This window comes from Mus musculus, chromosome 5, assembly GCF_000001635.26.
Source record: "Mus musculus strain C57BL/6J chromosome 5, GRCm38.p6 C57BL/6J".
NCBI lineage: Eukaryota > Metazoa > Chordata > Mammalia > Rodentia > Muridae > Mus > Mus musculus.
In genome coordinates this window covers 123,822,668-124,106,636 of record NC_000071.6, presented here as the reverse complement: position 1 = coordinate 124,106,636, position 283,969 = coordinate 123,822,668, and the positions used below count along the sequence as shown (strand labels likewise).

At 48.4% G+C, this 283,969-nt stretch overlaps 7 protein-coding genes, 2 long non-coding RNA genes and 1 other non-coding gene across 51 annotated transcripts; 4 read left to right on the top strand and 6 right to left on the bottom strand.

Moving 5' to 3' along the window:
* Positions 1-10,681: 10,681 nt before the first annotated feature.
* On the top strand, positions 10,682-44,780 carry Abcb9 (ATP-binding cassette, sub-family B (MDR/TAP), member 9). Of its 3 annotated transcripts, none has more exons than XR_001784728.2 (12): positions 10,682-10,991; positions 16,375-17,049; positions 22,917-23,031; positions 23,455-23,585; positions 24,492-24,697; positions 26,407-26,626; positions 27,724-27,852; positions 29,329-29,517; positions 30,442-30,615; positions 32,884-33,043; positions 34,790-34,926; positions 43,714-44,780. XR_001784728.2 is itself a non-coding variant. In NM_019875.2 (12 exons), the coding sequence occupies exons 2-12, from the start codon at positions 16,461-16,463 to the stop codon at positions 43,972-43,974; spliced, it is 2,289 nt and encodes a 762-aa protein (NP_063928.2). In that variant the 5' UTR covers positions 10,839-10,991; positions 16,375-16,460; the 3' UTR covers positions 43,975-44,780. The 3 variants fall into 3 exon arrangements, 2 of the variants coding, with proteins under 2 accessions (NP_063928.2, XP_017176501.1); NM_019875.2 differs by having other exon boundaries at positions 10,839-10,991; positions 26,407-26,604; XM_017321012.1 differs by lacking the exons at positions 10,682-10,991; positions 16,375-17,049 and adding an exon at positions 20,197-21,868 and having other exon boundaries at positions 26,407-26,604.
* Positions 44,781-57,850: 13,070 nt separating this feature from the next.
* Gm34086 lies at positions 57,851-79,092 on the bottom strand. 2 transcript variants are annotated; one of them, XR_003955798.1, is made up of 4 exons: positions 74,190-74,336; positions 70,043-70,121; positions 60,600-60,734; positions 57,851-60,352 (listed from the first exon to the last, which is right to left on the bottom strand). It is a non-coding gene; the product is annotated as a predicted gene, 34086 (long non-coding RNA). The 2 variants fall into 2 exon arrangements; XR_387717.2 differs by lacking the exon at positions 57,851-60,352 and having other exon boundaries at positions 60,548-60,734; positions 74,190-79,092.
* Vps37b (vacuolar protein sorting 37B) lies at positions 74,377-101,996 on the top strand. The gene is made up of 4 exons (NM_177876.4): positions 74,377-74,535; positions 95,778-95,949; positions 98,946-99,028; positions 99,899-101,996. Exons 1-4 carry the CDS (start codon positions 74,425-74,427, stop codon positions 100,388-100,390), a joined length of 858 nt encoding a protein of 285 aa, NP_808544.1. The 5' UTR covers positions 74,377-74,424; the 3' UTR covers positions 100,391-101,996.
* Positions 101,997-103,421: 1,425 nt separating this feature from the next.
* Positions 103,422-133,035, bottom strand: Hip1r (huntingtin interacting protein 1 related). Of its 7 annotated transcripts, none has more exons than NM_145070.3 (32): positions 132,782-133,009; positions 117,269-117,332; positions 116,904-117,046; positions 116,644-116,700; positions 115,615-115,695; positions 115,123-115,199; positions 114,832-114,893; positions 111,779-111,919; positions 110,684-110,741; positions 110,523-110,598; positions 110,266-110,406; positions 110,056-110,117; positions 109,794-109,866; positions 109,523-109,706; positions 109,345-109,433; positions 109,157-109,273; positions 108,985-109,086; positions 108,585-108,779; positions 107,704-107,851; positions 107,509-107,595; positions 107,047-107,154; positions 106,730-106,866; positions 106,387-106,497; positions 106,233-106,291; positions 106,005-106,035; positions 105,863-105,925; positions 105,545-105,645; positions 105,326-105,431; positions 105,089-105,212; positions 104,945-105,006; positions 104,643-104,849; positions 103,422-104,519 (listed from the first exon to the last, which is right to left on the bottom strand). In NM_145070.3, exons 1-32 carry the CDS (start codon positions 132,872-132,874, stop codon positions 104,472-104,474), a joined length of 3,207 nt encoding a protein of 1,068 aa, NP_659507.3. In that variant the 5' UTR covers positions 132,875-133,009; the 3' UTR covers positions 103,422-104,471. The 7 variants fall into 7 exon arrangements, 4 of the variants coding, with proteins under 4 accessions (NP_659507.3, XP_006530436.1, XP_006530432.1 ...); XR_387568.4 differs by having other exon boundaries at positions 103,437-104,519; positions 106,005-106,100; positions 132,782-133,035; XR_387567.4 differs by having other exon boundaries at positions 103,437-104,519; positions 105,531-105,645; positions 132,782-133,035.
* Mir7032 (microRNA 7032) lies at positions 109,707-109,785 on the bottom strand. Its single transcript, NR_105999.1, has one exon. It is a non-coding gene; the product is annotated as a microRNA 7032 (primary transcript).
* Gm46922 lies at positions 131,159-132,769 on the bottom strand. The gene is made up of 3 exons (XR_001784954.1): positions 132,259-132,769; positions 131,919-131,968; positions 131,159-131,445 (listed from the first exon to the last, which is right to left on the bottom strand). It is a non-coding gene; the product is annotated as a predicted gene, 46922 (long non-coding RNA).
* A 3,706-nt stretch (positions 133,036-136,741) lies between the features above and the next one.
* On the bottom strand, positions 136,742-176,212 carry Ccdc62 (coiled-coil domain containing 62). Of its 31 annotated transcripts, XR_003955611.1 has the most exons (14): positions 175,777-176,018; positions 172,373-172,565; positions 170,082-170,248; positions 168,440-168,487; positions 162,332-162,503; positions 160,182-160,283; positions 155,350-155,438; positions 154,770-154,836; positions 151,858-152,580; positions 149,135-149,243; positions 146,991-147,079; positions 145,299-145,415; positions 139,709-139,801; positions 137,715-138,506 (listed from the first exon to the last, which is right to left on the bottom strand). XR_003955611.1 is itself a non-coding variant. In NM_001134767.1 (13 exons), exons 1-12 carry the CDS (start codon positions 175,936-175,938, stop codon positions 139,748-139,750), a joined length of 2,106 nt encoding a protein of 701 aa, NP_001128239.1. In that variant the 5' UTR covers positions 175,939-175,948; the 3' UTR covers positions 136,742-138,506; positions 139,709-139,747. The 31 variants fall into 31 exon arrangements, 19 of the variants coding, with proteins under 19 accessions (NP_001128239.1, XP_006530318.1, XP_006530320.1 ...); NM_001134767.1 differs by lacking the exon at positions 146,991-147,079 and having other exon boundaries at positions 136,742-138,506; positions 154,770-154,885; positions 168,386-168,487; positions 175,777-175,948; XR_001784652.2 differs by lacking the exon at positions 146,991-147,079 and having other exon boundaries at positions 155,311-155,438; positions 168,386-168,487; positions 175,777-176,019.
* Positions 176,213-177,804: 1,592 nt separating this feature from the next.
* Positions 177,805-199,432, bottom strand: Denr (density-regulated protein). 3 transcript variants are annotated; one of them, XM_011248238.2, is made up of 9 exons: positions 199,271-199,372; positions 198,423-198,537; positions 198,095-198,253; positions 191,427-191,446; positions 189,353-189,437; positions 184,374-184,457; positions 181,790-181,906; positions 179,500-179,639; positions 179,041-179,387 (listed from the first exon to the last, which is right to left on the bottom strand). In XM_011248238.2, exons 5-9 carry the CDS (start codon positions 189,423-189,425, stop codon positions 179,343-179,345), a joined length of 459 nt encoding a protein of 152 aa, XP_011246540.1. In that variant the 5' UTR covers positions 189,426-189,437; positions 191,427-191,446; positions 198,095-198,253; positions 198,423-198,537; positions 199,271-199,372; the 3' UTR covers positions 179,041-179,342. The 3 variants fall into 3 exon arrangements, with proteins under 3 accessions (NP_080879.1, XP_011246540.1, XP_006530515.1); NM_026603.4 differs by lacking the exon at positions 198,095-198,253 and having other exon boundaries at positions 177,805-179,387; positions 199,271-199,362; XM_006530452.3 differs by lacking the exons at positions 191,427-191,446; positions 198,095-198,253 and having other exon boundaries at positions 199,271-199,432.
* Positions 199,433-226,633: 27,201 nt separating this feature from the next.
* On the top strand, positions 226,634-229,898 carry Hcar1 (hydrocarboxylic acid receptor 1). The gene has a single exon (NM_175520.5). It carries the CDS (start codon positions 227,035-227,037, stop codon positions 228,064-228,066), a length of 1,032 nt encoding a protein of 343 aa, NP_780729.3. The 5' UTR covers positions 226,634-227,034; the 3' UTR covers positions 228,067-229,898.
* Positions 229,899-241,120: 11,222 nt separating this feature from the next.
* Positions 241,121-243,067, top strand: Hcar2 (hydroxycarboxylic acid receptor 2). Its single transcript, NM_030701.3, has one exon. The coding sequence runs from the start codon at positions 241,199-241,201 to the stop codon at positions 242,279-242,281; it is 1,083 nt and encodes a 360-aa protein (NP_109626.1). The 5' UTR covers positions 241,121-241,198; the 3' UTR covers positions 242,282-243,067.
* The last annotated feature ends 40,902 nt before the right edge of the window (positions 243,068-283,969 follow it).

Sequence of the window (283,969 nt, the reverse complement as noted above, 5' to 3'; positions counted from 1 at the left end):
AATTAACCCACGCGGTATTCGACCTCTACAGGTCTGGCAAATGGATGTTACACATGTTTCTTCCTTTGGAAAACTTCAATATCTCCATGTGTCCATTGACACATGTTCTGGCATCATGTTTGCTTCTCCGTTAACCGGAGAAAAAGCCTCACATGTGATTCAACATTGTCTTGAGGCATGGAGTGCTTGGGGGAAACCCAGACTCCTTAAGACTGATAATGGACCAGCTTATACGTCTCAAAAATTCCAACAGTTCTGCCGTCAGATGGACGTAACCCACCTGACTGGACTTCCATACAACCCTCAAGGACAGGGTATTGTTGAGCGTGCGCATCGCACCCTCAAAGCCTATCTTATAAAACAGAAGAGGGGAACTTTTGAAGAGACTGTACCCCGAGCACCAAGAGTGTCGGTGTCTATGGCACTCTTTACACTCAATTTTTTAAATATTGATGCTCATGGCCATACTGCGGCTGAACGTCATTGTACAGAGCCAGATAGGCCCAATGAGATGGTTAAATGGAAAAATGTCCTTGATAATAAATGGTATGGCCCGGATCCTATTTTGATAAGATCCAGGGGAGCTATCTGTGTTTTCCCACAGAATGAAGACAACCCATTTTGGTTACCAGAAAGACTCACCCGAAAAATCCAGACTGACCAAGGGAATACTAATGTCCCTCGTCTTGGTGATGTCCAGGGCGTCAATAATAAAAAGAGAGCAGCGTTGGGGGATAATATCGACATTTCCACTCCCAATGACGGTGATGTATAATGCTCAAGTATTCTCCTGCTTTTTTACCACTAACTAGGAACTGGGTTTAGCCTTGATTCAGACAGCCTTGGCTCTGTCTGGACAGGTCCAGACGACTGACACCATTAACACTTTGTCAGCCTCAGTGACTACAGTCATAGATAAACAGGCCTCAGCTAATGTCAAGATACAGAGAGGTCTCATGCTGGTTAATCAACTCATAGATCTTGTCCAGATACAACTAGATGTATTATGACAAATAACTCAGCTGGGATGTGAACAAAAGTTTCCGGAATTGTGTGTTATTTCCATTCAGTATGTTAAATTTACTAGGGCAGCTAATTTGTCAAAAAGTCTTTTTCAGTATATGTTACAGAATTGGATGGCTGAATTTGAACAGATCCTTCGGGAATTGAGACTTCAGGTCAACTCCACGCGCTTGGACCTGTCCCTGACCAAAGGATTACCCAATTGGATCTCCTCAGCATTTTCTTTCTTTAAAAAATGGGTGGGATTAATATTATTTGGAGATACACTTTGCTGTGGATTAGTGTTGCTTCTTTGATTGGTCTGTAAGCTTAAGGCCCAAACTAGGAGAGACAAGGTGGTTATTGCCCAGGCGCTTGCAGGACTAGAACATGGAGCTTCCCCTGATATATCTATGCTTAGGCAATAGGTCGCTGGCCACTCAGCTCTTACATCTCACGAGGCTAGACTCATTGCACGGGATGGAGTGAGTGTGCTTCAGCAGCCCGAGAGAGTTGCACGGCTAAGCACTGCAATGGAAAGGCTCTGCGGCATATATGAGCCTATTCTAGGGAGACATGTCATCTTTCATGAAGGTTCAGTGTCCTAGTTCCCTTCCCCCAGGCAAAACGACACGGGAGCAGGTCAGGGTTGCTCTGGGTAAAAGCCTGTGAGCCTAAGAACTAATCCTGTACATGGCTCCTTTACCTACACACTGGGGATTTGACCTCTATCTCCACTCTCATTAATATGGGTGGCCTATTTGCTCTTATTAAAAGGATAGGGGGAGATGTTGGGAGCCGCGCCCACATTCGCCGTTACAAGATGGCGCTGACAGCTGTGTTCTAAGTGGTAAACAAATAATCTGCGCATGTGCCAAGGGTATCTTATGACTACTTGTGCTCTGCCTTCCCCGTGACGTCAACTCGGCCGATGGGCTGCAGCCAATCAAGGAGTGACACGTCCGAGGCGAAGGAGAATTCTCCTTAAAAAGGGACGGAGTTTCGTTTTCTCTCTCTCTTGCTTCTTGCTCTCTTGCTTCTTGCACTCTGCTCCTGAAGATGTAAGAATAAAGCTTTGCCGTAGAAGATTCTGGTCTGTGGTGTTCTTCCTGGCCGGTCGTGAGAACGCGTCTAATAACAACAGGGTTGATAAGGACTTCCCATTTAGGGCTGGGCACTCGGTAGTCACTTATCCTCAGCACTTGCCCCCGTTGTGAGGCTCCACTATTTACTGCAGAGAGAGGCTTCCCTGGATAAGGTGAAGAGCAGCAGTAATCTATAGTAATCTATGTGTATAAGCACAGATATTAAGTCATGGCAGCTTGGTATGTTATTTAGCAAAACAACAGTGGGTTCCTCACTAGGGCCTGGACTTCCTGAGCCGTGTGGATTTGAGGCAAGAGTAGAGTATGGCTGGCTGGTTTTTAAGGTCAACTTGACACAAGCTAGAGTCATCTTAGAGGAGAGTCTGTTGAGGAAATGGGAGCCTCAGTCGAGAAAATGCCTCTAGATTGGAGGTAGAGGCAGGTGGTTTTCTGAGTTCGAGGTCAGCCAGGTCCACAAAGTGAGTTCCAGGACAGCCGGAGCTACACAGAGAAACCCTGTCTCGAAAAAACAAAACAAAACAAAACAAAACAAAACAAAACAAAAAACAACAACAACAAAAGATTGGGGCAGAGATGTGCCTATATGGCATTTCCTTAATTAGTGATTGATGTCGTGATACACAGTACACTCCTGCCCTGGTAGCCCTGGGTGCTATAAGAAGGCAGGATGAGCAAGCCGTGAGGTACGAGCCGGTCATAGGCACTCCTCTACTCTGTGCATCAGCTCCTGCCACCAGGTTCCTGCCCTACTTGAGTTACTGCCCTCGCTTTTCTAGGTGATGATGGTCTTTTACCTGGATGTGTGAGTGAAATAAACACTTTTCTCCACTGTTTGCCTTTGGTCATGGTGTTTCATCACAGCAATGGAAACCGTAAGATGCTACCAGATGTGAATTCCCTTCTGAGAATCTGGCCAAAGATTCCATTAGAAAGTGGTTAGTTTTCCCCCACGACAGTCGGGCCGCTATTGCACCAGCCAGTGCATCTGCAGCAGTGGTACTCACCACGCGATAATGCCAAGGAGAGGATCCAGCTTAATAGCCTGCATCTTTTAATTGGGGAATTGGTATCCCGGTTGTTATTGGAAAGTGTGTTGGTCAATTTTGATGTGTGTGTCTGGGTGGGGGGGTGGCTTTAATTCTCTTGCTTAGTATTCTTCTATTATGGATTATTCTATCCTGGGGCCTTCTGGATGGTTTTGAACATTTTTTTTCTCTCCATTCTGGAAATTCCTTCAAGTGTCTTCTGCAGAACTGGGTTAGTGGGTTTAGGTTCGTTCAGTTTATTTTTCATCACGGCAAGTTTCTTATTTTCCCTTCTGTAATGTGAAGTGGAAACTTAAGGGTTCTTTGGGAAGTCAATTGTGTTGGAGGATGTTCTGTTAGGGCAAACACTCGAAGGACTGTCCTGAAGCAGATGCAAGTGAAAGGATGTTTTTTGGTTTGGTTTGGTTTTGGTTTTAGGGTTGGTTTTGTTGTTGTTCTTGTTGTTGATTTTGTTGTTGTTGTTGTTGTTCTTTTTGTTTTTCGAGACAATGTTTCCCTATGTAGCCCTGGCTGTCCTGGAACTCACTTTGTAGACCAGGCTGGCCTGGAACTCAGAGATCCGCCTGCCTCTCTCTGCCTCCCAAGTTCTGGGATTAAAGGCGTGTGCCACCACACCCGGCTTAGGATGTTTTGTTAAAGCAAACACGTGAAGAAATGTTTCACTGAAGCGGACACAGGAGAAAGGCTGTTCTGCTAAAGCAAGCACGTGAAAGGACACGTGATGAAGGATTCTTCGCTAATGACACGCATATATTGGTCCACCTGACAATGAAAAGTTGAGCTGCATTTGTCAGGACTCCAAAGAGAGAAACACACCAAAAATCTTTTAGTGTGTGTTGTGGCTTCTTGTGGCTTCCTTGGACTTAGATTGGTTGGCAAAGTGACGTCACCTGCGACAGACTTAGACGAGCTATTTGGAGGTGGAAATGGGATTGAACAGGCAGTGAAGGAGGCTGAGCTTGGCTCACATAGCTAAATGCTTGTTGGTTTTGTGTCTTCGTTAATCTTCACTTCCCTGCGGGAGAACTTTTTCTGATGTCCCTCCTGGTCCCGCCTTGTCCCTCCTGCTGACACCTGCCAATTTGGCTGAGGCCTGGCTGTCTCTGCTGGGCAGTGTTACCACTGCTGGTTCATGTTTGCTCTCAGAACTCTATGGAACTGGACTGCTGGTGTATCTGTGAGGTGTTTGCCAGTGGATTGAGCTGCCGCTGCCTGATAACCTGTGGACTGAACTATTGCCAGACAACACAGACGGGAGTCGCTCCAAAGAACCTTTCTAAACAGGTCCACTTCCCCCGTATCCTTTCTTTCCCACTACCTCTGGTAGGTGGTGAGCTACAAGGGAGGTTAAAGCCTTAAAGTGGGCTTTAAAAAAATTAAAGTTGCAATAACGGCAGATAGTTTTGTTGTTACCTTTCAGAACTTGAAACACATCATTCTAAGCGCTGAGGCGTTTGAAGTTTCAGAGTCCCTGTCCCAATGGCCTGTCTTAGTGATGTGACCTGATGTTTCTGACTTCATGCTTTCAATAGAGTGTCTTTGTTCTCTATGTGTGGCATTTGATTTCAGGGTGCTAAGGGGAGCTTTTTTCCTGGTCCTGTCTGCCTGGTATCTATCCCTAGGACATTTTCCCAGCTTGGGGAAACTATTAAGATTATTTTGACTATTTTTTTTTAATGTGTCTTTTGAGCAAGATTCTTTCTTCTATGCCCATAACTCATATATTTAGTCTTTTTGGAGTATCAGAAACATCTTAGATTCTTACTGTTATTTTTATTTTCCTTTTGTCCTTGTTAGATGGCTCTGCATCTCCACTGACTTCAAACTCAGGAACTATCTCGTCTCCTTAACCCCTCTGTTGCTGCGATTCCCTACATAGTCCCCTAGCATTTCAGAGTTTTAGGCCTGGTCTCTCTTTGCTGAGCTCCTCTTTCATGTCATCGGTTGCCTCCTTCATCACAGTCTGGGAACATCTGTATCCTTACTTGAGTTCTCTGGAATTTCCTATAACTCTTTTGTTTGGGGGTGGGGGGTGTTTTTTTTTTTTTTTTTGGTTTTTGGTTTTTCGAGACAGGGTTTCTCTGTGTAGCCCTGGCTGTCCTGGAACTCACTCTGTAGACCAGGCTGGCCTCAAACTCAGAAATCCACCTGCCTCTGCCTCCCAAGTGCTGGGATTAAAGGTGTGCACCACCACGCCCAACTCCTATAACTCTTACCTCTGAGCCATCTCGCCAGCCCCACACTTTTTTAAAAAAATAAAATAAAAAGAGGAAGGATAAAAATGAGAGCTGATATGCTGGAGAGATGGCTCAGTGGTTAAGAGTACTGGCTGCTCTTCCGAAGGTCCTGAGTTCAATTCCCAGCAACCACATGGTGGCTCATAACCATCTGTAGTGGGATCCGATGCCCTCTTCTGGTGTGTCTGAAGACAGTTACAGTGTACTCATATAAATAAAATAAATAATTCTTTAAATACAGCTATAGTGTACTCATATATATATAAAATAAATAAATCTTTAAAAAAAAAAAGAATGAGAGAGGACATAGCAATATGAGGGGAGAGATGAGGCGTGGCCTCCATGAGCAGGGTCCTAACAGACAGATGGATGGACAGACAGAGAAACAGAAGCAAAACTAGCTGGAAACATCTGTGCAGGAGTGGAGACGGAACAAGACAAAAGAGGGCACAAAGATAGGCAAGGTGCTCGACGTGCGGCACACCTGGGCTGGCCTGACGAGCGGAGCTTCCAGCTTCCCCACCCCACCCCTAACTCCCACCACCCCCACCCTCACTCTAGTTGGTTTTAGTGCTCCTCCGTGACAGAGGGGAGAACAGGAGGCCCTGGTCTCTGGATTCAGGGGTATGAGGCAGTGTTCTTAGCCCCTTCTTGGTTCTGTGGGACTCATGCTATCCACAGTAGGATTTCCAGTTCCTGCCAAGTTTTCCGGGTGTGATAGCACACACCTTTAGTCCCAAGACTCTAGAGGCAGAGGCAAGTGGATATCTGAGAGTTTGAGGCAGCTTGGTCTAGAGAGTGAGTTCAAGGATAGCCAGGGTTACACAGAGAAACCCTGTCTCCAAAAAAAAAAAAGTTTCTCACTACAATAGCAGACTACGGAAAAGGGTACAGGTTTTGCCCTTGGCAGAGGGAACAAGCTACGCAGAGACAGCCTGTAAGAGGCTGGAGAACTTGCAAGCTTGAGATGCAGAGGGGAAGGTCCTGTGTGGAGATAACACAGCAAACCCACATGACCCCATTATATTTATAGCTACTTCTTATTAAATTTTTTACTTATTTTATGTGTGTGTGCATGTAGATATGTGTGTGAGATTTTCTGTGTATGTGTGCATGTGTATATGTGTGTGTGTGTGTGTGTGTGTGATTGTGTGTGTATGTGTGTGTTTGTGTGCGCATGAAGGTAGCAGTCAGATAATAGTGTTCTGCAGTTGGTTCTGTCCTATCCCCATGGGTCCCAAAGGCTAAACTCAACCTCAGGCTTAGAAATGCTCCACTGAGCCATCTTCATGGCCCTGACAGTTCTTGCTAATATTTTTCAATGCTGTTAGATGTTGTATCAAGTTTCAGACCCATCTCAGCTTTCCTGAAAGTGATTCGGCCCTGCTCCTGTTAGTGTTTACTGTATGCCACTTCTGTGTGCCGCCATTCCTGGGAAGGTACAGATGCCACCAAAGTTCAGCTTTGTGGGCCAGTGAGTTGTATGGGGACCTACTTACAGAAGCAGAAGTGACTCAAAAGACAGCCACATCACTTAAGCACACCCAAGCACTGGGTGACAGCTCACAAAGCTGGAAATCTGGAACTCTCGCAATACAGCATGCAGGCAGCTCAGGAGTGTCCTTTGCAGGTAGCTCTGCTAGTCTCTGCCTCTTCTAGGCAGCTCTGCTGATCTCATCCTCTTCTACACGGCTCACTGGTCTGAGAGTAACTCTTGGCTCTCTTTACTGCTTATATACTACATTGGGATGGAGAAGGGCAGGGCTTAGTAGATCTGGTCAGTTTCAGGAACTTCCTTAGCAATCTGAGTTGTTTCCTTCCTGAGCTTAACAAACTTCCCTGTAAGATGGACTGTCTCAGCTCCCTTTAGAACAACCTGTTGCGTCTGCTCCTTGTGTCTTGAAGAGCTTCTCCATTTGGTGGGAAACTTTAAACTGGAGGAAATGGCTGTACAACAGCCATGGGCTATCATGGCAGGCCTGGCCCCCTCAGACCCTCGAAGTTCTGCAGTGCTGATCACATAGTACACAGTGCTTCTTGCACAGTCCTGCAGTGCCTATCCCACTCTCCCCACAATATGAAAACAGGTCAAGAGTCACTGTTCCCAAGGTCACACCATGGACAGGACGTGGACCTAGCTGAACCACTCAAGACACTCCTTTCCAATACAGGCATCCACTCACCCTTGCTTTTAATGCAGCTTTGCTCATTGCCTGTAGGCAGCTGTCCATACCCATTCACAAGCCCCATGTGTGTGTCTCCTCCCTGCTTCCAGGTGTTCCTCTGATAGATGCCTGCCTAATTATTAGTTCAGTTCCCAATGGATGGGCATCTCGGTTATTTCCAGCCCTCTACAATTGTATCTGTTTGCCGACCAAATTTTAGCTCCTGTTCATGACTCCACCAGTAAAAGAAGTTCCTGCTGGATACTGGACCGCCCCCCGCCCTCCCCCCCCCAATACCCAAACAACAACAAAATCAGAACAACTTTAAAATCTGAATTCTCCTCCCAGGAGACTGTCCTGAGGACCAGCAGAGGCCATTTTCAGTTCAGAGAGCAGTTGAAGGCTCTAAGGATGGGTGGGTGTGGGAAGAGCTCTTTACAGCTTAGCTCACTGCCCACTTAGATCCTACAAATCCCACAGACACCTTCTATTCCAAGATGGTTGGACCAGTTCCTGCCCAGAGCCGCTGAACTCACACTCCCGCATCCTAAAATGCACCCTCGTTCTCTTATAGCTAACTCTTTTCTCTTTTTCATTAGAGGCCTTTCCAGATAGGATTGTCCCAAGCCATTTCAACCCCATCCCTGGACTTGATTTTGCTTTGTTTTTGCAATACTGGCAAGGAACCCAGGGCCTCATGCGTGTTAGGTAAGCCAGCACCACACTCAGCGAGGGGGGGATTGTTTCAGCTTACAGCTGACAGTCCATCACGAAGAGAAGGGAAGGCAGGAACCTGGAGGCAGGGGCTGATGCAGAGGTCATGTTGGGGTGCCACTTACCGGCTTGCTCCCCATGGTTTGCTCAGCCTGCTTTTATTATAGCCTCCAGGATCACGTGACGCCGCCCACAATGGACTGACCTCCCACATCAGTCACCAATCAAGAAAATGTCCCCACAGGCTTGCTATAGGACAGTCTAATAGAGGCAGCTTCTCTACTGAAGCTGTCAGATGGCCGTAGTTTGTGTGAAGTTTGCAAAATCAGCACTGTTGCTTTGAATCTTAAACTCTGACTTTAGTAAGGGTCTTTAAATGTCTTCATCTCCCTCGTAGCCCACCACCCACCAGAGGTAGTGGGAAAGAAAGGGTCTTAGGATACGAGGGACATGTACCTGCTTAGAAGTTGTTCTTTGGAGCAAATCTCTTCTGCGTTGTCAGGAAATCTGCAGTTCAGGTCACAGGATTTAGCAGCAGCAGCTCGATCCATTTGTGAGTACTTTACAAATATATCAGCAGGGCTGGAGAGATGGCTCAGCGGGTAAGAGCACCGACTGCTCTCCCGAAGGTCCTGAGTTCAATTCCCAGCAACCACATGGTAGCTCACAACCATCTGTAATGGGATCTGATGCTCTCTTCTAGTGTGTCTAAAGACAGCTACAGTGTACTTACATATAATAATAAATCTTTTTTTTTTAAAGAAGAGTATATCAGTAGTCTAATTTAGTAGTGTCAGAATAGCAAACTCGAATCAGCAGTGGTGGCATGACCTAGTAGGTCAGGCCTCAGCCAAATCAGCAAGAGTCAGCAGGAGTGACCAGGACCAACAGGGACGCTCAGAGAAGTTCTTTGCCATGCTTCTCTCAATGAAGTGAAGATCAGCCAAGATGTAAGACCAACGATGCTTTGTAAAGCTAGCTCTGCAAGCAAGCCCCCGTCACTGTCCACTGAGCCCTATTTATACTTCCTCCGAACACCTTGTGTCCTCCATGGGCTTTTGTCTCGCCATGTGTCTTGCCTCACTACGCAAGTGTCTTAAGATTCTACACGAGTCTGTATCAGCTGACATCGCTCTGCCAATCAGCCCAAGTCTGCAAAAGTGGAAAAAAAGCCACAAGAACCCCACCAGAAGTTTTTTGCTGCGATTCTCTCTATAGAGTCACGACAAACCAAGCTCAACTGTGTGATGTAAGAGGAAACCAATACATGAGTGTCATTAACTAAAAACCCTTCATTACGTCCACTTACATGTTTTTTTGTTTTTTTTGGGTTTTTTTTTTGTTGTTGTTGTTGTTGTTTTTCGAGACAGGGTTTCTCTGTATAGCCCTGGCTGTCCTGGAACTCACTCTGTAGACCAGGCTGGCCTTGAACTCAGAAATCCGCCTGCCTCTGCCTCCCAAGTGCTGGGATTACAGGCATCTGCCACCACTGCCTGGCGTCCACTTACATGTTTGCTTTAAGCAAAGTATCCTTTCATCTATGTCTGCTTCAGAGAAATGTTCCTTCATGTGTTTAACCCAGCAGAACACCATCTGACACAAACAACTTTCTAAAGAAACCATAAATTTCTACTTCACAGCACTGCCCATTATTATCCCCCACGGAATGTTCTCCCTGCTAATATGTACAATATACTTCTTACATATATTATCTGGTTCCATATTTAGACTATCCTTCCAGAAAGGCAGAAATCTTGATTGGGTCCTGACATGTCTTTTTTTTTTTTTTTTTCCTTAAGTGACAAGGTCTTTGTTGCTCAGGCAGGCCCTGAACTCCCAGTACCTGGGCTTACAGATGCATAAAGCTATGCCCAGCTCTCAAATGCTTAAAATGACATAGGGCGTGCGGTAGGTGCTGGATAAAGACTTACTAGATGGGTGAGTAAATGAATGAGGATCTTAATAACCCAGCCACATCCTCCAGGGTTCGCAGACTGTGCCTTCAAGGAAAATAACCTGTTAAAGAATATTTCTGTCCCCTGAGTATGCGCACAGGCCTGTTGCAGATGCAGAGCATCCAGCACTCGGGACCTGGGGCCAGGTTGAAGCTAGGTTTGTTGAAGGTGCTGTGAGTTCAGGATTGCCCTGGATCACTCTGTCCAAGAGATGCCTACAACCCTTTACCACAGAAGATCCACCCCATTCTAGGGGATCCGCCCACTTCTAAAGATCCTCCCACCCTGGCTGTCCCGCCTACATCTCCTGAGGCTCCACCTCACCAGGGAGGTTCCTCCCGCAGCTTGCCCCGGAAGCTCCGCCCCATCCTCGAGGCTCTGTTCCCGCCCACTTCCCCTGAGGCTCCGCCCCACTAGGGAGGTTCTTTCAGCCCATTTCTCCGGAAGCCTTTTCCTGAAGACTCCGCCTCAATCCGCCTACCCCGAGGCCCCTCCCACTTTCCTTGAGGCTCCGCCCACCCAGGAGGCCTCACCGGCTCCTTCTCGGAGGCCCCGCCCCACCCAGGATGTCCCGCCTACTCCCGTGAAACTCCGCCCCCGGCACCGCCCGCCTGTCAGCGGGCAGCTGGGCTAGGCTCCGACCTTGTAGCGGCGCAGCGCCGGCTCCGAGCAAAGCGGTGCCCAGAGCGGGCTCGGTGAGAGGCAGGATCCTGTGTCCCCGCGTCCCGGCCACGGTGTCACCCTCTGACGACTCACCTGGTGGCAGGTAAGGGCCGCCCCCAGCTCTGCGGAGCTCGCAACGGGAATTCGGCTGTTTTTTGACCCTTCTGCGACGCGGTCTTGTAGGTACCTTGCGGGGAGAGCGTTTGGAGGAGACCCTGGAGGCCTGTGGCCCGGCATGGAGCTGGTGGCGACCTCTGAGGGCTGCGAGCGCCAGGCCTAGCCTGGGCCAAGCCTTCCCAGCTATCAAGCGGGCCTGTGCGGTCCCAGAGGGCTCCTCCTCGCCTGCCTGAGTTAATTGAGATAGCTGCAAGCGTGGCGGACACTTCCCTGCCCTCTGCCCCACCCCCTGAAGATGAGTGGCCTCCATGACCCTGCTGCAGATGGCGTGGGGACAGGTGTCAGGACCCCCTTGTTTGCCACCAGGTTCCCTGAGGCCACCTGGCGTCGCCCGATGGAGTGCCAGTCACAGCAGTGGGATGTGGTGGCCCAAGCAAGAGCGGGAGTCAGGATGGAGCCATGTGGACCCAGCCTGGGTGTGTCATGTTCTCTAGAGAAACCCCCTACACAAACACACACAGCAACAAGGCAGTTAGGGACTGCTGAGAGCAGCACCGACCGGCCTCTCCAGGGCTGGGCCCTCGGAATGACAAGCCTGCAGAGTGAGGGGTGAATGGGAGTCACTTGAGCCACCCGAGGCAGGACCTTTCTCTGCAGATCCTAATTAGCCTGGGCACGCCTTTCCTCTCCTCCTCCTCCTCCTCCTCCTCCTCCTCCTCCTCCTCCTCCTCCTCCTCCTCCAGCAGAGGGTAAAGTGTGGGGTTTCCCTTGAGCTGTAAGAGGCATGGGGACTGTTAGCCTCCCAGGGCTCTGGGTCACAGAGCTGGGAGGTACAGGGACCAGGGAAGACCCAAGACAGGTAGCTGTTGTGATTGTAATGATAACAACTTCTCTCCTGGCTGTTTCTGATTACTCTTGCTTACAATGGACGGCTGTGGGTACTCCAAGCAGTACCCCCTCCGGGGAAGGGGGTGGGAAAGCCTTCTCAAAAAAACCCCTGTGCTTGGGATGTAGCTCAGTGGAAGAGTTCTTACCTAGCAGGAGCAAGGTCCCGAGTTCTAACCCCAGCACCAATATAAAACACAACCCAGTGGGGCAGGGGTCACTTGCCAGTCCCATGCCTTGCCTAAGCATTTGAGCCAAGAGAACTTGCCTTGTCTTCCTGGATCCTACTGGCCCCTGAGCAAGGCCTGCACCGCCTCTAGCCACCAGCTTGCCCTTGTCTCTTGGGCCATTCGTATCACCTGTGTGCCTACAGTGCGTCCTCCAATTCCACCTAGCTGTGCGTCCTCAGAGTCCGGGCATATTTGGGATAGGCATGTGCCTCCTGAGTGGCCTTTCTGCCCTTGGCTTTTAGCCTGACAGTGTGATTGTGGCCTTCCCACCATACTCTGCTTGGTACTTAACGAGAGTAACCTGCCACCCCACCCTCGCCCCAGGATTAAAACCTGCCCTGACCTGAGTTGGATTCTGATCCGTGGATGTTTGAATAGATGGATGGCGCTGGGGGTGGGGTGGAGGGGGCAGGGCACCTAGGCACTATAGGTGCTCTGCCTCAAATGACCCCTAGCCAAGCCTCTCTACCTCCCTTCCCGGCTTCATTTTTTTGTCACCTGCAAAAGTGCTTCAGCTAGTCTCTGATGTTAGCATCTGATGTTAGCATCTGGAGTGTTCTTTTCCAGAGGACATGGGCACTTGGGGCTCCTAGGTGTGGGTGGGCGCCTGGCTAACTTGGGCTGTTGGGGTTGCAGGAAGGAATCCTCCATGACTGACAGTCAAAGGGAGGGAGGCTGGATAGCGGTTCCAGCCTGCAGGCTGGCTTCCCATTTCTGGTTGATCCTTCTGTCTCGCTCCTGAGCCTTGGCCCCCTTCCTAGGGGGCCCATGAACCCCTGGTGCCCACCCCAGGAAGGCAGTAGTCGGGTACCTGGCAGACCTAGTGAAGCCAGCACTTGCTTGGCAGGAGGCCTGCGGTGGCGCTAGGCCAGGAGCTTCCCTCTCGGGCTCCAAGTGGAGTTCACCCACTCACACTCCCTGAGGCGTCTGCATTGCAGCAGACTGAGCCCAGGAGCTGCATTGGCAGCTCGGACCTAGCAGGGATGGAAGGGCTGAGGGAGCCTGCCTGTCTCACTCCTTCTCTCTGCCCTGACCCTACTTGGCCCTGGCTCCCTTTGGAAAGGCAGATGCTGACTAATCAGGCTGTAGCTCTGACATACACTCAGGTCTGCCTGGAAGTGCTGGAGTGACAGAAAAATTAAAAAGAAAATAAAACAACCCCCCCCCAGGCTCTGGACCCTTCATGCCATCTCCGCGCCTCAGACCCTTTCTTGGCATGGGGGGGTGGTGGGGCATGTCCACCTGGAAGAGACTGTCATCATGTATAGAGCCGTGGAGCCCAGACTTTGGAGCTCAATCTAGCTGTGTGACATGGAGCAGATCATCTGACCTCTCTGTGCCTCAAGTGTCTAAACCATAAAATTAGAATTTATTTCATGAAAGTCTCACGGTGCCACGCTCATGTGCCCATCAGAGGATGCAGGCTCTTACCAGTGTCACCTCTGCTTCTTGCCTGAGCAACGTCAACTATTTTCCTTAAAGGAGTACCTCCTGTCAGTGTTGGTTGTATCCAGATATAGTGTTGACCGCTCTGCCAGTTCACCGGCCGTGGGATGCTGGGTAAATTCTTCCCTAGGCCACATTTTCGCCATTGGCTATGTGGCACTGATGACACTGCAAACCTCGCAGAGTCATCTTGAGGATAATCTTAACACATGAAAAGCAGGCAGTGTGGGGCTTGGCGCCTTCCATAAGCACGCAATGCAGGTATGCAGTGCGCACAGGTGGAGGACCCTGGTGCTGGAGTCCTTCACACAGGGGCTTCTTTTGGTTTGGGCCAGTGTTGGCTGAGTGAAAGAGCTGGTGACTTTGTCTTCCGGTGCCTCAGTTTCTCCAGATGTAAATGGGGACACAGACAAACTGACCTCATGTAAAAGGTTAGATCCCTCGACAGTTCAAAGTCAGTCCCCATGGTGTGGCCCCCCAGAGCAACAGGGGAAAGGTGTCCCTCAGGACTGACTGTCCTGTCCCTTAGTGCCTTCCTGTACCATAGGGCTCAGAGTGTTGCCCGCTTTATTGATAGGGCACCGACACTGTTGTTTCCTCTGAGGAAGATCAGATCTGATCAGGAGTCAGTCAGTGCTTGGGTCCGCCTCAGCCAGATCCTAAACCTACCCTAAACAAGCCCCACCTCCAGCCACAAGATCCACACCTTGCTCACCTCCCTCAAGCTCTGGGCTCTCCCAGGCCCTGGGAGGGGGAGGGCGTGTGGGAGGGGCTTCAGTGGCTTGGACAGCAAAAGCAAGAAAAAAAACAAGGTCCAGAGCTAGGTGTGAGGGCAAACCTAGGCTGGATCTAAGAGACTCTGGAAACTTCCGAGCAGACACAAAGGTCTCTGGGTTGCCATGGAACCCGAGAGTGTGAAAGGTGAGTTGAGATATAGTGTTTGCCGTTGCTATCAGCAGCAGTCAGCGTGTGCCAGGTGTGCCGGGCCTGATAGCTAGGCACTGAACTTCACTGCCACCCTGAGCAACCGGAACAGTGAAGACTCCAGGGCCATCTTTTGAGCTCTGCTAATCTCAGCGTCACCTCCTCAAGTGGTGGCAAAGTCCTCCATGCGATCCCCATCGCCCTGCCCCCATTTCCCAGTGCCTGTGCTCTCACTGTCTCAGGGTACACTCCTGCCTCAGGCCCAGGCCTTCTCTTCCCCCTGTCCAAAATGCTTTCCCCAGTGTGTCCTTGGGGGCGATTCTTTCCTCTCTGTCTCTGTTTGTCTCTCTGTCTCTCTCCCTTCCTCATATGAGAGAGAGAGAGAGAGAGAGAGAGAGAGAGAGAGTGTGTGTGTGTGTGTATAGGACATTAAACCCAGGGCCTCGACTTAACCCTATACTATCTCTTAAATTTGTCTTAAATTTGACATTGGTACTCACTAAGTTGCCCAGGCTGGCCCTGAGCTTGCCAGCCTCCTGCCTTCCCCAGTAGCTAGAATTCCAGGCCTCGCTCCCTCAGCTCTTCCGAGTCTTCTTCGCATGTCTCCTCCCCTTCTATCCCCCTTTCTCATTTCACAGGCTTCATTCTTAGCATCAGGACCAGTCCTCTCTTTCTTTTTCTTATTTATTTATTTATTTATTTATTATATGTAAGTACACTGTAGCTGTCTTCAGACTCTCCAGAAGAGGGAGTCACATCTCATTACGGATGGTTGTGAGCCACCATGTGGTTGCTGGGGTTTGAACTCAGGACCTTTGGAAGAGCAGTCAGTGCTCTTACCCATTGAGCCACCTCTCTATCCCCTCTCTTTTAAGATTGCTTTTTATTTTATGTGTCTGAATTTCTTGCCTACCTGGATACCTGGATGTGTGTGCACCACATGCATTCAGTGGCCAAGAGGGCCACAGGAGGATGTCAAAGCCCCTGGAATTGGCATTATAGAATGTTTAGTTACCATGTGGGTATTGGGAATCAAAGCTGGGTCCTTTGGGAGAGCGGCTGGTGCCCTTAACCATTGAGTTGTTTGCCCAGCCCCGGGTCAGCCCCTTTTGAATCTCCCTCCTGTAGAGGGAGGCCATCTTTATAGAAGCAGAGATCTTTGTGCTCTATGCTCACTGTTTCTTGTTTCTCTTTGTTGTCTGCTGCTGCCACTGTGTGTGTTTTGATAACAATTATTTTTATTTATGGGTGTGTGTGTGTGTGTCTGCATGAGTTTATGTGTAGCACATTGAGCAGGAGCCTGTGGCGTCCAGAGGGCATCAGATCCCAGGGAGGGGGAGTTATACGTGATGCTGAGCCATCTCTGTAGCCCTCTGCCTTATGTTTTGAGACAGGGTCTCTCACTGAACGTGGTGCTCAGCGACTCTGGCTAGTCAGTGAACTCCAGATCCACCTGTCTCTGACACACCCCACCCTCTGGGACTCGGAGTGTCTGGCTGGCTTCTGTGGCCTGCCTCTGCTGGGATTAAAGGCCTGCGCCACCACACCCGGCCCATTTTCTTTTTTTTAAAAAAAGTGTCTTTCTCTCTCTGTTGCCCAGGCTAACCCCAGCCTCAAACTCGGTGCAGTCCTCCTTGCTTCAGCTTCTGGAGGGGAGTGTGGGGATCAGAAGCCCGATTCACCACACCTGCCTCAAGTTTTGTTCATTGCTAAATGCCAAACGCAAGGAACAGAGTCGCGCCTACAGCACATGTGAAATAAACATCCCTTGCATGGAGAAGACCCTCCACCATCCCGGGACATCACTCATTACCAGACTCCCTCGGGGTCATGCAGCCATAGGAGTCCCCTCGCCCTGATGCTTTCTTTCTGATGCCCCCACAGGTGTGGCCCTGCCCAGCTGTCAGTGATGGCCTTGCCCCGGTGAGCCAAAGCCTGCCCCTCTCACCCGCCGGCCACCAGCCAGCAGGATGAGGCTGTGGAAGGCGGTAGTAGTGACGCTGGCCTTCGTGAGCACGGACGTCGGGGTGACCACGGCCATCTACGCCTTCAGCCACCTGGACCGTAGCCTGCTGGAGGACATCCGACACTTTAACATCTTCGACTCGGTGCTGGACCTCTGGGCTGCCTGCCTGTACCGCAGCTGCCTGCTGCTGGGGGCTACCATAGGCGTGGCCAAGAACAGCGCTCTGGGGCCAAGGCGCCTGCGGGCTTCGTGGCTCGTCATCACCCTCGTGTGCCTCTTTGTGGGCATCTATGCCATGGCCAAACTGCTACTCTTCTCAGAAGTGCGCAGGCCCATCCGGGACCCATGGTTCTGGGCGCTCTTCGTGTGGACCTACATCTCGCTGGCTGCCTCCTTCCTGCTGTGGGGGCTGCTGGCCACTGTGCGGCCGGACGCAGAGGCCCTGGAGCCAGGGAATGAGGGCTTCCACGGGGAGGGTGGGGCCCCTGCTGAGCAGGCATCGGGAGCCACACTACAGAAGCTGTTGTCCTACACAAAGCCTGACGTGGCCTTCCTAGTAGCTGCCTCCTTTTTCCTCATCGTAGCAGCTCTGGGTAAGTGGGGCCTTGGGTCTGACCACACTGAGCCTTGGTCTCCAGGGATGTACTTGCAGGGTGCCTAGCAACCTCTTCCCTCTCAAACGGGTAGCCGGTAGCCGTTCACTTAGGTGGTTTACACTGCTGGGAGACCCAGAAGGAATGGGTATGGTGTCTTACCCCCCTTGTCCTCTCAGCATTTGAGAGACTGAGGCAGGAGGATTGTTGAGAGTGTGGTCTGCTTGGGCAAAGAGAAGGCCTTTGTCTCAAAAATATAGAGAGAGGAGCTAGAGAGATGGCTCAGAGGTTAAGACCACTGGCTGCTTTTCCAGAGGTCCTGAGTTCAATTCCCAGCAACCACATGGTGGCTCACAACCATCAGTAATTAGATCCAATGCCCTCTTCTGGTGTGTCTGAAGACAGCCACCGTGTACTCCTGCATAAGATAAATAATTCTCTTTTTAAAAAATACAAAGAAGCCAGGCAGTGGCGGCACACGCCTTTAATCCCAGTACTTGGGAGGCAGAGGCAGGTGGATTTCTGAGTTCGAGGCCAGCCTGGTCTACAGAGTGAGTTCCAGGACAGCCAGGGCTACACAGAGGAACCCTGTCTCCAAGAACAAAACAAAACAAAACAAAACAAAGCAAAGAAGATGTGGAAAGGCAAAAGTTTAGTTAATTCTACCCGATTGCCCGCATTGTTCTGGCCCAGGGCTAACCACAGAAGGTTATATAGACTTCTATGTGGGCAGGAGATCCAGTCATTCCCTCATCTCCTGTGTACACACACATATGTGTTCGTGTTCTTGTGTGTACGCAGAGGTCAGCGTGTGTATCATCCTCAATGGCCCCCACCTTATTATTGAGACAGAATCGCTCTGAACCTGGAACTCATTGATTGACTAGAGGAGATGTCAGTCACCCTCAGGATCCTCCTATCTCCACCTCCCCTGCAGTGGGATTATAGCCACCACGCTCAGCCTTTGCATGCTGAGAGCCATCTTCCCAGGCGAGCCCTCGTCCTTTCTTTTTGGTGTTTGGCGGCATAGCTCCCAGGACATCACTTCTCACCTGTGCATACTGGTTGGATTCTTGTTTGTTTTGCTAATGTCTCCTGGACATCCCAACCCAACATTATTTTCTTTGGCTGCATAGAATTCTACTGTGTGTGGTAGCATATATCTTTCCCCATCTGTCTCCTGTTGCATGAGCTTGTCTCATGTGACTGAACAGAGCTGAAGGGTGAAGTTCGTCTTGGTTTGAAAGTTAGGTGTGTGGTGCTATAGGTCTGCTTCTCTCCCGAAGCATGGGCAGGAAGGTGGTACAGGAAGGTTGGGACTCCATAGCTCCTCCCACTGGCAGGGCCTGGGGTCTCAATGAGCTGTGTGACCTGGGGTAAGTCTATCAACCTTTCTGAACCATACCTCTCTCTTGTGGGGAATGGCAAGCACAGGGCTTAGTACATCATGGTGGGTGTCCAAGAATTCACAGGGACCAACCCTGGGGGCAATGACATAGTCAGAGTAGTCTCAAAGAAGGCCAGTGAACCTGAGCTGGCTCTACCCCAATCCCTCCCTCACTGCCTCACTGCCTCACCCCCGACCCCGAGTCCCCTCAGTTCCTCCTTTTAGAGTCTGTGTGAACCAAAAAATAAAAAATAAAAATAAAAAAATTTTAGCCGGGCATGGTGGCACATGCCTTTAATCCCAGCACTTGGGAGGCAGAGGCAGGCGGATTTCTGAGTTCGAGGCCAGCCTGGTCTACAAAGTGAGTTCCAGGACAGCCAGAGCCATACAGAGAAACCCTGTCTCGAAAAAACCAAAAAATAAAAAAAAATAAATAAATAAAAATAGAGTCTGTGTGATATGAGGCAGCTACTCAGCCTCTGCTTGTTGGTCTCTGTGTCTGTAAAGCAGGAGTACAGTCCCCACTTCGATCAGCTGTGTTGCTGTGACAGAGTGCCCGGGATAACAGCTTGAAGGGGAGAAAGGTTAGCTTGGCTGGTGTAATCCGGTTCCAGCTATGGTCGTCTGAGTTCATGGCTATGGAACCTATAGTGAACTAGAACATCACGGCCAGAGTGTAGTGGAACAGGGCTGCTCACTTGATGGTGGCCAGGAAGAAGACAGACAGATGAAGGGCTGGGGGAAGAGAAAGGCACACCGGCCATGACTGAGCCCAGCCTCCAAGTCCCAGGAGGGTTGCGAGCCTCCATCACACGAGTTTTTGTGGGGATATAAAAACTAAACTATAGTCCCCGTGGTATTAAGGGACAGGGAGTGGGCCAATAAGCTAAGAAGATAAAATGCCTCAGATGAATCTTGGCACGGGGAGCACATTAGCTTTGAGTGGCTGTGAAGTCCACTCAAAGCCCCAGGTCCCTGCTTGGGTAGCCACCTTGGATTCATCTGACTGGCCTTTCTTTGCCCCTCAGCCATTGTGTTGGTGACATTTCCAGGTCTGACTCACCCCGGGTGCTGATCTCTAGAGCCAGATGTCACTCCATGACCTTGTCCCTATGCCTGTGGTGGCCCCGTGTTGCTGTGGCATGCTCAGGGGGACACAGGTGTACTACAGTGCCTCTGAGTTCTGGCAGCCTTCAGGGTTACATCAGGCCAAGGGCTCAGTCTGAGTCAGACTCTGGAGCACTGATGCCCGGCCAGCTAAGGCTCAGTTTCTCACCCTGCAGGGGCATGGCGCTGTGAGTGCTAAGAGAGACAAGCAGGGCACCGGGAGCAGGTGCAGAGCCAGTGTGAGGTGCCATCTCTACAGACCAGACTGGCCTTGAACTCACAGAGCTGGAGATCCTCCTGCCTCTGCCTCCCGAATGCTGAGATTAAAGGTGCCCTGGGCATCAGTACTGTCTTTCATTTCATTCTTTTTACTTTTATTTCCTGAGATAGGGTCTTTTTATATAGCCCCGGCTGGCCCGGAAAGATTCCTTTATTGTTTTACAATCACATTTTACATTTATTTATTTATTTGTGGGAGGGGCTGGTTGAGCAGATGCTGTGCCCTGTAAGTGGTATTCTTTTTTTTTTTTTTTTTTTTTTTTTTGGTTTTTCGAGACAGGGTTTCTCTGTGTAGCCTTGGCTGTCCTGGAACTCACTTTGTAGACTAGGCTGGCCTCAAACTCAGAAATCCGCCTGCCTCTACCTCCCAAGTGCTAGGACTAAAGGCGTGCGCCACCACACCCACCCGGCTTGTAAGTGGCATTCTGAGGACAACTTAAAAGAGTCGGTCAGTCAGTCCTCTCCTTCCACCATGTAGGCTCTGGCTGTCAAACTTGGTGGAAAGAGCTTTACCCCCTGAGCCATCTCACCAGCTCAGCATTCTCTTCTGTTTGTTTTCCATTTTTATGTTTGTGTGCGCATGCGTGTGGCACCTGTGTGGTTGTAAGTAGAGGCCAGATGCTGACGTTAGCTGCCTTCGATCACCCTCCACCTTACCTTTTGAGACAAGGTCTCTCTCTGAACCTGAAGCTCATTCATTCAGCTGGGTTGGCTGGCGAGTGCCAGTCCCAGGACACATGCCACCATGCTGAGCTGTTCACGTGGGTGCCGGGGGTCTGAACTCAAACTTGCACGGCAAGCCCTGTACCAGTTTCTTAGCTCCTGGTTATTTGTGGTTTTCTCTTTCAGACAGGACCTCAGGTAACCCTGGCTGGCCTTGAACTCCTGATCTCCTTGCCTCCACCCCCCAAGTGAGATTATAAGCATGTGCTATACTGCACCTGGCTTGCTATTTGGGACAGGGTCTTCTTAGATCACTGAGGCTGGCCCCCTCACCTTGAAATGCTCCCGCCTCACCTCCCAAGCAGTGTAAAGTAGGATTCTTGCATTGGGTTTCTTGGCATCTCGACTGTGTAGAAATGTGGGCAAGCTCAGAGCTCCAGTCTCCTCCTCTGTGGAAAGAAGTCATTTCCACAAATAGCAAGAACAAAAATACCAAGCCCGTAAGAACACAGGGTGACATTTGGGACTTGGAGGAAATAAAGGAATAGATGTCTGTGGTAAGGTGTGCTCTAGGCAGCTGTGCACAGGTCCTGAGGCAGAAGGAACCCAGTTGTTAGAGAGGCACTGAGGCTAGCAGGGCTGAAAGCAGGATGAGTGAGGTGAGGCGAGGCAGAGTCCTGTGTTGTCCTGCGTGGGCTGTCATGAGCCTTTGCAACAACCTTGACTCTGACCCGAGAAACCTGGGAATGAATGGGCTGGATTGGGCTGAGATGGCCAAGATATGAGGTGAGTCCCAAGGTGGGAAGCAGCCCCTGAGACATTCCAGGCAAGATGCGTGACTTAGAGCAGGGTGGGACTACTGAGGCAGCAGCAGAGGTCAGATGCAGGAAACACTCCTGAAGCCTAGTGTAGGATTCAGTGTCCGTGACGCCTACAGATTACTCAGAAGGGTTTACCCTGTGCCCCCGGGACACGAGACCACACAGCGCATCAGAATCAGGATTCCACAAGATTTTCTTCCCTGTGGGTAAACTGAGGCTGAGCTTCAGCTCAGGGATAAGCCAGCTGCATCTGGAAACCCCATCTGGCCAGAGCTAGATGGCGTCCTCGAGTTTCCTGCTTCTCATCCAGCAGAGGGCGCCATTTCCCCACAGAAGGCCAGAGTGCAAGCTGTTGTGTATGGAGAACCTACCTGGGTCCAGCCTCAAGCCCAGATCAGCCTAAGCAAATTGCAGTGAAGACACCCCGAGGAGACAGAGACCCGACCTTGAGGGGCTGGGCTTCTGCATTGACCATTGTGTGAGAGTGAGCATTCCAGAATCCTGGGAGGCAGGTGTGCTTTGGCTGTTCTGGGGTACAATCAACCCGGCAGCCTTGGAGCAGGTGAGGGCTAGCGTGCCACCCAGGGCCGGGGCTTAGCTCTATCCCCAGTGCCAGAAATCAGAGGCAGTGCCAGCTTTGGTGTCTGGTGAGGGTCGCATCCAAGTGAGCATAGCAGAGTCCTTAGAGAAGAGGAGCTGTGCCCACGCCCCTTCAGATCATCCCCCAGGGCAGCTGCAGTTCTGAGAAGCAGGGCAGAGCTTTGAAGGCTCAACCCAGCTTCCCAGTGAAACGCACCTCTCCTGCCTCCCACAGAGGAGAGATCGCCCACATGTGTGAACTTGTGTTGACTCTCAGCCATCCCTCTCCTGTGCTCTGTGACCCACTGAGTCAGCAGGGTGAAGGCACAGGAAGCCCGTAGATGAGAAATCACCCTGCCAGCCCTAGAGCGCCACCCCTCAGAGGGGTGGGACCAGCATGGCCTGGAGCTGTGCCAGCAGCAAGGTCTTCCTGGTTCTAGAAGGTGGAAGACACACCTGGAAGAAGGAAATGGCCTTTGGCATCCCTCAGCTGCTGCTGCTGAGTTTTGTGGCCTATGTGGGTGGCATCCAGACCCATGACAGGTCCTACTGTGGCTTTGAATGCTTGGCACCCAGGTGTCATCAGTGTCACGCTATGTGTTCTCCGAGAGTGGTGTATTCATTTTCTTCTCTGGGTTGGCCTGGGCTCCCAGTTGAGGGCACAGTCCTCACGTCTTGGTGCCGAAGTCATGGCTCAGGCACACGATGCCGAAGGTCACATGGCATCTATCCATGTGAAGCAGAGATGAGCGCTGGTGCTACGCTTGCTCACCTCATTTTATCCGGTCAAGGACCCCTGCCCAGGGAGTACTGTAGCCCTCATTTATCATGTATCTTCCCACCACCCGTCTAGAAACTCCCTCCAGCCCTGCCCAGGGGTTTGTTTCCATGATGGCTAAGTCGCATCCAATTGACAGTTTGACCACAGCAGGGGCAAGCAGGCACTTGAAGACCAGACCTTGGATTGGGTGAGCAGAGACGGGGGCTGGGGGCTTCCCACTCTGCTGAGCCTGCCTGTCTCCCCCCAACAGGTGAGACCTTCCTGCCCTACTACACTGGCCGGGCCATTGACAGCATTGTGATCCAGAAAAGCATGGATCAGTTCACCACAGCCGTTGTCGTCGTTTGCCTGCTGGCCATCGGCAGGTAGCCACCCAACCCATACACACCACTCCTGCAGGAGGGAGGGCAGAAGGGAGCAGGGCCAGCCCAGCACTGCAGCAACCGCCCAGACTGACGTGGAACCCTTTGGTTGGGCCACATCCCAGAGCTGTACCCTCTTGCCTCTGAAGATGGCTCCAGTCCCCTGAAGATAGCTTTCTCTCTCCCTGGCTGGTTGGTGAATATGTAGCCCAAAGGATTGGTTTTCTATACTGTTCTAGAAGGGTCTGGATGCCAGTGTTAAGTCCTTTACCCTTGCTGTAGGACTTACTGGGGAGTGAGGGGTCTAGACCTGGATGTCATCCCTACAGAGTGGCCTGTCCTCTGTCCTTGGGGAGGAGGGGCTGCTGGTGGGTGATGCTGCCTGCCGGAAGGACACCGGCTATACCGTCTCTCATCTTCAATCAGCTCATTGGCCGCAGGTATTCGGGGCGGTATTTTCACCCTCGTATTTGCCAGACTGAACATTCGCCTCCGGAACTGTCTCTTCCGCTCACTGGTGTCACAGGAGACAAGCTTCTTTGATGAGAACCGCACAGGTTGGTCCCTCCTGGGGACTTTGGGTGTCCAGGGTGAGCTAGCTTCCTGTGGGGCCCCTGACAGCAGCATGGCTTGCCCCACCAGCACTTCCTATGGTCTAGTTCCAGGTGGAGCCCTGGGATACTAAGCTGACTGGTGACGTTTTTGGTGTGAGTTGGGGCCACCACAGAACCCTGGCCAGGCCTCTTGAGCTCTCGGCAGTGACCAGGGCCTCCTCTTGTCTAGTGCTGCCTGAGAGGGAGGCCTGCAGAGGTCCAGTTCCTGTGGACTGAATGATGGATGGGAAGATCTAGCAGGGAGAGAAACAGCATGCCCGCCATGGTCCCAAGCACTGGGCCAGGCCACACCTGTCCCACCCATCCCATGCAGGGACCATTTCCCTCCTGTAGTCGTCGCCCCGTGGCTGTCGCAAGGCGTCTTCTAGTCCAGCATTCCACAGTGTATGAGAAACGCTGCTATGCGTTTCTCTCTCTGAGCTCAGGAGGCTGTGTCTGAGGTGGGTGTGAGGGTGTTTACCCACTCTGCCAGTGAGGCCTAGCAGAGAGAAGTTTGGAATCTGGCTGTGGTGGGCACATGCGCTGTCACGTTGGCTGTCCCCAGCTGACCTTCAGCCAGTTTCCACTCGGTAGACAGGCAGGCACCTCACACAACACGTTGCAACCATGTGTGGTACACACCCATGACCCTGTGACCCAGGGTGGCCTCAAACAAAACAAAGAAAAAAAAAAAAGACGGTACCAGGACTAGTCTTCCAGAAGTGCTCCCCATTATTCCCAGATAGCAGAGTGGGGGAGAGGTCTGACTCCTATTATCCATCTCAGAAGCCCCTTAGCGTCCCCTCCGCCACCCCGCCCCCAGCAGCTCTGGGCATCCTTGCCACAGAGGGCTGAGTGCCTGTGTTCCAGGGGACCTCATCTCCCGCCTCACCTCTGATACCACCATGGTCAGCGACCTGGTCTCCCAGAACATCAACATCTTCCTGAGGAACACGGTCAAAGTCACGGGCGTGGTGGTCTTCATGTTCAGCCTCTCCTGGCAGCTTTCCCTGGTCACCTTCATGGGCTTCCCTATCATCATGATGGTGTCCAACATCTACGGCAAGTACTACAAGGTAGGCGGAGTCTAGCCCCTGGCAGTGCCTTGGAGGCTACACAAGGCTGTTCTGAGGCAGTCTGTGTTCATTCACAGTCTTCACTTGGTCACTGGGTGTCTCCTGAGGACCCACTGTGTGCCCAGCACTGGGAAGCAGTGAAGCAGGCTGCCTTAGGTATCAGCCAGGCATGATCACATCCATCACTCCAGTGGCCAAGGACTGCCACTACACGTTCAGACCCACCTTAGTCAGAGAGAAGACCCTGGTAGGAACAGAGGACAAGGCCAAAGTGAAGCCGTAAGCGTGGGGTGGCGAGCGGACCCGAGGAAGGTGGGCACCCTCAGGACTGTGTGTTCTGAATAGAGGGGTACAGCACAAAACTCTGTGGTAGGAATGTGCCTGGTGGGTCTGAGAAGCCGGCAGGTGGCTGTTTGGGTAGGTGATGGGAGACAGGACAGTGGCAGGTGATGAGGGCAGAGTCTGACCCTCTGGTTTTGAGGGGGATGGTGACGTGGGCCTTGCCTGTGATCTACTCTGAGGCAGCCAGAAGTCCCTCTGCCGTTGCCTGCTGACTGGACTTGCTCTTCGTGGCCTCCTGGAGCCCCAGAGCTGAGCTCCAACACACAAATCTGAGCCCCACCACAGGCTCAGGCACCCCTGGGGAGGTGACTCAAGAGGGGAGCTTCCAGCCTTGCTGGGTGGGTCATTTTCCCTAGCTCTAGGACCCTCCCCCGTGTAAAACAGCTTTCCTTCAACCTCCAGCAAAAGGCCACCAGCCCTAAGCCCTGATCATGGACTCTCCTCTAGCTCCTCACTGAGGAGGAACAGGAAATAGTCAGGATGGAGCTGCTCCCTGCCCACCTCGTTCCTTCTCATTGGCCTCTACCTCTGCCCACCTCAGGCCCCACCTCTAAGTGGGTAGAGCCTTAAAGGAATTTGTTCAGGGTCTGCCATCTTTACAAAGCACACATACCACCTGCAGCCAGATGTGCTGCTAGGGGCCCAAGGGGTAAAGGCACCGACCACTGTGCAAACCTGGGGACCTGAGTCCAATCCCCAGGGTCCATTGAAAAGGCTGAAGGACATAATCGACTCCGTAAAGCTGACCCATGCCAGGGGACGTCTGCCTGTGTCCCTAACACACACACATACACACACACATGCACACACACCAGACGTGACTTGGGACCCCACCTCCCAGGTGCAGTGGGCCTTTTCTCTTTTCTGCTCTCTGTGACCAAGTGTGACATTCAGGTCATAGAAGCAGCCCTATAGGAAGGACACACTCGTGCCTGCTCTGGCAGCCATTGTGTTTGTTACTGCAGAGCAGACTGCTGCAGGCCTGCCTCCCCTCTGAAGCTGCTTGTGCTGCTGATAAACTCTGCCCCTTAGTGCTCACTGTTTCTCATACTGTGTGCAGCCTGAGCAACAGCCCGGGATGACCATCCTTACAGCAGCGCAGGGCCGGGTGCGGACACTCCTTTTCTAGAGCTAACTGTAGTCCAAGTGTGGTCAGTGGTCTCACTCAATGTCAGTGGGGGCCCTGCTTCACTGCCCCCCCCCCAGTGCTGGGCACTGTGAGTCTCCTAGCCCCCCAGGAGCTCCGCTGGGTTTGCTCTCTTGAGTCTGTCTCATCAGTTAGGAGGCGATGGGGCTGGGGTGGACAGAACGGGATGGAGGTGTGCTCAGAGGGACAGTGAGGCCGTCCTGCCCATCCCTGTGCACAGAGGCTCTCCAAGGAGGTCCAGAGCGCCCTGGCCAGAGCCAGCACCACAGCCGAGGAAACCATCAGCGCGATGAAGACGGTGCGCAGCTTTGCCAACGAGGAGGAGGAGGCCGAGGTGTTCCTGCGGAAGCTTCAGCAGGTGTACAAGCTCAACAGGAAGGAAGCAGCGGCCTACATGTCCTACGTCTGGGGCAGCGGGGTACGTGTGGTCAGGCGCTGGGGTGAGTGGATGGGCGTCCAGATATGGATCCCATGCTTGGGTGACAGTCCAGGTCCCCACATGTGGGTGTCAAGTCATCAGAGTCTTTCCTGGAAAGACCACAGGGCCCTTCCTTCGGAGGCCCCTGTCCCCCCTACAAGGTGGCAGGGTCGGTAGGAGCATGTATCCTCAGGCTAGCTAGGGTCCAACCTAGGCCTCAGCTCCTCCCTAGAGAATGGAGAGGACCTGGTTTGTTCCTGTCCCAACAGTCTGGGAGGTAGGAGCTAGGCTGGTCTGGGAGGGTGGGGGCAAGGAGATACAGAGTTTCTTTGGAGGAATTAGCTGTGTGTGTGTGGGGGGGGGTACAGGGGAGCCAGGAGGCAAGGACTACTCGGGTGCCACTACCTGAAAATGCCTGCCAAGCCTCTGTCGACTCATCCACAGCTAGCCACTGTCTGCCATACACAAGGACACTTGTCCAGCTGCTGGACTTCACTCTGGCTTGGGGTGGGGAAGGAATCCTGGGAAGGTTGTGGGTTGTCTCATCTCTCAGACACCCCCACCCTCCAAATCCGTAGCATGAGGTCCCCAAGATACTGTCCTTCTTCAGGAAAATACTTAAAGGAACAGAAAGGCCTCACTAGCCTGCTCTGACTGGCTGCTGTGTGGCCTTATTGGTGCCCCAACCTCTCTGAGCCCTGCTCTTTGCAATGAGAATGAACAGCCCTGCCTGGCCCAGCAGAGGAACTTGAAGGTGGCATGTGCCAGCCAGGGCTTTACAAAGAAAGCCTTGTTCTGCTGCCAAGCCCACAGCCTGCTCCAGCTAGGGGCCTTTGTAGGGAGCTGCTGGGGGAAGGGTGTGAGTGACAGATGGGGCAATGGAGTTTCCGTTGGTGTTTAGCACTTCTAAGGCTGCCCTCCAGCACCCAGTGAGATGGTTTAGTGGGAAAAGACACTGTCACCAAGCCCGGTGATCTGAGGTCCTCCCCTCAAGCTTCTCTCCTGTCTCCCTGGTCTTGCTAACAGGGAACAGAGTTGGGGGACAGAGTAGAGGGCAGGGCCCAGGGCTGGCTAAGGCCGGGAAGCTTACATAAGCCATGCCCTTCTCCTTCCGTGCAGCTCACACTCCTGGTGGTCCAGGTCAGTATTCTCTACTACGGGGGCCACCTAGTCATCTCGGGGCAGATGAGCAGCGGCAACCTCATCGCCTTCATCATCTACGAATTTGTCCTGGGAGACTGCATGGAGGTGAGGGGCAGCCGTGGGAGGGCGGGGGTGTGAGGCGAGAGCAGGTTCCGGATTCTGTGGGGTGGGTAGGTTTGAACCAAACAGAACGCGTGGAAGACGGCAGTAAGACCCATCCCAGAACTCCAATAGGGCACCTCTAGGATAACAGTGCCAGAGAAGCAACCGCTGGGCCGGCACAAATGGTGAACTGGTGGAGGAACACTTACAGGCACGTTGCGTGTGTGCTGTGAGCTCCCACTGACTTCACAGCAACCGTGTGCCGTCTTGGTGTTACCTCAGTCCCCAAGGTGGACATAACTATGACAGCACCTCAAGGGCTGCACACGGGAGTCAGGCAGGCATCTTCCACCCATACTCCGCTGCCACATCCCTCAGCATGAGGTGGGACAAAATATTTACACTCTCTTGTTTCTGAGAGAAGCCACCTCATTGCTTAAAGGCACTCGGTGAAGATGGCTTCTGTTTTGGTCCATGTTTATACTGGGTGTGCTTGTAGCCACAGAGAATGTATACAGAGTACCCACGAAGATCCATATTAAAGATTAAGTTAGGGCTGAGGCTGGCTCCCTTGGCAGAGTGCTTGCTGAGCATGTGTGGCTCTGGGCTTCATCCCCAGCTCAAAGAGGTGCTGCTGTGGGGCTCCACCACAGCTCTTGAGAGGTGAAGCGGGAGGGTGGGCCTGGGGCCTCTGCCTAGGGTGGGAGGCAGAGCAGGGGACTGACAGCTGGCAGCCTGGGCATCAAGTCAGAGTCCCTAACACTGCAGCTGGGATGTCTCCAAGGCTCTGTGGTATCCCCGAAGGGAAGGGACCCATGCTGAGCACATCATGGCTTGCCTTTTGTGGACTTCCTTCCCCTCCCCCAACACCTTTAACCCTGGCTGCAGAGACTGGGGGATCTCTGAGTTTTAGGTCAGCCTGGTCAAATGGCAAAGTCCTGTATCAAAGGATCGCCTTCACCTACATGTTGAGTTGTCTGAAACTGTCCGGATGGACAACAATTGCCAGCTTATCACGCGCCTTTTAATCCCAGCTCTCTGGAGGCAGGGGCCTGCAGATCTCTGGGAGTTCAAGGCCAGCCTGCTTTACATATGGAGTTCCAGGATAGCCAGGACTATGTTGTGAGACCTTGTCTTTACAAAAAACAGGGAACTTAGAACCCGCTGTGGCAGCCAGAGGAAAGACTTCCTGCTCTGCCCTGCTCCCCACACATACCCGCTGCAGGGTTGAGTGGGATCCGTGGTCCGACCCTGGGCCCTGGCTCCTAATGCCCAGACACAGTGGCGTTACATTCCCCATCGCCCTTGTTTTTTTTTTTTTCTTCATGGTCACTATCTGCCTCAGCAGCAGGTGGCATCCAGGGGCTCCCTGCATCGCCTCAAAGCTGCAGCTCTGACCCGTAACCTCCCCTCACCCCATCAGTGGTAGGTGTCAGGAAGGGGCTGTGGGTGGGACCAGGATGTGTGTCTTCCCTGCAGTCCGTGGGCTCCGTCTACAGTGGCCTGATGCAGGGAGTGGGGGCCGCCGAGAAGGTGTTCGAGTTCATCGACCGGCAGCCCACCATGGTGCATGACGGAAGCTTGGCCCCCGACCACCTCGAGGGCAGGGTGGACTTTGAGAATGTGACCTTCACCTACCGCACTCGGCCCCACACACAGGTCCTACAGGTAAGAACAGCTCAAGGTCTGCCAGAACCATCCCACATCTTGGTTGTGAGGCCAGAAGCAAGAGAGGCAAGGGCGCCACTGAGAGGCCGCCCATTAACTCTCCAGTAAGAGCTGCTGGAGAGGGCTGGTGTGTCACACGCAGAGTGCCTGCCTAGTGGGAACCAGGCCCGGCTTCCAACCCCAGTACCAAAAGGGTTGTGTGTGATGGCTGGGGGTACGGGGCTTCTTTAGTGACTTGACAAGAAGCCAGATTGGTGGACTAAAGCTGTGCGGACATTGGTGTGAATGGAACCCTCAATTTGCATGCCACGCCCTTCCAGAAGCACTGGCAAAGTCATGGATCCGGCTTCTGTAGGGGGAGAGGCAGGAACACGGTGCAGAGCCTCTCAGAGGGAGGTGACCTTTAATCAGGGAGCAGGAGCTGACCAGGTGGCTCTCTACAGAAAACAGTCAGACGAAGGCGACTGTAAATATAAAGCCAGAGTCACCAAGCCAGTCCTGTTTGCTCAGGGTTTGTCATCCCAGCGACTGATATGGCCCAGGGCAGGAGGGCCACAAGTTCAAGCCCCACCCCAGGACTGCACAGCAATGAGTGCCAGGCCAGTCAGTGAAAAGAGAGCTGAGCTATCTTTCCAACATTTTGGGAGTCTACAGCAGGAGGATTAGCACTATTTAAAGGCTGGATAGTAAGTTCTAGCCGGCCCTGGGTCCCAGTATAGGGGAAGTAGCTCAGTGGTTGAGCTTTTGGCTAGCATGCACATGTTGCTGGGTTCAATTCCCCAGTACCACAGAAGAAGCACATATGTTCAAAGTGCCCCAGTCCTGGTATCTTAGGAAGACTGTTCAGAGGCCAGCAGCACCGCACAGGGCAGACAGGAGGCTGTCCTCCTGCCTCTGAGACTGGAACATCTTGTGTCCCTGCAGAATGTCTCCTTCAGCCTGTCCCCCGGCAAGGTGACAGCTCTGGTGGGGCCGTCGGGCAGCGGGAAGAGCTCGTGTGTGAACATCCTGGAGAACTTCTACCCTCTGCAGGGCGGCCGTGTATTGTTGGATGGCAAGCCCATTGGCGCCTATGACCACAAGTACCTGCATCGTGTGGTGAGTGCCACATGCCTATTGGTCCCCACACCCTTCCCTTTCTTATAAGCCATGACACGGATGGAAAGAAGGGTGTAGTTCTGTCACTGATGTGACACCCCCCACCCCCATGCAGAAGGTTGTGGCACTCCACAAGCCACCACGTGCCCCCTCTCCTCTCCTAGAGGTAAATCCCCGCCCCACCAGTGTGACAACCTTTCCTTGATTTGCATGAATTTGACCACCCGGACTTACTCAGATCTCACGACTGCTTCCTCCAGCCTGAGCTTGCTCCAGGCAGATCTGAGGTGCACAAGGTCCCTCCTGTTCCCGCAGGCGCAGACGGAGCTGAAGTGCAGGGCACACACAGGCCTCGCTTCCTTCTTCTGTAACGTTTTCATCAGCAGACTCGCACTCCACAATAATTCTTACTGTGGCAGGGATTGCGTATGGAATGTCTTGGCGATACTCACCCTTGTTACTCTCTCTTGCTCCTGCTTCTACTTAAATGTATGTCCTTCTAAAATAACACACACAGATACACACACACACACACACACATACACACACAAAAGATGATTTTTTTCTTTAAAAGAAAGAAAAAGTTGATCCAGTGCTGACTGACACACAAGCAGAGGGGCCTGTACAGGTGTTCAGTCTGTGTACTAGACACACCATCTATCCAGGCAGGAGAGCCCTTCACTGCTGGTGTGTGTATGTGTGTGTGTGAGTGTGGGGGGGGCCATGTAAGCAAACATACACATCTAGCGAATGAGCACGTGTGCATTATCAGAGCGGGATCTCTGGTCCTTCCGTGTTAGATGAGCAATCTACCACTGAGCTAGCAGAGCTCTAGTCTCCATGTGACAGGACCCACATGCTGGAAAGTCCCCCTGCATTGAGCATATGTAAGCAGAGATGGTTAGCAGAGAAGGGTATGTGACACACTGGGCTGCAGGAAGAGCCCTGGGCAGCTGCAAACGTGAGCGCTTAGATTCCCAGACTGCCAAGTGTCAGCGTGAGGAAGTGGCTTCCTGCAGGCTTTCTCACTTCCTGGCGGTGAAAGACATGAGGCCCCACTTATCTGCTTATTAATCATCCAGGGTTCCTCCGGCGAATACTGTCTCCTTGACTTTTTTTAAATTATTGCAAGCACAAGACAGTCAAGTACCACACTGTAGCCTTGAGTTAGTGATTTTCTCATACTGTAGTGTTTTTTTTCCTTTTTCATTCATTCATTCATTCATTCATTCATTCATTTATTCATTCATTCTCTCTCTCTCTCTCTCTCTTTCTCTCTCTCTCTCTCTGTGTGTGTGTGTGTGTGTGTGTGTGTGTGTTTACACGTGTGGCATGCATGTTTGTAGGTATGTGTTGAGAGGCCTGAAGTCAGCCCAGATCACTTCCACCTCATAGTTTGAGGCAGAACTTCTCTGTGAAAGCCATCATAGCTGTGACCCTCTCACCAGCCAGCTCTAGGAACCCTGCCTTTGTTCTCTGAAGCTGGAGTTAGAGGCAGGCCTCCATGCCTGCCCAGCACCAGGGTGCGCTTGGTGAGCTGAACTCTGTCCCTCCGATTTGTTCAGCAAGTGCTTTAACCCCAGGGCTGCTGTAGAGGCTGGACACTTAACCACAGCTCTCGGGAGAGGCTCACACAGGAGGGTTGTCAGGATTTCAAGGCAGCCTGAGCTACATACTGAGTTCTTGGCGAGTTTGGATGACAGAGTAAGACCTTGTCTCAAAAAAATGGGGTAGGGAGCTGGGCAGTGGTGGTGCACGCCTTTAATCCCAGCACTTGGGAGGCAGAGGCAGGCAGATTTCTGAGTTCGAGGCCATCCTGGTCTACAAAGTGAGTTCCAGGACAGCCAGGGCTGTACAGAGAAACCCTGTCTCAAAAAACAAAAACAAACAAACAAAAAATGGGGTAGGGATTAGATAGAATAAGGGCAACTGTCCGGGAGGCCTGTTGTCATGCACCCTGGCAAAGTCACAAAGCTACATTCCATCTCCCTGCTCTGTGCTCAGGGGAATCTTGGCTTAGCTCAGAGCAACAGGATTGCTGGCTCTGGATTATCATTCTCTGAGGCCTGAGGTCTAGGATCATCTGTGTACCCAGGGCCCCTGCTAGGAAGGAAGAGACACAGCTGAGCTCAGCCAGCCGTGCAGATCAGATTTCAGACCTGAGACTCCTGGCGTCGGCCAGGCGGGACTTGGGAGACTCTGTGACAGCTGGAGGGTTCTTTGACAGACTCTCTAAGTCACCTTATTCCCCGATTCCCACTTCAACAGATCTCACTGGTGAGCCAGGAGCCCGTGCTGTTCGCCCGCTCCATCACAGACAACATCTCCTACGGCCTGCCTACCGTGCCCTTCGAGATGGTGGTGGAGGCTGCACAGAAGGCCAATGCCCATGGCTTCATCATGGAACTGCAGGACGGGTACAGCACAGGTACCAGGAGGCGACTCTGAGTTAGGAACTGGAGCGATGCACCCAGGCCCTGTCATACCATTTCCTTCCCATTGACATGAAAGCCCCATCACAGGAACAGCTGTGAGGTAGCCTCAGGGCACAACCTCCTCCTCCATCAGTTTTGAACACTTGGTAAAGATCGTGTACACCACCAGGCATGATGGTACATACGTTTTCAAGTTCGAGGCCAGCATGGTCTACAGAGTGAGTTCCAAGCCAGCCAGGGCTACACAGTGAGACCCTGTCTCAAAAAAAAAAAAAAAAAGCGAAAACAAACAAACATGGACTGGACGGCTTAGGGGCACTGCTGCTCTTCCAGAGGACCATGGTTCGATCCCAGCACCCACATGGTGGCCCCCAGCTATCTGCGACTCATGTCCCAGGGAAGACAGTACTTCTGGCCTCTAAAGGCACCAGGCATGTGGTGCACAGGCATACATGCAGGCAAAGCACCAACACGTAAAATCATCTTTTTAAAAAGATTTATTTATTTTATGTATATGAGTACACGGTAGCTGTCATCAGATACACCAGAAGAGGGCATCAGATCCCATTACAGATGGTTGTGAGTCAAAATGTGGTTGTTAGGATTTGAACTCAGGACCTCTGGAAGAGCAGACAGTGCTCTTAACCACTGAGCCATCTCTCCAGCTCCATAAAATCATTTTTTTTTAAACAAGTAATGTTTACCTGCACATGGTGGTGTGGGGAGATTGCTTCAAGTTCAAAGCTAGCCAAGAGCTCTTGAGGAGACTCTGCCTCAACAAATTTGTGTGTGTGTGTGTGTAAAATATTAATCACGTGGGCCACTTAAAGGCTTCTTTAGTGTGAGGACAGCTTTGGAGAGTCAGCTCTGTCCTTCCACCCAGGGCCGGGATTGAACTTAGCGTGGCTGCTGCAGAAAGTGCCTTTCCCGCTAAGACATCTTCCAGCCCTTTCTTGGGATATTTTTCAGACGTAGTCTTACTGTGTAGGCCAGGCTGGCCTGGAGCCCGCATCACCAGTTTCCAAGATCAGAGCACTCAAATCACAAACGTGCACCACGACCCTGGTCTTTTACTGGAATTCCGTTACGTAAAAATACTGTCTTTTTATTCTGCCTTTTAATGGAAAAAGCTCAGCTCTTTAATTTGGCGCCTGGCCTTTGTCCTTAGCACACCTTAGTGACCTGTCATATTGGTGCAAGGACCTGACCTGCCTCCTCTTTACCTGCATAAGTGTGTAGGCTTTTACAGTGACTCTGTTTCCTACCGACAGACATTTGAGTCGTTCTTATTAACATCTGTCTTGTAATGACGCTGCTGTAATCACACCCACCACCACCTCTGGTCCTCTGTGGGAGAGAGCTGACGGAGGACATTCCCTGACAGGCTTGCTGACAGAGGGCCGTGCATCCTGATGGTCACACTCTGTCATTGCCGTCAGTGTCAGGGCAGAGCATCACAGTGGAGTTGCCCAGCCCGGGGAAGCAGGAGCTGGTCCTCGGCAGGCAGCCTTGCACCAGTCTGCAGTGCACTGTGACGGGTTCGGCCATCTGCCTGGTGCCCGTGGGGGATGAGCCGCAGTGTGCCACCCCTCTGCATGGAGGGCTAATCTGGGCGTCTCTTCCTGAGCTGCCCTCTGTGGGTGGTCACAGCTGGAGACCCTCAGAAATGTCTGCCGAGCTGGTGCCCAGGTGAACAGGAGAGGCCTCCTAAGAGCTCACCCTGCGTCTCCTCCACACAGAGACCGGGGAGAAGGGAGCCCAGCTGTCAGGTGGGCAGAAGCAGCGGGTGGCCATGGCCCGAGCACTTGTGCGGAACCCACCTGTGCTTATCCTGGACGAAGCCACCAGTGCCCTGGATGCCGAGAGCGAATACCTGGTGAGTGGGGGCAGCAGATGCCGGGGCAGGGGGGGGGGATGTGGGGGGGAGGTGGGGGGGGGAATGGGGAGGGAGGCGGGGGGGGGGGGGGCTATGGCAGGCACCCAGGCTGAGCAGTGGCCACAGGTTCTCTCAGGCCATGGAAGGGAAACAGGGAGTTCTAGGCAAGGACACCCAGCTCCAAGCAGAGCTACAGCTGAGTGACATGGGTAAAGCAGGGTGCCAGACCAGAGGATCTGATGGGGTGCCCCACCCTGCAATGCTCCTGTTTCCTCCCTCCTCTCTCCCTCCTCTCTCTACTCTCTTTGCTTTTGTTTTTCAGTCCTAACTCAACCCCAGGCCTTGTACAAATGCCGCACCCTGCAACTACAGCAGGGCTCTAAGCTACTCTTTCCCCAGTGGTAAAGTGGATAGTATTGGGGCAGAAACATAGTTGTCGCCTCAAGGAGACAACACATAGTTTATTCTGGAGCCAAATTAGAGTGACTGTGTGCAGGAACAGACTCAGGTTACCCCAGTTCCATGATCAACGTGGAAGCAGTTTCCAGTGTCATGAAGTTTTCATAGTAACAGAACAACAAAAGTCACAGCGAGACACTTTTCAAATACATTGATGGGGGTGTCAGGGAGGTTACAGCAAAGCTGGGAGCTCTGTCACAGGCTTCATTTGCAGTCTGATGACACTCTTAGCTTTGGTTAATGAAAACTAGGGTCTGCTAACTTGACCCACTCCAGTGGGTTTTATTAAACACAGCTTGCTGAATCTACACAGTGGACAAGACTGACCTCAGACAGTTGAAATTCCTGAGCTATTGCCATATCTCTAATCAGACACACACACACACACACACACACACACACACACACACACACACCGGTTTCCAGAAATCCTCATCACAGTTCCTTATGGGCTAAGCATGACATTTTGTGCATAGATTTTATCAAATACTATTTATCAAATTTTAAAATGTTCCTCACTTGGTTACCCCCTCCTCCGTCTGGTAATACTTACATGCGGCCACAGGACAGTCATGCAGCAGGACTGCTGTGGAGTAAGCAGGCAGTGGCAGCGCACACCTTTGAACCCAGCACTTGGGAGGCAGAGGCAGGCGGAGCTCTGAGTCTGAGACAAAAAGAGCAAGAATTCTATCGGTTAAATCAGTGAGTTAACAAGGAAGGAGAAAGCATGCGGATTAACAAAGTTTACCTATTGTTTAAAGAGCCAGATCGGCCACGTCCCCTGTGTTTACGTGACTGGTACTCTCTGGACTGTCTTCCTAGATGGATGTACCTTTTAATTTTAGCGTTCCTTTTAGCCAGCTCAATGGCATAGCTGTAAGCTCCCAGGGAGTAGCTGACCAGGGCTCCAGGTAGACTATCACACCGTGGCTCTTGCCTGTGGACGCTACTTATCTGCTTTATCGTATTGGCATCGTCCCAGGCCTACTGTGGAAATGTAGATGGAAAACCACAGCATAGAAGAAACTAGCGGAGACTCCAGACCCCCTGACCTCCTCAGCACATGCTGACTGTAGCAGCAATGGGAGCGAGGCTCAGGCCTGTTGGGACTCGGGGTGTCAGAGCCTTTGCAGATCTGATGGGTCTGTGTACTTTAATGGCAGAAATGGAAGTGGGGAATCTGACAGGGAATCACTGCTTCTCATCAGCAAAATACAAGCACTGTTTAAGTTAGTCCCTGCTGAATTGTACTGTGGGACAGTGTAGATGCTGACTTAACCAAGAAACATTAGCACTTAATGGGTAAACTTCTTGAATGTTGCTGGTCTTAGAGACTAGCTTGTGTGCATTGTATAAGAGTTAACCCAAGGCTTTGGGCGTCTCTGGCTGGAGTGAGTGGGGTTCAAGGTTCAAGGCATAGCTGAGCTTGTGATAGGGCCATTTACAGTGTTTAAGTTATTGTTTCTATTGATTTAGTTGGCTCGACTTTGTTTTTGAGACAGGTTGCTCTGGCTGACCGCAAATTCACCCCCAACCCCAGGATTAAAAGCTGTGCACCACCACAACCAGCTATATTTTTTTCTTAATAAGAAAATGTTTATTTAATTTGGCTGTAAGAATCTTGATTTAAAATATTGATACCCTCTAAATGGAGGGGTTTTTAAAAACAAATTTTTTCTAGATTTATTTATTATGTGTCCAGCGTACTGCCTGTGTGTATGCCTGCAAGCCAGGAGACAGCACCAGATCTCATTATAGATGGTTAGGAATCAGGCTGGTGTTCTTCCAGAGGACCTGGGTTTGACTCCCAGCACCGATGTGGTGGCTCACGACCTCTGCAACTCCAGTTCCAAGAGAATCTGGTCAGGCGTTCTCTTCTGTTCTCTGTGGGCATGGCACACACGCTGCACAGACATTTTATATATATATATACACATACACACACACATATAGATATATACACACACATATATATACATATAGATAGATAGATATAGATATATACACATATATATATATAGATATAGATATATGGATATGTGTGTGTATACACACACACACACACACACACACACACCCAGGAGAATACTTTGCTTCCTTTTAAGATAGGTAATCTCTGTGTGGCCCTGGCTATGTGGCCCTTGCCCTGTTGACCAGGCTGGCCTCTAACTTAGACATCTTCCTGTCTCTGAATGTTGGAGTAAAGGTGTGTACTACCCCTCCCAGATCACATATGCTTTTTAAAAAAGAAAATCTTAACTTCATAAACAGAATGAAGCATTAATTTTGCCTCAAGGTATAAAATTTTGACATTAAAATTGTATAGTTATGCCGGGCGTGGTGGCACATGCCTTTAATCCCAGCACTTGGGAGGCAGAGGCAGGCAGATTTCTGAGTTCGAGGCCAGCCTGGTCTACAGAGTGAGTTCCAGGACAACCAGGGCTATACAGAAAAACCCTGTCTCAAAAAACCAAAAAAAAAAAAAAATTGTATAGTTATAACCATACCTTTCAGTCGTTAATATGTATCTATCTTCAATCACTATTTTATTTATTTCTATTTTGAAATATTTTCTTTACTCTTTGACCAAAAACCTGTAACTTTTTACCACTTTAAAAAAAAACTTGATACTTTATTTAACCATTATTATTTCTGAAAAACAAATTGTTGGACACAAGTTCTTACTATGTAGACCAGGCTGGCTCTGGACTCAGAGTTCTACCTGCCTCCCAGAGTTCTGGGATTAAAGACATGCACCACCTCTAGCTAGAAACATTTTTAATGAGATGATTTTAAATGAAAACACAGAAGAAAAAAAAAGGATATCTATCAGTTACAGATACAGGTAAAACATATTAATTGTCTGGTTTTCCTTTAAAGTAACTATGTTAAGTATTTTAAATTACTTTGTCTTTAAAAATAAAAACACGAGGGCTAGAGAGATGGCTCAGCTGTTAAGAGCACTGACTGTTTTTCCGAAGGTCCTGAGTTCAAATCCCAGCAACCACATGGTGGCTTACAACCACCTGTAATGAGACTTGACGCCCTTTTCTGGTGTGTCTGAAGACAGCTACAGTGTACTTATTTATAATAATAAATAAATCCTTAAAAAAACATGAATAATTGTCCCAAGCATATTAGTATAACACATTAAAATATTCATTATAATAATTATATAACACATTATCCATCTATAAACTCCAAGATGTCTTTGTAAGCCTTAAAAGAAGTTATTATTCTTATTCTTATTATCATCATAATTATTAGTTTCTTTCGAGATAGTGTTTCTCTGTGTAGCCCTGTCTGGCCTGGACCTCGGAGATCTGCCTGGTTCTGCCTCCTGTGTGCTGGGATTAAAGGTATGCGTTACCTCCTGGCCTCACATGTGTATTTTAATTAGGCATGCCAAAAATAATTTAATAATAATTTAATGCCAGTAAAAATTCATTAAAAAAAACTGACTGCCCAGCAGTGATGGCACATGCCTTTAATCCCAGCACTTGAGAGGCAGAGGCAGGCAGATTTCTGAGTTCGAGGCCAGCCTGGCCTACAGAGTGAGTTCCAGGACAGCCAGGAATACACAAAGAGACCCTGTCTTGAAAAACAAAAAAAAACAAACCAAACCAAAACAAAAACCTAACTGAAGTAGCCAGTGTTAAATTTTGTTTTACACAAACAACATATGAAAACAATCCTATACACACGTAACACCAGCTATACAATTACGCCCACTTCAAAAAGGTAGAGATGGCTCAGTGGTTAAGAGTCTGTGCTACTCTTACAGGGGGCCTAAGAGTCTGTGCTACTCTTACAGGGGGCCAGAACCCCAGCACCAGGGGATCTGATGCCCTCTTTTGGACTCCACGTATATAATTAAAAAATAAAATAACTTTTTTTTTTTTAAAGTTAAAAAGTGGGTTGTGGTGGGCAGAGGCAGGTGGATTTCTGAGTTCGAGGCCAGCCTGGGCTACAGAGTGAGTTCCAGGACAGCCAGGGCGACACAGAGAAACCCTGTCTCAGAAAAAAGAAAAGGTGGGAAAGCGGCTTAGCGGCACAAGGAGCACAGGGTGAACTCATTGTGGAGACTGGAGAGTACTGTGACTTTGTGTCTATAAGAGCTTAACTAGCTGAGGGAGAGGAGACGCCAGACCGATGTCTGTGTCTAAGAGAAAGAGGACAGAGCTGGTGTTGAGGTCAGGCATCAGCTGGCCCTGTGTCAGTCTGGAGTCAGCTCACTGCTTGGGAACCCTGGCCTGACTGCAGCCCTCCACTGGCAGCCTTGCTCATCACTGCTGTTTCCCCATCAGGCATCCCTAGCGGCCCTAGGACCAGAACCACTTCTGTGACTATAAAGCTTAAACACACCCTACAACAGCTGGGTTAAACACTAAGAGGGTCTCTAGCCAGAAAAAGCAGCTAAGGAGCCCAAGGTGAGGGGCAAGCCTCTGTCAGAAGGCCCGCCTGCAGCAGCATGGACAGGGACACTCACCCGCCCCGGTGTAGCTTATGTGCGGTTTCCTGAGCTTTAGGGACCTTGGCTCAGGCCAAGCAGGTCTGTTCTGAATGGAACCTTAGGAAGAGCTGGGATAGTAAAGATTTTAACATAGGTGTAAGCATAGGGTGAAGGAAAGATGCTCCAGCATCTTACCAAAGGGAGAGCGCCTGCCTTCAGAGTGGGAACTTTAATACAATGTGTTCTCCCTGTCTCTCTAGCTTTTCCCTCTTTCTTTCTTTCTTTCTTTCTTTCTTTTTTTTTTTTTTTTTTTTTTTTTTTTTTGGTTTTTCAAGACAGGGTTTCTCTGTGTAGCCCTGGCTGTCCTGGAACTCACTTTGTAGACCAGGCTGGCCTCAAACTCAGAAATCCTCCTGCTTCTGCCTCCCAAGTGCTGGGATTACAGGCATATGCTAGCTTTTCTTAATATAGGCCATGATATTTTCCTTTAATTAGAGAATTCTGCTCTGTTAGATAAAGAGATGAGTGGGGATTGGTCTCAGGATTCACCCTTGGTTCCCTTAGAACCTCAATATTTGAAAACAATTACTCAACTTATTAATTTTATTTTTATGTGCGAGTTTTTTCTTCATGTATATATGTGTACCATGCACTTGCCTGGTGCCCACCGAGATCAGAAGAGGGCATCGGATCCCCCTGGAACTGAAGTCACAGATGCTTGTCAGCCACCATGTGGGCGCCGGGAATCAAACTTTGCCCCTCTGCAAATGTTCTTCCCCACTAAGCCGTCTCTCCAGCCCCTATCATTGACTTAACTCACATTCAATGTTACTAATTTCTGTAAGCTACCGCTTTTATAATTTCTTTTCCATTCTCACATGAGAAAGCAGGCTGCCCATTCATGATTCTTTTATGGCATGAAAAACATCCCAGTTTCCGAATGTTAAACGTTCCCCATTGAGGGAACCATAAAGCCAGTGAATGTGGTTCCATCTTCCACATGTTCAAATACTTTCAAGTTTGAAGTCTGTAAATCATCACATAGACCTGACTGGCCCCGACCCACCACACACAGGGCTTATCCCCCAACAAATCTTTTTAAAAAGCTTTTTCTCATTTTTTTCTTTCCTTTGAAAAACTGCACGAGCCAGAGGTGGTGGTGCAAGCCTTAATCCCAGCACATAGAAGGCAGAGGCAGGCAGACCTCTTGAGTTTAAGACCCTGGGTGGTCAAATATGTCTTCCCAGCTGGGCCAGTCATGTTCCTTATGACCCAGAGATGGAGCGAATCTGCCCCCTGGGTGGGCGATCAAGTGCCTCTTACTTTTATTACCAGGCTCCAGGAAAGTCCTCAGCTTAAGGCAGCAAGGCTGTAAGAAGCAGAAGCCGGGAACAGGATTGTTTGAGGAAAGTCAGGAGACAACGTCAAATAGCAGCAAACCAAAGTATTCTAAAGGCAAAGAAAGCCAAAGAGGTAGCCAAGTGCCCACAGACATCTAGGAGCAGGGAACTGCCTGCCTGCAAAGGCTGGCTGACTCCTCTGATGAAAGTGGATGATGGGTCTTGGAGCCCATACCGGGTACTGTCAGCACATATATCACCGAAGAGGGAGAGAGCTGATGCTGGAGCCCATAGACTCCAGGCACACGGACTTAGGTTATCCCAAATCCCATGTTCCAACATGGAAGCAGTAACAGAACAGATTGGAAACAGAGAGGCAGGTTATAGCCAAGAGGGGAAGTCTCAGCTTCTCTGTCGGTCACGGTGTTAGGTCAGACTGAGAATGGGCTAAGAATGACGACTTAGGGGGCTAAAGCTAGCCCAATTTAAGTCGTAATGAGACGCAGCAACCTTGCAGTCTCTTCACATGACTGCAGTTCTATTAGAACTGTCTGTGAGCGCTATTAGTCCGCCAGCCTTTGCAGACACAGCCTGTTTCCTGAAATCCTCACTCAGTGCACATGTCCTTGATGCTGGCTAGTGCCACATCCCTCCAAGGGTCGATCTCTCTCACACAGATGGTGACTGACCTGTTCCCAGGCCCCAGGTACCACTCTAGACACTGGAGTCTTAGGAAAAGGCTGACCAGACAAACAAGACCTCTGCCCGCATGGCATTTCTACTCTCATGGGACAGACAGGTCACAAACAAGGAAACAGCCTGAGGGTTCTGTGCTACAGAGAAAAACTGTCAGTCATCCAATACCAGGAATGGGATGGGCGGCCACTGTCCAGCATAAGCACATCTGGCCATCAGTGAGTGCTGGGAGGGAGACACGGCTGAGCATTATTTTCCTGGTGCAGAGGTTACAGGCATTTAAAGGGACAGCACGGGGCGAGGAATGGCAGAGTGTCAGTGCGGGCCACAGCGTGGCCCTGTGTTCAACAGAAGAGATAGAAGCTGACTGCAAAGAATGGTGACGTGACTCTCTCTATAGTCATGTTCAAGAATAATGCTCTCAGGCCCTTGAGGACATCTGTGGTTATAGGAGGTATATGTATGTCACAAGAGTCACAGAAGGGCACCTGTGCCTCCGAGCCCTTGTTAGTAAATGCTAGGGAAGAAGGCCGGTGCCAGGGCAGGTACTGACTCCGATAGGACATGTGGACATCCATGCTGAGCATCTCAGGAAGGCATCCAAGGATCCCTGAGCATCTGGGAGTCTCTACTGCACAGGAGTGTTGTCTTGGGGGCTGTATGGAGTCGCTAGATACTCTATGGCACTCACTGTGAGGACCAGGCTGTAAGTCACCACTTAGCTAAGTCCTGGACACACAGGAGCCAGCTGTGGGGAGTTCTGGGGCTGGGTAACAGAGTAGAGGCAGAGAGAAGGCCAGAAGCAAGGAAGAGGCAGATGCCTCAGGCTCCGGCAGGCATTTTGGACTTTTTGTAACAAGTCACTTGGTTTTATTTTTCCAGACTTTTTAAGTGTAAAGAAAACAATGCAGAAAGTTCATAGTTCCCAGCTCTCCTTTCCCCCATCCTGTCCTCTGCCATGCACAGTGCATCTGTGTGCTCTGTCTGCTGCAGTCCTTCCTTTACTAATGACTATAAAGGCCTTGTTCTTGGGGTGTAGTTCTATGGACTCTGAGAAGCAGGACAGCACAGTGCGCTCGAGCGCGCGCGCACACCCACCCACACACACACACACAGGTCACACTATGTGAGAAACTACTACAAGTTTGCATCAAATCCCAAAGCAAGGTGAGAAGCCAGTGGAAGCAAGAACTGACCAAAACAGTAAGGAGCCTGGAGAGGCGGTGCACACCCGCCTTGGAGCACACCCACCACCCCAGCCCACCCGGAGGCAGGAGGAGCAAGGTCACTCTCCACCCCCTGAGGTTTGAGGCAGACCCTGTCTTAAAAACCAGTGCAGGTCAGTGAGTGGCTCAGCAGGTAAAGGTACGCGATCTGAAACTTGCCAAGTTTAGTGCCAGGATGCCACCTGGTAGGAGGCAACCAGTTCCCACAGGTTGTCCTCTGACCTCTACATGTCAACACATGTTCAGTGTCACGTGCACACAGACCAAATGTGTGTACATATGCACACATACACAGGTGTATACACACACACACATGTGCAAGGACGAGTAATTTTTAAGGGAAATGAGTGGATTGCTTTTTTTGTCCTGGGCATTGAGGCTGAAGGGATAAAAGATGTCTAGTTCCTCAGGTACCCCCCTATGTTAGCACCTGGGCTGTCTGGAATAGAAACTCAGGACTTGAGCTGCCTTGGTCCTTATTTTACAACCCAAGAACTGAATGTCAGCTGGCAGCAGCAGGGTAGGTGACAGCAGGGCGGTGGATTTTCTGGGGGATGGTGCTGATGCTGCGCAGCCGCTGCGCCTGCTCACCTTTGCTCCCTGTTCCCTGCAGATTCAGCAGGCCATCCACGGCAACCTGCAGAGACACACGGTGCTCATCATTGCACACCGGCTGAGCACCGTGGAGCGGGCACACCTCATCGTGGTGCTGGACAAGGGCCGGGTGGTACAGCAGGGCACACACCAGCAGCTGTTGGCACAGGGCGGCCTCTATGCCAAGCTGGTGCAGCGTCAGATGTTGGGGCTCGAGCACCCCTTGGACTACACAGCCAGCCACAAGGAGCCACCCAGCAACACTGAACACAAGGCCTGACAGTGGCCCCCAGGCTGAAGCACTGGAGGCGACCTGCCAAGTCCCACTCCTGCTTCCTGCATCTTGCCTCCTTCCACTTGCTCCCCAGGCACCCGCCAGCTGCCATGGGCTTACCCCCTTCTACTGTGTCCTTCTTGGCTCCTCCAGGCCTGCCAAGGTAGAGCAGCCTTTTTAAACCAAGCTACCAGGGTTTTTACTGCTCAGTTCAACGCACTCCAGTCAACTCTGAGATTTCAAAAAGAACCTTTTTGGGACTGGCAGTGAGCAAGCTCACTAAGATGTTTCCAAGACTTCTGAGCCAAGAGTGCAGGACCCTTTCTGACTGCCTGGAGGATGTCTGGGAGAGAACTAAGCACCACCCTTTGCCTCTCGGGAGAAGCAGCCTCCCTGTCCCCTAGGGGGACACAAGGGTTGGCCTTTCCATCCTTCCAGTCTCCCGGCTCTGTGAGTCAGGCCAGAGGTGGGGCAAGAGAGTGGGAGGTGGCCCACTGCCCATCACCCCCCTGCCACTCAAAGCCAGTCTCACTGTGAACCACTGGGACCTCAGCAGAGGAGGGGCTGGCCGGGCCTGGTGGGCCTCGGGGTGCCCTCAGCCCCGCACCCAGCACTTGAACCCTTCACCCTCTCCCCTGGCTGGCACCTTCCCTCCTGTCCACCCCTGCAACTCTGCGGAGGAACCTGTCGTTTGTAAGATGTATTCTCAGATTGGTGGAGGGGGACCAAGGCAATGCCCAGGGTCTGGCTTTGTCCTGGTTTCAAGATTTTGGGAGAACTGGGTCAATAAAGTGTACTACCTCTGACCTCTACCCGGTCATGTTTTCCTTGGATCTGGTTCTCCTCTGGGCCTTGCACAGTACAGACAGCTGTGTAGGCGGTTCAGTGCTGTCTTGAAGTCCCTGTCTGTGTTGTTCACATCCCTAGGAATTGAGCAGATGTGTGTGTGTGTAAACTGTCTCCACATACCAGGGACTCCTGAGTTCCCATGGCAGCTAAGGACCATCTGATAGCATCTGCTTTTGTCCCCCACACTCCCACCCAGTTTGAGGTAGAGAACACTGTTACTAAGAGTCTTGATCCAGTTATTTTCTCTTGTCAGTTAAAAGAATTAAAAGGCAGGGCCTATTTACCCCAAATTTGTGGGCCTCCCTTTGTGCAGCAGACCAACCCTGAGTTAGGGGAGGGAGACCACCTTGAACTCGTCAGGATGGTCCACAGCCCCACCGGCAGGAGAGAAAGCCTGACCTTTTGTCTCAGTTGAGGCATCTGCTCCTGGCCCTCTCCCCATCTGCTCCATTTCTAGGTCCTCAGTACTACTCAGCACTATGGCAAGGGAGGTCTGGGCCTAGGCAGGGCCTGTGGGTAACTCAGTTTGGGCATTTTGTTTTGTTTTTTTTTTTGTTTCTCAAGACAGAGTTTCTCTATCTAGTCCTGGCTGTCCTGGAACTTGCTTTATAGACCAGGGTGACCTCGAACTCAGAGATCCTCCTGCGTCTGCCTCCTGAGTGCTGGGATTAAAGGTGTGTGCCGCCACCACCTGCCTCAGCTTGGGCTTTGAGCCAGGGTCTCTTTCTGGTGAGCTGACCATGAACTTGTGACATCTGGGGTCCCGGGTGGATATTATGCCCACTAGGCTAATCTGATGGAGGCAATGCTTCACTGAGATTCCCCTCTTACCAGGTGTGTCTAGGTTTGTGTCAAGTTGATGAACCCTAACCAGCACAGGTGTCATAGATCTTGCTTTGCCTTTGGTTGTCTGTGGCGACTCCAGTGTGTAAATACGTCTTTAATGTTGTAAGGACCCAACAAGATACACTGGTGAGCCAAACTGGTCCAGAAGAAGCTGAGATGGCCGAGGTGTGCTTCCGTGTCACAGAATGGGCCTCGGTTTCCCCAACTGTAAAAGGGAATGCATTTCAAGAACTTCCTGCCTCTCTGCTCTTCCCTCGGTGGGGGCTCTGGGGTGAGCACAGGTCGTTTGTTTCCTCTTGTTGAAAAAAATGACCCTACTCTGAAGAAATGTACACTCTCATAGTTTGGGAGACCACAAATCTAAAGCAGGGTGTCATGGGGCCCTAGAGGAAAATCTTATGTGCCCCTTCCGAATTTTGGTGACTCCTGTTGTTCTTTGGCTGATGGTCCCAGCCTCCAGCCTCTACCTCTGCCATCACCAGCTTTCCTCTGCCCTTAGCTCAGGCCTCCCTCTGACTTTAGCAGAACCCGACAGTACACTGAAGTGGCCCAGGGATTTCAGAGCCAGCTTCCCTTGAGAGCCTTGACTTAGTATGTCTGCACAGACCTTTCCTTCAACTAGGGTCCACTCACAGGTTCCAGGAATTTGGCATGGATATCTTTTGGGGGTATCCATTCAGCTCCCCACAAAGGGACACCTGCAACCTGGCTCACGTTAACCTTGGCACTCAGCTGGTTTGTAGAATGGAGGACTAAAAGTTTGTAGTCTTCAGATGTTTCCAGATTAAGTTGGAAATACCAACTGTAGAGTGGAAACCAGCTGCTTCTGCTTCTCTGTCCATTCCCCCTCCCCACCCCCCGCCAACCCCTCCCATGGAAGACAATGTATTAGAGTTGAAAAAAAAAACCCTAGGGCAGACAAGTTGTAGATCTCAAAGCCGCTGGGAGAAGGATAATGGAGAAGATAAAGTCAACATTTTGGAGAGCAGCCACTTCAGAAAAAGAGTTAAGGAAACCCAGAGTACCAGGAAAAGCATGCCTTGCTTGGCTCTGGCTAGCCTTGAGGAAGAGGCTGACAAAAATGAGGAAGCCCCCCACACACACACACACCCAGCAGAACTTCCTCCTGAGGACACTGGTCACTGCTTTGCCACAGGCTGACTCCGGCTGTCTCCGTGAGCAGAGAGATCTACAGCCTCAGTGATGGGCTTTCCAGCTCTTCCAAGTCCCTGCAGCTTCCAGATCACAGCGTAAGCAGCTGCCACAGGGCCCTGGGGTGGGCAGGCACCTCCGAGCCTCTCCCAACACCAGTCTCCTTGTCCCTCTCAGGCTATGGACCCGGGACTCTTCCCTCTCTTTGGGCAGCTCCAGCACCTCAGTTTATAAGCCCAAGCCTATAAGTGAGGCCTTTGCCTGTGGAAGAACCTCCTGGAGACTGAGCCAGTGCCGCTTTTAGAGGCTAGCAATGAATTTAGAAATAAGTGTTATTTTGGACAGAGTTAACGCTTACAAAAAATCCTTAACAGCCTTCACGGTCCCTCACACAAACACCTCATGTCACAGGTTCACCTATCCCCGTGGGACCAACACATACTCAGTCACTAAAATGCCAAGCGTTTGGGGGCTGTATCAACTTTCCCACCCATGGCTTTCTGTTTCGCAGGTTCAAACCTGCGTGCTAAGATGCATTCGGTGATGTTTCTCAGTTGCAGTAAATGACACACTGTATAAGACTCATCACAGCGATGCCCGGTGTCACCAAGGTCTAATTCCAGGACACTTTCACCGCCCAGAAGAAAACTCTGTGCCCATGAACCCCACATCCTCTCCTCTCCCAGCTCCTGCTGCCACTAATCTACTTGTTCTCAAACTACAGGATGTGGACATTTCGCACAAATCATCTAAAAAGGGTCTCTGTGTGGCTGACTTCTCGCTCAGCATCATGTTCCCAATGTCCCTCCATATTGTAGCATGTGTCAGAACTTTATTCCTTTTTATGGCTGAATAATAGTCCATTGTATGGAGAGACCACACTCTGTGTGTCTATTCATCCACGGACGGACATCTGGTTGTGGCTGCCCTTTGACTATTGTGAGGAGTGCTGCCGTGGACATCTGTGGATTTGTATGGATGTCGGTGTGCAGTTCTCTTGGGTTGGTGGGGGTCACAGGACGACTCTCTCTATCCTTTTTTTTTTTTTTTTTTTTTTTGGTTTTTCAAGACAGGGTTTCTCTGTGTAGCCCTGGCTATCCTGGAACTCACTCTGTAGACCAGGCTGGCTTCGAACTTAGAAATCCACCTGCCTCTGCCTCCCAAGTGCTGGGACTAAAGGCATGCGCCACCACGCCCAGCTTGTTTTTGTTTTTTGTTTTGGGTTTTTTTTTTTTTTTTTTTGAGACAGGGTTTTACTATGTATCCCTGGCTATCCTGTAACTCACTCTGTAGACCAGACAGGCCTCTCCTGAGTTCTGACATTAAAGGCACACACAAATACACCCAGCTCTAGAGACAGAATCTTACTCTGTAGCCCAGGGTGGCTTTGAACTCATAGACCCTCCTCCTGCCTCAGCCCTAAGAGTGCTAGAATTATCAAAGGTGTAAGCCACTACACTTGCTTGCTTGCTTATTTATTTATTTATTTAGAGTAAAGGTAAAGATGCTTGCTGCCAAACCTTATGAGTTGAATTTGATACCCACAGTCCACGTAGACTGGGAGAATCAACTCCTGCGAACTGTCTTCTGATCCTTATGTGGATGCCACAGGTGCACACGATGTAAAGAGACTTTAGGGGCTGGAGAGATGATGAGTCAGCACTGGCTGCTCTTCCAGAAGACCTAGGTTTGAATCCCAGCTTGTACACTGTGGCTTAAAAACATCTCCAGTCTCAGGGGAGCCAATGCCTCTTCTGATCTCTGACAGCACTGCGTCCATGTGGTGCACAGACTAACCTTCAGACAAAGCATTCATACACATAGGCTCAGGCTGGGCACAGGTACTCAGGTCAGACCGGTCAGGTTATTCCATGTGTAGGGCTGGGAAGGCAGAGAGAAGGCTGGCTTTTGTCCAGAGGCTACTGAGTCAAGTTTGAGGATGTGGGGTGGAATCCGCACACTGGATCACCAACTCTGCTAGACCCCTGAGACACCCTGAGTTAAAGCTCAGGCTGGCCCCCATAGCCTTGTGGGCCGGGGTCAGGACAACAAAATGACGGTTAAAATAACACAGGATGAGACACTAGGTAAATTCAATTCACTAGTTCTCTGGCTGAATGAACCACAGTACTGCAGTGAAAGATGGTTTAAGACTTTAAAAACTAGCTGGGCGTTGTGGCGCACGCCTTTAATCCCAGCACTCGGGAGGCAGAGGCAAGTGGATTTCTGAGTTCGAGGCCAGCCTGGTCTACAGAGTGAGTTCCAGGACAGCCAGGGCTACACAGAGAAACCCTGTCTCGAAAAACCAAAAAAAAAAAAAAAAAAAAAAAAAAATAATAATAATAAAATAAATAAATAAAACTTTAAAAACTGCCCAAGCTACACAGAAACCCTGACTCAAAAAACCAAAAAATGTTTTTGAAAATTGGTTTGATTTTGTTTCAAAGACAGGGTCTTCCTATGTAGCCTCAGACTCACAATCCTCCTGCCTCAGGCTCCAGAATGTTGGGATTCAGGCCTTCCTTCCCCTGCCTGTGGATGTTTGTATCTACAAAGACCGGGAACCTGTTATGTGTCTATCAGCGTGGGGTTGGAAACCTGCAGGTCAGGAGAGAGCAGGCATTATCTTCCTCAGTGGGAATGTTCACCAACTGAGACCTCACTCCCTGGTTATTCATTAAGCCAGACATTTGAATTTGAAAGAAAGGCTTGGGACAGGACAGTGTGGTAGAATATTATCTGAGGAGATGCTGTGATGTGCACGTGTCCCCCATGGATGTCTGAGAAATTTGATCCCCAACCCCACAGGCACAGAGGCCATCGAGGGCTCATGAATAGGTTGACTGTCTTCACAGGAGTCTGCTGTCAAAGCAACTCTAGCTTTCTGTGCTCTCACCACATGGCCCTGTCTACCAAGCAGGAGGCCATCGCCTCAGCCTCTGAAACCACGACACATAAATCCATTTCTGTTCGTGATAAAGTAACTTGGTCTGTACCAAGTGTGGCAATACATGCTTAAAATCACATCACTTAGGAGGCAGAGATGGGGGTGGGGGGTAGGGGGTGGGGGTGGGGTCAATAGTTCAAGGTCATTTACGGCTAAACTGTGAATTTGAGGCCAGCATGGGCTGAATGAGATCCTATCCCAAATACCAAACAACAGTAGCCGACAAGTGTACACATTTGCGGTGGGATCTGTCTCGGAAGTTTGGGGACAGAGCATGAAGGTGATGCACAATCATTTAGTTATTTCATTAAGAATTACAATAAGGGACTGGATAGATGGTTCTCTGGTTAAGAGCACATATTGCTCTTGCAGAGGACCTGAGATTCCCAGCACCTATATTGTATGGCTTATAGGCTTACAACCACTGATAACTCCAGCTCCAAGGGATCTGATGCCCTCTTCTGGCCTCCAAAGGCACTGCACTCATGTGCACATACCCACACAGAGAGATACAGATAATTTAAAAGGAGTGGGCTGGACAGGTGGATTAGCATTTAGGAGTGCTAGCTGATCTTGCAGAGGACCCAGGTTTGGTTCAGTTCACAGTCATCTGTAACTCAAGTTCTTAAGGATCTGGTACCCAATTCTGGCATGCGTGTGGGTAATACATGCATACATGCAAAACACTCAGATACATAAAATAAAAGTAAATACATCTTTTTTTAAGTTAAAAAAAAGGGGGGGAGAGTGGCTGGAGAGATGGCTTATCAGTTAAGAGCACTGACTGTTCTTCCAAAAGTCCTGAGTTCAAATCCCAATAGCCACATGGTGGCTCACAACCATCCATAATGAGATCTGACGCTCTCTTCTGGAGTATCTGAAGACAGCTACGGTGTACTCACATATAATAAATAAATAAATCTTTAGAAAATAATAATAATAATAAGGGGTAGCCAGATGGCTCAGTGGATAAAGGCCAGCCCCTGACAGCGCTTAAAGACCTAAGTTTGTCTCCAGGTCCTTGTGCATGGTGAAGGAAATAAAGAACTCCTGCAAGTTGTCCTCTGACCTCTACACAGCGCTGTCACACACACACACACACACACACACACACACACACACATCCAACCCCTGGCATGCAGAGGTAGGAGGATCTCAGTGGGCCAGCCTGAGCTACATAGCCTGACCGCGAAGAAACCATGCTCAGCTGTTGTCCTGGGTATTGACACACACGTCTGCCATCATGTTCTATGAATGGTTTTGAATATCCAAATGATTCCTGCACGTGGAGGATAGAAAGCTGAGAACCTGCGCCAACCCCCGCCTTGATGACTTGTTCTGGGAAGACTTTCTGGGAGGATGGAACCCAGCTCCACCGGCTCTGCTGACTGAACAGTGACGTTACTGAGCCCAGAGGAGCAGGGCTATCCCATGGGGAAGCTTCAGTCCACCCTGCCATCACCCTGGGGAGGCCCAGCTTCCTCTAGAGCACTGGTTCTCAGCCTTCCTAATGCTGTGGCCCTTTAATACATGCTGTGGTGCCTCCATCTATAAAATTATTTTCATTGCTATTTCATAACTATAATTTTGTTACTGTTACAAATCGTAATATAGAGATCTGATATGATGCCGGGCAGTGGTGGCGCATGCCTTTAATCCCAGCACTTGGGAGGCAGAGGCAGGCAGATTTCTGAGTTTGAGGCCAGCCTGGTCTACAAAGTGAGTTCCAGGACAGCCAGGGCTACACAGGGAAACCCTGTCTTGAAAAAAAAAACCAAAAAACAAAAAACCCAAAACAAACAAACAAAAAACAAAAAAAGAAAGAGAGAGAGAGATTTGACATGTAGTATATCTGATATGTGACCCCTTATGAAGGGGTCCATCAATCCCAAGGGGGGGGATCTTGACCCACAGGCTGAGAAACACTGCTCTGGAGTCTGAAAAGTGGACCTGGATTTCTGGAACATTCCAGAGATGGAGGCCAGGGTGGTTCATACCTATAATCCTAGCACTTAGAGGATTCTCATGAGTGGGAAGCCAGACATGGCTATATAAAAGGCAGATCTAGATTAGCCTGGACTACATAGTGAGACTGTCTCAAAAAACAAATAGTAACAAAAATATTCCATCCAGAGATGGGACTTTCCCTAGCACTGACACAGCCAGCGACGCTGAGGTCACTTGTTTCTGGCCTCAGGTAGGGGAACACTGTCATTGTAAATATAAAGCTTACTGAGGTGGGGAGCTGACTCTGGCCTTGTAAGCATGGAGATCTGAATTAGATCCCTAGGACCCACAGAAAAAGCTGGCACGGCCAGGCGGTGCTGCACACCTTTAATCCCCGCACTCAGGAGGCAGAGGCAGGCAGATTTCTGAGTTTGAGGCCAGCCTGGTCTACAGAGTGAGTTCCAGGACAGCCAGGGCTGTCATGCTTGGGGTGGGGGGAAGCTGGACACAAAGCCAGAGAAGTGACTCAGTGGGTAAAGGCAGCTTGCCCCCTAAGCCTACAGACCCAAGTTCAATACCTCCAAAACCCGCCTCAGGTAAAGGTGCAAAGAGAGAATTTATGTTACAAAGACCTGTACGAATGCCATCCTGCCTCTTTGAACTTTTGTTTTTGTTTTTTGTTTTTTCGAGACAGGGTTTCTCTGTATAGCCCTGGCTGTCCTGGAACTCACGGTATAGACCAGGCTGGCTTCAAACTCAGAAATCCGCCTGCCTCTGCCTCCCAAGTGCTGGGATTAAAGGTGTGTGCCACCATGCCCTGCCTCTTTGAACTTTTAAAACCACATTTTCTTTTTCCTCTGGTCTGAAGGTCCAGGCTTCGGAGGTCATTTCCACACAGCTGGGGGACAGGTGATGACAGAAAGCATGTGGACCTAAAGAAACTCCAGTGACCACTGCCTAGGTGTGCGAGAGAGGTCACTGTGCCCCGCTGCCTAGGTGTGCGAGAGAGGTCACTGTGCCCCGCTGCCTAGGTGTGCGAGAGAGGTCACTGTGCCCCGCTGCCTAGGTGTGCGAGAGAGGTCACTGTGCCCCGCTGCCTAGGTGTGCGAGAGAGGTCACTGTGCCCCGCTGCCTAGGTGTGCGAGAGAGGTCACTGTGCCCCGCTGTCTAGGTGTGCGAGAGAGGTCACTGTGCCCCGCTGTCTAGGTGTGCGAGAGAGGTCACTGTGCCCCTCTGTCTAGGTGTGCGAGAGAGGTCACTGTGCCAATTCCTTTAACCACAAACCCATAAGGCCATTACTATTAACCTCCCTTCTCCAAAAAAGGAACAGGGGGATTTTAAAACCTATGAAAAAAATTGCACAGCTAAATCACAGACCTAGGAACTGAGGGGCTGGGGCATAGACGCCAGTGGGAGCCTCCTCGACTTGTACACATGAAGTCCTGGGTTTAATCCCAGCACAGCAGAAAGCCTCCGGCACCCGGTCCAGGTGGTGTATACACATACACCTGATGTCCCAGCACTTGGGAAGTGGAAGAACGGGATCCTTAGCACACAGGAAGTTTTAGGCTAGCCTGGGCTACATGAGACCCTGTCTCAAAAAACAAATAATGAAACAAACAAAAATAAGAATAAAAAAACCCCCTTGTACCTGAGCCCAGACAGCGTGAGTAACTGGACTCCTCAAACCAAAAATGGTTTGTGTTATTTTAGGCAAGGTCTGGCTGGCTTGAAACTTGCTACGTAAATCTGGCTGATCTTGAACTTGTGGAACGATCCTGCCTGCCTCTCCTTCCTCAGTGCTGGCTGGGATCATTCTCGAGCACCACTGCCCAGCTTCAGGCTGGAACTCTTAAAATTACACTTTACTCCTTTTATATTGTGTGGGGTATGGGTATAAGAGCACACGCCACAATGTGCACGTGGAAGTCAGAGGTCAATGTCCAGGAATTGGTTCTCTGCCTCCTTCTACTGTGTGGGTCCAGAGGACTGAGCTCCTTTCTTAGCTTGGCAGCAAATGCCCTACATGCTTAAAAGGGGGACAAAAGTAGAGAAGGTTGTAGGTGAAACTGGCTCCCTGTGGAGACATGTGTTCAGTGTAACTGCTGGTTAAGAATTCCAGACTGGCTGGGTGTGGTGGCGCACGCCTTTAATCCCAGCACTCGGGAGGCAGAGGCAGGCAGATTTCTGAGTTCGAGGCCAGCCTGGACTACAAAGTGAGTTCCAGGACAGCCAGAGTTATACAGAAAAACCCTGTCTCGAAAAACCAGAAAGAAAGAAAGAAGGAAGGAAGGAAGGAAGGAAGGAAGGAAGGAAGGAAGGAAGGAAGGAAGGAAGGAAGGAAGGAAGAAAGAAAGAATTCCAGACTGGGGGCAGCAAGATGGCTCCTCGAGTACAGCGGTGGGGCATCTGCTTGGAACTGGTCCCACCCTAGCAGCACAGATCATTACAGATGATGATATAGCAAACAATGCACACTCATCACGACGGGTCAGCTGCCCCACACTGAGGAAGGAGAGATAACTGTGCTGAGTCACTAACCAGGAAGCCCTGGGAAGAACACCACCCACCACCCCGGGCTCCCAGTGGCTTTGGATGGTAAGAAAGGAGGAAGCTGGGCCTTTAAATTGCTGAGTCACCTGGGCAGTGCCAACAGCCACCTCAGAGGATGACGATGGCAGTCCTCATGATCACTGTAGCACCTCAATTGAGAGACTGAGATCGGTCATTCAGCAAGCATTTCCTGAGTGCCTGCTGTATACCAAACACGTGGCAGGTCAGGAGAATCTCCAGTCTGAGGTAATGAGATCCGAAAGGTGACGTGAGGAGCCAAGACTGAAGGTATTCAAGAGAGAGAGACACTACTGAGCTGGGCTGTCTGAGGAGGTGACAAATGACTTCAGACCTGAATGACAGTTTAGAAGTTCCTGAAGAAGTGGAGCGTGCCAGCTGGGGGTGCAGCTCGGTGGCCATGTGACCTAAGGAGCTCTGTTCTAGATGTTTACCCGGAAGAAATGGAAACATCTGCAGAAATCCACACACGCATTCCTACATCTGCCGGAAGAGCTACAAGGTGGGCGCTCGCAGACTCTTCTGTGTATGCAGTGGAAAAGAGTTCACGCCAGAGCATGGACTGCTTCTAAACTACGCAAGGGAGAGAGGCAGACACTAAGGCACTAGGCACAGAAAGTCACATATCCTAGGACTGCCTCCGCCACCACCTCCCCCGACCTCCACCCCACCCCCACCCTCATCAACGCATCCTTCATACCTCCCAGGGCAGAGGACAGAACCCAGGGCCTTGAACATACTAGGCAAGTTTTGTTTTGTTTTGTTTTGTTTTTTGAGACAGTTTTTCTGTGTTGCTAGCCCTGGTGGTCTTTGAACTCCATAAAACAGGTTGGTCTCAAATTCACAGAGATCCTCCTGCCTCTGCCTCCTGAGTACTGGGATTAAAGATGTGTGCTACCACCAGTTTGGGCCAATTTTGTTTTGTTTGGAGATAGGGTCTCATTATGTAGACCAGGGTGGCCTTCCAAACTCTGCATGTGAGCCACCACACCCAGCTTTGTGTTTGATCTTTATTTGTTCTATTTAGAATCTTCAAAGCGATAGAGGCAGAAAGCAAAATAGTGGCTGTCACAAACAGGGAGAGAGACTGTGTGACTGTTTAATGGAGTGATAGCAGGGGGTTATGGAATGGTGTTTTCAAACTCAGGACTTGTGGCTGCAGGCTCACATTTTTGAGCTTTAAAATGTATGAGATTTTTTTTTTCATCTCATTAAGAGGGAAAACTTTAAAAAAAAATAAAGAAAGAAAAAGATGAAATGATCATAGTGGCACAATCTCTGTCATCCCAGTACTCAGAAAGCAGGGGTGGGAGAGCTAAGGCCAGTGTAAGTCTACATAATGACACAGTTCTGAACCAGTCAGGGCTACAGGGTGAGACTGTCACAAAAGAAAAATAGAAAAAAAGAGAGAGAGAGGAGAGGAGAGAAGAGAAGAATATGTGGGAGATAGCTATCTTGCCAAGGAACAGTGAGGTCAAAGGTCACAAGGCAGGGCCATCTGTGGGGCAGGCAATGGTGTCAGTGGACGGAAAGTGGAGGATGTGAGGTAGAAAGGACAGGAAGGTGGTTAGGCAGGGACCAGTGGGCTACCCGGAGGTGGCTTTAATGTAGGAAGACAGAGGGCAGTGGAGGGTTTTGGTCAGGGCATGCCACAATCACACATTCTGGCTCAGTGAGGTGAATGTATTTGACAGGGGCTGAGAGAGGCCTCATTTTCTTGCTGGGCTGGACCTGCGCTCACCCTCCTCTGTCTATGAGGAAATGTGGCCTGGGGGGGAGTGTTTGCAGCGAGAATTCAGGAAGTCCTGCTGTTCTGTATGACTGAGGGAGTCTTACAAGAAGAACGTGCTTTGAAACATATCAAAGCCTCCTGCGCAGTAAATGTGGAGGGAGCAGAGCCCCCGGGCAGCACAGTCGCCCCACCAATGCACGGCGGAGCCCCTTACATGCTCTGGCGACAGATCGGCAGTGGACACACCTCCAAGTGATGAGAGAGAGAGTCTGTTAGGCAAGCAACTTGAGGCTTTGCTGACAAGGCCTGCATGGGTTCCCTGACCTCTGACTCTCAGCTATCTGGGTATTTCTAGACAAGGCCTAGAAAAAGGGAAAGTTTTCTCTAAGCAGGAGCCTGGCTTCCTGTGTCTCTGCAGAACAGGAAGGTGGCTGATCTGGGCACACCCAGAAAGCACGCTCTGGCGCCCCACTCCTCCTGGGTGTCCCACTTGTCTCCTTAGTAGCCTTTACTGCTTCCCCAGCACACTGCCTGTTCTCTTAGCATACTGGACGTCTCTCACAGACAGAGGCTGGACCTTGCAAAGCAGGTGCTCACACATTAACCCCTGGGAGAATCAGCCCTGCTCTTTCCTCCCGGCTAGCTCCTTCTGGGAGTTTCCACAGCTCCTTACACTCACTGCAGAGGAAAGGAGGCCTCTTGAGGATTTTGTCCTTAAACCTGTTTTCCTCCCACACCGGTGCATCTGAGGTAATGGAGTTGTGCGGCAGTTGCTGGAGCTGAAACTAATCTAGGCTCCCGATCCGGCTCGTCTCTTTCTGCAGGCCCCAGAATTCATATCCAGGCAGGAGCTGACTGTGTCAATCATTCCTGCTTGCTGAGAGGATCCTGTTTCCTCTTGGCGCTGCTCTACCGAGCGAGATCTGAATTACTCTCTCCCCCCAGGATCAGCCATCTCACCCTTGGGCCCTGCTCTGCCCAAGCAGGCGTGCAGATTTTTACCTGAGAGTTAATTATTTATTTGTTGTATATATGTGTGTTACATATGTACTTGTTTGTACGTGTATACATGAATGTGTGGGTGTGTATGCATAATATAAACCAGAGATTAACTTAGGGTGTCTCTCTTGACTGCCCTCTACTTTGTTATCTTTTACATTTAGTGTATGGGTGTGTGCTCCTGTGTGTGTGTGTGTGTGTGTGTGTGTGTGTGTGTGTGTGTGTACATGCGCACGCAGGTCAGAGGACGAGTGTGTAGAATCAGTTCTCTGTGTCCACAGTAGAAGCTGCAGACTGAATTCGGGAGGTAGTGAACACTTTTGACAAATGAGCCTTCTCTCTCTTTATTTATTTATTTACTTATTTGTTTATTATATGTAAGTACACTGTAACTTTCTTCAGACACTCCAGAAGAGGGCCATCAGATTTCGTTACAGATGGTTGTGAGCCACCATGTGGTTGCTGAGATGTGAACTCAGGACCTTTGGAAGAGCAGTAGGCGCTCCTAACCGCTGAGCCATCTCACCAGCCCCCGAGCCTTCTCTCTTACACTCCTCCTTATCCTTTGAGGCCGTGTTTCTCACTGGGCATGAGGGTTACATAATCCTGTAGACTGGGTCAGCAAGCCCCATGGTTCCTCCTCTTTCCACCTCCCCAGAGCTGAGGTTTTAGTAAAAAAGCCACATCTGGCTTTTATAAGAGTGCTGGGGCTGGGCAGTGGTGGCGCACGCCTTTAATCCCAGTACTTGGGAGGCAGAGGCAGGTGGATTTCTGAGTTCGAGGCCAGCCTGGTCTACAAAGTGAGTTCCAGGACAGCCAGGGCTACAAGAGAAACCCTGTCTCGAAAAAAACAAAAACAAAAACAAACAAAAAACAAACAAACAAGAGTGCTGGGACCTGAACTCAGGTTCTCACATCTGCACAGTCAGCCGCACCATCTTCTCACCCTTTAGACCTTACTTCTCAGAACAGTCAGATTTATGAAAGAGATGCTAACGCTAGTTCAGAGAGTTCCTATCCACCACGTACCCTGTTTTCCTCTTCCCCTCTCTCTTTCCCCTTTACAGTTCTGGGATGGATCCAGCATCCCATCTCTCAGCTGTGCCTTCCACTTTCCTATTCACAACTTTGTGTGTGGTGTGTGTATGCGCACGTGCGCACACATGCTTGGGCAGGTGTCCATATCTATGTGCACATGGAGACCAGAGTTGACATCAGGTGTCCCCCAGCTGAAGCTGGAGCTTGAGTTTGGGCTTGGCTCAGTGAGACCCTGAGCACCAAGGATACTGATCTATGCTGCCCCAGCCTCTTCCTGGGGCTGGGCTCAGAACTTAGGTCCTCCTGGGTGTGCGGCAGACACTTTCCACACTGAGCCGCCTCCCAGTCCCTGTTCTTAGGTCTTCCAAGCATTTTCCTTCCTTCACATCTTACAAGGCACATTTGTTACCATTACTGAGACATCAAGTGAAGGCTAGAGTTTGTTTGGATTTTGGGTTTCCTCAGTTTCCCCATTTTTGTCTGTTGTCCTAACACCAGGAAAGCATACCACATTTAGTTCATGTATCTCTTTATACTCCTTTTTGCTATTTCTTGGACCTTTTTGGGGGGAGGGGGTCATGGTAGGCAGTGTCTAATGTAGCTTGGATTGGCCTTGAACTCACTGTATAACTAAGGATGACCTTGGACTCTTGACCCTGCTGTCTCCACCCACTAAATGCTAAGATTACAGGCATGCACAACCATTGCTGGTTTTATGTAGTTCTGGAATCTATCCTGGGACTTTGTGCAAACTAGACAAGCATTGTACCAATTGAGCTGCAGCCTGAAGATTTGCTTGCTTGTTTGTTTGAACTGAGACGGGGTCTCGTTCTAGTCCTGTCTGGCCTTGAACTCCTGGCAGTCTTCCTTCCTTGTGGTCTTGTGTCACCACACCCAGCATCCCTCGGGGCTTTAGAAAGGGTCCTTTCCTGCAATCTGCTCCCTGGTTTTCTCTGGGATGGCAGGTTTTAGAAGGAAGAGCTGTCCTGCCTTATCAAAAAGGTCCATACAGATGCCAGCACTCTGCAGTCACAACAGGAGGACCATAAATTCAGAGTCTCCTCAACTACATAGCAAGTCTGAGGCCAACCGAGGGTAAACAAAACTCTCTCAAAAAAAAACCAAAGCAAGCCTTATTCATTTAGCCTTCTCTTTGTGAAGTTACTCTTCTCCCTTCCCAAACGGTGCTCTTGGAAGAAAGTCTCTCTGCACTTCCCACACCTATGACCTGTGAGTGAGTCATGAGTCTCGGGGCTGAAAATCAGGTCCTCCCAGTCCTGGCCCACACCCTCTGTTCCTCTGAGCTTGGCTTAGCTGACCTCCTGGGCCTCACATGCCCTGGCACAGCAGCCCCTCTGTGGCCTCATCTGCTGCCACTTCCCTGTTAGTCACTGCCCTCAGGCACACTACCTCCCTTGTCCCTCGATGTGGTCTGGCCTCTAGGCCTGTACCCAGCCTCTCCCTCTGCCTAGAGCCACTTCCGCCTCCTGCTCAATCTGCTTTCAGCCAGTTTCTGTGTGTGATCATTCAGGTTACAGCATGGGTATCTCCTCGGCTAGAGGCATCGGAAGATCTCTGCTCATGACCTCTGGGAGTCCTCACCACAGACAGTCTGTCCATAAGGCACTGCCAATCCACCCACTCAGCCGCCAGTGCTAAAGCCTTGCAGAAGGCACAGTGCCCTTGAACACAGCTAGGGTGCACTGGTGAGGACCCTGACAAAGGGCAGAGAGTAAGAGTGTCTTTCAAACACTTGAAAGGTGGAAAGGAGGGCTGAGTGTGGTGGCACGCACCTTTAACCCTGGCACTCTGGAAAGAGTGAGTTCCAGGGCAGACTGGTCTACTAGCGGTTCTAGACTAGTCAGGCCAAAGAGGGAGACCCCCATCTCAACAGAAAGATAGAAGCATCCGCACCCACACACCATGGGAACTAGAACTGCAGCTCAGAGGTATAGCACTTGCTAACATTGGGTTTGATTCTCAGTAACACACATAGATAGAGATACACAGAGAGAGAAGGAGAGAGCTGGAGGGAGAGGGGTGAAAGGAGAGGGAGGGAGGGAAGGAGGGAAGGAGGGAGAGAGAGAATATGAAGAGCCAAGTGTGGGTGCATACACATCTGCAACTTGAGGCAGGGGGATTACTTTGACTTTGAGGCTGTCTGGAGCCCACAGCTAGTACCAAGCCAACCAAAGCAACAAGATGGTGGCGGTGGCATGCATCTCTAATCCCAACACTTGCAAGGTGGTGGTGTGTCAGGATTTCATAGCTGGCTTTTGATTTATAGCAAAAATAAGGCTGACCTGCAAAATAAAAATAAATTAGGAGGCAGGAGATGCCTTTTATCTCAGCACTGGGAGGCAAAACACATACACACACACAGACACACAGACACACAGACACACCACACACACACACATACACACACACACACTATCACTATATATATATATATATATATATATATAATATTCTATATTAAATAAAACACAATAAATAATAATTAAAAAAGCATAAGTACACATAACAATAAAATAGGGGAAAAGTTACCAGTCACCAGTGCAGGAGGATTCACACCACAGGCAGCAGCCATACCCAGAATGGGAAGAGTTTCCTGCGTACCCCTGAGAGACACCAAAGGCTCCAGCCTCGGGGGATGAGTGAGACTTTGGATCCAGACCAACCCTGGAGAAGAAAACAGAGGAACATTTGCTACAGCCCTGCCTGCCTACCATACCCTCCAGATGGTTGTCTGGGACCTGGGCCTAGAGCTTCATGTGTGGTGGTCGTGATAGTATCAGCCCCTTCCCCGGCTTGGCAGAAACAAATGAACACTCTCCCCGAGAGGCCAGCCCATCATTCTAGGTCCGAGGGGATCCTGGACAGACTTTCTAAAGGCTCACGAGCAGATGAAGAAAGTCTGGCAGCTCTGGTTTATCTGTGGCTGGAGTGCAGCTCCTGGGCTTCATGACAGAGGATTAGTCTCTGTAGTCCCCGTTGTGAGCCACCGAGAAGCAAAATCAATCAGCTAAGGTGTCAGGCATCCAGGCTCTAAGAAGTAATTCGTTTAGGAAGGGCCGTGAAAGAGGAGTCCCCATGACTGAACCCTGATGGCTTTATAAACAGTGAGACAGAGCGTGAGACCCACACAGGTGCATGTGGCACTGTTTCTTGCCACATGTCCTGTGCTTCCTCAGGACTCTGGACCAGCACTTTGTTATACTGATGGAGAGTGTATAATATGCTGGCGCCCACATGAGGGGACAAGGCAGTCTGAGCAGAAACATGAGCAGAGCCAGGCTGCACAAAGCCCAGGACCGAACATTTCCAGCACAGACTCTAAGATCATTATAACTTAATGGTTAAAATAGTAAGTACCCAGCTGGCTTTGTTTTTTATTGTTGTTGTCATTATTGTAGTTTTTGTTTTTGTTTTTGAGACAGAATTTTGTACAGCCCACCCTGTCCTCAAACTCCCCAGGAATCAGTTCCTCCTGCTCCCCCCCCCAAGTGCTGGGAACACAGGTATCATGGCTGGTTTTATGTGTTGCTGAGGGGGGAACTCAGAGCTCTGTACTTGTTAGGCAAGTACTTTACCAACCGAGCTACATGCAGGGCCCTTAAAAATGTTTACAGGAGCCGGGGCCGTGGGGGTGCACACCTTTAATCCTAGCACTCAAGGCAGAGGCAAGGAAATCTCTGTGAGTTCAAGGCCAACCTGGTCTATGAAGGGAGTTCTAGGACAGTAAGGCTCAGGAGGGAGGAAGGGAGGGAGGGAGGGAGGGAGGGAGAGAGGAGGGAGAGAGAGAGAGAGAGAGAGAGAGAGAGAGAGAGAGAGAGAGAAAGAGAAATTGAGAGAGATTGAGGGACCTGGAGACATGGCTTCTGACAAGGACATGAGAACACTGGCTGCCCTTCCAAGGACCCTGGTTTGGCTCCCAGCACCCACATTGTCTTTGTCAGGGTTTCTATTCCTGCACAAACATCATGACCAAGAAGCAAGTTCGGGAGGAAAGGGTTTATTCAGCTTACACTTTCCACATTGCTGTTGATCACTAAAGGATGTCAGGACTGGAACTCAAGCAGGTCAAGAAGCAGGAGCTGATGCAGAGGCCATGGAGGGATGTTCTTTACTGGCTTGCTTCCCCTGCCTTGCTCAGCCTGCTTTCTTATAGAACCCAAGACTACCAGCCCAGAGATGGTACCACCCATAATAGGCCCTCCCCACTTGATCACTAATTGAGAAAATGCCCCACAGCTGGATCTCATGGAGGCACTTCCCCAACTGAAGCTCCCTTTTCTGTGATAACTCTAGCCTGTGTCAAGTTGACACAAAACTAGCCAGTACACGCATGGTGGCTCATAACTGTGGGGTTCATTTCCAGGAGACCCGATGCCCTCTTCTGGTCTCTGTGGGCACCTGCTCTTACAGGAACATTTATACATACAGCCAAAGCATTCATACACATAAACAAATAAAATAAAGAAAAAACCAGAATAAAGGAATAGAGGCCGAAGACTGCGTGAGAAATTTCGTTCTATATTTGTTGCAATTTCCAGACAGACAGATGGAGAAGGCAGACAGACAGACAGACAGACAGTGTGGGGCAGAAGCAAGCTGATGGCTCAGAGCCCAACCTAGAGCCAATGAAAAGCAGCTTCCAGATCCCAGGAGGCCAGGGTCTGGCCGGACGCCTGCCCCAGTGCCGGAAGGTCTTTGAATGTGGGCCCTGACTCTGCCCTCCCCCTCCAATGTGGGCATCCAGGGGCTCAGAGTCCCTTCTTTCCCTGAGGCCGCACACAGTGGGAACCAGTCCCCATTGTGAAAGCCTGTCAGCCTGCTGCCGGCTCTCCCTGCCAGATGTCCTTCACCCACTGTTCAGTCTTTGTTGTCCTGCCTCCGCCTCCCTGGTTATCTGTGGGTTTAAAATAGACAGGCAAGCGAGGAATGCTGCCTAGCTACTCAGCTGCTACCAGCCCTGCTTGCAGCCTCAGATCTCCCAAATCCTTCCCCTGCAGCAAGAGGAACCACTCGCTCCACCTCTGTCAGAGCTTTCCCTACTAAGTTAAAAGGAAAACTCTGAGTTCAGAAAACCAGCCAAAACACTACTGCAACTGAGAGGCTCTCAAAGGACACATTAGAACATAGCTCATGATGATTCCACTCTAAGGCTATTATGGTCCTACTAAGGGTCAAGGACACACATCAGGACCAGGCTGATAGAGTCCAACTGATATTACCCATGCTCTTTTGTAAAGAGAATGTTTTATTTTTACATAAAAGAGCCAAGACGCAGTCTCACTTTTCAGATAGGAGCACGGAGTCCAAAAAGCAAAGAAGGCTTATGCATGAAATCTCAGGAACCTGAGTCATGAGTTTGAGGCCAACCTGGTTTATATAGCCAGTTCCAGGCCAGTCTGAGATATAGTATGTGACCCTGTCACAAAGCAAAAAAATGAAAATGACAAAGCAAAACAACAACTACACATACACATACACACACACACACACACACACACACACACACAAAGACTGGGTGTGGTGGTGTATACCTTTAATCCCAGCACTCAGGAGTAGAAGTAGCTGGGTCTACATGAGTTCAAGACCAGCCTGGTCTATAATGTGAGTTCTAGGCCAACCAGAGTTATATATTCTCTACATAGCCCCAGCTGTCCTAGAACTCACTTTGTAGACCAGGTCAGCTCAAACTTGCAGGAACTCACCTGCCTCTGCCTCCCAACTGCTAGGATTAAAAGTCTGAGATGCCAGGCGTGGTGGCTCACACCTAACACTTGAGAGGCAGAGGCAGGTGGATTTCTGAGTTCGAGGCCAGCCTGGTCTACAGAGTGAGTTCCAGGACAGCCAGGGCGATACAGAGAAACCCTGTCTCGAAAAAACCAAAGGGGGGAAAAAAAGTTTGAGAGTATGTGTGTAGACCACATCACTCTCACTGACCTCTGACCTATTTCTACACCTTGTCTCCTTGATTATCACACAGTTCTTTCTTTGAGACTTTATTATTTAATTATGCATAGGTGTGTGTGTGTGTGCATGCACACAAGCACAGGTGACTTCATGAGCCAGATGTGTCAGATTCGTGGCAGCTGGAGTTAGATGGTTGTGAACTGCCTAACATGGGTGCTGGGAACTGAAGCCGCGGACTGGAGAAGCAGCCAGTGCTCTCCATTTCTGAGCTGTCTGCTGCCCCTCCATACATGTCCTCACCCTTGTATGTAAACTTCAGGAGAAGGCCGGGCCTGTTGTGTTCACTGCCTGGTTCTGTCCCTACAATTCCCAGTTGTAGAAGCTGCTCAGTAAAGACGCATGAGACGAGGGATGAGTGAGCGCACACTTGGGGTGTGGAAGGAACAATGGTGCAGGGCTCAGCTATGTCTCAGCTATACATGTCCTCTGATAGTGAAATGCTGGATGCTTTGTGGGAGCCTCTGAAACAACACAACACATTATTAATCCATCTCTCTCTCTCTCTCTCTCTCTCTCTCTCTCTCTCTCTCTCTCTCTGTCCCTCTCTCTCTCGGCTGCCTTATCCCATTTACCCCAAACCTGCTCTTTCCTTCAAACTACAGAGTTTGGTGGTTTTGGGTTTTTTTGTTTTTGTTTGTTTGTTTGTTTGTTTGTTTCGAGACAGGGTTTCTCTGTGTAGCCCTGGCTGTCCTGGAACTCACTCTGTAGACCAGGCTGGCCTCGAACTCAGAAATCTGCCTGCCTCTGCCTCCCAAGTGCTGGGATTAAAGGCGTGCGCCACCACTGCACGGCTTTGTTTTTGTTTTAATGTAACGTGTGAAGTGTGCGATGTGTGTGCCCAAACTACAGCATGCACTGGAGGTGAGAGGACGACTCTCAGGAGTCGACCTGGAGAGCAAACTTGGGTTATAAAGTTTGTACAGCGTGCAGTTTTCCTGGCTGAGCCATCATGCCAGCCTTTGTTTTGTTTTTGAGTCAGTGACCCCCATCATGTAGCCCAGAATACCTTCAAATTCCTAGTCTTCTTGTGTCAGCCCTGGGCTGGGATTGCTGGCCTCTGTTGTTGCACTGGGTTCCTAGTACTTTCCATATACGGTCTCATGAGGCCAAACTGCAGGGAAAGGGTGTGACAAAGAAAAAATGGCAAACTGCCCATCACATCTTAGTGGGCGGACTTCTGGGACCCCGAGGAAGGATGGAAGGGTGAGGGGTACACGAGGCTGAAGTGTGAGACGGCCTAAGAGGCTCGACACCAGCAGAGCAGAGCCACCTCCAGATGAGCTGTGAGGTGCCGTGAAATCAGCTCCCATCCTCCCACCTTTCCTCCCCGAGACATGCAAAACCTCACAGTGATTAGAATGTTCCAGATTTGGTGCCTGAATTAACACCTTCTGTTGAAAAGAATCTTCACTTAAGGAAAAAAAAATGGCATGGAATTAAGACAATAGCAATGGAAGAAACCCGGCCAGTACTGCAGGCTTACAGTTCCAGTTATTCCGGAGGCCTCGGTGGGAGGGCGACAAGTTCAAGGTCAATCTTGGGCAACTTAGTGAAACTGTCTCAAACATAAAAAGTTAAAAAAAAAAAAAAAAGTCCGGAGAGAGGGCTCAGTGGAAGAACACACTGCTCTTCCAGAGGATGGGCGGCTCACACTCACTGGTAACTCGTGTGTACACACACTACACACAGATAGATAATTTTAAAAAAGAATAAGTGAAGCCAGGCGTGGTGGCACATGCCTTTGATCCCAGCACTTGGGAGGCAGAGGCAGGTGGATTTCTGAGTTCGAGGCCAGCCCTGTCTACAGATTGAGTTCCAGGACAGCCAGGGCTACACAGAGAAACCCTGTCTCAAAACAAACAAACAAACAAGTGAACCATTTCATACATTGAGTGGCTGGGGATGTAGTGGATCATTTGCTAGCAAGCTCGTCTAAGATGAATGAAGCCCTGGGTTTGACCCTCAGCACCGTGTGAGAAGGAAGTACAGCGGCACAAGCCTGATCTCAGCACGCAGAGGCCGGAAGTCATCCTTGTTCAAGCGGGAGGCCAGCCTGCGCTATGTGAAGTCCCTGTCTTAAACACTAGAAACCAAAAACACTACCAAAGTCTTGGAGGCAGGCTCAATAGTAGAGGGCTTAGATTCTTTTGAGACAAGGCATCAAATTGAAGGCCAGGATGACTGCAGCACTGTGCCAATCCTCCTGCCTCAGCCTTCCAATTGCCATGACACCCTACCTTGTTTAGAGTTTTGTTTTCATTTGGTAGAGAGAGCTTGCCTGGCATGTTCAAGGTCCCAGGTTTGATTTTCTCATCAGGAAGGGGGGCGGGGAGAAAGGGAAAGAGAGAGAGAGAGAATCCTTCACATGCCATTAGGAAAGAAAACACTAAAGAAATCTAAATAGGGTAGACAATAGAGTTAACACCATTTTACCATTTTGATACTGGTTGGTTATCCATGGCAAATGGACACATTATAAGATATTAGCAAGTCAGATAGTGAGGGAGCAGATAGGCTATTCTGAATTATCTTCTAGATGTTTCTGTCCATCTGAAACTGCTGTAAAGAAGTAGGGCCAAGCATGGCAGCTCATGGCTAGAATCCCAGTGCTCAGCGGGCAGAGGCGGGGGAATCACTTCAAATTTGAAGTCTGTATGGTTTATACAGCAAGAAATACAATACAATCTATTCTACTCACCAGGTATGGTATCTCATGTCTGCAATTCCAGCTCAAGGGAGGCTAAGGCAGGAGCCTGAAAATTCGAAGCCAGCCTGAGATACAGAGCAAGGCACTGTCTCAACCGGGGCTTGGCTGATGGTTCGCTGGGTGAAGGCAGTTGATAAGCCTGATGACTTGGGAGCCCCGTGGGGGAAGGAGGCAATGCACTCCTCTGACATCTGTGCATGCATGTACAAATCCCCACCTCCACAGCAGAAATAATTCAATGTAATCAAAAAAGCCAAAAAAAAAAAAAAAAAAAAAACCAACCCATTAAAAATTAAGGAGGGCTGGAGAGATGGCTCAGTGGTTAAGAGCACTGGCTGCTCTTCCAGAGGACCTGGGTTCAGGTCCCAACATGCACATAGCAGTTCACACACTGCCTGTAATTCCAGTTCCAAAGGATCTGATGTCCTCACACAGACATGCATGCAGGCGAAACACCAATGCACATAAAAATAAATAAATCTTTGCCAGGTAGTGGTGGTACACGCCTTTAATCCCAGCACTTGGGAGGCAGAGGCAGGCAGATTTCTGAGTTCGAGGCCAGCCTGGTCTACAAAGTGAGTTCCAGGACAGCCAGGGCTACCCAGAGAAACCCGGTCTCGAAAAAACAAAAAACAAACAAACAAAAAATTAAGGAGTGATTTGGTTCGATTTCTAGGAATTTCATGGATATTTTTTAGATGTTTTGTGTTCATGCCAACATTTGGAATGAACAAGGAAAAACCAAAATGTTGCCATTGGAACAAAGGCATACTGTGTAACATTAGAAAAGAATTTGGGGGCTGAAGAGGTGGCTCAGTGGTTAAGAGCATGCACCGTTTCTCCCGAGGGCCAGAGTTCAATTCCCAGCAACCCTGTCAGGTGTCTGTAACTCTATCCAGGCCAGAGCCTCTGTGGGCACCTGCACTCTTGTGCTCATATTTACACATAATTAAATAACAATAAATAATAATAATAATATTTTCAAAAGCATTGGGTATAGTTACAAGGCCAACTGCAGTGCTCTGTCTTCTCACTTCTGCTAAAAGAGAAAGCACATGGGAAGCAGGGACCTAAAATCAGAAAAGGTTACAGCTGGGAGCGGTGGGGCACACCGTAATCCCAGCTATGGAGAGGCTGGGGCAGAAGGATCTCTGTAAGATCAAAGCCAGCCTGGTGTACATGATGCCCTGTCTCAACAAACAAACAAAAATCTGGAACAAGAAACCATCTGTTCATTATGGTTACTTTTGGGATGTAGGACAACAAACATTTCCAAAATTTTCTACATTTGAAAAACTTACCACACAAAATGCCCGTTTCATGGTCTCTGCCCACCCTTGTTCCCTGCCCGCTCACTCCCCCTCTACTTTCATATATTGGGTTTTGATTTGAGACAAGGTCTTACTTTGTAGCTTCCTCTGTAGCCCAAGATGGACTTGAACTCAGGGCAATCCTCCTGTCTCAGCTTTCCAAGTGCTAGGATTATAAACAGGAATCACCACAACTGTTTTTGTGAGTATTTAATGGCAAAACAAAACAAGCTGGGTGTGATGGCGCAAGCCTTTAATCCCAGCACTCGGGAGGCAGAGGCAGGCGAATTTCTGAGTTCGAGGCCAGCCTGGTCTACAGAGTGAGTTCCAGGACAGCCAGGACTACACAGAGAAACCCTGTCTGGAAAAGCAAACAAAAACAAAAACAAACCAAAACAAACAAACAAACAAAAAACCCCCACAACAACCCAAAAAAAACAAAACAAGAACAACAAAACAACCCCTCTAGTGTGTGTATACATCACATTTTCTTCCTCTTCTTCCTCATGTAGCCTAGCTTGGTTTCAGATTCGACAGGCAGCTGAGGATGGCCTTGAATTCCTAATCTTTCTACCTCTCCCTGCTGGGTCCTAGAATACAGATGTGCACCACAATGTATGCAGTCCTGGGAATTGAACCCAGGACTTCATGCATGCTAAATCAACATCCTAATTGAGCCACATCCCCTAGCCAATGCACGGCACAGCTTCTTTGTCCACTCTGCTGTTGATTGCTGTTGATGGGCCCTTAGGTCAATTCTGGATCTTGGCTTTCATCAACATTGCTATAATTAACACGCTGTGCAGGTACCAGAGTGGTATGGCTTGTTTATATAGACACTCGAGCTATTATACGGATTTCTATAATGGCAGCAGTCATTTAATTCCCACCAGTAGTATATAAATAATCCTCTGTCTCTCCCACCCACCCCACATTGGTAACCATCATTGGATATTATCTTCCTCTTTTCCTTGTTGTTGGTTCTCCTTGGTTATTTATTTTCATTTTTTGTTTTGAGGGTGTTATTTTGGGGAGGGGGTTTGAGACAGGGTTTCTTTATGTAGACTTAGCTGTCCTGGAACTTGCTCTGTAGATCAGGGTGGCCTCGAACTTACCCTGACAGCTGGGATTAAAGGCATATGCCACCCAGCTAGTTTATTTTTATTTTTATTTCCGTGTTTGGGTGTTTTGCCTGTATGTATGTGCACCGTGTGGATCTGTGGCCCACAGAGGTCAAAAGTGGAATCAGGTCCCTGAAACTGGAGCTATAGATGGCTGTGGGTCACCAGGTAGATACTGGGAATCAAACCTGGGTCCTCTGCAAAAGCAACAAGTGCTCTAACCACTGGGCCACATCTCCAGCTCCTATAGCTCTTTTAAAAAACATGCTCTGGAGACAGTTTTGGTTTCAAGCTTCTCCCTAGAGTGCTGGCAAACTCAGGGCCTGGAAGTCAAATATAAAGGAAGTCTGCTCTGAACCTGCTGAGCACACACACACACACACACACACACCAAAAGCAGAATGTGTCCCCAGGCTGGGGGGAGGGGAGTGGAGACAAAAGGACATGTCAGTCAGCCCTGTGAGATAAAGGAGCTCTACAACAGTGACATGGCACGAAGTGTACATGTCCAAAACGCCACACAGCTGAGCATCTAGTAATGCTTAGAACGGCTTACATGGCACCGTGACACACGTAGGCCTTTCAGAATACATATAAGTTTCAGACCAGCCTAGTCTACAAAACAAAGTCCAGGCTAGCTGGGGTATAGAGAGGAATTTCTCACAAGAAGGAAGGGAGGGAGGGAGGGAGGGAGGGAGGGAGGGAGGGAGGGAGGGAGGAAGGGAGGGAGGATGGAAGGGAAGAAGGGGAGGGGGAGGAGGAGAGAGGGTACCAGTGAAACGGGCAGATGGCTCAGTGAGTAAAATGCTTTCCCAGCAGGCCTGGCAACCCATGATTTACTAGTAACCACCTTAACAAACAACAGAATACCTGAATGCAGTGCACACAGGGACAACCCCAGGGCTCCTAAGGCAAGCTTCGTGGTGGAGACTAGAACTTCCTTTAGAGCCTGGCAGGTCAGCAGGTCACGAGAATGAGATGTTGCAGCAGAGAGAGAGAGAAAGATTGTCTCAAAACAAGGCAGAAGGAAAGAATCAATTTTCCAAACGCATAAACCCACACTCACACGTGTATGGATATATACAAATCAACGTGGAGTAAGGAGACAGGATATTAATTGCCCTCTGGACAGGGAGAAAGGAAAGGGCTGGGACTCACTTTGTGATGTACCTTCCTTCATCTGGTAAGCATACTGGTGTATAAGTTAAAAAAAAAAAAAAAAAACAAGACCCAACCTTCAAAACAAAACAATCAACTTTAGGGTTCGAGAGAGGGCTCAGCAATTAAGAGTATACACTATTTTCACAGAGTACCTAAGTTCGGTTCCCACCTTCACCAGGCAGCTTACAACTACCGATAGCTCCAGTTCTAGGAAACTGACACCCTCGTGTTGCCTGTGGTCTTGTCCACAGAACCACACACATCAACACATAATTAAAAATAAAACCTTTAACACCATAACCAACTATGACGTAAATGTGGTTGCACACGCTCTGGTAATCCCAGCACTTGTGATGCCAATGCAGGAGAATCACCCTGAGTTTGACGCCAGCCTGGGTTACATAGTGAGATCTTGCCTTTAAAACAAAACAACCCCCCCCCCCCCCCCGCCAAACCCAAACCTTAAAACCAACCCTCTCAATAACCTCACATCCTCTATTTTCACGACACACCCAAAATAACATGCGCTTTAAACAGTCATTAACGTCCTCTGTGGATCTTCTTACTCTCCAAAGCCAAAACTGTATCCACACTTTTATCCTTGCGGATGACTAGTGTGAAGGTAACTCTGGGTATCTAGGTGTGTGTGCACGATGGCGTGTCAGGCTGAGTCTTCAAAGGGTGCGGCTCCCACACCTGATGCCTTGGGGAATCATTCCTCCAGCACCTACGCAAACAGCTGCACAGCCTGGGCCAGGCAACACCTTAGCACATTCACACATGCTCTCCCGCCTTCTCCAACCAGAACCCTTTCCCCTTATCTCTGAGACAAAAATCTTACACAACAGCCAAAGCTGCTCTGGGACTTATCATGGAGCTCAGGTCTGAAACTCACAGTAATTCTCCTGCTTCAGCTCTGCAAATGCTGAGATGACAGGAACAAGCTACCATACCTGGCTTCAAATTGGACAGCATTTATGAATATTCCTACCAGTGACCACTGAAGAGAAAGAATTTTGCCTAAGGTTAGAAGATCTTTTTTTTTGGGGGGGGGGTTCCAGACAGGGTTTATCTGTGTAGCTCTGGCTGTCCTGGAACTCACTCTGTAGACCAGGCTGGCCTCGAACTCAGAAATCCACCTGCCTCAGCCTCCCGAGTGCTGGGATTAAAGGTGTGCGCCACCACGCCCAGCATAGGTTAGATCTTATCATCAAATAGGAAGGACTTTTCCCTCTCTATTTTAAAAGTACTGTGTGCTTGTCTAGTAACTCCCAATACTGTGTAGCAGGAGATAACTGCCTATTTTATCCAGCAACAATGTTCCTTTGAGAAGGAGCTCTGCCAGGCATTTGTATATGTATATGAATATGTACATGTGTGTGTGTGTGTGTGTGTGTGTGTGTGTATGTATTAGGCCCTTGATCCCTTAGAGCACAGTCCTTGTCAATCCACAAGTATTACAGGAGAGAAACATAAACACCACACAAGCAAAACAAGAAAAGAGAATGAAACTCCGCCAGTGCATCCCACAGGCGGGTCTGACATCAGCACCCAAACCCTTGACATGGTTTTCGCTACTTCTCTCGGTCCTTTGAAGAGCAATGAGATGTTTTTAGAGTAGCAGAAACGAGACGATTTTGTGGTTTGCTCTGACAAAGGAAGTGGTAGGTAACTTGAATAGATCGGTGGCAACGCAGCAGGTGTGGGTTCTGGGGACAGGCAAGGCTGGAATGCTGGCATGTAAGCTTCACTGAAACCCTTGGATCGTTACTGTGTGCCCGTGAGCCATTCAGAAACTGCCTTGCTACGTTTTTTTGAGACAGGGTCTCATATAACCCGTCCTGACCTTCCCAAGTGCTGGGAACATGTATGTTGTGACCTCTGGCTTCCTGGCTTGCTCTTGATCTCTGCTTTCCTCTGCATCCTCTGACCTTTAGTCTTCCTCTCATCTTCTGTGGGCACTGTTAAGATGTTCGTTCTACCTTAAACCTCAGGTGGATTCTTCCTGAGAGCATAGCTATACCTCTTGGGCAGGTCTGATCTTTTCCAGGAGAGGGAAAAAGAGAAAATACCATAATCTCAGCTTCCTACATCCCTTTCTGTCTTTATTGTTTTCTTTCTTTGTTCTCCCCTCAGGATATTTCTTGACCAATTATTACAATTTAAAGGGAAGAAAACCCAAAAGTTTCCTTTCTAAAGTCGGCAAAACCTTCTTCTTGTAGTTAAAGTGAAACACCTCTTCTAACTTTGTGTGCTTGCCCTGAGCACAAAGGACTAGGAGACTGGAACCAGTGTAATCCAGTCAAATGTTCTACTATAGAGACACATGAGCTGTCATTTCCATACAGACAGGCCGCACCAGTCAGCCATCAAGCATCTACTGAATGCCTGACCACTCAGGACAGTTACAAGATCCTATGATATGATGCTAGAGTGATAGATGCCAGACTGAGAGTCAGGAGACCTACCAATTATTCGACTTGGGGGTTGGAGATCCGGGCTTCCTTGTTCCAGGGCCTCAGTGTCCATACATACAGGTGGAGGTTAGCCTGGGCTGTGGGTTTCTTCCAACTAGAAACCATGATGAAGCATGAAGCAGGGGGATGAATTCCCTCATCCCTCTTTCCCCAGGTATCTCCAGACTGTAAATTTTGTTTTGTTTTTGTTTTTGTTTTTGTTTTTGTTTTTGAGACAGGGTTTCTCTGTATAGCCCTGTCTGTCCTAGAACCCACTTTGTAGACCAGGCTGGCCTCGAACTCAGAAATCCGCCTGCCTCTGCCTCCCAAGTGCTGGGATTAAAGGTGTGCGCCACCACGCCCGGCCAGACTGTAAATTTTGATACCTTCAAGGGCCCAGTGTGGTCCACCCAGATGAGTGGACACCTTCCTCCTGGCCAAAGGGGCCACCCACATGTGTCCATGTTTATAGCACTCCAGTCATACTTTCTCACTCATAAAGTGGCCCAAGCTCTTCCTGCTTCAGGGCCTTCACACACATTGGACTTGCTGTGTGGGCTTCCTACAGGAATGGTGGTGGCTTTGTACCTTCTTCAGATCTCCTCCTACTTCCTCGAAGGTCACCTCTTACAAGTCTCTTAAGTTCTTTCCTATTATGTTATTTTGGTTTTGGTTTTGTTTGTTTGGGTATCTGTTCTTTGAGTTGCTGGGATAATCATTTTGTCTATTTGGGGGTCCCCTGGCAGGTATATGTAGGTAGGGTGTCTTGTCTTATTCAGGACTGTACACTTAGCCAGGCATGGTAGTTCATGTCCATGATCCCAGTTTTCAGAGGGTGCCCTAGTACTGTGAGTTTGAGACTGAGTTCTCGGTCAGCCTGGGCTAGAGTGAGATCCTGCTTCAAAAATTAAAAATAAAAGATAAAATTGTGGGCCTGGAGAGATGGGTCAGCAGTTAAGAGCAGTTGTTGCTCTTGCAGAGAAACTATTTCAGTTTCCAGTACCTATGTCAGGGGTTCACTGATCTCCAACTTCAGCTCCAGGGGCTCGGACACCATCTTCTGGCCTGATTGATACTGTACTAAATTCTGAGAGTGCTGATGGGCTCTGGACTTCTTTCCAGAGTCTCCTTCAAGACTCTGAGATTCCATTTAGACTCAGAGGCTTCAGGCATTTTTATTTTCTCATTGTTTGCTTTTTCTTTGTCTTTGGTGTTGGTTTTTGAGGCAGGGTCTCTCAATGTGGACCTGACTTGCCTGGAACTCACAAGCGTAGGGATTGAAGACAAGAGTCACCAAGGCCACCCAGTCTGCTCCTTGATAGACTTGTCTGCTTTTTTTTTTTTTTTCTTTTTTACCTTGAGGGGAAAAAAAGGCTCTTATGACCTCACAACATACTCACCTCCACCATAGTGACATCATGACCGCGTGATGGCGTCACAAGGCTCTCGCCATCCCTTCCAGCTCCTCCTCTGAAGCCTCGGACTCTGGGCTGTGCTTTCGCGCGCCGATGACGTCACACCCAGCGCTGGCGTCACGTGCCCCCCCGCGAGGGGTGGGGCTTGAGGGCGGCGCTTCCGGTCGGCGGAGCTTGGCGGCCCGAGTGGCGGCGGCGGCGGCAGCGTCCGAGTGGCGGGATGGCGGGCGCCGTGAGCGAGGCGCGCTTCGCGGGGCTGTCGCTGATGCAGCTGCACGAGCTGCTGGAGGACGATGCACAGCTCGGCGACATGGTGCGGGGTATGGAAGAGGTGAGCGCCTTGGAACGGGGGGAAGGGGGGTGCTGGGACGGCGCGCTGGCAGCCAGAGTGGGGCCCTGACGCGAGAATCGGGGGCACCGAGGGCCCCAGGCCGGTTTGAATCTGGGATCGGAACCTAGAACCGAGACATGGGTTCTTTGGGGCCGGGAGAGGGAGTGAAGGCGCCGAGATTGGCTTGGTAGGGGTGGAAGTGACTGCCGCTGAATCTCCCAAGGACTCTAGTCGACCAAAGCAGGTAGACTAGGAATGGATTTGGGAAGGTTTTGAAAGGAAAGGTTGGAAAGTCGCGGGGGGCACTGAAGCCAGTAAGAGCGGATCGGATCTGAGGACCAGCTCGTGTTGACGGACCGTTCTAAGATGGGCTTGTGCGGAGCAGAGATCTGTAGCTGAGTCTAGGATGAGATTCTGAGAAAGGGGTCCTCGAAGTTCAGGCCACAGACAGCCAGAGTAAGGTGGGAAGGGGCCCAGTGGCTGCCTGCTCTCCTAAAAGGCCCTTTCCCGTGAAAGTGGCTTTGGGAGAGTTGGCTCAAGAGTTCCTTCTTTTGGTTGGTCTGTGAATGGTTTGAGCGAGGATCCCATTCCCCAAGCATCCCGGCCTTCTTGTAAAGAAAGGATCGAGGGAATTCTAGCATGCCTGTCTCTGCCCCACAGCTGTCTGCCCACCTCTTTGGGCTCCTGAAATTGCTTCTGGCAACAGAGCAAAAGGGAGCTGACTGCTGACCGCTCCCCCCCCCCCTTCTCTATAGCCTAACGCCGGCCCAGCCTCTGGAAGGCATGCAGCCGCCCATGTTTCTGGTTATCTTCCTCCACACCTCGCCTGTGGTTTGCTAGGAGTGACTGGCTTCACCCTTGCCGATCTGCCCTCTAGACTTCCCCTTTTCCTTCTCTCCCAACTGGTCCTGACGCTGATGTTAGGAGTCCTGGGGCTGTCTAATCCAGCTCTCTGTGGCCCACTACCTCCTTTGTCTGGGAAGTCTAAGCTTCCCTAAGCCCGCAGTGCTTAGGTTTTTTTGCCTCCTGCCAGAAGCTAGTATTGGGGGGGGGGCTTTCTTTCTTTTTTTTTTTTTTTTTGGCTTGCTTTGCGAAGAGGAATTGTTCAGCACCCAGCCAGCCCCCTTCCAAGGGGGCTTGTGAGAAGGTTGTACGTTCAGAATCCCTGGAAAACCCTCAACAGATCATTGTCTGCCGCTACAGAGAGGCCACTGTAGTAAGATGGTATCAGGGTTTCCATTAATACACCCCTTGTATTCACGGGCTTGGCAGCTTGGCACATAGATCCTTGCCCTGAGATGTAGTTTCCTCAGTTTGTGGTCTCCATGTGGCACTGTCTATTTTCAGAGAATAATAAGGGACCAAAAAAAAAAAATCCATCTTTCTTGACTAAATGAGAATTCCGTGCCTGCACAAGAAAGGACAGTCCTTGCTTGGCCTCGCTGCCGTTTCTGAGAGACGTTTTGTTGGCCGTGTGCAGGGTGTCTTTCCAGCTTAATAATAAAATGATGGGTATGCCTCTCAGCATGTGACCCTGCCTGCAAGCTGCCACTTTGCTGTATGTGACTCTTCTGTTTCAGTGAGAATAGCTCCTGGAGCTCTGTAAGTGGAACATCTAACAACATAAACTCGTACTTAGCGGAGGGATCGCTGGGGAGTGAGTCAAATAGTCTGACTCCAGCCTCACCATCCTCCCCCTGGAAACCTAGAGGTTGGTTTGTTTGTTTGGTTTTCTTTTTGAGACAGGGTTTCTCTGTGTAGCCCTGGCTGTCCTGGAACTCACTCTGTAGACCAGACTGGCTTCAAACTCAAAGATTCACCTGGTTCTGCCTCCCGAGTGCTGGGATTAAAGGGCGTGCTTCCTTACCTGGCTTAAAACTGGAGCTTGTTAGAGGAAGAAAAAGGCAAATAAATGTAGCAGGACTCTTGATTTTATTTATTTATTTATTTACTTATTTATTTTGAGTCAAAATGTCCTTCTACCATGGATGGAAATGGGGAGGACTGACCGCACCTGAGAAGACTACATAGTGAAGTTACTCAGCAGTAGAGTGTGTCGAGCTTTAAAAACGGGGAAGCTACTGGAAAACCAAAATATCTGGTTTGCACACCCGGTGTCCTAGTTAGGAGCGGTGTTTTCCAAAGGGATGGGTGGGACTCCGACATTGGGTTTTTACTTTATTTTTTCGGTTGTGAAAGTTTCCCTCCCCTGGCCCGTTGTGTCACGCATTTGTTTATTTTGGGTTGGTGTCAAGAGAGAAAGAGGAGTCTGTGAACCATCCTGAACTATCCACTCCTTATGTGAAAGTGTTACGGAGCTTTGCTTTGGGGCTTTGGAATGATAGGCTGCGGTGGAGGGTGGAGTGGACTTGGCTGCTGTCGTTGCTGTGTAACTGTAGGCAGCTTACAGCACCTCTCTGAACAGCTCTTGGGAAGGGCAGGATGATGCTTCGTAGAGATGACAAGGGTCGGATGAGATGGTGACTTTTAAACACCGAACACAGTTTATGGTTAGTGTTCAGTAAAGAGTAATTGCTGGAGCTGGGCGGTAGCTCTGTTGGCAAGGTGCCTACTGGAGAAGCAGGAAGACCTGAGTTCAACCCCCAGAGCCCACATAAAAAGCCAGGAATGGTGCCACACAGCTGTCATCCGTTTGTCTCCCCCAGGACAGGGAGATAGGAGGCTCCGTAAGGCACACTGGTCAGCCAGCCTAGCCTAGCGGGGGAGCTGCAGAGACCCTGTCCCAGAAAACAAGGTGGACTGGACCTGGTCCTGCATGCTCGCTCTGATATGCATGTTGCGTTGTGTGTACCCCTGTGTATGACTGATGAGCTGGGAGATGGCTCAGTGGTTAAGGGCCCTGGCTGCTTTGCCAGGGGACCTGAGTCTAATTCCCAGCACCCACATGGTGGCTCACAACCATCTACAATGGGCCCGTGCCCTTTTCTGTCACGCAGGTGTACGTGTAAATAGACCACTCATATCATATTCATAAATAAATATATGTTTAAGAAAGAAAAGAGACTAGTTGATGTCACCCTAACAGATGAAAAAAGTTTTGGGTTTTTTTTTTTTTTTAATTTTAAAGTAAATGTTGACTTGCTGTTAGCCTCAAACATTTTATCTTTCTACAGTCAGAGGGGTCGTGTGACTCAGTGGTTCAAGGAATCGTTGGGGAGTGGAATGGGACTTTCATATAGCACAGCTGAGATGAAGGCTGGCGTGCTCTCTCTCTCTCTCTCTCAGCTGGCAGAAGGACGCGTTTTAAATTGTAGGGTGAGGCTTCTCGCAGCCGGAGGGGATGTTTTGTGGCTGCTGTCAAGTGTGGCTTGGTGACAGCCTTCACTGTTAGACTTAACTGCTGTGGGCATTGTCTTCACTATTTTAATTGCAGAGTGTGAGTTTTAGCACAGCTCCTGGGCATCTGACATGATGGCAGTGCCCTCTCTCCCTCTCTCCGGCCCTGTGTGCTTTCTTTTTTCTTTTTGGGGGAAAAAAAATGTGTGTGTGAGTGGGGAGGTGGGGACCAGGACTGGGACAGGGATGGGACAGGTTGGGAAACCGACATGGGGGCTGAGACAGGGTCTGCCTGCATAGCTCTGGCTGCCCTGGAACTCATTTTGTAGACCAAGCAGACCTAGGGAGATCCACCTGCCTCTCTGGCTGCGCCGCCATGCCTGGCTGAATTTGTTTTGGGTACACATGGGTGTTGATGCAGGAGTGGGGATCAGAGGACGACTCTGAGGAGGAGGCTCTCTTTCCTTCCTCCGTGGGACAGGAGGTTCTTTCCTTCAAAGACCTCAAGCTTGTGCAACAAAGGGCCTTTACCACCTGAACCAACAGTTTAACAACCTGTTGTAACCAACAGTTGCAACCTGTGGGTCTGCACCCTTTGGAGGCTGAACAACCCCTCCACAGGCTTCTTGTAAGACCATCGGAATACACAGATATTGACATCACAGTTCACAACAGTAGCAAAACTACACTTAGGAAGTAGCCGTGAGAATAACTCCGTGGCTGGAGGTCACTGCAAACATGGGGAGCTCTGTTAAATGGTCGCAGCGTAGGAAGGTTGAGAACGCACTGGCTTAAACCGTCTTACTGGCCTGCTTTCTTACTTTATTTTTACTTGGCAGTGGAATGCACCCTTATCTGTCCACATGAACTCCCTTGACTGGCAAGGCAGTCCCATAAAAGGAACGGCTGCTTGGGGGATTAGGCAAGTACTCTGGACTTCTCGGGTCGCTTCTCCCTGTGTGTCTTCTATGAAAAAGGCTGCCTGGTCTGCGGCTAACGGTCACAGAGGATTCCGCAGCTTTGTTCCTGTGGGAATGAAGGTACCGGCACACAGACTTTTCAGAGTCTGAAAAGACAGCGTGTTTTGTGGAAAGGAAAAAAAGAACTCTGGCCTGGAAGAAGCTGCTTCCGTGAGGCCTGTTGGGCTGTGACTCGTGTGTGACAGCAGCCACTGCCCCAGTCATAATGGCTTATTGAAATGGAACGCAAACCCTGGACTCCTTTGGCGCGCGCACGCACACACACACACACACACACACACACACAGAGAGAGAGAGAGAGAGAGAGAGAGAGAGAGAGAGAGAGAGGCTGATTCACTGCTGGTGGTACTTAGGTTTTTAGAAGGCAAGAATTTGAACTTGCCGATGATTAGGCAAGTGGGGTCACACTCCGTAACCCTGGCTATCCTGGAACTGACTATATAAACCAAGCTGGTTTCAAACTCAGAGAGCTCCTCCTGCCTCTGCCTCCTGAGTGCTGGGATTAAAGGTGTGAACTCTCACACCTGGGTTTTCCCTCCTTTCTTTCTTTCTTTCTTTCTTTCTTTCTTTCTTTCTTTCTTTCTTCCCCCCCCCCCCTCTGGTTTTTCAAGACAGGGTTTCTCTGTGTAGCCCTGGTTGTCCTGGAACTCACTCTGTAGACCAGGCTGGCCTCAAACTCAGAAATCCACCTGCCTCTGCCTCCCAAGGGCAGGGATTAAAGGCTTGCGCCATCATTGCCTGGTGGGTTTTCCTTTTTTAAATAGCAATGTTACAGGTTTATGGCAAGATATGGTAGGTAAGAGTCATGTGACTGGGTGAGTGCTTTTTAAGTCTGTGCCCTTCAGTTTTCTCAGCCTTTAGGGAGAGTGGTGGTGCCTGCCTTTTTAGGGATTTTATGCAACCCAGAGGGAGTGGTCCCCAGAGGCCACAGCTCCCTCCCTTTCTTAGAGCCTTTCTGAGCTGATAGATTGAAGCTGGCTGAATTGTCTGAAGCAGCTGGACTGTCACAAATTTGAGACCAAACTGGGCTCAATTGTAAGAGACGGTCTCTCAAAAATGAAAGAGACTAGGGTCTGGGCCCGGCCAGTCTTGCTGCCCCTTGTGGCACCCGAGCATAAGCTCCCTCAGTCAAACATGTCCCTTGGCCTCTTCTTTTGTGTCATCTGTGGCATTTGATAGCCATTTTATAACCTGCTCACTTCCCTGTGGCCCCATGGCTTCATTTCGTCACATGTGTTTTCCACACTGTCACCGGCATGGTGCCTGACATACAGGGCATCCCCATCAGTGCCACGGTGAGCAGTGGCCTGGCTTCAGTGGATGAAGAGTGGCCCGGATCGAGTGCGGAAGAGGGGTGCCTGTAGATGAAATGAGGACCCAGTTGGAATGTGGAGCTCCAGCAGGGCACCTCCAGGACAGGAGCAAGTGTGTTAGGCTCTGGGGCTCCTCCAGACCCTGAGATCTGGGACTTCAGCCAACCTTCCCTGGGGCTTGGAAATCAAAGAGCCTATAAGGTTTGCATGACCACCAGGTAGGCAGTGTGTGGTCAGAAGCAAGGAGGTGCCATCAAATATCCGGAAGAAGTTCTGGGAATTGAGTGACCCCATTTTGATGTCTTCTCACGGTGCTTCTGTCTGAACTGGCCTGAACTGGCCTAAAGTGGAACCTGGAGTGACCGTTTGTACCTGATCTGCGGTGGCTGTGCCCCTGCCCTAAGGAAGGCCAGCTGTGTTGTTCATGAGGCCCTGACTGCAGTATTTGGAGTGGACGTTGCCATGGGGATTTGTGCCAGGGCACACAGTCCAAGGTTATCCACAAAGACCCGGTGACAGTTGACCAGGCAGCCTCTGGCGCCGAGAGCGTGCCGAGACTAAAGTTGTATTTGGCTGTTTTCTTCCCGGCCGTCACTTGGAAGAACTCTCCGTAGCAGCAGGACAGAGGCAGAAGCATAGCTCCTTGTGGGATTTCTTCATGTAGAATGGAATTTGAGGTGTGAGGTGTGCTGTACTTGGGATTGTTATCTCTAGGCTACATGACTAACTCTCACTTAGCAAACTCAGTTGACCCCGGAGTGGAGCTTGCTGTATAGACCAGGCTGGCCTCAAACTCACATTCCTGCCCCTGCCTCCCAAGTGCTGACGTTAAAGGCATGTGCCACAACCCCTGACATTTCTTTTCTTTTTTTTTTTTTTTTTTAATTGACATTTTTATTTCTGTGTGTGCCTGTGTGGAAGTCAGGACAGCTAGTGGGAGATGGTTCTCTGCAGCATGTAGGCCTCAGCCATTAAAGTCAGAGTGCTGTCATGGGGACATGCTAAGCCATCTGGCTGGCTACATCTTTTAAATCAAAGCTTTTGTTGTCTCCAAGGGTTAGCAAGTGGCCGCTTGAGGTCATGTTCATGTCCATAGCTCAGCGCTCAGCACGGTGTAGGGACGCAGTGGCGGCTAATTAATGTTTGCCTCCCTACAGCCGGTTCCCCTTTGTGTGCACATAGCTGAGTTCGAGGTTTATTCATTACTCAACACTTGTGGGGATCTGAAACCAGTAAAAGCCACAGTTTTCTTTTTCTTTCTTCCTTTTTCTTTCTTGTGGGGCTGGGGATAGAACCCGGCACCTTCTGAATTCGAGACAGGCTCTCTACCACCAAACTGGACCCTCAGCCCCAAGGATCATGCTGGTACACACAGTACTGGAACTTAAACACACTGTAGTCAGGGGAAACCCAGTGTGTTTGGGTCATGGAGGAAGCCTTTGGGGCATGGAGGAAGGTCACAGAGTGTTTCCTGGCTGAGCGTGACTGAGCTGGGATCCAGAGGCTGAGATATAGGTCATCAGGAGCTAAGGGAGTGGGCTCTAGGGCCTGGGTGGACAGCAGGAACAAAGACTCCCCGCAGGGTTCTGGAGCTACAAAGGCGCAGTGACATAGTAACATGCTTGAGGGACCAGTGCTAGGCTGATGCTAGAGAGGCAGGCAGGCGGGCGGGTGGCACCAGATGGCCTTGCTGGCCACCAGGGTAAGGAGCTTGGCCTGATCCTCTGGAGAGCCACTCCAGGATTTAAGCCAGGGAGCATTGCAGTTGGCTGCCCTTGACATTTATGGAGATGAGTCTGCTCTGCGTGGGGGGATGATTTGGGGGGGGGGGATAAGATGAGGAAATGTGAAGATCAGTTAGGCTGGGAAATCATATTGAACCTCAAGCAGCCACAGTAGTGGGCTTCAGGGCCCGAGGCTGTGCTCCCACCAAGCCACTGGGACTTGCTCTGCCCAGATTGGGTAATAGTGAACTGGTCGTGTGTGTCTGTCAGTTGCATGGTAGAGAGGGATATAGTGGAAAGCTAATAAATGTGTGTGTGTGTGTGTGTTCAGCAAGAAAATGACAGGAAAAAGGGCAGCATGAGTTTTAAAAACTACAAAAATTGGGAAGTCAACCATATGTATATATGTATGGATTTGCTTTTGGTAATGGCCGGAGGATGATAGCATCTTGCTGTGTAGCCCAGGCTAGCCTCAAATAGACTCTGAAGTACTAGGACTACAAGTTGTGGCTATCATATGTGGGAGGAAATGGGGAGACTGAGACAAGATTTGGGGTGCAAGGAAACTTTGAGGCAAGTTTCCCAAATACTAGTTTGCTCACTGTTAACACTGAAATATCAACAGTAGCATCCTAAGACAGGCTCCCTGTCGTTTGCCTGTTACCCTAGCTGTGGGGTGCTCAGGTTAAGGCTGCAGGAGTTAAGGCTAGACAGGGAGACATAGTTGAGACTTTTTGTTTAATAAAAGAGAAGCAGCTGTAGTCCAGGTGGCGTTCATTTAATCCCCAGCATGGGACCCCCAGTGCATGGAGGCCCTGTGTGGTCCTAGTACTTGGGAGCCGGAGGCAGGAGGATCAGGCTTTCAGGACCGTCCTCAGCTGTATAGGGAGATTGCCGCCAGCCTGGGGAAAGAAAGAACAAAAAGCATCCTATGTAGTTATCCCAAAGATTATTAAATCAGATAGCCTGTAGAAGTCAGTGTGGTACCTGGCGGTGATAAGACAGTGAGCAGAAAAGGCCTTCCCATCCTAACACAGCAGTATGAGGCCAGACCCGTCCTTCAGGCATCAATTCCTGTGATTTTAACTCTTGATCATTACACGGCCCCCAGCAAGTAGAGTTAGGGAAATGGTGGTTCATGGGGTGGGGAGGGACTGCTTTGTTTCTTTCTGGCAGGGTGAGGGGAGTGGGGGGGGGCAACCCTGGCTGGTGGGGAGGTGGGGTGGGGAAGGGGGGACTTGAGGGGTTGGGAGGGTGTAAGGTGCAGTTCTGGAGGCTGTGCACCTGCGTGCAGCATTCTGATTTCCTAGATCATAGTGGATGCCTGGGACCCTGGGGCCTCCTGGGGGATCAGTGGGAACACAGTAGTTGTTGAGTGTCCGCAATGAGTTCTGGGGCCAGGTGGAAGGCCTTGTGAGTTTTATGGACTCTGTTTCAGAAGGGTGGGTATCGCAAACTCTTAGAAAACCCGACAGATCAGAAAGCACCCCAGGGTTCAGTGTGTCTTTTCACCATGTGGGTCCCTGGATTAGAGTTCAGATGGGCAGGGTTGGTGGCCACACCACCGGTTCCCATAGCATGATTTTCAGTGGCTACTTGACATCTTCTCTGTGTCTTTGTCCTAATGTGTGTATTCTGTGTATTCTGAGTACTCAGGTAATCCCCTCCCCATGATAAATTCTGATAAATGACATTTAGGGACTTTTTTCCCCCAGTGAATGGTTAGTGTTGGGACTGCTGTGATGGACTTATTGCAGAGGGACCTGTCTTTCAGTCATTGAGGGCGTGATCCAAAGACACTTGTGGACCCTGGCCCTGCTAATACCTTTTTTGTGCCCCCTATCTCTCCAGCCTTTGCCTTCTGATTTTCCCACCAGAGGCCTGAGGCGATGGGTAAGCCCTGGTAGGAACTAGAAACACTCAACTGTGAGCTAAAACAAGGCCTCTTTATAAGCTGATTAACTCTGGTATTTTGTTATAGTGATGGAGAATCAGGAATCATTATGGCTTAGGTGTCTGGTTCCCTACAGGAGATAGCTAGGTTTTTGTTAAGAAACTTAAGTAGAATAATCTAGAGAGCAATAGTTTCTCATTTTGACTAATTTCTTTTTTTTTTCTTCTAACTACTTACAAGAAGGAAAAAAAAATCTCCCAATTAGAACAGGATTTTTCTCCTCTATACGAAAGTGAGACTAGATAATGAAAGTCATGAAGACGGAAGTCAGAGTGGGGGTTAGAAAGGCCATGTCAAGACTCGTGTTAAAGATAAGAGGGAAACATCAGAAGACACACAACCCGGGGCCCACCAGGAGAGACAGCTTTCCGTTTGGACTTCATAGAGACCAAGCTGAAAGACGCCCCCACACCAGCCTCTTGGAAGTTGTGGGTAAGAGGAAAGAGAGCCCAAGAAACCTCCGAATCTTCGGTGGTTGGCCTCAAACAGAAACCACCAAGAAAACCCAGTTCCAGGGCCTTGCGGTGGCCTCCCTCACAGTCCCACTGCTGAGAGGCTGAGAGAGGAGGGTCACTCGAGCCCACAAGTTTAAGACCACTCCGGGCAACATGGGAGATCTGTTCCCCCACAAGAGAGAAAAATAAACGTAGAAGTTGGGGTTTAGAACTTTTCTTTAGTAAGCTGAATTTTGTGCCGGGTGTGGACAAGGGGAGAGAGTCTTCGGTTTTAAATGACCACAGAAGACTGAGAGCTCTTTTTGTTGAACTAAGTGTTGCAGTAAGTCTACATCTGCCTGCCTTTGCCATCAACAGAGGTGACTGAGGGGCAGAGAGATTGCTCAGTGGCTAATGCCAGTTGACAGCCTGAACTCGATCCCCAGAACCCACGTGGTAGAAAGAGAGAACTAAACCCCATGCTGTCCTCGGGTCACGTGTGTGTCCTAGCTCCTTGCATATCCATTGTGGCATGGCTTGTGCCAGTGTGACGTCCCCATCCATTTGCATTTCTCTTTGTGCAAGCACGCACATACGCATGCACGCACACACATGTACACACACACCTGCACAGACTCACACACTCGCAAACATTGAAAGTTTTTAAAAGGATCTAAGCCAGGCGTGGTCACGTGTGTGTCATTCCAGTTACTTGAGAGGCTGTTGCAGGAAGATTTGAGCTCAGACGTTGCAGACATAAATAAGTAAATAAATAATTCCAGGGCTTAAGAGGCAGAGGCAGGCTCAAGCGGATCTCTGTAAGTTCAAGGCCAGCCTGGTCTACAGAGTGAGTTCCAGGACAGCTAGGGCTACACAGAGAAACCCTGTCTCAAAATAAACAGTGTGATGCCCCTCACCGCTCCTCATGGTGAGCCTGGCCTCTGCTGCTCCCTAGCCGCTCATCAAGGGCCAAATGTGGTTGCTTCTAGACCTTTTCATTCTGGGCTTATTTGCTTAGAAATTATGCAATACTCTCCAGCTGGTGAGCTGTGCATGGAAGGACGAGGGCTGCTTCTGTGAAGGCCGAACTAGCTATGTGCTTTCGAAAGTGCTGATACAAAGCGTTTCACTAGGAAAGACCCAGAGGCTCGAAGGTGAGCGAGGTGGGGACTGGACTGAGAACCAGTCAGAGCGTCCCGGGATTCTGCTCTCACGGTCTTTGCTCACAGGAAGGATGTGACCACCTAAAAATGAAGTGGAGGGGCTGGAGAGATACGGGCTGTGGGTAACAGCACTCCTTTCTCTTGCAGAGGACCTGGGTTCAGTTTTCAGCACCCACATGACAGCTCACAACTGTCTCTAAATCCAGTTCCAGGGGATCCGGTGCCCCTTTATGGTCTCTGTGGGTACTGGGCATACATATGGTACACATGAAGATAAAATACCCAACACAAAATAAATAAATCTTTTTTTTTTTTTTTTTTTTTTTAATGAAGAAAGTGGAACCTTTCTTTAATGAAAAGACCTTGGCAGCTAGGGAGATAGGTCAGGGTAAAGTGCTTAAAAAGTTCCATCCCTAGAAACCATTCGTACAAAGCCAGACTCCCGCAAGATTGCCAGGTAGTGGGCAGTGTGCTCTTGAAGCCCAGTGCTGGGGAGATAGAGATGGGCCAGCCAGTGAGAGACCTTGTCTTAATTTAAGACTGTAAAGCTGACACACCTGAAAAGAGATAACTGTGTCCTTTGGCTTCCACACACGTGTGCATGCACGCATGTGCCTGCACACACACAGGAAAGACCTTTGTCTTAAGGGGGTGGGGGAAGCACATTCCTGCCTTTGAAATGGCTAGCCAGTGCATGCGGGAGGTAGGATTATGAGTATGGGGCCAGCCTGGACTACATAGCGAGAGCTATCCGAAAGAAAACAAAACAACCAAAGTGGTGTGAGTGCATTTTAGCCCATCTGCCCAGTTAACTGATTCTAATTATGTGTGGTGCAGAATTTCCAGGCTTAGCAGCAAAGGTTGGGATTCAGTGGTCTGGGAAAACACGCACACATACACACTCACACTCACACACACACACACACACACACACACACCCCACTTTGGGAACCAAGGGTCAAGGCAGTTAGTATCGTTGTCAGTGTGTGTGGTCCATCCTGCCTTCCCATCCTCCTGCCTTCCCACCTCACCCAGGGTCCCAGTGGCTCTAGTCAAGTTACATCTGAAATCAGGTCTCAGTTATCGGAGCCAATCAGACAGGTGGCTTGCGCCTCACACCACATCTAAGTAATTCCAAGTTTCAAGAGCTTGATTCTTTTTATCTGAATATTAGGAAATCAGCCTTCTAGGAAATGGCAAGCCCTGGCGTATCCTCCTACCAGAACTAGGACACTGGCAAGCTGTGTGTCCCAGAAGTGACTTCATTTCTTCTCTGGGACTGGTCCGTTTGCTTTCAGGCTCTTGATCTTCATGTGAGTGGGGTCCCAGTCCTTAGCTTGGTGGCCAGCTCTGTGAGGATGGGTCTAAATTTAGAGGCCACTACCCACTCCTTTCTGAGAAAGCAACTAATGTCTTCCATCCCAGCAACAAAGGATCTTTACTTTAAAAAAAAAAAAAGAAGAAGTGTGACTGGACATTGTTGGACCGTTTGTGTGTTTGTTTTTTGAGACAGGATTTCTCTGTATAGCTTTGACTGTACCAAAACTCATTCTGTAGGCTAGGCCAGGCCAGCCTTGAACTTGCCAAGATCTGACTCCCTCTGCCTCCCCAATGCTGGGACTAAAGGCATTTGCCACTCTACCCAGGAAACCTCTGTTTCTCAGCCAAGTGGGCGGAGCTTTTGATAAGCAGCTGGCGAGTTCCTTCCTGAGTGGGCTGTAGTCTTGGAGATGCTTTCACACAACCCCCGGGACAGTTGTATTTTGGGCCAGTTTCGTAATGTTCCGCAGCTCCTCCGCTGTATTTCTGGACCAGCCGATCTTCCCTCTGTCACTGTGCTGAGCAGTCTGCCACTGCTAGGCTCTTCTCAGGAAAAGGGAAGGGAGGTCTGAATTGAAGGGAGCAGCCTCAGACCTGGGGTGGGGAGGGGGGGTGACTGTTGGCCTGGACCACACAGGCCTCCTGAACACACCGAGTCCGCTGGGAACTGACTTTTGCCATTGGTTAACTCTTTTTGAATGGGAGATGGATTTGAGCTTTCAGGGCCGGCAAGATGGCTCAGAGGGTACAGGTGATTGCCTCCGAGCCTTCTAATCACCTGAGTTTGATGATGGAAGGAGAGAACCAACTCCCATTAGTTGTTCTATGATTTCACTCATGTTCATGTGTACACATACACACACATACACACAGTATGTCATATAAAAATAACAACATACCAAGGCTGGGGAGGTGATTCAGCGTTAAAGGCATATACAACTCCTGCAGAATACCCAAGTTTGCTTGGCTCAGTCATGTGTAGCTCTCTCTCCAACGCCAGTACTCACGCACATACCCACACATACAGACACACGAATATACATCATTAAAAAGAAACTGCCAGCGTACAGCCTGTGACTGTGGTGACCTGCAGGGGTAAATGGGTAAACAGTTGCAGTTAACCTGCTGAGCGTGTGCCCTGCAGACCACAGGCCAGCGAGTTCCTTGCAGCGTGGTCTACAAGCTGACAGTATCCAAGGTCCCAGTGCAATCTCAACCCCTTTGCTGTGGGTGGCACAGTGGAACAAAAGCTTAAGGTCTGTCGTCTCATCCTTGTGTTTCAGGGAGCTTTAAGTTTATCTGAGGTGGCAAAGGCCAAATGGAGATGTGCTCAGTGGCTGATAGCCTCACTAATTGGGCAGTTTGAGAGCGTCTTACTCTGCAAACTCTAACTCCCTCTTCCGGAAGTTGTTTTGTTTGTTTGTTTGTTTGATTGATTGATTGATTGATTGATTTTTGCTGTTTTGTTTGTTTTTTTTTCTGGTCTTTTGAGACAAAAGGAGCCTCATTGTAGTAGTCCAGGCTGATCTCAGACTTATAGCAATCCTCCTGTCTCAGCCTCAGAATACTGGGATCATAGGTATGAGCCGCCACCATGCCTGGTTAAAAAAGTTGTCTTTAAAAAGGTGAAAGTGAGCAAAGCCACTATCATGCTGTTCCTGTGTGGATTGTGTTGCCCGTGATCAAATAAGGCAGGAAGCTCTAGCGATTCAGCCAGCACTGGGAGACGTGGAAGATGCCTCGGAAATAGTGTCGAATGCGGAGAGTGATCCTGGCACTGCAGTCAGGATACAGAGCTCGCCCACCGAGTTTTTAAGAGTGAGTGATAGGATGCTGTGGCTTTTAAATACTTTCAAAGTCAAGGTTGCAGGGTGACTCTGTAGATAGCCTCCAGCAAGGGCAAGGCCCTTTACATGAAGAAAAAGGGTGTTTTAAAATGTTGGCAAGAACCCAAGATAGGGTTATGTGCTGGCTGTGTTGTGCGTGGAAATAATAACAGACAGACAGACAGACAGACAGTGGGAGTGAGTTCTAGGTGGTGGTTGGAAGTGAAAGGTAGTGAACTGTTGTCTCCATTTGTTCCTCAGCAGAGCCACGGAGAAAACACAGTCAGGCAAACCTCAGCATTGTGACAGCAGGGCAGAGGGCACAGATGCCGGCACATACTGGGATGGGAAGGTGGGGGCCCACCGCAGTGAAGTGTCCAGTTGCCCCAGGAGCTCCCTAGCCCTTTATGATCAGATCAGCTCCAGTTCCCCTCCCCCTTCCAAGGCACTGCCTTGTGTGTGCGCAGGCCACGCTGCTAGTGACAGAATGCATAGCCCTGCCTGGACTAGGGCAGCGGCCAACCTGCAGAGCCTTATGCATGGAGATGATCTTGACCATGAGACGCTGGAGGTCTGGGCTGCTTCCAGGTCATTGTCGGGGCTCTTGGGGGTGCTTCCTGTGTGTTTGCTGCGTGAATGAAGGAACGAACGAATGAATGAGTGACCGGTCACTTGTTAGAGCATGTTGTGACTGACCAGGGTGAGCAGTTGCTTGTGGTTTTTAAAAATACACTTTTAATTGAAATAGAATTACACATTTTCCCCTCCCCTTCCTGTACGTCTCTAATCCTTCCCGAGCCCCCTCCCCCTCCTCAGATTGATAGCTCTTGTTCATTAGTTATTGTTGCATACTACACACACATACACACACACACATACACGTCTGTTTTGTGTGTGTAGGTTTCAAGGCTGACTACCTTGTGTTCGACAACCAGTAAGGGTACCCACCAGTGGCAGGCAGCTTCTCTCGCCCATCATTCATTATTTGCCTAGTTCTTTGTCTAGGACTGGGACCCCGTAAAGCTTCTTCCTTTTGAATGAATAGGAAATTACAGTGGCCTCAGGGCTGTCCGATAACTCAGCTGAGTGTGTGTGTGTGTGTGTGTGTCCCTGACCCTGTGAGGGTGTGCACCCCACTTCACCTTCTTCCATCTTTGGTCCACATTGTTGAGTCGCAGCACCAGAAAAGGAAGAGAGGTCATAGGGACTGTTCAGTCAGTTGGCTTCGAGGAACAGAGCAGGAGCGAGGGTGGACCTCGAGGACAGAAGAAGATGCCAGCACTGTGCCCATGCCCTGTGGTGGCTGCAGCAGCTCACCACAGTCCTGTGGCCTCAGAGTGTATGTGTCACACTGCAGGAGCTGGGAGTCTGGCATGACGTGCTGTGGCCCCTCTTTCACGTCAAGTGGTGGCCACACTCCTCCACACTCAGTACAAGAGGTGGCAGAGAACCCTGAGCAGGGAGGGTCTAGTTTGGGGTGGGGCTGTTCAGATAAAGGCAGCTCAGAGCCATTGCCAAGCTTGGTAGAAGTGTGGACAGGTCATTGGGGACCTAGGAGTCACATGGACAAATCTAGTGGCATATGTCATATATGCCAGGGATAGGACTTGTGCTTATTGCCCAGTAATATGTTTGCTTGTTAAATAAAGCAAGATTATGCATATGCTCGGCCTGCCGAGAGTGGAGAGGTAACCAGGTAACCAGGTTGTAGCTTTCAAGTGACTCAGCTGGATCTGCATTCGCATCACGTGACAGGGCCACCTGTACTGTTAGGAATGTCCAGCTGAGCCGTGCTGGTGGCGCAGCCTTTAATCCCAGGACTCTGGAGGCAGAGGCAGGTGGATCTCTGAGTTCAAGCCCAGCCTGGCCTACAGAGTGAGTTCCAGGACTACACAGAGAGAACCCTGTCTGGAAAGACCGGAGAGAGGGAGACATGGAGGGCGGGGAGGAGGGATATTTGCTCCTGTAGTTCAGGAGCATGTCTTGTGTAAGGAGGAATCAGGGACTGCATTTAGGAAGACACGCTTATAATTACAGACAAGGGAGCCAGACTCTGGCCAGCTTGGGTCAGAATTTCATTTTGGAGAAGTAGCTGGTTTGGATGGTGTCCACTGGAAACCCAAGCTTTTGACCTGGCCCTAGCCAGCAGGGCTAGGGAGTTTCCCATCTGTAAGTGTTGCATGGTCAGGGAGCTTACATCTGTTTTCTTCTAACAGGGTCATTGTCTAACAGGTCTCCTCGTCCTGCCCCATTTCAGACAGGGTGTGTAGGGAGGTGTACACTGGTGGAGGTCACAGGTGTCTTCTATTCTCCATCTCCCTCTGAACACAGAGCTCACCTATCAGCTGGCCTGGCAGGCTTGTGAGCTCCAGGGTCTGCCTGCCTCTCTCTCACCCCCAGTGCTGGAGTTAAACCTGTGTGACTGGGCCCTGGGAATCTGAACTCGGGTCCCCTCCGGTCCTTACTCTAACCCCCCCCCCCTTTTTTTTTTTTTGGTTTTTCAAGACAGGGTTTCTCTGTGTAGCCCTGGCTGTCCTGGCACTCACTTTGTAGACCAGGCTGGCCTCAAACTCAGAAATCCGCCTGCCTCTGCCTCCCAAGTGCACCACCACACCCGGCTCCAACCCCCATTTTTAAAGAGAGATACTCTCTTTTCCTGGGGTGTTTGCCTTCTGTTGTACTGACATCAGAAATACCTTTTTTAATGTAAGGAAATAACTTTTTCCCTGTAGAATTAATTATATGATTGTTAAAATGAATCAAGTGATTGAAAAAAAAATCAAGTGGAAGCTCAAAGAAGAAAGTTTGGAAGTGAACTGATTCCGTGAGTTCAGGCTGGCCATGTTAACTAACTCTGGGCAGATGTCCTAGTCGGCCCTCGTTAGACCCCTGGGCAGAAATAGCCATGCAAATGGGGCCTGATAAATGTGTCACACACCGCTCAGTTTCCATAAGAGGAAAAGAAAGCTAAAGTGAAACCCAGAGCTTTTACAGAAATGGCTCTTTACCACAGAGAAATTATTTCCTGAAAAGATTGCTCTATGGTTTAAAAAAACAAAAAAAAGGACCGTGGGAAAAGATCAAGGAATCAGGCCACCGCCAGCCTCGGTTCCCACGCGTGCCCTCGCCTGTCATGGGGATGAGGATGTGAACAGCTTGGAATCCTTTCAAGCCTGACGTTTGCTAAAGTGGACTTCCCTCTGCTCTCGGAGCCTTTGCTGGGCCAGTGGCCCTGCTGAGCTTCCCCTGTCCCTGTCCCTGCCAAAGTTACAAAAGCTAAGAATGGAAGGTCAGTTAGCCCGAGGCATTCCCGACCCTTGCCTTGGCTGCCGTTGCCCTCCTGGAGGTTGAGGAGGTTCTCTGGGTGGCCATTTAGGACTTGTTGTCATTTGTTCTTATTTTTTAAAAAAACCATCTGCCGGCCCAAAGGGCATATAAAAAAATATACCCTGTTTAACAGCCTGGCCATCATCATTGGGAGTTTGTTTGGTTTCTTTTATTGGTGGGTGGCTTTGACTTTATGAATCCCATCAGATGACTGCCTGATTCTCAGCACAGGCTTCCCTGTGTTTTCCTCCAGGACTTTGTGCTATGTAGGGCAAGTGGTCCTGACTTGGACCCTGTGGGAACAAGATATTTTTGTATTCGCATTTTATAGAGAAACCAAAGTGGTGTGTCTCAGTTTAGCTGCGTGCTGGACTCCCCTGAGACTTTGGGGAAAAAGTCCTTGCCTGGGCCCCATCCAGGCAGTTGGCTAGTAGGTGGTTGGTCTGGATTGGGGTGGGGGGGGTGCGGTGCCCAGAGCCTCATACATGCTAGAGAGGTGCTCTGCTACTGAGCTGTGCCCCAGACTACAAGCACCTAGCTTTTCAGCACCCACTTTAAGGAGCATTCTGATGGGTAACTGCTGTATTCTGATGGGTAGCCGCTGTATTCTGATGGTAGCCGATGGGTATCGGCTGTTGTGAAGCCACCTTTAACAATGCCCAGGCAAGTGCTCGCATGTCTCCTTTCCCACGCCCACCTCAGGACCACGAGGCTACTGTGTTGCTTCTGCTTTGGAAACTATCCACCGAGTGTGACCCCACGTGCCTGAGATAGGCTTAGACTCAGGTGACATTCCTCGAGAGCCCATTGAGTGCTCCGTGTTCCTTGACAACAGCTCGCTTTCTCTGAGTCCGTATCTTGTTACCCTTGGCGTTTTTGGGTGATGGTGGGGATGAGACCCAGATCCTTGCACATGATTGACAAGCACCCTGGAGCCCCGCCCCGTTCTTTGGTGGAGAATCTGCCTCAGATGGTTTTTGGTTTTGTTTTCTCGGGGGGGGGGGGGGGGTGTGCGTTGGTGGAGCAGATCTCACCACTGAGTGGTCTCTGTGGGGGGGGGCCTGTTGTGCCAAGCACGATCTAAGAGCTTGGATTTTGATGGGGCTCGCCAGACGGTGAGCAAGAAGAGACATTTCTTATTGTTGAGAGTGGAGAGCGATGGCGGTGGGTGCCTGTGAGCTTATTAGCTCAGGGCGGTCAGGGAGGCCTCAGAGTAAAGAACAGGTCCAGCTCCATCTCAGCCAGCGGGAGCAGGGCAAGAGCGGCCTAGGATATGGCTACAGAGGATACGGCTACAGAGGACATGGCTACAGAGGACACAGCTACAGAGGACTCTGCTCCACTTTGAGCGTTCCTGTACCTGTGAGTTTCCTCTGCCTGCCTCAGGCCTGGAAGGTAGTGGCTTGTCATCAGTGGTGTGGGACAGAGCATTGCAGTCCCAATGTTGCCGTTTACAGCGTGAGTGTGGTGCTTCACAGTGTGTTGACCTCAGTACTTGGGAAGTTGAGGCAGGACGATTGTGAATTTAGGGCTAGCCTGGCCTACACAGTGGGAACCCATCTGGAAACACACAGTCATAAGAACGGTGCAGAGCCAGCAGCGGGCTGGGAGCTGGAGCCACCGCCTGGTCCTGGCCTTGGCCTTGATCCCCGCCCCCCAACTTGTGAGGCCACAGCAGTTCCTTTCCTTCTGACTAAGCTTGGTTTAGGCATAAGCGTCGGAAGAGATGTTAGACACGAGACACGGCTCCTGTGTCCTCTTTATCTCATCCCCCAGTGGTAGGACCTGGTAAAGTTCTAACACATTACACTCACAACCAAGGGCTGGACCCTGATCCCGACAGGACATAGAACAGAGACTCTGTCCCCAGTTAGAGGCTGTGTACTCACAGCCCCTCCCTGCTCCGCACAAACCTCTTTCTCTCCATCTTGCTATCTGAGACCACTGCATGCATGGAATCAGATCTATGGCCCTTCAGGGTTGGCTTTCTTCACACCCTGTGATTCCATGGGGTTTTCTTTGAGTTTTTGGTGTCTGAGTCCTGCTCTAAGAATACACTGTAGCTGTCTTCAGACACACCTAAAGACCCCATTACAGATGGTCATGAGCCACCATGTGGTTGCTGGGAATTGAACTCAGGACCTTTAGAAGAGCAGTCAGTGCTCTTAACCTCTGGGCCATCTCTCCGGCCTCCTGCTCTTCCTTTTAATTGCCAACTAGCATTTCATGGTATACATTCACTGCCGCTGCACTGTTCTCGTAGTAAAAGATATGCGGCTTGCTGCAAGTTACAGAGTATTGTTACTGGGAAATTTAAGTGTAGGGGCCTTGCATGTGTATGTAGAGGAGATTTTGTTTCTCTGGAGGAATGCCCATGCGTACAGCTTCTGGGGCAAATTGTAGTTCCAGGTTCAGTTTTATAAGGCCTGCCTGCCAGAGTGGCTATACACAGGTTGCTTGGTTTCTTCCTCTCAGCAGCTTAACAATGGAAGGAAAGACTCATGGGGCCATCGGTCCACAGAGCCCACAAATAGCTCAGGGCAGCTCTGGAGCAGATGGGCCACGGGAGTCCTCCCTGCCCCCCAGGAACCCTCCTTAGACTTCAGTCGTCCTCCCTGCTTGCTTGCCAGGTCCTCCCTGCTTGCTTCAGCAGCAGAGAGAAATGAAAGTGTCTCCATGCCCCCAGCCATGGGCCTGTGTCAGGCTCGTGTTTGACGGTGTTGAGCTGTGGGGGGGTTAAGTGGCTTTGTGACTGAGGTCCTCAATGGTTGGTTTCAGCCGAGTGTGGTCTTTAGGGCCTGTGTATCGGCTAAACAAATGCCTCGGGCACAATCAGGTACTCAGTATTCAAGGGTTCCCTTGGTCTCCACTGTGTGTGTCCCAAGAGTGAGGACGCTGGAGCTGTCGAGGGTACGGTGGGAGGTGGGGGAATAGAGGACTATATACAGAATACAGAGAGGAAGGAAGTCATAGCAAAAATAGCCTGGGCGGGGTGGCAGAAAAATATTAAAGGGAAAATGAACGGCTGGGCAGGGATGAAGAGCTGCTGCTGAAAAAGGGGCTGTCTGTTGCGTCGCTTGGGGCGAGGGCTGAACTTAAAGCGCAGAAATCGAGGTAATGGTGGACAGGCCTTGTAGAGGAAGTTGTCCCGAGTGACAATCAGGAACCAGAAGGCAGATGTTCATGTTTTTTCTCTTTGAACCCGAGTGGCCAATCTTTGTCCCTGTCACAGACCTCCCTCTCTAAGCCCCCCTACAGCCAGCCTTCAATCCCTGTCAGAGGGCCTTGAGTTGATGAGGGGACTGTTGTTCTGCACAGTCAACTCCTCTCCTTTTGGGGGTCAGCTGTACTGATGGGGACGACGCAGGAGAGCTGCTAATGGGCGGGCGGGTGGGAGTGAGAAAGATGGAGAAGCGGTCACTGTAAACATAACTCCCTCTCTGGGCCCCGGCTGGGCTCTTTTGATCTGAGGCTGACTATGGAGCACACATTGGCATCCTGCCGGCCAAGCAGCCTCTGATGAAAGTGGCTGTGATTTCCTCTGCAGCGGCGGAGCCTGCCTGAACAGCCCAGCCCTTTGCCTTTACAGATGTTTGCTTTTGCCAGTACAGCAGCAGCTGTGCAGGATTCCAAGCCACAGTGCATCATTGAAGCCAAAGCCCAGTGCGCTGCCATCGGGAGGGAGGGAATCTGGCCGCATCCTTTGTGAATGGGGAGAGTGCTCAGAAAGAAGGCGGAGGGGCAGGACTCTCTGCTTAGCTTATCTGCCCAGCCTGTAGGCCATCTGGGAGACCAGGGAGGGCGTGGCCTTCCGGGTGCCCCCCACGCAGAACTTGCCTGAGAACTAACACACCGACTCCCCCCCCCCCCGCCCCCATCTCATCAGCCCGTGTGTTTCTTGCAGGCGCAGACGGTTCAGCTTAACAAAGAGATGACCCTGGCTAGCAACCGGAGCCTGGCAGAGGGAAACCTTCTGTACCAGCCCCAACTGGATGCTCAGAAAGCTCGCCTGACCCAAAAATACCAGGAACTCCAGGTTCTCTTTGAGGCCTATCAGATAAAGAAGACCAAACTAGGTAACATTTTTTTTCAGGTGATCTTTGAGATTAAAGAGTTGAAGGAAGACTGAGCAGTGATGGCGAAAGCCTTTATTTAGTCCCAGCACTCGGGAGGCAGAGGCAGGTGGATCTCTTAATACAAGGCCAGCCTGGTCTACAGCCAGGGGTATACAGAGAAACCCTGTCTTAACTGAAAAGAGTTGAAGTAAGCGTACAGAGTTCAAAGGTCTCCCTACCAGGAAAATGACATGAAAAAGTCTCAGGTCACATTAGTGACTGCCGTGACAAGCAATAGTTTGTATATAGAACACACTGCTGGTTTAGGGAAGAAACCACTTTCTAAATCCACGACTCCGCCTGCTCCAGAGAGTACAGCAGAAATCTTCTGAACTGGGGTAGTCAGCTGACACTTCAGAAGAGCCTTATCGCCGGAACATTGTGCAGAAGTGTCAGAGCTCACTTCATCTGTATACAAAGATAGAAGGACTGAGTGTGTATGTGGTGCGGTACGTGTGTGCTGTCAGTGTGTATGGTATAGTTGTGACTGTGGTATGTGTAGCCTATTCGTGTGTGTTGAGTGTGTAGTATATGTGTATATGGGGGTGAATGTGTGTGTGTGTGTGTGTGTGTGTAGGGGAGTACGTGGTATGTCTGAGTGTGTGTGTGGTGTGTGGTATATCTGTGAGAGTGTATGTGGGGTGTGTGTGGGAGGTGTATAGTGCATGAGTGAGTGTGTTGGGAGAGAGTGGTGGTGTGCTGTGTGTGTCAGCCCTGGTTGGGCTTGAACTGAACTTTGTAGCAGCAGACGACCCTTCCTGCCTCTGCCTCCTAAGTGCTGGGATTGCGAGTGTAAAGCAGCAGGGCCTCAGGGCTGAGGCTGAGGCTGAGGCTGTTCATGGAGCGTTTAGATTGAGAGACCTTGGGGCAGAGAGAGAGACAGAGACAGAGACAGAGAGACAAACCGACTGACTTGTGGGCCTAGAGAGATGTGGCTCAGTGATTAAGGGCATCATCTGTTTTTCTGGAGACCCAAGATTCAGTTCCCAGCCCCCACTCGGCAGCTCACAACTGCCTTGATCCAGTTCCAGAGGCTCAAACCGCCCTCACGCAGACATCAATGCAAGCAAAATACCAATGTACATAAAATACAAGTAAAACAATTTCTTCTTTTTTTTTTTTTCCTTTTTTCTTTTTTTGAGACAGGGTTTCTCTGTGTAGCGCTGGCTGTCCTGGAACTCACTCTGTAGACCAGGCTGGCCTCGAACTCAGAAATCCGCCTGTCTCTGCCTCCCGAGTGCTGGGATTAAAGGTATATGCCACCACTGCCTGGCAAATAAAACTATTTCTTAAGACGAAACAAAGGGGAAAAAGAAAACTTGTGGGAGTCGGCTGTGTTGTCGTTCAGCGCTTGGGAGGCAGAGGCAGGTAGATCTTTGTGAGTTGGAGGCCAACCAGGGCTACAAGAACGACCCCTTCTGAAGAAACAACCAAAAAAGGACACACTGTCTGAACTGGAGAGATGGCTCGGGTTGAGTGCCTGCTATTCCTCTAGAGGCCCCAAGGACTGTTTTCAGCTCCCACACAGGCAGCCCACAGCTGGCTGGATCTGGTGTCTCCTGCTGGAACCAGCACATACTCGCAGAAAGACACAGATTAAAACACCTCGGGTGGTGGCACACACCTTTAATCCCAGCACTCACAAGGCAGCCTGGAGATCTCTGATTTCTAGGCCAGCCTGGTCTACAGAGTGAATTCCAGGGCAGCCATAGTTATTAGAGAGACCCTGTCTCAAAAATTAAACCCACAAAACCTCAAATCACCTTATATGAGGTTTGCAGCAACTGTTTACTCCAGTCCTCTTGGTCCCTATAACGTCCTTACAGTTCCTGACACCCACCCAGATTGTAAGAAAAAGAACGTTAAAGATTTGAATACCAAGTGCTGGTGCTGGCACCACCTTGGAAGGCTTCTTAGCCAGGTCTTCTAATGCCCAGGGCATGTCCTGTGACTCAGGGCCACCTGGGCCTGTCCCCAGTGGAAGGAGACACTGTGTCTGCGAGGAGACAAGTACAAACAGTGGTTGATTGAGTGGTTTTATTTGTTTGTTTGTTTGTTTGTTTTTTACAATGATTAAGTTGAAGAATAATTGACGTGTTCATCTGCAGAGTGCAGGCTGGGGTGGAATGGCAGCTTTGAAAAGAAAGAAGTCTCAGGTATATCTCTACCATGGCAGGGAGATGCTGAGCGAGAGGCTGGCAGGCAGTGTCGCATCCACGCTGTAAAGGCCAGCCTTGAGGGTGAGAAGGCAAGATGGAGCCTCTAGGAATGTCTCATCCAGCCTGGCCTGGTGGGATATTGCTGGAGATTTATTCATGTGGTGTTTTTACTTAAGATTGATTTTGATGTAGGTGTCTGTGAGTGTATGTTACCTGGCGTGGGTGCTAGGAACTGAACCCAGGTCCTGTGAGCCTTCTCTCCAACCCCTCACGCTGTTTGAATCTAAGACCCCAAGGCTTCAGGTGTGTGTGTGTGTTGGATGAAGTTATCACTCAAAAGGAGGACGTGCTAAGGGAAAGTGGCTGAGAGAAAAAGTGGGAAATGCACGGTTGGATGGTGACAGGCCTGCAGGTGCAGCCACAGGTGGATTGCAAGGTTCAGGTCTACCCGACCATGCCATCAGATTGTACAGAACATAAGAACTGGGTACGTTGTGGATAGAACTCAGGGGCAGGCTTCCTGCCTTACACTTGTGGAGCCCCCGTCCAGTCCTTCCTTAGTACTGGGGAAAGCCTGTGTGACTAGTGATGGGGTCACATATGGGACAACTCTGTGGACAGATGATGCTGTGCTGCCCTAAGGTGAGATGCTGGTGTGCTCTGATCCTACAACTTGCCCCTTCTGGCTCCTCTGGTGTGTTTAAAGCTCTCCTTTCAGTTTCCCAGAAAGTCCATTTTCTGGTAGGCATCTGGTAGGACGCGCAGCCTCATGCCGTCATATTTTTTACTGTTTTCCAGATAAACAGTCTAACAACGCTTCCTTGGAGACTCTGTTAGCGCTTCTTCAAGCGGAAGGGGCAAAGATTGAGGAGGACACTGAGGTAAGGCCTGACAGCCCTAGTGGCCGCCCTCCACATGGCTGGACTCTTAGGTCACCCTGTTCAGTCCCTGTCCTCCAGGACATGGGAGCCCCACAGCTCCACAGCCAGCCAGCGGCACTTCCAACACACAGAGGCCTGGATGCACGTGGCCATCTTGGCCTCTGGCTAGGGAACGTGCTAGGCCGGGATCAAGCGGTTCAGCTGGGGCCTGGGTGTGGATGCTCATGCTGCCCTGAACTAATGCCAGCCTCTTGGGTGCTAGTGTCTGCGGCGTCTGCTGTGGTCAACGAGGCAGCTAATCGCTGCTGCTACACGTGGCTGGCTGAATCCAGGGCTGGAGCCTTGTGAGGGGAGGAAATGAGTCAGGGTCACCTGTATGTATGCCTTAGCAAGTCAGGGCTGGCTACACATTGCCAGGTCAGGCTGGCTTTGTCTGACTAACCCATTAGGCCTCGGCAGGCCCCGATAGCCACAAGTAGGGTTCTTGCCTGCGAACTCTGTTCAGGGTGAGTCACTGGTCGGCTTGCAGCCAGGTGGAAACCAGAGGGCAGGGTCTGGGCCGTGGCAATCTCTCAAGAGTGAGAGAGCTGGGAAGCTCAGAACCATGTTGTCATAAGTAAGGCATGGCCTTGCCAGGCCTGCCATCTGTCTGTCGTGGCTCTGCGAGGTGACGGCTCCTGCCAGCATCACCCAGGCCCATAGGTCAGCAGCTCTGAGCATGTGGCAGAAGACAGGCACCCAGGAGTGCTCGCAGGAGAAAGGGGTACTACAGGGATCTGAGAGCCTCTTTCCCTTTGCCTGGGCTGTGAAGGGAGCCTTCTTCCTAACAGTTGGCCTATCTTATAACCTGCTTTCTCCTGCCTCTTGTAGAACATGGCAGAGAAGTTTCTGGATGGAGAGCTTCCTCTAGATTCCTTTATTGATGTCTACCAGAGCAAGCGGAAGCTGGCGCACATGCGCCGTGTGAAAGTGGAGAAGCTCCAGGAGCTGGTGCTGAAGGGACAGAGACACCCGCAGGCCGGGGCCCCGCCACCACCCAGGGTGCCTGAGCCCTCACCTGCCACCGCCCTTCCCTACCCCTCTCTGGAGGCCACTGGGCTCCCTTCTGTCGTGCCTCGGCGTATTCCCCCCCCTCCACCCCCGGTGCCTGCAGGACACGTAGCCACCCCTTTCGCTGCTGCCATGGGCTCGGGACAGGTTTCTGCATACCCGGGATTACAGTGCCCACCCCTGCCTCCCAGAGTGGGCCTCCCCTCTCAGCAAGGATTCTCCGCACAGTTGGTGTCACCGTACCCACCAGCCCTGCCCCAGAGACCCCCTCCACGGATGGCCCCACACCAGCCAGGCTTCATCCTGCAGTGAGCTCGGGTGCCTGCTCTTCCTGCAAGACATCCTCTGCCTGCCGTGCCGAGCTCTGCAAACAGAGGCTGTGCGGTTCAGCATCTGGGCCAAGGGCTTGGGTGCCCTGGGTCAGCGTGCCCACCTGATTTTAGAACTGTAGGTCCGTGGTAAGTAAGAGAGCAGGTTCTGTGCACCAAGGGAGCGCTGTTTGTGCCAGGCCAGTCTGCATCACCTCAATCTGTGTTGGGTGTGATTTCTGAGTGTCTCGGGCTGATGGACTTGTGCATTTGGAAAGATTACCCCCACCCCCAGGTTAGAATCCTGGCTCTCCTGTTGCAGCTTTATTTAATAAGCATGATTAATTATATGTTTTATTTTCGAGTCTTGGCCCACCAGCTGCCGTGGCGCTAGTAAAGACTGGTCTCAGCTGGCCAGCCTGGAATGTGTGCCCACGGCCAGGCCCTGCTGGGCAGCTGTGCTGTTCACCGAGTGTGCAGGGCAGGCCAGCCCAGTAACCTCCCACTCCTGCCATGCTGGGTGCTCTCATGGTTCAAAGCCACAGGCAGAGTTTGCACTTGGCTGCTGTGAGGTGTGCAGAGGCCAGGCGAACTGTGGCCCGGGGTGCGAGGCCAGTGTGAGCCCTCAGCCCTCCCCACACACCTCAAGCCGCGTCACGGTTTCTGTGAAGAAGAAAAAAAGATACTCAATGTTTTTACTACACTTGTAATTTTCCTGTTTTATATTTCAAAAGAAAACTTTTTTGACACTCTCAAGACCATTCAGGGAAACTTTTTTTAAAATGCAGATACTGTTTTGAGCTGGTTTAAAAAATGCAGATTTATTGAGTGCCGCTTCCTGTCGGGCAAGCAGTGCACGGTCACATCTGCCAGTGCCCGTGCTGTGCCTTAGCTTCACTGGTGCCAGGACTCGGAGCCCGCGGCGTGCCAGCCGCAGCTGCCCTATGGAGCCGAAGACCAGCTAGGTAGGGCCTGGCGGGCCTCGTCACTTTGTGATGGGTCAGGAGTGGTCCATCTTCCTCCACCCCGGATAATCTCAGGAGCAATGCTGCAGGTGCTGGCGTAGGCATGGGAGGGGTTTGGGGACAGCCCGCCCCACAGGGTTGGCAGTGGCCGCTCCCTCCTCTCTGGGATGTCATCTGCAGGTGCCACATGTGCAGAGTTCCCAGGGCCCGGCTGGGGAGGGGCAGCCCCACACCTGTTCCCAGAAGAGGGCTGCGAGCCTGTTGGTAGAACTTAGAACCCCACCTTCACCCTGCCAGCTGGCTACAGCCCAAGGTAACACAGTCAAGGCAGCGCTGATTAGTGAGCCTGCCCCAGCTGGGCCACCGGCAGGGCCATCAGCCTTTGTCCCCAAGTTGGACTGTTTTCCTCTCCATGGATTTGGACTCTGTACCCTACTGGAACCACTCTGTAAAGAGACAAAGCTGTATGTGCCACTTCAGTACCTCTGCCACCAGGAACGCCCACTGCCAGTCTCGGGCCGCAGCCACATGGGAGCTCCGGGTGGATGCAGTAAAGGGGCCGCCAGGCTGACCTTGCCAGGCCATAGCTGGCACTGGGGCTGTAAAGCTGTAGAACTCTTAATAAATTGAGAATTATTAATTTCAGTTTGCTGTGTTTCTCTCATTGACCCTGCACTGCTTTAACTGGGCATGTCTGTGACCACAGGTGACTGTGCCCGCTGTCCCTGATTGAGCCGTGTATCCCATGACCTGTGCTCTACTGCTCTCGGCTCAGCTGTGTTTCTGAACCACAAGGTTCCTCCCTGCAAGGGACTTAACCCAAGAGCAGCCCGATCTAAGCTGTCCCGTCCTCCGATGCAACCCTATGCCTACACACAGGAGATGCTATTAGGCGGCCATATTAGGAAGAGGGAGGCTTGTCCTGAGAAATCCATTCACCTTGAAAAAGAATCTGATCGTCTCCTCCGCCGCAGTCGCTGGCTTGACTCCTAGCGAGCACGTTGGGCTTTCTCGGTGGCTTATTGAAAACAAGCTTTATTGAATAGTGATGGACTTCATCACGCTCACTCCCTGGGACTTCCCAGCTGAACAGCCGAATTCTGAGTCTTTATGAACTTGGACCTACTGGATCTTCTGCTTGGGTACTTAGAGTGGAACCAGGGAGGGAAATCGTGGTCAGTGATGGGGGTGGGCTGACTTCTGAGATGGAACCTTTGAGGTGACCTTTGAGGTCTCCACTTCTAGGGTGTTAGGTCAGGTGGGTCCTTGGATCACTACCTAGTTTGGGCCAATTTTCTCTGGTTTGTAAAAATAAACACTCTTAAGAAAGTGTTCTAAAAGCCGGGCGTGGTGGTGCACACCTTTAATCCCAGCACTGGGGAGGCAGAGACAGGAGGATTTCTGAGTTTGAGGCCAGCCTGGTCTACAAAGTGAGTTCCAGGACAGCCAGGGCTATACAGAGAAACCCTGTCTCAAAACAAAACAAAACAAAAAAACGTTCTAAAGTTCTGTAAAAACATGATTCAGACGACCTGGCAGCTGGCTCCATTAGCCTCACGCACTGAAAATCAATTTGCAAAGCACCCTGGTAAGCTGGCTCCATCTGGAGAAGGCAGGCTTCACAGTGGGGACCATTCTTGTGTCCTATAAATGCTGAGTGGGCATGAGGAGCCCTGACACCTCTGTTGGGGCTGCACTCTCTAGAACACGGAGTGTGTGGCATGCAGGTCAAGGTCCTAACCCAACACTCCAAGTCTGGAAACTGCCCACTGTAGCACATGGTCTCAGACGGTGCACTGGTATTAACTACTGGTGAGACCCTTGGGAAACCACAGGGGTTCCAGGTTGGAACAGCAGGGGCCTCAGTCAGGGAATCCTTGAGGAGATGAGAAGAGGGTAATGGTTGGTCTGGCCTATAGCAATCTAGAGAAAGCCTGGTACTTGGTGACAGAGCTGCCAGCGCTCAGGTTCCAGTGTCAACTGCAGACACCTACACAGGGCCAGACAAGTGTGTGCAGGGCCAGACAAGTGTGTGCATCTCTGGAGAAATGAAGAGTCTGGCAGAGGCCCTCACTAGGGCACTGCTAACAACAGTCAGGGTTTTATTGCCAATGGAACTCAACACAGGGAACACTAGACAGAGCAAAGGAGCCGGCTCCCTCCCAAAGCCCCGGACCTTGGTCCATGGTTGGTAGCCTTCCCAGGGTGCAGGGCATGCAGCTGGAGGGAGGCTGGGCACTTGTCCCAGACCAGCTGCTGGCTTTATTGGTGGCCTGGATATCTTCTACCCCCAGCCACTCCTCCTCAGGCTCAAGACACACAAATTTATTCAAACTGTCAGGGGCAGGCAAGGCCAGCCCTCCATGTCTGGGCTGCTCCAGCAAGAACTCTTGAGCCTCCAGAAATGTGGGCTATGGCATCTGCTCTTTTTTTTTTAATAGCTTTTGTCTGGCTGAAAGGCCCCAGCTTTAGGAGGGCTGAAATCTACTCATCAAGGTAGGCAATGAACAGCCACACTAGTAGCCAGGAGAATGGAAAACTGTACGGGGGAGGGTGGCTTCGAGGTCACGGGCAGAGGCAGCACCTGAGCAGGGGCTGCCCCAGCCACGATGATGCCAGGCTCCCACACAAAGCCTGGTCTCCTGGGGCTCCCAGCATGGATGCCCTAGCACCAGGCCCCCAGGTGATGACACTACCCAGCTTACCTGCTCTCCCTGGCTCAAGGGTCACAGGTCATCCCCTTATCCCTGGTAGCCAGCAGGGACCCTCTTTCTGTTGTTCACTTAAGGCCTCAGACTTTTAAGTCCAGAGACAAGGAGGCTCCTGGCTTATGTGACCTTTTCCCAGTGTGCTGACTAAACTTACGAAGAAAGAAATACCTCGCAGCATTCAGACTATCTCTGATGTCCGCTGCAGATTTGTGGCTCAGGCCTGCTGGGTCCCAGCTGCTCGAGGCAGTTCCTACTTAAGATAAATAGATTCACATCCAGATGAACTGTCCCACAGACTAGGCCCCTTGGACAGGAGTTGGAGGCTTCTCAGAGGCCCCTTGACCACTGCCAGACAGCCACGTGAAGCCCAGGCACAACCACCAACCATCCTGCTGAACACCTTAGGGGCCTAGTAGTTCACAAGTTGAGCTGGGTAGACACCATCCTTTTTGTCGAGCTGCAGGAGTCAAAGAGAGGCGCTCAGTAGATGAGATCAGAAGCCTATGTATAATCCGAGGGTAGCCCAACTCCACCCCTGGCAAGCTCTCCTCCCTAACCCAGCACCAATGCCTCCTGGTACCTGGTTGTCTGTCCTGGGGGCTATGCTGGGTTTCTGGGCCAGCGGTGGCTTCTTAGTGGCCCCACTTCGGGGAGCTGGGCTGGGTCTGCTGGGTTCTTCTTCGCTAGGTGTTCCCATCCCCCCAGCCAGTACATAGTGCTGTTTCCGAAGCTCCCCGAGCCGGACACGCTCTGCCTCTAGTGTCTTCTCCAGCTCCAAGACTCGCACCTGCAGGCCACACAGCCAACTCAGCACTGCTCATGAGTCCCAGGGTCTTTCCCAGAGATCAGAGCCTGGCAGCGGTGGGCACGAGGGATACAAACCTGTGTCTCCATCTCCTGCTTCTTCAACTTGATGAGGGACAGGCCAGAGAAATCCATGGTGTCTGTGGTCAGGGGAAAGAAGTCAGGAGTGAGTGACCCCTCCCACCAGCTCTGGGAAGCCCCTTTGAATACCAAGGAGCTCACCTCTGTCCTCAATCTGCTCCTGGCCAGATTTGGTGGAGGCCACGACGTTGGCAGCCCTCTCGTTGACAGTGCGGGAACATTCCTGCAGGCGGCTCAAGTGGGGACTGTTCTTGTTGGCTTTCACCTGCAGGGAGCAGAGTGGGCATGGGTTGGCTGGCTGTAGGCAGCAGGTGAGGGCCCCCAGCCCAGGCCTGGCACACGTCAAACCTGGGATGGTAGAGGTCAGCACAGCCTCACCTTCGAGGCTGCCACCAGCTGGGCCGTGCTGGCCGCAATCTCATGGGAGCAGACGATGAGTTCCTCGTATTTGCCCATGTGAAGCACAACCTTGTCAGCTGACTCCCTGTGGGGCCGGGCCAACCAAGAGTCTGGGTTTCCACATCATGAACAGTCTGGCAAGCCCCCACAGCCAACCTCAGCACCGTGCCCACCCCACCCACACCTGGGTGGACATACACCAGCTGTGTGGCTCCCCAGCCCACTGCCTTAGAGGCTGAGATGAGGCCTTCAGTCCACCGTGAATTCTTGGCATAAAATTCCTGCTGCGTTGCTGCCCCCTAGTGGCAATGGGAGAAGACAGGACGGTCCAATCAAGGACGTTTGCATAGTGCAGGCATATCCCTGAGACCTACCTCCCTGAGGTGTGGGAACTTTTAGCTGTGGCAACAGACCCTCCTGTATGGGGGATGTCATACACAAAGGGTCAGGGGATCCGTTTGTTTCTCTTTCTGACCGAGCCAGGGAGGCTGCCAGACCACAGCACATCTGGCTTACCCTGCCGCTCTCCACAATTTCCTTCTGCAGGCTGGTGGAGGTCATCACCAGGAGCCGGATAGCCTGCCGAGACCAAGATGGGTGTGACTTCCCGGGTGGTCCCCACACAACCCAACCTGGAGTCACTCACCCTCACACTCACCTTCATCAGGTCTGTGCAGGAGTTGAGGATCCTAGAGAGACGCAGAGAAGACAGAAGACAGCTCTGTAGCGTGGCCTTGTCACATCATGCAAGGATCTACCACACCAGGGCAGGGGACATGCAGTTTTGTGTCCCCCCTTTCTGGATGGCTGAACAGTCAGGAAGGTCGGATCTCGTGGACGAGGGGAGCTGCTTCCCGCAGGGTTTGGGGACGGAAGTCGTGCTCACCTCTCATTCACCTCCAGTTTCACGCCCGAGCTCTCGTGGCGGGCCTGGCTCATCATGTCCTGTACCCAGTGACAGACATCCCAGGAATATGCTATTTGTCCCTGCTCAGATGCAGCCTCTATCCCCTCAGTTCCCACAGGAGCTCAGCCCTCACCTCGATCCTCCGCACAGCGTCCTCAATGGCTGCCGAGGTGGCCGCCATCTCCTTGTCCACCATGGCCCCTAGCTCCTCTTGCCGTACATCCAGGCTCTTAGGCTTCAAGTCCTGAAACGATCGAGTCAGCCATGTAGACTCAACCTCATCAAGGCCCAGGGAAAGACGTACAAGAGGCAGCAGACGAGGGTGGCAAAGGTGGTAGTGTGTGCAGGTTCGGCCCTATGTACTGAAGCTGCAGCCTGTGAGTGCGCACACCTGCTTAGCCTCCCTCAGGGAAAGGACCGACAAGTCAGCATTCCCTCGGCCCGCCCGCGCTCAGGGCCTCGGTTACATATCTCACCTGGCCCAACTGCAGAATGCCCTGCAGGGGGGCCCGCATCAGGCTGGGCTGAGCCCTCGGTAGCACTGTCTGGTCTTGCAGCTGTCCCACCAGCTCCAGAGCCCGGGCTCCACACTCCCTGCATGTGTCCATCAGGCCTGTTGGGGTGAAGGGAAGGTCTATGAGGGCAGCCTTTTTGCTTAAGAGCCCTGGATAAGGTCCCCACATACGCTGGCCTAGGACTGCCCACAGGAAGGGCCTTCTTTCCCCCTGCACACTGTGAAGACCCTTGTGTGAGACAAGGAAAGAGCCAGGCCCTACCACCAGGCTCTACTTACGGTCGGCGGGGTCGGTGGGGGCCAGGTGGGAGGTGGCGGCACCATTGACAATGGTGTCCGCAGCCAAATGGGAGAAGCGGGTCAGCGCTGCCACCAGGGCAGAAGCATCTGCAGTGGATAAGGCTGAGGTTGTGGGTGGGAGCCACAAGATTTAGTGTGGGAACATTAAGGCAAGTGGACCATTTTCTCAGTGAGGCTGGGCTACGGCTCCAGCACCCCAGCCTACGAAGGCAGAGGGGTGCTGAGGTCAGGAGGCAGCAGGTCAGTCACTAAGCAGAGTCAGGGTGACTCCAGGCCCCTGTTCCCTCCACTCAGGCAGATAACCAATGTCAGCCAGTTAACAGGCACAAGGCTCTGAGTCGCAACACGGTTCCTGAAGAGAGGTGCCCATCACACCAGGCAGCTCTGGCCACAGGAACCCTACAGAAACTACAGGTCCACACCACCTCCAGCTGAACTCACCTTCAGAGGAAGCCAGGTACTGGGTGTGGCCCTGCTCCAGGCCGCTCACGCTGTCCAGGGCTGCCTGAGCCCGGCTCACCAAGTAGTCTGCAAACACAGAGAAGAAAGTGCAGCCTCAACCCACTGCCACCTGCTTCTCAGGACTGGGTGACTGGCGTAGACATCACTGGGGGCAGAGGTGCCCCGATCACGCACCTGGGGAGCTGGTGCAGCGGAGGTGCAGGGGGTCGTCCAGCTTGCTCACTGCATCCTGTAGGATGGCCTCTGCCTCGGCGGCTGCACTTCGCAACACCGCCAACTGCTCATCCAGCAGCTTCTGCCGAAGCCCCTGCTCCTGAGACTCCTGATGGGAGGGGCGGGCGGGGTGGGACCGTCAGACCCCTCAAGCCCAGGGCTTAACTCCAAGGACTAACAGTTGACAGTGACTGACTCCCTAGTCTATCGAGGGGAGAGATTTCTAGGCCACCTCCCTACCTCCCAGGACTTGGGTGACTCATGAGGGGCGGTGGGGACACAAGACAGGACAAACAGTGATAAACAGCCCAGGACCTCAACAGACTTATCTCAAAGGGCCACCGAGCACACAAAAAGATGTTCGAAGGGTGCTTCCGACAAGCCTGACAACCTGAGTCCAACCCCCGGGACCCAGAAGGTGGGAGGAGAGAACCGGCTCCTACAGGCTGTCTCCTGACCTCCGTGCATAACCCCCAGCCCCCACAACAGTAAATACAACTTTTTAAAATAAAAGGATATTCAGTATCATTAGACAACTAGAAAATGCAAACCAAAATCACAATAAACAACGGCGCTGAGTGACAGAACACACCCAGCACACAGAAGGCTGAGGCAGGAGGACAGCCCTGAGTTTGAGGCCAACCTGGAGCTTTGTACCCATGTAGCTGGCCACAGTGAGAAGACAATAAAACATGGTGGAAGGAGGTGGAGAACTGGGGCTTCTTTTTGGAGAGCTGAGTCTGTCCCAGCAATAAAGGGATGCCAGGCTCTGTGCCCAGACTCGCCCACACCAGAGGGGTGAGCTGCCCGACAAGAAGGTGGCGGGATGGAGGCCGCCGTACCTTTTCTGCCAGCTGCCCCCGTAGCTCGCCCTTCTCCTGGGAGCTCCGCTGCTGCTCTTGGCTAAGTGCCTCCTCCTTCTCCCGCACCAGGCTCTGAGCGGCCAGCAGCTCTGCCTCACGCTGCCGAACGACTCCACTCAGAGCTTCCTTCTCCGCATTCAGTGTGTCCAGCCGTGAGCTCAGCTCTGACCCACTCTGGGAACGTGAAACATGTCAACAGCCAGGCCAAACCTACCTGGCCTTACCCCCGAGTTTGCAGCCTACCACACTGCCTCCCAAGACACTGAGAGCTTCCTGAGGGCCCGCTGCCACCTAAGTATGGCCCAATTGACGGGCAAGCGGACCCGACTTGTCCCAGCCTGACCCCAGCAGCAGTGGCGGGCCCCTGGCTAGCAGGCACCTGTTCTGTGCGGCTCAGGGCCTCCTGCGCACGGGCCAGCTCTCCTGCCCTGGCCGCCAGCTCCCTCTTGAGCTTCTCCAACTGGTCGCTCTGCTCTTCCATCTAGGACAGGCCAGCGTGTCAGTGGGGCAGCGGGGCGGGGAGGGTGGGGGGCCCCCCACACTGAACACACCTTCATCTCAGACTCACGCTTCGCTTGCTCCATCTGGAAGGCCAGCTGTTCCTTTACCCGTGCCACCTCCTCCTGGCTCTGCTGTGTCACTGTCAGCTGCTTGGCCGTGTCTGCGTTCTGGAAGGCAGGGGACAGGTTCTGACTCTGGACCCTGGCCCACGCTGCCCTTCCTGAGGCTGGGCACCCACCTTCCTGAGCAGCTCGGCGTGGGTGTTAATGAGTTCGCTGTGTTTCTCCTTCAGCTTGCTGTAGCGTGCCTCCGTGGCACTGGCCTTCCCTGCGGAGAGGTGAGGCTGAGTGGAGTAGGCAGGCAGGGGGTAAGCCACCCCTCACCCTGTTGCTGGGTGCCGCCCCAGAGGTACACACTCTCTGCTTCCTCTCGAAGGCCCTGGTTGCGGGCGCCCTCCAGCTGCAGGGCCTTGAGCTGGGCCAGCTCGTGGCGCAGCTGCTCGTTGTCCACCAGGGCCTTCTGCTTCTGCTTGCGCTGCTCCTCCAGCTCTGCCTCCAGGCCATTCACCTGGCCCTTCAGCTGGGAGATGTACCGCTGTGCCTGCAGGGCGGTACCGAGAGGATGGACCCCTGGTTTGCCCATGTGGGGACCACCCTCTCGGGGACCACCCTGGGCCACGCCCCTCACCTCCATCTTAATCTTCTCCAGCTCAGCACGGAGGGTCTCCACCTCTCTCTTCAAGTTCTCGATTTGGAGGTCCCTGGGGACAGAGATCCTGGGCTCAAGTTCATCATCCAGAAGGTTCCTGACTGCCCAACACCGGATCTCAGATGTCACTAGCAGTGGTTCAGGGCTGGGTGTGTCATTGCTCTGGAGGTCCTACCTATGACCTTCCCAGACAGAAGGCCTTTCCTAGCCTCCCCACCCCAGCTGGCTCCTCGGGACTCACCTGTCATCCTTCATGGAGCCATTGGGGGGTCCAAAGGTCTGATCAAAGAGGTCAGCCACCACCTGCCATAGCAGAGAACATGGCGCTCTGACCTGCCGCCTACGCCCTTGAGGGACGGTAGGGGAGGCCCAGTCACCCTACACGTGCCAAGTCTTGTGTTTGAAGCCCTTCGGGATCAGACAGTGGGACAGTGGGACATGGGGACCTCACCACTGGCTCCCCAGCAGGGGGTGCACTGCTGATTTCAATTAGGTTCTCAGGCTCCTCTTCCTCTGGGGCCTCCTCGGGAATCACCACCACCGGCTTGATGTGCTCAGCCAGGGCTGAAGCCCGCAGGAAATTGGGGGGTCCCTGTAGGGAGAGTGTTTGGGAGATCCTCAGCCCCCCTCCCCCCCCAGAGCCTGCCAGGAGCCAGGGGCTGGTGGGCTGGGAGGGGGCTGCGGGGGTGGAGGCGCAGGGCTGGGCACCTCAGGCAGCCGCGGGATCTGGATGAGCCTCTTGAAGTACAGCATGTCTGAAGCTCGGCGGAAGAAGTTTTTGAGGCTGCAGGTGGCAAGGGGAGACAGGTCACAGGGGAGCCATCAGCCCTCTTGCCCACCATGCTATAGCATCGTTCCCTGGCTGGTACCTGTGAAACTGCTCGTGGAACCGATCCCTGTGGCCTTGCAGGGTGTCTGCCGGGAGACCTGAGGGAAGACACAAGTGACCAGGACTTCCTCTCTGCACGCCGCTCTGAGGCTGCTTTCCCTCCCTGACCCACTGGAGAGTAGAGGGGTGACTGTGGCCTGGCCAGTCCACCCTAACTGGGAAGGGAGATGAGGCCCCATGAGGTCACCTCACCTCTGATGGGAGCCAGACAAGGTGGCACCGAGCAGACAGAGAGATTGTCAGGGCCAAAACTGCCTCCCCAGCACCTGGCTCTGGAGTGGGGCTCTAGGACTGTGGAAGTCGCCCTGAGCCAGCACATGTGACCTGAGGACCTTTTCCAAACACTGGTGACAGCCTTTTCCCTACTGCGCCCCAGAAAACACGTGACCCAGGGAGGGGCCACGGTCCTCCCCTACAGTAGGTGTGCAGAAAGCCATGAAAACAAACAGCTCCACACACGAAGTCTCTGCTTTGGAAAATGGCCATTCCCCCCCCTATCCCCAAACACATTATTGGTGTTTTGTTCTTTTGTTTTTGTTTTTTTGGAGACAGGGTTTCTCTGTATAGCTCTGGCTGTCATGGAACTCACTCAGTAGACCAGGCTGGCCTCACACGAAGTCTCTGCTTTGGAAAATGGCCATTCCACAAACCCCCCCCCCCCCCATGAAACACATTATTAGTAGACCAGGTTGGCCTCGAACTCAGAAATCTGCCTGCCTCTGCTTCCTAAGTGCTGGGATTACAGGCGTGCGCCACCACCGCCTGGCTCACATTTATTGGTGTTAACGGGGAAGGGTTTATTGGTTCTCTTTCTAAACTAGTACTCTCTCAGTCCTCTCTCTCAGTCGTCGTCGTCGTCTTTCTTCGTCTTTCTTCGTCTTCTCCTCCTCCTCTTCCTCTTCTCCTCTCTCTCTCTCTCTCTCTCTCTCTCTCTCTCTCTCTCTCTCTCTCTCTCTCTCTCTCATCTCTCCCTCCCTCCCTCCCTCCCTCCCTCCCTCCCTCCCTCCCAGGCCTCCTTCCCTCTCAGCACAGGAGGACATAGGGCCTCCCGTCCCCACCAGGGCTGCACACTCACAGGAGTGCAGCTTAAACATGAGCTTCACTGTGTAGTGGTACAGGTGGCTGCAGTCCTGAATGACCTGGATGAGCGGCGCTAGGCGACACTGGCCAGAAGACATCTGGGACACTGCGATGGCCGTGTTGAGCTGCCGGAAAACTGAGAAAAGGGCGCAGGTGGAAGCCAGCATGAGCAGATGTGGCTGGAGGCCAGCTTGTGGGCAGCCCCACCCAGGTCCACTTTAGTGGCAGCTCAGACACTAGGGCCCTGGAGTGGGTGAGTGGCCCTCCACTGTGCTGTCAAAACCATGGTGGAGGTTTAGTAATGGCTGGGATTCTAATCTGGGCCTTCAACAGCATCCTCTAGGCTGGGACTAGTGTCCTGTGCCCCCTGGAACAAGGTCAAGGTGGACAGTAAGGCTGGGCTATGCTCTCAATAAGCTCTAGTTAGGGAGGGTTTTCTAGAACCCTCGGCCAGGGTGAGTTGGGGACAGGCGCTGAAGGACAGGAATGCCCGCTCCACATTCCAGGGCCGCAAACTTACACTGTACCTCAGAGACGGAACAAGCTTAGGGCCCCAGAGAGGTGGCTCAGTGCGCACCACCAAATCTGATGGCCTATACGTCACATGGAGAGGGACAGACCCCTTTAAGTTACCCTCTGACCTCTACACATGTGCCATGGCACAGGCATGTACACACACACACACTAAATTAAAATGTAGCCCATCTATTTTAAAATACTGTCACTCCAACTAAGCATGTTAGTGCAAACCTATAATCTGCTCAGAAAACTGAGGCAGGAGGATTGAGCTCAAGGCCAAACTTCTGAAAAGCAAGACCTTGTCTCAAAAACAACAAAAGAGGCCGGAGAGGTGGCTTAGGGGCTACTGTGCTGGCTACTCTTCCTGAAGACCTAGGTTCTATTTCCCAACACACACACACACACACACACACACACACACACACACACACCCTCACAACTAATCCATAACTCTGGTGCCAGAGGGTTTGATGCCCTCTTCTGGCTTCTACAGGTACCAGGCATAGACATGGTACACAGATGTACATGCAGGCCAAACACCATACGGGTTTGGTTTTTGGTTTTCGTAAAAAGACTGTCACTGTAATAGCCCATCGTGTAGCTGTGGAGACTGGCTAGTGTCTGTTCCAGGTCACAGCCTTGAACACAGGCTCTGTGAGCCCCAAATGACCTGATGCCTCCTCACTTGTCCTGGAGACCCTGACAATCAGGCCTTGTATCAGAACTCCAGAGAAAGAGGGACAGACAAAGGACAAACACGAGGCTGCCTCCCCTGGCCAGCATCTTCTCTGGGGCAGAGAGGGGAATGACAAAGAGCGGGGCAGTGAGCCAGGCCGGGAGAGCAGCCAGGCCCCATGTGGGGCAGATCTGAGTGGTGCCAGAAGCCCTCAGCCCCTTGGTCTGGCCATGCCTGGGGGGGGGGGGGGAGGAGCTGTCTGCAAGGATGGAAGCCACACTAGGGTTTTGTTTCTTTGTTTGGTTTTGGCTTTTTTTTATCTTGGGGTGTGTGTGTGTGTGTAAACTCTGGTTTTGTTCTGTGCCCTTCCTTTCTCCCTTCCTCTGCCCCTCCCTCCTCCCCAGAGTGTCGCCCACCCACCCACCCCCACATGCTAGGCAAGCACTTCATTATTTAGGTGCCACCCTGGCTAATCGAGACCAGATTGGTCTCAAACTCAGATATATGATTGATTTTTTTCTCTTAAGCACCAGGATTAAGGGCATGTGCCACCAAACTCGGACCTCTTATTTAAAGTTTTCTTTCCTTTATTTTCTATGTATAGGTGTTTTGCCTGTGCACCACATGCCTGCAATGCCCTCAAAGGCCAGAAGAGGGCATCAGATCCCCTAGAACTGGACAGTTAGGACCAGCCACAGGGCCAGGGCGCTCTCCAGCCCTTCTCACTTTTGAGACTGGGTCTCAGTAAGCTCCCCAGGTTGACCTTGAACTTACTCTAGCTCAAGCAGGCCTCAAATTCACGATTCTCCTGCCTCAGCCTTCTGAGGCACATCGCTCTTAACAGCCTTGCACTCCCATTGAAGGCAGTGTGTTACAGCGGGCTTTCTACTGAGGTAGACCTGCAGGGGTTTCTATCTTCTGTCACCTACGTGTGCCCACTCTCTATAAGTCACCAAGGATAGGGGCCTGCAGGTCCTTCCCCCTGGGCCTCCTCCTAGGTCAAGAGCAGCTAGGGTGGGACACAAGGGCTACGGCTTGAATCTCACGGCCTGTGTGCTCTGAGGAGCTCGGGCTTCCCCTTTCTGCCAGGACTCAATTCCTGGTGGCCTGGGTCCAGCTGCACTACTGGGCCACACCCCTGGTGACCTGCCGTTTTGTCCTACTCCTGGACAGGCTCCACGCTGGCCTCTCACCCTCCAGAGCCACAGGCCCAGACCCAGCGTACAGAGTGGCTGTCCTGCCTCTTCCCAATTCCCTGTTTTTCCTTAAAAAGGCGTGTGCCTTGGGCTTCATCATAGCCAACAGTGAGTCACAGCAGTTATTTTGAAGGTACAGCCCAGAACAATCACCTCCCAGGCGGGCGGGGAGGGTGAGCCCTCAGAGATTTCCTGTCCAACAGCTGCCAGTTCTTTGGCTGAACAGTCTGACAGGACCGTGAGGCATTTCAGAACACACAGTAGGAAATGTTAGCCATGTTTTCTCTCCTGGAGAGTAGTGCGGTGCCGAGGCCAGGCAGGAGCCTAGAGGGTCCTCCATGGGGCACACCCCACCCTCCACACCCAGGGGCCCATAGTGGCCTTCATGTGCCATGTCTTGGACACACGTAGGGTCTCGAGGAAGGGAAGTCTCTGCTTGTGCTCTGGAGGTACCATGAGGCCCCCTTCTGTCTTGGAGGGAGAGGGACCCCAAGGAAGAGGTGCACGTAAGACCTGGGTTACTGTGGGTGCTCTATCAGAAGAATCACTCGCCCAGTGTCAGTGGGGCCCAGGTTTCACCCCAACAGCAGGAAAGACAAGTGAAAATCCAGCCTGCCCACCAGTGCCTTCACAGCCTGGCATGAGTGACTTGCTCACCTGACTCAGAAAGCTTCAGTTCACAGTCCATGTAGTCAAACATCTCCACGGTAAGCTGAAAACTAGGAGAAAAGACGGGGATGCAAAGGGCAGCAGGGCACACCCACACAATCCCCGAGACCCCTTAGGAACAGGAAGCAAACTCCATCAGGCAGAAACATGGAGTACCTGATAAACCCCTTCACCCATAGCCTGGCCCCCTGGGGGTCATGACCTTCAGCCCTGTGGCCTCACTTGACATGGTCCCCAGTGGGCAGGCACTTGGGGGAAACTGAGGCTACACAGACTCACATGTTGTTGACATCAGTTCCCGCCGCCTTCTCCAACACCTCATCTGTTACCTCCAGGCCTGCAGGAAACTGGGGATGCTGCAGAAACAGCCCCCACGCAGCCTCATTGAGCAGCCACACACGGGTCCCATCCCTGCTCCTGACAGCTCCCATGAGAAGGGGAGTCGCCAGGGAGGTTTCTCAATCCCCTCATTCTGTGATCCCAGCTTCTCTGGTTAAGCCAAAGGGGCCGACAGAAATCCTGGGGCTGAGGCAGGGGCAGCCTGACCAGGACTGACGGGCAAGGCCACTGGAGCACACACAGGCTGGCATCTGCATTGGATCTATGCAAACATGGAGACAGCCCGATGATCTCCTGCCAGTCTTCCTAGCCTCCACAGCAAGTGGACAGAGCATGGATGGACAGGTGCCATCCAACCCCCTCTATGCCCCAGGATGTCACAGAGAGAAGAGCCTCCCAGTCCCATAGTCCATGATTGCTCAGGGAGACTACCTTAAGGTGGAAGGAGATCTTAGTCAGCAACAGTTTGGTATAGATATTCACCAGGTGTCCATACTGGTCACGAAGGTGGCCCTGTGGGGATGGGAGCCCTGTGTGAGGTCACTGTCAAGAACACACCTAGGAATCCCAAGGATTGAGCATGTGCCCAGACAGGAAGAAAAGAGGTAGCAAGAGAAGCAGGCCTTTCTTCCACAAATCAGTCACTCACTCGCTCAACAAACATTTCCTGCTAGTCTTCACCAATCTCATTACTCTGTCTCTAGCTTCCCCTCCTTAACCTCATTCCTTGTCACTCTTGCCAGAGAAAGTCTTGTGAGAGGCAAAGAGAGCACTTTGTCGGGGCAACAGGCCAGTTCTGAGCAGGGCACTTTACTAAAGAGCTGGTGGCATCCAGGGGAGGTGCATTCTGGTCTGCACACAGCTTCCTTGCTCCCTCTTGCAAAAAACACCATGGTGTGTGGCCACGCCAGCAGGGCCCGTGTCTGCAGCAGGCACTGTGACGAATGCCATTTTCCTTACATCAAAGGACACGCATAAAGCACAGAGGCTCTGGACAGGCAACGCTGTCCCTCTGGGTCTGCTCTTGGAGATCCATTCAGCTGAGTGCCCCAGGAGAGCTTTGGGAAGGAGGCCTGAGGCCTCTGACTTCTGAGGACCTTAGAGGGAATCCAGACACGGGCTCCCCAGGGGTCTGACTACCGACTCTGAGAACTGCCAGGCAAACGCATGGAAAATTCAAGGCTATATGTGACATGCCTTCTAAAGCTTCTGGTTAAAGTCTAGGGGATCCTGGGAGTCCCGATCTTCACAGAGGCATGGGGTTGCCACCTGTTCCAAGTCAAGAAGACTAATGGGCTTGCTTTATGGAGCTGTCGGCCAATCCGCCTGCCCCAGGCCCCAACTTCACACTGACTGGTGCTCAGCCTCCACAGTAACCCCAAGGACAAAAGGAAAGAGAATCCCCGCCCAGATGCGGCCCTCAGCTTGGCCACGTTGCCTGAACACTGTCCCCACACCTACCCACAAGTCACCGATCTCACGTATGTTGCTCCGGTACCGCTGATAGTCATGCAGGACCTGCAACCAGAGAAGGGAGGGGAGGACACAGAACCTGAGCCGTCCCTCCCAGCACTGGGCAGGGTGTCCAGCCCCCAGCCCAGGAGGACAGACACATGTCAGAGCAGCACACTTCCATGGGATACAGTGGATGATGTCAGCTGGTGGCATGGCGGCGGCGCTTGCCTGAGCCTGTGGGACCAAGGGCTGTGCTCACTACTCACGTTGGGGTGTCCGTCCCGGAGGACCTTGTGAAGGACGTGACAGAACTTCCAGCTGAGGATGGAGCTGCTGGACAGCGGCAGGCCGATGGCATAGGACCAGAAGGTAAAGGCTCCCTTCTCATGATGCGTGCCCAGGATGATACCTTAGAGGGTCAAGGCCAAGTGGAGGACAGACTGACGTGGGGGCAGTTAGGGGTTCTGCAGACAGCCCCTCCCACTGGGCGCTGGCACTTTCTGCAGTTCCCCATGTTCTCTGCGAGTCCTGGGGCCATGCTCTCCCAACTCCCACACCCTGGGCCAGGGCCGTGCTCAGCCCACAGTCTCCTGAGAGCTAGCTCCCTACGACGCAAGGGGCACAAGGATACGCCGGGCATGCTTCTCCTTCACTGGGGCCTCCTGGCTGTTGATGGCTTTGCTGATACTGATGGCCTGTGAGAGACACAGAGGAAGGGTTAGATCCCCGTCTGTCCGCAGCCGTATGGAACACACAACCCAAAGGAAGACGGGTCACCTAGTCTGGTGGAAGACGAGTTTGGGGGCAAGAAAGAACACATTTTCCCTGATCCACGCTCTGAGGAAACTTCTCTTCCATGACCTGTAGCTGGTACCAATGTCACGGTGACCGAGAGCCCCAGGCTCAGGGAGGCAGGGAGGCAAGCTGAGCTGTGGCTCAGAAAGGCATATCTGATCTACCTCACATTGTTCTCCTTGAAAAGGTACCCAGACTCCAGGAAGAGTGGCTAAGGGCACGGCCCAACACAGCATTCTCTGCCCATGCTCGCACCAGGGAGAAGGGTAGACATCTGCCCTTTGGCCCAACTGGGCTCCTCAGCCTCAGTATCACCCCCCTTCCTGTCCGGCAGAGCCCACAGCACAGAGGTTAGCTGACATTCCAGCCAGGACCAGGCAGAAACCAGGCGCTAGCACTGGCCACACTTCCATAGGCACCTGCTCATGCCACTGAGGACAACTGTGGGCCCTGAGGATGGGGGAAGGGCAAAGGAGAGCCTGCGTGGAGCCAGGACACTGTCACCTGAGAAGGAAGAAACCTCACACTTGACTAAACCATGCCATAGTCTTGAAGGGACTCTCACCTCCACTGGACACATATTTTTTTTAAGATTTATTTATTTTACATATATGACAGGTATACTGTAGCTGTCTTCAGACACACCAGAGGGTATCAGATCCCATTACAAATGGTTGTGAGCCACCACGTGGTTGCTGGGAATTGAACTCACGACCTCTGAGTGCTCTTAACCACTGAGCCATCTCTCCAGCCCACTGGACACATCTTATTTCCCCAGCTCAATGCCTTCCAGTCCAGCTCCATGGGCAGGAAGTCAGGCCACACAGAGAGCACTATCCGTCACCCACTCCTCTAAGGCTACACTAGCAGGGACAGGGGCGGGAGGTCAGATGAGCCTTCACAGGTCGCTAGTGTTTATGAACTGGAGTGAGCTCCCCAGGCCCCAGACAGGAGGGTGGAGTGGACTGACAGGCACAGATCCAGAGGCCAGGACATGCAACCGACACGAGTGTGCTCACCCAGGTGAGCCAAGGACCTACACTGGGCGTGCTACCTAGGGACACAGCCAACAGGCCAGCAAGTGCCGGGCAGTGTGATAGCTTCGCTTTTGCTCCATCTCCCAGAGGCCACCATGCACTCCCGCTGCAGCATCGGACCAGAGGCCACCATGCACTCCCGCTGCAGCATCGGACCAGAGGCCACCATGCACCCCCGCTGCAGCATCTCCCAGAGGCCACCATGCACTCCCGCTGCAGCATCTCCCAGAGGCCACCATGCACTCCCGCTGCAGCATCGGACCAGAGGCCACCATGCACCCCCGCTGCAGCAATGGAGCAGTAAGGCCCTGCATGTCGGGGCAGTGGGTTCCCAACAGCAGATGCTCAGCACATGCTCAATAGGCTGGCTCAGTTTTCCTAGAAGAGTAGCAGGCCTGGTGGGGCAGAGTCCCTTTCTGATAAGATGCACTAATCTGGGTCTGTCAGGGCTGGGCATGGGCTGCTCCTGAGCTGGACCCTGCTCCCCAACAGCCTAGAGAGGCCCACTGACCCCCATTCACATACAGAGCCCACTAGGGTCCTGAAAGAACACAGGCAAGCTCTGCCTTCCTTCCTAAGTACACAAAGCCTCAGGCAACCAACCACCTGTTTGTGTGCCGAGCCTGCTTTCTTCCCATGGCCCCCTCCAGGTCCCATTTTCCACACAAGCACAGGGCCGCCACCCAGCAGCTGTGGGGAGACTGCCACTCTGCACGCCCAGGGTATCACCTCGACTGAGGGGATACTTGGCACAACAGTGGCCAAGAGGGACAGCCACAGAATGCCACCCATCTCCTAGAGGCGTCTGGGAGATGGTTACTATGCTGTTTCCTTATTTCTTAGAGGAAAGTTCAGAGAGATTCTGTGTCTTGTGTACATTGGTAATAAAGGCAGAGTCAGGTCTGTTGGACTCCATGCTGTGTTCTTACAGTGACTGGGACACAGCTTCCTGGTACAGCTTTCCCCTGGAAGGGATCAAGTGGTAAGTGGGCTGGGCCACGCTCACAGCAAGGAGCGTCCCACCTCTGGGCTGTGGAGCCACAGCCTACACTTCCTGACATCTGAGCTGCTCTCATGATGAAGGCCACCTGCCCTAAAAGATTCCTGGCAAACAGGGAGGAGAAGGAGCCACCCATGAAGCAGCCCATGGGGCAGCCCACAGAGCACAGGTGACAGGACCTGGGAGGGGCTGAGATCCTTGGAAGTAGTGAGTCTGGGAATGGGCAGGCAGGAAGTCTCCCTCTGAGGAAAAGGTTACCAAGAGCCCATGATGAGACCCAAGCCTCCCTAGCCTGCAGCAAAGCCTCTACTTCTCTTCACCTTAAAACAGAACAAACAAACCAACAACATCATCAACACACGGAGACTGGAGAGATGGCTCATGGGTTAAGAGCATTGTCTGCACTTCTAAAGATCTCAAATCCCATGCCCAGCGTCCACGTCAGGAGGCTCACAACCACCTGTAACCCCAGCTCCTCTGGCCTCTGTGGGCACCTGCCGTCCCGTGTACAGACACGTGCACATAATTAAAAGTGGCAGGGGTCTCTCAGCCACCTGAGCCAGCAGAGCAATAACCCAAGGAGCGAGAAGGTTCAACACAACTCAATAGCGGGTGTCGACTCAAACTTTGAGAGTGTGGCCCCAGAAAATCTCTTCACATTAATTTGTGCTCATGTGTGTAGAAGTCCAAGAACAATTTGAGGAGCCATCCTCTCCTTCTACTCTCCAAGTCCCAGGACCATTACCTTAGCAGCTGAGCCATCTCAATAACCCTCAACTGGAGGTTTAAGCCACACACACACACACACACACACACACACACACACACACACTCACACGCACACTCACACACACACACACACTCTCTCCATGAGGCTTAGTTCAAACTCACTGTATGGCTGAGGCTGAACTTGAACTCCTGGTTCAAGAGCTGAGATCACAAGTGTGCATTACCACGCCCGTGAGAGCCCCCCCTTTCTCAAAACCCCGACGTGTAACACACTCAACCCTCCCCATCCTCACCTGAGCCACAAAGACCACCAGGCCCCTCACCCCTTGCTGTTGTGTTAGGTAGGATCTCTCTACTTGGTTCTGTCTGTTCTCAGACTTACTATATATAGAGACCAGGTTGGCTTTGAAAACCGAGGTCTCCCTGTCCCTGCTTCCCACGTGCTGGGATTAAAGGGGTGAGATACACAGTTGGCTGTCCCTGGCCCTCTTTAAATCTGGTTTACGATTCTCCAAATGTCCCCCTGGTAGCGTTACTTCATCACTTCACGGCATGTCGCTGGCATGTGCAGGAGTCCTGCCTGTGTGTGTGGCTGCTGCCCCAGCCTTAGGGTGCAGCAGTAAGGTCACAAGGACAGAGGAATGCAGCCCGGGAGGGAACGTGGCAGGGGCTTCTGTGGAGGGCCTGGGTGCCACCCATCCCTGAGCTGGCCACAAGGGACAGGACCGTGTCAGCTAGCCATCCTATGCAGGCGCAGGCTGGCTCCCGGGAACACAGGCCCGTTGTGTGCAGGGTGGGCAGATGTGTGGGGTGGCCAGCACCACACAAGGAGGCCCAGTGCTCGCTCACACAGTAAGCGTCTGTGGGTACTCCTGGCCCCTGCTCATCCTCCCAGACAGGACAGCAGGCAGGGGTGGCACCCACCCACCTCTCCTGGGCTTCTCTGTGAATTGTCCTCAGGAGGTGGCTGTGGGTCACATCTGAGCAGAGTGGAGTTATGAACGCTTCAGAACCTCCCTGTGTGTGGAATGTCTGGCAGACCCTACGACACAGCTCTGAGACTAGAGTGTGACATGGTCTGACCTCAGTGACACTTGTGTTTCTGAAACTATGTCACCCCCACACTCACATAGCAGGTGGGAAGCCACACAGTGAAGGGGGAGGTAGAGGGAATCCCAGCCCTGAAAACAGCCTCCCACCAACCTGGTACATCAAGAGTGGACTCAGCGGCCCTCAGGCAAACCAAGAGCTGGAGAAACCTCAGAACACTAAAGGATGGGGGTGTCTGGGTGCTTATCATACCCTAAATCCTGTCTGACTCCCCAGGAAGCCAAGAAGAGTAATTTCCATACAATTGAGAGGTGCAGAACAGTGTCTTTTTTTTTTTTTCCCCCTTTGAGAAAGGGTCCCACATGCAGCCCTGGCTGGTCACTGTATAGAGCAGGCTAGCTTTAAACTCAGAGATTCACCTTCTCTGCCTCTCAAGTGCTGAGATTAAAGGCATGTACCACCATGCTTGGCCCAGTGTCCCTACTTCTTCATAAATCAGGAAAGTCCCTCTCAGTCTGCAATGGGACAATCCAGGAGGCAATAGGGCAAGTGCAGTTACAGGTTGCACGGCAACTGTGAGACGCCTGGAAACCGCTAGGCACCTACAGGAAGTCAGCAGACATAACAGAGCGTGGGCAGGTGAACATTCATGGATATGGACCACCAAAAAAGGCAGTAAGTCCACACCCATGCCCCAGGAGCCGCCAGTCTATGAGAGGACAGTGTCAGCACCAGGAGGGGCTGACCTTCAGAGGGGCAGAGGCTGAGAGGAAGCACAGAGCTGCCACACAGAGCCATGGAATGACAATACATACAAGTAGGAGATAGAATCCTGACACCTGCCAGGCTCGAAAAGCCCGTAGCGTTGTTCCATAGGGTCAGCGGCCAGGTCCCAGTGACATAATGGTCCCATCAGTTTTACTGAGTTCATCCTTGTGCCAAGTGCTTGACCAGGGAGTCTCATCAGGTCTTCAGGAGGAGCCCCAAGAATTCTTAAAAGACCCTGATGCTTCAGGAGTTGGCCAGTGTCATAAAAACAAAACATGCCAAGTGTGTCACTTAAACAGGCCCGCCCTAAGCATCCAATATCACAACAGGACCCTCCTGTGGCTGTGACTCTCACAGAGAACAGCAGTGTGGAGAAGCAGAAAGACTGCCCATGGTACCACAGGTACAAGGGGTTGGCAGGACTCATTCCTAGCCAGCGAGCATCATCTGAGGCGCCCCAGAGCCATCTTCCCAACCCAACTGCGGCTCCTCTGTATCTCCGTGTACTGATGTCAGTACCATCCTGAGCCCTCTTCTGCTGGGCCGCAGGTGCTGCTGCTGTGTCCTGCCTGAGGCCTTAAGAGTTGATGGGACATGGCTACATGCACAACTGGCCTCTTAGTACCTTCACTCTGTGTGCTCCTCCTACAGAAACAGGACTCTCTAACTGAGTACCCCTCACTTACTGGGAGACACTGCTTTAGAAACTTCCCATGCCCAGACTTTAGCTTCCCCAAGTATGAAGCAGAAAACTCCGGGGCCTCCTAGAAAGCAAAGACTCAGCAGCTCAGGCTTGGCTGATGTATGGAAAAGCCCCTGTCTAGCATGCACGAGGTCTTGGGCTCCATCCCCAGCAAAAGGAAGGGAAACCAAATCAATACAGAGCCAGTGTCAAATGCATCTTTGTGATCCTCCCTCAGCTGCCTCCTGGTCCTTATATGTGGGGCCGTGAAAGTGAAAGGCAGCCTGTTTTGGTTGAATGAGGTTTGCTCCTGTGACCCAGTAGAAAACTCTACAAGGGACGGAACAGTGAGCCACGTTTCCAGACACAGGTGCCTGACACCACAGAGCTCCCAACTCCATAATTCTGTGACTATCAGTCACGCAGACAATGTCCCAAGCTTTTGGCATTCTAGCTAGACTCCACCCCCACATTTTCCTGACTATAGCCAGGTATGCTCCTCCCCACAGTTGGCAACAGCAAGATAGCCCAGCTCACTATAAAAGGGGCTGCTTGGCCCCCCTCGCTCTCTTTAAGCTCTCACCTTTCTTACTCTCTTCTCTAGCCCTCCTTCTCTCTCTCCTTTTCCCCTTTCTCCACATGGCCATGACCAGCCTCTTTCTTTCTACCTTCTTTCCCCCTTTCTACAATAAAGCTCTAAAACCATAGATGTCTCTGTTCATCAAGCCCTGCCGTGCTTGAATGATGGGATAGGCTTTCCCCTAAAGAGCCTCATCTAACCTCCCGCTGGAAGCCCTTCCCGTGCTCTAGCCATGGACGGGACCAAGGATTCTCGCCCACGTGGGAACCACCCAGCACCCCCTCTCTCCCTGCCCTCTCCTCCTTTCAGCCCTGGGGGGCTGACCGAGCCACCCCCAGGGGCCCCCATTTTGTTCTCAGCTTTTTTGCAGTGTCCAGCTGTGTCTGGGATGCCCGAGACTGAGAACCTGTTATCTCTGGCCTCCATGAGGCCCAGACACCTATGACGGCCCCTTGTCCTCCCCCACGGGCTGGGTCTGTAGCTTCCTACAGCCAGACACCCACCCAGGACGTGTGGAAAGCATGCAACAGTCCTCCCGTGTCTGCCTGCCCAGAGCACCAGAACTGTGGCGGGACGCGGGTTTTCTCCCACTCCCTTTATTTCCCCATGCCCACTACCCCGCATCTGGTAGCAGAGGATGGTTGCACCATCCATGAGAGATGGAACCAGCTAAAGAATTCACTCCACACACAGAGACCTCTCTCCCTGCCCTCTCCTCCCTTCGGTCCTGGGGATGACCAAGCTGCCCCCAGGGCCCCCACTTTGCTCTCAGCTCTTCCGAAGTGTCCAACTATATCTGGGATGCCCGAGACTGAGAATCTGTTATCTCTTACTTCCATGAGGCCCAGAGACTGCCTCGAATCTGGTAGCAGAGCCAGACCTCTGCTCACAGCTCTGAGCCTCTGGGTGGCCTGCCTACAGCTACCCTGACTAGAGCAGCTACCTCCGGATATAGGACATCTTGGAATTTTTTTTTTTTTGAGACAGAATCTGGCTATGACTGGCCTAGAACTCACAGAAATCCACCAGCGTCTACCTCCCAGTACAGGGATTAAAGGTATGTGCCTCCTGTGCCTGGCTGTGTCCTGTTTAAGTTCATGTATAGCATTTGTCATCTGACAGTGCTAGTTTATCACTTACTCTGTCTCCAACTCCTTGAACACAAAGGCACCCCACTCCCCATTCATGAGTTTCATACTCAGTAGATTTGACCAAATGCCAATTAAAATATTCAAGGAGAAAAGTCTGCATTTGGACCGCCCACAGGTAGGCGTTGTCTTCCTCGTTAGTCCATAAGCAGCAGAGGATAGCAGTTCATGTGTAAGTCATGTACACTGTACTGAGTACATGGTTTAAATCATGTGAGTAGCTGTGCATAAACCATGTGTAAATACCATTTACACAAGGGACTTGAACATCCATGGATTCTGGTTTGTTTGTTTGTTTGTTTGTTTTGAGATAGGGTCTCACTGGGTAGCCCTGGCTAGCCAAGAGCTCACAGAGATTTGCCTCCTGTGTGTTAGTATTAAAGGTGTATACCACCACATCCTTGGATCATAGTATTTTCAGAGGTCCTGGACCCAACTCCCTACACAATGAGGAATGGCCATACATCTTTCCCTCTGTGGCATTTCCAGAACAGTCAATAAATCTTTACTGGACACATGTGAGAGGGACCTCTTGAGCATAAGAGCGCTTTTAGACACAGGCACTGGTAACTTCAAGGCGGTGTCTTTCTTCCGCTAATTACTAAGCCACTAGAAGTATTTATTAAGGGAGCTATAAAATAATTTCTATTTTTAAAATCATCCCTGAAGTGAATCAACTTAAGCCTCCTTGTGTGGTTATCACGAGGCTGTACAGCAGCAGTTGGCAGCGACAGACAGGTTCCTCCAAGAGCCCAGGCTCAGAGCCGTTGGCAGGGCGGTGAGTTATTTTGCTCTGTGATTCCAAAGACTGGCTTGGAGGACAGAGTGCTCTCATTCAAACACTTTTGCTACCTCAAAGGCCATTGATGACCACAAACACAGGAGTTCTGTAGCCGAGGAGGCTAAGATGGGGCCATATGCAAAGCAGCGCAGAGGCCCAAGGCAGAATCATTTCAGCAGACAGGAAGTCAGCAACCGACTGGCCCTGGCCCATTCAACTGCATCCCCCTTCATTCGAATCTCCTGTCCCTTCACTCCTGACCTCTGCATCATTCCACCACTGAGGAAATGCAAGCATTAGTCTGTGACAATCTACACCTTAAGGACAGCGTGAAAACCCTGGGGAGAGAACCTGTCCTATGGTCACTATTGACAAATTCATAGCCCAACCCACTGCCACCCCAGCTCCAGACTTTGTGGGTGGAATACAGAGCAGAAAGACGTGGTCCTGAGTCACACCTCTGCTGTGCCAGAATCTAGATGGACAGGGAGGCAGTTGGGTGGTTTTGTTTTTGAGGTATTGGTGATGTCATCACAGACCTGTCTGTCCCACAAGCCAGAGGACTGAGTCACACCCAGGCAGATGAACCTACTGCAGTTTAAGACTTATGTTTACCTAGCAAGAAGATGACAAAGGCCTGCCTGTACTAATGCCATCCATGGGCTCACTCGCCCAGTGGGACGCTGTGGGTCATCCATGCCAGGATGAGAGGCAGCCAGAGAATGGAAACTGGGTTGTGGCTTGCTGGTTCCCAAGGCTGTCCTTACTGTGGGCCTTTCAGTGTAGTCCTGAGGAGGGCACACGGTCCTCACTTGAGGACCTCAGGGACAGTAGGTGGGCATGTGTGAATGGCAGCCATCCCTAGATAGAAACACATACCCAGCCCCACGGCTGCCCACGTCTTCCTGCCCTGCAGGTTGGCTGTCCTCTGTCAGAGTCACTGAACACCACCACCCTTCCTCTTGAAGCCAATTCAAACAGCCAAATGAATAGGAACAAGCAGGAAAAGGAGATTTATTCAATGTGGCCACGGAGGAAAGAAGGACAAAGATCTAGTGATCCCCTTAAATTTACCTTCAGGGTTCTGAGGTCAGAGTCACGGCCAGGAACATCTAAGCAGACCCTATCAATATGCCCACCACTGATCCCCACAGACTGGGCTCGTCTCATCTTGCAGGGTGGTCTGACGAGTTCTTAGAACTGTGAAATCTCTTCAGGAGACAAGTTCCCCTGCCTGCTCCCAGCCTTTTCCTTCTTCCTGCGTGAGATTCCTGGGGAAATTCCCATCTCTTGGGATCCATTGTTTTAACAGTCCAAGCTGAGAGGTGTGTCTATCTAGAGAACACTGGTTCTCAACTGGTGGGCCCCAACCCCTTTTGGTGGGGGGTCAAACAACCCTCTCACAGGGGTCATATATCAGATATTCTGCATATCAGATATTTATGTTACAATTCATAGCAGTAGCAAAATTACAGTTATGAAGTAACAAGAAAGATAACTTTATGGTTGAGGGTCACCACAACATGAGGAACTGTATTAAAGAGTCACAGCACTAGGAAGGCTGAGAACTAGTGCTCTAGAGTTTCTGCCAAGCCACTTAGAGACACCGTGCATTACACCATCAGAAGCGGGGAAGAAAAGCTTGGGCAGAGGAAGTTAGATGCCAGCATGTATGAAGTGATAATCCAGTAAGCCCTGAAATAAAAAGCGGTTCCAGGCGGAGAAGGGGGAAGGGCTAGGCTGACCAGTACACCAGGCCTGCCAGACACCTCAGGTTCGCCAGCTGAGTTTCCCTGGCCTTTGCCAATCAGGCCTTCACTCTACCCCCACAGGGTTTCCACTCACCGACACGACCCAGCTGCTGGGATCAGGTGGCCGGCTGGGTTTCATTCGCAGGCCCCTGTACCGCAGCGGCTGGACTCCCACCTCAGAGCTGGGTCAGGGGGAGATCCTTCCCCATTCAGAAAGGGGGCAGGTCTACAGGGAGTGCTCCGACGTCTCTACCCCAGGCTCCCTGGAATCCCTATGGCAGACCACACCACCAGACACGAGCTAGGCGGTGTACGGAGGGTGCACACCTGACACTCATTCTTGAAGGGATGGCACACAGAGTGCCACCTTCCCGATGCTCTTCCCAGCTCTGTTCCTTTGTGCAGCAGCCTGGCTCAGTTGTCCCTCTCACACGGTGGGCTATACTCAGGACACAGGGACAACTTCTATCTCCTTTAGTCCTGTCTGCTTTTCTGCACACAATCTAACCACTAACACATTTGCTACACTCCTGCAAATACCTACAGGTACCCCACTGGGTCAGAGCTCTGTTAGTATTCCTGTCTTGAAAATGGGGAAACTAGGCCGGGCATGGTGGCACACGCCTTTAATCACAGTGCTCGGGAGGCAAAGGCAGGCAGATTTCTGAGTTTGAGGCCAGCCTGGTCTACAGAGTGAGTTCCAGGACAGCCAGGGCTACACAGAGAAACCCTGTCTCGAAAAACCAAAAAAAAAAAAAAAAAAAAAAAAAAAAAGAAAAAAGAAAAAAGAGAAAATGGGAAAACTAGACCAGGTGGTGGCGGCACACACATGCCTTTAATTCCAGCACTCCAGGCAGAAGCAGGCAGATCTCGAGGGCCAGCCTGGTCTACAGAGTAAGTTGTAGGACAGGAATACACAGAAACACTGTCAAGAAAAACAAAGCGGGGAGGTGGGGTGGAAAACTGAGGCACAGAGCAACAACAGAGCCAGGCCTGGCCCAGGTTCCTAAGTGCTCAGTACACTTGCCATAGTTGGCACTTCTCTTCCCCAAGGGGGTACAAAGGTGACTTTTCCCCTTCTACTGTGTACCCCAATTATGCAGGATGAGGTCAAGAAATGTAGTCAGTGTGCCCCAGAGGTGCACAGAAGCAAAGGCAGGAAGCAGCTGAAGTACAGGCAGCTCAGTCCCAGCCTGGTCTGGAAGAAGACACTTCAGAACTCTGGTATCCTGGGAGGCAGCCCCAGCCCACCTTAGGGTAGCTTCTCACGTGTGTGAGCCAGCCTATTCTCCGCTTTCTGACAGGGGCCTTGGCTTTGTCTCCTCTCATTCAGCCAGCTGTTGTGACACAGGCCTATGCCTACTCCTGGGGACACAGTGGAGACAGGACAGACCACATCAGCCCTCAAGAATCCACCCTGTTCTGAGATAACAGCTAGACAGAGTTAGGGGTTTTGGACATTCACCATGTGGGTTAGGGCTTTTTTCCAACTCTGGGGCGGGGACTTTTTCTATTATTATAAATATTTTGTGCGTGTAAGCGTGTAGTAACATGTTATAATTACACTCTTCCCCCTCCTGCCGTGCTTGGAATCAAACTGGGGTTTCTCACTTGTAGGCAAGCACTCTGCTGTCGAGCTTCACCAAGACACACCCTGAGCTATAGGCAGACCAGGGCTGAGCAATGGCATGGGCTCTGAAAGGTTCCCAGAACTTGAGAGCTGTTTTCAAGCCAGAGCCTAGGGCAGGTTCCAGACACCTGCTTGCTCCCGTGTGTCCTGCCTCTGCTAAGTGGGTCCTGAGAATCACCTGGCTGAGGCAACTCCACACCATACCAACGCTCGGGGCTCTGCCCCCAACCACATCACCCCCATTTGCCTGAGGTCTGCTGCTACTCACACCGGCCCCTGTCCACAGGCAGCTGCTGACTGCCCCCGGGGCTAAGACTCCTCGGAGACACAAAATGAGAAAAATCCCATTCACCCTTAACAGTGCTCCAGTGGGAAGATGGATTATTCAAGGCTAAGCTGGGCGAAGTCAGATACAATCCAAATGAACTTCACCTGCCTGTTTGCTTTTTTCTAGAAGCCAGCAGACATCTGAGTATTTACACATGTGGCCCCTCTTCTGCATCTATTCAGTGCTACTGTAGCAAGGGGACTTGTCAATAAATGTTAATCTTTACAAGAGTTTGTTCCCTGGAGGGGGGAGGGGAGCTGCTGAAGAAATGCGTCACTGACCTGGAAATCGGAAGGTAAGAAGTACTTCTAGCTCAGAAGCTGGCTCCCAGTGGGCCGCCTTCACCCCACCCCTCACCCCTCACCCTTTCACCTTGGAAGCTGATGTTGCCCTGGGTTTAACCCTGCACCTTGATTAAAGGGCTTCTCTCAGCCTGACCTGGGAGAAGATCCCTCCCCTCTGCCTCTGCATGCTGTGGGTAAATCAGAAGCTCAGAGAAGCAACAAAAAGGGCAACTGTGTGTTTCCACAGAAAGGAAACTACAATTAGGATGTTCATGGCTTCTAGCAGCACAGTGTGCTCCAAAGACCGCTCACCTCTTTCAGAGAGGTCCCAGATTTTGAACTTTGTGGGTGGAGGGAGGGGAGAACAGTAGGCCAACTATTTGCTGACACCCTACTATGTGCTAGACACTACTTATTTTTACGGTGTTGGATGTATTATCCCCCTGTTGCTGCTGTAACAAATTGCTACAGTTTTAGTGCCCTAAAAAAAAAGCACTGATACATCCTAACAGTTCTTCCCGCTGGCCACAAGTCTGCAATGTTTTATTGCCCCTGAGTGCTGGCCTTGTAGCTAAGGATGGAGCTTGTGCCCCCATGATGAATTTATGTGGTGCGGGGATCAATCCACAAAACTACATTGCCAGCCCCTAGGATGGGTAGTGAAGCCCTAAAAGCTGGCACCAGTAGGTCTGGGTTTCTCTGTGTAGGTTCCTCACCTTTCCCAGTTTATAAAGGAGGGCATTACTCCTTAGCTGTTGGCTCCTTCAACCCACCTGTAGAGTTTAACCTCCAGCCATTGTAGCCACTTGCCTCCCAGCCTCCCTCATCTGCATTTAGGGACCCTGCTATGCAGGGCCCACCTGGGACTCATCAAACCAGCCACCTCAGGGTCAGATAAGCAACTTGATTTCATCTACAATCTGAATTACGCAAATAACACAGTTAGTTAGGCTGTGGTCATCTTTGCAAGGACATGACTCAACCTATCTCAGAGTACATTTATCCAGAAACACAGAACTAGCCCTGTTTTCTGAAGCAGCAGTAGCAGACTCTATCATCAAGCAACTTGCCCACCACAAGGTGAACAAACACATGAGATCTGATCTCCCCTGTCTACAAGGGTGCTACATGAAGTCAGAATGTCTTTCTTTTTCCAAAGGTATACTATGCAGAATACAGGTACAATGAGTTGTGTAGCATTTTATAATCAATTTGAAAAGGGGTTTTATCAACGAAGGGACTAAAGAGGCAGAACAGACTGCCTCTGGGACACTGTCTCCGGGACATGCCACTGGGGTCAGAAACTCATAACTGAAGCGCCAGCTGCCAGAAGGCTGGATGACTGCCTCCCTCCACACTCCTGAGAGGTAACCACAGAGCTCTCTGCAAAACAGGGTGTGTCCTGTCCACAGAGCAAACATGTAAGCACTCCTTTTCCTCCTGGCCCCGGGAGCCCAAGAGGAGAGGCTGGCAGGCGGCTGAGGACTTCAAATCTAAGCTAGCTATTCCACAGTCACCACCCTGCCAAACATCAATGTCAAGACAGGAGGTGTGTCCCAAAGGGAGGCAGGTCCCAGGATCAGATGTGCCATTTTCTGTCCCAAAGGACACACGGAAGCAGTAAACCAGGGCTCTCTAGGTCTTTCTTGCAAGGAGCCTGCCTGGCAGCTTGCTAGATATTTCTGGGAATGAGCTAATTAAATATTAACCACTTGCAAAACTATGTTCTTACAGCCCTCACTAAGTCACCGTGAAGACAGGCATACCCAGATGCTGGCCTCAAACTCTCCTGGGAAAAAGTTGCTCTCGAGTGGGTGAGTCCTGTGAGACTCCTCAGTACAAAGTTATACTTCATGAATAACCCTCTTCATCACTCAAAGACACAGGGAGGGCAGGCAAGATGGCTCAGCAGGCAAAGGCGCTTACTGCCTTGACAACTTGGGTTTGATTCCTAAAACCAATACGGGGAGAGGAGAGAAGTTGTCCTCTGACGTCCACACATACACACAATAAATAAATAAATAAACACAGTAAGAGTTTTAAAAGTGGGCAAAGCAGGTCAAGAGAACTCCCTTAATTACAAACCAGCCACCAACCTCATGTGGTCCCGTATCAGAGATTGTCCCTCTGACATTCAGGAAGGTTACCCTTGACATAGTCATTTAAGAAGATCAATGAACTTGACCTTTAAAAGCCCATCTCCTCTCCCATCTCTTCCTGCAGCAATCAGCATTCTCTGCACCTGCTTAAAAGCAGGAGAGAAAAAAAAATTCTAAAACTCACTGAATAAATCAAGCTCTTGACAACAGATCCTCCGTGCCAACAGTATTTCTCTCTAGGCTCTGCGAGTTTACTAGCACAATTAATTATGTATTAATGACTTCACATCAAACGCCATGTTTGTTTTTTATGGTGGGGAATCCAGGCTGGACCAGATGGAGATCACACGGATAAATTAATCATTCGAAGCCAGGTTGGTACTGGCAACTTGGCATGCTCGCTCGGAGCCCTCCCGTCCTGAGGTTTTATCCTTATCCCTGTCCATCATAAGCACAAAGGTGAGAGGCCTCCCGTTTTGTTATTTCAAAACTGAAAGCTAGTGGAGACTGCTTGTGCTAACTTGTTTTGAAAGCAACCACAGAGAGTCCTTGCTCTCTGCTCTGACCAAGGGGGAAGGAACTCGCCAGTGGGGCACCCACAAATGCAAATGTCACCAACCTGCTTCAGATACAGGTGGGAGGAGTCTTTGGCTTCCTTTATTGCTAAAGCTTAAAAAAAAAAAAAAGCAGCCATTTCGGTCTGGGCTGACTTCGTAGTCAAATAAGTAGTGACACCCCTCCGCGCCCCGCACCCCCCCCCCCCCGCCAACCTCCATGAGTCCACCCAAGACTTAATTAAGAACAGGGCAGAGTTTGTAAAACAAAAAGGAGGGAAGCAGACGTGTTGGTGGTGGTCGTCTGGAAGCAGGAGGATGAGGATTTTTAAGGCTAGCGTGGGCTACATGAGACCCTGTCTTAAAAAAAAAAAAAAAAAAAAAAACCCAAAACCAAAGCAACACCTGCACAGTGGGTCCCCAGAAGCCATGCATGAATGAATGCGCATCAGGGCCATTATTCAATTTTCCACGCCACCTTCTCGGGTCGGGCCCTCTCCTGGGAGAGCGGCGCGTGGGAGCGCAGGAAAGGAGCCTGGGAAGTTTCCGTCTGTCAGGCGCCGGTGTTTAACGAGGGGGTGGCAGCCTATTTATAAGTGGGCCCCCGCGCGGGCAAACAAGTCTGGCGACCTACGTGAAACTTTTCACCCGAGCAGATAATAAGATACTGTGCGGCCGTGCGAACAGCTCGGCAGCGAGGGAAGCCGGGAGCTTCCCTGGAAAGGCGGCGGCGAGCAGAGGGCGCTCCGGGCCCCGCGCGGCCGTGCGCACCTGGGCCGCGTCCGCATCCCGGAGCCCAGCCCCGCTGTCGCGCGGCTTCCGGTCACCTGCGCCGCCCGGGGCCGCGGAGCCCGCAACCGTCCGCGCAGGGCCGAGCGCACCGAGGGCCGCCGCCGCCACCGCCCGCCCAGCCCGTGCCCGCGCTCGCCTGCGTCTTGTCGAACTGCTCGCGCTCGGCCTCTAGGCTGTGGCCCGGCCTGCGGCTCAGCACCCGCGCCGGCACATTCTTGATGCTGTTCATGCTGCCGCCGACCGTGTCCCGGCCCGGCTCCGCGCGAATGAGGCGTCACCGCCCGCCTCAAGCCTAGGCACACGGAGGCCGCGCGCCGCGCCGCACGGGGAGGAGCCGCAGCCCCTCCCGCCAGTCACTCCGGTTGTCCAACCGACGCCCCGCCCTCCCCGGCTCCGAACGCTCCGCCCCCCGCCCCCGCCGGGTCCCCGGGACTCCTGGCGTGCCCCGCCCACTGCATCCCTTGATCAACCCTAGGATGCCTAGTAGCCACCACTGTGGTCCCTTAGGACTCCCAGGACACCCTGCCATGCAACCCTCTGTCACCCAGTACGCCCTGCCCTGCACCCTTCCAGTCCCCGGGGACGCCCCATCCGGCACCCCTTCTGGTCCCCCGGGACTCCTTGAACCCCAAGACTCTGCATCCGCTTCGTTCCCGCGGGACTTCCTGGGAGTGTCCCTTGCACACCTGTCCTTGTCTCCTTGCACAATTCTAGCTCTCCAGGATTCCCCAACACACCAGTTCCCTAATTCTGACAGATCAGATGCAAGGACAAATACCCACTTAGCTTGGCTACATACCTTCTTACCATCTCCCCAAAGAAAGGAAAAATCACGTTGGGTCTTTCTCTACACCTGTAGGGGGAAAACTGGAACAAATAAGAGTCTTGTCTCCTTGAGTCTGGTCAGTAGCCACGCTGCAGGTTTCTTTGGTTTTTTTGTTGGGAGCCCAGCCATCTCTTCAAGTCTTTGCTTTTTGAGATGAAGTATCAACTCCCTGAGATAGGAAATGCTGTCATGAGTTAGACACCTGACCGTCTGTCTCCTAGGTCAGGTGACGCTCTCTGAGGACCCAGACGGACCCTTTCTTTCCCATTGCTCATTCCTTACTGTGTTGACATCCACTCAACATTTCAGAGTTGGACAAGGCTGTCTTTGCCACTAAGAGATTAGCCGTGCTTTATCTAATACCAATCAATGAAAAGCTCCTTTGCCAAAATATGAGGAGTAACAACAACAGCCGATACTTAAAACCTATTTGCCAGGTATGGGGCTAAACCCCTTATACCTATTATCTTGTCCCTAATCCTCAGCAAGTCACTAAATAGCCATGGTCAAAAAAAAAAAAAAAAACACACAACACAACAGATGAGCCGATTTGTTCTGTGCCAGCTGTTTCTCGGACTCTTTTTCTCACACGGGACAAAAACCAGTTATCCTGTGATTTCCATACAAAAGACCAGCCCCCACTGGGTATAGAACATCTACTACAGTGGCCTGTCATTATCAAAAGTTCCCATTCTTTTTCGTCAATAGAGGCTATTACTGCGCTGGGCGTGGTGTTCAGGCATCCAGTCAGCAGGACCCCATTCAATCTTAAAGTTTTGGTGGTATTTTTGCAGACCAAGAAAAAAAAAGGGGAAGGGCTTCGAGCCTAGGTTCACACTGTTGCAAAATGATGCCTTCAGGATATGGTCTCAGATCGGCCAGGTTTCCAGACAAGCACACTTGTAATGATACTGGAGTCCCTATGGCTATTACAATGTATCTGCGGGTGAGGTTTTGAGTAGCTGAAGGTCAAGGTGGCCTTGTGCTGACCAGCCTTCTGCTTTCCATACCTAGTAAAGCACCTGGTACATGACCTTGTTTTTTAAAAATGGGCTTGAGGGTCAACAAAATGGGAAAGTAAAGGTGCTTGCTGCCAAGCTTGAGGTCCTGAGTTCAATGTCCAGGACCCCCATGGGGGAAGGAGAGAAATGATCCCTGCATGTTGTCCTCTGACCTTTAATTCAAGCTGTGGTATGCACATGCACATATACACAAAATAAACACATCAATTTAATTAAAAACAAACAAACAAACAGGTGTGAGGGTAAGCATGGGACCATTAAATCCAGCATTTTTGAGGCAGGGGTGGCCTCTGTGTAAATGAGGCCAACCCAGTTTATATAGTGACTTAAAAAGAGTTGGCATATAAAATGAAGGTTTTGAAAGAATAAACCAGCCCCACAGAGTAGAGAACAGAGTGAAGACTTTACTGTTAATGTATGCTATTAGAAAAAGCATTTCCGGGGCACAAAGATGGAAACTCCACTGTCTTGTTTATTAAGGTTCACCTCCAGACATCTTTTTCTTTTTTTTTGGCCCAAAGATTTATTGATTATTATACATAAGTACACTGTAGCTGTCTTCTGACACAAGAAGAGGGCATCAGATCTCATTATGGGTGGTTGTGAGCCACCATGTGGTTGCTGGGATTTGAACTCAGGACCTTCAGAAGAACAGTCAGTGTTTCTTAACCTGCTGAGCCATCTCGCCAGCCCATCTCCAGACCTTTTGAGCAGAGGGGCCTGGTGGTTGACTGAATGTCACTAACTTGCTGCCATCCCCCTTTTAGTAAATTGTAATCGCTGTTTAATCATCCCCCAGGGGAATACAAATTAGACCCCAACTGGGCAAAGTTTTTTGGGGCTCACTGAAAATGACTGTGTGCTGCGGTAGCTACCACCTCGCTGACACACAGACAGGATGCACCCAGCCCCTCTGCAGTTCCGTCTTGCGCCATTCTGGATTTTCAAGTCTGCGCATGCATCATGCTCCTTCCAGAGCCTCAGGGACCTTGCACATGCTGTTACTATAGCTGGAATTCTCTTCCTGTCTGCCTGGTTGAGTGGCTGCTTACCTTGCAGCTAGCTCAGATGCTACTTCTCTAGGGAAGCTTCCCTGACTCCTCCACCCTGACCTATGTCTCAGTATCTCACCATTCTATTTCATAACACCAGTCTTCCACGTGACTACTTAAGATCTGTGTTCCCTCCCTACCAGAACGCAAGCAGGGCTTACTTACCCAGTTATCTCCCAGGGCCTCCAAAGCTACATGGTGTGCTCACAATGAATTTGTATGTGCGAGGGACCAGGGATGGAATCCAGGGCCTTGTGCATGCTGGGAAAGTCGTTCTAACCATGAGCTCTATTTCCAGTCCTCTTTCTACTTTGTTTTGAAGTCAGGTCTCACTAGAGTTGCTTGAGTTGGCACTGAACTCCCTCTGTACCCTAAGTTTGCCATCCTTGGGCCTGGCCCCCAGTAGGTAGGGTTACAGATCCTGTCTGTGTTTTAAGCGTTACCTGGAGGAGAACCCACAGGTCCTCCTTAACTGGGCTGACTCATGTGTGCTGCCACTTGATAGACTCCTCTGGAAGGCCACCCCATCTTAACCCTGGTGCATGTGTCTGGCATCTTGGTTGATTTTATTCATTTTGCTCTTCGGAACGTGAGGGTTACTGATTAGAATCCCGGAGGCTTAAGTGGTGGGCCTTCCTGCAAGGTGCAGGACCAAAATCACATCAACTGTCTTTTCTTTTGTTTTGTTTTTCCGAGTCAGGGTTTCTCTGTTCAGCCCTGGCTGTCCTGGAACTCACTCTGTAGACCAGGCTGGCCTCCCGAGTGCTGGGATTAAAGGTGTACGCCACCACCGCCCGGCTTCACATCAACTGTCTTAAGGGACAGGAAGCTACAGGCATGATTCTAGCAAGAGGCTTACAAATCAGGGACACAGGAGAAGCCATGGGTCACTGTTCAGAGTGTGACAAGGCTTCCACGGCGGGGCCTTCGCTCTTGGGCTCACACCACAGTCTCAGTTCTAAGCATTCTCTTGGCACTTTCTGGGTAAAGCTGTTTTAAGTGTTTATGTGTAATCTTGATTCAGAATTTCTTTTGGAGGGGGTGTTTCTATTTCTGTTTTAAAAGGTCTGTTCACAAGTTTTAAAAATACCCTGTATCGGTCTTTTCCAATGCTGAGATCATTTCTGGCAGGAGAATTACAGTATAATTCAGTCGCCTTCTGATATGTTGGTTTTAGAGATGATAACGACAGAGTGGAAATCCTAAAGGCTAGTTTATTGTGCAACTCTTTGCCACACTCAAGAAATTGCTCCAATATAAAAAAATGACATGTCGAGACAGAGAAGTTGATCATATTAAAATTTGCCTTTCTGAATTTCATGTTAATTCATAATAATCTCGTTGGATCAGAAGAGGTTTGTAAGGCTGGGCATGGTGACATACAGGTGGTAGACTCCTGTCATCCCAGCACCGGAGAAGCTGAGGCAGGGGGACCACAAGTTTGAGCCAGCCTGGAATATATAGGTGCTATAGATATTTCAAGCCTATGAAATGAAATTAAACTTAGCTATAAAACAGTGGATTTCCGATCCTGTTCTACCCTGCTTTTTCCAATGGAGCATGTAATTGGTGTTCCTGTTGGCAGGCGAGTGGAGGAGCAGCCATGAGCCCATCAGACAGAGTAGGAAAAGTTTACTATCTGGATTCTCAGTTTGGACCCTGGCCTCTCCAAGGGCATTCTGGGCGCCTCGCTTGGCTGGTTCAGGATCAGCTCTGCATTCTTAGTCTGGCTCAGTACAACCAGTCTGAAGAGAAACCAAGTATTTATAGAGTGTGCCAGCCTCACCCTCATTACAAACGTGAGCTCAACAGCCTCCCCCACCCCGCCCGCCCCACCATGAAAATCATCTGGGAAGAAAGCCTGAAGCCTCGAACAAAGGGACATTGACCCATACAATACAACCTTCATCGGCAGTGCTTAGGAGACAGTCACCTACCAGGCTGCGTTCAAGCTGCTTGTTAGCCTGGCAGTGCTGGCGCACGCCTTTGATCCCAGCCCTCAGGAGGCAGAAGCAAGCAGATTTCTGTGAGTTCGAGGCCAATTTTGTCTATAGAGCTAGTTCCAGGACAGCCAGAGCTACACAAAGACACCCTGTTTGGAAAAGCCAAAAAAGATGGATTAAATAAATAAATACCTTCCTTTGTTTTAGTTATGTATAGTAAAAGGAAACCAAATAAAATGTTTTTTATTGTTAAAAATATTTTTACTGAATGAAACTGGTCAATTATGGTAGTAAGGACAGAGGCAAATAGTATAATCTTCTTTTTAAAAAATAAAATTACAAGTAAAATAGAATTTTTTGTCTTCAATATTTTCTTTAAAATCCATATAAAACTTGATCTTCCAGCAAGCGCTGTCCTGTGTAAGTGAACTGTCTACTACAGAGCCAGGCAAGGTACAGCTGTCTCCTGAGGACAGACAGCCTTAACTGCACACCCACGGTAATAGTGTCCTGTTACAAACTTTGCACCACTTATCTCATGTCTACCACTACAGCAAAGTCCAACACTAAAAGCTGAAGAGAAGAAAGACTGTGTCACGTACCGGAAGCTGGCTTTTGGGAAATGGTGGTTATGATGTGAATATGCACAGAGACTGTAAGGATAAGGAGGCAGACCGCTAAGGTGGCGTTTACACACGGGGTGTCGGATACTCCCAGGAAGCTGTTAAAAGGTTTCTGCATCTTGACAGCTTGGCTTTTGTCTTTCCCTTTCAGCGTATTTCTAAACGCTGAAGTAGAAGTAGGGCCTCAGTTTTTAGGCATGAAAATTATTTTTTACACAAAAAAATGGTTCATCAAAAAAAATATATATATAGATGCTTTAAGAAGTGAACTTTTTGAGTGTCTCCTTGCCTTTGTATTAAAGGCTGCTTTTGTGGGAATCACAGTCCTCTTTACTTATCTTCAGGTGACTGACTGTACTGTATCCACTCTCTGCCTTCCAAAGACAATTCTGTTTCTGGGAGGAAACAAAAACAGTCAACAAAATGGAAACGAATCAGCACTGGATGGTGCTGAGAGCCCTGGTCTGAGCCCCTGACTACAGATCTGGTTTTCTTGGTTTCACTAAGGTCTGACAATGTTTTATATACATGAAAACTCCCCAGCAGTGAGAGCAGGGGCAGGCAGGGGAGGCAGGGGGTGGGGGTGGGGGGGGGTGCAGCTCAGACGGCTTGCCTCCTACTGGAAAGGCTCTGGTGCCTAACAGGAGACACCTGTAGCACCTGCACTGTGGAATTCATTAAACTGCACTTGGAGGGAAGCTCTGACAGATTCCAACAACACAAGAAAGTGCTTCCTGGGTGGCAGACTCACAAAACTGGAAGATTCTTTCCAGACAGACATACAGAAGCACTGTTCAAATGTAAATTTACCTGCCTTTTGAAAAGCTCTATTTTCTGGGTCGGGGTCTCACTATGTAGCCCAGGCTTACCTCCAATCCCTCATCCTTTTGCCTCCGTCTCCCAAGTTCCCAAGCGCTAGGATTACTTTTTTAGGTGGGATCTTACTAGGTTGATCAAACTTGTGATTATCCTGTATCAGCCTCTCCATAGGAATTACAGACTGTGCCAGATGACCCAAATAAGATTTTTTTGAGGTCGGGAGGGAGGTCAAGACAGGGTTTCTCTTATAGCTCTGGCTGTCCTATAACTCACTCTGTAGGCCAGGCTCGCCTGCCTCTGCCTCCTGAGTGCTGGGATTAAAGGGCTATGCCAGCCAGGTATGGTGGCGCACGCCTTTAATCCCAGCACTCGGGAGGCAGAGGCAGGCGGATTTCTGAGTTCGAGGCCAGCCTGGTCTACAGAGTGAGTTCCAGGACAGCCAGGGCTATACAGAGAAACTCTGTCTCGAAAAACCAAAAAAAAAAAAAAAAGGACTATGTCACCACTGCCCAGCTAAGTTGCCAATTTTCAAAAATGGATGGATACACCAACTTCCTTAGATTTAAAATTATCAGTATGGAGAACAAATTTTTTTTATTTATATTTCTTACAAGTAATTGGCATTCTACTCATGTCATTTATAGTAAAAGAAAATCAGGCAAAAGAGAAAGAATCACTGGGCCGGATGGATGTGTGGCCTTGACTCTACATTATTGACATTCCTAGTTACTTATTAATACCAATTGTGATATAGGTGAGACAAGCAAAGGTGACCTACGCATAGCCTCAGTGAATGTCCAAGTTGACTTTGTCTCTTTCAATGACTGACAAGGGTGGTTTTTTCATCTGGCTCTTCTGAGACTTCTAATTTCTAGAAAAAAAAAAAAAAACAACAACAACAACTCCAAAATTAGTATCTAGGTTAGAGAAAGTAAAAAGTACTTTAGACAATTAAACACAAATAACTTTCAAAGACCTTAGGGGACTGACGTATCTGAACTATAGGTACTCACCGCTGGACCAGGTTTACAAAGTCTTTCTGTTGTCATTCTTTCTCAACTTATTTGTATGGTAATGTGTGTGCGTGCGTGTGTGTGTGTGTGTGTGTGTGTGTGTGTGTGTGTAAGCACATATCATGGCATGTGTTTGCTGATCAGAGGACAACTCTTGGGAGTTGGTTCTCTCCTGCCACCAGTGGGATGCAGGGACAGGATAGAACTTAGGTTGTCACTCTTGCTGGTAGAGTCTTTACTGGATGAGCCACCTCACCGGCCAATCACTTTGTTGCCATCTTAAAAGTATTTTTTAATTAAACATACTTATTTGTGTGTATGTATGTATCATGAGACTCAACTCAGAATGTCAATTTAGGCAGCAAGAGCCACACAGCCAGCTCAATACCTTTTTTTTTCTCTCTCTCTTCCTCTCTCTCTCTCCCTCTCCCTCCCCACCTCTTCTTTCTTTACTTATTGTCTTTTTGAGTTAGGATCCCTCTATGTAGCTCTTGCTGTCCTGGAACTCACTATGTAGGAAAGGCTGGTCTCTCTCTAATACACAGAGATCCTCCTGCTTCTGCCTCCAGGGCACTGGATTTGAGGTGTGCACCATCACTTCCAGTTTAATATTTATTTTATTATTTGCTTGCATGTTTGTTTTGAGGGGGGTCTTGATATACAGTCTTGGCTGGCCTGGAACTTATTATGTAGACAAGATTGTACAGATATTGTATAGAATACATTCATACAAACACTCCTACACATAAAATAACAATAAATATGTATTTTTAAAAATACAAGTGTGGCCAGGCAATGATGGTGCATGACTTTAACCCCAGAACTCAGGTGGCAGAGGCAGGCAGAAGATCAAGGCCAGCTTAGCCTACACAGCTAGTTCCAGGACAGCCAGGGCTACACAGAGAAACCCTGTCTCAAAGGGGAAAAAAAAATACAATTGTGGATGGGCTTGTAATCTCAGAACTGGAGAGGCAGAGAGAGGTGGACCACTGACCAGGCTAGCTCCCAGTGGTGACGCCTCAGAGAGGCAGACAGGATACGCAAACCTTTACCCTGCTTCCTTATTGCAAAAACAAGAATATTTTCATAAAATCGTTTGCTTTTCGTGTTTTTAGCTTTAACAAGTTCAAAGGCACAAGGGGAAGGGTACATGAAGCCCGTTGCTGAGTACACTCCTGCTGTGTAAATTCTGTCTCCCACATCTCCAGAGTCAGGTAATCCATCTGCAAATATATCCTGTCTAGAGCCAATGTTGTTTGTTTGTTTGTTTGTTTTCTGATTCTGGCTGTGGAATGCTGCTCAAGGGATTTAATTTCCTTCCCTCAACTATAAAGTGAAGGGCTAGGATTATAGACTTCTTCTGGGTCTTTCCAACTCAAAAATTCTCTCAACCCAAGTTTTTGCCAGCCTCACAGAGCTTCAGTATAGATATGAGGTCCGTTCCCCTGCATTTTCCTCTCCATTCCATTCAAGGTCATTACTGAGCAGCCTCTGGAGCAGGTGATCAACCACTGTGAACCACGATGGAAACTGGTGGAGATACAGACACACAGCTCGTACCACAGAGGCCAAAATGAGGCCACTCTGGGTTATAGCTGAGATAGCAGCTAGGATGTCACAGAAACCCAACGCCCTTCTGGCCTCTTTCAGCACTATACAGACATAACACAGGCTGGCAAAACACATGAAAATAATCCTTTAAAAAATATGAGTGTGAGAATTGCAGCACTCAGGAGGCAAAGGCAGGCAGAGAGTTCTGAGTTCCAGGTCTACAGAGTGAGTTCCAGGATAGTCAGGGCTACACAGAGAAACCCTGTCTACAAAACAACAACAACAACAATACAAGTGTGTTAGAACTGGCTTATAATCTCAGAGCTGGGGAGGCAGAGAGAGGCCGATCACTAACCAGCTACATTGGTCCACTTGGGGAGTTTCAGTTGGAGACCTTGTCTCAAAAACTGATGTGCAGCACCTGAGAGCACCAGCCAGCGCTGTCCTCTGACCCTCACCAGCCTGTCTCCACACAGCCTTTGCACTCCCGCATGCACATACTCATACAACTGGAACTAAGAAGATCAAAGCACCAATGTCCCAACAACATAAATGAGTCTCAAAATATCAAGGAAAAAAGTGAAGAGTACACACAGGCTGGAGGAGGCCCATGTTGGTTCTGAGGCCCAACATGGGAACAAGAAAGGATATATACTATGTGACTGCATTTCCACAATGCTCTGCAACAGGCATAACTAGTCTGCAGTGATAAGAATCACAGCATGTGGAACAGTACAGAGGCACTCACTGCCAAGGGCACTCAGGGAACGCCCTCCGATGGAGACTCTCTTCTCAGCCACACTCTACTCACAGGTTCATGTACAGGACAACACTTACTGAAGCAGCATAAGGTTTCCTACTTTTTCATCAAAACAGCAGGGAAGACACTGAAGGCATTTTGTGTGCGTGACTGTGTGCGTGTGTGTGTGCATGCATGCGTGTGTGCGTGCATGTGTTGTGTACTCATGTGTGCAGGTATGAATGCCTGTACATGTGAGTGAAGGCCAGAGAAGGTCATGGTGTCAGCTCTCACCCTGCCATACATCCTTTGAGACTGAGTCCCTCGCTGATTCTAGAGCGAGGCTGGCAGCCGACGAGCCTCAGGAACCTCCTGCCACTGACTCCCACAGCACTAGAGTTGAGAGCATACTTCCACACTTGGCTCTTTCTTTATGTGAGTGCTAGGGATCTGAGCTTAGGTCCTCATGCTTAGACAACAAGCATCCTTTGTACTGGGCCATCTCCCCAGGCCCACATTAAAATAACTCTTAGTGATATTTTTCACTTTATCGTATGTAAATTATATTTCATTAATATTTGGTATTTTTATTTTGGAGTTTGGAGGTGGGTGATTTCTTACAGAGATGGAATCCAGGGCCTTGCATCAAAACGCAAAGCTATCAGGAACCCCAGCCACGTTAGGAGAGAAATAAAGGGGCTGGTGAGGAGGCTCAGTAGGTGAAGAAACTTGCTGACAACTGATGGCCTGAGCTCAACCCCCAGAGCCCGCAGGGGAGAAGGGAGACCTACCTCTTACAATTGTCCTCTGTCCTCCACATACACACAACCAGTACAACTGTTATTGGACAGTATTCTTGTAGGCTTTTCATTATTGTTGTTATTTGGAGTTTTGATCAGAGATATGAAATCAGTCTAACTTAAATGACTTTCTTTTTTTTTTTAAAGATTTATTTATTTATTTATTTATTATATGTAAGTACATTGTAGCTGTCTTCAGACACTCCAGAAGAGGGGGTCAGATCTTGTTACGGATGGTTGTGAGCCACCATGTGGTTGCTGGGATTTGAACTCTGGACCTTCGGAAGAGCAGTCGGGTGCTCTAACCCACTGAGCCATCTCACCAGCCCTTAAATGACTTTCAAATATCTTTAATTACACAGACAGCATGTCCAAAGACTGCTCCTTAAGTCTGAAATGGGAAGTGTAAGCCATGAGCACTTACTTCACAGTGTGGGACTATATGTCAAGTTCCACCCTGTCCCACAATGTACATTGTTTAGATAATAGGCAGTAAAATCTACATGGCAGCTTATACGATGACTGTCGGAGTCTTACTGCGGTCAGAAGAAATAGAATGTGTAAAATTCTGAAAGAATGACAGCTTTCAGCCTAGGGAGACAGCTTAGTAGCTGGATCTAGTCAAATCCTTACACCTACACATCAGTGTAGAGGACTTACAGAGAAAAGAGGAAAGTGCCGTACAATATAGCGAGTGGGGAGGAGGTTTCTATCCAGAAGACAGCTCTATCCCACCCTCAAAGCAACAGAAAATGTTACAGGATGAAACGGGAGTTGGGAGTAGCACAGACCTTTGGTTCCAGAACCTGGGAGGGAAGCAGAGGCCCGTGAGTTTGAGGCCAGTGTGATCTACATAGAGAGCTTCAGGCCAGCCAGGGCTATAGAGACCATGTCTAACAAACAAACAAACAAACAAACAAATATCTAAAAGAAAGGAAGAGACAGAGGGGGGAGGGAGGGAGAGAGAGAGAGAGAGCGAGCAGACATATTGGCATATGCCTTTAATCTCAGCATTAAGGAGGCAGAGTCAGGCAGATCTCCATGAGTTAGGAGCACAGGACAGGGACAGCCTGGTCTTCATCCATACTAATCCCAGGCTAGCCAGGGTTAAGGGTAAAAACCCTGTCTCAAGCAAACACACAAAAATAAACAAATGTAAAATTTAAAGTATGTAGAGGAGGAAGATGAAATTTAAAATGGCAGGTATTCTGTGATTGTCAGAGATGAGCAACTGTATTTTTTCTACTTTTGAGTGTTCCTAAAATCTTACGTATCCTTTAAATTTGAGATTCTGAAGCCTGACATGGTAGTGCACGCTTTTAACCCCAGCACTCAGGAGGACAAGGATCTCTGCAAGTTTAAGGCCAGCCTGGTCTACATAGTTCAGGTCAGCCAGGTTTATAAACCGAGACCCTGTCTTAAAACAAACAAAACAAAACAAAAAATAAAAACATTTGAAACTTTGTGTGTGGGCTGGAGAGATGGTTCAGCGTTTAAGAGCACTGACTGCTCTTCCAGAGGTCCTGAGTTCAATTCCCAGCAACACACATGGTGGCTCACAACCATCTGCAGTAGAATCTGATGCCCTCTCCTGGTGTGTCTGAAGACAGGACAGTGTACTCATATACATTAAATAAATAAATAAATCTTAAAAAGAAAAAAAGAAAAAAGAAAAGAAAAGAAACTTTGTAACTTTGTGCGTTTTAAAACATCTCTAAGAATGTGGATGGAGGGTAAGGTATTGCTACTTAAGGCCATAGGTTCCCTTTATAGTAGCAGAAAACAACAAACCAAGTGTCTGCCCTCAGATAGCCCACAAATGAGAAACAAGTAGTTTGGAGCAGTGACTGTTTTTGGTTTGGTCTCTCTGGACCCACAGCACAGGAGTCCCATTTCAGACTCCTGAGCACTGTGCCTCTCTTCTTGAAACTTTCGTTCTACTAGAACATCACCTCCCATATTCAGACCCTCTTGCTGTAGGGCTCAAGAAAAGGGAATCCAGGCGGGGGACACAGGACAGTCAGTAAGCACCTGCCATGGAAACACGAGGACCTGAGCTTGATCCCCAGCATCCACAGGGATAGACAGACCTTGTCTCAAACAGTAAGGCAGACAGCTCCTGAGCAACACTGTTGTCTTCTGGCCTAGCATGTGCACTCACACACATACACACACACACACACACACACACACACACACACGCCCCTCCCTAAACACGCACCTATACCTAAACCATGTTTTTAAGAGGAAGAAAAGGGGACGCACGCTTCTGTTGAGATTCTCGCAGCTGATGGGTAGCAGCGTGCTCAGCTCCAGATCCGTGACCATCTGCCGGGACTCGGCCAGCAGCCGCTGGAGCTTACTCGTAGGAGAGAAGTCATCCTGAAAACAAGCCAGGCACAGCTGTGAGGGACATTTCTAAGGGCTTCTGCACCATCACAACTCACAGCCACAGACGTTACCTCTGTCAGCAGAGGCATCAGTATTATTAAAAGGACCCAATTCCTTTCATTTCTTACAACCTACTCAAGGAAATAATGCAACATGAACAGAACCTACTATGACTAATTATAAGGAAAGATTCTTAGACATTGTTTGGCTTCCCTAAATATAAACTGCAAGTCGGATGGTTATGGTGGCACACACCTTTAATCCCAGCACTCAGTAAGCAGAAAGCAGGCTACCTAAGGAGGCTAGCCTAGTCTATCTAATGAGTTCTAGGCTAGCCAGGACTATGTAGTGACACTTTGTCTTAAAAAAAAAAAAAAAAGCCAAGCCATAATTAGCAGGTCTAAATAACTGTAAAACAGAACCTTGACACTGAAGGCGTGCGGGCCTTTAGAATATGTGGAGATGTACTTCAATTTAACCTGGCTATTTTATTTGTATTGGTTTTCTTTTTTGAGGGTGAAGATCAGAAGACAAGATAAAGGAGTCAATTCTCTCTCTCTCTCTCTCTCTCTCTCTCTCTCTCTCTCTCTCTCTCTCTCTTTCTCTCTCTCTCTCTAAATGTGTAGTCCAGGCTGGCCTCAAACTCATGATCCTCCTGCCTCTGCCTCCTTCAGCAAATCCTACCAGTGTCTGCCACCACAACTGGCAAGAGTCAATTCTTACGCAGAAAATGGTAAGAGGCTGTACTCTTTCCAATCTCTAAGTTCTAGGAACATAATTCAGGTTGTCAGGTGTGGTACAAGCACCTTTATCCTCTCTGAGTGTTCGTCTAGATGGCCTCTATTGAGAAGCAGAACGCTTGTTTACTCTGTGTGTGGGAGAGTGCTCCGTGGCATGAGGCCAGAGGGAAACGTAGCAAAGCCAGTTGTCTATGTGTACCCAGTGGGTTTAGGTGATCGGATCCAGTCTGTCAGGCTTGCTGTGATTGCCTTTACCCTAAACCAAAACATCCTACAACCAAATAAATAACTGTAAACGGAGGTAGTATCTCACCAGCTTGGTTCTGGTTTCTCGAGACTGGTATTTCACTCTGTGACCCAGGCTGGCCTAGAACTCACAACACCCTGCCTGTCTCCAGAGTGTCAGGATTACAGGTGTGTACTACAACTTCTCTCCTGTTTTCCTTTCCTTTCCTTTCTACCAGACATGTGCAGGGCATGAGCAAAGGAAATAAAAAGTTTGAAAAACTGATCAAAGCTTATTGCTCTCACCTATTATTCAAAATAAGACCGCAAAACATCTTCTTTTCTTTTCTTCTTTCCTTTTTTCTTTCTGTTTTCTTTTTCTTTTTTTACTGTATAGACCAAGCTGGCCTCAAACTCACAGTGATCTGCCTGCTCTGTCCCTGTCTTCCCAGTGCTGAGATTAAAGGTATGCCTGGCTAGTTTTTTCTTCCTTTAATCTTTAGAAAAAGGAGGAAATTATCTGTAATACAAGCACTGAAAGGGGAGACTCTGTTAGAGAAAGGAAAAGAGGAAGAGGAGGAAAAAGATGGATGCTGAAGACCTGGGAGTGGTGCATTTGGACAACGAAGAAGTTCAAGATGAAGTTCAAGTCCTTCGCTACATGGTTGGCCAGCCTGGACTCCATGGGACCTTGTCTCAAAATAAAAACAAACAATCCTAAACACATACACACAAAACAGAAAAGGAGGTAAAAAAATTGATAAAACGCTCTTTAATTAGAGAAAGTGCCCATTGCCATAGTTCTTGAATCCTGAATCAGTAAGATGCTGAAAGAGAACACCACACATATGCACACGCACACACATACACATGCACACACATTTGCACATGACAAGAGAGTGGAAGGAAAGCTGTGTCCACCAGGCCTCACCTTGCCCATCAGCAGCAGCAGTAGAATGGAGATTGTACCCTTCCCCCAGCCTTGAGCAGGTTAAATAGACCTAAGTGCTCCCCACAGCTGGACCTTAATGACCCAGGAAGAGTCTTCTGCCTTGCCACACCTGCAATTTCCTACAGGAGTAGACTGCCCGCTAAACTTGCTTTGCAACATAATCCAGCTGAAACAAAGGATGGGGTCTGCAGGCTTTCCCTAAATAAACGAAGTGCTGAAAATTAAACTTTGAGCCTTGATCAGAATCTTGTCCTGGCTTCATCCTTCTCTGGCACCCTGTCCTTTGTTCTTCCTTTTTCATTTCCAGCCCCACTTTCAGGTAACCCAGTTCCCCATGACCGCTGGATGGCTACAGGGGATTTCAATCTGCACCTAGCTTCTTGAGGACTCATAAGGTGAGCGTGTTTCTTCTATAGTAGAATCCCAGTGCTGTGCACTGTTATTTCTGCAGCCCTGTCTAAGGTCACCAATCTGTCACCTTTGACTCTCTGGAGACTGCTGCTACAGGGTATGTCTGAAGGAAGGCGTGGCTAGGGACAAGCAACTGAGTAGGATTTGCTGCCAATCCTTTTTGTACTGCTGTTGGTTTCAAGTTGAAAAAAAAATCAATACAACAACTTTTGAAAGAAAAATAATATTATTTAATAAGAATCCCAAGGGCTAGCAAGATGCCCTAGTTCAATCTCTGTGACCCACAGTGAAAAGAGAAAACCTATACCAGAAAGCTAGCCTTAGACTTCCCATGGATGCTGTGGTACACACCTGCACTCACACATGCACATCACACACAGGCAGACAATACTAACAAACAGTTAAGAAAAGAAAAGTAAGCCAGCCAGTGGTGGGACACACTTTAACCCCGAACTTGGGGGGGGGCCGGGGGGGGGGTAGAGGCAGACGAATCTGAGTGTAAAGCCAGTCTACAGAGTGAGTTCCAGGACAGTCAGGGCTACTCAGAGAACCAGTCTCAGGAAAAGAAGAAAAAAAGAGAGAGAGAAAGAAAGAAGGAATGGAGGGAGGGAGAGAGGGAGGGAGAGAGAGAGAGAGGGAGGGAGGGAGGGAGGGAAGGAGAAAAGGAAGGAAGGAAGGAAGGAAGGAAGGAAGGAAGGAAGGAAGGAAGGAAATAACCTAAAAAGTGACAAGAAGACAATGGAGAAAGAGTAAGAGTGAAGTATGGGGGTATGGGGGGAGCACACATGGAACACAGGGTGGGGTGGGGGGAGCACAAGGGGTACATGTGTGTGTGTGTGTGTGTGTGTGTGTGTGTGTGTAAAATGGTGACAGAATAAGCATTTTCAAGTAACCTTAAAGATCTATAATTTAAAACAAATGTAGTGCCAGACGTGGCGGTGCACGTCTTTAGTCCTAACACTCAGGAGGCAGAAGCAGGTGGCTCTCGGGGAGTTCGAGGCCAGCCTGGTCTACAGAGTAAGTTCCAGGACAACCAGGACTGTGTACAAAGATCTTGTCTCAAAAAAACAAAATTTTTAAAAACCAAAAAAAACAAAACACACACACACAAAAAAACCCATTTAGATGATTTTATGTGTATGAGTATTTTGCCTGCATGAATGGTGCCTAGTACCCATCTTGAAACTAGAGATGGTTGTAAGCCACCAAACCTGGGTCCTGTCCCAGAGTAGCAAGCACTACCTGCTGAACCATCTCTCCAGTATGTATGATGGAGGCCCTCAACTTTATAAAGATCTAGCAATGACGCTACCAAGAATTAAAAGCATGCTTAGGAGAAACTCTGCTTCAATAGACGAAGAGCGTTCATGCACAACAGAAACCTTTTCATTGGCTGAGGTTCTTCTGTCAGGAAGGGCCGCTGACTCCTCTTCTCTTTCAGCAGACTTTAAGGAACCCACACACTGGGAAGGCTGCATGCCAATGAGCTCACTGCGGAAAATAAGACCGAAGAGAAAGTGTCACATACACGCCACTCACACACTTAGAAAGTATGTTCAGGGGACTAAGAATCGACAAGAGCTTGCTATGTAGTACAGAGTGAAAGAAATAAAAATCTGGGGGCTGGAGAGATGGCTCAGTGGTTAAGAGCACCAACTGTTCTTCCAGAGGTCCTCAGGATTCAGTTCCCAGCAACCCCATGGTGGCTCACAGCCATCTGTAATGGACATCCTCTTCTGGTGCATCTAAAGATAGCTACAGCGTACTCAGAGAATAAATAAATCTTAAAGAAAAGAAAGAAAGAAAAGAAATAAAAACCCTAAAAACAAAACAAAGCAAAACAAACAACAACAACAACAACAACAAAACGCCAGCATCCTGAGCACACCTTTAACCCCAGAACTCAGTAGAGGCGAATGGATCTCTGTGAGTTCAAGGCCAGCCAGATCTATAATGTGAGACTTTGTTTCCAAAAAAAAATCAACAAATGAAGAGAAATCAATAAGTGAAACTTTAAAAGCACAGAAGAGCCACCAAGGTGGCTCAGTGGGTAAAGCTGCTTGCCACCAAGCCTAGAAACCAGAATCCAATGTCTAGGATCCACGGGGTGGAAGGAGAGAACCACCTCCCACAAGCTGTCCTCTGACCTCCACACAAGTGTTGTGGGGCATACACAACACACACACACACACACACACACACACACACACACACAAACACATCAATAAATGTAATTAATTGGTTTTGGTTTTTAAGTATAGGGGCTAGGGGTGCAAGCTCACTAGTAAGGCACTTGATTAGCATTCTCAGCTCTGGGTTCAAACCCTGAAATAAAAGAAACTAAGTTTTAGTGAAAAAATAAAGAAGGTTCTAGGGACAGGATCCCATAGATGTCAGGGTAGGTGCTAGTGTTTAGTTGTGAAAAGCTAGGCTTCAGCTTGTGAAACTGGCCTGCGCCCTGCCTAGTGAAAATGGAGCAGAGCCTGAGCTGCTGACTGCCTCCCTGCCTCCCTGCAGGAAGCACACAGGAGCAGGCACTTGTGGTTCCCCTTCACAAACAGACCTCGCTTGTTAAGTGGGCCCAGGCAGAACCTTAGCTTAGACAAGAAAGTGCGTTCACAGATTCTTGTAATTTGAGATAAACAGGAAAACACCACAATCTTTTCTACTTATCCTGAACTTGTGCTTGAAGCTCAGCTGCCAGAACAAGTTGACATTTAAATAATAGAAGTTTTTGAGGTCTTAGAAACCTTGAAGAAGAACCCAGAATGTAAGCTTGAATTTATTTGTACATCACACATGCAATCCTCTCAAAACTACCCAATGCAGGCTTTCCCCTTATAAATAAAGAATATTTAGGGGCTGGAGAGATGGCTATTGGAGATGGACAGAGGACTGACTGCTCTTCCACAGGTCCTGAGTTCAATTCCCAGCAACCACATGGTGGCTCACAACCATCTGTAATGGGATTTGGTGTGTCTGAAGAGAGCGACAGTGTACTCACAAACATACACACACACACACACACACACACACACACACATATGGGAGGCATAAGACTGTAGCTCTCAGTGGCTGAGCCCCTGCCCAGGATGAACAAAGTCATTGTTTCAGTTCCCAGCAGCTCACAAACACACAGAAGATCTTGAAGATCTGGGTACAGACAGCTATTTCCTGATTCTTTGAGCATTCCAAAGATTTTTAAAAATCAAATGACTTAATGACATTTAGTATGGCAAGCAATTTTTAAATTGTGTACTTAGCAGAATATCTATATGGTTCTTAATGACCCAAACTTCTTAAAAGGTGCAAAGAATACCCTACATAATGTAAGTACTAGAAATTTTAATCATAAAGTCCTGTGAAAGTCAATGCAGTGACTAAAATAAGGCTCTCAATATAGAAACTTCATCCTTACTGTGCTCTGAAGAGCGCTGCTTTACTTAAAAATAGCAGGCATTATTACAGTGCCACTCAGCCACAAGACTCACGAACGCTAACAATAAGACAAGCTTGAATAATTTAGCATATACTAATTGTCTGAGGAAAAAAGAAGCCAGTTACTTTTATCAACTTGTTAAACACAAATGTTCTGTCTTTCACATCATATTTAGAAACTAAGAAAGCCTGGGTTATAAAAAATTGAAAACAGGTATGAGCTGGACGCAGAGGAGCTGTGCATGGGCCATGTGGAGTGATGCTAGATACTGTGACTTGGGGTCTGTACTGCAGTCTGGGCCTCACAGGGGCGGCTGTCAACTGGGAAGCATGCTGGCGTGAGGAATGCCCCAGAACAGCATTCCACTCTGCACAGTGACCTACTTGCTTGTTTTCTAATAAAACATCTTTGCCCTGCTCATAACTGGTTTTGCTTTTAAGCAAAACCTCTGCCTTAGAAGCTGCCCTCAGTGCTAACTCTCCACTGGAGTCTGTAATGTCTCCTTGCACAAAGACCCCTGTGTCTATGCGCTGAGGAAAAGGTTTGTCTGAAGTAAGATGTAGTTGGCCGTGCTTTCTTGCTGGCCATAAGCATGGATGTCTACTGCAGCCCCCTGTCCTTGCTGCCGTGTCTGCACCGCGGTTTACAAATGTGAACATCACTAACCTTGCTGAGGAATTATATTTCATTGCGCTGACACTTCTTGAACAAGTGCACATGGTTTTGTGGCGAACAATCCTTTGTGCTCTGGAAGGCTTGAAAATATTCATCCACTCTGTATCAGTCATATGTCCTGGGGCTTCGATGATGATGTTACTTGGGTGGCAGCACTTGGACTCGGACAGGTCATTGTCACCTATACAGACTACATTTGGGGTGCAGCAGGAGACCTCAGATGTTCCTGTGCGGTCGTGGCCATCCCCGTCCAGCCTGTCTGGCTGTTTTGAGCAGCTGGAAAGGCCCAGGTAGACGTTGATGTCATGCCACTGCTTCTCGTCAGACAGCGAGACGGAGGTTTCCGAGAGCTGCTTCTCTTCCGTTGGAAGCCCCACTCCATCGCATTTTGGTGACTTTGCATGGACCTTGCATAGGGTAACTTTGTTTTCCGGTTCAGTCTGGATTTTCCCACCCAGAGACCAAGACTTTTGTTTGTCCAGTAAGTCTTTGGTAAATAGAGATGAGAGAGCAATTACACTTTTTTCCCCGAGTGCAGTGTTAACCTGTAGCTTCTTCTCTCTGCAAGCATCACAAGAGCTCTTGTCTGACCCATTGTGCTGAGCCAACATGACCTCAAACGTTTGATCTTTAACCAATGACTTCTGATTTCTCTCTCTTTTAATATCGATTTTTGGGTAGTTATTGTCAAGGTCTGATAAACACATGTCCTTGCTACAGTGGCATTACAAAAAAAAAGGAGTTATAAGATAGACTTGATACTACTAGCATCACCTTCCCGAAGCCTCATTAGTAGAGCTAAGCCCCAGTAAAGCCCATTAGTCTGACTTTCAGAGCCCAAGTCCAGCCCTGCCTCCTATAGGAAGCCTTTCTGAACACCAAGCCTACATGCCCCACCCACTTCCATCCCTCACTCACTGTGTTTACCATCAAAACAACAGCAACAAAGTCAAGACTACCACACAAATGCAACTAGACCTTTTGCTATGCCTTCCTCTAAGGTTTTCCTATCAGATATTCTATCAATTTGATTTAAGATAGGTTTTCACATTGTAGCCTAGCCTGGTCAAGAAATTGTGATCTTTCTGTGTACAAGGAGTACAGGTGTACACACCATGCCTGGTCACACCACGCCTGGTTTGTACTCACCAAATCTGATCCCTTAGAAAGCTCAGCTCAACAGCTCTTTCTTTCTATGATGGCATGAACCACTTTTCTGGGTTTTTTTACTTTATAAATTGATTGATTGATTGTATGTGTGTCTTTCTTTCTTTTTTCCTTTTTAAATGTTTTTGTGACATGTTCTCACTAAGTATCCTGGCTAATGGTAGTCTTCCCTTCTACTGGGATTACAGGTCTATGCTGGCATGCTCACTGTAAAGCCACTGTACTTTTCTGGGAGGGAGGGAGGGAGACAGGGAGGGAGAGAGAGAGAGAGAGAGAGAGAGAGAGAGAGAGAGAGCGAGCATATGGAAGTTAGAGGCCAATTTATGGCAGTTGCTTCTCTCCTTCTAGCATACGGGATCTAGGAATTGAACTCAGGTCTGCAGGCCTGTGGCAGTGCCATTAACTCTGGAGCCATCCCAGCAGGCAGGCTTGGGCCATTTCTAGGGAGCAACCTCAACTCATCCAGTGCCTCTTAGTGGCAATAAAGTTCAAAGAGGAAAAAAGATTTCTGTCAAAGGCTTGAAAGAGAACACTGAGTGGGTCTGGGGTGGCAGCAACAGATGGGACAAGGAGCAATTGATGGTAACCCCCTACAGAGGGCATCAAGACAGAAATAGAGCATAGCACAGTGACTTCTAGTGCCACCTGCAATACAGCCTCTCAATACCCTGTCCCTGCAGCCACTAACTCCAGTCTCCCCAGGGAAAGGAGCTGGCAATCACTAGTAATTGCCAATCTAGTTCAGACGTCATAGTTGCCTGCAGATTGGGGACTCCCAGTTCTCTTTCCTGGAACAGTACAGTGGCTTTACAGTGAGCATGCCAGCACAGACCTGTAATCCCAGTAGAAGGGAAGACTACCATTAGCCAGGATGACTTAGTGAGAACATGTCACAAAAACATTAAAAAAGAAGAGAGAGAGAGAGGGAGGGAGAGGGAGAGGGGGAGAGAGAGAGAGAGAGAGAGAGAGAGAGAGAGAGGCAGGCTGACTGGCTGTGGGCGCACATTTTTAATCCTAGCACTTGGGAGGCAGAAGTAGGTGGATCCCTGCGAGTTGGATGCCAGCCTGGTTTGCAGACTGAGTGAATTCCAGGACAGCCAGGGTTACACAGAGAAACCCTGTCTCGAAAAAACAAAAACAAAAACAAAAACAAAGAAAAGAAAAAGCAAGCAAGCAAGCAAGCAAGCAAGCAAGCAAGCAAGCATGCACGCAAGGGCAAAGAGATGGTCTTCAGTTGTGGTAGTTTATCTGCGCTAATGTTTCAGTTTTACGATCATCTCCACAGTTCTTGTCATAGTGAGGGAAGGATGCCTCCTATTAACAGGCAAACAAACCAGAAGATCTCAGCTCCTGCTGCAGCCGCTGATGCTAGCCCTTGCATTATTCTTTAAGGCAGGCATCATGTCCCATAGAGCTTGCTCCCTATGCTAATCCCAGCATCTACACACTGGAAGTGCTGCCTTAATGAAGGCCTGGCCATCTCTGTAGCATCTACTCCAGCTCAGAGCCTTCTACCCACAGACACACAAACCTGGTCCATGATTTTATTTTTGTTAGGTGTCACCTATAGATCACATCTAAAAATTCTTACATCATATCCCCCATAGGGCTAGAATTACCCTAAGTATTAGTGCACCCAGATTTATAGCCTATTGTACAAGCAGCAGCAGTAAGTACAGAGTAAAACTAACCTCATGGAAGCAGAAATCAACACCAATAGCATAGGCTAAGATTACCTGCACTCCAGGGCCTTTGGTTCCTCCATCTTTAAGCCATGTATTTGTATTAATTCCTGAGAACTTTCTATATTGAAATTAAGAAACTGCAGGTCACTCTGCTGTTTTACATAAATCTGCCAGAGATATCAACAAATCAATATAATAAAAACCAAACCAAACTGAATCAATAGTTTGGCTTTGAAATCCTAATAGACCAGACAGTTTGCTTTGCTGTTTCCTATGGTTCCAACAGGATATTTCCATACATCTCATCTCCTAACCACTAATTCCCACAGGCAAGACTATCTACTATGCTAACTATGACAAATGTTGGATGTAGTGAAGATCTAGAAGACACCATTAACAAAATCAACATGTATTGGGCAGTAGTGGTGCATGCCTTTAGTCTCAGCTCTGGGGAGGCAGAGGTAGGGCAGGAGAATCTCTGAGGTCCAGGCCAGCATGTCTACAAAGCAAGATCCAGGATGCTTAGGGAAAGTATCTCAAAAACAAATACACACACACACACGCGGGTGACGGCTTCCTAATTCTCACGTACCTTCTCCCTGTGCTCACAGCGTAGGCAGCTGGGACATACCTGTCTCAGATTCTGGAGCTCGGAATTTGTACGATCTTGCTTTGACTTTGCAATATCAAGTAATTCATCTTTCCTCTTTTCCCTCTCAACTGTATAGGGAAAAAAATGATTGGGAATTTTTCATCAGCAATATCAACACATATCTCTCAAGTTCTAACAATTAACAACTAACACTTTTGTTGTGGTCCTTAAACTTAAAACTACAGAATGACTAGTAAAGGCTTTAATCTGTGATTCTGAATAGATCCTTCATAAAACAAGAAAATACACAATATAACTACTGTTAAGTCAAAAGGATTTAAAATATATGCATGTGCTTATAAGAAAATATGCATACAATAAACCTGAAAGCAAGCCAGGCACAGGGGCACACATCTGTAATCCTATCACTTGGGAGTTAGAGGTAAGAAACTCAGGAGTTCAAGGGTAGCCTGGGTTACATGAGATCCTAACTCAAAATAACAACAAACAAACAAAACCAAAGCCTGAGAGCAAGTACTGAGAAATAGTCGTTACTCACTGAGAAGGGTCCCTCTACTAGGTTGGACTTGAACTTATGTTCCTCTTGAAGCCTCTAGATGTTGGAATTGTGGCATCCCATCACCCCTGGCCAAGGACTCATTTTTATTTTTAAAGATTTAACCGTTTCTATTATATGTATGTGAGTGCCTGCATGTATGTATGTGTGCCACACACCACCCTCAGAAGAGAGCACCAGGTCCCTTGGACACGTGAGCTGTCAGCAACCATGAGTGCTGGTGATTGAATCTGGATTCTCTGGAAGTACAGGCAGTGTCCTCAACAGCTGAGCCATCTCTCCAGTCCTAGGTATTTAGTTTAAACAAGCTGAGTTTGGTCATATGTACCTGTGATCCCAGCTACTCTTTTTCTTGTATATACATATACAACTTGCTCAGTCAATAGACTGTGACTTGGCCATATGTGATTTCAAGGCTGACCACTTGGTGTTGGATAACCAACTGGGGGATCTTCCCAGGGATCCACCTGTATTTTTTTAGGTAGCAAATAATTTATTGACTTATTGTGTTTATTTTTAAAGCAAACTGCAGGCACACATGTACTATGGCGTACTTATGGAGGACAGGGGATTTGAGACTTAGTTCTCTTCTTCCACAATGTGGGTCTTAGGGATTAAACTCAGTTCATCAGCCTTGACAGCAAACATTTTACTCACTGACCCATCTTGCCAGCCTTTATTTACTTATTTATTTATTTACACACAATGTTATGCATGTGGAAGTCAGAGAGCAGCTTGCAAGAATCAGTTCTCTCTAGGACTGAAGTCAGTGCTCAGGTGTGGCAGCAGACGATTCCTGGATGAACCATCTCTAGAGCCTACTCTCCCTCTGCGTCTGTGAAACAGTCTCTCCCTGAGTCTGGTTGGATATGAGTGTAGCCAGGCTAGAACCCAGAAGGCCTCAAGGGTCTTCCATCTGTTACCCTGAGAGCTGGGTAATTTCAGGGATACCTGGGTTGGTGCTGGGTGCTGGGATCCATTTGGCCTCTGGATTACAAAGCAAATACTCTTAACCACTGAGCTACCTCCGCATCTCCACTGTGTTTATTTTTGAAACAGGTTCCTGTGTAATTCAGGCTGGCCCTGACCATCTTATGTACCCAAAGTAGGCCTTGAGCTCCTGATCCTTCTGCCTCTACATCTCAAGGGCTGAGATTACAGGCAAATGCCACCATGCCCAGCTTAATGCTGTTTTAGAAGAACCTCCTGTTGCATCAGAAGCAATTCTAGCATAAACAGCCATGCTTGCTTAATCCAGACAGTGGCATGCAAGGCTGCGTAGATGAGGGATCAGTTGGAGTGGGTCTATTTCTACAGGGTGGTTCCAGAAACCAAAGAGTGTGTGTGAAGTTGTGCTAACAGCTCTTCCTGAGCACACGACAGCATGGAGGAAGGTGCTCTGCGGTGTCTGAGTCTGGCCGAGGCTCTGCCTTTTACTGACTGTAGCCTGAGGCTCCATTCCCAGCAGCCGAGACACACTAAAATCTCCTCTTTGCAAACTCCTAATGACCATATGGTACAAAGAAATGAAATATGTCTCTAAGCCTATGTGAAGAACTTTATCTTCAACAAGAGAAAATAAATTTTTAAACTTGAAAGTAAAACTTTAGAACTTGCAATTTTGAATAAAGCGTGTCAAGTTTCTGGCCCAGTTCTTCACTAGAACATGACAGCACTGCCACACCGTAAGCCTTTCCCAACTGTGTTACTCCACTCACTCTTGATTCACTGAGCACTGAATCCAGGGTCTAGGGTGTCTAGGCTAGCTTGTGCTCAGCCACAGAGCTCCATACACACCTTCAATTCTTACTCGTTTACTTAACCCTATGTTTATTTTTCTGTCCCAGACCCTTGAGCTCTGGGCTAGGCTAGGGCTTTACCACTGAGCTGCATCCCTGGCCCTCACTTTTTTTCCTTCTCTTTTTACTATAGGGTCTCACATAATCTAGGCTGGCCTCAAACTCACTACATTACCCGAGGCTGACCTTGCCATCTTGATCCTTCTGGGATTACAGGTGTCTACCTATACCACCACACACACAGCTTGTTTTCCCATTGTTTTGTTGTTGTTTGATTTTTGAGACTGGGCCTCATTATGCATCTCTGGCTTCCTGGAACTCATTAACTTGACTAGACTGGCCCCAAATTCATATAGGTCCACATAGCTGTCTGGTAGGCTACCACACCAGCTACACCTTGGTTTTTATGATGCTGAGGAATAAACCCAAGGTGCAACAGGCAAACACTCTACCAACTGAGCTACATCCTAGCCCCCTTGACTCACTTTTATAATTAAAACTTACAAAAACTGGCCAGTCAGTGGTAGTACACACCTTCAATCCCAGCACTCAGGAGGCAGAGGCAGGAAGGAGGAGCTCTGTGAGTTTGAGGCCAGCTTGGTCTACAAAGTGAATTCTAGGACAACCAAGGCTACACAGAAAAACCCTGTCTCAACAAAACAAAAACAAAAAATAAACAACAACAACAAAAACCAAACCAAACCAAAAAACCTGTTTTTGAAGAATTGTCTTCAGCAAAAAGATAATTGGTTGAGGAAATGTTTTTAAAAGTTAATTCCAGGGCTGGAGAGATGGCTCAGTGGTTAAGAGCACCAACTGCTCTTCCGAAGGTCGTGAGTTCACATCCCAGCAACCACACGGTGGTTCACAACCATCTGTAATGAGATCTGACACCCTCTTCTGGTGTCTGAAGACAGCTACAGTGTACTCACATATAATAAATAAATAAATCTTAAATTAAAAAAAAGTTAATTCCAAAATGGATTATAGTTTTATTTAGCAAGTCTCATTTTATGAGCCAAGGAGACTTTCACATCTATGAATCAAGGATGGGCTGGGTGTGATGGTCCACATCTGTAAGTCTCAGTTCAGGATAACATTGGAGCCTGTAAACCAGGCTGTGTCTTCTGACTTCCCGTGCAGTGTTGTGTGTATGCATGTATGCATGCATGTATCTTAATGAAGACTTACATGACATTGACCTTTGGCAATCTATCTTGGAATACACTAGAGGAAAATCAATCAACGTCTTCGAATCACTGGCTTCGTCCTGATTCTCTGTGGCCTGTAAGTGTCTAGGCTTTAGTGGACTCACATACACGCTGACCCAGAATGATTTCAACTGTAAAGTGGCAAATACACTGTACATTTAGTTACACACAAGACACAACTTAAGACAGAAATCCTAGAACTAATGAAGACAGTGCCCTCTAGTGGTGAAATTGGCAATCCTTAAAAGGGAGATTAAATGAAGGATTCCACTGTATTTAAAAATTCTAAAGACAATGCTCTATTTTCCTTTACTCTGTAGGAATTTATTCTCCTCTTAAAATGAATTGGATTGAGGAGAGGAATATCTGGGACAAAGAAACGTTTATCTAATTTTCTCTTTGAAATTCTCTCTCTAAATCTATGATTTTCTTAACACAATGGCTGACATGAGAGCCTAGGGGAGCCCTGACAGGAAGGAGGATAAACACACTCAATGTGTGCAGTGAGAAGGGAGTTAAAGTCTGCAGTGGGAGGGGCAGGGGCAGTGCCTGGGAGGTGCTGTGTGGTGGGAAAGCTTGGGATGACAGCACAACACTCAATAAGGAAAACGCATGCCTCGCTTTCTTACTTTGGGTTACACCAGTACAACAATACACAAGTGCTCTCCCAACTTAGTGACCACATGACACAGGGAACTAATTAGTAAAACTGAATGCTGAATTCCTAAAGTTTTAAGTGCTGGAGCCCAAGTCTAGTGCTAGATAAGTATTCTACACATTAGGTTATGGCCTGACCCTTTGAACTCCTAGTTGTTCACGTAGTATCTGTGAAATTATAAATACTCTCCCCTCATCAATCCATAAGGTTCTTTTTAAATGATGTTACTTCTGATCCTCTGCCTCTGCCTCCCAAATTCTGGGATTACAAATTATATATCCAGGTCCAGCTGCTCCTGCTGGGGACTGAGGCTTGGCGTGTGGGCGGGCACTTCAGCAGCTGGGCTACACTCCTCCCCTAGAATGAACTTTCCAGCAGGAATGTTTTGGTTTTTTTATCGAGAAGGATAATGACCCATTCAAGCTGGATAAGAATGTAGTTGAAAACAGCTACTTGGAGGAGAATAAAAATATTAGAACCCAGGCCCAGTCCCTTACCAATTCTTCAAAAGACAGGGCAAAATACCAAAAGTCTATTTTGAGGGAGGTGTAAAACTTTTAGCCTATGACAAAAAGATGAAGTTACAAACATGCAACTATTCAAATACATCAATCTAATTCTTTTACCAGTAAAAATTAGCTCATCATGTAGACAGCTTTTCTCTTGCTTGAGTCGAATTATCTCCTCTCGTTGTTCATTGTTTTCTGTTGTCTTCTCATTTAGATCCTCTTCACAGACAGAAGGGAGAAAAATCCTCAGGTAAGTACCAGCCTCCCGGGAAACGCAGACACTACAGAGAAACTCACGTCCTCAGCAGCTCCTGAGGACTCGGCTGGGTCTACAGTCAATGCGTGCTGGCTTGTTCACCATCTCTGGCCTGGCCTCTCTTGCTATAACCCAAGGGACACAGAGCAATCTTTAAAAATAAAAACTCCTTGTGTCATTTCTTGGTAAGGAGCCCTCCCTTCTGTACTCAGGTGAAACCCAAGTTCCTTACTCTAAACAGCAAGGCCCACAGTGACACCACCCTCCCTGCTCCCTTTTTCTCTCTGTTCCTTGACCGCCTCTGGGATACAGAAGAGACATTTTGGGTTTTGTTCCCCACTCTTGGTGAAGACCTTCCGACTCTCTTGGAACTGAGAATTCACTCCGGAGAGAACCCAGCTCTGTGCATGGAGCCACTCCACCTGCAGCTGGAGTTCCTGAAGAAACAGCAAAGTGCTTCCCCGAGCTTCCGGAATCTTCCAGCAATGACAGAGGCTGCTCCGGAGGTTGTGAAAACCCTCGTTTACCGCCAGTCCAGTTGGTTAGTGAGATGTATGTGAGGCTCCCATGGATATGGAACTGGTGTCTTAATGGGTATAGTCTCGTGGGATGTCCACCTGTGGGACCTGTCACTAACTCCAGGTACACAGGTCCCATCAAAAGCACCAGACTGAATTGTCTGTGCACCCAACTCCTAAGGAAACAGAGCTCCTTTTTTCCAAGAAGGAAACAAATAAACCAACCCAGGATGTCCCCATTCTGCCCCTGCATTTGTTCTCCCTGTTTTCTGCTGAGAAGGTTCTCCGTCAGGTTCTGGCTAGTTCTGTCTACAGTCCAGTCATAGCTCAAATGCTAACTCTTCAAATTTACTTTCTCAATCAATCTGGTCTAAACAAGTTTCTCTCCCTTGCTCTCTGTTCTACTTCCCATTACCCTACTTTACAAATGTGTTAAATAAGGCTGGAAGGGTGGCTCAGCAGTTGTGAGCACTGACTGCTCTTCCAGAGGTCCTGAGTTCAAGTCCCACCAACCACATGATGGCTCACAACCACCTGTAATTGGATCTAATGTCCTCTTCTGGTGCGTTTGAAGACAGAACACATAAAATAAATAAATATATCTTTTTTAAAAATAAGTACTAGGTTAATCAAGTACTCATTATATGTAAGTATTGACACAACAGACTTGTACTTGAACATCTTACTTGGTCCACGCAGACACTCGATAAACACTGATGAACAGTGTTCAGCCTACTGTTGGTGCTATGCTGACCCACTTCATGACCCACTACTGTCATGAAGCATATAAAATGATGGCTTTAGCTGACATTATAAATGTAGACAGGACTTGAGACCATTGGTGAAGTCATGGTAAGCCCAAGATTGTAAAAATGCTGTGTCCTTTACATTAAATTGGTCAAGATAAAGATGTCAGATTTCGGAAGTATGGCCCAGACAGGGCCACACGCAGGCCCTAGGCTGGGCTTTGCGGTCTCTGTGCAGTGAAGGATGAGTCTGAGTTAATGGTCCTCTGTCTCCCTTGTAAGCGCTGTACCTGGACCACTATGCCTGGCTCAGCCTCAGAACCAACCTCTCAGATCAAACAGTTTAACTTGAGAACAGACAACAACCCTCTCCACATTCTGTCCATGCTTGAAGCACAACTGCTCTGAGGAGAAGCCCGGCTGTGTGGACCAACTCCAGTGCCTGGGCTTTGACACCCACTGCACTCACACTGCTGCTGTTCATGACACAGCCACCTGATGCAGGCAAGTGAACTGAAGTATAAGGTTCCAAGTTCAGTCCTCTGCTCTTAAAAAATGCAGTCTAACCACAATTGTGTTATCTTATATCACAAAATGTATGGCATTAATTCTCTATAAAGGAAACAGACATCGAGTGTTAGGGTCTGTAGTCAGGAATACAGCTCTCTCAAGTATAAGACTAAGAGAACTTAGATACAGTGAATGCCAGAGACAATGTACTACTATTTTAAACTGTCATTTCCTTACCTTTCAGTTTATTGACTTCAATCCTAAGTGCCTTCAATTTCTGCTTATAATCTTGCTTTTCTCTCACCACACACGTCTCCGCCATCTTGGCATCACGTAAAGCGTGCTCTAACAATTTAAATTTACCCGAGCAGTCTGAAATGTGATTGACGGCCTCAATAATGTCTTTGTCCTAAAAACCGAGGAGAAACAGTTAGGCCATGTTTTAAATTCCAACTAATCAGTAAGGCCGTTCTTGCTTAGACTGCATTGTGCAGTGAGCTCAGTCTTTTTTTTTTTTTTTTTTTTTTTTTAATTTTGGAGACAGGGTTTCTCTGTGTGGCCCTGGCTGTCCTGGAACTCACTCTGTAGACCAGGCTGGCCTCTAACTCAGAAATCCGCCTGCCTCTGCCTCCCAAGTGCTGGGATTAAAGGCATGTGCCACCACTGCCTGGCATAGAAAGACATTCTTTTTTTTTTTTGGTTTTTTGAGACAGGATTTCTCTGTATAGCCTAGCACGTGTGAGGTGCCAGGCTCAATCCTTAGTCTCAGGGACACTTGCCGACACACCATGATTAACAAGTATACCTTCCTGAGCACAACCTATCACGACAGCAGCACCACACGTGCAAATTTTGGGGGGGAAAAAACAAAAAAACAAACAAAAGACCTTACAAATTCAGTGGGCTAAGAGGGAGATAGAGGGTTGGGGCAAACTATTTAGTCGCCACTGGAAGAATGGGCAATGATGGCACACATCTGGAATCTCAGCATTCTGGAGGCTGAGAGAATCAGTGAGTCCTAGGCTAGCCTGGACTACATTACAAGTTTCAGGCCAGCAAACAAAATAAAACAAAATCAAAACCAGTGGAAGGGCTAAAAATGTCCCTCAGTTGTAGAGTATTTACCTAGCATGCAAAAGGCCCTGGGTTCAACCCTCAGTATCATAAATAAGGAAATTTGTTTTATTAAACAAAACAATAACCCAAACAAAGTTCATGACTAGATCAGTTTAAAAATAACAAGCAGGTAAGCCAATTCTTTTTTTTTTTGTTGTTGTTGTTGGTTTTTTTTTTTGTTTGTTTGTTTTGTGTAGTCTCCCCTCCCCCAGCCTGAAACCTGCTTGCTCGGGGTGGAGCTTCCTGCTCATTCGTTCTGTCACGCCCACTGCTGGAACCTGAGGAGCCACACACGTGCACCTTTCTACTGGACCCGAGATTATTCGGCGGGAATCGGGTCCCCTCCCCCTTCCTTTATAACTAGTGTCCCAACAATAAAATTTGAGCTTTGATCAGAATGAATTTGTCTTAGCTCCGTTTCTTCTTTCGCCCCGTCTAGATTCCTCTCTTACAGCTCGAGTAGCCTTCTCAGTCGAACCGTTCATGTTGCGAGCTGCTGGCGGCCGCAACATTTTGGCGCCTGAACAGGGACCTGAAGAATGGCAGAGAGATGCTAAGAGGAACGCTGCTGTGGAGCTCCACTGGAAAGGATCTTCGTATCGGACATCGGAGCAACGGACAGGTACACATGCTAGCGCTAGCTTAAAATTTCAGTTTTGTAAAGTGTTGCTGAGGATGCGGTAGGATACGAATTAAGCTTGAATCAGTGCTAACCCAACGCTGGTTCTGCTTGGGTCAGCAGCGTGTTAATCGGAACTAGAAACGGAAACAGGCAGGTTAGCCGCAGCTTTTTAGGAAGCTGCTTAGGTGGAAGAAAAAAGGGTTTAAAGTCATGGATCAGGCAGTTGCCCATAGTTTTCAGGAGTTGTTTCAGGCCAGAGGAGTAAGGCTTGAAGTACAATTAGTAAAAAAATTTTTTTAGGTAAGATAGATAGCTGCCCATGGTTCAAGGAAGAAGAAACACTAGATTGTGGAACCTGGGAGAAAGTTGGTGAGGCCTTAAAAATCACTCAGGCAGATAATTTTACCCTAGGCCTCTGGGCGCTCGTAAATGATGCAATAAAAGATGCCACTTCCCCAGGGCTAAGTTGCCCCCAGGCGGAGCTTGTGGTATCTCAGGAGGAGTGCCTGTCAGAGAGGGCCTCCTCAGAAAAAGATCTTCTTAACTCAAAAATTGATAAATGTGAAAACTCGGATGAAAAACTGATTTTTAACAAAAATCACTCAGATAGAGGAGCTGCCCATTACCTTAATGAGAATTGGTCCTCTTGTGAATCTCCCGCTCCACCTGTAGTCCCCACTTCGGGAGGTGCCACTCATAGGGACACACGACTAAGCGAGTTAGAGTTTGAGATTAAGCTTCAGAGGCTGACTAATGAGCTTCGGGAACTAAAAAAGATGTCAGAAGCGGAGAAGAGTAACTCTTCTGTAGTTCACCAGGTGCCGCTAGAAAAGGTTGTGAGTCAGGCTCGTGGGAAAGGACAGAATATGTCTAATACGCTAGCCTTTCCTGTGGTCGAGGTAGTTGATCAGCAAGATACTAGGGCCAGACATTACCAGACCTTAGATTTCAAGTTGATAAAAGAGTTAAAGGCGGCTGTTGTGCAATATGGCCCTTCAGCCCCATTCACTCAAGCATTACTGGACACAGTTGTGGAGTCACACTTAACCCCTTTAGATTGGAAGACTCTTTCTAAGGCTACCCTGTCAGGAGGAGATTTTTTGCTTTGGGATTCTGAATGGCGAGACGCCAGTAAGAAAACTGCTGCTTCTAACGCTCAGGCTGGTAATTCAGACTGGGATAGCAACATGCTTTTAGGAGAGGGTCCATATGAGGGACAGACAAATCAGATTGATTTTCCCGTTGCAGTGTACATGCAAATTGCGACGGCCGCACACCGTGCTTGGGGAAGGTTGCCAGTCAAAGGAGAGATTGGTAGAAGTTTAGCTAGCATTCGGCAGAGTTCTGATGAACCATATCAGGATTTTGTGGACAGGCTATTGATTTCAGCTAGTCGAATCCTTGGAAGTCCGGACACGGGAAGTCCCTTCGTTATGCAATTGGCTTATGAGAATGCTAACGCAATTTGCCGAGCTGCAATTCAACCGCATAAGGGAACGACAGATTTGGCGGGATATGTCCGCCTTTGCGCAGACATCAGGCCTCCCACCTTGCCTTCACCTTATTTGTCCTAAATTTCTTGCACACCGATATCAAGGGCCAGTCTGCAGCGGATCACCACTGGCATCCAGTTACTTCTAATTCTTATGCATTGGTAAAATGGAAGGACCCCCTGACTAATGAATGAAAGGGTCCAGATCCAGTTCTAATTTGGGGTAGGGGCTCAGTTTGTGTTTTTTCACGAGATGAAGATGGAGCACGGTGGCTGCCAGAGAGATTAATTCGTCAGATGAACACAGATTCTGACTCTTCTGTTAAGTATCATTCTAAAGACTAAAATTCCTTTTGTGCTTAGAATTCAGCTGAGAGCGAAAGCTCCCAAAGCTGTTCTCCAGCTACTCTCTGAGCCAGCTCCCGACAGGAGGCCGGAGACTAGCCTCAGCTTTACAATTTGCATTTGAATAAAGTACCTAGACTTCCTAGAAAGAAGTTCTGCTTTCCTACTTTCTCACTGTCGAGATTTTGTCTTTCAAGCAGGTAAATCAACATTCTCGAAGCGGACCAGCGGATGTGCATCCCCGCCCCCCTAGAGCACACAGGTGGCTGCTGTTATCTCCTTTCCAAGGACATTTCCAGCACGTGGCTTTCAGTCTGAGTTAAAAATTAGGTTTACCAAGAGGGCTAGAAGAGTAGATATTTCTATATTAATAAAGATTGGTTTTTATTTTGATAAACAGGCTTAGCCCCTTAGCTGACCTCTGGCTTTTCACCCTTACTGTTACTGCAAGGTGTCCTTAGCTCAATAAGGCTGTGAAAAAAACAGGGATGAGGAGGAACGACTTCCAGCTCCTATTTTAGCCACAAATCGTGGTGTTACTAACGACATAATTCTTGCTTAGGCTTTGCTAAATCTGAGGTTGATAATTCTCCTTTAGGAGCTGCACAGCACTCAAAACTGTGCATACTGGTTTGTGATTGTACAAATTCAGTATGGGCATCGCTTGATGCAGAGGCACTGCAGGGGAAGGTCCAGCTTGACCATTTCTGAGTTTCCTGTGAGATAAACCCGGTTTGAAAGAGGTTGGTACCAAATTTTGGCTAAAAATGAAAAATATTTTTCGGCTCTGCCTCACCTCCCCAAAAGGTACCCAGAGCCACAGGTGTGGGTCTTACCAGTACCCACGGGAGGAATCGGGTCAATGTCCACCCAAGCCAAGGTTAAAAGCCCACTCATCTACGGATGAGAAAATCATTTGATCACCTCAGTTAAGCGTTGCCTTATTTAACTTAATTAATAGGGGGGAGAGAGATTGGAGACGTACTATTGAAAGGGCAAGCCCTTCACTGCCTCCCACCCAAATAAAAAAGCCAAATGGCCTTGTACTACAAGAGCCGGTCGAACTCCTTCTCCCTGTTTCCCACCTATCATCCAAAAATGCGGAGGTCAACTAGAAAGTTACCTACCAAGTACTAATTAGCATTATAAAGTCAGAGCCTGCAGCTCCAGGCCTTTCAGTTAGTTGTTTACTAAGAAAGGACAGTCTTAAGCCAGATACAGTTTACCATAAGAAAAGTTAAGGAATCCCAGGAAACCAAGTTTTTTCTTTAGCCCTAGATTCCAGGCAGAACTATTGAGCATAGATAATTTTCCCCCCTCAGGCCAGCTTTTTCTTTTTTTTAAATTTTGTTAATAAAAGGGAGGAGATGTAGTCTCCCCTCCCCCAGCCTGAAACCTGCTTGCTCGGGGTGGAGCTTCCTGCTCATTCGTTCTGTCACGCCCACTGCTGGAACCTGAGGAGCCACACACGTGCACCTTTCTACTGGACCAGAGATTATTCGGCAGGAATCGGGTCCCCTCCCCCTTCCTTTATAACTAGTGTCCCAACAATAAAATTTGAGCTTTGATCAGAATGAATTTGTCTTAGCTCCGTTTCTTCTTTCGCCCCGTCTAGATTCCTCTCTTACAGCTCGAGTAGCCTTCTCAGTCGAACCGTTCATGTTGCGAGCTGCTGGCGGCCGCAACAGTTTTGTTTTGTTTTTTTTTTTTTGGTTTTTCGAGACAGGGTTTATCTGTATAGCCCTGGCTGTCCTGGAACTCACTTTGTAGACCAGGCTGGCCTCGAACTCAGAAATCCACCTGCCTGTGCCTCCCAAGTGCTGGGATTAAAGGCGTGTGCTACCATGCCTGGCTAGGTGAGACAATTTCTTCAGTTTATGTCAGCCTTGAGCAAGGAGCTTAGGAGCTCCTTACTCCGTGTGTCTGACTACGTCCTGATAGGCATGTGCTGCTCGCAGTCTATTTCCCTCAAACAGACCTCTGACTGCGGGAGTTGTGCATCTTCATGAGCGCACTGCCCTAACATGCAGGAAGCATCTTCATCATTACCCAGGCTCCGCCAGCACTGTAGTGGCGACTATTTTAACTAAAGCCAATTTTACAAATTTAACAGTTTCTCTTTAATTTTCAGAAAGCTTGCTCATGATCACGTCCCAACGTTAACGTCAGGAAGTCAATGGCACACATCTGCAAATGTCCCAACTACACCAACATCATTGCCCTGCTTAGCAGCTACCAGAGGAGCACACACTCTCTCTTTCTGAGGACTCCATGCTTCATACTCTACCAGTGTTTGACAGCTTCCTCTTTTCTTTTTCGAGACAGAGTTTCTGTGTAGCCCTGGCTATTCTGGTGCTCCATCTGTAGACCAGGCTGGCCTCGAACTCACAGAGGTCCATCTGCCTCTGTCTCCAGAATGCTGGCATTAAAGGCTTGCACTACCACTACCCTGCTTCCTCCTGGTTGGGCCAAGCATCCAATGGTCAGTATTTTCAGGAGAACTCCTGCAGACACCCAGGAAAGATGCACTGACACCAAGTCCCAAGGTGTGGGAGCACTGTGTCAGGCTGTCCCTTTCATCTGTGAGAGCAGAAGGTGAGGTGAGCAGCCCTGGCAGCTGTCTCTGGGCTGCTAAGCACTTGGGGAAGGATGGTGTGTGGGGTGAGCTCTGTAAGCTGCAGAGCGCTCTGAGGTGGATGTATGGCATTTCAATTACCTTTAGCTTTATCATGGTAGTGAGAGCCTGCTCTCTAGCTTGCAATTGTCCTACCTGAGCAGAGAGGTCCACTAACGTGCTGCTGAGATTTTCATTTCTAGCCTACAAGAGAGCAGTACAGAAAACAGTAATTAACTCTGTTAACACTTCCATTGTACTACCAACCACAACTGACACTCACTTCTGTTTTTTTTTTTAATTTAACATTTTCCAGGAACAATGTGGGTGAATTAAAAATCATCAAAAAGGAATGAACGTAAATGCCTGTTCCTCTGTTAGCTCCAGCTTCCTCTCAATACTTAGCAGTTGTTCTAACTTGTACTGATTTATAGAAGTTATGTTTATAAACATTTTTAAGTAAAAGCATTTTGTTTTAATTAATACACAAATAAAACATCACAAGCTTCCTTAAAAATGAAGCTACTCATTTCTAGACAAGGTTTCTTGTGTAGCCCTGGCTGTGCTGGAACTCACGCTGTAGACCAGGCTGGCTTCTAATTCACAGAGACCTGCCTGCCTCTGCCTCTGCCTCTGCCTTCCGGGTGCTGATGTTAGACGCAGGCACCTGGCTGCACATCTTTTTTAACATCTAAGCTAAAAATCTTTACACTGGGTTTGGCTCAATATGCCAATACACATTTGCCCAAATCCTATCGAAAGTGAAAGACAAAAGGTGAGCCGTTACATAATCTGGTCTTGAGGTGATGAGGATGTGTCCACATGCACTCACCAGCTACAATGAAGAGACCGCCATGATGCCGTGCCTCACAAGTGGGGGCACCATGTGTGTGGGTACAGCAGGCATGGGGACTTTGAAGTCTTAATTTTGCTGTGATCCTAAAACTGCTCTAAAGTATAAAGCTTAGCTGAGCATAATGGCACACGCTGTAACTATTGCATCCTGGAGGCTAAGACGGAAGGATTAAATGTTTTGAGACCAGCCTAGGCTACATAGTCTATAAGAAGAAAGGAAGGAAGGAAGGAAGGAAGGAAGGAAGAAGAGAAGAGAAGAGAAGAGAAGAGAAGAGAAGAGAAGAGAAGAGAAGAGAAGAAGAACTGAAAACCCAATTTTCTCTCATCATCAAGGCCCTGGCCAGAGGGAAAGGGAGGGGAGACAGAAACAGGGGAGGGATGAGATCAGTGAAGGGAAGGGGGGGGGAATCCAGAATCTGGAAAGCCATATTTGAAGCTACCAAAACTTGAAGATTCTTATTTCAGACTTTGAGAAAGGTTTTCTGAAATAACCTATTGTTAGAATGGATAGTGCTTCTAAAGGAAACAACAAAACCCTTTATGTTGGGGCTGGAGAGATGGCTCAGCGGTTAAGAGCACTGACTGCTCTTCCAAAGGTCCTGAGTTCAATTCCCACCAACCACATGGTGGCTCACAACCATCTGTAATGGGATCTGATGCCCTCTTCCGGTGAAGAGAGCAATGGTGTACTCACAGACATTAAGTAAATAAATAAATCTTTTTAAAAAGCTTAAACTCCTTTATGTTTATGGATGGATGAAAGAAACTTCATGCCACACAGAACAATACTGTGCTGCAGGTGTGCAGGAAGCAGGGAGAACACAGAACTAAGATGGACAGAACACACACACTTCATGCCTCCATGCACACACATCTGCTTTTAATGGTGACATTGGAAGCCCAGCATTCAGACTAATAAAGTCCATCAGAAATGAAAGCCAACCTCAAGGTCTTCCGAGAGGAGGGTGGAGTGTGTGGCCTTCTGAGCCATCTCCTGGAGCTGCTGCTGCGTCTTCTGAAGAGCTGTCTGGCACTCTGCTTGATTGGACTCCAGGGTCTTGACCTTCTTCATCAGTGACTTGATTATGTCAGTCCTTTTATGCAGCTCACCTGAGGGGAATTTCAGTCACTGTGTCTGTACTGAGACGGACTAGGCAGCACTTTCAAAATCAAGGATTATGAAATAAAGGTCTGATGAACATTCTTAAAACATTTTACTGTGAAATGCACAATGCCATGTGTATTCCAGAAATAAACACTGGCACTAACCAGAAGTCACCTTCCCACACATAATCTTTGTTCCTCTCCACTTTCCAGCCACTGCCCGGATCTTGGAATAACCATTTCCTTGCTGCCCACTCACTCCCCATGCAAGGACGGTAGGCCAGGAACCTGCCCACCACTGAGCTACACTCCAGGCCAACATCCTTGCTTTTTACTATTATTGTTCTCCTACCTACTTCTGCGTCCATCCCCAAAGTATAATCTGACCCATATACAAATGGAATTATACGCAGGCGTTGGTCTCCTCACTTGTAAGATCCTGAGAGCCACCAGAGTTGTCACCTGTGTTTACCAGGTTTACCTGGTACCTGACAGCAGTGTCTGCTCTGCTTCTGGGACTATCTAGGTCGTGCCCACCGTGCAGCTGTTAAAGCGTGCTGCTCTGAATATCCTCGTATGTGTCTCTTGGGGCATTTCGGCTTTGCTGCTCAAAATGTGGTCCTTAAACCTGCAGCACTAGTATCACTGGGGATGCTGCTAGGACAGCAGAGTCCTAATCCAGGCACAGCAGTGCTGATCTCCCAGCACTCCAGCACTAGGTCAGTGAAAACAGTAAGATTAGGGGTTCAAGGTCATTCTTCACTACAAAGGAAGTCCAAAACCATACTCTATCTCACAATTTAAAAATAAATAAAAGACAAAGTGCTGAAGAGGTGACCCAGTAGCTAAGAGCTTCTTCTGCTCTTATTGAGGACTCAGTTTGATTCCTAGTACCTGCACTCTGTGGCTCCCAGCTGCCTTTAACTCCAGCTCTGTCACCAGGACCCTCAGGCATCAGTGCTGACCCCCACGTGCACATATCCACACACATCCTACATAATAACAATAAAGGCTGGAGAGGTGGCTCAGTGGAGAAGGGCACTTGTTTTGCAGACCGAAGACTGGTTCTGAATAGTCACATGGCAGCACAAGGTTCTCTGTATTTCCAGTTCTGGGAGATTCAACACCCTCTCCTGGCCTCTGAGAAAACCAGACACATATATGGTGCACATACATGCAGGCAAAGCATTCACACATATAAAATAAAAATAATAAATGCTAGCCCAGTCTACAGAGTGAGTTCCAGGACAGCCAGTGCTATACAGAGAAATCTTGTCTCAAAAAAAAAAAAGAAAAAAAAGAAAAGAAAAGAAAAGAAAAGAAAAGAAAGAAAGAAAGAAAGAAAGAAAGAAAGAAAGAAAGAAAGAAAGAAAAAAGGGGGGGGGGAGAAGGCGGGGACAGCTGGGCAGTGGTGCCGCATGCCTTTAATCCCAGCACTTGGGAGGCAGAGGCAGGTGGATTTCTGAGTTTGAGGCCAGCCTGGTCTACAAAGTGAGTTCCAGGACAGCCAGGGCTACACAGAGAAACTCTGGCTTGAAAACAGAACAAAACAAAAAACAAAAGATAGATAGATAGATAGATAGATAGATAGATAAAAGAGGAGGGGAGAGGAGAGGAGAGGAAGAGGAAGAGGAAGAGGAAGAGGAAGAGGAAGAGGAGAGGAGAGGGAAGGAAAGGGAAGGGAAGGGAAGGGAAGGAAAGGAAAGGAAAGGAAAGGAAAGGAAAGGAAAGGAAAGGAAAGGAAAGGAAAGGAAAGGAAAGGAAAGGAAAGAGGCTAGAGAGATGCTTCAGTGATTATCAGCATTAGCGTCCCTTCCTGAGGACCCAAGTTAGAGTCCCACTAGCCACTAGCTCTGGGTCCAGAGCCCTCTTCTGGCATCTGAACACATTGCATGCCTGTGGTGTATGGACAAGGATGGAGGCAGAACCCCACTACATTTGAGTACTTTGCCCCTCTGTGTCTGTACATCAGGGCGCCTGTTTATAAAGTCCTCCCATCTTCAACAGGACAGAACTCCACGACATCAGGAGCCGCATTCTTTACCTCTTCCTTACGCACTTCCTTACGAGCCCCCTTAATGAATGTGTGAGCACACAGGCCTATGCACAGGAGCGGCACGCGGTTCTGACCTTCGAGCTTGCTGCAGCGCTCCTCCAGGGTCAGCACTTTCTGCCGGTCCTCTTCCCAGGAGAGAAGCTGCCTCTGATGCACTGCGACCATGTCATTGAGCTCCTTATCGCGGTCTTTCAGCTCCCCGATGAGCAGCTGAAGTTCCTTCCGCTGCTTCTCAATAGTGGAAGTCTCAACTTCTGATCCGATGTTCTAAACATGGAGGGTGGTTTTGAATGCAGATAAACCCAACACCACACATCAGCCACAATATACTTTCCAAACAGTTATTCTGTGGCCATCTCTGAACTGTAAAATTTAATTTCACCCTCTTTTAAGGACAATATATCAAGTTACTTCTGTTTAAAGCAAGTTCAAGCCTGTCGCACGGTCTGCCTCTCTCATCTTCCATCGTACAGTACACAGTCCTTAGAGAGTCAGAGGACTTCCAAAGCCTCTGGCTAAACCCACTCACTCAGCTTCTGCCTTCCCCGCCCGTCACTGTCAGTGTTCCTGTTCTGGTCAGCAATGCTCTGCCCTTCTGTGTACTCCAGCACACACGCATGCGCGCATGCAGAAAAGTGCGCTCCTGCGCACACACCTCCTGCTGCCTTTGTGTGTGTGTGTGTGTGTGTGTGTGTGTGTGTGTGTGTGTGGTGCTAGAGCTCAAACCGGCATTAATGAGCATGGGATCTAACTTCCGAGTTATATTCCCAATCCTTGGCCTAGAAATTTTGGGGAAACCAAGGAAAGATAAACATGAAATAATTGTGTTTTTTTTTAACAATATTATAGTCAATTCTTATCAAAGAATAGGAATTTTAATCTATAAGAAAATTAAGCTAGATGTGGTGGTACAACTCTTTAGTCCCAGCACTACAGAGGTTGGAGGTAGGTGGATCTCTATGAGTTCAAGGTCAGTCTAGTCTATACATCAAGTTCCGAGCCAGCCAGAATTACAGTTGGACCCTGTGGCAGCAGCAACAACAAAAAATATAAACAAACAAACAAACTAAACTCTAAATATTAACACATACATTACTGAAATACATTCAATCTATCAAGGGCAATTTAGTATTTTTTTTCAAGATTTATTTATTAATTATGTATACAGAGTTCTGCTTGCATGTATGCCTGCAGGCCAGAAGAGGGCACTAGATCTCATTACAGATGGTTCTGAGCCACCATGTGGTTGCTGGGAATTGAACTCAGGACCTCTGGAAGAGCAGCACTCTTAACCTCTGAGTCATCTCTCCAGCCTGGAAATTTAATATTGTTGCTTGTCATACACAACATATATAATTAAAAACAGGGCAAAGGGGATCCAGAGGACATAGGTTTGATTCTTAGTCCCCACATAGCAGCTCAAAACTCTAGTTCCAGGGGATCTGATGCTCTTTTGGCCTCCTTGAGCACCAGGCACACACATGGGGTACAGACAAACGTACAGGCAAAACACACACACACATATATAAAAGAAAAAAATAAATCTTAAGAAAGGGTGGGAGGGTTCAGTATATAAAAGTGCTTGCCTTACAGCCTGGCAATACGAGTCAATGCCCGGAACCCAGGTAACAGTTGGAGGGAAAGAAGTTACCAGCTTCCCAAAGCTGTGCTCAGACTTCTGCATGTACGCATGTGCTACGTCTACATTACATGTCATATACACCCCCCACACACACACACCCACACACACATACACACACATAATTTAAACAATAGGCCAGGCATGGTGGTGCTTACAAGACAAAAATTACCTATAATCTTTCTTGGTTATTATTATCACTATGTTGTTGTTGTGTTTTTGAAAGAACTTCTCTGTAGAGCCCTGGCTGCTCTAGAACTTGTTCTGTTGACCAGGCTGGCCTTGAACTCAAGACATCCGCCTGCCTTTGTCTCCCAAGGGCTGGGATTAAAGACGTGTACCACCAGCATCTGGTTGTGACTAACCGTTTTAAAGTCCAATGTATGTCACGTCCTATCAACCTGAATCTGGAGTTGGCCACATCATGGTTATATAACCTTAATGAGGTTACCTGGCATCTCCCACTCTCAGTCTTTACCCGTAAAAGGGTAACGGCAGTACTCTTAGACAAATGCCCTATCACTGAGCAATATCTACAGCATTTGTTAATTATTGTTACTTCTGTGTATGAGTGCTTTACTGCGTGTTCATCTGTGTATCTTGCAGGCTCAGTGCCTGTGGAGGTTGGAAGTTGCTATCAGAACTGCTGACATTAATGAGTAACAATAGGGGGGCCCTGGGAATCAAACCTAGGTCTTTTGGAAGAGCAAACGGTTCTCTTAACCAACCATCAAACCATCTCTCTAACCTCCACAGCCTTTTATGGAAATAACCTTTTGAGACTTAGTCTCACTAAATTGCCTTGCCCAGGGGCTCACTCTGAGTCCTTGAAATTTCCAGACTCCACAATAGCTGGAATTACAGACCTATAGTCGTCATAAGTGCCTGGAGTATAGTAATCACTCAGCATTAGCTATCATTATTATTATTAGTTACAGTTAGACAGGGCCTTGCTATGCAGCCCTGTCAGTTTTGCAAACTGGCCTTGAACTCACAGAACTCAGATGCCAGCCGGGCGTGGTGGCACATGCCTTTAATCCCAGCACTTGGGAGGCAGAGGCAGGTGTCGGATTTCTGAGTTCGAGGCCAGCCTGGTCTACAGAGTGAGTTCCAGGACAGCCAGGGCTATACAGAGAAACCCTGTCTTGAAAAACCAAAAACCAAACCAAACCATACGGTACAGAATTATGTTCTGTTTTTGTGTAGGAAAGGTGGGGACTGAACTCGCCCCATGCGTGCAAGACAACTCTACCACCAAGCTAAGCGTAGCCCCCAAGTTAAAGATATTTAACGTTGGGATATGACGGCTCACACGGATATTCTCAGAACTCAGGAGGCAGGGGGAGTTCAGAGCGATGCCAGCATGGTCTACCCAGGGCGTGGAGGGCACGACAAGTTCATAGGGCAGTCATGTATATGATTTCGGACAGTACTTTGAAAAAGACTTATAATGACTTTCAGTTACTAGTACCTAAATACACACACAAAAGAACTTGGAATTCCAAGTCACAGTACCTGGATTCCAGTCTATTAGGGGTGGCAGCGGGGGGAGGGGGGGACGGGGCTCAGTGGAGGTAACCAGGTAATAAACCCATCATACAAAAAGTGTTCGTGTCACCCTACACTGATACGTTAAGTGCAATCCTTGGGCAAATTCACTTTCGAGACTGTCAATGGGAAGGAAGAAGTCGGTCCACTCGCTAGGCTACTGTTAAATAAGCGAGGGAGGGCAATGTCCCTGCCAACGTTCAACAGCAGCGCTCCGGTGCTCGTGCCTCGTCGCTGGGTCCCAGCTAGGGCCGGCCTCTCGGCGCCCTGTCCCGGGGCGGCGGCGCTCACCTGGCGCCGGTATAAGGTCGCCGAAGGGTTCATGGATGACTCCCCCGCCCCCAGAGAGAGTTGGTGCCAGCAGCGGGTCACCTCCGAGACGCCATAGGCGCACGGCCGCAGCGGCGGGGGCAAAGCCACAGCCCAGGACGGCGCGCCCTCAGAGCTACGCATGCGCGCATGCGCACTCAAACCGCCGGGCCAGCCGGCGGGCCGCACTCGGACGTTGCGCAGGAGTGATGCTCTCGCGAGACTTGCGCCTGTGCTCGCTCGCGGATCAAGAACGTGAACCTATATTCATTCCCACGCCGGAAGCCTTCGGCCCCTCTAAGGTTCCCAGAGCGTCGCAGCGGGAAAGACGAAGTGAATTAAAAGCCGTTTCTAGGTCCCAGTGATCCTGGGTCCCTCCCTGTGGATGTTTAGTCTGAAGAACCGGGCCGGGCTCTCAGCACTGGTCTGAACCAAGATCATTGGAGACAGAGGGTCTGCCAGTCAATCGATCATCGATCTGCTCTTAGTAGTGATGAGAACCGTGACATGTTATTATTTTTTAAAAAGATATTTTAGTAATTATATCATTAATATATATAATATATTTACTATATGTAAGTACACTGTAGCTGTCTCCAGACGCCCCAGAAGAGGGCGTCAGATCTCATTACGGATGGTTGTGAGCCACCACGTGGTTGCTGGGAATTGAACTCAGGACCTTCAGAAGAGCAGTGAGTGCTCTTAACCACTGAGCCATCTCTCCAGCCACATTTACCATAATACTGCTGGATCCCGCGGAGAAACGACGGAGACCTACGGGAATTCTGGGTCTCATTATTTCCATGTTTGTGCATTCCCGCATCAGTGCAACTTCCAGAGTCTCCCTCCAGAGGCCTTCCATCATCACCTTTGAGGCAGGTCCACCACTTATGCCAGAAGGGCTATCCAGCCATCCTCTTCCCAGGCTCTAGGATTTCGGCCTTTCGTTTTATGGTTGTTAGGGAGTCAGAAGGGGGTGGGGGCAAGCAGAATAACCCTGGACCCTAAGAGCTATTTCCACCCAGGCCTGACCACCTGAGAATTATCCTAGGATTCCACAGTGGAAGGAGAGAATTCAAAGTTGTTTTATCTCTGCACACCAACACACACTCACACCAAAATAAATGAACTTAAAATTATATGTGTGCTAGGGATCGAATCTCTGTCACCATCAGGATGCAAACTCTTTACCACATGCTACAGACCTAATAAAAATGTAGCAAATGAGTGGCGCACACCTTTAATCCCGGCACTCAGAAAGCAGAGGCAGGCGGATTTCTGAGTTCAAGGCCAGCCTGGTATCTACAGAGTGAGTTCCAGGACAGCAAGGGCTACACAGAGAAACCCTGTCTCGAAAAACTAAAAAGTAGCAAATGAAAAAGCAAAAAGATTAAAAAACTAGCCAGGTGTTGATCACACCTTAAATCCTTAAATCTCCGGAGTCAGAGGTCCTAGTTCAAGGCCAGCCTGGTCTACAGAGCAAGCTCTAAGACAACCCAAACCCAAAACAAAACAAGATTATGACAATTAGAATTAAAATCAACCTTTAAAACTAGGGGGAAGGTTAAATTTCAAGTGAAAGGAAAAAAGTCACATTATCAATAAGGGCAATTTTAGACTACTTTCTAGCAGTAACACCTGCTGATGATAAGGATAAGGGTTGAAAATGCATTTTTCAAGAACTGTTTCAGGTCTGGAGAGATGGTCTCAGTGGTTAACAGTGCTAAGTGCCATTCCCAGCATGCAAATGGGCAGGCAGCTCACAGCCACCTTTAACTCCAGCTTCAGGGGCCCCTACAGGTTCTTCTAGCTTCTGTTGGCATCGTACCCAAAGGGGGCACAGTCTGTGGACACTGACCTGTCTTCCATGAACACCGAGGGTGTAGTACCTATACCAGGACTCTTACAGCACCAAGAAACCACCACCAGAATACACACTGGATAGCCATGACTGGTGCACTTGATTTGCCAAATGTCCCCACTTAGCCAAATTCAGTTAGCGAAGAATTTCATTTTTAACTTCACTCTTATTTTTTTTTAATATTTATTTATTATATACAGTGTTCTGCATATATATCTGCATGTCAGAAGAGGGCACCAGATCTCATTACAGATGGTTGTGAGCCACCATGTGGTTGCTGGAAATTGAACTCAGGTCCTCTGGAAGAGCAGTCAGTGCTCTTAACCTCTGAGCCATCTCTGTAGCCCTTAACTTCACATCTTTATTACACATTTTATTCTAAGACTTTAAAGCAAACAAAAAAAGCATCCTTTCATTCAAGGAAGGATGTTTTCACATAATGATTTCGTGGACTCTACATTCTTGAAGGAATCTTTAACAACTTGTGTTTGTGACGCTACAAGCATGGTAGGTAAGCACTTCTGCCCAGCTACATATATTCCCACACTTAAGGCATTTAAAAGATAAAAGACTTTCACATGTTAACACCTGATTTTCAAAACTTAAGTTCACCCGATTCATTAAAATGACTAGTTTCTCAGTATGATAGTTTAATTGCTATTTCCCAAACTATAGACTGAAAACAGATAGAAGCTGTTTTTAACTGGTTAGAATTTTACCCCACGGTAAATAGGCAGAGTAAGAGTTCCTGGCTCTGCTGAGCATCTGTCACTCCCAACAGGAAGAATAAATGTCTAAAACAAATTTGCAGTCTTAGTCAACATCACCAAACAGGTTCCTAATATTCTTGGAAAAGGCATTTTCAAATATATAGTATCCTACCACAGGCTGCACCATTTCTGTACCCAGTCTGTACTATTTATAAGCTCCAACATTGTAACATTGCCTGGCACCCTCATCCATGAGTTGTATCAGGACTTGCCCTTAGCTTATGATAGTGTTGAAGTGGTTTACTGGGTCAAACAGTGCACAGGGTTCTAAGGCGTTTAACACACTGTACCAAGTAATCTCCAAACAGCTTGAGCAAACCTACCCACCCTGTGACAAAGTGGACTTTTGCTAATGAAGGAACTAATCCAACTAAAAGTCCATTAGAGTCTCACCAACCAAGGAGACACACTTATAGTAAGGAAATGAAAGACAAATTCTTCTGTGAAGTTTGCTCAGCTCTCTACCCGTAAGCTAACCAACAGAAACTTCCCACAGAGAAGTGCCAGTGCTTGCCCAGCATGCACGAGGCCCTGGGTTCACTGACAGCACTGAGTGGAGGGACAATCTAGAGTGTTTTTCTAAAAATGAAAAGTTAAAAAAGAGAAAAAAAAAAATCAGTACCAAATGACCAAAATGTTTTATTTGACTAAATTCAGAGTCATGCATAAGCATGACAGTCTCTCTCTCTCTCTCACTTTTCAGACTTTGGCAATTTAAAAAAAAACAAACCAAACCAACCAACCAAGCAAGCAAGCAGCCTTGTACGGAACAGTGAGGACGCCGAGGACGAGGAGTCGACAGCTTTACTGTAGGGTATATATACACACAAATGTACATATGTATATATTCTGAAAGGCCTCTCCTCTGCTGGCCGTGTCAGCTCTCAGGTCACAGTTAGAAACACATGACTTCAGGATCACTTCTTCACTTCTCCAAGGTCTTCAATGCTGTCGTCATCCACCTAGAAGACACAGGTGAAAGAACTTCATGAATTGTGGCCAAAACTAAGAAAGAAAGGAAATGACTTGCTTTAAGAACCTGCATCCATGGGCACACGCCGCCTGTGCACTCACCTCTGGCCACTTTTCCTGAATGACGTCAATGATGTCATCTGTGAAGTCTCCCTGAATGATGATCTCGTCCTCCCCTGTCACTGAGGCACCGCACGAGAATTTTTGAGCAAAAAATCTTTGTGCTTCTTTGAGATCAATTTCTGTTTCAGTTTGTTTGTTTGTTTTAGAAAAAGAAAGGGCGAGAGCATAATTGGAATCGTAAACAAAGGTATTTCTTCATTTTGAAATTTCATCTACATTTTAAATCCATTTAACAGATGGTATTAATGACCTCCTCCCGCCCCACCAGGAGTAACTAAAACTCCCACAGGCAAGAGGGCTTAACATGAATTATTTTAAATGTTTGTTTGTTTATTATGTAGGAGTACACTGAAGCCGTCTTAAGACACACCAGAAGAGGGCATCAGATCCCATTGCAGATGGTTATGAGTCACCATGTGGTTGCTGGGATTTGAACTCAGGACCTCTGGAAGAGCAGTCAGTGCTCTTAACCGCTGAGCCATCTCTCCAGCCTCATAACATATATTTTCTAGGTCATATAGTCTCAGTACATAAAACAGCAGCATCCTCCACACTATTCCACCACACAGTAAGACCAAATGGCTGGGTATGGTAACTCACACCTTTAATCCCAACACTCAGAAGGCAGAGGCAGAAGGATCTCTGGATTACAGGAGAGTGTGGTCTAACAGTGAGTTCAGGATATCCAGTGCCACAAAAGAAAGACCATGTTTAAAAAAAAAAAAGAAGAAAATCCAGGAACATATTACTTCCAAGCATCATGCTTAATTAAGCTCTTTATAGTAGAAAGACTAGAAACAGAGAACCAGGCCTTTATATATCTAAGCCCAGATGCATCGAGCCTTCCTGTCTCAGCTTCCCACGTGGCAGTATTATAGGTATGCCATCTCAACAATTTAAATCTAACACCTGAAGGCTTTGAACAAACCTTCACACCATTACCCACCTTCCCTCACCTCTACTGCCAAATCTTGGAGATGGGCTAGTTTTCAAACCTCTCAAAAAAGGCTGGTAGAAAAATAGGAGCAGTCCTGGGCAGTATTAAATTCTATCTACCCCGCCGCACTCTGTACAAATATCCAAGCAATAATCCTTAAGAGCTGGGCACTGGTACATACCTGCAACCCCAGATACTTAAGAAGCTAAGAAGTAGTTTGAGGTCAGCTAAGGCAACATGGCAAAATATCATCTCAAAAACAAAAACCAAGCAAAAATACCAAAAAGGGGAGAGGGGGAAGGTGCTAGTATTTTCTACAGAAGATTTTAAATGTTAATTCTAAAATTAGCTAGAAATGTAAAACCCAGGGCCGGAGATTAGATGAGTAAGCAGAGTCCTTGCCTAGGACTCTTTGGGAGGCCCTCACTTCAAACTCCAGCAGTGGGCCACATAAACTAGGCAGGGTGCTAGTACCCTCCTAGAAACCAGGACTTGGGGGTGGAAGCAGGAGGATCAGGTCAATGACATCCCTCATTACTCGCAGAGCCAGCCTGAGGCATTAGAGTTTCACTCAGTCTTTTTATTGTTGTTGTTTGTTTGTTTTTGAGGCAAGGTTTCACTATGAAGCCCTGGCTACTCTAGAACTCCTTATATAGACCAGACTGGCATATGCCTGCTTCTGCCTCCTGAGTGCTGGAATTAAAGGGGTGTACCAACACACCTGGCAACCCTACCTTTAAGGTACAACAGAACTTTACAGCAACAGCAACAGAAAACAAAACCAAACGTGCTGAACATGGCACATGCTTACAATCCCCATCACCTAGAAAATAAGGTGGGTGGATTGCCGGAACTAGACAGCAAGTTCCAGGCTAGCCTGAGCTACAGAGCAAGATCTTGTCTAAAAAACAATTTTTAGAACAAGGGCCAGAAAGACAGATTGCTCAGAGGTTAAGAGCGTTGGCTGCTCTTGTAGAGGCGCTAGGTCTGATTCAAAGCACCCACATGTCGGCTCCAAGTGTCTGTAACTCTAGTTCTAGTTCTAGAGAATCCAGCACCCTCTTGCACCAGGCAGACACATGGTGCACAGACATGCATGCAAGTGAAACACCCATACATATGAAACAAAACAAAAATGGGAAGAAATGCAAACCCCCGTTAGCACCTCTTTGGCATAGAGATATCTGGAAGCTGGGGATGCAGCTTCTCCAAAGCCACAAACACAAGCACACAGCACAACCGCTATTTCAGGATAAGACAGACTCCAGTTCATCACCTAAGCCGCTAGATTCTGAGGCTGAAAACAAAGAAACAAACTACATCTCAACTCACCAAAAGTTGCAAGGCCACACACTCTCGTCACGTATTTCTTCTTTGCTCTGGGAATTTTGGCTATCGTGACCTTCTGTGGTACTGTCTTCTTCTTCTGTTTTATTTGACCTCTTCCACCTTCATTAAGAAAGAACTCACATCAATTGCTTCCTTCTTCACAGTTATAAAACACTGCACAATGTTGAGTCTTCTGCTTCATTTTTAAGTTCTTTTCTAATACAAAATTACCCAGGCTACTTATCCAATAAACATTTACCAACTGGTGCCTACTATGTGCTGGGCACTGCACGAAGGACTTAGGGTGCAAAGATAAACAAGACACAGGTCCCATCCTGCAGACTCACAGTCTATTAAAATGAGAGGTGGTGGGGTGTTAAACCAGACATGGTGGTGCAGGCCTATAGTATCGCAGCACTCAGTTCAAGGCCAGCCTGGCTTATTCAGTAAGACCACTTAAGGGCCTATGGATTTGTTATCACCCCAGAACCTATGTGATACAAGGAAAAAACTGGCTCCTACAAATTGTCCTCTGACTCCACACATGTGTATCACCTCTACATACAGTAAACATATATACAGTTTTGGTTTTTATCAAGATAGGGTTTCTCTGTATAGTCCAGGCCTGTCATGGAACTCAGAAATCCACCTGCCTCTGTCTCCTGAGTGCTGGGATTAAAAGTGTGAGCCGACACCACCCAACACAATAAAAAATAAATAAATAAATAACAACAACAAACAGGAACTATTTCCTCAAAGAAGTGACTTCTAAGGTGAATGATAAAGGGGAGTACACAGGTGAAGACAAACGGCTGGACACATATATATAAGCAGTCCAAGAGAAAAAGACATTACATTTAGAGAGTGCACTGTCTTGCTGGAGAATGCTTATGGCTAGGTAGCACAGGATGTCAGAAGTCAGTAAGGAATGGGAGCCAAGCCCAGGCATCACTACATTGGGCAAAGCATAACCAGTGAAGAGAGAAAGAAGGAAAAGAAAGATTCATAGCTGTGAGGATCATGTCAGCTGCCGTGTGAAGGGTGGGTCCATGAGAGTAAGGTGGAAGGGGAGGCAATCACTGCTCCTGCACTCACTCCAGCAGAAACTCAGCAAAAAAGAAACCCAGTGTGGCCTCCGTAACAGCTGCTAGTCCCAGAGTAAAGTACAGGAGGGACAGAAAGGGCTGGTTTCAGGACTATTAAAGAGGGCAGAGCCCAGCACAGCTCTTGGGTTTCCAGATTAGATGACAGAATAATTGTGCTACCTTTGCCAAAAAGGGGGAAATAAAACGTCAATTCAGGACCAGTCAGTTTATCTTTGGAAGCGCGTCATGTGTGGTACCTGTGGGGACCAGGCACATTTCCAGATGCAGAGATACAGATTTAGGAACTATAGGAATACACTGGAGCAGAAGTTAGAGATATGACAGACACAGCCTGGGAGAATGAGCAGAATGAGGGCCTGGGAAGTCCTTTTTAAGGGACACCTGGAAGAAAAGAGGTTTACACAGACGAATGAGAGAAATTCACACTTCAGAAAGGTTCACGTGTTCTTTCTACTTAGCAAATACCAAGACACTGGTGACTTTTACCACAGTTTCAGTAAGGTTAAATAAAGTCAGGCTAAGACAGGATGGAACAGCAGTGAGTGACAGGGGTGGGGGTGGGAAGACAGTCCACCTAGTACAGAGGTCTGACTGAGGACACATGACAACAGTGAAGAAAAGGGAGCCATAGACTTGGCAGAGATCTCTCTTCAAGTAGCATGTAGAAGGCCTTAGGTCCAATGCCCAGCACCGAAGGGAAGCTAGGGGAGGGCAAATCTTTAAAATATGCTCAGCAGTTAAGCACACTTGATGCTCCTAAGATGAGCCCAGCTTTGGTTCCTGGGCCCACATGACTGCTAACAAGCCCCTGTAACTCCAGCTCCAGAGATAGGACTCCTACTGCCTATCTCCATGGGCAAAGCATGCTTACAGTGCATAGACATACAGACAAAGCACCCATACATATACAATTAAAATAAAACTAAATCGTGGGGAGAAAAAAAAAAAAAGAGCTGATTTTAGTCACAAAACAGCGAGGAAGAGGTGAACGGGATGGCGCTCCAGCATGAAGACTGTTTTAGAGAGGACAGAGCTTAGTGTAAGCAACACTTCAATACAAAGGAGCCTTCAGCAGAATGGCTGCATGTTAATGCACATAGGGCAAACACGCATGTATTTTGAGTAAGTCTTGTTTCTCCCTTGGAGGCAGGGTCTCTCTACAAACCCCCGGCTGTCCTGGAACTCACTGAGATCTGTCCACCTCCGTCTCCCAAGTGTTGAGATTAAAGGTGTCGCACCATGCCTAGCTAGTTTTGCTTTTTCTTTTTTTGAGTCAAGAGTCTCTATGTAGCTGAGGCTGCCCTTGAATTCCCAGCAGTCCTCTGGCCCCAGTCTCTCAAACACTAACATTTGGAGCACGAGCCACCATGCCCGCTCACGTCACCAAGCACATATGCCTCAGCTCACAGCCCTCTTCTCTCCACCTGCTTTCTATAAAGGGAGGGAACGTTTGCATAAACCACAACTGGGGTAGGCCTTACCTCTTTTTTGTTTTTTCTTCTCCTCCTCTTCCCCTACTGGTCCTTGGCCTTCAGTAATTCCAGTTTCTTGTTTGGGTGAATTTTCTGGATAGAATAATGAAGCGGAAGAGCATGAACATCATTTTATACTAATGTTTTTTAAAGAAGAAAGAAATCACCTGCTGAGGATGTGGCTGAGGCTTGAGTGCACAGAGCCCTGGGTTCTGGCCCTACTTTAATCCCAGCACTGAGGTGGAGGCAGGAGGATCGAAGTGCAAGGTTTGGATGTTTTGGCTTCCAGTTGTGCTGGCTGGCGGGTGTTTCCTTACCCCCAGTAAACACCATTCTACAACTGCTGATTGTATGCTTGAGATTTCTCTATTGCTATCAGATTTTTCCTTTTTTTTTTTTTTTTTTTTAAGACAGGGTTTCTCTGTGTAGCCCTGGCTGTCCTGGAACTCACTCTGTAGAGCAGGCTGGTCTCGAACTCAGAAATCCACCTGCTCCCAAGTGCTGGGGTTAAAGGCGTGTGCCACCAACGCCTGGCATTTTTCCTATTTTTTAAATTATTTAACTGACAGAAAAAAGAAACCTGATCAAAACCTCTAGACTGTCTAGACTGTATCATTTTGGAGGCTTGTCTCGGATTTTTTTTTGAGGACTATGAACAGAGGGATTTTACTAGTAAAATGCTGCCAATCAGCCTACAAGGTTCTAATGTTTCTGCCAGCTACAAAGTTATGCCTCATCTTATTAAACTAAACTTTTGCTAACCAAGATGTCAAATTTTTTTCCTCATTAACTTTGTATCTTAACGTTCCCCATGAGATTACAATCAAAGAAACTCAATGGCCAACATAAGCTTAAATTGTTTTTTTCTTGTTTGCTTTTTATGGTTTTTGAGACAAGGTTTCCCTGTGTAACCTTGCTTGTTTTGCAACTCAATGTAGATATGGCTGGCCTTAAACTCAGGGATCCACTGGCTTCTGCCTCCCAAAAGCCAGGATTAAAGGTGCTCCACCACGCCCAGTTTACTCCTTGAACTCTTAAAGCTGACAAATGGCTTCCTCCACAGTTACATCTCATGGTAGACAATGTTACAAATGTTACCACACTCATATGACAAGCTCCAAAGATACACACCATCCCCAAATGGGGATGCCCTAGATCACTGCCCCTGGTAAAGTTTTATTGTGGCACCTTACACAGACTCCTTCTGAGGCACTGGAACTGCTGCACACATCCTCCTCCCCAAGTCCCCTAAGAGCAGTTAGGGTGACCTCTGAGAGAATGGAAGGAGAAATTAGGAGATAGGCAGACTCTGTGGCAGCTGACCTTGTCTCAAAAATCTAAAAACAAAACACAAAACACCCCACAAGGCTCTGCCTCAGCCACTAAGGTAGGAGGATTATAGGACACATCACTATGCCCAGCTCACAAATTATGATTCTTTTTTAGCCATGTGGAAGGGAAGTAAAATACTCAGATCAAGAAAATTTCTAATGGGACTACAGAGGTGACTTAGCAAGTAAGGGCATTTGCTGTTCTAGCAGAGGAGCTAGGTTTGACTACCAGAACCTACATGGTGGCTCACAGTGATCTGTAGCTCCAGCTATAGGAAATCCTACACCCTTTTTGGCCTCCACAGGCACCAGGCATACATGTTTTGCACAGAAATACATGCAAGCAAAACATCTATATACATGAAATAAAAAATAAAATCTAAAAGTAATAAAAAAGCAAAAAAGGACGAGTAGTGGTGGCCTTTAATCCCAGCACTTGAGAGGCAGAGGCAGGTGGATTTCTGAGTTCGAGGCCAGCTTGGTCTACAGACTGAGTTCCAGGACAAACAAACAAATAAGGGAAACTTTCGTTTCTTTCTTCCATCCCTTCTCTCTCCCTCCCTCCCTCTCAACATTTTTCTTTCTTCCATCCTCTCTCTCTCTCTCTCTCTCTCTCTCTCTCTCTCTCTCCCCTCCCTCCCTCTCTCTCTCAACATTTATAAAGTTCTGGCCAGCCAGAGTTATGGTGAGATTGTCTCCAAAACAAAACAACCTGTATTGTTCAGATAGAAATAAAAATACAATATAAGCAACTTGTTATTACCATGGCAGCTGCAGGGATATAACAGAAAGGACTCAATCTAAATGTCAATGTTCATCAAAGAAAACTAGCCTTGCAGCCAACTGGGAAGGAATTACATTTAGCCAGAAGCATGGCGGCATGTTCTGTCCCCCATGATTTGGCACAAGAGTGGGAGCAGGAGGGTAAGGAGCTTGAGGCCAATCTTGATACACAGTGACTATATGCAGGGCTACATGAAGAAAAAGATGTTCGATTCACCTATCATTCAAAGTGCTTAATGATAAAGCTCACTTGCTGCTCCACAAACGAATCAGCAGCCACTCACAGTCCTCATCTTCCTCAGTGACTGCCAGTTAAGACAGCTAATCTCAGACCATGTGCTTCCCAGGATTCATCCTGTGAGTGAGCGAGCACCTCACCTCAGCTTTCTGTGCAGCAGATGCACACTCATCGCCCCTTCACAGCCTCGAAGTGGAAGCACTTTAGCTAAGCCCACTTCACCTTGCTTCTTTCCTTCTGCCTCATTCCCATGATCTTCAATTATCCCTTCTTCCTCCTCATTGCCAGTCTGTTCCTGAATGGTGCGCAGGACAGAAACCTAGCAGCCACTTCTGCAGCAAGGCCAGAGTAGAGGTGACGGTAATGTCACAGACAGCTGCAGTCTGAGAAGCCTCTGCTTGTGGGCGAAGGAGTCCCTGGAGTCCCTTTATTTTGTCAGTCTGCTGACAGCATCCTCCCTCACATTCTCCGACCCCATGTAAAATTGTTTTCATTTTACTCTCCAGACAGGACAGCACTCACAGAATGAGCCAATCGCACCTATTTCATTGTCAGTTTAGAATCTTAACATACTGCTCTTGTTAACATCTGGTCTGGATGAGACTTGCTTTTCCTGCATCCCTATCCAGGTCACAATCATAGTCTAGGCAGGTGATGCTCAGAGGCTAATTAATTACAAGACCAGGCTCAAGTGTTCTTTCCAAGAGTGACTAAGTAAGTGCCTATTCCTGCAAAGGCCTTACCAAAGACAAGGGTTTTTGCTTCATGGAAACAATACGAAACTGAGCAGCAAAGAGAGGGGCAACATGGGACAAACTGGAATGGAATAGGCCCGTTTCCAGCCTGGACTTTTTCTTGTTCCTGCTATTACCTTTATTTTACCAAGCTTATGAGAGGAGCTAAGAGGTCTGTCCTCCTGTCTGTGACACCTCGGCACCACCAATCCCACTCTGAGATGCCCGAACCTAAGCCCTACATGGCCCTCTCCCTCACATCAATGTTCTGTTCAAGATAGTTCTCTGACCATTCTTACTGCCCTCCACCACTGACGCCATTCTTAGTCATTGTTGTCAAGTGTCACTAAACCACCCTGGTCTCCAATTCTCATTATCCAGACTGGCCATGAACCTGCACGGCTGTCAGGTGTGACCTTCTCACCTCAGTCACTTGAGATTACAGGTCTGTACCCTACATCCAACTTTTCCAGATATTTGTTAGACTTATTAATGTGTGCGCATGCATGTTTAGACTAGAGGACAACTGTATGGAGTTGGTTCTCTCCTTCCACCTCTGTGTGGATCCTAAGGAAATGCAGGCCCCAGGTTTAGCAGTAAGCACCTTTATCCCAGGCCATCTTGCCAGCCTGAAACAATTCTCATTTCCCATTCCTGCTTGCCACTGTCTGTGTACCACTTCATTTGTTTCTACTTCAAGAATTCGTTCCCACTAATCTGTCCTCAGACCCTCAAACAGCATACAGCATATATATGCTTGTAATAAATGTAAATATAACTAACTGTGGTGGAATATGCCCTTAAACCTAGCACTCCAGAAAGAGGCAGATGAATCTCTGTGAGTTCAATGCCAGCTAAGGCTACATAGTGAGACCCTGTCTCAAAAGACAAATAAAAAGTCATTCACTCTTCTATCAGTTGATAAAAAAGATCTATCTTATCTCAGAATTTAAATAGTTTTAAAATTAACTGAGGGGGTTGGAGAGATGGCTCAGCAGTTAAGAACGCCAACTGTTCTTCCGAAGGTCCTGAGTTCAAATCCCAGCAACCACATGGTGGCTCACAACCATCCACAACAAGATCTGACTCCCTCTTCTGAAGCGTCAGGAGACAGCTACAGTGTACTTACATATAATAAATAAGTAAATCTTTAAAAAAAAAGTTAACTGAGGTTGGTGACATTTCACAATATTCTGTGAGAGGACTTTCATGTCTTCTTGTTAGGACTAGGAATTGAACCAGGGCCCTGCACACACTAAGTAGGCACCCTACCACTAAGCTACATCTACGAGTCTCTTTTCCATTACAGGATGGGGTCTCTTAAGTTGCCTGGCTGGCCTTGACTGTCCAACTACAGCCTGCCATGTCACTGGGGCAGTTCAGCCTTCACCACTAGGTTCAGCTAAACTTTCTTTTTTGTTGTTGTTTTATTTTTAAGAATTATCGGGCTGGTGAGATGGCTCAGTGGGTAAGAGCACCCGACTGCTCTTCCGAAGGTCAGGAGTTCAAATCCCAGCAACCACATGGTGGCTCACAACCATCCGATCACGAGATCTGACTCCCTCTTCTGGAGTGTCTGAAGACAGCTACAGTGTACTTATATATAATAAATAAATAAATAACTCTTTAAAAAAAAAAAAAGAATTATCTATTTATTTTATATGTATATGAGTACACTGTAGCTATCTGCAGACACACCAGAAGAGGGCATCAGATCCATTATAGATGGCTGTGAGCCACCATGTGGTTGCTGGGAATTGAACTCAGTGCTCTTAACTGCTGAGCCATCTCTTCAGGCCCCCCAGCTAAAGTTTCTTATGTTTAAAATGCCCACATGTATTTGTTCAATACAATTCTAACTTAAAAACAAAACAATGTTCAAAAAAGGAAAAAAGTCCATACCTACAGTAAGTTTTGCAAATTCATTTGGAAAGTTCTTCTCTAGCCATTGTCTACATTTAGCAACATCCGGCATGTATTCACAGTACTAGAAGAGAAGGAAAAGAACACTTAAGTGAGAAATCATACAATTTCATTAGAAACCATCCCATATACTCCCTACACAAAGAATAATAAACTACACACACTCTTTCCGTCTCACTAGGTAGCCAGGTAGGCCTCTAAATCCAAATCCCCTGCTTGTGGAGTGTCGGAATTACCAGGCCACCACGCTCAGCCTCACCTGACTCATTCTCAGGAAATCTAAACCTTTAAGAAATAAACCCCAAGGGCTGGAGAGATGGCTCAGAGAGTAAGAGCACTGACTGCTTTTCCGAAGGTCCTGAGTTCAATTCCCAGCAACCACACACTGGCTCACAACCATCTGTAATGAGATATGATGCCCTCTTCTGGTGTGTCTGAAGACAGTTACAGTGTACTTATGTATAATAATAAATAAATATTAAAAAAAGAAAGAAAGAAAGAAAGAAAAAGAAAGAAAGGAAGGAAGGAAGGAAGGAAGAAAGAAAGAAAGAAAGAAAGAAAGAAAGAAAGAAAGAAAGAAAGAAAGAAAGCCAGCCAGCCAGCCAGCCCAGATCAGGACCCCTCGGGGCAGCAGTTTCTTTCTCCACACAGCAGAAGGGTCCCTGGAGGAGTGACAGCCAGGTGCACAGGCACATGCCTGTGAGCCCAGCACTCAGAGGACCAGGTCAAGAACTGTGAGATCAAAGTCATAAAGCACACAGTGAGGCCACCTCCTGTCATTACAAAAGCACGGCCCTCATTATTTTCCTGACTTGTCCACAGAGCTTGACTGAGAGAAAGCCTTACACGGCGACCTCCCCATTCTTCCTCCACTCTAGCATTACGTCCTGGCTTTCAGGTCATTTGCTTCCATCATCTGACTACTATGAATTCCACACAAAAATCTAAAACCTATAGCCAGAGATGCTCAGCAGTTCAGAGTATTTACAGCTCTTGCATGGGACCTGGATTTAGGTCCTGGCACCCACAGTCAGCTGCCAACCATCTGTAACTGCAGTTCCAGCGACTCCAAGGCCGCCTTTGACCTAAGGCACTTGCTGTGCACACACAATATACAACTCATGCAGGCACAGACACAGTAAAATCAATAAATAAGTAACTCAAATCTTTTTTTAAGAAAAAATGACATCTATAGTCACAGCTATTCAAGAGGCTGAGGCAGGAGGATTGTTTAAATGTGTGAGTTCAAGGATAATCTAGGCAACATAGTAAGACCTTCCAACATTCCAACATTCATTCAATTTTGGTTGAGACAGTTTCTCTGTGCAGTTCTGATTATCCTGGAACTTACTTTGTAGACCAGGCTGGCTTCAAATAAGACATCCACCTGCCTGTGTCTTCTAAGTACTGGGATTAAAGGCTTAAAGGTGTGCACCAATCACACCTAGCTAAGACCCTAATTTAAAGAAACAAGCAAGTAACAGGGTACATGGACAACTCAAAAGTCTAATTTATAAGATAAAAATTTCCTGATCCAGGGTCAGCAGGATGACTAGGTGAGTTCATGTCCTTGCCACCAAGCTTGCGTGACTTTGGTATCCTGGAACCCACAGGATAGGAGAGAACTGACTCCAAGTTTTCCTCGGCCCTACACAGGTGCACTGTGGAACATGTTACATACGCACACTCTCACACATACACACAAACTATTCTGATCCAAAGTTGTCTATAAAAAGTTGAAATGCGGGGGCTGGAGAGATGGCTCAGTGGTTAAGAGCACCGACTGCTCTTCCAACGGTCCAGAGTTCAAATCCCAGCAACCACATGGTAGCTCACAACCATCCATAATGAGATCTGACTCCCTCTTCTGGTGTGTCTGAAGACAGCTACAGTGTACTTACATATAATAAATAAATAAATTAATTTAAAAAAAAGTTGAAATGCTATCAAATGATAGGAAATGAAAAACAGAAGTTCTTAGATTAGCTCTAACATCAAGAGTGATCTCATATGCAGAAAAAAGAGAACAACAAACCCGCCGAGCAGGACTTACCTCTGTTGGTAATGAACAGACTAGAGATGGGGAGAAAAAAGATGAGAGAGGTTAGAGCCATGGGACCACAAGCCTCCTAACCACTTCCTAGCTGACAGAGTACTTCATTCCAGCCCCCACCCCCAGCTGTCTCCTTTTTAAAGTCACCTATGTGTCACCATCTCTTCTATTTCTCAATCAAATATTCTAGGGTTTTCCCTCTCTTAACACTCCAAGAATACTGAGTACCAGGCAGGAAACACACTCTAGCTAGCTTCAAATGCCATGACCTTGCAGCCTCCGCCTCCTGGGTGCTGAGGTCACCAGCATGCACCAGCCTGTCTGCCTTCATCACTGTCTCTACCACTTACTTCTCAAATACTGCTCTGCAGGTTTCAGAGGTAAAAGATACACGATTATTTCAAGTGACAGTACCCTGACATTTTGATCTAAAGACAATTGTCTGCTGATGTACTATCAAACTGTTTAGTATTTCCTAACTCACCTATAAGTGTTAGTCTTTAGCTAAGATGAGAGCTTCCTCAAGACAATTGTGCATTACTCATTTCTCTGAATGAAACACAATGGCACAAGCAGAAGCATAAAACATGTTTTCTAAATAAAGTCAAGCTGTCCTCTAAATCCCTGCTAAGTAAGTCTCTAGCTGAGATAACACCAGTGTCCTCTAACTCGTATCTCTCCAGGGGCTGGAGAGGTGGCACAGCACTTTAATACACCCATTGCTCTTGCAAAGATGGGAGTTTAGTTCCCAGCACCTACATCAGGGGCCCACAACCACCTGTAACTCCAGGAGATCTGCCAGCCTCAACCAGCATCTGTGAGGACCCATGGTGAGGACACACACAGACTCGTAAGTAAACACAGAGGAGGAGAGACGGCCACATAACACTACCACCCAGGCTAGGCGGGAATTCCTGGTCTCAGATGATCTTGCCTCAGTCTCCTGAGCAGCTGGGATTGTAGGTCCATGACACCATTCTTCTAAACCCCACTTAGTTCTGACTGAATCTTCCTGTAGGCTGGTCAGTCACTAAGTCTGCTTCCTCCAACTTTTATCCTGCTGCCAGACATGAAGCTACGGGAGAACATAGCTTCTTTGCTCAAAATCCTTCAGTGACCAACAGCATCTAAGACCCAAGTCCCCACACTTAGGTCCCAGACCCAACTGTCTCAATTTTCTGCTCCTACTTCAAAGACCATTGTCAAGCACACCACAATGCCTGCAAATCTCCACTCCCCATCCTTTCCTACCGCTTTCCCTGCTTAAATTCTACCTTCCCGCCTATTCCTACCAACTGTGCTCACCTCTACAGTCTCCTCCAACTCTCCACAACCCCTCCCCTTCCACACCACCACCGAGACTGTCCCAGATGTGTATTTCTTGTTTCCCTCTGCTACCGATTACACCTGTGTACCCTGACTGCCCTCCTGCCCCTAATACCAACAGCTGCTCAGTGAATGTTAAGTTACATGTAGAGAACAGGCAGAGCCTTACTGTTTTCTAATCCTTCCCAGAGTCTAGAACAGCACCTTATCCAGATGTCAATTACAGATTCACTGTGATATGGACCTATTAAGAACACCATTGTACTTTCCTACCAAGCTGGCTAATGAAGCCCAAAATCCTAACATGCTAATGTAGAACTTTAAATGTATCTTTTTGGTAGTCTTTGCCCTCCAGGCCTGGGCCACAGAAAACGCCTCGTATCACTGACTCACATAGGCAGTCAATAAAACTGCTGTTTCACAGGACACTATCATGAGTAGGACCCAAGGCTGAACACAGGGCCCATTTGCTTGTCACCCCCTTACTGCACTCGTCAGAGACCCTTCCATTCCTCCACTCCTAATTTATAGTTGTATCAGTATCACTTAACTCAGTGTTTTCTATTCCCTAAGCAATTCTCTCCTTCTACCATGTGGGTTCCAAGGACTGAACTCAGGCGTCAGGCTTGGTAGCAGTCTCCTTTACAAGTGAGCCCATTACTCCCAAGTGTTTCTTATACATGTGGATCTCGAGCTCCCTGGGAGTTAGAAGCACCCCTTCCCTTAGTGTCTGCAATACCAGCAAAGCTTAGGGAGGGAAAGGAAAAACAGCACACGATCTCAAAAAGGCGAGGGACGGGGAACAGAACTACTGGCAGGCACAGACACTTGCAGTCAGTCTAAGCCTGATTACCTGAGTTCAATTACTGCACTCCTCAACACTGGGAAAATTAACTATCAACGGCTGTCCTGAGCTCTACAGTCACACATACACCCTTTCAAAAGTCACCTTAGAGGTGACATACATAAGGTTTAGGACTGTATATCTGTTTATTGTTTCTCTAACCCAAGAAACCCTGGGCTTGATTGACCCTTAATACTTCATAAACTGGAAACGGTGGCACACAACTGAAGCCAGCACTTAGCAGGCAGAATAAGATGATCAGAAGTTCAAGGTCACTGTCATCATCATCATCATCTAGACAGCAAGTTCAAGGACAACCTGGGCTACATGACCTTTCCCCCCCCCTGAAATCTAGCAGAGGGTGGTTGTTTACACCTTTAACACCAGCAGTTGGGAAGCAGAGGCCAGCCGAGAGTACACTGAGTTCTTGGCCAGACAAAGGATTCAATGCCTTCTGGCTCTGTGATTGCCAGACACTCAAGTGGTACATGGACAGACACATAAGCAAACACCCATTCATACACATAAAATCATAGGTAGGTAGGTAGATAGGTAGATAGGTAGATAGATAGATAGATAGACAGACAGACAGACAGACAGACAGCAAGGCCTCAAATTAGAGATCTGCCTGCCTCTGCCTCTTGGGTGCTGGTACTAAAGGTATGCTCTGCTTTTTTTTTTTTAAGATAGGGTTTTACTCTGTAGCCCAAGCTGACCTCAATCTTGCAACAACTTTCCTTTCTGCAGGTCTCAGGCACCATGCCCTGCTTGATCTCTGTTTAGTATGTATATATACAGGTAGCTGTGCCATGGCCCACTTTCAGGAGTTGGTTTGTTACTTCTACAATGTGGGTCATGCGTTTCAACTCAAGACTGTAAAACAATCATGTACCTGCTGAGCCATCTCAAAGGCCCAATGATTGGGTTTTTTGTTTTGTTTTGTTTTTTTGGTTTTTTGGGGCAGGGTTTCTCTGTGTAGCCCTGGCTGTCCTGGAACTCACTTCGTAGACCAGGCTGGCCTCGAATTCAGAAATTCACCTGCCTCTGCCTCCCGAGTGCTGGGATTAAAGGCGTGCACCACCACTGCCCTGCTGTTTTGTTTTGTTTAAATAAAACTTTTTTCCATGAAACATGTCCTGATCACAATTCCCCTTCCCCAAGCCTAACAGTTCTCAACTGCATTTGGTAAACAAGCTTAGAGAACTATACTGAAGCTAGGAATGGTGGTATGTGCCTTTAATTCCTACTCTAACCCTAGGGATCTCTGAGTTGAGGCTAGCCTGGTCTACAGCTAAAGTTGCAAAAGAGCAAGGGCTACACAGAGAAACCCTGACTTGAAAAAAAAAAAAAAAAAACAAAGAAAAAAAATTACGGGTTGGAGAGATGGCTCAGTGGTTAAGAACACTGGCTGCTCTTTCAGAGGTTCTGAGTTCAATTCCCAGCACCCACATGGTGGCTCACAACCATCTGTTATGGGATCTTCTGGTGTGTCTGAAGACAGTGACAGTGTACTCACCATACATAAAATAAGAAAATCTTCAAAGAAAAAAAGAAAGGAAGGAAGCAAGCAAGCAAACAAGCAAGCAAGCTAGCTAAGAGTAGAGGCAGAGGCAGAAGCAGAGTCAGGAGGAACTCTGACTTCAATGCCAGTCTTGATCTATACAGTGAGTTCCAGGCCACTGGGGGATACAGAGAGACCCAGTCTGAAAAACGTTATATTTAATTAGTATTTTATTCTTAAGTTAACTGTGCCACAGAATTTATATAAATCGTCTTAAGATTTTTTTTTTTTTTTTTTTTTTTTGGTTTTGTTTCTTGTTTTTGAAACTAGGTCTTACTATGTAGCTTTGGCTGGCTTGGAACTTGCTTGTAGACCAGGCCAGCTTGCTTTTGTCTCCTGAATGCTGGGATGAGACATCTGCCACCATGCCGGGCTCATCTGCCTTAATATGTCCTCTTTTCTTCTCATCTTACAAACCTTAAGAAACAGATCTCTAAATCTTACAGAAATCAGGGAACTTGCCTAGGGCCACATACCTAGGAAGTATTTAAGTCAGAAAGCATACTCTGGCCCATCACTTCTCACAATCAATATAACAAAACTCAAATCCATTCTATGTAATTTCTTCCTTTCTACCTCTGCCCCTTTTCTTCCTTTCAGGAGTTTTGAGACAGAGTCTATCTACATAGCCCAGGCTGGCCCGGAACTCTGAGATCTTCCTGCCTAAGCTTCATGAATGCAGGGAGTACAATATGTGTTCCTTTACACCAAATTTAGAGAACGAATGTGGTGGTCATGCGTACCTGCTGAGCCACCCTGATGGCTTCTCTTAGGAAGCCGGCAAACATGTCTTAGCTGTGTTCTTTCCTGTTCCTAAGCACCTCCCACTAGCTCCCTTAAAGCCTGTGCTTACTGTTTCTTGCATCTTCCATGGGAAAACACCTAAGGGGAGATGATGCTGATGCATTGGAGGAGCCAGAGGCTCAGGGGCCCATGCTTGGGAGGCCACTATAACTTCCTCAGAGGCCGTGGCAGAAGTCTCTAGAGTCATGATAGGAGCCAGGGCTGAGGCCACGGGAGTATTTTATTCATGGAGTGAAGACCAAAGGCAAGGAGAGGATCCTCAACAGCAAGCTGAGCCACTTGGTGCTACAGACACGAGAACCAAGCCTCTAGAGATCTCTTCTGCCCACCCTTTAAGGAATCAGAATATTGGCTTTCTCCTGGGGACATCCCTTAAGGATAAGTGCTGAGGCAAAAGCACACTCATACTGCCCAGCAGACCAGATTCAAGGGACTACTCCTGCTCCTGGGGACTACAGCAGTCACACTGGTCTGAAAGTTAAGTGCTCCAAGGGTAGCCATTGCCATCCAAGGAGCTGTTATCTTGGCCAAGATTCCCACCATCCTTACGGAGAGAGGTTACTAAGGGCACAAGAGCTGCACACCCATATGAAGTGGCAGGCTGCTGTAGCCTTGTGCTGCTTCATCTCATTGCCACTAAAAAGGCAATCGGCACCATCTTGGCTCCTATGTCCAGGAAGCTGGTGCCAATGAGAAGCACTGATAATGACCACTGTACTTCAGTCCGGACTATACAGCCACCTCATCAACTTCAAGGCCAGCTTTGATTCTACAGCTACCTGACCTCTGGAAAGAGACCGTGTTCATTCAAATCTCCTTATTAGGAGTTTACAGACTGTCTTGTGAAAACTCAAACCAGAATCTTCAGGCAGAGGACCCAGGATTTAACCATGGCTATCACACAGGTTCTCTACAATAAAGTTAACCAAGCTTGTTTACAAGAAGGGGGGAAAAAAAGAACAAAGGGTGGAGGTTAAAGAGATGGCTCAAGTGCTTAAAGAGGCTTTACATTCTTACAGAAGACCCAGGTTTGATTCCTAGCACCCACTAGGTGGCTCAGTACTGCCTGTAACTTGAGTTTCAAGGGATCCAATGCCCTCTTCTAACCCCTCACAGGTTCCTGCACACACGTGGCACACACATATACACTCAGGTATTTACATAAACCCCCTTTCCCTTGGTGACGGGGGTGGGAGGTGGAGGGAGGTGGAGCCTGTTTCTCACTAAACTCCAACTTCATTTTATTAAAAAGTCTAGCAGGGCCAAGCAGTGGTGGCGCACGCCTTTAATCCCAGCACTTGGGAGGCAGAGACAGGTGGATCTCTGAGTTTGAGGCCAGCCGGGTCTACAGAAGGAGTTCCAGGATAGCCAGGGCAGCATAAAAAGGTTTTGTCTGGAGATGCTTTAGTCTTATTCAATGAAGGACTTGCCACGCAAGGCTAAAGACTGAGTCAGGATCCCCAGCAACCTCAGTATCCATGTAAAACCTGGGGAGGCCGAGCCACAGGCCCTCAGTCCCGACCCTGGGGAGGCCAAGAATCCATAGTGCCTGTTAGCCTGCTGGTCCAGCTCATTAGTGCGTGCCAGATGCAGTGAGAGACCTCTCCCAAGAACTGACACACCGGAGTGAGTCAGGGAGTCATCCAACACTAACCTCTGCTATCACATGCACACACAAACACATACACACACAAAACCCCATCATATTATTCAAGCCGGACTTTCCCCAGACTGTCGGACTACACATCACTCCGACCTCATCTTCTCCGTCTACTCCTTAACCAACACCCTCCCTGTGCTGTAAGAATTTAACATTGCTCAAGGAGCATATGGGGCACCTGATGCCAAGCCTGAGGGCCACGGGATCCACACAGTGTACAGAACCAAGGCCCACGCGAGGTCCTCGACAGCCACACATGGATGTGGCATGAGTACACACAAGCACAAATGAAATTAAGATGTAGTGGGGGAGAATAAACCCACTCAAGATTCTAGTCAGACATCAAGCTCCCCCCAGACCCCTCCTCACTCCAGTACTGGGACTGAATGTAGAGGCTTTGAACTGTCTGGACAAGTGCTGTGCCACCAAGCAACAGCTCCAGGCCCTGCTTCATTTCCTTTAGGATTCTGTACCTTAGCTCTTCCATCCTTCACTATCCCCAAGGCTCCTTAGCTTCCAACAAGCTTTCCTTACAAAGGAACACCAGTCAGGCTGGGATCAGGCTCCTGGTATCTCTCTACTTCAATTGGCCAGGAAACTCCTCCAGGCCAGGACGCAAGACCCAAGTGACCCTGGAAAAGAAGGAGTCATCTACCAACCCATGGGTCCTCACTAGGCTCCCCCCCTCTTCAACTAAGAATCCACCCAACAACCAAGACAGTTGGGGGAGCGAACACGACCAAATGTGAAACTATCAATATCAGGTATAAAAACCAGCGAGCCAGTCGTTCCAACACTTACCTCCACAATAAAGGACTCGAAGAGGGTAATCCGCATCTAACTTGGCACTGTTCTTCGTATCGCCTTTGCAATCCGCCCCGCTGGATTCAGAAATGTCAGTAGCCATCTCACAAACCTGGAAACAAGAATGACACACACGACTTCACTATCTGAGAAGCTCGACCCCCGCCCCCCAAATAAGCAGCCTTGGGGGTGGGGTGCAGTCTTAGCTTCCACTGTGTATCCCCCAAACACCAAAGCTGTTTTGAGTCTATTAAAAGAAGGACACGAAGTCTCATTAGAGTCACTGATGATCAACTGGAGCCTCATCTACCTGCATCCACGGGTTTACAGGGAAGCGAGAATTAAATGGGGCCATGAAGGCTGTGTTGGGGCAGGGGCAAAAAGGGACACCAGAGGAAAAGAGGAAGCAGTAAGGGGGACAGAGTTGGGCTGGTGGCTTCAACAGAGACGGGGCAGGTCTGAGGTTGCTATGGGAGGGATGCAGCCTGCAGTTAAAAGGCTATGGACACCTTGGCACGACAGGGACGAAGTCACTCGAGGTGCCCAGAATGCAAGGTGCGGCGACAGCAAAATCCCGAAAAGAGACCAAGCCAGGGACAAGGACGGCAATGCCACAGCCTGGGGAGGGGAAATCGGGCCAGGCCTGGGGAAAAGGACAGGTAGCCCGCTGGAAGGCTGGGCTAAGGGGGACATCCCGGGGACTCCACAGGAGGCCCCCATGTGGGCGGGCGTGGAGACGCCCGGCCCGGCCCCCTTCCTGCTTTAGGCAGCGCCTGGGCCGCCTCGGCAGCGCCGCCAGCTCCCGGGGAGGCCGCCGCAGCAGCGCGAATGAGAGCGCTCATTACCCAGCCGGTCGCACGGCCCCCGCCGCCTCCGCTCCCGCCAGCTGAAGCGACACATGCAACTCCTCTTCCCGGCCACGGCTGCCCCGAAATTCGCTGCTGGGGCGCGCTCGCGCGAGACAATGAGCCTTTATCGCGATATCCCCGGCCAGCCGCTAGGAGGATGTCGCGAGACGCCACCGTGCCGGGGTGGGCGGGGCCCAAAAAGGGAGGAGCATGCGCCCATGCGTGGAGCCCGGGGGAAGGGGTGTGGGGTGGGGAAACGGGACCGAGTTGCGTAGAGGCGGCCGGACGGTAGGGGGCGCTGGCTATCCATTGGCAAAGGGGGAGCCAGCGGCTCAGGCTGTCCCTGCGCAGTGGGGCGTGGACTGGACTGGCGCAGAGGTTCTTGAGTCACAGGTGACTCTCTATTAATGATGTGGGCAGCCTTGCCCCAGTGTCTGGGCTACATCCTAGTGTCCCGACTAACCACTAACTAGCCTGATGCATAAGTCACCCCACGGCGTAGAGATGGTGGCTGAATGAGACATAGGGTTTTATTTCATTCCGATTCCCTAAATAGGAATTACTCGTGCAAAGGTCATATTAATTACTGTTTGAATTTATTTCATCAGGCTGACGACTGTTCCCATATGCTCCTTTTTGCATATTTCACCTTCTACGTGTTCTATAACGGGGATTTTCCCATCCGGTCTCAGGATTTCTGGTTTTAACCACACGGGTCCTTGTCTAAATTTTGCTTCCTTGTTTTTAGTTTGGGGAAATCCCTTCATCTGCATACTCAGCCCAAGTCCCACTTGTGAAACAGGAATAGCACTGGGACACTTTCGGAGCTCAGAAAGGGCCTGGTAGAAAGACCATTGCGTTTTTGCTTTTAACATCACCTTCATGAACTAAGCTACCCAAATATGGCCCCCCTCCCGGAACTTTCCTTTGGTGCCGGGAATTGAACCCAGGGTTTTGTGAATGCTACAGAAGAGCTCTGCCTTGAGTTACAGGCCCAGCCCTAATCCCAACACTTGGGAGACAGAGGCAGGCCAATGTCTGAGTTTTAGGCCAACCTAGTCTACAAAGTTCAAAGCTGTTGGCCTGTAAGCGTAGGGCATTTGTGTTGAACGTACAAGGCTCTGGGTTTAATCTACAGACTGGAAAAAAAAACCCCACACAGCAAAGATGTACATTTCGCTAAGCATGGTGGGTGATATGCACCTTTAATCCCAACACTCAGGAGGCAGAGGCAGGTGGATTTCTAAGTTTGAGGCCAGCCTGATCTACAGAGCAAGTTCCAGGATAGCCAGAGCTACACAGAGAAACCCTGAAACCCTGTATATATGTGTGTGGGTGTGTGGATGAGTGTTCGTGTGTGTGTGTGTGTGTGTGTGTGTGTGGTGTGTGTGTGTGTGTATGTGTGTGTGGGTGTGGTGTGTGTGTGTGTGTGTGTATGTGGTGTGTGTGTGTATGTGGTGTGTGTGGGTGTGTGTGTGGGTGTGGGTGTGTATGTGTGTGGTGTGTGTGTGTGTGTGTGTGTGTGCATTATATGCCTGTAGTTTCAGCACTTAGACAGCTGAAACAGAAGGATTGCTGAGTTTAAGGTCACCCAAGGCTACACAGTAAGACTTATGTTTAAAAAACAAACAAAAAACCAGAAAGAAAAAGAAAAAGCACACCATGATACAGAGCTTGGAGCATGGCCCAGTTGGTAAGCACGAAGACCTGAATTAGATTGCTAGGATCTATGTCCAAAGCCAGGCATGGAGACCATTGAGATGGCTTAGTGAGCAGAGGACCAGCCCCACGACCTAGCAGCCTGAGAGTTCGGCTCTCAGAACGCAGATGAAGGTAGGAGGAGAGACAACTCCACAGAGTTGTCCTCTGACCTCCACATGTCTGCCATGGCCCTCCCAACCATATAAAAATACAATAAACAAGACAAACAAACAAATATTCGGAGCCAGATGTGGTGTGCGTGTTTACAATCCCTGTGCTGCTGCGGAACTGGAGATCCGCGGGGTTCACTGAACAGCTGGCCTATGCTAACTGTCGAGATCCAGGCTAATAAATAGATCTTGTGTGTGTCAAAGGCGTGACATTCAATGCGGCCCCCTGCCTGTGCACACACATGTATGCACAGGCACACACACCACATACACACACACACACACACACGCATCCACACACAAACACATACACGCATCCACACACACCACATACAACACACACACACATCCACACACCACACTACATATACACACACATATGAATATACATCTACTCATTAAAATAAAACATCAAAGTGCATAGCAATGAATTGTTAACATCAGTCAGTTTACTTGTTAACATTTTTTGTTTGTTTGTTTGTTTGTTTGTTTCAAGACAGGGTTTCTATGTATAGCCCTGGCTGTCCTGGAACTCACTTTGTAGACCAGGCTGGCCTCGAACTCAGAAATCCACCTGCCTCTGCCTCCCAAGTGCTGGGATTAAAGGCGTGCGCCACCACTGCCCCGCACTTGTTAACATTTTTTAAAATTTGTTTTATTTCATGGTGTTTTGCCTGCATGTATGTCTGTATGAGGGTGTCAGATCCCCTGGAACTGGAATCACAGACAGGTGTGAGCTGCCATGTGGGTGCTGGGAATTGAACCCAGGTCCTCTGGAAGAATAGCCAGTGCTCTTAACTGCTGAGCCATCTCCTCAGCCCACTTGGTAGCATTGTAATGGTATCTAAGATAGTTGTGCATGTGACAATTGGTGGCTGTTAGATACAGATGCTATGACATGGAGTACCTGTCTGGTGCTAGGTGCCCAAGATGCCAACGTCGTCAAGCTTTTATTTCTCACCTTTTCCTCCTGCGCTTTGCCCAGAAGAGGGTGCTGTACAAACTGCTGTGCCAGCTTCCTGTTCCCTACTTTCTAGGTCTGTGTTCAGCCAATGAGAGGCCACCATAGAAGCAGCCTTCTTTTACCCTGAGCAACATATCTGGCAGTAACTGCTGAGTCGTGTGTCCCCTCAACTCTTCTCCCCCCATCCCCCTTCTTCACTCTCAGGGGGGGATTCCACTGCCAGGAATTCTGTGATGCCCCACCCATTCTGAGATTAGCCTCTAGTCTAAGGCCGCGTGACCACGCCCACTCACCAGTTTCATCCCACATGAAACCAGTTTGCAGAATGCAAACCTCCTTTGCGTGCTTACACAGTGGTTTTGGTTTTCAGCTGGACGCTTGGCACTAGAACTCAAATTTGTATTTTATATCATGAGCTCTTAGGTACGGTAAGTGCCACTGAGCAACTGGGAGAATCTTTCTCCGAGACCTGAGGTCTTCCTCTCAAGCACCGCCCTAGTCAGGGGTCTGAGGATGTACTTTAGTTGGCACAATCCTTGCCTAGCAGGCCGAAAGCCCTGGGGTTCAAATCCCAGCACTGTATAAGCCAGGTGCATCAGTATGCCCTGTGCTTTCAGCAGCTGAGAGACGGGAAGCAAGAGGGTCAGAAGTTCAAGGCTGGGCTAGAGAGCACTTAAGAGTTCTTGGTTCTCTTCCTGAAGACTAGATTTCCATTGTTAACACTCATGCTAACACGTAGTCATCTACTATGGCATCCTTGTGCTCATATATGCTTTAAAAAAAAGTATTAACTAGCCTGGTCCTGGTAGTGCATGCCTTTAATCCCAGCACTCGAGGCAGAGGCAGAGGCAGAGGCAGAGGCAGAGGCAGAGGCAGAGGCAGAGGCAGAGGCAGAGGCAGAGGCAGAGGCAGAGGCAGAGGCAGAGGCAGAGGCAGAGGCAGAGGCAGAGGCAGAGGCAGAGGCAGAGGCAGAGGCAGAAGAGGCAGAGGCAGAGGCAGAAGAGGCAGAGGCAGAGGCAGAGGAGGCAGAGGCAGAGGCAGAGGCAGAGGCAGAGGCAGAGGCAGAGGCAGAGGCAGAGGCAGAGGCAGAGGCAGAGGCAGAGGCAGAGGCAGAGGCAGAGGCAGAGGCAGAGGCAGAGGCAGAGGCAGAGGCAGAGGCAGAGGCAGAGGCAGAGGCAGGCAGATCTCTGTGAGTTTAAGGCCAGCCTGGTCTACATCATGAGTACGGGGATAGCCAGGGCTACTTAGTGACACCCTGTTGCAGAAGAAGAAGAAGAAGAAGAAGAAGAAGAAGAAGAAGAAGAAGAAGAAGAAGAAGAAGAAGAAGAAGAAGAAGAAGAAGAAGAAGAAGAAACCCCTGACTGATCTGGTCCTAGCATTCTCTTCCTTGCCACCCCCATCTTGTGCTGTTTTTGGTGTTTCACAATTGCTTAATACTGATGCTAGCAGAACTGGCTCCTGTCCACAGATATGCAAACGAGTCTCAGTTGGAAAATCTGGGTTTGATCCTCTGTGTAGCTTCTCACTTCTATTGAAACTCATCTTAATCTTTCTGATGGCCTGTGTACATAGGGTTATAAATATAGTTGTGTGTATATGTGCACACATGTATACACACTCAGACACACACATATTGGTTTTCTTGTTTTTTGTTTGTACTTTGGTGTATTTTGTATTTTTATTTGTTGATTTTCTTTAAGAACATATATATACATATGTGTATATATGTATATTTATACACACACACATTATATATATTTATTTTATTTATTTATTTTTTTTTTTGTTTTTTTGAAATAGGGTTTCTCTGTATAGCTCAGGCTGTCCTGGAACTCACTCTGTAGACCAGGCTGGCCTTGAACTCAGAAATCCACCTGCCTCTGCCTCCCAAGTGTGGGACTAAAGGTGTGCGCCACCATGCCCGGCTTTTTAAAAATTTTTTCGATATATATATATTTTTTAAAGATTTATTTATTTTATTTATGTGAGTACACTGTTGCTGTCTTCAGATACACCAGAAGAGGGGGGGGTGGATTCCATTATAGAAGGTTGTGAGCCACCATGTGGTTGCTGGGAATTGAACTCAGGACCTCTGGAAGAACAGTCAGTGCTCTTAACTGCTGAGCCAATCTCTCCAGCCCAAGAATATATTTTTAAATGGGAATTCACCTTACCCCAGCACCTCTCAAATTTTATAAATTTTATATTTGTTTTCTCTCTTTCTCTCTCTCTCAAACAAATCAAAACCACAAAACAAAACATCAGATAGTGTTGGGGTTTGGTCTTGTTGTCTAGTGTAGTGCTAAGTGTGAACCTGCAAGAACAGGAGTCTGCATGTGACCCAAGTGACCCTGCACATAGATCCTATGTGACCCTGCACATAGATCTATGTGACCCTGCCTTCAAATTATTTCTGATTGGTAAGTAAAGATGCCAACAGCCAATAGTTGGGCTGAAGAAATTATAGGTGGGGTTTAGAATTCCCAGCTTGGGGTCAGAGGAGAACCCCTGAGGTGAGGAGAAGGGGAAGGAAGGAAGGAGAAGCTGCCATAGGTTAGCTGAGCCATATGAATGTGGCCCTGAGGGCTAACCAATTGGAGTTAAGAGCAGCCCAGATGAACCACTGTAAGCAATAACTCAAGGTTACCGATAGGAAAGTAGATTCTAATAGCATACAAGATAGATACCTGCCCAGCTCTTGTGCTGTTTAAGGCTTATTGTAAATATAAAGGGTGCGTGTGTCTTTTATCTGGGAACTGAATGATCATGGGCGGGGTAGAAACCCTGGTTTGGGATTAATAATTTCAACAATACTGAAGGAAACTGATGTTCCTCTCTCTGCCACAATTAAATGCCAAGAGCTCCTTACCTGGGGGTGGGACTGGTGCCTGCCTCCCTTCCTCTTTTTTTAAATTTTGCCTGGCTTGAGCATGTCCAGGTCTTGGGCACTGTCACACTCTATGTTAGTTTATGTGTGCATCTGCCCTGTTGTAGCTATAGTGCTATTTCCTGGAAGCTAACTGTTACCCCTGGTTCTTGCAACTCTTTCAGTGGCGTCTTGCACCTAGATCCCTCAGCCTTGGGCAGAGGGAACGTGACGAATCAGCCCACTTAGGACTGAGCATTCTGAGGGCTCTTGTTTTCTGCATTCTCCAGTGTGGGTCTACTGAAAGAAGTGCCTTCTCTGATGTGACCCATGTGTATAGAACCAAGTCATTAGGCGTCATTTAATTGTTAAGTTCATTTAGCAGGATAACAGTAGTTGATTTCTGTTGTGTTTATTAAAAGATAAGGAGAGCCGGGCAGTGGTGGCGCTTGCCTTTAATCCCAGCACTCAGGAGGCAGAGGCAGGTGGATTTCTAAGTTCAAGGCCAGCCTGGTCTACAGAGTGAGTTCCAGGACAGCCAGGGCTACACAGAGAAACCCTGTCTCAAGAGAGAGAGAGAGAGAGAGAGAGAGAGAGAGAGAGAGTCTATGTTTTGTGATGTGGGGAAGGGGGTGCCTCTGTGGGCCCGTGCTGAGGCATCCCTTCCTGATGGACCAGCCACATGATGGTATAGAATAAATTATTCAGGGCATGGGGAGGGAAATTGAAAGGGTAGTAGAGACAGAGAAAGGCAGAGTGGGGGTGAGAGAGAAAGAGAGAGAGAGAAGAGGAATAGAGTAGAGGCCGGCCATGAGCACGTGGAGAGGGAGGGGGGTTGGGAGAGATGGGGGAAGGAACGAGATGACAGAGTGAGAGCAAGAAGGCAAGAGAGCAAGAGAGAGTGGAGGGGGCAAGCAGTCCCTTTTATAGTGAGTCAGTTGTGTCTGGCTGTTGCCAGGTAACTGTGGGGCGGAGCCTAGACAAAATGCTAACAGTTTTCCTCAGTGACTATGTCAAGCATGGGTTCCATTCACTGACTGGGCCTTCAGTCCAGTCAAAGGGTAACTGGTTCAGCGGTTAAGAGCACTGACTGCTCTTCCAAAAGTCGTGAGTTCAAGTCCCAGCAACCACATGGTGGCTCACAACCATCCGTAATGAGATCTGACTCCCTCTTCTGGTGTGTCTGAAGACAGCTACAGTGTACTTATTTATAATAATAAATAAATCTTAAAAAAAAAAAAGGTAACTGGTTTTCCCTATAACAAACACTCAGGCCACTAGAGCACCCGTGCATGCACCTTGCCAGGCAGGTCAGTGCTGTAGCTTGCAGGGTTCATAGCTGACTGGGATTGGTAATTACTCTTCTCTTTCAATGGTGTATGTAGCCCATTTTGAGTGGTGTCATCCCGGGGCTGGTGGTCCCAGGTTCTATACGAAAGCAGGTTGAGCAAGCCAGTAAGCAGCACCCCTCCATGGCCTCCTGCACCAGCTCCTGCCTCCAGGTTCCTGCCCTGTGTTCAGTTCCTGTCCTGACTTCATCCGATGATACAGCATAAACCAAACACACCCTTTCCTCCCCACGTTGCTTAGGTCAAGGTGTCTCATCACAGCAATAGTCACCTTAACTAAGACAAATCCAAGTGGTTTTATTTGGTGCTGGACATCAAAGTCAGGTATTCCAGGCAAGTACTGGTCCACTGAGATACATTTAACTGGCTTTGTTTTAAATTCTCTTTGAACTAGTAATTAGCATCTTTCCTTGTATTATGTTTTATAAGGTGGTATAATCCGGTGTAATTATAGTGGGGCGGAGGTGGGGGAGGGGAAGGAATACCTGGCTGAATGGCTATGGTGTCTCACTGAGGAATCACACACCACGCTACGGACTATACTAGTATCTTTATCGGGGAAGGGAAGAGGATCGGGAAAGACTCAGAGGCAGAGAAAAAGTGGGGGAGAAGGCCAGAAAGAGAGGAAGAAAGGAAGAGGGGAAAGAGAGGTTGGCCAGGAACACACGGGAACAGAAAAAGAAAGAAGATGGAGAGAGAGTATGAAGAAGGGGAAGAGAGAGTGCGGTAATGAACTGTCATCTTATAGGCCTGGCCCCCACCTGGCAGGCAGAGGCGAAAGCTGTTGCTAGGTAGCTGCTGGGCGGAGCCTAGCAGAATTGTCAGTAAGCCAACACCCTGTTAAATAAGGAGAGAAATCAAATTCTTATCATATACATTTTATACTTGGGCAAATCATGGTTTCAGTTTGGTTTGGTTTGGTTTGGTTTGGTTTGGTTTGGTTTGGTTTTTCAAGACAGGGTTTCTCTGTGTAGCCCTGGCTGTCCTGGAACTCACTCTGTAGACCAGGTTGGCCTCATACTCACAGAGATCTGCCTGTGTGCTGGGATTAAAGGCACGTCTCACCACTGCTCGTCTGTGTTTAGTTTAGGTTTGGTTTTTATTGTTGTTGTTGTTGTTGTTCTTTTTTTTATTTGCTGTTGTTTTGTTCTGATATGCCGTTTCTCTGTGAAATCTTGGCCATCCTGGAACTCACTCTCTGCATTCCAAGTTGGCTTCAAACTCAGAGATTTGCCTGCCCCTCTGCCTTTTGAGTGCTGGAATTAAAGGTGTCTCGCTACCGCCACTGTCACCACCACTACTACAACCACCTGGAGAGAATCATGTTTTTAAATCCTTTTTAAAAACAGCATAATTTTTAAATAGAAAAACGATTACACTTATTTACACGTCTGTGTGTGTAAGGCTACACACACACCTGCATGCCACAAGGTACCTGGTCAGAGGCCAGAGAACAGCATGCAAGGCTTGGGTCTCTCCTGCCACCGTGTAGGTACTGAGGACTGAGAGACAGTCCATACAGCTTGATGGGAGGTGCCCTCACTCACTGAGCCATTTCTCCAGCCCTCAATTTTTTTTTTATAATGTAACCCTTCCCAGCTTCACCTCTGCTCCCTTCTTTTTGACTAGATCGATCATATACATAAGGCAGAAAATAAAACTGCCACCTTGTGACCACAAGGACCAAGTCTAAAAGTCTAAGAATAGGGACTGGAAAGATGGCTCAACGGGTAAGAGCACTGACTGCTCTTGTGAAGGTCCTGAGTTCAATTCCCAACAACCACATGGTGGTTCACAACCATCTGTAATGAGATCTGATGCCCTCTTCTGGTGTGTCTGAAGACAGCTACAGTGTACTCATCAATAATAATAATAATAATAATAATAATAATAATAATAATTGGGCGGGAGTGAGCAGAGGTCCAAAATTCAATTACCAACATCCATGTGAAAACTCACAACCATCTGTACAGCTGTAGTGTACTCATATACAGAAATAAAATAAATAAAAATCTTTTAAAAAAAACATCTGCTGCCGGGCAGGGGTGGCACACGCCTTTAATCCTAGCACTTGGGAAGCAGAGGCAGGTAGTACTTATAATAATGACTATGGTATTATGCTAATCACTATGCTAATGATAGCCTTACCGGCTCTTGATTTTCTCTATCCTGGGCTCCTTATTTTGAAAAACAAACACTCAGAGTCTGGAGAGACATCTCAGTCTGAAAAAAGTGCTTGCGCTGCAAGTCTGAGGGCTGGAGTTTGTTTCCCAGAACTAAGCTGGGTCCATGTATTCTTGTAATACTAGGGATGCAGAGGCAGAAACAGGCAGATTCCTGGAGCTTACTGTCCTGTCGCCTCCACAACCTAATGGCTTTCAGGACAATGACAAGCCCTGTCTCAAAAAACAAAAAACAAACAAAGACAAACAAACAAACAAACAAAAAAAAAAAACAAAAAAAAAGGTGGGTAGTGGCTGAGGGAAGACACTTGAGGTTGTCCTCTGGCCCCCCCACACACACAAAGAAAAACTCTAGCTCCCATGTGTTCAAACCATTACAGTAGGGCTCTCACTTGCACTATAGAATGCTTACCCGACTGATACCACCAGAAAACCAGATATTCCCGTTAGCTCAAGAGAAAGAAATCTGGAGGCATACTAAGCAAGTCCAGAGTCACGTGATGAAGGCCTGGTTGAAGAAGGAGAAGGGGAAGTGACAGGGCGTGATCAACCAGTCACTTAAGCCTGCAGGAAGGGGCCACGTGGACACCCCTTTCTGAGAAGTCTCCCATTGATGAGAATCAGAACCGGTGCCCAGGGTTTTGTGACTGGCGTGTGATACAGCATCGTAACGTTCAGATTCTCCAGAAATCACGGGCTTCATCCTGTCGTTTCTCGGCCAGCCCTAAGTCACGTGTTCCCACCAGCACTAAGTCACATGGTTCCTTTTGCCTGGTTCATAACCAACTGTGGTAACGCGGATTTTGTTGTTTTGTTTTTTTTCAAGACAGGGTTTCTTTGTTTAGCCTGGGATGTCCTGGAACTCACTTTGTAGACCAGGCTGGCCTTGAACTCAAAAATCCAACCCCTCTGCCTCCTGCGTGCTGGGATTAAAAGGCGTGCGCCACCTCCAGCCAGCTTGAAAATAGTTTTTATTACATTTCTTTTTGTTTGGAAGGGGCTGGGGGGGGCATACACATCAGGGCACACATGAGAGGGTCAGAGGGCGAACCTGCAGTAGTCGCTTCTCTCCTTCCACCATGCGGGTTCTAGGGACCAAACTCAGATTTATCAGGGTTGGTGGCAGGCACTTTGACTGTGGAGCCATCCCGTGGGTCTGGATATTTGCTGGTCGCCATATTTTGGCCATCCATCCCCTCTCAAGAGGTCTGTTTTACTTGAACAGCTTTTTGTTTTGAGACAGGACCTCACTTTGTAGCCCTGGCTGGCTTCGGATTCACTCTGTAGACCAGGCTATCTTTGATTCATCCTAAACTTTAGACAGGATATAAATACCAAAGGAAGGGTGCGGGATACTGAGGTGACAGTCACAGCATACAAACACGCCATTTGTCCCGAACCCTGTGCAAAGCGAGCAGGGTTAGGAACTGAAGCGTAAAGGAAGTGGGCGGCTCCTCAGGAGTTAAAGAAAACCAACCTGTTTCGCTCCTCCAAAAAAAAAAAATATAGCTCTTTAATAAGGTCATCTGCTATTCCAGCAAAACAGGACCAACAGGGATTCAACCAGTTCTGCCACAAGAGGCCCATGCATATTCCATGCAGAAGATCGATTTAGAAAGATAACACCCTGCTATCTGGAGCTGCCAGGCCTGGAAACCATCTTTGCTTAGTCAGCCGGTGAGATCTCTGGATCCGAGGAACACAAAGCCAAGGGAGTCTTTATTGAGATTCTTCGTACAGTTCATCAAAGCCCCTATTAAAATCTTATAAAATTGTCGCAGGTATTTTAGGAATAATTTGGGGAGGGGGCTACTTTATTTGGGTTCTTTTCTCTCTACCTCCCTTTAACCCTTATCCCTTCCAACCCCCCAACCCGAGGTAGGAGAGAAGGTTCCAGGGGAAAAGGGCCTGAATCTCAATATGCTGCTCCCTACTGACCAGAGACATACATAGTTCCTTGGGGCAAGTCCAATCTTGATCATCATCAGGATATCCAGCAGTCCCGTAAACCAATACTAATAAAAGCGGCAGCAGGAGCAGCCAGTAGCGGTAGGGGCAGCAAGAGAGGGGGCGGCTATTGCCCCTGGATCTCTCCCATCTCAAGACTCCTCAGAATTAAACTTATAGGCAGCTGGCGAAGGTCACGCCGCTCCCAAGGCGCACAGCTGCTGTGCGCAATCTAAAGCAGCCCCACATCTGGGATTAAGACAAAAACATGTTCATGTAACATAGCTTTTTTTTTTTTTTTAAACCACATTCTCACTACAAGCTACTCATGTTTAAAAAAAAAATAGTAAGTTCAAGGCCGGAGGACCAATGAGATGGTTCAGGATGTAAAACCTGCTTACGAGTCTGGTTGTCAGTGTACAGGCAAGTCCACTGGCCTGCTCTCAGGGACCTAGCAACTACGTCATTGCCTACCAGGTGTGCCAAGTATGGGCTGCAGATAAAAAGGACTTCCAGCCACCCCTGCCCTTTCTCTTCTCCCTGTTTATCTTCGTGTCCATCTGTCTGCCAATATCCCTTCCCCAAGTCCTTACTCCTCTTTTTCCACCAGATCTCTTGTGTGACATAATTTCTCAGGGGTTCAGCTTGGCTGGCCCTGCCAAAGATACCCCCTCAATGTATTACATTTCATGATACTGGTGCCATAAGTTCAGAGGGGCTCTCTTGGTGTCTAACCACATGGGAATCCCACCTGCCCACTACAGCTGCCACCAATCTGCCTTCTGGCCCACCGATGACTAGGGACTCCATCCAACACAGACAACTTGCTCTAACTTCTCTTTTTTTTTTTTTTTTTTTTTTTTAAGATTTATTTATTTATTTATTTATTACATGTAAGTACACTGTAGCTGTCTTCAGACCCTCCAGAAGAGGGAGTCAGATCTCATTATGGATGGTTGTGAGCCACCATGTGGTTGCTGGGATTTGAACTTCGGACCTTCGGGAGAGCAGTCGGGTGCTCTTACCCACTGAGCCATCTCACCAGCCCGCTCTAACTTCTCTTAAATGCTTCTCTTAGTCTGACCATTTCCCTGGATGAGGCTTTGTTTTTTTCCCAGCATAGTTTCCCACCCTCTTAGCTTCTCTGGAAAATTCTGGTACCAGGTAAATGGTGTCTGATGAGGCTTAGTCCTGGCCCCTGACCACTGGATGATAATTCACTAGACAGCTTGTGCCTTCTCATTTTGGTCTCCCCAGGGTCCCTGGGATGCCTCGGACCCAGGCCTGGAACTCTTCTCATCCATGAGAACTGTGTCCTGGCACACCTAGCTTCTAAACTTGTCAAGCCTGGCCTCAACATACCACCCAAGTGAACTGGGGAACAAAAATACTTCTCCTCTCTTTATTCCTGTGTGCTCGCTCCAAATCTTGTTTTGTTTCTGTCCGGTTTCCTTTCCCCACACACGTAAATGTCTTGCCTGGAAGTTTGCAAGAGCTGGAAGCTGAATTCAGATAGGAGCAAAAAGTGCAGCACCTTCAACACACGGTCCTGCAGCAGCATCTGCTCTCAGAACTACTCTGGACGTATGCACAGATCGTTTGAGAATTTGATTCCAAATTCTAGAGTCTGATTCTTTAGCGCTCTGTGACCTCCACGAGGCTCTGGCTTTTGCAGACTACCTGTGTGGACCGCATGTACTCCCCCCCCACCCCTCCTCCTGCTTTCTGCACAACTAAGCTAAGCTTGTGCGTGCTCTCTCTCTCTCTCTCTCTCTCTCTCTCTCTCTTTCCTTTCATGAAATTGGCACACCTGATTTCCAAATCCTCTCTGCCATGGACACACAGACAAATGATTCCCAAATACCTCACGTCTAAACTCCCTCTGCTCTGCTGTGCTTAAGGCTCTAGTTCCCACTCTTACACTCTGCTCTCAAAAAAAAAAAATTAATTAATATCTTAAGATGATGCTGTAAATTCTGACCTAAGAGTTGGCACATTGCTCATTAGTTATGGTTTAAAATCTATATAAATTTGCAACAATATCTGGCTTTAAATTTATAACAAAAGGTTTATAATTAAAATATATACACAGCTATACACATATGTGTATTTGTGTGTGTGTGCATGTAACTTGAATTTCATTCCATATGTATATGTGAATGTAACTTGGATGCAACTCTTATCTTAAAAATATATATCATGAGCAGGGCGGTGGTGGTGCATGCCTTTAATCCTAGCACTTGGTAGGCAGAGGCAGGCGGATTTCTGAGTTCGAGGCCAGCCTGGTCTACAGAGTGAGTTCCAGGACAGCCAGGGCTACACTGAGAAACTCTGTCTTGAAAAAAAAATATATGTGTGTGTATGTATGTATACACACACACACATATATATATCACTAGAAACACACGTGTTTTTAAACAACTCTGTGGCTTTTCTTCTTTTTGGCTGGTGATGTCACCAGGATGTCATGTGGCTTACAACCTGCCGTAGGACTTCCCCGTATTAAGATGACCGCATGGTATAAAGCAACTATTACAAAACATCTCAGACCTCAGTTTATTATTGTATCCCCTTTTAGACTAAGAATGCAACAAGTCTCAAATATTTTAGATTGGTACAAATTTTTGTATGATGATAGAAATTCAAAATAATATTTGCTACAACATATTGTATATGTGATTCAACCCTGGTTTAAAATATTCTGTATTTGATGATGGAATTTCAAGATTATAAAGGCCTATTTGGATTAACAAAAGCTAATTTAGGATATATGTCTACTTACAGCCTTGCTAGTTGCTCAACAGCAAGCTGCTAGAGAATGCAGAGAAGGAACAACGTATGCTTGATAAATAAGATATATTCAATAGGGCTGGAGAGGTGGCTCAGCAGGTAAGAACACTGACTGCTCTCCTGAAGGTCCTGAGTTTAAATCCCAGCAACCACATGGTGTTTCACAACCATCTGTAATGAGATCTGACGCCCTCTTCTGGAGTATCTGAAGACAGCTACAGTGTGCTTACATATAATAAATAAATCTTTTTTTAAAAAAGATATATTTGATAATCAAGGTTTATAAACTCCTACGGTCTAGTCAGGTTCACAGCAATATTTATCTAGATCCTTTGCCTTTAATGAGACTGCAGACATTCAGAGCTTTAATGTTAATCAATAAAGTTCTGTAAAGTTATTAGTCTAGTTCTTTTAAAGCTTTCTATTATATGATCCACTATTATCATCATCACAAGGTCAAGATTTTACATTTCCTTGGTTGTTTCAAGTATAGACTTAAAAGTGCTTCTCACTGTGCTAACTGTAGATCCACCCCGTCTTCAGGATGAAGGGAGGAAGCCCCTCTTTCACGGTCTGTAGTCAGACTGAAAATCGAGATCAATGGAACTTTTGGCTCTTCAGCTCCATGGAAGGCGTCTGTTTTCCCTGACTTTGCCTTAAAAAGCATACATGCTTCTAACCCAACACTGTTTCCCGAGTTTCTATGAAGCAAAGGTGTTGGTCTGCCACCTTTTCTACAACGCGGGGCTTCAGTCCAGGTTACAAACAACACTGATGCTAATGTGTCTGACACGCATTTCTTTTTCTTTTCTTTTCTTTTCTTTTCTTTTCTTTTCTTTTCTTTTCTTTTCTTTTCTTTTCTTTTCTTTTTGTTTTTCGAGACAGGTTTTCTTTTTTAGCTCTGGCTGTCCTGGAACTCACTCTGTAGACCAGGCTGGCCTCGAACTCAGAAATCTGCCTGCCTCTGCCTTACGAGTGCTGGGATTAAAGGCGTGCGCCACCACGCCCGGCTACGCATTTCTTTTGTAAACTTTAAAGAGTCTTATAAGCTTCAGGGAATCGACTTGAATCCACCTTTCATGGGTCAAATGGAGTCCAGATAAGTACCCCTGTCAATCAACAACCTGAGCTTCCCAGTTATTGTCTATACCAGAAGGTGGGGCCCCTTCCCCCCTTTCCTTGGTTTTGGGACTCCCCTCCCACAAGTGCCAAGACCTCGGGCCTAAAAGTTTCAAATGTATGCCTAAGAAAAAATATTCCTCCTAAACTCCTTAACTTAATCTTTTGCCCCTAATTTACATATCTGTTCCAGCATCCGGGACAGCTAGTGAAACAGCCAGCTTTCCCAGGATTTGGTCAGCATCCCAGTTTTCTTAGGTTTCCCAAAAGATGCCTCCGCCCACAGGCAGCACGATCCCTTCATTGGTGCTTCACCATCACCCTCTCTAGTTCCTCATTTCTAATTAAACAGACAGGGAGGAATGTTATCGTACAGGCAATTCCACTAGTCTGCTCTTAGAACCTAGCAACTGCTGACGTCACAACCTGCTGCCACGCCCTGCCGCCAGCCACCCCCAGCTCTCTCTGCATTCCCTCTCTTGTTATCTGTGTGTTCCTCCTCTCTGACCCCTCTCTCTGCTCATGTGCCCTGTCTGTCTGCCTGTCTATATGTCCACCTGTCTGCCAATATCCCTTCCTTAAGTCCTCACTTCCCTCCCCTCCCCCGATAAACAACGTTTACATCAGATGTGTTGAATGACATAATTTCTCAGGGATATACCTTGGCTGGAGTCTGCTAAATATACCCACCTCGCCGCATTATATTTCACTGATGACCCAGGTACACAGTGCAAGAACCAGCGAGGCCTCTGACCTCCATAGAAATGTTGTAGCACACACACTAATAATAAAACTTTTTTTTTTTTTTAAAGTGAAGGCTGGTGTTATAGCTGAGGGACAGAACACTTGTCATCTCCCTACATTTGATCCACAGCACAGCAATAAAGAAATAATTAACGATGGATATTGGGATGACCTGACTGACACATACCATATCAAAAGGCTATTTATGTGTGCCCCTGTATTTTCATTCTTGGCTGTGCTGGGCAAAGCCACGTGATGGCAGGATGTTTGGTATTGCGATTTCTATGACCCATCACCTGCTTTCTATATGTTTTGTCACTTCCTCCCCTGCCAGAAAAGAGGACTCTCTGAGATCCTGTTAAAGAGCAAGCAGCCATGGGGGAGGTCACAGAAGGTCACATTGCCTTCAATCTGGCCAAAGGGCAACACTAAGATCTGGACTTGGCATTGTCCTGCTGAAGATGGGCTCAGAGTGAGTAAGGTGTGCGACTTCTCCCACTGCGCTAATAGCTTTTTTGTGTGAGAATGGAGTGCAGCTTTTGAAAAGAGCTGGTGGCTGGAGCTGGGGCAGGACTGCAGGGCAAAGCAGGAGATGGGCAGAGGGACAGTAGAATAGCGAGAGCGCCACACCAAGAGACACAATGGCAGAGAAGTCAGGTTAAGTTAGAAGCTAGCTGAGAGATTGCCCCAGCAAAAAGGCCAACAGCCTTAAACTATATAGATGTTTCCGAGTTCATTATTAAACCACAAGTAGGACCCTGAAAGCCCCGCTACAGAGGGATAAAGTGTTACATTCCTACAATTTCAGCGTTTGAGGGTTATCCTGAGTTTGAAGCCAGCCTGGACTACACAGCCAAACCATTTCTCAGGAAAGAGGAGGTGGGGTTGGGAAGATGGCTAAGAACACTGGCTGCTCTTGCAGAGGACCTGAGAGAAGTGACCTAGATTGATGAAGACTCACAGCCAGAGGGATATGTTGGTACATGCCTGTAATCTCAGCCCTTAAGGAGCTGAGCCAGAACTTCAAGTGTAAAAAAGTTCAAGGCCAGGGGCTGGAGAGATGGCTCAGCGGTTAAGAGCACTGACTGCTCTTCTAAAGGTCCTGAGTTCAAATCCCAGCAACCACAGGGTGGCTCACAACCATTCCCAATGAACTCTGATGCCCTCTTCTGAGGCGTCTGAAGGCTGCTACAATGTATCTACATATTATAAATAGATAAATCTCTTTTTTAAAAAAGAAAATAAAAATAAAAAACAAAACAAGGGGCTGGAGAGATGGCTCAGTGACCATCTCTAGAACCAGAGGATGTGGGTTCGAGTCCCAGCACCCACATGGCAGCTCACAACTGTCTGTTCCAGGGGAATCTGTCACTGTTGGATCTATGCAGTCACACCATGTGACAGGTCTCATATGGGAGGGGGAGGGAATACAGAGGCTGCCTCTAGGTGGGAGGAAGAAGAGAAAAGTCGGGAGGGAGGAGGAACTCGGCCTTTTCTCAGGATTGTGGTAACAGGCCCAGGAGGAAGCTATGTGACAGTGGGAATGTATAAATTATTAAAAACAACAAACCAACAACAGGAAGATCTCCCAACCTGTGAATGAACTCCCTTTAAACCCACGTGGCAGAATTCAGAGTATGTCTTCCACATTCCCTAGTCCCTCATCCCGAGATGAACATTCTGATAGTTCATATTTTAAATTGCATATATGAGACAATATACCTTTGTAAAAAATTAGATTTATTTATCATGGATATTTGTGCCTCAAACCCTCGTAGGTCTGAAGAGGCCATCAGATCCTCTGGAATTATGGGCGCTTGTGCGTCATCACGTGTCATCACGTGCGTGCAAGTTATCATGTGCGTGCATGTCATCACGTGCATGCGCGTCATCACGTGTGTGCTGAGAACTGATGCAAACGCCTCAAATGCTCTCAACCTCAGGGCCACCTCTCCAGCCTCATAGCCATTATTCTTGAGGCAAGATCTCATGGTTCAAAAACTGACCTCAAATTCACTGTGTAGCCTAGCATGAGCTTAAATTCCCGATCTTCCTTGCCTCTACTTCCCAAGTGTTTGAACGACAAACATACAGGGCCACACATAGCAGAATTTTAGCAGAATCATGGTGTCTGGCGTGAATCTGGAGTGACGGCGCCCAAGTTTTGAAGTGGCCTTTTGTCAGGGATGGCTATCTGGTTTTATGGGGTTATTCTTTTGAAGGATTTTTAGAGCCTTTCATAACTTAGTCCCAAGACAGGCTGGGTAAACCTGGAAGTCTCGTTTGGCTGAGAATTGCTTAGGGGATGGGTCTTTCAAGATAACCTCTGGGTCAGATGGGAAACTGACTTGCTAAAGGTGATGTTTGAGTACCAATAAAAGGAGCTGTCAAGGTTCAGTCCTCTAGAGGTTGGTCCCTCTGTCTGAGAAGCCTAAATTCATCCTGCAATGGTTCTCTATTCTTCATCCATAGTCCCAGAACACTGACAACACGTGGTTTACGTAGTATTAGAGATTCAACCCAGGGCTTTGTGTGTGCTAGACAAGTGTGGTATCAACTGTCACACAGCCCCAGACATTCAACACGCATTTTAATGTTGAGCTGAAATCATAGAAAGTGAATACTGAGCTGATTTCCGTGGTTCCTGAATGGGAGGTAAAGGCAGAGTATCCAAGTTTGAGAACAGCCTGGTCTACGTAGTAAGTTCTAGGCCAACAAAACACAACAAGAACCTGTCTCAAAGCGGACATACAAGCAAATGACCCACCACCACGACCCGCTACTTTGTTTTTAAAAAGTGAGCATTCGACTGACTGGTAGTGTCAGCCTGTGTGTAAGGCCAGCGGCCTGGGGGATGAGATGTGCAGGATCGCAAATTCAGTACTTGCTTGACCTGCAGAGAATGAGTTCATGCTCAGCCTGGACATCTCGGTGAGACCCTGTGTGGTGGTTAGAATAAGAATGGCCTCCAAAGGTTCATATGTTTGAACGTTTAGTCACCCAGAAGTGATACTTCTTGAAGAATTGGGAGGTGCGGCCTGGTTGGAGTGGGTGTGGCCTTGTTGGAGGAAATGTGCTCCTGGGGGTGGGCTTTGAAGTTTCAAAAGCCTACGCCAGGCCCAGTGTGGTCCTGGGATGAAGACATGGAACCTCAGGCACTTCTCCAGCAACACATCTACCTGCACGTCAGTCACCATGCCTCCCACCACGATGGGAATGGACTAAACCCCTGAAACTGCAACTGTAAGCCAGCCCCCTTTAGATGCTGTCTGGTATGAGTTGCCACGGTCATGGTATCTCTTCCCAGAAACAGAACACTGAGTTTTCAAAAGACAACTCGCTTCAAAACCAAAAACTAAAGAGACATAACTACTGTGAGAATGCTTGCCTGGCAGGCTCAAGGCCCTACGTGAGGTCTTTAGTATCAAAAAAAAAAAAAAAAGTGAGGGCTGGAGAGGTGGCTCAAAGAGCTAGCTTACCTGCTAGTTTCCTCTTCCCTAGGTCCTGAGTTCAATTCCCAGTAACCACATGGTGGCTCACAACCATCTGTAATGGGGTCTGATGCCCTCTTTTGGCATTTGGGCATACATATGGATAGAACACTCGTATACATAAAATAAATAAATTTCGATTAAAAGAAAAAAGAAAAGTGAATATTTGCTTTTTAAAGAAAATGGTGGTGTGTGTGTGTATGTGTGTATGTGTATGCATGTGTATGTATGTGTATGTATGTGCATGTGCGTGTAATATGTGCGTATGTATATGTATGTGTTTATATATGTATATGTATGTATGTGTATATGTGTGTGTATGCACATGCATGTATGTGCATGCATGTGTGTGTATTGTGTGCATGTGTATGCATGTGTATGTATATGTATGTGTATGTATGTATGTATGTATGTATGTGTGTGTGCGTGTATGTATGTGTGTGTGCATGTATGTATGTGTGTATGTGCATTTATGTATGTGTGTTTATGTATATATACATATGTATGTGTGTGTATGTATATATGTATGTATGCATGAGAGGGATGGCTTACATAAAAGCACAGGTATAGAGGCTAGGGAATGACCTGTGGGAGTCAAGTCTCCTATCACATGGGTCCAGGAAGATGAAAACCAAGTCTCTAGGCTTTTCTGGCTAAGCCATCAGCAGCGATTTTCTCTTTCTCTTTCCTTTATTATTTCAGTGCTGTCTGGAACCCAGAACCTGGCCCACGCTAAGCAAGCTTTCTGCTGCTGAGCTAGAAGTGCAGGCCTGGGCCATCGTGTGCAGTCCTAGGACTTACTCTCCTGGCCTGGCGAGATGGGTCAGTGGGTGACACTGATGACTAAGCTCAACCCTTGAGACCCACACGATACGATGCGATGAGAGAACTAGCTCCTTCCAGCTGTTCTCTGACTGACACAGTGTGTCAAGGGATATGCACTCCTCCTTCACAAATAAGTATATAAATAAACTAGGGGTTTTTTTGTTTTTGTTTTTGGTTTTGGTTTTTGGTTTTTCGAGGCAGAGTTTCTCTGTGTAGCCCTGACTGTCCTGGAACTCACTCTGTAGACCAGGCTGGACTCGAACCTAGAAATCCGCCTGCCTCTGCCTCCCAAGTGCTGGGATTAAAGGCGTGCGCTACCACCGCCCGGCAATAAACTAGTTTAATTAAATAAAAAATTAACAATTATTTCTTTAAATGTACCATAATATCATTACTACCCCTAACTAGTAATAATCCCTGAATAGTCTCAATTTGTCAATCAATAACCATATGTCCCTCAGTGTCCCTGGCTCTTCACTTGGAATCTGAATCAGATTGCAATCAATATGTTTCTTAACCCTGGAGTTTCTCCCTTTTAAAACTTTTTAGCATTTCATATGTTCAGAGACTCTATCCTCAGGCGCCGGCACCTTCCCTTTTTTTTTTTTTTTTTTAAGTTTTCAAAGTTTATTTTGAAATGTCAGGGAACTTCCTTCAGAACCTGTCACAGGTCAGGGTGACACATGATCACACTGTGAAGCAATCCTTGCTTCCCCACGTAGGAGAACTTTCTCCCAGCTGTAAGCCCTGGACCAAAGTCACCTGTAGAAAAAACAAGCCAGGTTAAATAAATAAATAAATAAATTGCATGAACCATAACCTTTAAATTTTGTCAATAATTTTTCTTCCCTTACAAAGAGGAGTTTTGAAATACTTAGGTATAAAGGAACCCCAGGACTTGAACACTGGCATTGAAAAGCCACTACACTATAATAGTCTCTCTTCAAATATGCATCCATGCGCTGATATTGTTTAATTTTGTTCATGCACGCAAATGTACACATGTTCCACACAAACAGACATATATACATGCACACACATGCTCTGACACTGTTTAATTTAGGGTGGGTGTTTTGCCTGCATTTATGTCTGTACATAATGCGAATGCCTGGTGCTGAATGGAGGCAGATGACATCATTGGCTTCCCTGGAACTAGAGTTACCGACAGGGGTGGTCAGCCATGTGGGTGCTGAGAATTGAACCTGTGTCTTCTAGAAGGGAGGCCAGTGCTCTTAGCACATGAACCATGTCTTCAGTCCCGCCCCTTACTGATTTCTAGAAACCTGACTGGCTAGAAACTTGGCCAGTGGTGAGCAGGACTATTTGAAAGAGCCTTTGCTGTTGTACCCAAGGATCGCCCAGCACACGGTCAGGCTGGACCTTAGCTGCATAGAGAGACTCTGTATCAAACCCAGGAACAAACAGCAGTAAGAAACACTGGGCTGAAGAGATGGCTCCAGAGAATAAACTGTTCTTCCAAAGGATTTGACCTGAGTTTGATTCCCAGCACACACATTAGGAGACTCACAAATGTCAGGGAGCCCAGCAGTGAGATGGAGACAGACAGACAGGAGAATCCTGTCTGTCCATCGAGCCTGGTGTATAAAGCAATAAACAAGAGCCCTTGTTTCACGTACGGAAGGTGAGGATGTTGGTGCTCACACACACAAATAGGCACACAGAGTAAAAACAAAAGGTTTACATGAACTATTTTTAGACTAGCTGGGCCTCACATCCAATGGTGGATATCCTTATAAAAGATAAATGGAGCCGGGTGTGGTGGCGCACGCCTTTGATCCCAGCACTCGGGAGGCAGAGGCAGGCAGATTTCTGAGTTCGAGGCCAGCCTGGTCTACAAAGTGAGTTCCAGGACAGCCAGGGCTACACAGAGAAACCCTGTCTCAAAAAACCAAAAAAAAAAAAAAAAAAAAAAAAAGATAAATGGAATCTGGGCCCATAACTCAGTGATAGAGCAATTGTCCTTATATGAAACTGTAGGTTCAATCCCCAGCACATATACATGCACATATACACACATACACACACATGCGCACACATACATACTCATGCTGGAATGGACAGGCAGATACACTCTCATATACATATACATGCACACACACCATACACAATACACATACATGCACACAAGAACATACACACATGCACTCACACATCCACATCCACACACATATACATGCACATACATAAACACATGCGCACACTCATGCATGCACACAGAAACATACCACACACACACACACGCACACACATGTACACACACCATACACAACACTCACACAGCACACATACCACATACACATGCACACACATAAGCACACACACATATAAATACACACACATACACATAAACATGCACATACACATACACAGGTGCACACACACACACAGAAAGAGAGAGAGACAGAGGCATAGAGACACAGACATGGAAGAGAAAGCCAGGAGACAGAGGAATGGAGCCATAAGCCAAGGAAGTTGGAAGAGACAAAAACCAGAACCTGTCCTTGAGCCAGTGGGACCATGGCTGACACCTAGATTTCCCCCTTCTGGCCTCCAGTGTCACGAGAGTCTAACTTGAGTCGCCACACTTGTGATAAGGTCTTACATCAGAATAGGGAAGCTCTGACAGTACACACTCCCACCGGTGGCTGGGGAAAGAGTTTTGGGGAAGCATCGTTCCCCGAATTCATACCTCTCCTCCTCCTCCTTCTCCTCCTCCCACCTGCTAGTAGGAAGCCCCACTGGGCATCCCATCTCCTGCCCTTGTCACGGACAAAATGGAATGCCAACTCACAAAAGCACTGGAGTAGGCAGCGCCAAAGGGTGTGTGTGCCCTGAGCCGATAATCGGACCAGCCCGGCAGGTTTCAAATTGTTCTGCCCTTTCCTCCTGCCCAGTAGGGTCCTCTCTCAGCCAGGGCAACACGAGCACACGGCTGGGTCTGCAGTCACTTCTCATTCGGTTATTTATTTAGGATGCACTGCCTGTGTAGTTTCTCCATTCCATGTGTTGGACTCCATAGCTCTGGGAAGACACTTAAAGTGTCATTATATTTCTGCATGTTGTTCACACACATGTGGGTGTTCGAGAGTGTGTGTAGGCGGTAGACTAGTTCGTGGAAGAGTCATAACGTAAAGCAGAAGACTCTGGAGTTAAGGGAAGTGATATCCCTTAAGCTTCCTATACAGTAAGGCTTCTTAAACATCTCCCAGCCAGACATGGTGGCTCATGCCTTTAACACCAGCATTTGGGATCTCTGTGAGTTCAAGTCTAGCCAGGGCTACATAATGATACTCTGTCTCAAAACAAAAACAAAAACAAACCATCAAACAAAAACTAGCTCCTTTTTTCTTTCCTTTTCTTTTCTTTCATTTAATTGCCTTTTTAAATAATGTCCTCATGTTCACAGAAGTTTCACTGACCTTTTTATATGTTTAAGATCCAGATGCAATGCATATTGTATAAAAGAGAGCACTTACTATTTACCCTGCATGAATTAAACCTACATACCTTGAACTCTACAAACTTCTGCATACCATTTAGACAAAGCTCGGGCACACAGCACGCCTAGCCCTCATATATAGTCACATCTCTAATCACAGGTATACAGGATGTCAAATATACTACAATAACCTCTATGTGAGGTTTGAAATTTGGTAACAAAATGAGAAAAAACTAAAAATATTATTTTACATGTTCTAAAATATCTCTTTTTTGTGCTAAAGTCAAATGTTAGCTCATCATGAAAAGGACTGTTTATATAATTCAGCAATATTATAATCTTGACCATTTTGCAAATACTTTTAATAATAATGGCTCCTTCTTTTCTTGCCCTGGAGATTCTAACAGTTCTCTCCCATCCCCTAAACTCTTTCTGTAATCTAGAGCCCAGGGGCCCAAGGTACCAATTGCATTTTGCTAACTCCCATTAAATTCATACCTAATAAAATAAAAACATGCGTGTTCTGTTCTATTATTTCTTGATTCGTTTTCCCACTATCTCTGGTGTATGTGTCACATTTAGGAAATATTATCATAGACTATTGTAGTGGTGCTCTGAGCTAGGAAGAGGAGTGCCATGAGTTTGTGGCCAGCCTGGTCTACACAGTGGGTTCCAGGCCAGCTTGAACTACAAAAAGAGATGCTGTCAACAAACAAAAGCAAAATGATCCACATAAAGAAGCAAATAGAGCCGGGCGTGGTGGCGCACGCCTTTAATCCCAGCACTCGGGAGGCAGAGGCAGAGGCAGGTGGATTTCTGAGTTCAAGGCCAGCCTGGTCTACAAAGTGAGTGCCAGGACAGCCAGGGCTATACAGAGAAACCCTGTCTTGAAAACAAAACAAAACAAAACAAAAAAAAGCAAATAGATAAAACACAAAAAGACAGAAATGTGAAGTGGGCAGTGGTGCTTTGGTCCAAGCACTCTGGTGGCAGAGGCAGGCGGATCTCTGTGAGTTTGAGGCCAACCTTGGTCTACAGAGTGAGTTCCAGGACAGCCAGGGCTACACAGAGAAACCCTGTCTCCAACAAAACCAAACAAAACAGAACAGAAATGTAAAAAGACATGTGAGCCAGGCAGGCATGGTGGCTCAGGCTTGTAATAACAGTACCCAGGAAGCTGAGGCAGCCTGAGTTATAGGGTGCGACTCTGCCTCAACAAAGTAAAATAAGTCACCTGGGGATGAAGCTCAGGGGTAGAGCACTTACTTAGTCTGAGCAAGTGTTGGCTTCGATTCCCAGCACTGTATAACGAACAAATGGAGCCAAACAGAACTTTTTTTTTTCAACCATGTATGCCCTGCACTTTCACAGACCAGATGGAGTTAGTGAGGCCCATCGATGCAAAAAGAAAGAGGATTGGAATAGCTGAGCCTTACAGTAGACTAGCTGTGTCCATGCTGGCTCTTGAGTCATGCCGACAGGAAGACCACAGATTCAAGATCTGTTTGGGATAAATACATCTCAGAAGTCAAAGACAGAGAATATGGGCAATTTAGAGATACCCTGTTTCAGAATAAAGGAGGAGGGAGAGGGAAGAAGGGAAGCAAGAAGGAGAGGAGGGAAGGAGAAGGGAGGGGGAGGAGGGGAGGAGGAGGGAGAGGGGAGGAGGGGAGGAGGAAGGAGAGGGGAGGAGGAAGGAGAGGGGAGGAGGAGAGGAGGAGGGAGAGGAGGAAAGAGGAGGAGGGAGAGGGGAAAGAGGAGGAGGGAAAGGCCAGAAGGAAAGGTATGACACACTCCTCACCCCAGCTCAATGGTAGCACTGGCCAAGAATACATACACAAAGCCCTGGGTTCAAGCCACAGGACAGAACAACGTTAATTTCTCAGTGGCAGCTGAATGTCAAAGGCCAATGAGAGGAAGTGAAGGCAGGTAGAACATGGTTTCTACAGCCATGCAGGAGGTGACTGTCAGTGATGGGGGAGTAGTGGGTGATGCCACATGAGGTGATGGTGTCTGTGATGGGGTAGCAGGGGGATACATGGAGCTGATTTGGAGTCTAGTATTCAACTGGGAAAATGTAAGCAGTTGGCCTGGTGACACCAAGGATGAAGAGTTCAGGTGAAGGCAGGGCTCTACAGAGATCCTGTCTTAAAAAGTCAGGAAGAGGTGAAGGGAGGGGAAAGAAAGGAGACAGAGAAGGGGAAAGACTGGGTGGGAGGAAGGTGGGAAGAAAAACAGAAAGGGGGTATAAATAAGGGGATTCTAACTGGCTGGTGACTCATAGCCTTTAACCTTAGTAGTTGGGAGATGGAAGATAAGAGATCCAAGGCCATCATCTGTAGAGCAAGGTCAGGACTAACCTGGGCCACTTGAAAGGGATTTTCTCCCTGTCCCCCCCCTCCCGCCCCTTCTCTCCACAGGCTGGGTTTCTCTGTAGCCTTGGCTGTCCTGGACTTGCTCTGTAGACCAAGTTGACCTTGAACAGAGATCTTCCTGCTTTTGCCTCTAGAGCATTGGGATTAAAGGTGTGGGCTACCACACCTGGATGGGAAGAGAAAGAAAGAAAGAAAGAAAGAAAGAAAGAAAGAAAGAAAGAAAGAAAGAAAGAAAGAAAGAAAGAAAGAAAGAAAGAAAGAGAAAGAAAACAGGTGATGGAGTGGTGATGCAGATGTGGCTCAGCGGTGAAGAGCAAGGACCTCCTGCTCTTCCCGAGGACTGGTGTTAGTAAGTTCCCAGCCCCACCTCGCCACCACAACCACCTGTAACTCCATCTCAGAAGATCCAGCGCCCTCTTCTGGCCTCCATGGGCACTTACACATAAATAAAACAAATCTTTATTTAAAGGTCTGTGTGTGTGTGTGTGTGTGTGTGTGTGTGTGTGTGTGTGTGTGTGCGCGCGCGCGCGCGCGCGCAAGCGTGCATATTCTGGGCATGCACTACCATGTCCAGCCCAAATCTAGCTTTAATCAGCATATGGAAGAAGGTACCCCTGTGTTCTTTCCGTGCACACCGTCTCCCCCCACCCCATTCTTCCTACATGGGAAAAGGCGGCAGATGGACACTCTCTCAAGCTAAAGGACAGGAAATTTCGGCAAAGACTCCAGTTTTTTAAACAGTTTCATTTTGCCCGTGATTATTTTAGAAATTAACTCCTTAAGCGACCGCTTGGTTTCATACTCACCCCACTACCTGGCTATAGGGAGATGTTTGCCTCTTCTGAGCCAACGATTGGAAACAGAGCCAAAGTTTTGCAAAAGTAACTAACTAGATTCTACTTCCCAGTAGAGCAGGGACCCGACTTCTCCAGAAAAGGTTGCCTCATGGAGACAGGAGAAAATCATTTTCATCTCTTTGGAGGGGGGTGGCAGAAGGACTAGAGCCCAAAGCGCAGAGTTTTGCACATGCCGCAGTCTCCGAGCTATACCCTCAGCCCAGAAAGAATTTTTCTAATACCGGGCGGATGTTTCAAACTGCGTTTCTCTGCAGACCTTCCCAGGAGTGGAGGCTGTGCTTCTGGGTGTGGGCACCGGAAGTGGCCCCGAGAGGCCGCAGAGCACAGTCTCCCCTCTCTGGCACTGCATGGGAGTGTCCCAGGGGATTGAGGGAGGACGGGTAGTCAGGCAAAGGTTAGGGAGGAAAGCAGCCAGGCAGAGGCCCAGAACGACTCCAGGAAATGTTTAGATTTCTCCACCAGGAGGGAGGGCAAACAAGCTCCCCCCACACCCCCACCCCGCAAGCCTTCTGGCAGCTCAGAGCATTCTGCAGCGCAGAGCGTGAGGGAAAAAGACAAAACCAGAAAAAGAAAAGTCATCTCCAGGGCTCGATCTAGCAACGAGTCTGTAGCATGTATAGCGTCGGACCCCCGAGCTGCAACCCAGAAATGTACACTCGTGGGAAACCGCTTGCACCCCAGAGCCTGACCCAGCTGCAGGCTTCAACTCTGTAGGGGACGTGCAGCTCGTGATCCAAGCCTAGGAGAAAGGACTTGCTGCCGGCTTTCATTTCCTGGCTGAAGTTTCTCTCGTGGGTGCAGCGCCTGCATCCCAGGGTGATGAGGTTAGGGGCCCAGCTGCTAGAGGAGCCCTAGTGTTCGGATAGGCAGCTGTGCCTCTGTGCCGGCCACCTTGGATGCCAGTCCTCTCTCCAACTGCTATGGACAACGGGTCGTGCTGTCTCATCGAGGGGGAGCCCATCTCCCAAGTGATGCCTCCTCTACTCATCCTGGTCTTCGTGCTTGGCGCCCTGGGCAACGGCATAGCCCTGTGCGGCTTCTGCTTTCACATGAAGACCTGGAAGTCAAGCACTATTTACCTTTTCAACTTGGCTGTGGCCGATTTTCTCCTCATGATCTGCTTACCCCTTCGGACAGACTACTACCTCAGACGCAGACACTGGATTTTTGGAGATATCGCCTGTCGCCTGGTCCTCTTCAAGCTGGCCATGAATAGGGCCGGGAGCATTGTCTTCCTCACTGTGGTGGCTGTGGATAGGTATTTCAAAGTGGTCCACCCCCACCATATGGTGAATGCCATCTCCAACCGGACTGCCGCCGCCACCGCCTGTGTCCTCTGGACTTTGGTCATCTTGGGGACTGTGTATCTTCTGATGGAGAGTCACCTGTGTGTGCAGGGGACACTGTCGTCCTGTGAGAGCTTCATCATGGAGTCAGCCAACGGGTGGCACGATGTCATGTTCCAGCTGGAGTTCTTCCTGCCCCTGACAATCATCTTGTTCTGCTCGGTCAACGTTGTTTGGAGCCTGAGACGGAGGCAGCAGCTGACCAGACAGGCTCGGATGAGGAGGGCCACCCGGTTCATCATGGTGGTGGCTTCTGTGTTCATCACGTGTTACCTGCCCAGCGTGCTGGCTAGGCTCTACTTCCTCTGGACGGTGCCCACTAGTGCCTGTGACCCCTCTGTCCACACAGCCCTCCACGTCACCCTGAGCTTCACCTACCTGAACAGTATGCTGGATCCCCTTGTATATTACTTCTCAAGCCCCTCGCTCCCCAAATTCTACACCAAGCTCACAATCTGCAGCCTGAAGCCCAAACGCCCAGGACGCACGAAGACGCGGAGGTCAGAAGAGATGCCAATTTCGAACCTCTGCAGTAAGAGCTCCATCGATGGGGCAAATCGTTCCCAGAGGCCATCTGACGGGCAGTGGGATCTCCAAGTGTGTTGAATGCCATTAAGACAAACAGCCCAACAACGAGGCAGAGAAATGGGCAATGTGAGTTAAATCTGAAGGGTGGAGGACTTGAAGATGTCCCCTCCCACTCTTAGCTGTATCTTTCTCACTCAGGTAGAAATGGGATCCACCCTGCTTGACCTTTTCCAGAAGGTTCCAAACCGGTTGGTTGTGTTTAAATACTCTGATAGCAATGGTGAAGGGGCAGCGTGTGAGTGTGAAGGAAACCGTGGGTGTCGGGTTAGGAACTACCTGGAGCCCGTGTCGCTTTGCATGGCTGAGAAAAGCGGTATGAGCCTGGCTGGGTCTTGTTCTAGCTCGGAGAGAGTTAACGATCTCAATAACTCGTCGGTATTTCCTGGACTGAAAAAAATAGAAACTGCACTGAGTCAATACACTTATTTCCAGCTGAGCGAGACCCTTTACTGCAGGACACCCGGACCTAGCCGTTTTTTTTAAATCTTCCCTGGGGAGCCTCCACACATTTCAAGGTTTGAACATCCAGGTGGCCCAGGAGGGCAGCAAAAAGAATCTATTCTAACCTTGCTGGCGCCACGATATTTTGCTGATTTTAAGTGGTTTCATCCTTTGTTTTTCTTTTGTTTGCATTTCAAAGAAGATGCTGAGGGACTTGTCCACCTGATATCAGCTATCGTTTCTCCAGTGGGAACTGAGAGCCTGTTTACGGCAGCAATGGTGGGGGGGGGGTGCTTCCTGGTATTTGGGATGGGTTAATTCAAGCATGGTTGTTCTTCACTGCTTAATGCATGAATTTGAGCTGAAATCCTCCCTTCTCAAGTCTTTGTTTAATCCACAGTATGTTGTCCCACCCTGTCCAGCATCCTCGTCTGTTTTGTCTTTGGTGCTGGGCATTGAACTTGGGACCTTATTCGAGCCAGGCAAGCACTGACCACTGAACTGCACTCCCAAACCCCTTGTGCCCCTTTTAGCTGTAGCGTTGTTAGCCAACTTTTGGGAGAAAGCAAAGCACTAGAGGTGGCAGCAACAGTTTAGCTCAATGTCCTTTCATCAGTGTCTAGACTTCTGGTCAGCCATCCGGGTCTCCTATTGGGGGCCTCCCTCAAGCACATATGTTCCCCCAAATACTACCCAGAATTCTCACAGCTAGGTGATTCTGTGAAAGTCCCGGCTGCCCCTGTCCTGGAGAAGGAGAAATAGAATCCGTGTTAACCTTAGTCCCACTTTCAAGCCACAAAAGTGGTGACAGCCATTCACTCTCTCCAGTTCCCAGGGTACTCTCCCCAGGGAAGGGACCTTGACATTTATGTCTAAAGACATAAATTAGATGCTCCTCAAGGTTGTCCCTGTGGCTTCCTTTGCCAGAGGTGTTGAAGCCTAGGTGCGAAAATCAGTCTGACTGCAGGGCTGGTGAGAAGGCTCAGTAGGTAAACAGGTCTGCCGCCAAGCCACCAACCTGAGTATCCCTGAGACCCATGTGGTAGGAGAACACCAAATCCCAAAGGTGGTTCTGTCCTCCACCTATGTTCACGCATGCGCACATGCACGCATGCGCACGCGCGCACACCCACCCACCAAATACATTAATGCAATAAAAATTTTATTGGCTACACGGTCAAGTTTGAATCTTAGTTTAAATGCTTATTAGACATGTGCTCGTAGGGAAGACTTTATTTAACCCCACTCAGTTTTGATGTTCAGCAGGGTTAATACTGATGCCAAAGGGTTTGGGAGCAAATTCAATGACTGTACACTCATAAGCATGAGAAATCTGTTGTTCCCAGGTCTGCCCGGAAGAAGACCATGTGCGTGTAGTAGTTGATAAATAAATAGTTGCTGAACAACTATAATCGCTCCAAACGGGAATCTCTGGCTATAGGTGCTCAATAATGGGTTACTACATTCATTACATGGGGTTTGTTGTTGTTGTTGTTATTTTTAAGCTTGAGGGTAATTTTATTAAAGTTTACAAGAAAAATTCCAGGGCAGGCAAGCTGGAAATCTCAGTGGCTGGAGGAGGGAGATGGAGAAGAGGAAGAGAAAAAGCCGTAGTGGTTTTTGTCAACAACCAGAGTGGATGGGCAACCACACGGTGGGTAGGTGGGTAGGTGGGGGCGGCGGGGGGGGGGGGGGCGGGATGGGAGGGGGGGAGGGAGGGTTTCAGGAAAAGGGTGGAAGAGCCCAGAGTACCAGAGACGGGATGCTTAGGCTCTGGCCAGGTCGAAAAGAAGAGGCAGAAAAGAGAATGGGAAATGTATGCCTTTGTGAGCCAGGACTTGGGATCTCATGGCGACTCTCTAGGGACTGACACAGTAGTGTGGGTGCATACAGAGAAGCAGACACAGCCTAGACGGTGGTGACACACATCTTCAATCGAGGCCAGCCTGGTCTACAGAGTGAGTACAAAGACAGCCAGTACTACAAAGAAACACCCTATTTCGAAAACAAAACAACAACAAATAAAGAAACAGCATCAGACACAAAGGAGTCAAAAGCCCCTAAGTACCGCCCAACTTCTCCGGCTTCCTAGGAAGGAGTCAAGCCAAGAATTCTTACCAGCACCAAGGATCACATACCGTCTTTCTTTTTTCATGTTTATCATCATCATCAATTATTATTATTATTACTTTGTTTTGGATTTTTCAAAACAGGGTTTCTCTGCATAGCCCTGGCTGCCCTGGAACTCACTCTGTAGACCAGGCTGGCCTTGAACTCAGAGATCCACCTGCCTCTGCCTCCCAAGTGCTGGGAATAAAGGCGTGCACCACCACACCTGGCTAGCTTGCTGGTCTTGAACTTGAGATCTGCCCGCCTCTGCTATATGCTAGTGGAAACTGGGTTAGGGAGATCCTTCAATCAGTGCCTGTCACATGACCATGAGGACCCAACTTTAGTCTGCAGGGTTCATATGGTGGCACACGCTGGGGATGCCAGGGCTGAGGAGGCAGGGACAGGAGAGGCTCAATGGCCAGCCAGTGTAGCTGAATGGGTGAGCTCTAGGTCTCAGTGAGAGACTCCATGTCAGAAAGGAAACAACAGCAAAACAAGCAAACATGGCAGGGACTGGCATGATGGCTGGGGGTAAAGGCGCTTGCCGCCAAGGCTGATAACCCGAGTTTGACCTGAGAGGTGAATTCTGCAAGTGTGTGTCTGCTCTACCTGGGTGTGCACACATGCATGTGCACAAACACACACACAAGAAACAATGTTTTAAGTCACTCCTGAGGAATGGCAGTAGAAGTTGGTTCATAGTCTTCACATACACTCGAATGCACGTACATATCCTATATACAAAAACACATGGAGACCAGTGAGAGGACTGGTTTGTTTTTGTTTTTTGTTTTTTTTTTTTTTTTGGTGGTGGGTTTTTTGTTTTGTTTTGTTTTTTGTTTTTTGAGGCAGGGTTTCTCTGTGTAGCCCTGGCTGTCCTGGAACTCACTCTGTAGACCAGGCTGGCCTCGAACTCAGAAATCCGCCTGCCTCTGCCTCCCAAGTGCTGGGATTAAAGTCATGCACCACCACCGCCCTGCTAAAATGTTATCCTTGGGCATAACCTTTCATGCCTTTGTTGCCTGATCCTGGTAAAAGTGGATTTTGAGAAAAGCCTGTCCCTTAAGTGTGACGCTAGCTCAGAAAACTTTTTAATGATGTTGTCCTCCAAGAGAAGGAATTAAAGGTCCTATTCTAAAAAAAAACAAAAACAAGCAAACAAACAAACAAACAAAACTCACTAAAAAAATCATGGCACGGGGTTCCTTCCCACCTTTAACCAATTATGTTCCTGGATGAAAGACACACACAGCCTTTATATTTGAATATGTCTTAGGCAACACAATAGCTGGGCGGCTGCCTAGCCTCTATGATGATAGAATCTACTTTCCCATCTACCACCCCAAAATTATCACTGTTTACCATGCTCCATCTTGGTTGCTCTTCAGCCAATATGGAGGGCAGGCAGTTGCCCAGCTGCTGTGCTGTGTGTGTTTTTATTTACCAATCAGAATTAACTGAGGGCCAGGTCCCAAAGGCTGACTCTGAGTCTTGTAGGCCAGCACTCAGCACTACAATAAACGGTAAAAGACCGAACCTCGACAAGGTCCAGTACCCAGAAGCCCATGGCAGGCCCACAGACAGACAGAGGCCCTCACCACAAACCAAAAGCCAGGAAAATTAAGCAAAACCCCAAGCACAGTCTTGCCTCTAACACACTTCCCCTAGGAGCTGGCAGAGTGCAGCCAAGTCTGTCTTACCAAAAAGCTTTCTTTAGAACTGGCGAGGAAGAGGAGGGGTGTAACTTTGTGGAGTTTTGTTTTGTTTTTTGAGTGTTTATTGTTAGATGGGAACACAGTAGGTTTAGAGGAAGTGACTCACCTTCAGAGGGAAAGTCGATAGTCTATAAGGATAATGCAGAGCAAATGACAAGTGTCTTTAATTGACAATGACAATGGAAAATACGTGAGTTCTGGGATAGCCTTGGAATAGATGTTCCTAACCTATTTTATCTTATTTTGAGGCAGGGTGTCACTACGCAGCCCTAACTGGCCTGGAACTCTTTATATAGACCAGGCTGACCTTGAACTCACAGAGATCCACCTGCCTTTGCCTCTTGGGTGCTGGGGCTGAGAGACGGTTCTGTGGTTAAAAACACTTGCTGCTTTGGCAAAGGATCGATGTTCAGTTTCCAGCACCCACGTGGTGGCTCACAGCAGCTTACAACTCTAGTTCTGGGAGATCCAACATCCTCCCCCGGCCTCCACGGGCAAAACACGAGTGTGGTGCACTTAAATGAAGGCAAAATATTAATTCACATAACAAAGAAAGGAAGAAAGGAAGAAAGGAAGAAAGGAAGAAAGGAAGAAAGGAAGAAAGAAAGAAAGAAAGAAAGAAAGAAAGAAAGAAAGAAAGGAAGAAAGGAAGAAAGGAAGAAAGGAAGAAAGGAAGAAAGGAAGAAAGGAAGAAAGGAAGAAAGGAAGAAAGGAAGAAAGGAAGAAAGGAAGAAAGGAAGAAAGAGAAATTATAACGTCTTCGCCACCATGCCTGACCCTCTAACTGAAGATACACTGGTTAGGATGAGGTTTGAAGTCATGCGCACATAGGGCTTGAAGGGATGAGATCCCCGGCACATGAGGAGTTAAGTCCCTTGTTAATGTTTTTGTAGGGGAAGCAGAGACTATGCTGCCAGGGCTGCCCCATTGGCCTTCTGGGCCTTTAGCTCCCAATCCAGTTCCAGGATGATGCAAGACTTAGGATGGAAGCATACATAGCCGCAGAGCTGGCTCTGCAGTCTGCAGGGTATAATGCAAAAATGGAAATTTTAGGGCCCTTTAAAAAAAAAAAAAAAAACATTGAAAATGTCAAGATGGGACCGAGCAGAGTGGCACATACTTACTGCCCTAGTACTGGAGAGCAGGGTTTTGTTGTTGTTGCCTTTGTTGTTGTTTTGATTTTTTTTTTTTTTTTGGACATTTAAAACAGGGGCACACTATGTAGCTCAGGCTGGTTTAAAACTACCATGCCAGGCTGCCAACCCGAAGGTCCTCTCCATTATTCCAGAGGGCCTGCTATCAGCTCCCGGCACCCACTTGGTAGCACTCAACTGTCTGAAACTCAAGTTCCAGGACCTGACACTCTCACACAGACATACATGCAGGCAAAACACCAACGAACATAAAATAAAATAAAATAAAATAAAATAAAATAAAACAAAACAAACAAACAGAAAACCCTAAGGCTGGGATGTAGCCCAGTTGATAGAATGTTTGTTGACTATCCACAAAACTCTGGATTAAGTCCCAAGTTTGGCGTGAACTGGAAATGGAGGTGCATGCCTGAAACCCCAGCACTCCTGAGGCAGGAGGATCAGAAGTTCAGTTATTCTCAGCTGTGCTATGTGAGATTGTGCATCAAAGAAAGAAAGAAAGGAAGGAAGGAAGAAAAAAAGAAAGAAAGAAAGAAAGAAAGAAAGAAAGAAAGAAAGAAAGAAAGAAAGAAAGAAAGAAAGGAAGGAAGGAAGGAAGGAAGGAAGGAAGGAAGGAAGGAAGGAAGGAAGAGAAAGAAGAGAAAAAAGAAACAAAGAAAAGAAAATAGAAAAATTCTTTATTAGCCGGGTGGTGGTGGCTCACGCCTTTAATCCCAGCACTCGGGAGGCAGAGGCAGGTGGATTTCTGAGTTCGAGGCCAGCCTGGTCTACAGAGTGAGTTCCAGGACAGCCAGGGCAACACAGAGAAACCCTGTCTCAAAAAACAAATAAACAAAAAAAGTCTTTCTCACTTTCCCTACTCATTGCATTTATTGTTCATATATATACACACACATATATATGTAGATATACATATATGTATATATATGCATGCACACACACACCATGTACACACACACACACGCATATATATATGGATATATATGTGTGTATATATAAATTCACACACACACATGTTTGTACAACTAATGTTTATCTCTCCACTTCTACTACTCCATCTCCTTTATTAGAGCCCCAGGTCTATCCTGTCTCCTTAAGCCACATGTGCCTTCAATGACATATTCAGTCTGCAGTGAGACACCTTTCAAAATGTCCTCCAAGAATCTGTGCTTCCTGCCACTGGACTCTACCAGTGTCTCCTGTCTCAGTGGACCATGAACCCTCACTGTGATGTGATAGTGGTGGTGTTCTGGGATTCCCAAGCACACGCATGAAGAAGATCAGCCTGTGGCCTTCTGGAAACCCAGAGTGACCCACATGCAGCCCAACGTACCCCGTGTGCAGAACATGTCGTGGCAGGGCCACGTGAAGAAGCCACGTGGAGAAGCATACAACTATATGGAGAGGGTGAGGAACCCATGTGTCTCCGTGTCATTCCTGATCATCACCAGGACTCAGTCTCAAACTTTCTGTGTGTGTGGTGGAGGGAGGGGTGTTCTCAGAGAGGTTTAATGGAGGAGGGAAGGCCCACCCTAAGTGTATAGGCTGGAGTCTCACACTGATAAAAAGAAGAAAGCAACCTCTGGGTCACCTCCCTCTGCTTCCGACCACAGCGAGTGGTGACCCCAGGCCTCGTGCTCATAGCTCCGCATTTCCAACCATGCTGGACTGGATCCCCTCTAACTGTAAGCCAAAGCCAAACCCTTAAGTTGCATTTGTTGAGTATCTTGTCACGGCCAGGAGAAAAACTAGTTCTCCTGGCTGTGACAAGAGTATAGTTCTATAGTTCTAACCTAGACCCCCAACTGAAAAGCCCCCAAGGAGACCAGCTGAATTCAGTCATGATGCATATGAATACCATGATACCCAGATACCCATGAAGGAAAAGGACAGTGGCGTTTATTTTAAGCTACTGGTTTTGGTGGTGACTCATAAACCAGTAATAGATAAACTAAAACAGAGACCCAGGTTAGTTGCAGGCATGAGAGAGTTACCTGCTTAAAGTCTCTAAGCCAATGGTTCTCAACCCATTGGGGGTGGTCCAACAACTCTTTCCTAGAGGTTGCATATCAGATGTTTACATTATGATTCGTAACAGTATCAAAGTTACAGTTATGAGTAGCAGCCAAAACAATATTACGGTTGGGGCTCACCACAGCATGAAGAACTGTGTTAAAGGGTGGCAGCGTTAGGAGGTTTTGAGAACTGCTCACTGCTCTAGGCCCTGTTTTGCCTGTCTTGAGGTAAGGATAACAAAACCTCTTTCACAGGATGTGTGTGAAGAGAAGATGAGATTGCACATGGAAATCTCTCAATAAGATGCCTGGTGGACAGCAAGCAGTTGACAAGGGACAGCTGGTACTCTTATGGTACTTTTTGTACTGTTGGAGACCAAGCTCAGGGTATCAGGTGAGCTAGGCAAGTGCTCTACCACTGGGCTACAGTCCTGGCCCTATTATATTTATTTGCTTAATTCTTTATTTTGTTTTGTTTGTTTGTTTGTTTGTGAGACAAGTTTTCCACATGTAGCTGTGGCTGACCCAGAACTTGGTGTGTAGTCCAGGCTGGCCTCAAATTCAAAGAGATGACTCCTCTGTCTGCCCAGTACTAGGATTAAAAGCATCATCTACCTACCACCCCCTCGGCTTTATGTACTCATGTTTAATCAGTTAATTTTTGGTTTTGGTTTTGGTTTATGTGCACGGATGTCTGTATGAGAGTCTCAGATGACCTGGAGCTGGAGTTCCAGACAGTTGTGAGTTGCCACGTGGATGCTGGAAACTGAACCCGGGTCCTCTGGGAGAGCAGTCGATGTTCTTAACTGCTCCTGAACCATCTCTCCAGCTCCTTTGTTTGTTTTGAGTCAGGGTTTATATATCCCTCCTGGCTAGACTGGAATTCATCATGTAGACCAGGCTGGCCATAAACCTGCAGTGATCCTCCTGCCTCTGCTTGCTTCCTGAGTTCAAAGCTCACAGACATATACTGCCAGGACCTATCAAAGTTTTAAAACTATTTTGTGAGAGCAGTGGCAAACATCTGGAGTCCCAGTTACCCAAAGAAGAATCCTTTGACCCAGGAATTCAAGGTTAGCCTGGGTAACATATTGAGACCCTCCTCATCTGAAAAATCAACTCATAATAACTTCTGTGAGAACCATGGCACCTTTCAAGCTGCCCCACCCAGCTTAGGGGCTCTCGATGATTGAGAGTCATATCCATGAGTATAATATCCTTTCCACTAAGCTGTACAATCACTGTAAGGGATTCGTTGTAACAAGTTTCTGCACAACTCACGCACCAGTAAGGGGAAAGAAAAAAGAAAAGAAAAGAAAGATCAGTACAAGACAGGGCGTGCCCTCCAGAGGTAGGAAGACTGGAAATTCCATAGCAGGCCCTGGCACCCAGAGACCTCAATTTATGTTCCCTCTAAGTAGCTCCAAATTTCCTGTTTAGAAGCTTTGAATGTGAGCATTGTGGGGAGGCTCTCAGGAGCAGGAAGGGAGGGGTGTCACCTAGGTCCCCAGATTCCACAAGAGGAAACTGGGGGGACAAGTAAGGGGCACAACAGCCCCTAATGGATCAGAATTAGCTGTTCTACTTTGCCATATTTGACTATTCGTTGTTACTCTAATTTTATCTGTGATAGGCTGGGGGAGAGGTTTGGGGGGGGAGGGGAGAACACATCTTTAATCCTGGAACTCAGGAAGCAGAGGCAAGTGGATCTCTGAGTTGGAGGCCTGGTCTACAGAAGAAGTTTCAGGGCTACACAGAGAAATCCAGTCTAAAAAAAGAAAAAGAAAGAAAAGGAAAAAGAAAAAGAAAAAGAAAAAGAAAAAGAAGAAAGAAAGAAGGAAGGAAGGAAAGAAAGAAAGAAAGAAAGAAAGAAAGAAAGAAAGAAAGAAAGAAAGAAAAAGAAAGAAAGAAAGAAAGCAAGCAAGCAGAATTATCCATGACTGTCTGGTTTCATTTCTGTTTGCTATGAGAAATACCCCTGCAAAAACCAGCATTGGCAGAAAAGGGATTATTTCAATTTGCCATTCTTGTTCGCTATTGTGAGGAAGTAAAGGGGAGAAGTTGAGGCAGCTAGTTACATTATATCCACACTTAGAGCAGAGAGAGATGAACTTATGCAACCTCGCTCACTCACTTGTGTTACACTCAGCTCAGTTTCTCTATTCTTATATACTTCAGGATCCCCTGGCCTAGGGAATGGTGCTACCCATGGTGGGCTAGGTCTTCCTATATTAGTTAACACAATCAGGACAATTTCCTACAGATATACCCACAGGCAAACACAATGCAGAGATCCCTTATTGAGACTCTACCCAATTGTTTCTAGGTTGTATTAAATTGACAATAAAAGCTAACCTATATAATGGCTTTTTTTTTTTCCTTCTTGCTGTTAGTTGGTTTGCCTTTGTTTGTCTTGAGACTGTCTCAAGTAGCTCAGGCTGACCTTGAACTCCATCTAGAGCTGAGAAGGGCCTTGAATTCCAAATCTTTCAGCCTCTTAAGAACTAGGATTACAGGATCCTCGGTTTAATGCTTACCTTTTTTTTTTTTTTTTAATTTTAAGGGTACGATTGCTTAGTGGACAAAGGATGTGCTATGCAAACACTTTATCTGAGGTTAGCTCCACAGCACTATGAAGTCGGGCATGGTGATGCGTGTCTGTAGTCCCCGTGCTGGTTGGTGGGGTCAAGACAAGTGACTCTTGGGATTGGCTGGCCAGACAATGAGTTCTGTGGGCAACAACAGCTCAAGAAGCCACTCACAGTCAGCCTTCAGTTACTGCGCGCGCGCGCGCACGCACGCGCACACACACACACACACACACACACACATTTATACAATTCTAAAACTTAAGAAGGAGACTCCCTTTCAGATTCTGGATGCCAGCAACAATCAGGGCTAGTTGTTTCTCTCCAGTTCATCAAACCCCATAGGATTACTTCAGGGGTGTTGTGTGGGTTACTTTCATGTTGTTGTTGTTGTTGTTGTTGTGACCAAATACCAGACAAAAACAACTTAGAAGAGATCTGTTTTGGTGTGTCACAGTCCATTGTGACATCAAGCAGCCCAGTCTGTGGTGCCTCAGGCCTGGACCTGGAGGGAGAGGAGCGCCGACCTCAACCTAAAGTGGATATAACTTTCCAGGCCTAGTGATTGGTCTCTACCAGCTTCCATCCTCAGAGTTCTCCAGGCTTGCAAAACAGTGTCAGGTGCTGGGGACCAAGTGCTCCAAACCTGGGAGCCTGCAGGGGCTCTTTTACTTTCAAGCCAAAACACATGCCCTCAGTAAGTTCACATTTATCCAGGAGGAAGGGTTACCAGCACCCACAGGCAGTAAGGCAAGCAAGTGCCAATGCCAGCTAACATTCAAGGCAATTGCAGAGGAAGAGGCAGTGATCTGGGTTCGTGTCATAAGCCTGTAATCCCAGCACTCCGTGCACACAGGACAATCGTGGCCAGCAGTGAGGCCAGGCCAGCCTGAGATACATAGGGAGATGCTGTCTCAGAAGCCTGTTTAAGGGGCTGGAGATGTCCGTCTCAGTTAAGAGCACTTGTTCTTGCTGAGAACTTGAATTCAATTTCTAGCATCCACATCAGGTAACTCATATCCATCTGCAACTCCTGCCTCAGGGAACCTGGCACCTTCTGCTGGTCTCCGAGGGCACCTGTATTCACATGCATATATACACAGACAGACACACAAACACACAGACACACAGACTCTCTCTCTCTCCCAATTTAAAAAAAATACATGTTTCAAAAAGTCTTTTAAAAAATACAATATTATACCAGCACTTGGGAGGCAGAGACCAGGGGATTTCTGAGTTTGAGGCCAGTCTGGTCTACAGAATGAGTTCCAGGACAACCAGGGCTACACAGAGAAATCCTGCCTTGAAAACAAACAAACAAACAGAAACCCAAAACCAAAAAACAAAACAAAACAAAATAAACAAACAAAAAAACAATATTGGAGAGATGGCTCAGAGGTTAAGAGGACTGACTACTCTTCCGAAGGTCCTGAGTTCAAATCCTAGCAACCACATGGCTCACCACCATCCATAATGAGATCTGATGCCCTCTTCTGGTGCATTTGAAGACAGCTAGATTGCTCTTACATATAATAATAAATAAATCTTTGGGCCGGAGCAAGCGGGGCTGGAACGAGCTGAGGTCCTGAGTTCAATTCCCAACAACCATATGATAGCTCACAGCTATCTGTACAGCTACAGTATACTCATATACATAAAAATAAATAAATCAATCTTGAAAAAAATGGGCAAACATGGAGTTTCAAGACATGGAATTTGGAACACTGGAAACTGCAATGTGGGCACCACCAATCTCAAAGTTGTCATCTTCATTGTCACAGTCTCCATGAAGTATCCTGATCCTATAGGATCCAAGATCAGGTCACCCTGAGTCTAGACTACAAGGTCCGTCAAATGCCATTGAGGATTTGGGTAGGCAGCTAAAGGGACACATTTCCTCTTTTTTTTTTTTTTTTTTTTTTTTTTTGAGACAGTTTCTCTGTCTAGCCCTGGCTGTCTTGGAACTCGATCTGTAGAGCAGGTAAATTCAGAGATCTACCTGCTTTCGCCTGCCGAGTACTGGGATTAAAGGTATGCACCACTACCACCTGGCAAATTTCCAATTTCTAATTTCAAACTCAAAGTAGATAGTCAATGGTAGATACTCTGTAAGATGACACTTAATCACACTTTAAAAAAAAGAGAGAGAAAGGAAATGTTATCTTTCTGCACCCTCTTGAGGCTTGAAATCAGAGCCATTTCTACGAATACCACACATCCAGGCGCTGTGTCTGCAATCCCAGCACTCGGGAAGAAGAAGCAGGAAGATGGAGAAGCCAGCTTGGGAGACGTAACAAGAGGAGACATCTATCTGAGAGGAAGGAAAAAAGGAAAAAGAGCACGGCGCTAGAGAACTGAGTTGGGGGTTAGGAGCACCCGCTGCTCCTGCAGAGGACCTGCATTAAGCTCCCTATCCCCACATTGGGGTGGATGACAACTGTCTTATAACTCTAGCTCCAGGGCATCCAATAGCCTCTGGGGCTGTTGTTGTATGTACATAGCCACATAGACAGGCATGCAAAAATAAAAATAAATCCTAGAAAGAAAACAAGGAGGTGGGGGAGACAGAGACAGACAGACAGACAGACAGAGGAAACCGTATCCACATTACCAATGCATAGTAGAATTTCACACGAACTCTTACTGCTCCTGGAAAGCCTGACTGTTCTTTTAGCACAGTGCATGGTTACTGCCCTTGTTAATTTATTAATTATTGTCAGCTAAGCAAATTGCAGTGAATGGATTCTCCGAGGCCAATCACCTAGCCAGCATGCATGCCTGCAGCCTTCAGAAGGAATGCCCTCAGATCTGACTCGTCCACCTCTGACAGTCGGCTTGCCTAAACTTATCCTTTACGTTTAGAAAAATTTGTGGGTTCCCGTCTGCCCAGGGGACTTTTTTTTTATTACTTGTTTATGCAAACAGTAAGTTGCATAAGAGCCTTGCTAGCCTTTTTTTTTTTTAAATGATTTCGTAGTTTCCTGGTAACCATTCAGTCATCTCTTTCAACACCCTGACATGACATAAAGCCGAGGGCTGAACCACACGTTCACCACACAGACACACACTCGCCTTGAGCCTTCGCTAGGTGAGGCACTCTGAAGCTGGACTGGCCAGATCCACTCATGAGCAAGTCAGACCATTTTCTAGTGATAAACGGCAAGAACTGCTGTGTGTTCCGAGATGAAAACATCGCCAAGGTCTTGCCACCGGTGTTGGGGCTGGAATTTGTGTTCGGACTCCTGGGCAATGGCCTTGCCTTGTGGATTTTCTGTTTCCACCTCAAGTCCTGGAAATCCAGCCGGATTTTCTTGTTCAACTTGGCCGTGGCTGACTTTCTCCTGATCATCTGCCTGCCGTTCCTGACGGACAACTATGTCCATAACTGGGACTGGAGGTTCGGAGGCATCCCCTGCCGTGTGATGCTCTTCATGTTGGCTATGAACCGACAGGGCAGCATCATCTTCCTCACCGTGGTGGCTGTGGACCGCTACTTCCGGGTGGTCCATCCACACCACTTCTTGAACAAGATCTCCAACCGGACGGCGGCCATCATTTCTTGCTTCTTGTGGGGTCTCACCATCGGCCTGACTGTCCACCTCCTCTATACAAACATGATGACCAAAAATGGCGAGGCATATCTGTGTAGCAGCTTCAGCATCTGTTACAACTTCAGGTGGCACGATGCTATGTTCCTCTTGGAATTCTTCTTGCCCCTGGCCATCATCTTGTTCTGCTCAGGCAGGATCATCTGGAGCCTGAGGCAGAGACAGATGGACAGACATGCCAAGATCAAGAGGGCCATCAACTTCATCATGGTGGTGGCTATTGTATTCATCATTTGCTTCCTACCCAGTGTGGCTGTGCGCATCCGCATCTTCTGGCTTCTCTACAAATATAACGTACGCAACTGTGACATCTACTCCTCGGTGGACCTGGCTTTCTTTACCACCCTTAGCTTTACCTACATGAACAGCATGCTGGACCCTGTGGTCTACTATTTCTCCAGCCCATCTTTCCCCAACTTCTTCTCCACGTGTATCAACCGCTGCCTTCGAAAGAAAACATTGGGTGAACCCGATAATAACCGAAGCACTAGTGTGGAGCTCACGGGGGACCCCAGCACAACCAGAAGTATTCCAGGGGCGCTAATGGCTGACCCCAGTGAGCCAGGCAGCCCCCCTTATCTGGCTTCCACATCTCGTTAAGTTACTATGACAAGAAGGGAGATTGCCGCTCAGGCCTGTGCTCTCTGGAGAGGCGATTTGGCCGTTCGTTGAACAGGGTAACATCTTCAGATTTGGCTTACGCTTTCTTGGAACTTCTAGATTCGGAGAATCGAATTTAGAGAAACGGCGTGGTGCAGTGAGCAGTTTTGGTTGCGAGGTGCAGCCATAGAAAATCTCAGAGGAACAGAAAGCAGAGTTTCCAGACAGTGGAAACTTCTCAGCCTTCCAAGCTTACAGGACTGAAGAAGACAGAGTCCTGCAGAGTTTGAGTCCCAGATGCACCCAGACACACCTCAGTTCTGCTCAAAGTCACGGATGGCTCTTCGTCCTAGGGTCCTACCTAGCCTGTCCGTGGGCCCCAGTGAGGACAAGGAGATCCACGAAACTGGAGGGGATCTCTACCCAGATGTCACTGATAAGCCAGTTGGTCACTTGTGTTCGGTGGGACCAGTATACCTTTCAGCCAGACTTTAGCAGAAATGCTAAAGAGGGGAGGAGATGCAAAAGATTTGATTGTTCTCCAAGTCTCCAAAGGTGGTAAGAGGGGGTTAGCCCCAGGAGGGACTGAACTCAGTGCTGGAGAGAAACAATAACAAATTCAGCTGAGCTTTAAAAGGCTTTGGGGAAACAGTGGCTTCCCTCCTCTGTCTGCGTTTCTTAGTAAAAGGAATTCAACTGTGTCCATGGTTGGGGGGGGGGGGGCGGTTCATTACTTGGGTTTCTGTACTTTAACATCTACCATTTCAATAAATTTCGACAGGAGACACAGGCTGCTGCAGCATTTTGTCTGGGTTAGGGTTCACAGAAACGGTCTTCTTACTTAAGACCTGGGTTATGAACTGTATCCTAGCAGGAAGATCTAGTATACTGCAAAAACACAGAAGGGTGCAGAAGAGCCCTGCCTTGAGACAGCCAAGGGGAACGGCACCGGTGGGGAATATGTAAGGTAGTTAGGTTTTAAAGGCTATACCGAAAAGTTTACAGCGGAGTTCTTCCCTTTGCAGTTCGGTGAACATTGCTATTAATAGCTGTATATTAAAAAAAGAATCAGACCAGAGTGGGCTTTTTTTTTCCACCCCTAGGAGAAGGAAGAGGAGCTTCCTATGGAATGGTTTCAGTTCCCAGTTTAGAGCCAGAAAGGAGATGTACCAGGTTGCATCGTGCCAGTTGAGAAACAAGAAGTTTCTGTTGTACTTTCATTTCCAGTTTCTGTCCCTCCTAGATCCTTTGGCAAGATGAGGCTTTTTTTTTTTTTCCTCCCGAGCTGGATACAGATTAAGAATTCAGATACTCTAATTTCTCAGCCCTCGGTAGATGGCAAGAAACCAGGGACAGACAGATGAAGTGTCTCTTAGTTCAAGTGTTCCCAGTTTTCTGTCTCTTATTACCTTCGGCTCCTACAAGTGGGAATTTAAAAGCAGGGTTTGCCTTCTTCTGGAAGGCGGCAGACAGAAGCTCCGAGCCAAGCAGGGATTTCCCCATGAATCACGGGGAACCTGGTGGTGAAACTCCTGGTCCTTGATCGATCGGAGTTAACAGTTGACATTCATTTGTTTGGTTTTTGTGTGTTGAACAGCAACTGTGCGCCAGACACCGTTCTGGGTGGTGGCAATACGGCCAGGAGTTAAGCAGATAGATGGTCTTCGTCACATTGAACCCAAATTCAAGGCAGGGAGGCAGGCAGGAATGAAGAAAAGATCATGGCTGAAAAGCAACAGGTGTTGTGAAACCAGCCAGGTGTGACTATGGGAACAGAGAGGGTGGCTAGGGTGGGGATGACTGGGAGGGCCTCCAGGAGGAAGTGATATTGAGTTGAGCCAGGATTAACTAGACAGAGCAAGGTATGAAAACCTCTGGGCTGGGGGTGGGGGGGCACAGGGAGGGGAGTGAGAGCAAAGGTCCTGAGGTAACAAGGAATGTGTTGGGTATGAGTCTCCTTTTTTTTTTCATATGTTATATTTTATTAGCTGATAATTCTTATGCCGTTATGATATACAATGTAGTATAATAAATATTTGAATGAATAGATTTAGAAAGCAGGTAATTTGGAATAAGCATTTCAAAACATGGATTAACTTTCATTTCTTTTTTTTTAATTGGGTATTTATTTCTTTTACATTTACAATGCTATCCCAAAAGTCCCCCACCCGCTCCCCCACCCACTCCCACTTCTTGGCCCTGGCATTCCTTTGTACTGAGGCATATAAAGTTTGCACGACCAGTGGGCCTCTCTTTCCACTGATGGCCGATTAGGCCATCTTCTGATTCATATGCAGCTAGAGACACAAGCTGGGGGGCGGGGGAGGTATTGTTTACTTCATATTGTTGTTCCACCTATAGGATTGCAGATCCCTTCAGCAACTTGAGTACTTTCTCTAGCTCCTCCATTGGGGGCCCTGTGATCCATCCAATAGCTGACTGTGAGCATCCACTTCTGTGTTTACCAGGCCCCGGCATAGTCTCACAAGAGACAGCCATATCTGGGTCCTTTCAGCAAAATCTTGCTAGTGTATGCAATGGTGTCAGCGTTTGGAAGCTGATTATGGGATGGATCCCCGGATATGGCAGTCTCTAGATGGTCCATCCTTTCGTCTCAGCTCCAAACTTTGTCTCTGTAACTCCTTCCATGGGTGTTTTGTTCCCAATTCTAAGAAGGGGCAAAGTGTCCACACTTTGGTCTTCGTTCTTCTTGAGTTTCATGCGTTTAGCAAATTGTATCTTATATCTTGGGTATTCTAAGTTTCTGGACTAAAGAGTTAGTCTCCTAAGAGCTGCCCCAACAAAGAATCACAAACTGAGAGACTTAAAAGAATAGAAATTGCCAGGCAGTGGCGGCGCATGCCTTTAATCCCAGCACTTGGGAGGCAGAAGCAGGTGGATTTCTGAGTTCCAGGCCAGCCTGGTCTACAGAGTGAGTTCCAGGACAGCCAGAGCTATACAGAGAAACCCTGTCTTGAAAAACAAAAACAAACAAACAAAAAATAGAAATGTATTATTAAGTTTTGGGGGACATCTACCCAGCATCAAAGTGTTGGCCGGGTTTGGCTCCTAGCACCAGCTTGCCTCATCTTGCGCTAACCCCTGTGATTGACAGCAATCCCTCTGCTACTTTGCTTGTAGAAACAACCCTTCACTCCCTGCCTGCTGAGATTACAGACATGTATGCACCACCATGCCTGGTTTATATGGTACTAGGAATCAAAACCAGGGCTTCATATTCTCTAGACAAGCATCCCACCCATCGACGCCATCAATGCAAATATTGTTGAATTTATACAAGGGATTAGAGCATCCTGGGATTGTGGCCCCGTGGGTATCCTGGAAACCAGTGTATGAATGCCTGTGTGTGTAGGCTCAGATTGGGAAGGGCAATTATAATAGTTTTTTTTTAATTTTAAATTTTTATGTATTGTTGTCCTTCTGTGAATGGTGTGCCTAACACCACTGTTTACATATGGAGGTCAGAGGACAAGTTTGTGGGGTCAAGTCTCTCCTTTTAGTTTCACTCCCGGTGCTGGGGATCAAACTGAGCTCTGTTTGCAGCCAATTGCTTTCACCCTCTGAGGCACCTAGCTGGCCCCGGTTACCCGTGTTACAATAATCTATGTCTGTCTGTATTTTCTTTTATGCCCTCTAAATCTGTCTTGCAGCTGCTTTTACTTTGGGAGCATGAGAGTTCTAGGAGCTGCACATTCCAATTACTCTGAACTCTGTAAAGAGAGACTTCCTCTTTGTTAATCCCAATGACCTCATCCAAATGTGGACAGAGCATCCTCTAAGCCTAGAACCAGAAGCCAGGGGTTCGAGACTATGTCCCATTCCTGATGTCAGGAACTCTCCATCCTTTCAGATTTATTAGACTATTCCCAACCCCGCTCTGGGACCTTCCTTAGAGTGGGGGACTCTGAACAGCATCCAGGATTTTAAGGACAACACCCCCTGGCCCTTCAACCGTGGCTCGGTTTAACACTCAAAACAGTTCCTGAATGTGATCTGGTGCTGTGTGGGATTCACGGTTGACAAGCGCCAGCGGCCCACACTGATGACCTGTCCAGGGGCCTCCAACCCCTCATCCTCACACCCCTGACTTTGCTTCTGTAACCAGTGACTTAAGAAACCAGTTCGTCAGGGTGCCTCAGACAGTAGCAGTGTTGGCAAAGTTACAGGGATTTACCGTTTATCAACACCAAGGGATTTGGGTCAGCTCCGACTGGCCCAGCTTTTGCTTCAAATTGGTGATGTCTTCACGGTGGAACAAGGCTCTCCCTCCAGAACAGGTTTGCAATCTTCTTGGGAGGCTGAGAGAGGAGGGTGGCTTAAGCCTGGGAATTTGGGGCCAATCTGATGACTACAGGAAGACCCTTGCCTCAAATCAAACACAAAAACAAAAGTCAGGGGCTGGGAAAATGGCTTTAGGTGGTCAAGTGCCTGCCACACAGAACGAGGCATGGTGGCACACATCTTGCATCTCAGACTTGGGAGGCTGCATCTCAGGAGGCTGAGGCCAGCCTGGTCTACATAGAGAGTTCCAGGTCAGCCAATACCATGCATAGTGTGACTCAGTCACAGGGGGGGGAAAAAAAAACAAAAACAAAACAAAACACTCCAGAAACCAAATCAAAGAAAACAAACAAGCAAACAAAAAGCTAGACACAGCAGCACACATCTGTACCCTTAAGGCTGAGAGGGCTAAGACAGCAGGGGAGGGAGGATAGTGGGGGAGGGGAAATCACGAGAGCTTATTGGCCACCTGGCCTAGCAGAACTGATAACCCCAGGTTTGATGAAAGATTTTTGTATCAAAAAGAAAGAAAGGCTATTGGGGAAGGCACCTTCCATCAACCCCTGACCTCAGCATACACTTCCACTTGTTTTTTGTTGTTGTTATAGTAACAGGAGAGCAGTGCCTGTTATAATGAGTTAATACAAGGGTCCCCAGGCTACAAAGATCTGCAATATATTCTTACTGTGTAGCCAGGGCCTTCCCCCCCCTCTGGAAACATTACCTCGGATGGGAACAGAAGCCGCTCAAGGGGCTCAGAAGAAAATGACAAGCCCCAGAGGGCTAACCCTGAGGCTCTCTAAGCAGCGAATACTTGCTGTTGGAGGGAAAGCTCTTCAGTAGAACTGCCGCCAAGTTGTGCTTGGCGCCACAGAGTTGTGTAAGATGTCAGCCATGCCGGGGTGGGCTTCCCAGTGATGCAGCTGCTTTTTATTTAGCCAGGTTCCTGAGAGTAACCTCAAGAAACCCACTGGTTCGTGGGGCTTGACTCGAGCGGAATTAGAATTGTTTTGTCACCTGTCCAAGATGTCTTATCTGAGGCAATCAGACATCTCTTGACACGGTCTCGGGAAATCCCTGCCACTTCGGGTTAGCTTGCACAAGAAATTAAAAGTAGAGAGAGGAAGGATATGTCAGAGAAGATGAAGAAAAGTTAACCAGGCTAGGATGTGATAGCAAAACGTCTGCAGTGCCAGCACTCACAGGGTCAGGCGGACGGATCATGAGTTCAAGGCTTGACTTGACTCCACAGTGAGTTTAGGGACACATGGTGAATCCCTGTGTAAAGAAATAGAAACTTGGCTTGGGCAATTCCAAGCCAGTACAGGGTCCATCACCTCACTCTTAGCCATGACTGTGACTCAGCCTGTGGACACGTCAGACAAGTCGGATTTTCACACAGGAGAAACTACTGATTCCAAATCAATGCTTAGAAACTGCCATGAAGGGGCCAGTAAGATGGCTCAGCCCTTTGACCCGAGTTCAAGCCCTAGAGCCCACATAAAAGAGCTGGAGGTGGTGGTGTGTAGCAGTCATTGCAACACTCCTGCAGAGATGAAAGGCAGAGAGGGTCATCTGCCAGAAACAAGAAAGCCTTCTTCAACACAGAGGAATAAGAGAAATGACTCCCTGAGATTGTCCCCAAGCACAAAAGTGCTCCATCACACACACACACACACACACACACACACACACACACACACACTGATTAATTCAAATTAAAAAAAAAAATCCAGAGCTGGAGAGATGGCTCAGTGGTTAGAGCACTGGCTGCCTTTCCAGAGGTTCAGAGTTCAATTCCCAGCGAGCACATGGTGACTCACAGCCATCTGTAATGGGATATGATGCCCTCTTCTGGTGTGTCTGAAGACAGCTACAGTGTACTCACATACATTAAATAAATAAATAAATAAATAAATAAATAAATAAATAAATTTAAAAGCCCAAAGAAGTAGCACTGACCATTCACAGATGTGTGTGTGTGTGTGTGTGTGTGTGTGTGTGTGTGTGTGTGTGTATGTGTGTGTGTGTGTGTATGTGTGTGTGTGTATGTATGTGTGGTTTTTGGCTTGCACATTTATTTATTGTGGTGCTGGACACCCATCCTAGTAGTTCAGGAGTTCGAGGCAAATGCTCTACCAGAACTACATTCCTAGTCTTCATTTTTATGTTTTCACCAGGAACAGTAGGGGAGATGCCTCCTCCCTGCCAACAGAGGTGATCTCAGCTTCAGCTATTCCAAGCTGCGGTCCTGGGGGTCATGAGAGGTGCAAAGCATGCTGGGCAAGAGGATGGTCCTGATGGCCCCTGAGTGTAGCTGCCAAGTGGCGGGGGAACACAAGGGGGTCCCAGACACTGAAGGACACTTTGTGCTTTGACTCACTGGCCCAGCGATCTCAGAAGAGTGAGGTGGCTCCGGACCAACCTTGATCTCCACTGCAGCAGAAACAGCATTTGTTTGTTTGTTTGTTTGCTTGCCTTTTGTTTTGTTTTTGTTTTTGTTTTGTTTTGTTTTGTTTTACTAGTGTGCACAAAGACACGCTCTCTGCCATGTGTTCCTCGGGTCAGGATTCAGGGCAATCTGCACGTCACCAGCTTCTAGCCCAGCCCACCTCAACTCCCTGGAAAAACTGTGCCGTGTCAGCCGTGCTATAAAACTGTTTCTACCAATTATATCCACCAACCTATGGGAGCAATTTACATCCTGCCAGCCCAGACCCATTCATTCACCTGTGACCCGTGGTCAAATGCCCCGAGAAGTCCTTGCTGGAGAATGAAGAAGGTCTTTGTAGTGGTATACATTGCTTAATAAGGTTGGGACTCGGAAGGGAGAGGAGGCATCTCGGTTGGTAAAATGCTTGCCATGCAGACATGAAGACACAAGTTTGGTTACCTGACTCAGCTAAAAGGTCGTGGCATGGTGGCACTCACTTGTCATCACAGCGCTGGGGAGGTGAGGACAGACAGACCCATGGGGCTGGCTGGCCAGCTAGACTTGCCTACTTTCCAGCTCCAGACCAAAAGAAAGACCCTGTCTCAGAAAACAAGGTGAGGACTGGTGGAGTGGAAACTGGAGAATTCTTTGGAAAGTCGGTTGGATGGCATTTTGCTGGGGCAAACACGTGAAGGAATGTTTTGTTAAGGTGTGAAAGGCTCAGGCAGACTCGTGAAGGAACATCTGGCTGAAGCAGACACAGGAGAGAGGACGTTCTGCTAAAGCAAGCACATGAAAGGACATGTGATGAAGGATTCTTTGCTTACGACACGAATGTATTGGTCTGCCTTACACTGAGTACTTGAGCTGCGTTTGTTGAGACTCCATAGAAACTTCACCAAAAAACTCCTGGTGGTGTGCTGCAGTTTGTTGCCACTTCTGAGGACTTGGGCTGATTTTATGAACATACTGAGGTGAGACCTGTGCTGAGAGTAAAACACGTGGAGGACACGAGATGTTTGGAGGGTATAACTAGGACTCCACAGAGTGACAGAGACAGAGCTTGGCTTGCTGGTACAGCTAGATGTGCAAGGCTTGTGGGTCTCGAGTCTTCGCTGATCTTCTCTTCTCTGAGAGAGGCACAGCCAAGCACTTCTCCTGGTATTTCTGTCGGTCCCTCCTGCTGATTCAAGCTGAGGCTGAGGCCTGGCTGTCTCTGCTAGGTCCTGTCACTGCTGTTGTTAACCCGACTCTACCAAGCTAGACTGCTGGTGTATCCTCGAGGTGTTTGTGAGTGGATCGAGCTGCTGCTGCTAACCTGTGAACTGAACTGCCGATTTCCAGACAATACAGATGGCAGTTGCTCCAAAGAACCTTTTTAAACAGGTCCACTTCCCCTGTTTCATTTCTTTTCCACTACCTCTGGTGGGTGGTGGGCTACAAGGAAGGTTAAAGCGTTTAAGAATCATCATTAAAAGTAAGATTTGGGGGCTGGAAAGATGGCTCAGTGGTTAAGAGCACTGACGGCTCTTCCGAAAGGCCCAGAGTTCAAATCCCAGAAACCACACAGTGGCTCACAACCATCAGTAATGAGATCTGATGCCCTCTTCTGGGGTGTCACCAGCACACACATACACCAGCACACACATACACCAGCACACACATACACCAACACACATACACCAGCACACACATACACCAGCACATACACACCAACACACACATACACCAGCACACACACATACACCAGCACACACACATACACCAGCACACACATACACCAACACACACATACACCAGCACACACATACACCAACACACACACCAGCACACACACATACACCAGCACACACATACACCAACACACACATACACCAGCACACACACACACCAGCACACACACATACACCAGCACACACACACACACCAGCACACACACATACACCAGCACACACACACACCAGCACACACATACACCAACACACACACACCAGCACACACATACACCAACACACACATACACCACCACACACATACACCACCACACACATACACCACCACACACATACACCAGCACATACACACCAGCACACACATACACCAACAGACATACACCAACACACACATACACCAGCACACACACATACACCAGCACACACACATACACCAGCACACACATACACCAACACACACATACACCAGCACACACATACACCAACACACACACCAGCACACACACATACAGCAGCACACACACATACCAGCACACACATACACCAACACACACACACCAGCACACACATACACCAACACACACATACACCAGCACACACATACACCACCACACACATACACCAGCACACACACATACACCAGCACACACACACACCAACACACACATACACCAGCACACACATACACCAGCACACACACACACCAACACACACATACACCAGCACACACATACACCAACACACACATACACCAGCACACACATACACCAACACACACATACACCAGCACACACACATACACCAGCACACACACACACACACACACACACACACACACACACACAAAATACAGACAGACAGAAAGGAAGAAAGAAAGAAAGAAAGGAAGAAAGAAAGAAAGAAAGAAAGAAGAAAGAAAGAAAGTTCTGTAACTTCTGTCCTTTTTTGTCTTCGATGACCTAAGGAACATGAAGGTTTCATAACCAGTGCTGGAATCTCTTCGGGCCCAACTGTAACATTTGGCTGTGTTCTGTCTCTTTGGGGGGGGGGGACATGGGGCATTGCTATCATCAGAGCCTGACCTAAGGTCCACAATCCCATGGCCCTGTGTACAGAAAAAAGAAAAAAAAAGAGGCCCTTCAGGCTCTCAACAAATATTGATTCACCCGGAGCCCTGGCCACACCCGGATGAGAGTTTACACTGGAAACAGCACCTGACATCGTCCAGGCGAGTCAGCAAAGAGGAGAAATTGAGCTCTTCTGTTGACGTCACCAGGTTGTAAAGCAGCTGGTTTCTTCTCAGCATTTGCAAAACATGTGATATTTGATTGGTGGCAAAACGGGGAGGATCTTACTCATGTCAGCGGCGGTGGCTGCAGCATTTGATAACCCCGGGTTATCTATCAAACCTGAGATTTGCTCTCTGGCATCTGATGGATCCCGTGCCGGGCTCTCACAGACGCTTCCGTTTCATCCTAGAGCGATGGCTCCCTAAGTGGTGCCATTATAGGGAAGATGCTCTTCCCTGTTTCATAGAGAAGTCAATGGAGGCACAGGGGGTTTGAGTCACCTGTTTAAAGCCATTCCTGGTCAATGATAAACCAGGAGAGCAAACATAAGCATCTTCAGGGTCTGAGCCCTTATGAAATGACAGGCGGACACAGAATGTGACCTGGAAAACAGGCTGCAAGCCTTGACCCACGTGAGGGGGTCCAGGATTTTTTTTAGAACTTCCCAGGATCCCAACTATTAGAGCCTCAGGCCCCTTCCAGGCTGCCTGGCGCAGTGCCTAGCTAGAACTTAGAGGATGTTCTAGAACGGCTGGTTCCCATCTCCAAAGCTGACTCTTGGATGACCTTGCTCCTCCTCGTGAAAGGTTCTCAGTGCATTTGTTTTCTTTCCCCCTTCTTAAAATGTTTGTTTCCCCTTCTGGTCTGGAGAAATGACTCAGAGGTTAGGAGTGCAGGCTGCTTTTGTACAGGGACTGAGTTGGGTTTCCAGCACCCATGTGGTGGTACACAACTTCTAAGGCGTCTACTGGGTTCCAAGATACTTTACTACGGCCCTCTTCTGGCCTCCAAGAACATCTGCACACATGTGTACTTACCTACACACAGACTCACACACTATTAAAAGTAAGATAAATCCTTTAAGGAAATGAGAGGTAGAGTCACTCCGTGGTTTAGAGCAGTTCTTGATCTTGTTAGAAGGCCCAGCATGACTTCTAGCACCCACGTGGTCACTTATACCAACTTGCAACTCAACTTTCAGGGAAGGCATCTGACAGCCTCTTGTGATCACTGTGGGCACCAGGCATGCACACAGTGCATATATATACATGCGTAGCCAAAACACTCATACATATAAAGTAAATAGATCTAAAAAATGGTTTGCAGAGCCTGGTGGCACATGTCTTTAATCCCAGCACTAGGAGACAGAATCACATGAATCTCTGTGAGTTCAAGGCCAGCCTGGTCTAGAGAGTTCCAGACCAGGCAGGACTACCTAATTAGACTCTATCAAAAAATTTGTTTTCTACATTTGTGTGTGTGTGTGTGTGTGTGCGCGCACACATGCCATGGCGTGTATGTGGCGGTCAGAGGATAATAAGTTTCAGGGGTTAGTTCTTTTCTTCCTCCATGTGAGTTCTAGGACTTGAACTTGGAATCTCAGCCTTGGCAGAAAGTGATGAGCCATCTTGCTGGGGATGGACATTCCTCAGGAAAATTCTGTGGAGAACCCAGGAGAGCATGGCCAACCAGAGATCAGGGGACAGGGCTCATAAAGCACAGCCCTTGTGAGACGAGGTGGGAAAGCCTGTCATCTCAGCATTGAGGAGATGGAGGTAGGAGGACTGTGATTGAAGGTCATTCTTGGTGACGTGGAAGGTATGAGGCCAGCCTGGGCTACATGGAAGGTATGAGGCCAGCCTGGGCTACATGAAAGGTATGAAGCCAGCCTGAGCTACATGGAAAGTATGGGGCCAGCCTGGGCTACAGGAGACCCTTGCCTCAAAACAAACAGGGACTGGAGTTGACAGTGGTTAACAGCATTTACTGCTCTGGCAGAGGACCTAAGTGTGAACCAGCATCCACACCCAGCAGTCTACACTGCTTATAATTCTAGCTCTGACTTCTGCAGGTACTGACGCTCATGTACATAAACATCATTAAAAAGAGAAATCTTTGGGGTGAGTGCGGTGACACGTGTCTTTAATCCCAGCGCTCAAGAGACAGGGGTGGGAGGATCTCTGTGAGTTCAAGGCTAGCCTGGTTGACCTATGAGGCTCCAGGAACAGCCAAGACTGCATAGAGAGCTGTGAACAAAACAAAAAACAAATGAAAAAGTCAATAAGCCAGAGAGAGAGAGAGAGAGGCTGGGATGCAGCTTTAGTTAATAGAGCGCCTGCCTAGCTACTAGCCAGCATGCACAAAGCTCTGGATTGATCCCTAGCACCACATAAACAGGATGGTGGCGCACACATTTATAATCTGAGTGTTCCAGGAGTGAAAGCAGGAGGATCGGGAGTACAAAGACTATCCTCAGCTACATAGCCAGTTTGAGGATAGCCTGGGCTACATAAAACTGTTTTTATTATTATTATTATTATTTAGATTTAAAACAATCAAAACAACATAATCCTGCATCTACATGGTGGGTAGACAGCTAGAAGTAGACAGGTGGGTCAGCATTATCCGAGTTTAGGGCACTTGTTGCTCTTGCAGAGGACCTGGGTTTGTTTCTCAGAACGCAGATGTTCTTCCTCTGTGTATGTGTGTCTGTGTTTGTGTGTGTTTATCTACCTACCTAATTACTATCAACTAACCCATCTATGTATGTATTTTTGTAAGTATATATGTACGTATGTATGTATGTATATATGTACGTATGTATGTATGTATGTATGTATGTATGTATCTATCTATCTACCTACCTACCTACCTACCTACCTACCTACCTACCTACTATAGTCTTGCTATGGAACACAGAATGGCATCAAACTTTCAGCCTCTGCTCCTGCTTCCGCCTCTAAAATGCTCTCTGGGATTCTAAGTGTGGGCCATCATGCTGCTCCCTGCCTTGCGTTCATGTCCCTGTAATCAATAATAACAGATCTCCTCTCTGGAAAGGTGAGCTTTGTCTTGGCCCCTGATTTGAAAGTGGCAAAATACGTCCACTCACTGAAATGGCTACAGTGGTGGTGGTGAGTGTCAGGAAGCAGAGAGCCAGACCGGAAGTGGGCAGGTATAACATTCCCCCACATGACTGCCTGACTTCTGACAGATGGGGCCCACCTCCTAAAGCTGTCACAGCCTCCCAACATAGTGTCACCAGCTGGGGGACAGGAAGGAAATGCTTGAGCCAATGGGATCCAGTTCTGATCCAAGCCATGACACTCAGAACTGCAAGGAGATAAATGTCTGTTGCTGATGCTGCCTGGGCTGAACTGCTCTGTACAAAAGCCCTGGGTGACAGAGATGAAATCTGATTATCAGCCTTCTATGGGGTCTGGTTAGTGGCTCCAGGATGGAACACCATATGTGTTTGTTTAAGAACCAATTTATCAGTTATAAATCTGAATAGAATTTGACAAAAAAAAGGCCTGGCTAGGCTGGACAACAGAGAAATTCAAAATCAGGAAAAGCAGAATTACCTTAGGAACATATTGACTTTTCATAGGTAAACATACCCCAAGTGCTTCCCCTATCTGCCCATCTACCTTGTTTGATAATGGAAATCAATTGCAAAAGTCCATTAAAATACAACTTAAAAAACAAACAAACAAAAAACCTCAGTCAACCAGCAAGATGGCTCAGTGGACAAAAGTACTTGCCACCAAGCCTGATAACTTGTGTGGAGTCCCCAGACACACATGATGGGAGGAGACAGTGTTTCCCTGCAAATTGTTATCTGACCTCCACGTACAAACACACTCAGATATTTGTTTAAGTTAAAAAAAAAAAAAAAAAAAAAGGGCTGGTGAGATGGCTCAGTGGGTAAGAGCACCCGACTGCTCTTCTGAAGGTCCGGAGTTCAAATCCCAGCAACCACATGGTGGCTCACAACCATCTGTAACAAGATCTAACGCCCTCTTCTGGAGTGTCTGAAGACAGCTACAGTGTACTTACATATAATAAATAAATAAATCTTTAAAAAAAAAAAAAGATAGCCAGGTGGCACACACCTTTCATCCCAGCGCCTGGGAGGCAGATGCAGGCAGATCTGATAGTTCAGTCAGGATTTAAAAACTAAAATGAAATAAAATAAAACTGGATTTTGAAGATGGCCTGGCAGTTTAGAGTGCTTACTGCTCTTGCAGAGGACCTGAGTTCAGTTCCCAGCACCCACAAGTTAGGTAGGTCAACTGCTCATAACTCCAGCTCCAGGGAACTCAAGACCTCAAGCATCTTCATGTGTGTCTATGTCTGTGTGTGTGTGTTTATCTACCTACCTATTTACTATCAACTAACCCATCTATGTATGTATCTATGTAAGTATGTATGTATGTATGTACGTATGTACCTACCTACCTACCTACCTACCTGCTACAGTCTTGCTATGGAACACATACAGGGGGTGCGAGGTGGGGAGAGAGGAAAAGACAAAACATGCTAATAATAGAAATTAGGGATAGATAGCCAAGCTTGACAGCACATCCCACAGTCACAGCCTGTGAGTAGAGACAGGAGGCTCAGAAAGTGGCAAGCCTAGGCCTGGAGAGATGAGTCACCGGTTAAGAGTTCTGGTTGTTCAACCAGAGGATTCTGGTTTGATCCCTAGCACCCATATTTCAATGGTACAACCATCCGAAATTTCAGCTCCAGGGGATCTGAAACTCTCTGGCCTTCCAGGGCACCAGGCATGCACATGGTACACAGATATACAAGCAGGCACAACATACGCTACACACAAATTTGAATTTAAAAAGTTTTTTTTTTTTTTGCTTTTGTTTTGTTCTTTTTTGTTGTTTGTTTTGTTTGTTTTGAGACAGGGTTTCTCTGTGTAGCTTTGGCTGTCCTGACAAGTTTTTTTTGTTTTGTTTTTTTAAAGATTTATTTATTTATTTATTATATGTAAGTACACTGTAGCTGTCTTCAGACACCCAGAAGAGGGCATCAGAACTCATTACAGATGATTGTGAGCCACCATGTGGTTGCCAGGATTTGAACTCAGGACCTTCGGAAGAGCAGTCGGGTGCTCTTACCCACTGAGCCATCTCTCCCAGCCCCTTTGGCTGTCCTGAAATTCACTCTGTAGATCAGGCTGGCCTCTGACTCCCGAGTGCTGGGATTCAAGTTGCCCACCGCCATCACCTGACTTTTTTTTTTTTTTTTAAGTTAGCAAGGCCATCCTCATGATGGGCTGTCTCAAAAAAAAAAAAAAAAAAAAAATAGCCAGTATGGTGGTGTATCCCTCTAGTCCTAACACTTGAGAAGCAGAGGCAGATGGAATTAGAGGATAGCCTAAACTACATACTAAGTTCAGGGCAGTCAGAGCTACATAGAGAGATCCTGTCTCAAAAGAAATGTCTTTTGGGTTTATTATTATTATTATTATTATTATTATTATTATTATTATATCTAAGTACACTGTAGCTGTCTTCAGACACACCAGAAGAGGGCATCAGATCTCATTATGGATGGTTGTGAGCCACCATGTGGTTGCTGGGATTTGAACTCAGAACCTTTGGAAGAACAGTTGGTGCTCTTAACCACTGAGCCATCTCTCCAGCTCTTGCTTTGTTTTTTTTTTTAAAGAAAGAAAAATTACGAGAAAGAAATGGAAGGCAAAATGCACTCACACTGCAAGTGAGCATCCTCTGTGTAGCTTTAACACCCTAAAGAATCAAGAGTAAGCCAAAAAAAAGGGTAGCCAAGAATCTAGCTGTATCCCCCAGGGCATCATTTGATGAAAGTACTTGAGAATAGATTTAGCAACCACCCTGAACCTAAAAAGACAATCCAAGAGGGCCGGGAGTTGTGGAGTCAGGTACCTGTGATTCCAGCCAGTCTGGGATACCCGGGAAGACCCCATCTCAGTAAATGGAAACAAATATGCAAGAGAAGGAGAGAAACGGTGTTTTGGACACGTGTGTTCCCAACATTTTAAATCTAAACAGGGTCAGGCGTTGATGGCATACATCTTTAACCCCAGCGCTTGGGAGGCAGAGACAAGTGGATCTCTATGAGTTCGAGTCCAGCCTAGTCTAAGGAACGAGTTCCAGGACAGCCAGAGTTGCACAGAGAAACTCAGTCTAGAGGGAAAAAAAAAATCTAAGCAGGTTTGTATCAGACGCTTGCAAAAGAGGATTTCAAATCCTTCTGTCAGGGAAACTGTGCAAAATGCCATTCTCTCAGCCAAGCCCCATAGAGTAGGGTGGGAAATGGATGTCTCTCACAGCCCGTGAGGGAATGTGAGCAAAAAGAAACAAGAAGAAGAGAGAAGAGAAAGTGCCGAGAAGTTCTCGTTTTACTGGGGTAAAGGAGAAAGGAAGAGATGCCATGGGAAATGGACACTCGCCTCTGTCACAGGTTCCTGATAAAGCTCTGTGTGGCCTTGAGCATCCGGGGTGATGATGGGTAGACGGAGCTGTCTCCTCCTTTGTACCTCAGGTTATCCTCGGGCACCAACTCCCAGCCTCAGCGTCTGAGTACCACTGTAAGCACGGAGGACAGTGAACAGCTTGCAGAAGCTTCTCGTTTGGTCCTACCTACCGTTGAGGCTGGCAGTGCACGCAACCGTGCCCGTAAAACCCCGACCGACGGTGCTTTCTTTGGGTAACCTCCCGGTCATTGAACACGCTGCTGGGCTAGATGGGGAAGCCACCCGGGAGCATGCGCACAGAGGACGTGCACGGTCGAAGCAATTCTCCCCTCCTTGGATTTTGCACCACAGATCTCTTCCATTTCACAATTCTTGAGGCGTTTTCTTTAATTTTTAATTTCAAGAGAAAAAAATGTTTTATCAAAACATGCAGTGCGCTTGTTTAAAGGTTCTGGAGAAGCAGGCAGATGAAACTGGCATACGAATGTACCCTGTTGTCCTCTAAATGGCTGAATGTACCCTGTTGTCCTCTAAATGGCTGAGTAACGGTTGCTAAGAACAAACCCGTCCTAGGATGCAGGATGCAGTGGGCTCCGAGCACCTCCCCAGACTGCAGGCCACTCTCTCACCTGAAAACTCTCCCGACCATCCCCAACACCCACATATCCTAATAATCCATCATAAACATCCTTTAAAAACCCTTTTGAGCAACAGGGCACACTCGGGAGGCAGAGGCAAGTGGATCTCTGAGTTCCAGGCCAACCTGGTCTACAGAGAGAGTTCCAGGACAGCAGGGGCCACACAGAGAAACCCTGTCTCAAAAAAAGCAAAACAACACCAACACCAACACCCCCAAACAAACCTTTGGACGCCTTAAAAAAGAAGGAAAACAAGTGGAGCTGGAGAGATGGCAGGTAAGCGAAAGTGCCGCTCTCGAAGAAGACCTGGGTTTGTGTCTCCAGCGGCCCTCAGGCTACTCACAGCCGCCCAAAGTCTGGCTGTAAGACATTTAAGCACATGGTACACATTCATAAAGGCCAGATAAACGCTTATTCATACATGTAAAATAGTAACGAAATAAACAAGCAGAAAGAAAGAAGGGGAAGGAGGGGTGGAGGAAGGAGGGAGGGAGGAGGGAGGGAGAGAGATGCTGACAGACTCTGGAAGACTATCTTCAGGGAAATTAAGGCTCACAAAGAGCACTTAGTCATGGCTCTGCTGTGCCTGGTTCACCTCCCCAGGAAGCCCTCTAGCTTTGACTATTAATCCAAGGACACGTCTAAAAGGTTCATGCCATTCTTACACAGGACTCCTTGTCTAGAGCTACTGTTAGAAAATCAGGTTCCCATGCTGGTATCTCTAACATGGAGAACAACACCAATCCGAGTCCTGAAATCTAAACCAAAGGGCTCCCACCACACCTGCCGCACTACCCTGCCGCCACCATGATGTTCCCGCTGCTATAATTCTCTGGTGGCACAGGGACGGACACCTTCGTGGAAGAATATTTCACCCTATCTTGGGCTTTTACCCACTGGCACCTGTAGTGTAAGAAGCCGTGTCAGACACTTCAGAAACCAACATCAGGGCATCCTAGCTTCAATGACATTTTTATTTTATTTAATTTAATTTTTTTGAGACGGGGTCTCTTATGTAGCCTTGGCTGGTCTAGAACTCACAATATATAGACCAGGCTAGCCTCTGCCTCCTGAGTGTTGGATTAAAGGCATGTGGCACCACACCTGGCTGCCAATGACATTTATTGATTGATTGGTTGATTGATTGGTTGATTGATTGTGGTACTGGGTATCAAACTCAGGGCCTTATAGCTAGTCAAGCACTCTACCCCTAGATGATACTCTAGAACTTTAGTGGCATCTCATTCCTAGCTTTCGACCTACTTGTGGAATTGAGACTGCTGCATCACTAGGGTGCTGAGGATAGACGACTACTACAGTCGTGTCATACACACACACACACACACACACACACACACAAAACGGAGGTCCTACACAGGGCAGTGGCCTGCTAATCCCACAGGACCAAAGGCAAGTTGTCCCTTGTATAAAACAAACACAGAAACACAGGCTGGGTTTGCAGCTCAATTGGTACAGTATTTGTCTAAGATGCACAAAGCTCTGGGCATAAAACCAGGTGTGGTAGTGCACATCTGTAATCCTAGCATTTGTGAGGGACTTGTGAGGGACTTGGAGGAAGAAAAGTAGCACCCTTGAGCTGGGCAGTGGTGGTGGCGCACGCCTTTAATCTTAGCACTCGAGAGGAAGAGGCAGGTGGACCTCTGAGTTCCAGGCCAGCCTAGTGGACAGAGCAAGTTCCAGGAAACCCAGGCCTACACGAAGACACTGTATCTGGAAAACGAAAAACAAAAAAAGTTATCCTGGGCTACTTGAGAACCTGTCTCAAAACAAGGAAACAGGAACAGTAAATGACACTCAGGTTCTTCCTGAATCACTACACAACCCTGGCCTGCAACTTGCTATATAGACTGGATTGCCTCGCGCTTGCTATGTAGACCCCCACAAGCCCACAGAAATCTGCCTCCCGCACGTTAGAACTTAAGGTGTGTGCCACCATGCCTGCCTGGGGAATTCTCAATCCGGACAGAAACACCTGGTATGATGTGAATGAGCAATGTCCCACACAGGTTCATCTATTTGAACACTTGATCCCCGGTTGGCAGGACTATCTGGGGAGCCTTTAGAAGGTGGGACCTTGAGGGGCGGGATCAGAGGGTTTACAGCCCCACCCTACTTCCTGTTCTTTTTCTCTGCTTCCTGTGTGGGGGCGGAAAATGTGCTCAGTGGTTTTGCTACTCCAGCCATCATGCCTTTCCCGCTGGTTGCCATGCCTACCCCGCCATGATGGTCCCTCCAACCCCCCCCCCCCAGCCCCCACCCCGAACCCATCCTTCTTTAAGTTGCTTTTGGTCATGGCGTCTTATCACAGAAACCAAGCAGAAAGGGAACTGACGCACAAATTAAGGGAAGGCAGATTGATTTTGGGTTCAGGGTTTCAGTGCATCACGTTGCGCAGCTCAGTTCAGGGCAGCCAGGGTGGGTGATGGGGGCTGTTTACGCCATGATGAACCAGCAGCATGGCAGGAACCAGCGGACAAGGGTAACCATCCAAGGCCTGTTCCCACGAGCTAGGGTCTTGTGCTTCCTCCTAAATAGTTCTACCAGCTGGGGATGAAACCTTCAAAACTGGAACCTGTTGGGGACAATTCAGATTCAAATCATAAAAATGTCCAAAGAGAACTGGAGACTCACTTGGTATGGAAAGCCCGCAGAGCTGGGGTGAGAAACACCGTGAACATACAAGAAACATGGACATACAGGAAACAGGCCAAGGAGGTCAGAGCATGGAGCATGCCAACGTAGGGAGTAGTCATATACTTCTGACTTTCCAAGAGGGAGATTTGTAATGAAGGACATGGGGCAGACCTTACTCAAGCCTGGGAACTCCGAGGCTATGAGAGCGAAAATGGATCTATTTGACTGCGTAAACATTCAACTGTTTTGTGTGACAAAGGACACCATAAATAAAGCCAATTCAAATGGTGGAGCTGAAAAAATATTTGCAATATAAATAACAGCTGCCAACATCTGCTGATTGTTACGGTGCTCCAGGCAACTGTCTATTTACTCTGCGTGTTCTGCAGTTACCCCAGCAAATGCGGCGAAATAGGGATCACGGTGACAACGGCAGTGGCGAATCCACAGATGAGGAAACTGAGGCATGACACGATTAAATAAGTTGCTGAGGTCACATGGGCAGTGGGAGCGGAATCAAGATGTGACCCTTGGCAGCCTTCGCTGTCACCCCTCAGATGGAAGCCGAAAGCCAAATGCGCGCTATTTAAAGAGCTTTTACAGATTGACCTGACCAAGCCAAATGGGCTGTTTACAGAAGAGCAAACCCCAAATGGCTAACTCACTTAGGAAAAGAAACTCAAATTCAACAGTACTCAGAACTCCGAGGGGCTGGAGAGATGCCTCAGGGGTTGAGGGGACCTTGTTTTGGTTCCCAGCACCCATGTGGGTCACCTTACAACCACCTAACTCCAGCTCCTGGGTGAGGATCTGACACCCCAAAACACACACACACACACACACACACACACACACACACACACACAAAGGGAAATAAATCAATCAGACAACAATGGAATGAAGCCACAAGGCATCCTCACTGTGCATCCGTCCGACTGACAGGGACAGGAAAGAGAAATGGTGTCAATAGCTGGCAGAAATGTAGAGAAAAGGGTATTCCCAGATACTCCCTGGTCACTGGGGAAAGTCATCTGGCAAAGCCTACTGAATTAAAACCAAACGTCCCCTTTGACATGCTAATCCCGTTCCTGGGAAGCTGTCCCAGAGAAATAAAAGGACAGCAATATTCAAGTACTTTTTAAAAGAAGTTTATGGGAGACTTCTTTCTTCTTTCTTTCTTTCTTTCTTTCTCTCTCTTTCTGTCTTTCTTTCTTTTTTGGTGGTGGGAGGGGTCAGAAAACTGGCCACAGGGGGAATGCCCCCCCCCCCCCGTAAAGGATCTGGGAAATGATTGGATGAGTTATGCTATGTTCTACCTATGAGGTATTTAGTTAACAATTAAGGATAATGTCAGTCTCTGATTTATGTTACTTCCAGAAGTTATTGGGAAGTATGAAAAACATGATGCTTTAAAAAATGCATGCCAATATATATATATATATATATATATATATATACACACACACATATATATATATATGAAAAAATTTATGTTATAATCAAGTGGTGCACACCTTTAATCCCAGCACTTGGGAGGCAGAGGCAAGCACATCTCTGTGAATTTAAGGCCAGCCTGGTCTACAGAGGAAGTTCCAGGGCAGCCAGGGCTACACAGAGAAACCTTGTCTCAAAAAAGAAGAGGAGGAGGAGGTGGAAGAGAAGGAAGAAGAAAAGGAAAAGGAGGAGAAGGAGGAGAAGAAGGAGGAGAAGGAGAAGAAGGAGAAGAAGGAGAAGAAGGAGAAGGAGGAGGAGGAGGAGGAGGAGGAGGAGGAGGAGAAGAAGAAGAAGAAGAAGAAGAAGAAGAAGAAGAAGAAGAAGAAGAAGAAGCAGAAGCAGAAGCATGTTTTCTTCTGTTTTTCTAAAACAAGGGGAGAAAAATTATCAGTGGAAGACTTCATGGCAACCCAGGGAAGCATAAAGAACGAATACTGGTGGTTGGGAAAGTTGGGTAACTCCTGGGAGTTGAGAAACAAGGGGCTGAATAGAGTCAAGTAGCAAACGAGAACCCACAGGCCCAACCACCTTGCTACTGATTGCTTTTTAATATATACCACTTTCCTAGAATGTGGCTGTTCACAAGGCCGGGGAGGGGGCTGTGTGTACTGCATTGCCCACAGTATAAAATGCAAAAGCCCTTGCTCTTTGTCAAGTTTATCCCTGTCCCAGCATGACTGGAGAGGGTGTGCCTTCCTATAGTTTGCAATCCTGGATGTGTCTCCTCCCACCCGGACCTAGGTTCCACAGGTCACTTGTGGGCCACCTTTAGTGTCCTGACTCTAGAAGGCCGGGCTGAGTGTGAGACAGAGATCATGTGACCCATACGCTTACAGTACAGAAAAAGTATGCACAGCTAGTGGGTGTGTTTTTGCAAACTTTTAATTCCAGCATTTGGGAAGCAGAGACAAAGAGATCTCTTGAGCGCGAGGCCACACTGGTCTACAGAGTGAGTTCCCAGCCAGTCTGAGCTACAGAGAGAGACCCTGGCCAAAACAAACAAACAAACAAATTAACTAACAAACAAAAAGTTATTTACTACTGGATTATTGTGGGCCTGCACACATGCATGCCAGGGCCCAAGGGGAAGTAAGCATCAGTGGTCTTCAGTGCCGGAGGGAAGCCAGGAACCACAGCCACTGGCTGGAGCAGGCTCTAAGCAGGTACGAAGGTGTGAAGGCGTGAAGCTCTGAGCCCCGGGCTCACTGTTTGCTGTGACTCTTGTTCCCACACTTCCTTCAGCCGTACAAATGTTTATAGAATAAACACACAAAAGAACAAAGAGAGCTACATAATCCCCAAAGAGAGGCTGACACACTGATAACCGGGACTGGAATGCAGATGGCTGTAAGGACAGCGGCAGGCACTGTTGGCACCAAACCCATTGTCATAGTCAAGTCCTTCAAAAAAAAAAAAAAATGACCCTCCTCCAAGCAACTGTGCCTTTTTTGGAGGTGACTGGATCCCAACTGAGCTACAGAGTGGGGTGTGGTTAGCTTTGGCTCGTTGTCAAGACAATGCTGTGGACATGAAGATGTGATAGTCAGGGCCACTTCGCACGGCTTTTCCTGATTTTTCTAAAGGGCTTCTGGGATCCCGAGATGCAGTTCAGTTCATGAGTGTCTGCCTAGCATGCATGAGGCCCTGGATTCAATTCCCAGCACTATAGCATAGGCCTGTAATCCCAGCATTTGGAAGGTAGAGGCAGGACAGTCACAATTTCAAGGCTATCCTCAGCTACATACAGAGTAAGGGGCCAGCCTAGGCTACATGAGATATGACAATTCCTCGGAGAGTGAATCGTGGTATTCTCATAAAATCCAGCAACTAAGTAAATGACCAAAGCATTAAAAACAGGTTACCCAGAGCAATATGTATGTAGGTATTTACATAAGAGCATTGCATGACTATCGAGCAATGTCCAAAAGGAGGAGGTAGCCCCAAAGAGGCAGATGAATGAGTGAACAAAACTCTTCACACAGTGGAATATGGTTCATCTACACAAACGCAGCGTTGACACACACTGCCATGCAGGTGAACCTCAGAAGCATCAAAGACATGTGCCACCACTGCCAGGTACTCAAGCCCTTCTTGTATCTTGAGGTAACAAGCACAGGGCAAACTAGAGTGCTCAATGATGCAAGAGAGAAACACACAAAAAAACCAAACCAAACCAAAACAAAAAACCCTAAGTTCTAGCTGGGCAGTGGTGGTGTACTCCTTTAATCCCAGCACTTGGGAGGCAGAGGCAGGAAGATCAAGGCCTTGTGAGTTCAAGGCCAGCCTGGTCTACAGAGTGAGTTCCAGGGCAGCCAGGGCTACACAGAGAAATCTTGTCTGGAAAAACCAAAACCAACCAGATAACCAAATCTGAGTTTTTACTGCTTGGGGGTGTAGTTTAGTGATGGAATCCTTGAGTAGCATGCATGATGTCCTAGGTTCGATCCCCAGTACCAGGAATAAAAAACCAAAACCCATAGAATGGGTTCTTGACTCTATTCCTGGCCTGTTCCAGAACTCTTGACTATTCACAATCACAGATGCCATCCTTCCTTGAAGCCATTTCTAGTTAAATATCTATCTTATGCCATCAACATATTTGAGTAAACAAAGTCAAGATTATGGGCTCTCTGGCCTGGGTGGAGACCTAACACTCTGGTTGGGCCCCATCATTCACTTAGCCAGAAACCACGCTCCGGAAGGTGAGCTCGTCCTATGCCATGCAGAAGACACAGACAGGAACTTGTCATGAATGAGATGGTATAGTTTTCCCAGGGGAGAAGATGATGCTGCAGCCACACAGGGTGTGTCCACTTTTCTGAATTTTCCAGAATTGAAAGAGCAGCCTCTCTAAGCACACTGGGCTTTTCCCAGAGAGTTTTGGGCTTCCTTGATCTTTCTCTGAAGCTTCTCCTGGGCCCCGTGGCTGCTTGTCTGTCTCGTGTCTGACCTCCCCAGTGTCAGTGTTTCTGAGCTTCTGTTTGAGTCCACTCTTAAATTCTTTTATAGAGAGCACCAAGAAGGAACCCTGATTTCCCCTGTATATCCCGTTAAACACCTCCCCCAGATTCCACCAATAAAAGACACCTTTAGCTATACAGCAAGGCTCTGAAACAGAAGACAAGAAAGAGCTTTATCTAAGGGGGAGCAAGACCCAGAGGTGAAAGAACTGCGTTCTCTTCTCAAAACAAAAGACAGCCCCTGTATGGCTACAGCTTAGATAGAAGAAATATAGTTTTTCAGAGTAGAGGCCTATACGATGTTTTTTAAAACAATCCCTGCTGGGGGTGGGGGCCTATACCTTTAATATCAAACAATGAGGCCCAATCCTCCTAAAAAAGTTCCCCAGATTTATTTCTCAGAGGTGGGGGGGGAGGGTAGGGAAGAGGAGGAAGAGGAAGAAGAAAGAAAGAAAGGCAGAGGGAAGGAGGGAGGAAGGGAGGGAGAAAAAGAAGAAGGGAGGGAAAGAGGCTTAAAAGGACCCAGGTCAGGACTGGAGAGATGGCTCAGCAGTGAAGAGCACCGACTGCTCTTCCAGAGGTCCTGAGTTCAATTCCTAGCAACCACGTGGTGGCTCACAACCATCTGTAATGGGGTCTGATGCCCTCTTCTGGTGTGTGTCTGAAGAGGGCAATGGTGTACTCACATACATTTAATTAATTAACTAATTAATTAATTAAAAAAAAAAAAACAAGAGGACCCAGGTCCTGTCCTCCTACTGTTATCTCTAGCCAGTCTTACTTTGGGTACGATGTTTATGTAATCAGTGTTGGCAGCTGTAGCATACACAGGTGAGACAGGGTCCCGGGCCTTACCCTCTCCGTCTGTGTGGTTTCCCTCAGGGATGCTGAATCAGTATCTGACAGTACAATTCCGCTCCCAAGCATGGCCCCCACCTCTAGAAAGCTCACCCTGGGCTGGAGAGATACCTCAGTGGTTAAGAGCACTGACTGCTCTTCTGAAGGTCCTGAGTTCAAATCCCAGCAACCACACGGTGGCTCACAACCATCTGTAATGGGATCTGATGCCCTCTTCTGGTGTGTCTGAAGACAGCTTCAGTGTACCTATATATAATAAATAAAATCTTAAAAAGAAAGAAAGCAAGAAAGCAAGCTCACCCTTTCTGTGTGATGGTCTGTGCAGAGAGGTGAGAACACCCAGGTTCAAAGTCAGCTTGGCTTTCATAGGGGATCAAAGGCAGGGTCTCATACTAGACAATGCTTTGCCTCAGAAACACATCCCCAGCCGGGCGTGGTGGCGCACACCTTTAATCCCAGCACTTGGGAGGCAGAGGCAGGCAGATTTCTGAGTTCGAGGCCAGCCTGGTCTACAGAGTGAGTTCTAGGACAGCCAAGGCTACACAGAGAAACCTGTCTCGAAAAAAAAAAAAAAGAAAGAAAGAAAGAAAGAAAGAACGAACGCCATCCCCAGCCCTCGGGTTCTTTCTACACCTCCAGGGAGTGACTAGGGAAGAGCAGAAAGAATGAACAGTTCTTCCTGCCCCACTCACGCGTCCATGGTTCTGGAACATTCTAGGAGAGCTCCCCAGAATGTTCCTGCTACTCCACATGGGAGGATGCTTTAAGAGAAGGGAAACTGGCTCGGCTTCTGCGTGGGGCGTGGGCAGAAGGCTGATCTGGGGGTTAATGCCTGTAAGTGCTGCTGAACTGGCTCTCCTTATATTTATTAGCACCAACACCTGAGCCATTGTGTAACAACGCACCAGCTAGGAATATCAACATCCCGAGTCGCCCACAGGAAAACCTGCTCGCACAGCTGATGGATTAAGAGAAACAGGTCCGGAGCTGTCCGAATATCGACGAGATATCCTACTGCAGGTCTCCTAACTCAAAACCCTCAGGAAGGCTGAGAAGCTCTCAGGAAAGCAGACGCTCTGGTAACAGCTTCAGGATGGGGGGAGGGTAAAAAGGAGGGAGAGGAAGAGTGAGACAAAGAGAGAAGGAGAGAGGAAGAGAAGAAGGGACAGAAAGAGGCTCAAGAGGACCCAGGTCCCATCATCTTTCTGGTTATCTCCAGCCAGGATCCAGGAAGCTCCTGACCAACACAGCATCCTTCCACAGGCATTTACAGCTTTAATTCTGCAGAGCAACACATCTGTCTGCATGTGGAATTTTCCACCCGAAAATTCCCTTCTCTGACCCTAGAGAGCCCCAAGCCCCCTTCACCCGGGTGCTCTGCCCTCCCGAGGCCTCTCCCCTTCGCTGTTCTGACGAAAGGGAGATCTGTAGAGTTCCTGTCTCCTCGAAGATTTTCATGTCCCCTCAGCCAATCCCGATGATTTAGCTACTCCTTTATAAAAGGTTTTCAAGTTGTGGGAAAGTAACCGTGATGGAGATGCATCAAGATTGCTCCCTCTGAGGGGTGTGTGTGTGTGTGTGTGTGTGTGTGTGTGTGTGAGCTCGCGTGCTCGCCTGTGGAGGTCAGAAGAGGGCACCGACCGGCACTGGATCCCCTGGAACTACACTTACAGGCAGCTGGGAGCTGCTGGACACTGGGAACTGAACTCTGGTTCCCTAGAACAGTGGTTCTCAACTTTCCTAATGCTGCGGGAGACCCTTCAATACAGTTCCTCATGTTGTGGCGACTCCCAAGCAGAACATTATTTTGCTGCTGCTTCATAACTGTAATTTTGCTACTGTTATGAATCGTCGTCTAAATATCTGATATGTGGTTCCCCCCCCCCCGGGGGGTCGAGACCCACAGGCTGAGAACCCCTGCTCTAGAGGGAAGCCAGCTGGAAGCCACCTTTCCAGCTCTGCTCTAAGAACTTAGGGAAAGGAATTAAGTTTCTATCTGTCTGCATCTGGGGCTCTCTCTCTTTTTAATTCTCTCTCTGCAGTATTTGTGAGAATTTCTGTGTTCAGTGTGTCCTGTCCATGCGGAGGTGAGCTGTTTATTTAGTCCTGAACGGCCTGGAATGCAAGCTATTTCCAAAACAATGGGGGAGAGTAAAAATAAGAGGAAACAAAACCACGGAACCCTGTTGACTTGGAGACAGCTGCTGGAATCAGGACACCAGGGAAAGGCCAGGAGCTGGGCAGATGGATGTGAGTTGGGAGCCTGGAGACAGTTCCCTGGGAGTGACCTAGGTGGAGAAAAATACAGGACTCTTCCTTAGACCTGTCCTGCGGCTGGATGTGGTGGTGTATAGCTGTAGTCTCAGCATTCGTGAGGGTGACGGCAACATGGGCTATACAGTGAACAACAAAATCCTGCTTCAACACACACACACACACACACCTGGAGCTGGGAGGAAAACAGCTGGGGGAATAGTGCTGGCCTTGAATATGGGAAATGTAGTTGGATCCCCAGTGTCCTATAAAGTGGGTGTGCTAGCATAGGCCTGTGGTCCTAGGAGAAGGCAGAGGCAGGGGGATCAGCAATTCAAGGCTTTTCTCATCTACATAGTGAGTTACAGGCCAGGCGGGGCTACATGGGACCCTATATCAAAATGAAAAACAAAACAACAACAGCAACAACTCTACAACAACCCCCAAGACAAAAACAAAACAAAAACAAACAACAACAACAACAAAAAAAACCCAAAACCAAAAAACTGATAGGACTGGACAGTTGCTCAGCAGTCAAGAGCCCCCTGGCTGCTCTTTAGAGCATCCGGGGTTGTTTCCCACCATCCATGATGCTGATTCACAAGCGTCAATATCCCCGGTTCTGATGCCCTTTCCTGACTCCCTTGGGACTAGAATCCAGGACCTTGTGACTGGCTCACTGAGCAATACCACAAACCCTCACCCACTCCTGTGGACTATGTAGGGTTTCTGTAGATTCAACAGGATCATGAAAATCAGGTCCAAGGGGGTTGCCATATAAATTCTACTAAGCAATGGCTGGCTACTCAGGAGGCTAAGGAAGGAAGATTGGAAGATCAAGGCTTGTGTGGGCTGCAGAGTGAATTCAAAGCCAGTATGGGCTACTTAATGAGAGCCTGTTTTAACATAAAAAAAAAAGTATGAAAAAAAAGAAAAGAAAGATAAAGGATATATTTGAGTAGCAGAGTATTTATTTGTCTAGCATGATAATACTCCATAACTGAAAAATATTAAGAGGTGACTGGCTGCTCTTCCAGAGGACACAGGTTCAATCCCCAGCACCCACATGGTGGCCCACAAACCTCATTAATTCCAGCTCCAGGGGTATCTATCGCCCTTTTATGGCCTTCATGGGTACTGCAAACATGTATGTAGAATCCTGATACTCAGGCAAAACATCTGTACACATAATAAAAATCTTTAAAATAAATTAAGCATTGGAGAGAAAGCACAGTAGTTAAGAGCACTGGCTGCTCTTCCATGGTCTGCTGGGACCCTAAGAACCAGCCTGATGTGGAATTGGATCTTTGCACATGTAATTAAATATTGGGATGAGATCACAGACAGGTGGACCCTCGTTTGATGACACTGTTCTTGTAAGAGAAAGAAGAGACTAGAGAGATGACTCAGAGATTAAGAGCACTGGCTGCTCTTCCAGAGGTTCTGAGTTCAATTTCCAGTACCCACATGGTGGCTCACAACCATCTATAGTGAGATCTGGTCCCCTCTTCTGGTGTGCAGGCATACATGCAAGGAGAACATTATATATACAATAAGGAGAGAGGGGGGGGAGAGAGAGAGAGAGAGAGGGGGGGGGGGGAGAAGGAGGAGGAGGAGGAGAAGGAGGAGGAGGAGGAAAAGAAGAAGAAGAAGAAGAAGAAGAAGAAGAAGAAGAAGAAGAAGAAGAAGAAGAAGAAGAAGAAGAAGACAGAGATGCACAGGGAGGAGGCCATGATGACAGAGGCAGAAATGGGGTGTCACAGCCCCAAACTGAGGAGAGCACTAATGAGAAAGGAGGAGGGGGGGAGGAGGAGGGGTAGGAGGAGGAAGAGGAGGAGGAGGAGGAGGAAGAACAACATCCTCAGACCTCAGACTTCTCTGTGTGTGCTGGTGTGCATGTGCTTACGTGTGTGAGAGACAGCATGTGTGTGCAAGTGTGTGCAGGACAGCACCTGACACTGGGTGTCTCTCATTTCTTGTTACCTATTTTTTTATGTATCCATTTAACTCTCTTTCTGTGTGTGTGTGTGTGTGTGTGTGTGTCTATGTGTCTGCGTGTTATGCACACTACAACACAAGTGTGGAACTCAGAGGACAATTTGCAGGAATCAGTTCTCTTCTTCCACCAGGGATCCAACTCAGGTGCTCAGGTTTGGGGCCAGGCATCTTTATCTTCTGTGCCATCTTCATTGGCTCTGCTTTGCTCTTAGTGTGAGTGTGTGTGTGAGTGAGTGTGTGTGTGTGAGTGTGTGTGTGTGTGTGTGTGCAGGCACCCATATACCACAGCACACATATGGAGATCAGATCAGAAGAAAACTTTTGGGAGCCAGTTCTCTCCTTCCACCATGGGTTCTGGAGACAGAACTCAGGCCATCAGGTTACACAGCACGTGCTCTATGTACTGAGCTGTCCCACTGACCCCTCACTGCTCTCCAGGCCAGAGTGACTGGCAAGCAGGTTCAAGGGATTGGCCTCCCTCCACCTCCCCAGGGCTGGGATCATGGCCTTTGAACCACTGAGCCTGGCTTTTTAGTGTGAGCGCTAGGGATTGAAACTCAGGCCCTCCTGCTTACGTGGCAAACACTTTATCAACTAAACCATGTTTCCAGCTCCAGACTCATTCTTTTAGGACTTAACTGGAGGGTGCCACATCCTGCAGAAACCAAGAGCCTGGATTTGGGAAATGGGATGTATTAGTCACTTGGAGATGCTCTAATCGAGTGACTAAGAAAAAACAACTTAAGGGGGCAAAGATTTAGTCTAAGTTAGAGTTACTATTGCTGTGACATGACTAAAGCAAATTGGAGAGGGAAGGTGTTTTTTGTTTGTTTGTTTATTGCTTACACTTCCACATCACTGTTTATCATCAAAGGAATTCAGGGCAGGAACCTGGAGCAGGTACTGATGCAGAGGCCAAGGAGGGGTGCTGCTTACTGGCTTGCTCCCCGTGGCTTGCTTGGCCTGCTCTCTTAGAGAACCCAGGACCACCCACCCAGAGGTGGCGCCTCCCAGAATGGGCTGCTCCCTCAACCCCTAATGAAGAAAATGCCCTACAGGCTTGCCCACAGCCTGAGCTTGTAAAGGGATTTTTTTCAACTCGGTTTCCCTCCTATCAGGTGACTCTAGCTTGTGTCAAATCGACAGAAAATTAGCCAACACTGATTTACGTTGGCTTAGGGTTTCAGAGGGATTTGAGTCCATTATATTGGGAAGGCATAACGGTGCATGCTCACGATAGTGAGGCATATAGCAGCATATCAAGGCTGACCAGGAAAGCCAAGAAAGCCCGCTAGGTAAGCTTTCAAACGTTGGTCCCTACTGACCAGGCCCCATTCCCAACATTCCCCAACCTTCAAAATATCTCCACTAGGGCTGGTGAGATGGCTCAGTGGGTAAGAGCACCCGACTGCTCTTCCGAAGGTCCGCAGTTCAAATCCCAGCAACCACATGGTGGCTCACAACCATCCAAGATCTGACTCCCTCTTCTGGAGTGTCTGAAGGCAGCTACAGTGTACTTACATATAAATAAATAAATAAATAATCTTTAAAAAAAATATCTCCACTAGGCCGGGAGCCTGAAGGTTCAAACCGTACCCTTTGTTCTCCAGAAGTGAGAGAGAACAAACTCCTGTTGTTTTTCTTTGTTTTGTTTTTCGGTTTTTCTGAGACAGGGTTTCTCTGTGTAGCCCTGACTGTCCTAAAACTCCTCGGTAGACCAGGCTGGCTTTCAACTCAGAAATCCGCCTGCCTCTGCCTCCCGAGTGCTGGGATTAAAGGTGTATGTTACCACAGCTATACTTCTGGGTTCTGTCTTTAGAACAGAAACAAGACAGATGACACCTCTGTAAACACCAACAGCAAAGCCCCCAAAACTCACAACCATGACATTCTTCTTTTTCACTTTCTGTCTTGTCTTTTCTTTTTTGAGGCAGGGAGTATTAGTTACTTTTTGCTGCTGCAATAAAATACCATGAGTATAGGGGGCTGATACTGGGATGTAATGTGAATAAATAAATAAATAAATAAACCACCACGCTTAAAGCAACTTACAAAAGAAAGTTCATTGTAACTTATAGTTCCAGAAGAATAAGGATTTATCATGTAAGGAAGGCATAGGGCAGGCGCCAGGTATGGTGCCATGTGACAGGCATGGTGACAGGTGGCAGTCATGGTGGCACATGACAGACATGTTGGTAGGTGGCAGGCATGGTAGCACATGATAGCTATGTTGGTAGCCATTTTGGCGTGCATGACTGAGAAAGCAACCCTTCAATGGCAAACGTAGAGTTGGAATCAGCCCACTGAAGTAGGGCAGACCTATAAACACTCACAGCCAGCCTCAGTGAAGTCAGCCCTGAACTCACAGAGACCCACCTGCCTCTGCCTCCCAGGTGCCGGGACTAAAGGCCTGTGTCACCCTGTGCCTGGCCTCTTTTTCATTATCTTACAACCTTTAACATACACATTCTTATTTTATCCTATCAGGTACACTCCCCGTTCCCTGCAGGGCTATGAGTGAAACATAAATCAGAAAAATGACACCATGACCCTCGACTTAGACACAAGAAAATAGCTTCCTAAGAAAAAGGCCTTCTACTAAGAGACTACACTGCAGAACTCTTTTGTTATTGGCAATGCTGGGGACCGAACCCCTGGCCTCATGCATGCTATGCAAACAGGCTACCACTGAGACACAGCAGCCCAGGGCGCACAGTTTGTATCTTTTTACATAGTAAATTTATAACCATAGAATGGTCATTAGTATATAACTGATGGCCACGGGGCACTAAAACAGAGGAAGACACCCCACTGTACCAGTTCCTGGGGTTTGATGATGCAACTTTTCCTAGACATATGGCTCCCGTATGACCACGACACCAAGGGTAGGCACGTGACATCATGGGACCAAAAGTAGTCAGGGCGATTTTGTAAATTGCCACTTCTCTTTTTCTGAGGTATAAAATATAGTATGTGCTGTGCATTATGCAACCATTTTTGGACTTAAAATGTTAATGAAGCCTAGATATAGGGACACTGGCAAAAATTAGCCAACAAGCCTTGTTTTTGAAGCAATACCACTTCCTTCTCTTTCCTCCCTGCGTCATCTCTTCCAATACAGAGGATGCACTGTTGCTTCAGACGTGATGAAAGCCCTCATTAGCTCTACAATTTTTTAGATTACATTTATTTACTTACTTTGTGTGTGTGTACGTGTGTGCACGCACACATGCGCTCCTGTGCACATTTTATGACTCACACACGGGGGTCCGAGGACAATTTGCGGGAGTCGGTTATCTCCTACCACGTGGGTCTCAGCGTTTGAACTCGGGTTGTCAGTCTGAGCTCTGTTATCTGCTGAGCATCTCAGCAGCCCAAGAGATTTTAAATCTAAGCTTAAACACAAGGGGTCAGACAAAGAGAGGCACCAGGAAGAAAAAAGCTTGGGTGTGGCTTCTGAAAGGGACAGTCATAGAGAATAGGACATACCCAAGTGTGTGTAGCAGCTTCTCATGTGAGGGTGCCTGATCTCAAATCTTGACAGGTTACTAAACTCTCATAAACTCCTGCTTGGACTATCAGTGTCTTGTGTCAGTGAGGCAAATCTCTGTGGGCTTTCAAATAGGCTGACTCTCTTACTCAAACAATCCACCACGGGGCTGGAGAGATGGTGGCTCAGTGGCTAGGGACATCTGTTGCTTTTGTAGAGGACCTGGCTTCTATTCCAACCACCACACGCGCTTACATCCCTAAATAAAGTTTCGGAGCTGGGAGAACGGAGCCGCTAAATGAGCAGACTGAAGTCTCCCGCCACAGCGATGCTGATTCAGGTCCCCAGACAGTTTACACTCGGAGGTTAAAGAGAAACCACAGGAGTAAAGTCCTCATGAGTTCAAGCTGTGTACAATCACAAGGACAAACCACAAATGGCAAACACGTTTTTTCCACATCGGCATAGAAAGGATAGTTTAAATGTTTAATTGAACTTGGTGGTGATGACACCTGCCCTTAATGCAAGCACTCTGGAGGCAGAGGCAGGCAGGTCTCTGTGAGTTCCAAGGCCAGCCTGACCTACAGAGTGAGCTCCAGGACAGCTGGGGCTATACAGAGAAAAACTGAAAAACAAAACAAAACAAATAAAAATTCAATGGAATAGCATCAGCAAGCAATAAAAAATAATTTGAAGTAAGCTCATTCCTATCTGCTACATCTGGGAGAGGCACAAAAATGCATTTCAAGAAAACTTCCATTTGGAAGACAGCGAAGCCATAAACCTCTTGTTTTCTCTCACGCACTCAGAATTCTCCCTGGACAACTCCAGTCTTGGATGGTGTCCCAACACAATGCCTTCTTCTGGCCTCTACAGGCACCAGGCACGGATATGGTATACAAACATACACGCAGGCACAACACCTGTACATATAAAATGTTTTCCAAAAAATTTTTTTTAAAATATCCATCAAAAACTATGTAAACAGAGTTGGGGAGATCTTAGCCTTTAAGAGTGCAAATTGCTCTTACAGACGACCCAAGTTCAGTCCCCAGCCCTCATGGTTGGTTCTCACAACCTAGCGATCTGACGCCCTCTCCTCTCTATGGGCATTTGCACACACTCACATAAATACACATACATGTCCATAAATGAAAAGTAATGGACTGGAGAGATGGCCTCAGGGGTTAAGAGGGCTTGCGGTTCTTACTGAAGACCTGGGTTCAGTTCCCAGAATCCTCAATTTTTAAAAAAATATTTATTTATTTATTTTATGTATACGAGTACACTGTAGCTGTTGTGAAGGTGTGAGCCTTTATGTGGTTGTTGGGAATTGAATTTTTAAGACCTCTGCTTGCTTCCACCGGCCCCACTCGCTCCAGTCAATCCCTGCTAGCTCTGGTCAGCCTCAGCTCGCTCAGTCTCTGCTCACTCCAGCCCAAAGATTTATTTATTATTATACATAAGTACACTGTAGCTGTCTTCAGACACTCCAGAAGAGGGCAACAGATTTTTGTTATGGATGGTTGTGAGCCACCATGTGGCTGCTGGGATTTGAACTCAGGACCTTCGGAAGAGCAGTCGGTGCTCTTACCCTCTGAGTCTCACCAGCCCCGGACTTTATTTTTTATTTTTTGGTTTTTTGGTTTTTCGAGACAAGGTTTCTCTGTATAGCCCTGGCTGTCCTGGAACTCACTTTGTAGACCAGTCTGGCCTTGAACTCAGAAACCCGCCTGCCTCTGCCTCCCAAGTGCTGGGATTAAAGGCATGCGCCACCACACCCGGCTCAGATTTCATTTTTTATCAGGTCATGCTTTCTGTCACCAGGGGAGAAAGAACACTCCATCAACTGATGCTCCATTTCTAGCGGTCAAGGGATTAAAACGTTAGCAGCGTCACTCTGATTGACATGTAGAAGGGTACGTGTAAGTCTCAAAAACTCATCCTGTTCCCTGGAAGTTAGTCAGTGCTAACTAACTTCCCACTTTCTGTCCCTTGTCATGTGTCCTTGTGACTATGAAACATATAAGGACTCATTTTTTTTTTTCAAGACAGTGTGTTTCTCTGTATAGCCCTGGCTGTCCTGGAACTCACTCTGTAGACCAGGCTGGCCTCGAAATCAGAAATCTCCCTGCCTCTGCCTTGTGAGTGCTCGGATTAAAGGCGTGTGCCACCACTGCCCGGCATAAGCACTCATTTTATTCTGAGATTGAGTAGCCAAAAATAATTAATAATTTCAGTAATTTCGTAAGTAAAGGAGCGTTAACTGGTTTGATCTTGTTCAGGCAATCACAGCTTCTGTGAGTTTGGAACTGCAGCAGTCCTGACTGGTCTGGAAGATGCTGTTCTGCTCCGGGCTTCCCGCCCTATAGCTCTTACCATCTTTCCATCCCTCCCACCCCATCTATAATGGTTCCTGAGCCTTTTGAGTTAACAAAGAAACTAATGGGGCCTAAGAGGTGTGCAAGTCTATCCATATAGGTACAAATATAGAGGGCAGATTGATACCGTATCCATTTAGTCGAATAATATTAATAGGTTCTGTGATGGTTTGTATATGCTTGGCCCACAGAGTAGAACTATGAGGACGTGTGGCCTTCTTGGAGTGGGTGTGGACTTCTTGAAGGAGGTGTGGCCTTGTTTGAGGCAGTATGTCACTGTGGCATTCTGATTTGAGATTCTCCTCCTAGCTGCCTGAGGGCAATTTGCTCCTGGCTTCCTTTGGATGAAGATGTAGAGAACTCTCAGCGCCATACCTGCCTGGAGGAGACTGTGGTGTTTCCTGCTATGATGATAATCGACTGAACCTCTGCACCTGTAAGCCAGCCCCACTTAAGTGTTGTTCTCTTTTTATGTGTTGCCTTGGTCATGGCGTCTGCTCACAGCAGTAAAACCCTAACTGAGACAGACAGGTTCACTCCTGATGTTGGTCGTGGGTCCCTGGTCAGAAACTCAGTACCAGGTATGCATTTTCTCTTGCAATTCAGGCCTTAAATCTAAGAATAAGGTGATTGGTTGGTTGCCCCCCATGACAATTGTGGGACTCTAATGACCCAGGTCATTAGAGTAGCCCATGGTGTCCATAGCTGGGTAAAATTACTCATGACATCTCCTGCATAACTCGGACCTTTATGGCACCTTCTAGTTCTACAAAAAGTCACCAGCAGGAAGGAAGTGTCCTATTTAGCACCAGCCTGATTTCTCCATGTCCTGCAGCCAGAGTGTATGGTGTCTTTAGCAATAGTGTTTTACCATCAAACTCTGGTGGACAACCAACAGCGGTGGCGATAGCCTGTGGTATTTTGGGGGGTAGGGGGGTCTCTGAACTATTTGGAGTTTTAAAAGAATAAGTGAATTCTTTTTATTCTTGACGACAAAAGTGGAAAAAAAAACTGACCATTTATAAGGTGTGCCTTTATGTTATTTATATACTGTTATTTAGAGTTTTAAAATATATTTTGTGTGTGTATGAGCGTGCGCACACACGTGAGATTGCACACGTGTGAGATCGTGCACACCTGCGTGCGTGCACGCATACCATAGGATAATGAGGAGGTCAGAGGACCTTTCCTTCCAGCAATGTGGGCCCTGAGGATTGAGCTCAGGCTCACAGGCTCACAGGGAAGAGCATTTAGTCACTGAGCCACCCTGCTGGCTTTAATTTGGGTTTCCTGAAATCGAGTCTCACAGTGCGGTCTCGGCTTGTCTGAAACTTGCTATGTAGTTCCCTGTTGGCCTTCAGTTCAGATCCTTCTGCCTCTGTCATCGAATGCTAGGATTCCAGGTATGCACCGTCACCTTCATTTTATTTATTTATTTACTTATTATTTTTGTAGTAGCTCTATGAAACAAGAGGCTTTCTGCAGGTCACCTTCCTGGGAAGTTCCCAGTTCCAGTTTGAACAGATGCTGGTGTCCCAGAGCTGGCACCATGGGATTTATGCTCAGTGAAATGCCCTGAGGCAGGCAGTGACAGGGTCCAGCTTAGGTTACAATGTCCACAGGAAATAGCAGAGCCGTGACTGTATAGGATACACATGGGATCGCAAGAACAACCACATATAATCAAGTTATAATTAACACAGCAATAAAGCACAAGGAACCGTGTGTCTTGAGTTCTCAAACAAGACTTCCCTGGCAAACCTTCCATCCTATCAGAATTCGGTTCTGCCCAGGGGAACCGGAGCGCAGACTGGGAACCAGCAGATTGGGAACCAGCTCCTACTGGTTGGGCTTCAGATTCAGCAAAGCTGGCAGCCAATTGCCATTTGTGAAGTTCTAGTGCCACCCTGTGATCCCTTGTAGGGCTTGTGTGTTTGTAACCAAGTACACAACAGCACACTTGTGGTTTCTGCCTTATGATTGGTGGGAACGCAATCACAGATACCTAAATATAAATTTTAAAATGAAATTCATCCATTTATTTAAGAGGAGGAGTATGTGTGGAGGGCAGAGGTCAGCTTGCAGAGGTTGGTTCTCTCTTCCCAGACCTGGGGGCGCCAACTCAGGTCAGTAGGCTTGTTGGTAAGTGTTCTCATCACCCTGTGTGTGTGTGTGTGTGTGTGTGTGTGTGTGTGTATCCACACAAACCTCAAAGTTCACTTCCTGATCCTCCTGTCTCCACTGCCCAAGTGCTGGGATTATAGGCCGGACCAACAAGCCCAGTTTCTGAATTCTGCAAGGCTGGGATTGAACGCAGCGCTCCGCACAGACTAGCAAGTACTTTAGCAGTTGTGCCACATCCCAGCCAGATCACCAATATTCCAGAAGTAGAAATGTGAATAATGAGGCACTATTTTCACCTACGAGATCAAGACAGTTCTTGGAGAGGAGATTGATTGCTCAGTGTTGGAGACAATATAGCAAAGACATTTCCCACCTTTGCTAGCAGGCAAGGACATTAAGACCTTTTGAAATGCATATATGTAGTTCAGTAATATGCAGTATGGTTGGGGAGCATCCAGTAAGCATCTCTTCTCTGGGAAGAGAGAACCAACCTCTGTTTCTGGGGATGTATCTTAAAAAAAACATAGTGTGCATGTGTGTGTGTGTGTGCATGTGTGTGTGCGTGTATGTGCATGTGTGTGTGTGTGCATGTGTGTGTAGGGTACAGGTGTGTTGGGACACATGTGTGGACAAATCATGTAAGCCTTAGGAATTAATTTCAGGTAACTCACATTTTGTAACAAGCACCGGCCCTGGGAATGTAGCCTATGGCAATGATTCTAAATATGGAAATTTGTAAAAAGCACATTAGTAAGAGCTAGAAAGAGGCCTCTTGCTTTCAGAGGATCAGAGATATACTCCAAACACCCACATAAGGCAGCTTTCAACTGCTTGTGATTCCGTCTTCAGGGGATTTGACACACATATCTGTGGGCACAGGCACACACACATAATTAAATATAAATATTTTTGGAGGAAGCAGTTAAGACAGGGTCTCAGTATACAGTGTTGGATGGCACAGAAGTCACAGAGATCTGCCTGCCTCTGCCACCTGAGTGTCGGGATTAAAGGACTGCACTACCATGCCAGGCTAGCATTTAAAAAACAAAACAGGAGTATTCTGCTAGCAGCCTTCAGATGAAGATGTACAACTCTCAGCTCCTCCTGTACCATGCCTGCCTGGATGCTGCCATGTTCCCACCTTGATGATACTAGACTGAACCTTGGAACCTGTAAGCCAGCCCCAATTAAATTATTTTATATATATTATATATATATATGATATATATATTTATATATATATATAATGATTTAATTTAAGCATGTGTGTGTGTGCATGCACGCATGTGGGTGCAAATGTTATATATATATCAGGACAGAACACTATTAGTGCAGTCTAAATAGTTGGGCACAGTGGGGCATGTGGGTAAATTCAGGTCTTAGGAGTACAGGTAAAATGAACAGAAGCTCACTATCATTTGTTACATAGCAAGTTGAGGTCAGCTTACACTAATGAGACTGTATCTCATCCTCCATCTAACTGTGGAGTGGACACTCAGTAGTGGAGAATACAGGAATACTGGGGATGTGTTACATGGAGGACAATATCCTACATCACTTTTCCTCCCAGCCCACGGAGGAGATATGTTATCCTACATTATGGATATGAGCGTGTACTCAGGAATCCTGAACAAACCAGTCTAGCTAATATACCTATATCTAGTTGGAAGCATCTGCGTCACCTGAGCGTGCCTGGCTCTCAAGCCTGTGGTCTCTTTACAGTACCAGTGACAGAACAGGCAACCATTGAAAACAACACTTTGAACTGTGCACAGCGGTGCATGCCTGTAACCCCAACACTTGAGACTTTTACAGATCATGCCTGGAAACCATAGGAAGGTCGAGACCTTTCCTGCAAATAAGAAAGACTAAAATCTTGTATTTTTCAAAGGCTTACAGTGTGTCAGGTACATTAGTGAATGCCTTCAATCCTAGTACTTAGTAGCCATAGGTAGGTGGTTCTCCGAGTTCCAGGCTATCCTAGAGAAACTATCTCCAAAACAACGGTTTATAGTAGGGGTTTGGGAGATGGCCCAGCAGTTAAGAGCATGTACAGACTCAATTCTCAGAAGCCACATGGCTCACAACCACTTTTGACTCCAGTTCCAGAGGATCCAACACTCTTCTCTGGCTTCCAAGAACAGTTGCACCCACATGTGTGCATGCACACACACACATGCTTAAATTAAATCATAAAAAAAAATGCTTGATTGCTATTTTTTCTCTGGTGAAATATATATATAAACACACGATATGAAATATATATATATATATTATCTTAATTTGCTGCTGTTATATTGGTTTCTGCTGCTTTGACTCTGCTCGCTCACTCCAGGGCTAAATTCCTCTGCATTGCTGAGCATGTACGAAATGCACTATTCTCATTTCTTTGGTTACCATTGACTGACTACGTCTTGAAAAAATGTTTCCTTATGCAAAATAAAAGCATCAGCTGGGTCTGGTGATGCACACCTATAACCCTGGATGCAGGAGGAAGATGGACTCCAGGCCAACCTGGGGTATATAATAACACATCTCCAGGCTAACAGTCATAGCTCATGGTATATATAATTTCAGCAGGTAGAAGGCAGAGACAAGAGAATTCCTTGGACTTTCAGATCAGCCAGGGCTAAAACCAAATGTGCATTTTTTTTTTTTCTTCTTTGAGACAGGGTTTCTCTGTGTATCCCTGGCTATCCTGGAACTCTGTAGACCAGGCTGGTCTTGGATGCACAAAGATCTGCCTGCCTCTGCTAGGATTAAAAGTGTGTACCACCATAGCCCTGCTACATGAACATTTCTCACAGGAAGTTGATACTAACACTGAACATAGAGAAACATTTCTCTCAGAGCAGCCAGATTCTCTTGTAGCCTTCCAGACAGCATCACTCACAGATTTTCAGGTTTACTAACATGTGACAGAATGCTGTATACAGTCAGATATTTTGTTGGGGTGCTGCTATGCTTCTGTGGGTGCCTGGACAATCACAGACATCTTGCTTGGCTGCAGGGAGTATACTTCTGTTGGAACTTTCCCCAGCAGTGCTCATTGATGTTTGTAAAGAAAACCAGGGCCACATAGCAAGATGCCACCAATAAATGTGTAGTGGACAGCGATCTGAGGTCCTTGGCCAGCTATATTTCTCTGGTTCTGTCTCATGTGTAGAGCTTATAGTTGGACTTAGAGGAACAGCACAGAGTATGTGTATCCTGTTTCCCAGAACTTGCATTCCACCTGACTTTTGTTTTTTTAGGTAAATTTAGAGGGTAAAAAAATACAACCTGGAGACAAAACAGAAATTGATTCCAAATCCTGGAACATGCTAGATAGGAACTCTCATTACAGGGCTATGTTCTTGGAGGCATAACACACACACACACACTTAAAATATCCTTCTGCTTCTATCTCCCAGATATTTGGACTAAGGGCATGAGCCCCATGCTCAGCTAAAAACAATGCTCATCTTACTTTCTAGATAGCCTCATGTATCCTAGAACTCCTAACTAATGTAGTCACAGATGAGCCTGAATTTCTCTCCTATCCTGTGGGTCCTGGGGGTTAAAGTCAGGTCACCAGGTTTGGTGGCAGCTGCCTTTATCTGCTTAGCAAACTCACCAGCTCTGTCCTAATGTTTTAAAAAGTAACTTTACCATGGGTATGGGAGGCAGAGGCAGGAAAGTTGAAGCCATATTGAGTTACACAGCCAGGTAACGTGACTAAAGACAAGAAAAAAAAAAAAAGTCCATTTTTTAAAAATAGCTTTACTGGCCAGGTTTGGTGGGGTGCCGCCTTCATTCCCAGCATTTCGGAGACAGAGGCAAGTGGATCTTTGTATGATTGCAACACGGTCTAAACAATGAGTTCCTGGCAACCAGGGCTACACAGCAACACTCTCACCAGCCCACTGTTATATAACTCTTTAAGGTTATTTTTCTGAATACATTTTTCAGATACTTTTAAGAAGTCTTTTATTTATCCTGAAAGTCATCACTATGTTGCTTTGAATCACAGACCTCAGATCCCCAGAGGGGACAGCCACTTCAGGAATGACTCTGGGCACTGGTCCACGTGTAAGTGGGTAGCAACCCACATGCAAGCAGTTGCATCTTGAAAAGGATGACAGGCGCTGGAGACACCATAGGGCCAGAATGGACAAGTGCATATCATATCATATCATATCATATCATAGGCAGTCTCCTATGTCAGGAAGCTTGACCCCAACCTCTAGATAGCCAGGCATCTATATGGACACCACCTTCCCAGGCAGTGGTACAGACCCTCATCTGGAAGTGCTCAATCGCTGAGCCGTCTCTCCAGCCCATGCCTGGCACTCCTTTTGCTCCTTTAACACCTTGTAGGAAATCCCTGGCATTCAACCCTTTTCCTGCCTAGCACATCGTTGTCTTCCATCTTTGTATGGCAATTGATTGTGGTGAGAATTCCGGTGTCTGTTGTGTGAATGTGTTTTTGTTTTAATCCCAGGTGTGGGGGTGCAAGTGCTTCACAGCAGGTGATTATGATGTGCCTCACGCACTAGCAGGGGCGTGATCTTTGCCAGCTGCAGATGGTTGCTGTTGCTGTGGTTTGCCGAGGGGTAATGAGCAAAGAGAAACCATGGCAACATAGATTGGACTTGCCCCAAGGAACTCAACGCCCCTAATCAGCAGACGTAGTCTAAAGAGGTCTTTGCCCCATTTCCCCTCTAACCTTCCTTCCTACCTAGTGTTGGGGGTTGGAAGGTATCAGGGTGGAATGAAGGTTGGAAAGGAGGGTGAGAGGTATAAGAACATAATAAAAATAGCTCAACAAATAGCGCTGACAA

Excerpts from the sequence above, each read along its gene's own strand:
- Hcar1 (NM_175520.5), top strand. The coding sequence starts at position 227,035 with ATGGACAACGGGTCGTGCTGTCTCATCGAGGGGGAGCCCATCTCCCAA.
- Ccdc62 (XM_006530255.4), bottom strand. The coding sequence starts at position 175,938 with ATGCGTAGCTCTGAGGGCGCGCCGTCCTGGGCTGTGGCTTTGCCCCCG. Across the intron at positions 172,566-175,776 it reads CGACCTTATACCGGCGCCAG|AACATCGGATCAGAAGTTGA; the intron begins GTGAGCGCCGCC and ends CTCCATGTTTAG. Across the intron at positions 160,284-162,331 it reads TGAAGTCAATAAACTGAAAG|AGGATCTAAATGAGAAGACA; the intron begins GTAAGGAAATGA and ends CTGTCTGTGAAG.
- Abcb9 (NM_019875.2), top strand. The coding sequence starts at position 16,461 with ATGAGGCTGTGGAAGGCGGTAGTAGTGACGCTGGCCTTCGTGAGCACG. Across the intron at positions 26,605-27,723 it reads CCTACGTCTGGGGCAGCGGG|CTCACACTCCTGGTGGTCCA; the intron begins GTACGTGTGGTC and ends CCTTCCGTGCAG. Across the intron at positions 30,616-32,883 it reads ACAAGTACCTGCATCGTGTG|ATCTCACTGGTGAGCCAGGA; the intron begins GTGAGTGCCACA and ends CCACTTCAACAG.
- Hip1r (NM_145070.3), bottom strand. The coding sequence starts at position 132,874 with ATGAACAGCATCAAGAATGTGCCGGCGCGGGTGCTGAGCCGCAGGCCG. Across the intron at positions 117,333-132,781 it reads AGCAGTTCGACAAGACGCAG|GCCATCAGTATCAGCAAAGC; the intron begins GCGAGCGCGGGC and ends TGTCTCTCACAG. Across the intron at positions 105,007-105,088 it reads GGAGCAGATTGAGGACAGAG|ACACCATGGATTTCTCTGGC; the intron begins GTGAGCTCCTTG and ends CCCTGACCACAG.
- Vps37b (NM_177876.4), top strand. The coding sequence starts at position 74,425 with ATGGCGGGCGCCGTGAGCGAGGCGCGCTTCGCGGGGCTGTCGCTGATG. Across the intron at positions 74,536-95,777 it reads TGGTGCGGGGTATGGAAGAG|GCGCAGACGGTTCAGCTTAA; the intron begins GTGAGCGCCTTG and ends TGTTTCTTGCAG. Across the intron at positions 95,950-98,945 it reads GATAAAGAAGACCAAACTAG|ATAAACAGTCTAACAACGCT; the intron begins GTAACATTTTTT and ends ACTGTTTTCCAG.
- Denr (NM_026603.4), bottom strand. The coding sequence starts at position 198,528 with ATGGCTACTGACATTTCTGAATCCAGCGGGGCGGATTGCAAAGGCGAT. Across the intron at positions 179,640-181,789 it reads GTGTGGCCTTGCAACTTTTG|AAATTGATCTCAAAGAAGCA; the intron begins GTGAGTTGAGAT and ends AAACTGAAACAG. Across the intron at positions 179,388-179,499 it reads TTCAGGAAAAGTGGCCAGAG|GTGGATGACGACAGCATTGA; the intron begins GTGAGTGCACAG and ends TGTGTCTTCTAG.
- Hcar2 (NM_030701.3), top strand. The coding sequence starts at position 241,199 with ATGAGCAAGTCAGACCATTTTCTAGTGATAAACGGCAAGAACTGCTGT.